The sequence below is a fragment of the Strix uralensis genome, chromosome 5, assembly GCF_047716275.1.
Source record: "Strix uralensis isolate ZFMK-TIS-50842 chromosome 5, bStrUra1, whole genome shotgun sequence".
Classification (NCBI taxonomy): domain Eukaryota; kingdom Metazoa; phylum Chordata; class Aves; order Strigiformes; family Strigidae; genus Strix; species Strix uralensis.
Genome location: NC_133976.1, coordinates 52,424,652 through 52,651,420, shown reverse-complemented (window position 1 = coordinate 52,651,420; position 226,769 = coordinate 52,424,652). Strand labels below are relative to the sequence as shown.

At 39.2% G+C, this 226,769-nt stretch overlaps 3 protein-coding genes and 1 non-coding gene across 10 annotated transcripts; 2 read left to right on the top strand and 2 right to left on the bottom strand.

Moving 5' to 3' along the window:
- The first annotated feature begins 23,094 nt into the window (after nt 1-23,094).
- On the top strand, nt 23,095-118,051 carry CDK17 (cyclin dependent kinase 17). Of its 6 annotated transcripts, XM_074870797.1 has the most exons (19): nt 23,095-23,512; nt 24,225-24,300; nt 61,978-62,126; nt 66,622-66,660; nt 76,712-76,876; nt 83,232-83,365; nt 100,217-100,342; nt 104,271-104,327; nt 106,635-106,749; nt 107,264-107,358; nt 108,212-108,274; nt 111,458-111,581; nt 112,589-112,709; nt 113,252-113,349; nt 113,660-113,765; nt 114,525-114,567; nt 115,420-115,510; nt 115,744-115,821; nt 116,260-118,051. In XM_074870797.1, exons 3-19 carry the CDS (start codon nt 62,009-62,011, stop codon nt 116,295-116,297), a joined length of 1,611 nt encoding a protein of 536 aa, XP_074726898.1. In that variant the 5' UTR covers nt 23,095-23,512; nt 24,225-24,300; nt 61,978-62,008; the 3' UTR covers nt 116,298-118,051. The 6 variants fall into 6 exon arrangements, with proteins under 6 accessions (XP_074726898.1, XP_074726896.1, XP_074726900.1 ...); XM_074870795.1 differs by lacking the exon at nt 24,225-24,300; XM_074870798.1 differs by lacking the exons at nt 23,095-23,512; nt 24,225-24,300 and adding an exon at nt 32,509-32,528.
- Nucleotides 118,052-123,557: 5,506 nt separating this feature from the next.
- Nucleotides 123,558-162,842, bottom strand: ELK3 (ETS transcription factor ELK3). Of its 2 annotated transcripts, none has more exons than XM_074870793.1 (5): nt 162,294-162,838; nt 145,166-145,374; nt 135,326-136,120; nt 128,955-129,077; nt 123,558-125,188 (listed from the first exon to the last, which is right to left on the bottom strand). In XM_074870793.1, the coding sequence occupies exons 2-5, from the start codon at nt 145,370-145,372 to the stop codon at nt 125,090-125,092; spliced, it is 1,224 nt and encodes a 407-aa protein (XP_074726894.1). In that variant the 5' UTR covers nt 145,373-145,374; nt 162,294-162,838; the 3' UTR covers nt 123,558-125,089. The 2 variants fall into 2 exon arrangements, with proteins under 2 accessions (XP_074726894.1, XP_074726895.1); XM_074870794.1 differs by lacking the exon at nt 123,558-125,188 and having other exon boundaries at nt 135,326-135,457; nt 135,681-136,120; nt 162,294-162,842.
- Nucleotides 162,843-207,449: 44,607 nt separating this feature from the next.
- Nucleotides 207,450-207,521, bottom strand: TRNAD-GUC (transfer RNA aspartic acid (anticodon GUC)). Its single transcript has one exon. It is a non-coding gene; the product is annotated as a tRNA-Asp (tRNA).
- Nucleotides 207,522-207,777: 256 nt separating this feature from the next.
- LTA4H (leukotriene A4 hydrolase) lies at nt 207,778-225,563 on the top strand. Its single transcript, XM_074870792.1, has 19 exons — nt 207,778-207,973; nt 209,054-209,184; nt 211,281-211,401; nt 211,898-211,966; nt 212,623-212,727; nt 215,988-216,040; nt 216,682-216,754; nt 217,057-217,197; nt 217,399-217,422; nt 218,300-218,370; nt 218,483-218,594; nt 219,549-219,693; nt 219,774-219,877; nt 220,228-220,298; nt 220,870-220,924; nt 221,754-221,849; nt 222,365-222,447; nt 223,648-223,752; nt 223,905-225,563. Exons 1-19 carry the CDS (start codon nt 207,827-207,829, stop codon nt 224,023-224,025), a joined length of 1,827 nt encoding a protein of 608 aa, XP_074726893.1. The 5' UTR covers nt 207,778-207,826; the 3' UTR covers nt 224,026-225,563.
- The last annotated feature ends 1,206 nt before the right edge of the window (nt 225,564-226,769 follow it).

Below are 226,769 nucleotides of genomic sequence, written 5' to 3'. Positions count from 1 at the left end.
AAGCAAACTGAGTCAAAGAAAACAGTAAGAGAAAGGGAGTATAGCCATTCCCCAAAGGGGAATATTACAGAACTATGCAAAGATAAAGCTTTAACCCCTGGGAGGTTAACCAGGGTGTAGCTGTTCAGCCAGCTCAGGAAGAGTGTTCAGTCTGAAATTCCTGGGTTCAGCCTGAAATTCCAGAGCTCAACAGGGTCCCAGTATGCAGTCCCTGCTAGGTGGAGGTTTAGTGTAAGGAGGGCAGTTCTGTCCCTCTCAGCACCCAGGGTGGAAAGCCATGGAGAACCATAGCAAGGAACTTCACTGCAGCAAGCATTATGGCATGTATGTTATTTCAATTTTGGATGCTCACAGTACTGATCTCCTGAGAAGACTCAAATTTGCCCTTCAGATAGTCTCCATCTGACGTTTAATGGGTCGAACATTTAATGGGTCCAAAAGTCAATAAGGCTTATAGTTAAATGAATAGATCTTTTTAACTTCAGAAAGATTACAGATTCTTCAGAAACCTTCAGGATGTATAGTCTGATGTTTACAGAGAAAAGCTTGGTGTATACAAACGAGTAAGAGTGTGATGGCTATTGAAGTTGCAACCATTATGAGAGAATTTCCTCAAAAAATGGAGTATACATACCAGTACCTGTATGACTTGGAAAGTTTATAGCAATTCTTTGAATTACATATGTCTCTACACCCTAAAAAAATGTGATTTGTTGATTGGAAGGGTAATGATTTATTCATCATTCATAGGTGGACATTTAGAGAGCAATCTGAGTTACAGTAAAACTGGGGAGAAAGTAGGTGAGATTATGGAGAGTTGGCACAGACAGGATCCCAAGAAATGGAATTTAGGTAAATCCATTGACCCAAGCAGAGAGGTCATAGCAACCTGTGATTTAATACCACCAGGTCAGATAGGAGGAAGCTGCCTCAGAAACAGAAGGACCCACAAAGAGTTAACTTAGTAAAAACCCATATAGGAAGTGTCTGCTCTCATGGTTATAGGGCCAAGAGTATGCTTGAGTCAAAAAGGGGAAAAACTTTCTAACTCATCAAGCTGCCTGCTTACTTCTTGTGTGTCAGTTCCACTTGTGTGAACAGCAGTGGTTACTAAGAACAAACAAAGGGGGGAAATACTGTATGATCACAGCAGAGTTGGGCAGGAAGAGTGTCCAGTGGTATCAGGGTACAGGGGCTGAGGTAACGTCTGCTGAGCCCTTTTTAGTACATCAGTCAAAGTTTGTTTCCTACAAGTAATTCTGAGATGCATGTTCATATCCCTTCCTAGGATGCTTGTAACAAACGTACCTCATTTATGGTGCCTATAGATTTTGCTGTTTGATATTCAGAGACAAGAGGCGGTCATGGATGCTGTACCAGACTTCTGCAGGGTAACCTGACAGTCCCAGAGATGAAAGAGCTAAATTTATGTCATCTCTTCCTTGATGCTTTTAGGGAAAAAAGTCTGAGTTGAGGTGATTCTGGGCCATCACTTAGCATGTTCAGGCTGATAGGCTAATGAAGACATGGGACTTTAAAATAATGTTTAACATATTTAAGGACTAACATATTCAGAACTGGGATCTGCATTTACTCTACTTGCAGTATGCCTGCCTGGTTATAACTGCCAGTGAGAATCCACAGTTCTTCACCTCTGAGTGGGAGTGCACTGTTGGATTTAAAAAACAGAAGTAACTCTAGAGAAAGAGGTGGTGGCAGGTATGTGCTGATTCTCATGGAGAAATTCAGTTTGTGAGTTAGGCAAGGAAAACAAGGTCAAGGAAACAAAATGTCTTATATGACAGTACATCATTTGCTGTTCACATGGCATAGGGGAATTGGGTATGATACTAAAGAATAGCTCTAAATTGCCTGATAAAGGTCCTTAAAAAGTCATCACATAGCTGTAAGAGGTGAACTAAGTTGCTGAATGCCAGGAGTACACTTTATAAATGTGATTAAGTTTTCCAATGGGAGTAGAAAAAGGAGGAACTCATACTAAGCTTACAAGAGGCAAACCATTTGCTGGAATGATGTACTTTTCAAATAACTAACTGTCCAGGAAGCAGAGAGGTGCAGCAGATGTGCAAGTTTATTGCTATTGCAGTTTGTGACACTTGTCTGTACCTACAACTGCTGAGACAGATATGGGAATACAGGGCTTTTATGGGTAGCTATGAGGGATTATACTGTCATCATTTCTTTCCGATCCTTCTGCCCTTCGTGTTTTAGGGCTGTTTGGTAGAGCTGCTTGTGGCTTACTCATAGTGTCTTTAGACTCAGATGCCTTACTTAAATCTGCCTTTACATTCAAACAGAATTTGTGGATTCCTAGCCTTATCTAAGGGCTACCTGCTGCCTTTCAATGGAAAAGTTAGTAAGGAGATGAGAGATACACTGACATGTTTTGATAGCATTTGTATTTTTTCTGTACCATGAAGAAACGTGTCCTGAATTAGGACAGTACATGCTTGACTGCAAAGGCAGGGAAATGTGAAAAGAGGGTGGAAATGGCTTATTTAGGACACAACACAGATAGCTTTGCAAACAAAGCAGTAGGTTGAGTCCTTTACTGAGATGGTGACACATATTTGTAAAGTATTCCAGCACTGATCCTGTCACTAAGCAGTATACAAAATTTGTCGAACAATGGAATGGTCTCTGAACTCTGAAACATACATTAACAAAGTAACTGAAGCTTGTGAATCTTTTGACAAGCACTTGACTGTCTTTTAAGATACACTGAAAGCAAATCTGGAACAGTTTTAATGCAAGTGAATGCTAGAGAACGAAAATGCTAAGTTTTTACTTGAAAACAGTTCTTGGCTTCCTCTCTGATCTACTGCATCACTGTAGTAAGAGGAAGGGAAAAGAGTGATCAACACGAGAAAGAGCTGCAATGACTGAGAACTGTGCAACTGCCAGGTTCTTACAGAGCTGCGTTCAAGTTTGGGGTGACAGTTGTCACTGTGTTTTGGTTGTATCATATGAAAGGTTTCAGTGCCAAATTCTAAAGATGAAGTGTATATAGAAGTTGGGGGTTTTTTTATGTGAGTGTGAATGCTCACAAAAAGGTTTTCTCAGTTTCTTTTTATCATTAGGGAAATACTCAGGCATATAGATGAATTTCAGTTGATTTGCAGAATCATATGTTATATGGGAGAAGTGGTCTTGTTCAGATGATTTTTTTTTTCCCCCAAAGAAAGTGTAGGAATGTGTAATATTTGTGTGAACAATCTGTGAGATTTGACTCACCCACTCAGGCTGTATTGTTATGCATTGAGTGGGTAAACCAGTCTTTGGGGAGAGAGATACAGCAGGTTTTTTATATAGCTGCCTGATTTTGTAAGAAGTTTAAGTTGAAACACAACAGATTCTGAGATCTTTATGGACTTAAGTACTTAAGGTAGCAGTTGGACACATCAAAGTCCATTAGTGACTTTCCAAAAGATGGAACTATTGCTTCAATGAGATAGTTTGCCTAAAATTCCTGTTATTTTCTTTATTTGATTAAGATATGCTTTATTCCAGTTTACAAGTATATTCTACTCAAGTAGACATCAATTGATATAGCTTGTTTTGGAAAGACTTCCAGGAACCTGCAAATATTTCTTCTGAAATAGTTCACTAGACAGACCATGGAGGTAAACTTCTTGTCTCACTCAAAGATCTTGTCTTGAATCTCAGGAAGCTGTAGGGGTTCTTTTAATAAAGAAGCTATGCCTAAGGCTAGTTTAGAGTGATAATAAGTCTTGCGCAAAAGCCCTGTAAATCCATTCCAATCATGAAAATGTGAAAGTCCGAGCAAGATTTTTAGTGATGTGCATGAAAACTGCATCTTAGAAACACACTAAAAATGTGGAACACTTAGTTGTATGTATAAAAACCTAGAGAGAGGCCTGAGCTAAAGACAATATCCAATTTATGGAGCAGACAGACAGGCAAGATGGTTATATTTTCTATGGAATGTGAGAAAAGAAGTAGCAGAGATGGAGCATGGAAATAAATTCTATTTTAGCTGCATTCAGCTTAAGCTGATCGCTAGGCATCTAGTAGTTAACATTTGATTTTGGAAAAAAAAGTGGCGACATGTTTTGTTTAAAACCATTACACATTTTCTTCATTTCATAAAGATTCTCAAGACAAACTTTAAATGAGAGGAAGTACAGTCTATTTGAAGGAATAAATTCATTCTGAAGACCTTCCCAAAACTCTCTTGAAGCCAAATATGACAGTGCATTTTTATTCATATTCTCCTGATGCACATTTGCTGTTACAATTCTGAGCTGCTACAAATGCTGTAGATAGAAATCATCTTGGGAAAGAACACTATTGTTTGTATATATAACTCCTGAGTAGCCAAATGCATCCTTATCATAACACTTTCCCTGTTGTGCATTTGGTCTGGGAGTACTCACAGAATCAAAATAGACTCTTCTAGGAATTAACCATTGGCAACAATCAAAGGGAGACCTAAAATAACCTGATGATGACCTCTAGTATTTTTAGATCAATGCATTTCTGTTCAGGCCATTTCTTACCACATTACAGTATCAATTTTGAAGCTTTTTGGCATCACTGCTTCCATTTTCCATTATTAGTTTCTCACTCACTTGCCAAAATATTTCACTCCAAGGTCAGAGTATCTGCTGATTGAGGTTTGTTCAGGCAGCTGACAAACTGTTTTGGGCAGTAGCCTGACCTTGGACTATGAGATTTAGCAGCTTGGAAGTCAGCAGTAGAAAATCATGCAGTGTAGAAGAGTAGTTATTTGTTGGTTATTAAGCCTTGCTTATTCAAGGGTAGAAAAAATATCTTTGTCTTCACATAGTTATTTGGATAGTCCATATTTTTCAACAATACTTTTTTTTATTACTCTGTGTAATTATATTTTCTAGGTTATTCTTTCTAATAATATATACCATTCTGAGCTTTTGGTATATATTATTATATTATCTTGGTATATATTATTTCTAATTATATAATTTATAATAATGATATATGTAATTGTCATTGTGAGCTTTTATCTCAGTATTTTAGAATTTTAGAAAATTAGTGTTTAAGAACAAGTAATTGTTTTGTATTCTACATACATGTGGGAAGGTTATTTGTCTAGTTTCTAGAATAGTGGAACATGGGCACATTGGCTTTATTTCAGTTTAAGTAAAAATTAGAATAATTCCTTTTTAGAGCAATTGGTGCTGTTGCCTGATTATATTTTATTAAATAAAACCTGTCCAGAAACAGTATTATATGTTTATCAGTGTATCTATAGAAATGCAGATACTAGATCATTAAATCCCTAGTAGGGCTGTAGGAAAAGTTACAGTATCAAAAAGTATAGTGACACTCAAGAAGAGTAAATAGTTGCTGGAAGGAAGATTAAAATCCCAGACTTGCAACCAGCTGCTAACAAGAATGGGTAGAAGCGCAGGTGTTTCCTGCAGGGATTCTGACTTCTTTTGGTGGTAAACCACTGATTGCCACTGATGCATAAGCCCGCAGAAATTAAGCTGGAGAGCAGAAGTAGATCTGTTAGAGCTAATATGGTTGAAGTAAGCCTTCCTTTAGCCTCTTTTTCCTTAACACTTTAAGGGGCAGACCATTATTTTCAGTGTTAGTTTCAAAAGGAACAGTAGTATGCAAATGCTTAATGGGAGTGGAGCACCTTTATTAAATAAAAAAAATTACTCTTCCTGCTGTTTGGTCCTGCATCTCATAATCAGTGTGACAAGTGACTTGTAGTTTTGACTGCAATAGGTTTGAAGTAGCTGATACTTTTATATCTCTTTCTTCTTTTTCTGAGCCACCCTTGCTTGCTATCCATTTTTATCATTATTTCTATTTAACACCTAGGATTTTTTTCTGTTTTGCTTTTATTCAGATTGTCTTTTTAGTTTTGGCTAGGGCTTATATTTAACACTTAGTCTACTTTAAAAATACTTTAGAATTTTATAATACTTTATTAAAATCATATTAAATGTAATTAGAGTAACTTGGAAACGCTTTTATCAATCAGAATGAGATAATTTAATCCTCAGATTGAAAGACAAAAATTGTACACATACCTCTCTTAATAGGCAGACTAAGTGAAGTTTATTAGCTGTACATTTGAACTCTCTGATGCAGAGAGAACTTGGATGGAGTAGTATTCCACAACTGAGCTGGACTCATGTGAAACTTTAGGCTGAGAGCTCTCTCTTTTGAGAAGAACAAAACATAAATGCAGACAAAGGGAGGCAGTAAAAGATACAGAACTATATAAAATACCAAAACAATAATGGTATAAAGGTCTTGGTTATTTGTAATTCAATAAAGTTTAGCTTGTGTGCCTTAACATACACTTTCATCTAGCATCAAAGTGTAACAAAGAAAAAACCAAATAAAACAGTATCAGCAAATAATCTGTAATATATATACTCTGTTGGGAATCCCTATTTAAGAAACAGTGATGTGATTTTTGAAAAGTTATGTGAGTGAAGAATCCTTCAATCGTCTTATTAATTTGAGATCTTATACATGACATTTTTCAGGTCTGTTTTCAATATCCCTTTCATAGGTTTTTAGAGAAAAAAGGCAGTAGGTCCTAATTCTTGCAGTTCTATCATTCTGTTAAATTCTTAAACCTCCAAGCTGACAACTCTTACAGTATCCATTTTCTAATGAACCAGAGACTTTTACTTCCCATTCTCCAGAGATTACTCCGAACCCATACAATTAGCCCCTTACAACTATATCAGTAGTACCATCCATTCCTTTAGCATAGCAATTTGTATCACCATTTTATAGAACACAAAAGACAATTATATACATTATGTATACAACTACATACATTTCTGGTTAGCATACTATCAGTCTGTTCTTTACATCTTTAATTTTCATCCAGGAGATACTCTAAATAAAATTGTAATGTTTACACTTTTCTCTGTCAGAATTTCAAAATGGAAAGATTGAACTTTCTCTACATGATGGCACTCTGGGAAAACCAGAAATTGCTATCAGCACTTTACCATGCTTAACTGATGCAATAATAAAAAGCATGTAGACCTTGGCCACACAAATGTAGATGAAACTTTGGCAGCAAGTTTTGAAAATTTTGCTAAAATGCTTTCAAGTGGACATATGGCTCTTCATCTATTAGGTATGGACATATTAAAATGGCTATTTTTTTACTCAGTGGATCTACTTTGTATACTCTGGCATATCTGGAGTACATATATTTAGAGACAAAAGCATGGTGTTTACCTTTGTAGAATCAAAGTAAGTGAGCTAGATTTTATTCCTTCTTCGGTATTGTTAGCAATAGAGTTGCTTAATAAATTATCCTTAAAGGAGAAAATTTTGTTATGTTGTTCCTGTATAATTCCATTATAAGACTGACAGAATGATTCCTTAGAGAAGGTAGACACAACTTCACTGAAATAAAGCTTTATACATCCATCAGAATTAGCACAAAGGTAACAAATAAAATTTAGTCATTAGAAACATAATCACTAGGTATAAAATATTAATTTAAAAAACCAAGCTAATTTGTAGATCTGAGATTATGGGTGCATCTACATGAGCAATTTGGTTGTGATCAAGAGTGCACTTTTGAAGCATCCCCAGCTCCTGCACTTGTTTCATGTTACGGAGTCATCTTGAGTGCATGGGTTGAACTCACTCTGAATGGAACTAAGCTGAAATGTGCGCTCCACAAGCACACCTGACATCCTCCAGCTGGTACAGGAGATTCAACCTCTAGGAACAGACTAGAACAAGTTCAAAGTAAACCCCCCAAAATGTACATTATGTGAACATTTGGTCCCTGGGACTAACTGTTTCACTGCACAGATTTGCTCCAATTGTATTGTTTTCCTTGTCAATGTAGCCATAGCCTACTTTGCTAATTAGGAAACAAAATTTTTTGAAGGAATATGAAAAACAATTATGCCGTTTCTGGAGAGTTTCTTTTTAAAATATCTATACTTGAAGAAAAAGCCTTCTAAGACACCACTGCTACCTTTACTTTGCAGAGACGGGAGAGAGAAATTGCTTACAAACTTTATGCCACAAGCTAAACATTTCTTGTCACAGAACTACATCTTCTGTCTGTCTTAAAGAGCTAAAGAGAAGATTTTCAGTGTCTCCTCAGTGCCATTAACATAGATGACAAAACTGCAGTGAATATAAACACCTAACAAAACATGCCAGTGAACTGCATATGGCATCGTATATGTTTCAAGGTCAAAGTTTACAAATAGGGTCTACGTCCCTAGTTTGTAGTTTGTCTCATGATTTAGTTAAGAAAAAAGGACCACATCATTAAGCTCTGCTACAAAAAGTGTTCTCCAGCTCTGGAATTACAACATCCTTTTCTTTAGATCTTTGGTTTATTTCCTTAAAACAGCAAACTTAATGCATCATGTATTGTCCCAGGAGCCTCCATTTTTTCCAGGCCATCTCTATAGGCCATCTACATGTAAATGCTCTCCCTAACACAAAGACCAGTTGTCACAGATCTGTCACAGACTGGAAGATTCAGTGTCATGGCTCTGTTCATACTGTTTTACTACAATCATTTGCAGAGACTTGAGAGAATAGAGACCGTGCCCTTATCCATGCTGCAGATGTGCATGGTTTCTCCAGAGAACCCATAATAATTTCCTTAAAACACATACTAAAAAGCATGTCTCACAATAACATCTATCCTACTATAATACTTTCCTGCTGTTGTTTCAGATATCGCAGCAATACTCATCTAGCCCTCATTCAGCAACATGCACACTCCAAAGAATGTGTTTCTCCTCTGTCACTTTTCAGCACCTATATGATCTGTAGTTTACAAGAGCCTGATAGTTCAGAGATAGTGAAAATTGTTGTGTTTTCATGGAAGAGTAAGAAGAAAAGGAAACGAGTTGACCAGTGCCATATGCCAAATCCCAGTTTCAGTGAGAGGTCAGATGACTGTTGCCAGTCCTGATCTGACGTCACATGCTGCATCTGAGCCAGCTTTAAACAGGCTTAGCCACCTGGCATAGCCCTGTGCTGTGTGGAAATACCAAAACAATGTAATTACAGCAGAAGGATGTACCAGAACAGTCTGTCTCTGAAGTTAGTATATCTGGGATCATGTTGTGTATTTCTGATAGGGTGCTACTTTGCATAGTGTGGGTGCACATTTAATAGCCAGTATTCACAGTACCACAGGTGCACAAAGTGAAGGATCTGGAAACATAAAAATATGGAGAGGACAAGATGGGAGAGACTATTGCAAGTGGGATGCGGTAAGAGACTGCGATTTGCCTTGGAAAGCTCAAGGGCTGTAAGATGTGGCATCTGGCATACAGGGAGAAGGAACTGTAGTAGATGATAGTACAACTTCTGTTGTAGTTATACAGGATGGAAAAGGTCATGTGAGTGGATTTTCTTTTGGGGGGAGAAGAGGAGGGAGCCCAGAGAGAATATAAGAATCCACAGAAAGCACTGGGCAAGGAGGCAAAGACAGAACAAAGGGGTGAAGGGGAAAAGTCCCAAGGAACAGCAGAGGAAAGGAAAGGAAAATGGGCTGCAGCATCCTAAGTGCCTATGATGTTTAAGAGCAGGGTCTCAGGAGGAGAGTCTTCCCTTAAGAGAAAATAAATCATGCCTTGAACACTGATGGAAGTAGGTCTCACAGCCCCAGCGGCTGCTCAGGAGAATAATGAGAGACACTTTGGACTGAAGAGGGAAATACATGAAAAAGAAAAAATAATACCTTCTTCAGAATTATTCCTAAAAGAGATACTTTCTGTTATATATGTTTGTTGTGGTTTGGGTTTTTGGGCAAGGAACAAGATTAAGTTAGCTGTGGCAGACCCAAGGCCTCAGTTTCTCAGATCTAAAACTGAGCAAACTTTCCTTTTGATAACAGCAACCCTGACTAGTAACTAGCACCAGCTCACTGTGTGATAGTGATGCTGGCTGGATGCAAGCTCATTTTCTAGGGAAAAATTTATTATTGCAAAGAATACAATATCAGTAGCATCTTTTTTTGTCTTTGAAAAAGCTTTTGCACCATTTAAAAACAAAAATGAAGAGTTTCAGCAGAGCCAAAAGTGGGGGCTAACATTACTGCTCCTACAATTTCCATTATCTAAGATGTTTTTTGGAGGAGCAGTCGAAGTACAAGGCAGAGTGTGGGAGTGCTGAATGGGAGGGTGAGGGGGTCGAGCAGATCTCCACAGAGCGGGTGGAGTTCCCTCAAGCCTCTGACTTACATTTTCTGAGTCAGAGAATTCAGGGTTGATGGTGGCAATTATGTATGCTGGGTATAGCAGAGATCTGAGATAATGAGATAATGGTCTTCCTTAGGAGAATCGAAAGGCAATAGCTGAGAGCAACAGAAGAAGAAAGTAAGAAGAAATAAAAAACATGAAGTGGGAGTAGGTCAAGGCATATGTTTTAGCAATGGTGCTGGAATTTCAGGTCTTTAAACCTCTTCAACAGGTGATACTTCCTCTCCGGAGCTCTGTAGCTATTAATATGGAAGAGAGACATTAAAATGTAAAGAGACAGTCTGGCGCTTAGTCCGGGAGAAGTTTGCAGACAGGGACCTGTGGGAAACTTCCTCAAGGAAAGTGTGTTGCCCTGAGGGTATAAATGCTGGAGCATTTCTTAAGGGTTGTTCCAAAGCAAAGGGAGCTAGGGAGATTTCAGGCCAAGATGATCTTCTCTTCATTAGTGAGCTGTAAGAGGTCGCAGTTTGTTTTAGAAGGCTTGAAGAGATTGCTGTTCGTAAGCGTCATGGGATGGCTTTTCAGTGTCACCCTGTTGTAGCCTGAATGGTTTGATAATGCCTTGTCTATACTACGCTTCTCTTACAGAGTAGGGATGTCTCTGTCCTTTATTTTCTTGTTAATACATTTGTTACCCAGCCTTGGTCTGGTAACTTCATTTTGTGTCCTTTTTTTATTTAATTTTATTTTACTTTTTAAATTTTGCCACTTAGTGTAAGGTAATTACTGCATTTTAATAACTGAAATTACTGCAGCATTTTGGAAGTAAACCGTTGATCACTAGTTAGGCTAAATCCAATTCCTTTTAACAGGCTGCTTGTCCAATGACAGGTCACATGTGGGGTTAAAAATTATCAACAGTAGTCTGAAACTATTCTACACTGTACTATTCAGTGAGTAGATAAATTTGTTAGATTTCAATACTGATAGTTGCTTGGACATCATTATTATTATATATGAATTTATTCATCTTTTTTTCTGTTTTATGTATTTCCGTAATACTTTTGTTATTATCATAATTTAGTAAATCTCTATAATTTCCTTTGACGTAATTTTCAATAGACAATACCTGAAAAGTGGACACAATTAGATTACTGAATAATGCAAACTACAAGAGAGATTTTACAGAGAGGAAAAAGAAAATAAAAGCTAATGACTAGTTCAACCCCCATGAAATACAAAATACAACATTTATGATAAGGTTTCCGAATTCCCTAAGCATCCTGTATAGCCTATGGCCTTTGCTTCAACCCTGGAGTTGTGCAGCCCCTCCATTTACAGTGCACAGTAACTGTTCAGAGGAAGGGAGATTTTTGCATTTGAAGATGGATATGCATTCAGTAGAATAGTTTCCAGCAATTGCTGAGTAAAATTCCAGTTCTCCAGATCATTTTTACCTCAGTAGGACCTATGGAGCTTAGACACACTCTGCTTTCTGAATGCCTTTCTAAAATTCACTCTGATGTCAAAGACGTTTTTTCTTTATCCCAACTCTATTTATCCTGGTCAGCATTTCAGCCATCTACTCTTTTCTAGTTATTTGACATCCATCATTAGTGTACACTACCAGGATGTTCTAGTGCAAAGCACTAAAAATCATCATGGTGAATGTTTGTAACACTACAGAACGTGTTCTGATTTTGAAGACTGGACCTATTATGAAATAAGAATGCTGCTTCACTGTATGGAGAAAAAGAGTTATATTAGCAGGTGGAAAATCAAGCTCTGCAATCAAGCTATTTCCTGATATGCACCTCTTCACAGCGCATGTCACATGAGTATGTTTTAACAGGATAAACTGAAGCAAAACAAATACCTTAATTTTATTTCTCTGTTTTTTGAGAGAAAAAGGAAATACAAAAGGAAAGTAATACATCCAGCACTCCTGTGTACTAATTATCATAGGAGTTTGAAAAACAGTTACACAGAGAATATCTGCAGAGTCAGAGACCATAGTGACCTCCCACACTGAAAAGTTCTTTAGAATTACTGAAATTATGAACAGAGTAAAAGCTCTTCTTTCCCAAACAGCCGCCTCGATGTAACTTGTTTCCATATTCTGGCTTCTGTCACTGCATCCCACACTCTCTCTGTTGCTAAGTGCTTTAGGCTTCTGCAATATGTTCCAGCAGCTCCCTGTTTCTCTCAGATCTCCAAATGTGCTATCATCTGAGAGCAGAATGTCTACATTTATCTGACATGGTAAGAAAAAAAGATTAAACTGTACAAATTACAGCTTCCTAAAGAACATAAGAATTTTCCATACCAAAAAATGTCTTTGTAATCTTGTGTGCCCTTTCATAACATTTTGTTAGAACATGTTTTCAATTCACAGTAGGATATGTGAGGGATGGGAGCACGTTATGGCTCCTAGGAGCAGCTATAACTAAACCTTGACTGTAAGTGACAATAGCAGCACAGAGTACTTGCATAAGCTTAGATCAGTGCTGTCACTGAGCTATGCAAATAAAGAAGCTCATAAATAAATGGAAATATAGGAAAAGTGAAAAAAGAAGACAATACAACAGTTAATTTATATAATTTTGTAATTATATTAGTAAATATTGACTGCTATATCTATTCATCATTCTGGCTTAAACATCGTTTGGTTTCTTCTACTCTTGTAGCAGGCATATAGTAGCTTCTGATTAGGAGAGAATTGTATTGTCAGTTATTCACCCAGCTATGCCTGTCTTTTTTTTTTCTTGGTGGGTAAGCACCAAATGCAGTTTATACTAAGTGCAGTTTTCAGCCCAAGTGTCTTACCCATGCTGGGGTACAATTCCACAGGGTACAACTCTCTGTATCCTCAGCTATGGTACCAGCATGCCTGCTACTGTGATTGCTGTCAGGTTTTGCTGTATCTCTTCCATTCAAGTTAAGATGAGCACCATTAATAGTGATTAAAGAGCTACCTTAAAAGCTAACATATGTAATTAAACTGGGTGCACATACTCCCTGTCAGATACAAGAAACATTCTAGGTACACATTTATGTTAGATTTACCATATCCCAAAGCCAGCTCAAGGTACAGGCAAAGTAGGCAGTATTTTAATGAGAAAGTAATTCAGCATATTAGGAGTGATCAGCATAACAAAACAGTTGATACTGAGGCACCTCATGTTTCCATGATATGTGTTGGGGGGGTTTATTCTGGATTATATTTAGCCTGGTCTCTGGAGCCAAACACCTCCACTGCACATGTGTTTCAAAGCTTTCTGAGGAGAAGTGTTAGGTGCTAGAGGACCCTGTGATGATGCAGCTCACATGCTGCTTTGGAACCTACTGTCCCCATTAGCACTAGGGTGCATGTGGAGCAGATCTGAAGCAGAGCTTCTGTTTTCATTTCCTCCTTAAGGAATTTAGTTTGTATGCACCAAAACCACTCAGAACTGAAACACCACATGGTAAATTGAGACAATGACAGGATTTTCCTACAAACTGCACTATTGCTTTGAAACAAATTGCTAATGTAGACACAGCCTTTGACAGCTGCTGAGGGCAGCAATCTGCCAGTTCTGCTAGGGCCTGGGAGAAGAGATCAGCTGCTTTAGGCTGAATCTCTTTCCTCCATATAGACCACCTTTCAATATCGCTGCAGGCCTTCCTGCTCTCCTATCAGTGCTCTGTCTTATTCCATTTCCCACCTCCATTGTCACCACCAGGAAAAGGTCCCTGGCCTGCTCCATTACCATCTGCATGGAAGGTAAAGGAAGCAAAGTGTGGCTGCTGAAAGATGATGCAGGCTGTAGAGTGAGGACCGACAACTGCGTAAGACCTGAGCATGGAGATGCCATAGCCAAAGAGAACTGAGGGAAGACTGTCTCTAGGGTGGGGTGGGCATACAGAGTTGTGAGAGAGGGGTGTAAAAGCCCCCATGGCTTCTAAAACTCTGCTGCTTTTTTTCACACCTCAGCTGCCTCTTCTATCATCCTCACTCAGCCTCCTAAAACATCAGTTCTTAGTACCCTAACATTCCCCTGGAACAAAAAAAAAAGACCTCTCAGTGTCCCCATTTCTTATTCTGAAATAACTTGCCTGCTAGTGCTGCAAATTTTGATTAACTACACAAATAGAGAAATTTTTAAACCATGTTTCAGCAGATGCTTTCTCTCTGCCTCATTCTCCTCACACAGAGGGAAGGAGAGCTTCTTTTTAAATCTGCCTGGTTTCTCCTGGTTCCTAGGCCTCTTCTTTGCCTCCAGACATGTTCTTTTAATAACTGCATGCTGAGACAAGAGATATCTTGATTCTGTCTTCATTCCCTCAGTTAGTCTGGGCCTGAAACCAAAGCAGGTAACCACTCTTTCCCATAATCAAAACCCAGGATAGGATGTTCTGTTGCTTGACATCTTAAAAGCCTCTGTGGAGGACTGGGGTTGTGACACCCTCTACCCAACAGTAGTGTTAAATGGCCAGGGTTATTTTGAATCAGAGAAGAATACCAACCAAAGCAGACATTACTTTCAGCTGGGATGCAGCAATTAACAACTAAAAAGCAGTGTAAGAATCAGCTGAAAAGAATGATTTGTCCCTTTCTAACTGGACAAAATAATGGTGCAGCCAGCCCCCACCCAATCTGAGGCCCAGACCAAACATGTAAGGTACACATAGCCCCTGCACCACTCTTCACTTCCTGCTTCTTACCCTGAAGCACTGGTTAAACTAAGATTTTACACTGTAGTCATATGCTTAAATTGCTAATAATCAGCTCAGTGTAAATATCGACACAGTGCTGCAGTGAAGCTCAAATGTCATCGTAATCATTCCCTTGGATCACTTCAGCGTGGTGAGGAACAGAGAGAAGTTATGTGCCAGAGGACAAATAGGTGCCCAACAGCAACCATGGGAGAGCAAGAAGGAGAGAGGCAAAACAGTAAGAGAGCTGGTAAAGCTAGGGTCATCTGGAGTTGTCCAGCTGGACTCTGATATGGTGGAAAAGTAGGGCCCAACAGAGCAACTACAGATCCATACAAGGTGACACTAGTGATAAGATTTTCAAGACTTTTCTGTGTAGGAAGATTGGGAAAAAAATCAGGGGCAGTAGCCAAAACAGTTTTGAACTCAACTAACAATGGCCAAAAGCAAAAAGTGTTTCTGTAGTTCACTGGCTCTCATCCAGTTAAAACAAAACCAAGAAATAAAACCCCAGATGAAATGGACATTACTTTGACATCTTTGCTCATATGCTCCTACAAAGGCCAAGGAATAATGCAGGTAGAAGTGACCTGTATCTCACATGTAAGGAGATCAATCTAGGAAGCACCAAGCCATGTTGTGTTGCAGTGCTGTACCCACTACAACTGTGGAAAGACAACTCGCATATTCCCTTTAACTACAAATGTCTCCTTAAGGGTAGTATATACAGATGCAGTGTATTCCCTGAACTCTATTCTTGGTGTGTTACTAAGATACGACTGTTTCTATGGAGAGCTTATTGGTGGGCAAAATAAACTGTTTTGATGAATTATAAAAAAGGTAAATTCATTTTTAAAACAACATATTGCATGAGAATGCTAAACCACACTAATATAGAATTTTAAATGCATAGTTCCCTCCTCTTTTTTATTATTTTCTTTTTAATCTCTAGTAGACATTTATCCTAAATTCCATATGGTCTACAAACTGATATAAATTAAAATCTGTCCTGCAAAATACTTAACTAACTGTAACAGCCACCTATGTAGCGGCTACAAAAGCTCCAACTGAACATTTGTTTGGTTTTTAAAAGCTAAGTATAATTGTACAGCAATTTATTGTGGATTATAAATATCTACATGACCATGAATATGCCATGTTGTGAGGTGAACAAAAGAGCTTTGAAACAAGAAGGGTAAAGGCAAAGAAGGAGAGAACCAATAAGTACGTTAAATAAAGCTCAGCATTTAATTTTAACATGCTTCCGTGGTAACAGCTAGACTCTACATATGACAAGTAATAGATATGTGGGGGTTTGTGGTATTCCTGCTTCTTTTTTGTTTATAGCTCTAATTATTTTATACTGTGCTGAAACAGACCTTGAAAAATGCTGTGCTTGACTCAGAGAACAGTTTAGTTGATCAGTCAACGATTTGGCAAAGTAAATAACAAGAAGCTACACAAAAAGAAATCAATGAGAAATTTCCCAGTTAAACTAATTGGAATTTATGAGTGACATTTTTTTATCTTTACATTTGTAGAAATTATTCATCTCATTTGAAGATGCACTTTGATATTTTCAGTGTCAGAAATATTCCATGTTTTACATATTAGTTTAATCAATTGTCTTTTTTTGGTTCTTCATAAGAAAGCCAGCCCAGGATCAAACGTCAACCTTAAATGCACATGCAGAAATGTAAAGTTTCCACTGGTACCTAAGAGGAAGCTTTTCTTTCCATGCACAGATAGAAGCTGCCATCTATACCCTTCCGTTTTTATGCCACCGTTTTTATGCTTTCTCACTTGGTTGCAGTCTTCCAAATCTAGCACCAACCTATGAATATACACATGGCTGCCTGAAGTGGGAGGATTCATAGCTCAGCATTAGTTAAGAGAAGCCTGACTGATCTGGCTGTGCTGATTTAAAAAAAATTGTAATGACCACACCTCTTCATCCCTCTCATCTGCCAGAGGGTACCATCCTTGTAGGAGGTGTGGCAGAAGAAACTATAGGCATCTGACTCATCTGCCTCAATGTCCTCTCTAGTGGTTAAAGCTAATTGCCACACTAAACAGAGAAACAGGTACAGTTCCTGTCTCCTCTCCCTCAGGGTGTAACAACTTTCAGCAGAAGGGTAGGGCAACCAGCTGGGGCGGTAATGCATTAAAAAGTAACATCTTAATTCTACATCTCTACCCTGCATAGTTTGCGTAGCTAAGATCATAAGACAGTAAAAGCCTTTGGCCTAGACTGCTGGATAAAGCCCCACATCTACTTACCTCCTAATTTCATGCATTTTTTTTCCATATCTTCTCTCTTGCATTATCATTCATCCATCCCAGCTCTTCTCCTGTCCCCATTCTCTTACATTAGTGCTTGTTTTGCATAGACTATCTCCTACTGACATCTCAAAAGCTACCATTACAAATTTGAAAGCAGTCCTGACAGTCAGCTGCCAGTGCACAGAAAACTCCATAAAGTAGTTGATCTGGGCATGCACAGGGATCTCTAGAACATATAAGGAATTCTCAGCATATCAACAATACATCATATAACCTTGACTTGCGGTGCACAGAACAATGTGTGCAGTACTCAGTCCTCCCTACAGTAGCCTGTGTTTCCCTCAACCCACTTCATTCTGTCCCCAGATTTCCTGTACTTCATCTCCAACATCTACTACACATACTAGTTCCATTTTCATGTGCCCTTTCTCATACTCTTCATATTCTCTACATCAGATTTTAGCTCTAGTCCCACTTCTTTATTCCCATGTCTCGCCACACCTTCCTGTCCAGCCTTAAAAACATAAATTTGAGAATGATCTTGTTTCATATTAGCTGGAACAGATACCATCTTTGCTAGAACAAACTGCATTTTTATGTAACAGGATTACAGGAAAGTAACCAGCTGTCATGAGTGAAAGCAATTTCACTTAAGTCCTAAAACTCTGGAGAGAGCAACTATTGTAATAAGGAAAAAATCAGAAGTTTGTCACATGTAATCTTGTAACTGCAGGAATATTGGTGTATTTTGTGCTTTATTTTCAAATCAACTAAGTACTTTGAATTGGAAATGGTACAAATGTTCTGAGACTCACTGATGGCATTTCTAATCAATTCAGTGAGTAATAACTGCAAATTTCTATGAAGCAATTTACTTGCAATGAAGAAGAGATGCTTGCTATTCTGTCCAAGACACTGAACTTGCGTGAAAAAAACAGAGAAGAATAGGAGCCTCTTCCCCTGCCATTTCAGATTTCTGTTTCATAAAGGGAGAAGTGTATCCTTGAATGGTACTTGTAAAGGAGAAGCAGCAGAGGTGTGCATACACGAGTGACCAGCTTTCATTAACTGGATATCTTCATTGTTTCACTCAAATTCTTTTCACCAGTTTTAGTCTCCAACACAAAATGTAAACAGAATATCAAAAAAAATCTTTCTTTCACAATGCTAGACGTTCATAGTGACCTATCTTCTACTGCAGAAACCTCATTTTTAGACAATCTATAGAAAATGCCTCACCATTTCCTATCCAAGTATGATAATTGTACCGGGTTGGGGTAGGCCTAATATCTTTGGTTTTGAAAAGCAGGATGTCCTGCCTTTCATAGCAGTAGCATAGAAATAAAGGAGTGTCTAGTCATTTGTTTGCAAACCAGGGCAGAAATGTACAGAAAAAATCCCTCTCCGTGTTATTAACTTCCTTCTGAAAGCATTAACCTGAGTCTTGCTGAAGTCAATGGAAAGACTTCATTCATATTAGTTGGAGGAATCTCCAACTAGAGAAAAAAAATCAAGAAAAATCAAGCGATGAAACTAGATTTTCCACTGAAACAATGCCGCATATCTTAAAAATATGCACAACTGGTAGACACTTTGTATGTCCAAGTCCCAGAAATGCCAGATATAAATAAAAGCATCAAGATATTATTAATAAAATACATATTAAATACATATTGTAAAGACATAAATTATTATATACTTGAATAATAAATAATCTTCAAAATTTAGTGATACAATGTGTAAGGAAATGAGAAATAATATTTAAGTAGCATTTTGATAGGATATTGTGAAGTCACTATGCAAACTGAAAGGTCAACATAAAGGAATAGGAAAGAGTGACAATGATATGTCATATGTATATGTCATGTCATATATAATAAATATTTATATGCTATAAAATGTCAAAATAAAGAGATAAGGGATAAGACACAGACCATCCAGTAATTGTAATTTCTCCAGCAGCTGATCATTCTGATAGCTACACTGATAGCTGGTAGCAGTTGACAGCTACACAAATGCAAATCTCAAGTGTAGATAACAAACACCCCACTATTTGGGGCGCTTTGGGAACTCTTTTCTGTTTGCCGAACAAGCAAGGTTTACAAGAACAAATAGTAGCTTTCCCTGTTTCTACCTGAAATACACAGTGCAACTAAGTCAATGACCAGTTATCAGTTACTCAGATCATGGTAGAAGTGGCTACAGTTCTTGTTAGCAGAAGTACAGGGCTTTTTGCTTCTTGCAAGGGTGACCTTTTTATTGCCACTTCCTGCTTCCATTCATTCAAAGAGGAAGGGGTTTGGTCTTCCAGGGAGGTTAGAGAATATTTCTTTTTAGCCTAGAGGCCTGCAAGTATTACTTTGTACTAAATCCAAGTAACCTGGAAAATACTTTATATGAATACCAGCTTGGTAGAAGAAAGCAAGAAACTATCTTAATTTGATTATTTTAAATGGATTGGAGTTTTGTGTAGGTGGAAGACGATCATTACAGAAAGGAGTGCTACACAGACTAAAACATAAATAGCTCATGCTGTGAGCAGAACAATAGCTCTGTTTCTTCTCTCAGAGCGCAGATACAATTAGTTAAAGGATACTGCATTCTTCAGAATTTTTTGGCATCCAATAGAAAAAAACAATTGCATTTCAAAACAAAATCTTGTATTTGAAAATCATTTCCCCTTTTAATTACCTGCCAAGACTGTTAGTGTTTTCCCTGCAAATGAACACATCCCTTGTAGTTGAGCAGAATGCTTTCGCACACTGCTGGCTGGTTGTGAGGTCACTGACTCCTGCTGCTGCAACACAGAACTCAGCTCTTGGCAGGAAAGTAACTGCTTTCCACATACACTGTGTTAAAAATACATACGTTTCTGTAAGGTTTCCATCTACCATTATGTGAACTTCACTGATTTAATTCCTATACTCTTACTGTCACAAAATAACTGTGTCCTTCTTTTCAATAAATGCAGAGGCAAAGCCAGTGTGTTCATATTCAAAGCAGGAAATCTTGGTCCCCTGACAGCACTGTATTCCTACAGCTGGATTTATATTCTAATGGCTGATATAGATTTCATCAGATTGTTCAGTGGCAATAATTCATTCCACGTAACCTGGGTGTACACCTTTCTCACTGGCTTAGAGAGCAGACCTATTGCACTCACCAGCCAATCCATCTTAAAACTAGTTTAAAATATTAATAATCATGGTTAGCTAGATGGAAATATGATTGATTGCTACATATTCCACCAAATAATAAATCAATAGCTACAGTTATAAAACCAGACTCATGGGATAAACTAATCAAAATCAGTGCTTACATTTCAAACTTCTGTCTGTCACTCTATCTTGCCTCTGTACTGTCTTTTGCCCAGATGTGAAAATCTTTCTCTGAGGGCACCTGTAGTGGTGGATACAAAGACCAAATGGATACCAAGTGTTATACTGTTGCAGACTTTTCCCTCTTAACTACTCACTCTTTTCCCTATTACAAGTGGAAAACCTTAAAATACTATCATTGCAATGCAATTGGTGTTGACCCCTTATTTCTTGGGTGACTCATCCTAACTGCTCATTTTTTAGTTTCTTCTTTTGTTTGTCATGATTACTTTTCCTTCATAACAGAAGTATCAATGGCAGACATGAATATGTATCAAGTAAACCAAGCATATTTTACTGATATTTTTAATACTTGAAAACAAAAACATGGCTTCATAGACTTCCAACCCTCCTTCTCCCTGTACCTCATTTATGGAACTTAATTTACTTGGATGTGATGCAATAAATGCACTCACTGCTGTGCTGTCTCAAGAACTTGTTTTACAAATCACGTATATAATAACAAACTTGCACACAATCATTTATAATTATATTACTTACCCAAAATAGCCTTCAAATTGAATAAGATAAAACATAACACATATCATCTTGTTAGCATTCACAGATCAGGAGAACTGGTAGGTCTAGCAAGAACTGGTAGGTCCTGAGCTTTAAAGGAGATCCGTAAGGGATATCTTTGCATTACCAGGAAGTTCAAAGCTTGAATATCTGCTTTCTCTGTGTTAATAAAAATCCCACAAGTTTTGCAAAGATAAAGTAGCTATCCTACGTCTTGAAAACATTCAAAAAGACCTCAGTAATCACGTTTTCTCTCTATAAACAGCAAGTTTGTTCTGAGTCATATTTACTGCTTTTTATCCTAAACTGATTTCACCAAGAGTATACATCAGCATGAGCAAAGTGAATTTCTGTGCATGTAAGAAGTGGTTTCATGCTTGCACTCCTTTTTTAGGCGAGAACAAATGACTTCTGTTTACTGGGAAACATACTCATCCATGTTCTGGTTTGCTTGTGCTGCTGGAAGGGTACAACGGAGCTGGAAGCAGGGGAAATTTCAGCTGGCACTGCTCCTGAGAAGGCAGCTCCCACCTGGCCCTGCTGTGGGACTGGCTAGAATAAGCTGCACATGGAGTACCTCAAAGATCAGGAGCTTGCTGCTGCTGTTGCAAATTAAAATACACTCTGGTCTCCACATAGACACAGCATAGCGCAGACCCGCCTGCAGAACGATGGAGCTTTGGCCTTCCTCAGCGCATACAGGACTGTGGTGAAGCAAAGACTTGAAAGACCTGTGAGTTAGTTCCTCTTAAGGAGCCTGTGACATGGCCTGGCATATTCAGTCAGTAACTCTGGTCTGCACAACACCAGGAGACTCATTTTGATAAAAGGCCCTGTGGTTGTGACACTGAACTTTAGCTGACAAAGGGGTAAGCAGGCAGGCATCGAGGATCGGCAGTTGTTAAAAAGTTGAAAAAACAATTTGCCAAATTCTGCCCTAAGTGTACCTATGACCCAGTACTTGGAAGGTCAAACCCACGTCACTAAAATCACTTAGGATTTGGCCTTACTGTTATATTTTGTTCTTTTGTGTGGTGGGAATATGAAAACAACAGATAGTCCAGAGTAACTGGCTCACAAGACCAGTTTTTAGCTTTTAGGTCTTGTTCAGTAACACACAAAGACTAAGAAATGTAGGGGTGGAAAGGGCTGAGAAACAAGGGAATGCAAACTGGATCACTTTGAGGGGAAAAAGATTCTAAGCACAGGAAGGAAGCGCAGCTGGTGCTGGCAGCGCAATGGCAAGGAAGACAAGAGGGATGGTACGGGGACCGTGAATGCAGGAGACAAAGGAAGGAAAACACGACATACGGAAAGGATGAGTTAGAAATCGATCTAAAAAGCCACATGGCTTTCCTTAACTTCAGTTACTGACTTGTCAGCGGGGAGGGGAGAGCAGGGGGGGATGCCTGCTACCTCAGAGATGAGCTACATCACCCCGCAAACCCAAGAGGAAACACTGCCGCGAGCCAGGAAACATGAAGCGAGCTACCGCCCCTTCCCACGCTGCTCTCCCCAAAACGGCTCGGGGAGACCCCTGGGGCGGCCAGCGGCGGGCAGGGCCTCGGGGCGGCCTCCCGGGCCTGGGGGAGCCTCTGCCGGGGAGATCCGCTTCCTCCGCCGGGTGGGGGAGGTTGCGCAGGGCCGCTGAGGAGGGAGCAGCAGCGCCCCGCTCGGCTCCGCTCGGTTCGGCTCGGCCCGGCCCAGCCGGGCGGGATCCCCCCCTCGGGGAGGGCGGCCCAGGGAAGGGCTGCGGCGGGAGCCCCTAGCCCCTCCCCCGCCACCGCCCGGGGCATTCCCCGCGGCGCCGCTCCCGCGCTCCGCCCTCAGTCCCCCGTCCCCCCCGCCCCCCGCCGCCGGGCCGGGCCGGGCCGCTCCCCGCGCAGCCACCGGCTCAGACGGCGTCGTGGCCGCCGCGGCCGCTAGGTGTCGCCGGCGCCCGGGCCTCCCCCGCGGCCCCTCCTGCGCTCCGGCTGCCGGCGGGGCTGTCTCAGGGCGAGCCGCCGCGCTGCGAGCGGGCGGAGGCGTCAGCCCGCAGCGGAGACGCGCAGCCCGGCCCGGCTCGGCTCGGCCCTTCCCCGCGCATCCCCGCGGCCCGGCCCGGCCGACGCGAGGCCACCCGGGCCGCTCTCGGCACCGCCAGCGGCCGGCCGGGCGGCTCCCGAGCACGGCCTGCGGCCGCTCATCGGCGGCGGCGGGGAGCCGCGGCGAGGCGAAGGCTGCGGCGGGGGGGAGCAGCCATGTTGGAGCGGGGAATAAAGTGACTTTCCTCGGGGAGGGAGCGCGGCCGGCGGCCCGGCGGAGGCGGCGGCTCTTGGGGCAGCGAGGGGAGGGGGAGTCTCGGCTCCTGGCGGCCGGATACCGCTCCTGGGCGGAGGAGGAGGGGAACGAGAGGGGGAGAGGAACCGCCCACGGACCCACGGAGCTTCGGAGCGGCTGGTGAGTTGTGGCTGCTCATTGTCTCCTGGCCCCGGGGTGCGGGTCCGGCCCGCGGGGGCCGCAGGGAGCCCTTGGCCTGCATGTGCGTGGGACGTCGCGGGGGGCGGTGAGCTGAAAACGTGGCCCTGGAGGAGGGGGGAAGGTGATGGGAGCTGGGGCGGGGGGTGGGAGGGCGCCCCGCGAGAGGGCCGAGGGGTGCTCAGGGAGCCCTCGGCGGGGGGGCGGCAGGGCCGCTCCGCGCCCCCGGGCAGGGCCAGGCCGGGCCGGGGAGGGCTGCGGGGGATTTCCGCTGCCCGGTGGCGGCTGGGAGCGGCTCAGCGGTGGCCGCGGCAGCTCCGGGGAGCTGAGCCCTGTCTGCGGGGGAAGCCGAGGGAAGCCGGGCCCGAGGGTTGAGCCGGGGCTTGCAGCCGGGGAGCAGAGCGGGATTTTTTGGCGATCCTATCTATGTTCGTAACCGTCCTTTCCCCACCGCCTCCTCCCTTTCAAACAAGGCTGCTATCTCCTGACAGCTCTTCTCCTCGCAGCCTCCGCACGTATGACACATTCGCTCCCTATTGCAGGTCTCCCCCCCCCACGCGCACCCAAAATACGTAGGTTTCTGTGCGTGGCATGAGAGTTTTTGTGCCCTGAGCTTCGAGTTCGCAGATGACAGGATACGTGAGCATTTGCTGACCCTGAACTTCTGTGAACTCCTCCCTCCCCTTCCTTTCAGATATGTAATGGCTTGAGTCCAGTGGGAGCAAAATGGTTCTTCTCTCGCAAGGACGGGGCAAATGAGGTGGCATTAGGTATATTTTATATTTCATGGAAATTTACTACGCCTACCAGTTCCAATACCGTGTTCATAGGAGTGGATTAGCTGCTGCGTTAGAAGAATGCTGACCTTGATCCCCTTTGTCTCCTGCAACAATTTCGGTAGCTGGCTGGAGTTGTGTTAAACTCATTGCTGTCTTTGGCACTTTGGTAATGGTCGTTAACAGTATTATGGGTATTGTGAGGGAAATGGGGCTGAGGTATATCATAGTCCAAACTAAATAATTTAAAAAGCATCTGTTTCCTTTTTTTTTTTTTTAAATGGTGAATAATTTACATGTGTTTTCTTCTTTTTGTAATTTAACAGAAGATCAGTAGCAATTTTCTTGTAGCTATCATGGCATAGATATGAGGAGAGGAAGCCTGGTTTGACATTCTTCCATTCCCCTTCCTCCCTCCTTTTTTAATTGTATTAATTGAGCTGGAAACTAGCCGACCAAAGGTTAAATACTCGGAAGATGTGGGGCAGAAGAAAACATATATGAAATTAGACTTAGTACCAAATTCAGGTTTGTTTTCTTACTAGAATTAGGTAAAAGTGAAGTAGGTGATCTGGTATTTTATGCACTTACGATGTTAAATAAATTGACATACTGCTTTATTGTAGGAATTCTATATCCTCATACGCAGCTCTTGGTTTTTATATCTGCACTCAATAAGTGTTGTGAGAGAGACTTGTTTTGAATAATTAACACAAAAGTAACAGATATGAAAACATGAAATAGTATGTTTGAAATGCGTAGTGAAATATTTCCTTAGAAATTACCTATACTTGAAAGAACAACCTGAATTTACTTCTCGAACACAGAGAAACCATTATAATGTTAACTTGGCATTCAAAGGGCCACTTAAATTTGAAAGATGAAAGCATCTTTTTTGATGGCATTAGTTAAATACTGCTTTGACAATAATGAGTCTGGCTTACAAAAATCTTCAGGAAGGATAAGGCAGTGAAGTTCATACCTTGGATTTGCATATTGTGTGGTGTAGCCCTGTGTTTACCCGGGATGGAGCACTACACAAATCAGTAGGTGGGGTCTGCCTACATTCACACCGAAGAGTTTGCAAATTGGAGCCTGTGTTGTCTGAAACAAATTATAGTTTGAAAGTGGCGAGTCATTTATTTTAAGCTTGGCTGAGGATGTAGTGCATTAATTGATCTTTTTAATATGTAAAATGCCATTGATTTATAATTCCAAATATAATTAGATTGAGAACAACTGAAAACCAGAACAGGGCTGTGTTTCTCCCCTGAATAGCTCTGGCTTCAATTTCTGCTTAATACTGCAGTGTGAAAATTTGATATAGCTTATGACATGGATGTTAAGGTGTTCTGTATGCCTGTGTTATTGTTACAATGTGGAGCTCTTCCAGTAAAACGATGCAGAATTTTTTGAATGGCTTACTAACACACAAAGTCTTCTAATTTCTTAAGTGACTACCTGCTGCTAAAAGGAAAAAAAAAATTTCACTAGTCTCAATAAGTTTTGGTTCAGTACAGTATATTTGAGTAATTGCACCTAAAAAGTGCAGTTGGGAAAGGCTTCGCTGGAGACTGATTCAATGAACAGTCTGTATTAAAACCTTTCTGGGAATTTGCTTTTTACCCTCTTTTCACATTTAATGGAAGCTATTGATATTTCATGTACTGATCAGCTTTTATTTGTGGGCCAAGAAAGCTAATCAGCTGCACTTTAAAAAGGTGTATGTCCTAGTTGTGTCCTTATTGAATGTGTAATCTGGTGTGATGTTAAAATGGACAAGATCATGTCTAAAAATCAAGCTCAATAATAATAAAGTTTTTCTAGTGTAAACCCACTAAATGTTGCCTGCAGTTCTTAAGTTACAGGTATCTTAAGAACTTAGCTGCATGCGTTTTAATGCTTGCTTTTTTTTATTTTTACAGCAAGCTTTGGATATGTGTCTACTGAGGCAGCTGGACACCACTGTAATCAGTGGCACTTTAGAATTTGATATAAAACACTACTCCACAATGAGTAAAAGCATGTAAAAATGCTTTTAAAATGCCAAATGTTTCCTTGACAGTTACGCTTCACATCTATAGAACAAACTAAACCAGTGTATGGCTAGTAATCACTGTCTTTTTGCAATGCACATAATTAAAGCAATGACTGTTTCCTTTTGAGTGTAAGAACTGGAAACTTTTTTTGTGCCTGTTCACATACTGATGTAGAGACTTATCTTACTTGGATGTTAGAGGTAAAAGCATTTTATCTTTAAATATCTTGATCACTAGACAGTAATTCTCATTTACTTTTTAAAAACCTTTAAAAGGTCTAAGACTAGGGGGCTTTTTAATAAACCTACTAAATGTTTTATATCCTGCTGTGTATACCTTTCAGGGCCTAGTAACATTTTTCCCCGTGAAGTGGGGAAGAGCAGATGCTGCTTCCTGCAGAAATGCTAGCTTCCCAGAAATGTCCACTAATGGTGTGGGATGTTTTCTTTTTCCTGTGTATTTTGTGAAGAGTCATGATACACTTTTGACAGCTTTTCTCTGAAGAGTGAGAGTTAATGCTTTTTTAGACAAATGACTGTTTATAATTCTGTATTGAATACAAATCCATACATGCACACTCTTAACTAACCTGATGGATTGGCAATTCTTCCAGGGTTGTTGGTTTCCTGAACTTGTTTTAGCAGCAACGACAACTCGAGAGTTCAGTAGAACTGGCTAATTAGAACATCTACAAACAGCAGTTTAAATCTCAAGTAAACCTCAACCACTGATGTTGATAGTCACAAGGAATAAACAAAACTGTAACTTGAGCTAGTTTGCTAGCTCTTGGAGGACAAGCACATAAAAAAAAAAGCAGTTCTTCTGTGATCTGGTTATATGGAAAGCAGTAACCTTAATGGATGAATAGATCAGGTAATTTGCATCAGACCAGTTTTTGATACATCAGTCCTTGGATAATAAGGCTTTTGCTGCTTCCTTGGAGATCATTATACCCTATATCTGACTGTATTATAAAATACCATAGACACACTGATATGGGAACTCATTGTAACTTTGTGCTTTACTGGCATATTTGGCCTTTTGTGGTCTAGTGCCTGTTTTTAAATGTTTAGAAGTTTCTTACAGTGCGGAACATTAGGTTATCAAGGGTGCTATGTGTAAGCACGAATGTTAGAGAAAAAAATGTGAGTAGCATTGTTAAAAAATGCAGCATAAGAAGAAATGACTATCAAATCACATTTTAATTTTTCATGTGGTGGGGCAGAATTAGGCATAATGATTTTAACGAAAGGGAAAATACCAACTTTATAACATTTTAAATAAATACTAAAAGACTTCTCTTGAATTTCGGGTCAATTTTCTGCTTGCTTATTTCTGTAATACCTTGAAAATACAGTAAGCTGAAGAACAGTATTCTCCTAGGTTTTCTTTATGACCTTTTTTCCTTTTTTTTTTTTTGTCTTCTCTGGAACAACTAATTGTGCATATATTATGATGAACAAGGCTGTGTTGTTATACCGGAACAAAGAAACGACATGTCTTGCATTTACACTCCTAGCTGCAGTTCTTGCCTGTCTTTGTATTTTAGGTTGGACTTGCTAGGTATCTTGCATAAGTGAATGTTACTCTGTGCCCTCTAATCCTGTTTCATTTAATTATAATCTATACCCTGTAATTATACTCCTTTCTCTGACTGCTGCTGTTTTCAAGGCTTGGTAGAGTTGCATGACGGTCTCTTCGTTTTTTAACATCTGCACTTTGTCAGCTTCACTAAGGATGCTTTTAGTTTGTGTTGAAGTTGGCAGGATCGTGACTTTTTCTGTGCGCAGTGGATTAGGGCATTTTGCAGGCATGTAGCTGTACTGATATGCTTATATCATAGCAAACTGACATAACCTGCATAGTCTTCTTTCAGAAATGTCTCTTTCCAATTATTTCTGAATTCCTACTCTTACCTTACTGATACGGAAGTATCTTGATTTGTTTGCATTTTGTTCAGGTATGTGCAAGATGTTTTTATACAGTAGTCATTAAAGGTAACATTTAATGAGGTTTACAGCAATGGGTGCTTATTGGTGTTCACTAAAATGAAGATCTTTGGGAAATACAGATCACTGAGAGCGATCAAAGAACATTACTCATCAGCAAACCCACTGCACTGTAAGTGAGGGAAAACTGTTTGGGTTAAAAAGTTACAGTGACCTATATGAGTAAAGAAGCCAGTTCACAATGTAAAGAAGTTGAAGTTAAGTGAATATGATTGATAAGCAGAAGACAGTGATGAGGAAAACCTGTGCTGTCGTGGACTATGGCAATAAAGCAAGGTGTGTTTTAGGAGGAAAATGAGTTCTAACAAAGCCATTACCCTGTTAGAAATGCTAAAGAAATGTTAGCATGATCTTCAGAAGAGGTTGATGTTCATTAAATACTGCTATGTTCAGAAGTCAACCAGATGACACTCATATATGGTGCTCTGAGACACTTTCGAAGAGAACCTCATGGTGTTAAACAGCTGCCATTGAAGTTCTATGGTAAGAATTGTAAAAGTTCATACAGCACTTTCTTGAGTGTTAATGCAGATCGTGTTTTTCAGTATGTCTCAGAACACTAAGAAGGTATGTCATTTTAGCACAACTTAAGGTTTCTTTCAGTGGTTTTACAAGTTAGCAACATGCATAGTAATGGGTATTGACAGAGCAGGAGTTTAAGTAAAGGAAATAACTGTTGTTCAGCATGTATTTCTAGAAGACATCTTATAAAATTAACTTCTGGTTCTCTTGATAAGATTAAAGACTGTGGTGTAATATTGTTGATGCTGCAGACTGGCTTCTCTGAAACCTTTTACTTGGCTGTTACGTGACATTTTGATTAAGGAACTAAAACGATAGATCAGGTGTCTATGTATGAAATGGTTTTAAACCTGGCAGATAATGTGGTTCAAGTGGTTAACTATAAATAGTTGCCGTTACGTAACTGTGTGTATGATGAGGGCTCCTCATCGTCAAAGTACATTCGTGAAGGAGCACTGGGAAACCTGCTCAGTGCCTGCTGTTGTGCATTGTCGCTAATGAAGTGAAAGCCAGTGAAAATTGCTGATCCTTTTTGTAGCTCCCAGAAAATTGGGAAAACAATAGATACTGCAGAACAGGTCATTAGTGCAAGGTGGATGCTTGAAAAAATGGCAGTTTCCTGACTGTTTACTTGATGTGGCATTTTATATCAGGCTTTAAAAGATTGAATACAGTATCTTAACTCTTTAAATAAATTAATGATATATTTTGTAATTAGAACAAACCAAATATAAGCAGCTATCAATATTAGCTTTTAGTTTAGGAATTTATTTTGTAAATATTTGAAATATTTTCTCATGTATAATACAGACCAGATATTAAGTGTTGATCTGCATTCAGTATGTGGATTTTAGAGAAAGCTTTTATTTTTAAAAATATAATTAATAATTCAATAATATACAAGAGGGGGAGAATCAGTAATGAAATAATAGATTATATTTTATTATATTTCCACCAGTTTTTTGTATATCTTGAAGCAAAGTTGAATTTCTAAATGCAGAATTCATAAACATTCTGTGTAGGCCAAAAAAGTTGTGCTCATGTATACATTTAACTGGGGAAAATTAAAAGCCATTTTTTTAGTTGTCCTTAAGTTACTGCAAGTGCAGCTTCCTCTGTTCTTTCTCTCTTCGTCAAGATCTGGTTGTCATAAACAGCAGTAGAGTATTTACATACACAGGAGGCTTGTTTCCTTCATAAGTACTATTTGGTCTTAAAGCTCTGTCATAAATATCTTACTAAATTGTTTAAGTGTCTGCTTGTAAAATGAGAAACTATTTCATAATTCACCTTATTTATCTTTGCTCTGAAAACTAAATACAAAACTTGAGTCTTCCTGTATGACTCTGGGAGACTAAGCTTGGGCTGTGAATAACTTTGTTGCTCCACGAGCAGTTTAAGCTGGCATAGCTTTGGCACTGTTGCGTACAGCCATGGTTGTTTTTCCCTTTGCTGGCTGCTGCTCTCATCCCTACACTCCTGCCTTGTACCTTGTGACCACTTGACTATGTCAGGGAACAGATGGAGGTTATAATAGGCATTTGGGTTCAACTTTACTTTTGTTTTCACACATAAATAATAGTCACTTTTTGCAGAATCAATGGAAAACCAACAGTTTGTAATTACTTTTTTAAATATCCTGAGCAGATGGGAGGGGAAACTTCCTGTCGTACAGAGAGGAAAGGAGGTCCTCAACTGCTAAATATATCGAACATATATTCTGTGCTAAAGTCTTTTTAAAATAGCAGCTCAGAAACTTATTTTTGTATTGAATAAGAAGAGACAGTGGGGAAATAATTACTGATAAATCTGATAAAATATACTCTTAATTTTAAATATGGGTACATCTTTGAGATGGGAGTTATGAAAGGAAATAGGATTTTTGGTGTGGAAATTGTTAGTGTTGGAGGAAAGAAATTAGGGAAACTGAAAAGAATATTTTTTTCTTGAAAATAATATTTAAAACCTGAACTACATAAGCTGAAATTGAGCTATGGTAGGAGATAAAAAAATTTTGGAATAGGCAACAATTAAAAACATTCCAATAACTAGAGTGGTCACATTTTAAGGAGGCCCAGTATGGGAGTTGTGCAGGATTCTTGTTTTTTCTGAAGAAGTGATCACCTCAGGGGAGACAAGATGAGATTTTTTGCTTCATTGAAGCTACAGTTAGGATTTAAATCACTGAAATTTACACTGAGTGTTCTTGAGAATGATGTCCTGTACAGTACTCTGATAAAGCAGTTTTGGAGTCAAGTCCACAAGTTTAAGCTTCTCCATAGTATTTCATTTTGTTTGTCAATATGATTCAGTAGGTTATGGCAGAGAAGTAAAATATTTTAAAGCTTATGCTATTTACCTTCAGGATTAAACAAGATAAACAGCTTACAGTGTTCCCATTTGCAGAAGTCACAGTATTTTTAAACCTGCTGCTTGTAATTCTGGGTTGTTTATCAGGGAATGCAGTTAACCTAAATGTTTTATTGTGGCTTGTTTCTGATACATCTCAATAGAATTCTCAAAAGCAAATGTTTGATCCATAAGCCAAAAAATAGCTTTAAAATTATTTAGACAGAAGAAGGCCCTTTGTTATTAAGCATGCTCTTTTTGTTTTCTGGACAGCACAGGAGAAACAACATAATGGTGTATAGCTCAGTAGGTATATGCTTTTCTTCTTGAATTATGCAGTTTTAGTATTTTAGGAGCGATATGAAGTAGATTATGAGTTCTGAAGGTATGGATTTGATATGCTTTGGTAAGTAAGCTCATTTACTGCATTTTAAGATGTGTTTGATTTTAGTTTGTGTATAAATGTGAAGTGTTAGAGTGTCGTTAACAAAGTGTTCTGAACCTGCTTCCTTTAAAATGGGCTCTTTTTTTTCAGTGGCCTTACATAATAGGAGTTTTGGTTTCCTGGTATTTGTGAATATTACTGGTAGTGAAAGAGGTAGACATTAGTTGAAGGATTTAAGTCATAAGTTCTTTGTCATTGTTAAAAGTTATTTTGGGAATGAATGGATAGCCAGTGATGATTTGCACCTGTAGCTGTGTCTTAACAAAATCCCTATATTCTTTTTAATCACCTGTTTCTAGGAGTGGGTAGATAAAACCTGGGTGTGTTGGTTTTTTTTTTTAGCAAAGAATTCATTCACATCTAAAATACAAAATTGTGCTAGATTGACTGATTTGGGGTTTGCTTTTTAAATTTTTTTTTTTTAAATGCTCATCTCTACGTCCTCAGTAGAGAGAAACAGGTTCAGAGGGTAATCCAAAGATCTTAATATAGAGCTGTCTCTCTGTCCACGTTTACCTTGGAGGGAGCCCATCACAGTCATTGTTTTTGTATTACAGCATTACAGTTTAAGCTGAATTAAGCGCTTGCTTCAGAATAATTTTTGCTGCATCAGTAAACTGAATAGGTTTCCACTACGATCTGGGAAGTACTGGAGGGAAGAGAGATGGCGGGAATTACATGGATGATGGTGAAGAAGGAAGAGATGGTGACTGGGGGTGGAGCCAAGCATTTTCTTACTGGTGGGAAACTGTTAATTGACCCCAGAACTGGTATGAAACTTTCTCCTCAGGTCTCGGGTGCCTAAAGATGAATAGTGTGAATCCCGCCTTGCAACTTATGCAATTGGATCTTTAATATGTAAGCAAGAAGACGTGCAGATTTTTCTTTATTCTTCACTTCTGCTTGCAGGTGCTTAGTGTGAATTAAAATTCCAGTCATGTGAGTAGTACTGATATTTTAATATTGAAATAGGTTGCTGAATGATCTGTTTTTATTTTATGTCTCATGGCAATTTCAGAAACTAGGGTTGCATGGACAAATAAAAATTATCTGGGGTTTTTTTTGTATTATGAGAACCTGGCTCTTAGAATATATACACTCCATGATCAAATAAGCCTAGTGAAGAACTGAGCACATACTACACCTGCAGTTGATGCTCATGATTGTCTTTTTAAGGACATTACACTGCCTTAAGGTAGTTGTAAGTGTACATCTTTGCATGATTGGATTGTCATATCTGCTCATGGTAACTGAAATTGTATCTTAATTCAGAGTTTGTTTTTTGTTTTTTCTTGGAAGCCAGGATGTGGGATCTCTGTTTTACTTGTATATTGAGAATTACTTTCTTGGGTTGGTTGACATTATTTTCCAAGTTTTATGCAAGTTTAGATAACCTATTGATGTTGTTTTAGGATGTAACTGCAACAAGTTGTGGGTAGTGACATGGGCTAATTTTTTTCATGGAAAGTAGTGCATCACTAACTAAAGAAGTAGGTAGGGATGGATTATGTCAATTTTTGATTGCCTTACTTGAGGCTTCTTTAAGATGCTAATCTTTAGGATGCAAGTGCTGAGGATGTTTTGAAAAATCAGCCTTAACAGTGTTGGCTGCAGAGGCATGTTAACAAAAATACCTGGACAGTGTCTGAAAACCTAGTGGCATATATTTTGGTAAACATTTCTAAGAAACAACTGGAGGAAAAGCAAAGATGGTGTATCTATAAAATCTGGTAAGCCAGCTTTGACTAACACAATAAGATAGTTTTCCCTTTTCTATGGCTAAGTGGTGTCTTGCTCTCAGTCTTTTTATGCCAATGCAAATGAATCTATCCTGCACTATTAACCTACATTAATGCTTTACATCTCAGTCTAGCTAATCGCACTGGTACCTTTTCCAGTTGTACGTCAGATAGAACTAACACATACGTAACCTCACAGCTTCCAGACAGGCCTGACACACAGACTTGGGAGAGCAGTCATGTTGACTGTCTTCTACAGGGAATATTCTCTTAACTACATTGGGTATACAGAACTTCCAGTGGTACAGTATTAAAAAAAAAAAAAAGTCTTTGTCACTTAAGAAGGAAAAAAAACTTCAAACCTCAGATAAAGCACAGGAAGCAAAATTGTTGACAGAGAAAATTCCTTTTCTGTATAGTCACTTTTATGAGAAGAGCCACACCCCAAAGGTAATATATTTAACTGTTAGTGGATCCTAGTGACATAATAGAATTTTTTTCCCTTGTATTCAGAGATTTAAAAGGGATAAAGAAAATTACATAGGTTAATATCCTTTCAAAGTTACTTTTGGTAGTTGCCACGTTATTTGTGTTATGTTCTTATTTAAAAGTATTTGTCCCTCTCTGATCATAAGAGGCTTCAGAAAAGTAACATGTTCCATTTTGTGCAAAAGTAGATGTTTATGATGGTCCTTTCATCTTGTTTAACTCCTGACAAAGCTCCTTCCACAGTGTGCACAAGCCTTGCTTTTTCTGCTAGGTAGTAATAGTATTCTAGTTGGACTGAGTTATCATGGCTCTTTATCATAAAGTCTACGAAGCGTTTTCATTAAGCAGTCTGAAATACAGAGAAGCTGCACTGTGTTTTACAGCATAAAGGTGAACTTTTATTTTTAATAAAGTCCCTTTCATCTCCTTGGATGCGTAGCTTTGCTGTGGTTTTGAAACAAACCTTAGGGTTAGCAGTGGTTTTGTTGGGTTACTACCCAACAAAAAAAAAAGGGGGAGGACAAATTCAGGAGTCAGAAGTGAGGGACAGAGTGCAGACCTAGGACCATTCTGGCATGCTGCATTCAGAATTGGATATTACTGGAGTGCGTTCTTGTGAAATATTAGGAATCTGGTGGGGTTTTTGTTTTCTTTTTAAGCCAGAGGAAGGCCCAGGGGTTGTCTTAGGGCTTTGCTGTCTGTGCTATCAACAATATTTTGATCTAAAAAGTCAGACATCTGTGTTTATGTAGTGAAACACAGTGTATGTAAATCTGCTCTTAGATCCCTGTACTGCGGGTTTTCTTTGAGAGATGCTGCGTATAGTGTTATTCATGATATGTGCTGATTATTTATTCTAAGGATAATTAAACGTTTTGAACTTTAGGAGGCCATGGGGATGTATCCAGCTATCCTTTTTTTTTTTTTTTTTTAAATTCCAGTCATGAAATGCTGTGGATTGAATAATATAATGTTGTAGAAAGGCTAGAGGTGATTACTGGATGATGCTCGAACCCATGCTCTGCAGCATCAAAAGTTTTATGACAGAGGAGATTGAATTGAGGCTAAGAAATATTTAGGGTCTCCTAACACTTGTGGTGATACTAGTTTTTATTGACCAGCACTTCAGCAGAACACTGTTCACTTCTGCACCTCTGTACCTGTGAATGGAGGAGTGCTGATCTCAGAACTATGCTATGAAATGCCTTGTACCACTACTCTTTTTAATACCTTGAAGCTTTATGTGTGTGAAAGTTAAATACTGGGGATTTCATTAATAAGGTTTAAACCTCCTAAAGGCAAAAAGCAGTCTTTCTCTGTAATTTCCAATATAGTTTTGTTATCTTTTTTTATCCATCAGTATTTTGGGAAGTGCTGTGTTTCCTAAAAAACGTTAGTAGGGAGCATCACAAGAGGCATTTGTTGTTGGTCATTTTTATATGCATAAATCTTCACAGCTTATCTGTTTTTTGTCCTTGTCTTTTTTAGGAATTTGGATGTTACTAGACATTATTAATATTTGAATTTAAATTCTAGCTTTTTTTTTAAAAAAAATGAATTTCAGATATGTTTTTTTTAAGAGCCCTTAGAATAGTTTTAATCTGCCTTGCTCATCAGATGGCAAAGCTGATGTTTTTGGTGTTATGTCAAGCATCCAAGATCATTGAGTGGCAAAGTGGTGAAGTTAGAGAATCTTATTCTCAGCCCTGGTTTTCCTTGCTCTTTTCTGTCTTTCCTACATACATGGTGTAGAAAACTATTTACTCAAATAATTCTGTGAGATCAGCTGTAAGAAGTTGTATTGCTGTAATAAAGATTGAAACTTGTAGCTTCTGATCTGTAACTTCACTGGCTTAATTTTTTATTTGACTTTTAAAAAATATTAATTTTAAAAGGATACTGACATTTCAGTATGCAATAATACAATATTTAGGGCTTTTTTTTTTTTTACAGTATAACACAGTGTGCAATACGTACTTTAATATTATTCATAGTTCCTCTTTGGAACTCTGCTGGTGTGTATGCTTTTAATACTATTGGTGAAGGCTGGAGTCTTCATCTGAAATTTATGTATTTTAAACTAACTTTAAAATTGATTATTGTATTTCTTACACTTCACGTAATTTCCTAGAATGAGAAAGCTATGTTTGAAAACAATAGTAAATTGCCCTTTAGAATGATTTAATTCTGTATCATTTTGAGACAGTATTTAGAGACAGCCTGTTTATTCTATTGAAGTTTTTTTAGACGTTGAATTTTTTTTAAAAAGTGGTGTGCAATCTAACTCTTAAATTCAAATTAATAAAAAGAGAAAACATCTATATTAAATCTTAATTACATTCACAGAAAATAGAAAGGCAGGTGATGGATAGAAGAACATTATGACCTTGTAGAAAACAGAAGGTACTTAGGATTATAATAAGCATTAGTATGCTTTCTGTACCATAGGCCTTTGTATATTTTGTTTAATTGTATATCTATGTTTATATTTTGTGTATATTTTGTCTGGAATTAACTTTAATAAATGTGACCTATTTTCAGATTTTTTGACTTTTGGACTATAGAAAATTTTGCTTATGATATATTTGGAACTGTTTTTACTTGAAAGATGCAAGAGAAGTTTCAAGTATTTCTTTAGTGAAAAATTCACATACATTGAGAGGAGGAGATTAAAATTGCAATTTCATGGCTGGCTGAAATTTGTATATAGCAAATGAGATGTAAAGAAATGCAACCATATTTTCTTCACACATTCAAGAGCATGTTCTGTAAGCAATTTCTGCAGTTACTTTTGTTGCGCACTTCATGATTAGTTAATGTACACTGGGCATGTTATAAATGCATGTCTGGTATATCAGAATATGATTTATACTGTGTAAATCATAAATACTTTATTCAGTATTTTCACTGCTCATTACACAGAATTGTCTAGCAGCACTTGAGAGAGTAAATGAATTCTCTTAAGACCTAAATGCTGTCATCAGCAATATCTACGTGTTTACATTCTTCACTGCATGGGCTGTACATGGACTACTTTTTGAAATAATCCAGTGTATGAATAAATAATATTCAGGTCTGTCGTGCTAAAGTAGAAGTTTAATACAAGCACTAAATCAACTAAAAGTAGTGCTCTTTTTTGTTAGTAAAACTGTCTCTCAGTTTACACATCCTGTCTCAAAACAGCAGTATTAATCATTTAGTAGGGTTAAAAGAGAAAGTTGCTTTTTAACAACTCTTTGTAATTATTCAAAATTAATTGTTTATTTAAAAGGGAGAAGTGAATTTTCTTTATCTGAAATGGTGTACAATGCTAATATTAGCCTGACCTGTAGCATGTGATGTATTGTTTATCAAAATGATGCACTGTAATTTAGGATCATTTCATGAAAATAGCAGTATCTTCAAGGTGTTTTTATTTATACAATCAGATCAACATATATAATCTGAATTAAAAACAAAGTTTGAGGCTTTTTAATAAAAGGTTGTGCCTCTCTAGGAGTACAGGTATCTAGGAGTGGCATTCCTGTCCTAGGGGGTGTGAGGCTGACAGGGGTCAGGGCACGGGTTGGGACCGAGCTCTTCGTAGCATGACTGCGCCAGGAAGAGTTGACGTGACCACCATTGTTCCCCTTCTTATGGCTCCAGCGGGTGCATTCTTTAATGATAAAACCAGCTTGCTACCTCAAAGCTCAGAAAATCATCTTAAATTGCTGCATTAATTATCTTCTTTCTAAGACCAATATTCAGTAAACTTCTGTGTTCCTGTTTCTGTCTGTATTCTCACTAACTTGGTCATTTGGTCTTCCTAGTCAGCAGACATACAGTCTATAAGAACTTTATGTTGGTACCAAGATAAAGGTTTCTGTTTCTAGGGAAGAGAATAGGTTGAGAATTTTGTGAGCTACAGAGGAATGAATGTTCATTTGCAGGGTGAATATTTCACATGTTCATGCTGTGTCTGATCTAAGGATAAAAAGATGTTGTGGTTTAAGAGCAAAAAAGCTTTGAAGTGACCGTGAGTTTACTGTCACCTCCAAAAGTCACTACTGACTAGATTATATACCAATATGGACAGGATCTTTTTGTGGTAAGATATTTCCTTGGTTAGCTCTACCTGTCCATACAAAAGCCTGCGTGTCCTGACATTCACTTTTAGTTCATAAAGTTGTAATGTGAGGCGCAAACAAAAACTTTGCTTTAGTACTCTAAAAGGGTTCTTGAACTGCAGATTTGTGCCTGGCATTATCCCCTGCTATTCTACACATCCAGCAGAAAAACTGAGTGTAAGCAAGCTCTGGTGCCACTGGTAAATGTGTTTATATATAGTCTGGATAGATTCGTGTGTATTCAGTACCAGCCTGCTCTGAAGCTGAACAAACTTGAGTAAATTCTTTTTTTTCCCCCTGTCGCACTGTACATGAGGTTGAAAATAAAGGAGGACTTTTGAAAAAGTAGACTGGAAATGGCATGCATAACACTAATTCCACTTGCTTTAGCCTTGTCCCCACGGTGTGTTTTCCATGCAAGGTGGTGGTCATGAGGCTGGAGTAGAAAGATGGCCTCTTCCATCACCTGGTGCTCCAGGGCAGCTTTCCTGCTCTGCAGACTTCACCAAAGGAGAATTTCCACAATAGGGCTGCAAACGGGGTGGTAAATATGCAGTGCTTTTCTCTCTCTGGGTGGTAGCTTAATTTAATGCCATTGAGAGGAGTTCATGATTAGTCATCTCTTTCTCTTACTAAAGTTATTTGCTGTGAAGCTATCTGCTGTATATGCTCATTGACCTAAGGATTAATGTGTTGAACTGCTGTTCATCAAACATGTACGTTCCAAAAAATCACCCTTTTCAATTTGTCCTCCAAGATGCTCTGCGAAGTACACGTAGTGTTTACATAATGAAGGGAGATGGTTAGGCCTTTCAGTTGGCTTGATGACTAAATTAGGTAATTCTCTCCGAGGTTACTTTGACACTGGTCATAAATTAAGCAATCACACGAAACATATTAATTACAAGCCTAATTAATAAGAAACATTTATTCTACACTTACCCTTCATATCCTCATAGTGTTTTACTAAATGTCAGTTAGGATAATACATAATTAAACCATTTTCAACAATTTCTCAAGTATCATAAATTGTGAAACAAATTATGTCAATCCTGTAAGTCATAACAAAACAAGCTGCTTATTGGGCTGTCTTAAGGAAATACATTCAATAACAATTTTTGCTGGTGGTTTGCAAAACATGAACTGCAATAGAAATGAAGTTCCAGAAGTTTGCTGAGCAGTAGATAGAATAATACTGTTTTGATAGTCATAGAAAGACGTAGATCCTTATTTTTGCTTTTATTTTACTGTGAAGACTGAGTGAGCACAAGCGGTTCAGCATGGTACTTAAAACTAGATGTGCTTTTGCTACACCTGAGAATGGAAAGTTTAGCAAGGCTTCTTGCTAGTATGAGAGGCAGTATCTGTGTTTTGATTCTTTGCCTCTCTTGCTTTTTTATGTTCAGTTTGCTCTGTGTTGCTGTGAAGAAAATATAATAATGTGTATTTTAACGAGATGATACAAAATGTAGAGTGTATTTCAAGTGTTTGGAAATCATCAGATTTGGCTTAAAAAGTGTACTTGACCTCTGCTTATACCAACTGCATTGGGATGGCACATGTATGTAGCTAATTAGTTTAACAGTCTTTAGATTTCAGTTTGTTTTTTCTCGCAAAAGCTGTGTTCCTTCTACCAAATAAAAGAGTTCAGTTTGACTTAGTATTTTACACCATCGTACTGGGATACACGAGCCTTTAAAAGGTTAACTTTCTTTGTATTAGAATTTCTAATCAACTAAAAATATCTTCTGCTTGTCATTCTTACTTGTCTCTTATGCTGTTGTGTTTGAATGGTAAGCAAGAGCTAACCTAGTCAGGAAAAAAGCAAGATACCTGGTTTATGTAGCTCTGTTGTAATAGATTTGCTCAACATGCAGACAGTACGTATAGCAAGAATAGGCTTAAAAAGCATTGGTCCCAACCAATGCTATGCTTTGTAAATCAGATTTGAATGAATAACATATAAATTTAACGATAAATATGTATTTGAAAAACAAATCAATGTTAATTTTATTAACCCTGTAGATAGGAGGTTCTTTAATGGGAGGATAGAGATTTTTATTGTGCAGTTTTGTTAGAGTGATCAAGAAGTGTGGGAGGTGGACGTGGGAAAAGGACAACTCATAGCAGTCAGTCTCATCCCTAGGATATCCTGATTCTGTGTGTGTCTGACATTCAGCATGTGAAGTCTGCATTTTTTTTCCCTCTGATGTCTAATATGAGACAAGTAGTAAATTTCATGCTAATTTAAAAATCTTTCAAATTCAAAATTTAGAGCTTTTTCTAGCAGGTTGTTAGCTAGCTGTATATTTAATTACTTAAGCTCAGAAGTTAAATGTGCAAATATCTTAATTTGTTCTCTGTTGAAGGGAGAAGGTTCTCTTCAGGCATCACTTTATCAGGTGCAGTATAAATGTATCAGCACGAGTCCTGTTCTCTATATGAGGCTAAGATCTTGCACATGTATAGGCATGCAAGCTGCATATAGTTATGTTTGCATGTTCAGTATTTCTTTTTTCCTAGTCTCTAACACTTCATAAAGTTCTTCAAGCTTATTCCAGGTAGTCTGATTCTTGGGAAGGTGGTTGATCTGTACCTAAAGTATTTATGTTGCATGTGGGAAGCATATGATCTTTGTAAGGATCTGAATAGAGTTCATGAAAGCATGTCACAGGAAATTAGCTGGGAGAAGAGGTACCTCCATGCTTAGTTTGTTTCAGATTTGCATTGTTAATATTTGAATCCCTTTGCTTTTTTGCTGTCAAAATGTCATTATTTGGATCTTTCCCAATGTTTTCATTCAAGTGATAGGAAACAGAAGGGAAGGAACTAATTGGTATGAGCCTGGAAAACATGCTCGGAATATACATACAAGCATTTGTGCTTTCTTACCTGATTTCCAACAAGTGAGGTGTGATGGCAGAAGCATCATTCTGGGAATGTAGTTTGAGCTTTTGGAGAGTCAGAAATGTATTTTCACCCTTATTACCACTGAAGGAAAGTGTGGGTATTTCTCTCCTTACTCAGATTCTCTTAAATTCTTGCTTTATAATGAAGAGCTTGTCTTACTAGTTCATTAGTAATTGCTACATCCCACCATCTCTTTTGTCAGCGGGGCTAGGATTTCCTCCTACACACAGGGGGAAAAAAAAAAAAAAGAGAGAAAATTAGATAGTGATAGAGGCTAAAATTAAAAGAAATTTGAGAAGAAATAGGCCAGGTTAATCTCCAATTCTGTAAGACAGAAATTCTTTCTTTAGATTTTGGGTAAGAAAATTTATTCTTTTCTTCATAGTGGTATCTTTAGGGGGCCTGGCAACTCTGATGTTGCTGGGCAGAGAGTATTTCCACATAGGTCATCTGCTTGTTATGTGGACTGCTTGGAATAGCTACCATGTATTGACATTACGCATTTGATTAACGTATTTCTAAGTGGAAGGCTACCTGCAATTCAGAAGCAGTTGCACCTGATACCCTGGTTGCATCACAGCATGAGGCCAAGGCACTTCTAAAACTTAGTAAAAACCTAAACTGTGAAAGCTTATAATTCTGTCTGTGCTTCAGCATATCACGAGGACAGTATAGGTAGTAACAATTCAAACAAAAACATGAGAAGAAATAGTTTGTCACAACTCTAATGTGGTGGCTTGCATATCTTTTTCATTATCTTGGCTTCTGTCTGCACTGCAGTCACAGCAGTGGTGATACCTGATCTGGCTGTAAAGTAATTGGTTCGCATACTGCTACTGACAGCAGCAGTTTGTTGGAATTAGTTGTGAAGAATGTTACAAAACTTTCTATGAAGTCTTCCAGTTATCCCCCTCCATGACTTGGAATTTTTTTATTCCCTGCAGGTTAAAAACCCTTCCCTTTCACTTTTCCATGTTCCATTTAACTTCAGTGTTCAGTGACTGGAGTAAATGTTTTTTCAACAATTTGTTTCTCAGTCTGTGATTGCAAGTGTTCAGTGAATGTTTATTTCCCCTTGCCCGGAGAATTTACTGTACAGTTTGAAAATACAGTCTAAATATGCAGAATAAAAATAGTCCATGTTGTGCTGAAGTTGAAATTTTTGCTGAGGCTGTGTGAAGCAAGAGCTTGTTTGGAAACTTTGTGTTTTGTTGGATTGTTGTCACCTGTTGTCATGAGTTCTCAAAACTAAAGGAAAACTATTCCACTATCAGGATGGAAATATGCAATAATAAATGTTTTATAGGAAATAATATTTGACAATCCTTGTAATATTCCTTTCCCTCCGCTGTTGTCATGCTAGTAGGGCTTTTTTCTTGTGGGGGTAGACAGCTTCTAACTTCCTTACGTGTTCAGAGAAGTGTATGAGCTTAAGTGGTCACGATCTCTGTTTGAATCATCAGTAAGAGTTATGTTATAAAACAGGTTGTGTGGCATTACTGACACTTTATTCTACTGAACTAGAAAATTGCTTGCAACTTGTTGCCTTTAGACCAAGCCTTCTTTTTTTCTACATCTGGAAAGTCAGGTAATTGGTTTTCAGGAAGTCACTTCTGCCTTTTTTCTTCTTTATTTCTTTAATAGCTTGATTATTTTACCTATTCCCTAGACAACAGGTGTCCACAAGCATTAATTGACTTCCATATTGTCAGTCTAATGGCAAGATTGAGATGTAAGTTCGTATGGAAAAGGCAAATAATACTCATCAAAAATAGAGAGGGAAGAAAAAGTAATGCATTTTAAAGTGTGAAGAGTATGAAGTTTCTTTGTTTAGATTCAGATGACTCCTAAGTTTTTTTAAGGTTAAGGTGTAACATTAATACATTTGTGTTGATTCTCCAGTCTATATGATAGATAAGTATTGATTCATGGGGATCAGTACTTGGGGTGAATATTTTGATGGTTGATGAAGAAATTGATTCAGTATTTCAGATTTGCTATTGATGTGCAAGTTAGAGTTTAGCTGGAAAAGCTAAAGCAAATGTGATCTTTATTTTTCAAAGGACTTGATTGTGTATATCTTTGCTATGATCCCTATGATTCATTTCTTCAGCTTTTCTTCACAATAACTTACTTGACTCAAGTTTGGGCACTTCAGAAAAATTATATGATTTCTTACGTATTTCTTACGTATCCTGAAAAGGATAGGATTTCCAACGTAATTCTCTCAGCATGTCTCAACATTAAAAATAGATCTGTGAAATTCTTTCAATTTTTTGGCAATTTCTCATTGTAAATGTGCAACGTTGGATATTTTAATTTCTAATAAAAATTGTAGCTGATTTTTAAACAAGCTTTAGCCTAGCTTGGAAATGGACTTTTTTAAAATCAATGCTAGAAGAGGAAAAAATCGGTACTAAAAGTATTTGTCAAGATTTCAGCCTTATAGTGGGTCATTTCTGATGCTTTCAGTAGAAACCTCAGTCACAAATTACTATTTTGTTCTTTGGATTTCAAATCTTCAATGTTAGCTTTGCTTATTTGGCTGTATATCTATTTCTTTATTTGCAGAAAGGATACCTTCAACAGAGCAGGAGAACTTAATGTCTCGCATATCTAGTGTAATCAAGAATAAGCTGTGATAAACAAGGTTAAGAGTAAACTAAAGAGCAGAAATGCATATTAAAGTACACTTATGTAAGGAGAATATTTTTAAACTATGCTGGCTTAGTGGTGTGGATTTTGTAAAGGCACTCATATGGTCTTGTAAACACATGCAGTCTAAGATGGTGTTATCTTGGGTATAAGACTTTTGATTCTGTAGAGATCATGGAGGGTTGAGAGACTAAATCCATTGTCAATGTTCTTTCTTATTTGCTTGAAAGCTTTGAGGGTTATTTACTGGGGATTTTTGTTGTTGTTTTTACTTCAGAGCCAAATTCAACTTGCATGCAGTTTGCAAAAGCTTTCACATTTTCCTTTTTTAATGCTTTTATTAAAAAAAAAAGAGAAAGATAAACACACGGGAAGAAAATCCCACTACCCTAAGGCATACTCAAGATTCTGAAAATACTTTTCTGAGCGGTGTCCATCATAATGGAATCTGGATCAGACCAGAAGCAACTGTAAAATGCATTTACTTCCTTTCATTGTTAGAATAGCATGATGTGAACTTCTAAATATGGCTTTAATATTTGATTATACTATTAGGAAGATAAAATAATCATAGATTATTAGTTGGGAAAAAGATGAAAAAATGGATTCTAAACCCACGTTCATATGTTATGCTTTGATGTCAGGCTTTTAGTTGAATCTGTAGCAAGGTAAACTGTCCTGAAAGTTGTTGGGAAAAAATGGGTATGTTTCTGTAGTATTGACTTCCTGACCACTTTATACTGTTCCTTGTGTGAGCTTGATGCTTAACTATTGTGAATGTGTTTCATGTTTCAACTCCTTGAAAACATTTCATCCCAGTATTGAATCCCAATTTGTCTGCTGCATGATTTAAATAATCCCTACAGAGAACTGGAGATTGCTACATACATTTGTCCAGAGCAAATCCTTCTCTGAAGATTAGTATATAGTCTTTACATAATTTTCTTTCCAGAAGTACTGTTTTTGAAGACATACTTTTCAACAGTAGCCATGCAAATACAATGAAGGAAGTTATGGATTTTTTCATGTTAATATTTTTCTTGTTAAATTTATCCATTTGGGGCAAAATGGTGAGACTATCCACCTTCAGGGATGAAAGCATCAAGTAGCTGGTTAATTTAAGTGTCTGTATCGCTATATATCTTTTTGATTCTATTAGATATCTATTGTTTAGCCATACCCGCTCTTACAGTCAAATACTGCAAATGTTTTAAATAACTTTACCTTCAGTAATAATGCATTTATTTCCAAGCAGTCTTGTTTTGTCTCTTGCTTTTCACTCAAGTTAAAATAGTTCTAAAAAATGTTAAGTATCAAGAAAACAGAACAGAAAAGTCAACACTTACCACCATTTAGCCTTTAACTGTAGTGTATTGCTTTTCATAAGTAAAACAAATCTTTTTCCTCCTAAGAAATCAATTCTGTCATTAATATTCAGGCTTAAGGACTATGTTATTGTGCAGCTATTAGTGTATTTATCTTATTTTAAGGATTTTTAAAAAAATTTGTTGCAGGTTAATAGTTTATTGTATTGGAAATTTTAGTTGTAATTGCTTCCAAACCAGATATGAATATGCATTGTGACAGCTCTTAATTATGTAAAATATCAAACCTTCCTGTCAAATTGGCTGAGTCACATATTTCTCAACTTTTTTTTTTCTAAGGTATTTCAGATTTAAGGAACTGCTATGCGGGGTACAAGATAATTAGAAATAATAGCACACTTCAGTATTTTTACTTGAATAGTTTCAGCTGCATGAAATTTAAATTGGCCATCTAGGCTAAGGGGCCGAACACAGATGGCAGAGTAATGACTGGCTAGTGATCTGCTTTATAGTTGAAAGGACTACTCTAATTTTACAGGTGAGGAAATACACTTTTAAAAACTTTGACTAGAACAATCCAAAATTTTTCAGAGCAAGCTGTTTTAAGAGCTGTAGAATACATGATACTAAACCTGAATAACTTTAAAGTGATTTGCCATTGCTTTAAGATATATCTGATTTAATAAAAATAGTAAATTTTTTTGCAGCAACATTAAAAATGTTAGCTAGACTGTGTAAGAAAGAAGTTTGCATACTGCTCTGGTTCTTACTCTGTGTAAGAGTTGTCATTTGTTTCTGTGCTAGCATCCTCACATAAATCACGGTATGTATCTTTTGCTGTTTCTGAAAAGGACAAAAATTGTTGTTTGCCTGCAGGGGATGACTTACAATTAATTCTGTTAAAGAGCCATTTCTAATATTACCTTATTTCTGAATTAAAAAAAATAGTTTTTGGGTTTTGAGGACGACTTATAAATCTGTTCTTAAACTTTTTTCTTCACTTCAGTTTCTCATGGCCTGACTTCTGGTTTTATCACACTTTTTGGTCTTTCCACCTTCTTTGAGGATGGGATAAATGAAGGGAGTACCAAAATAGAGTCTGCATAGTGTATGTATGTCTCTGAGGAATTAGAGCACTTTTTCTGGTATCAGTAGGCATCATTCCTTTGACTAAATGTTCAGATGATTTTTAGATAGTAACACTACATTGACTTAAGGATTCCTATGTACAGTAAAGGAAACCAGAGATCTTTGAAGCTCTGGAGATCTTGTGTCTCATTCCTTTTCAAAGATTAAAATGTGCCATAGGCACTTAAGGGTTCACTAACTGCATGTGGCAAATCATTAGCATATTTTGTGATAGAGCAAAAGTGATGATAAATCTTCAACCTTTCTTGCATTACGTTTGTAAGAAGACTTCACAACTACAAACTAGCCCAAACTTTGTTCTTTACTCTTGTGTGTCCTTCTTAGGAGTCATTTCTGAAGGAACAATCCCTTGAGACTTAACACTTTATAGATATCTGACTAATTTTGCAAAGATAAGAAGTAATAATCATGGCATTGAGTAAAGAGGAGAATGGTATCTTGGCTGAATGCTTCAATTTTTTCTCCTATGCAAGACAAAGCCTTAGTTTAAAGATGGTCCTGTGGAGTAAGGGTGGTTCTAAAACTTTTCTTTCTTGAAAACACTTGAAAACTGGGAAAGTGAAGGTTTGGAAAATAGAAAACTTCATATTTTACTATAAACCTTCTTGAGCTCATGTAAGTTTTGGAAAACTTACATTCACAAATGAAATTTAAAGCAAGCCTTTTGGTCTTTGAGGTGTCTTGTGTTGGCCTAATGGTTCTCCTGGAAGTTGATGGGAGTTTTAACATCCTCAGTGGGAGAGTAATTAGGTCAATGATAAAAATTTTTTAAAGAAGCAAGCTACTAAATCAAGTAAGGGTGGAAAAGATTTCTTTAAACAAAATGTAAAGTATGAATATTAATCTGTAATTGGACTTCTTGAAAACACTTGTTTCTTTGATGCGTGGAATAAGATTGTTTAGGGGGCTGCAGGGTTTTTTGGTTGCTGTTTTATTACTCTGGAAAGCTGTCTGTACAACTAGCTTTATGTGGGCTCCTGTACCTCCGATCACAGCTTCATCTGTAGCAATAGCAGATTAGTTCGTTACTCTTACTGCGGGATTACCCATCAGTACAATCTTGATCCAGATCAAGTGTAAGCAAATAATAAAACTTCTGTTGACTTGATCAGAACATGCAACAATGCTGCTTTTCAGCTTTGTGGTGGCTGTGGTCGGACAGCTGATCTCTGTTCAGCATAGATTTGGAACAGAATTGCACTCAGAGTGTTTTGAACAGATTCATACAGAGAAGCTGGAGAGCTCTGGTGCTTTGCATCGTGTGAATGTGTGGGTTTTTGATCTAGTAATTAGGCAGTCTAATACCCAGTTTACTGACGTGAGATGTAGATAAAGTTGCTGTCATTGTTTTCCCTTTTTATTGGTGAGTGAACTTGTTGCATAGTTTGCTCCAGTCCTTTCTCTAATTTCTTTTCAATACCTTGCGAGTCTCCTTTCTACTTCAGTTTATTCTCTCTTGTCATTTCATAGTTTGTGTCTGTCTGTCATTGATTGCCCATTGCAGTTCCTTTCTCAAGCTTCGTTCTTCAGTGGCTCTAGTTGCTTTATCATGGAAACGTCAGTATATTTTTAGCCTTAAAAATTGTTTTGTTGTAACTTTTAAAATTGTAGACTCTGGTGTAACTTCCCTAACAAGACCAAGCTTGTATGTATGGCTTCTGACATATAATTTGCTCACAGTCTATTTTAGTAGATGTTTAAATACTGGTAGGATACTAGCAATAAAAATAGCTGATCCTTTTTTTTTTTTTCCCTATAACTGCATGGTGGTAGGACATAATTTCTCTTCAGTAGCTCATATGCTTTAACGTAATTGAAGACTGATTGCTGAACAAGCAATTGAAGTAGCTTTTATGTGACTTATGATGGGGACAGCATAGTACAAGTTGAGCTGTTAAACAACAATCATCACAATGAGGTTAGGTTTGGTTTTTGATCTTTATAACCTGTGCAGTTCTTGTATGTTTACTTGGTTGCTTGACACCTTCCAAGATTTCTGTATGAGATTTCACTAGCAGTTTCTTGTATGTCTGTCTGGTTTCAGTAACAATATACCAAGATAATAACGTATTTTTAGTTGTTACTGCTCTGAAAATTGAAACGGATTTTTTTAGCGACCCCTCCTTAATTTTGAACATTCAGTCTTGATTCTTGGAAACCACCTTTGCTTTCATTAACTTGAGTATGTTTTATATTTTTTGTGTAAAACAAAAGCGAATGTGCTTCTACTGCAATTTTAGTCAGACAGGAGGCACTTCATGCCTCCCACATTTGCTGCCATCATCCAGTTTCTCCTACAGCTCTTCTCAATAAAGTTAATGAATTCAGAAGGGAAATACTTCATAATCACATTGTATCTGTTTTTTCTTTCTTCATAGTCAATAACTACATTTTGGACCCTGCTTCCAACAGCAGAGATAACTAAGTTGTGAAGAACCAAAGCTCTCTTGATTTCTGAAACAATTTTGCAAACATTCATCATCTTACTATATTATGACATTGGTTTAGTTCTGTGGTGGATTCTATTCTCTTTTAGGTTTTCATAATTCATTTGATGTCCTGAGCTCTTCATCTGCATTTTGTTGGAGCCTCTCCCCTCCAGTAAGAATACATTCATAGAGGTGGAGGGTATAGTTGTTGGGATAGTTGGTTTTTTATTATGCAGAAGGCAAGTTTATTCATGCCTGACCAGATAAAGGAAGGAAGAGAGTGTCAACCTATAGTCCTTTGTCAAGGAATCTTACAGTCTGTGCGCACCACAGCATTATAGTGAAAGAAGAACCTGAACTTCTGGCCTGCTGAGGCAATGAAGATCATCTAGAAGAGCTAGGAACCCCCCCCCGATTATGTCAGAAGTGCTTATTTAAATGCCCTGGTAAAAATACCTTCAAAAAGTATTCCTTATGACCTCTAGTAGGGACATACCTAGAACAGAGATGGACAGTGAAGGAATGGTGGCGTCCCAAGTTTCACTGACTGTGGGCGATAGAAGATACAAATATCCCAAAAGGCTGTTGAAGCAGTGAGATGGTCCCAGTTGTTTGAAATGACAAATAATAAAAAAAAAAGTGAGTCCATGGGATTAACCCAGTCAACTGATATCTGACTGTACTACTTTTTAACTGAAATACCTTCATTGAATAATTTTTAAGGTAACAGGATCTGGAAATAGAACCTCAAATTTACTCTCAATTCCTGTAAATTTAATCAAAGGGTATGGCTTGTTGCAGTGACATTCTGGTGCAAGAAATGGTAATGCCTACGGGATTACTGTTAGAGATAGCACCTATATTACATGTACCATGTTGGGAAGAAAAAGATGCGGGTTTATTATGCTGTACACATATACAGTATACCTTTAGGCAGGATATCCATTGGACTGTGATCCAACTGTTTCTTTCACATGATTAAAATCAGAAATGGCAGAAATGAGAATGCTTCTGACAGTTCAGCTGAAGGAAGCATGCACAGTTCAGTAGACAGAAGTAAATCACTTTTCTGTTTCCCTGTTGTATGGGTGCTATAACTAGGCCTTCATTAAAACTACAGTTTCTTTGTTACTAGCAAAGTTTGCTTATTGTTATTGAACACAAAGTTATCTGTGTATGTGTATCTTGTCTCTATGTGAAGTAACCCTATAGTTTACTACAGTAAATAGTAATAGTGAAAGCCTCTGCAGTTCTGGTTCACCATTCAGCTGATGAGAAGTTTCATTCTCAAGTCTTGTTATAAAGGTGTACTAAAAACACAGAGTTCAGGGAGATAAAAAATTAAGGCTCATTTCATGGCAACAGTCTGGCAGATCTTTATTCTGAAGTTTTCACCACAGTGTAAGAGTGAAATAATTGTGTAAAGTTAATCTTAAAGGGGATTTTTTAGAAGTTATTTACTTTAAAAATAACTTCTTTAAAAGCAAATGTAGTTTAGTTTTCATAATAAAAACAATTTAACAGCTTGTTTTATTTACTTCACAGATCTTGTTACCAGGTGTTGTGCTGAAACTGCATTCAAGATGCACGACAAATTTCAGTATGATAGTACTTGATTATTTCGTGTTTTTACAAATTACTAATGAGGCATAGATGACTAGTCCTTTTGAAGACATTTTCTTGGGTTCCTTTTTATTAAAATGTAGACTAATTTTAAAGAAAGCAAAGCTATAGATCTGAATTACAAGTACTGCAAGTGAAAACTAGAAGCTTCTTGGACTGTTTAATTTCAGGTTTATGATCCTAGTTATCAAAAGGAAATGTAGTGGGAGGATTCTTCTGGTTACTCTTCAGCATACTTGGGTATGTTGAAAAGTACCATAGTCAGGTGGTAAAACAGACAGAAGGCTCCCTTAGAATGCAGCTAAATTTATTTTAAAGACTATTTTGTCAAAAGGGTACTGTTTCCCAAGGCTGTTGAACTGGGTCATTCAAGAACAGCTCAAGTACTTGACATAGAAGCAGTAGTTTGGTGAAGGAATAGCACATCCTAAAATTTTTAAGAAATCGGCCTTATATCAATCAAAACATAATCTTTTACTCGTTGAGATAAGAGATGACATCAGTTGGGCTTTGTATCTCAAAGGTTGAAAGGCAGCATATTAGAGCAGGGTTTTGCAAAGGAGGTTAAGAAGCAAAGATCCAAATAGCTAGTGAGAATAAATAAATAATTATCCAAATTAATTCCTAAGATTACATCTGTTGCCCTTAAACTTTGTATACTAATTTTGAATGTTAATGCTTCTTTAACCTGAATTTTCTAATATATGTATCTTCATTCCAGCACATAGATTCCAGAACGAAAAAAACAGTATGGAAACCGAGTTACTGAAAGAATGTAATGGGGGAGAGAGGAAGAATTAGAGGAGCTCGGGCGGCTCTTTCACTGTGGAGAAACAGGGGTCCCTATATGTCCTTGAGCAACTCAGTTCAGTCTGTAGCGATAGGAGGAGGGGTAATGGTTTTAAACTAAAGGTAGGTTCAGACTAGATAAAAGGAAATTTTTTACGATGAGGGTGGTGAAATGCTGGAACAGGTTCCCCAGAGAGGTTGTGGATGCCCCATCCCTGGAAACATTCAAGGCCAGGTTGGATGGGGCTCTGAGCAACCTGATTTAGTTGAAGATGTCCCTGCTTATTGCAGGGGCGTTGGACTAGAGCACCTTTAAAAGTCCCTTCCAACCCAAACCATTCAATGATTCTAACTCTACTGGACTATTTTGAGGGTTATCTCATTTGGTGACATTATAACAGTTAGGGCTCTTTTTTTCTCCCCTGGAGTTTTACAGCAAAACTACTTCAGTACTTCTCCAAGTGAAAAACTTATGTTCAGTGCAGATCTATATTAGACTACGACACTAAATGTTGCTGAAGTAAGATTCTTTAGGGAATGTTGAGTATCTGTTGAGGCAGTGATTTAAATTTACCTTTTCATAAAACATTTTCTGTTTGTGAGACAAATCTTACAGTTTGGCAGCTTCATCCAGGTCACTGACAGCAGTGGCAATATCAGCCCCTGCAACACAGTTAAGATCCAGAATGGGAATTAGTTTGCTATGGAAGGGATTGGCCCACTGTTAGTCCTTGGCAGGATGAGATTGCGTAAGCGTTAGGCCCCAACAGCAGAAGTATGATAGAGTTTTTGTAATTCAGAAGAAATTATTTTCAAGACAAACATAAAATCTCACATCTTTCTGCCAGAGAAACAAAATAGAGCAGATGGGTCTGCGCAGCACAAATGCATGTTTGGAAATGGTGGTCTGTACGTATTGTGTGATCCTTTCTCTGCTTCTTTACAGAGACTTTGTAATAAAATATCCAGCTATCCTTACTCTGCCTTTAAGCTGTAGCTTGCAGGGTCCTAGAGAAATTCTGCTTTTCCATGTGTAACTGCTTTTGTTGATGGTATCAGTGTTGCTTGCCTGATACTAGCCACAGTTATTTTACCTTTTGTAATTCTGTTAAAAAAAATTCTGAAGACTACTTGTGTTTCAGATTTTGTTTGCTAATTATTCAAGTTTGATTTAATGTTATTGACTGACATTAATAGTTGTTACTTTCCCAGGTTTCCTATCAAATAATGCTCTCTTACTGATCTGTCATTTACTTACAGATATGGATTTTTCTACTTTTATCATGTATCCACTGAGTCTAGCTGACATCTTGTCACTGTCTCAATTCTGTATAACTTTTTTTCATTATTGTTGTTTCTTAATCTTCCACTGGTCTCTGTTCAAGGTCCAGAAAACTTGCTTGGATACGTTCAGGTAGAAAACTGGTTATACTAAGAGAAGGTAATGTAAAGTTTGAGTAGTATCCTTTGATGTGCTAGACTGTTTGCTCAGTCTGGGAGGGGCGTGACCTCTCAAACTGATTAACTGGAGTCGCCCAAATTATGGATTTGTAATTTAGTTGTTCTGCTTAGTTTCAGAATTTGGGAACCCTTCTCTGAACTGAGAGGAAGTTAATGTCTCTGAACTCACACTCAGTTACCTGGAGGAAGAGCAAGCAGTATGTAAGATTGTGTTTAAAAGACACACAGGGAAGAATTATCAGCACAGGCAGAGAAAAGGAACATCCAGTAGATACAGAAGGATCTTCAGTCTCCAAATCTGTTAGTCTCTGTGTAGAGTTCTTGGTTTTGAGCCAACAGTGACAGTTGTGACAGCTTAATGTGTGGCAGTTGCCTTATTTTGTATGTTTAAATTAAGATGTACCTTTTCTTTTTTCCCCTGCTCCTGGAAAGTGCCCTGAAAAATACCTTTTGTGAGGCTTGGCAGGATGACTTAATTTGGGAGTGGGATGTTGCTGCAGAAGTATTGAGACAGAAAAAGAAGAATCTGCGGTGGGAATGATAATGGCCTGAACCTATTGCAGAGGATGAAGGCACTTGTGCTGAATGCTTTTACTTTTATTTCGTATCTATTTGTTCTTGTTTTCCCTTGTCATCTTTCCTTAACAGCGTTTGCTGTTGTCCTTTATTTTGTTCACAGATTGCATTTATTTCAGATCTCAGTTTTTGTTTAGCTAGGCTAAATAAGCTTAAGGCAAAACTCTGCATTTTTTCAGGCTACTTTTCTGGTACAGAGCAGTTATATCGCACTACTCCCAGTGAGGACAGTCTCACCTTGCATTTGATGTGCACTAATGATCAGTGCTCTCCTTCCATGGAGGTATTAAATTGGCTTAAGCAGGCTCATGCTTTCTTCTCTGCCTTGTAGGGCATATTGCCACCACCTTTTTGTTGCCAACATAACTATTTGCAAAGCCGCTTGGCAAACATATGTCAAAACTCTTCTTTCTTTCCCAGGTTGTCAACTAAATAATAATTTGCTTTAGGAACAGTGTCTGTCTTATGTGTTTAGTATCCCTGGCAATGGATGTTTAAATGATCCATGTGTGCATATCCAGTTGACCATTAAATGACAGCATGAACACTTGAGACAGATGTAGCAACATTTGTCTGAATGTTGTAACAGAACAAATCGGTCCCATGCTGGGACATCTTGACTGCTATGTAAAAATTAATATAGCAGAAAAATCTATAATTGACTTATTGTTCAGAGATTTTCCATTAGTGAGGAATCTCTGAAGTTGTACCAATTACAGGACTGGATAAGGGAAGAAAAGAGAAGAATTTCTGAGTTTTTAAAAAATAGCAAATCAGAGCAATTTATCAGTTTAGGTAAAATATGTTAATTAATTTTAAAAAAATCTTTGAACTATAGTTCAAAGATTGTTTATTGCAAGAACGAGTTTTAGTGCCCCTTCAGAATTTTCTTTTAAGATATCTCAGTAGAGATATTGCATGTACTCAGCCTGACTATGAGAAACTTGTTTAGGCTGTTGTTTCTTTCAGTAGTTACTTTCTTAGTTGTACCTGAGGTTTTCTATCTCTATATTATTTCAGAAATAGTAATTGTACCACAGCTGCTTATTGTCAGAAATCTCCAGAAAAATGCAGAAGAGACTGATATATGCATTAATAAGTCTCTAAAGAGTCTGTTTTATCATACCATACTTTTCTTAATGTCTTGTTTTGTGTCTCGGTATAATGCATTCAGTGCATCAGATCTTAAAAGTGGCATTTTATTCATAGGAAAAATATACATGTATGTTGTCAGTACTGTAGAACATGATCTACACTGTGCTGCTTATAGTGTTCCCTATTCACTAATTGAAAATTCTTCCTGTGTTGCTATACTGTGCTTTCTTCCAAAAAAAACAGCAAAACAAAACCCTCAACTGGGAAACAGCTTTGTTTCTCTTGCCTTTTTTAAAAATTCTCTTCTGCATGCACATAGAAGTGTAAGAGAAATGCATCTAAAACTGTCTGGTTTTAAACCATTCCTGACTCTTTGATATTACTCATATGCACAAGCATGTATGCATACAATATTTATGGAAGGGTTTGGTTTGACTTTTGCTTTGTATGTTTTAATGTAAGGAAGGCCTTTCTCTCTGGGTTGGTGGGGGGAGGGTGTTCACACTATACAGAATGTATTTGAGGTTCAACAAGTAATGAACCCAAAAATTAGACATTTGGAGGAAAAAAATTGTGAGCTGTAAATTTACAGCAATTGTACCAATTAACCATAGAAAATTAATTTTTTATGATGGTCTTTGTTTTGTCTGCAGTTTTAATAACTACAGAGCTTTTTTCCTGGGATGATCTCTGTTACAGCTCTCACTTGGTGGTTAGTTTCCAGGCAGGCCATGATAAGGTTTCATCAACAGCTTCCCCAGTGTAATTAATTTCTGTTTTAAAGAGAAGGCGGCCCAAACCTTTTATTATTTTGTTTACAAACTTGCACCACTGTTCTTTGTTTATCCAAATCAAGAGTGTCTCTAGTTTTTCTCTTAGTTTATATTGCTGTATTTGTTGTGTCTCTTGGTGCTTGATTCCAGAATGTTGAAATAAGTTGAAAGCTTTTCCTTGCCTTAGATCTTGGGTTGTAAATACAACTTTTTTGTGAGCACAAGAAGAAGCAAACGTTGGAGACTCTGGTCATAGAAGTTCAGATGCTTACAGGACAGGTGGTGCTGGGCTAGAGCTACCAGAGGTTGAGAAAAGGTTCTTCAGTATGAGATTCTTTGATTTGGTGCCTGAATCGTGACTGAGGGCAGGGAGAGGGGAAGCAAACCTTCAGTTTTTGGAAGTCTATGCCTTTTATTGATGGAATTGCTCAGGCTCGCAAAAGATTACAGATACTTTTCAGTCTTAGAACTAACATGGTCTTCCTGAGCCTAGAAGAGGTTTTCTGCTCTGTTTTCCCCCGAAGACTGGCTCATTTGCAAGACTAAGGAAGATGGTCCCAGAAGTGTGATGACTGCAATACTGTAAATCTGTCACTAAAGTAATCTCAATGTTAGGGAGCAGCAAGCTTTGCATGCACAACTTGCAAGATTTTTTTTTTTTTTCTGAAAGCTGTATTAAGGCTTTATGCTTATTAATCAAAGCTCGTAAAATTACAGACATTGCTTTTGGTTTCCAGTGCACTTTGTATCTTTTGAGATGGAAAGTTCCATGGCTTGTTGGTAGCATATATGCCACATCCATGTAACCTTCTGGTTTTTGCCTTCTCCTTCAAAAGAAGACTTTGAATTTATGGGTCTGACAGCAAATGCAAGAAGCTTTGCCAGTCAGCTCATTCGTTTTGTTGGCTTAAATGTCAGCCAATTTAACCAGCCCCATACTGTGTTTTTTCACTTGGCTGTTGAGAGAACAGAACCTTTGATAATTAATGTGGAGCTATTCATCAGTACAATCTATCTAATCTAGGGAGATCTATCGAATAGAATGTCTCTGTTGATTTTGCTATTTGATACTGCTTGTATCTGTATGGGGGAAAATACATGTGTATATTTTAAAGAATGTAAACTTGCTATGATTACCTAAGTAAAGCTTTTTGAGTCCAAAAGAAAGAAGGTAAGCATAAGATATGGAAAAAGGACTGCAAGATTTGACCCTTCTGGCAGATTTGGTGTTTTTCTTTCTTTCAAATTCTGTACCAGTAGTATAGTTAAATATGCCTGTAGTAATGATCAGTATATTTTTTAACTTAAAGGATGATTTTTAAATAAAAAGACTTCTTTTGATTTCTGTCCTTTGTTATTCTTTAAGGGTAAAGGGTATGGTGGGGGTGAAGATAAGGAAAAGTATTCACAATCTAAATTAAATTAGGACAGGCTCATTGCGATATATTTCCTCTGTTCTCAGAGGCTTCTCCAGTTGATGATCTAGATCAGAAGCTGAATATAGATGCTCTTACTCACTTTGGGAGGAGCATCTTTGCCTATATTAACTAGGAAAACTAGCCTCAGATAAGTAACCTTTGTGAATACCTTTCTATCTCCAGTTTTCAGTAATTGTTTGGCTGCAATTCTATAAATACATAAAAAGGGGCTTCACCTCAAAAGTTTAATTCCATATTGAATACTTTTATTCATAAGGAAAAGGGTATGAGGTTCCTATTGTCCTTTTTTCACTGGACGGTCAAACTTAGTATGTGATATTTAACTTCACAATTATTTTTCTTTCCTAAGTAACTAAGGCTTTGTTTGTCAGATGTTGCTTATATCTGTACCATGTCAGCTCTTTGACCTAATGCAGCATAAAAGGTAATAACCTTTTAAGTAGCTCTGTCCCTGACAAGAGAGTCTAGTGGGCCAGAGTAATTTTGTTTCTAAAGACCAAGTGTGGAAAAGTACAGTAGAAAATTTTTTTCACTGATGTGAACAAATGCGAGTTGAGGCAAATACTGAGAACAGATGCAATGAGTAAGATGCCATATTTATAATCCTTTCTTGTAGAGTAGAATTGTGATTTTTATGGAATTGTATCAGTATTAGATGTGAATTTTACGAGTGCTCAAACTGGTGGTTTATAATCTTAGATAAATTATCCATATATTTCTTATTAGTGTAATTAATAGTTTGCTCTGTATTTGTGCAACATGCTCAAATCAATAGTGGGTTTTTTTTCTTGATTCAAGTAGTTTGAGAACAATTTAATAGATATAAACACTATGGAAAGCTGGTTTTCTTTTTAGATGAAGGGGACAATATCCTTGACAGGTGTTTCCTGCTTCTGTTTTTAATTAATATTGTTTGCAGTACTCTAAGGTTTTCAGGCCTCTCTGACAAAAGATTGGATTATCACCTTCAGAAATACTTACTCTTAAATTAGATTAATCTGAAATTATTAATGCAGCCAAGCAAATGACGTGTAGTTTATTGCATACTTGAAAACATTTAACAGACCTGTAACTGCTATAATTAAAATGCTAGTGGAAGTTTAAATTATTGTCTGTTCAGATTTGAATCATACAGTGAATGACACCATGAATTTTGCAAATCATTAACTGTAATGCTGAGGACCATATGAGAGAGAATTTCATGATTCTTGTTATTCTAGTTGTGTGGACTGTTTTTGTTCTTCAGTTGATGATACCTTACTTGATTTTCCACCTTAGACCCTAAAAAAGTAAGTCTCTTGACAGAATCTTCAGATCTCTTCAGAGCTCTGCCACACTATACCTTTTTGCAATTTTTTAAACTGTCTTTACACGGTTTGACCCATTGCTGTGTAAATGTACCCATTTGGTTGTAACGATTTTATGAAATCAGGTTGAGTGTCCCATGTGTGTTTGTGCCTCCTCCTATCCTAGGAGTTCATATGGAGTGCTGTTATCTGCTTTCTTCAGTGTTTTATGCCTGTGGCTTTAGTTTGTTAACCCATCCTTAAGGGCCATGCTGTGTCCATGCTGTTGTTCACTGCTGCTGTTTGTAGGGTTTCTGTTCCTGCCCTTTCCTCTCACTTTAGCTGTTGTCTTCAGATAATGAGTTTTTCAGAACAAGAACTGCCTTTAGATGTTTGGAAAACACCTAACGCCTTGTAAGACAGCTTGTAAAAACTGTCAAATAGCAACTTCAGTGTGTATCTAAGTGGAGAAATAATTTTAAAAGGCTTAATCTCTATGTAGATGCATCTTAATGTAATATAACATCTAGAAACAGAAGAGTCAGCATTTAGTCTGATCCAGAGTTTATTGAAGTTGAAGGACAGGTTCCCATTGACTTCAAAGGGCTTTGAATCAGCAAAATCTTAGTGAGCTTTTGGAATTTGTGGCCCTTCTGGAATAAACTGGCTGAAACTTAAGCTATTAAATAACTTCATTGCTTTTGAAAATTTTAGCTTAATTTGTTAAAATTTACAAGGATTAAGCACACAGCATATGTTAATTGCCTGTAAAGATCATTCCCTTTTTCACTTCCAAGATACCAAGGGTCTGGGAGCTTGAAGGGAGTGGTGGGTTTTTTTGAGAATTTATAGCTCTCAGTTTATAAGGTCTCTGACTTTTGGTGAATAGATGTGTGCAGAATCTAGTTGATTTATTACTTTGGAATTGAGGTGCTTTAATGTCTGTCTGCTATATATCCAGGGTGTTGTGGACATACGCATTTGCTAAATGAGAAGTGCTTTACTACAGGCATTGTGGAAAGGATCAGTCTGATACAGAGAAAAGGAGCCAGAACTCACTTGTTTAAATCTGATCTTACCTGGATGATTTAAAAACCGTGGAGTTTGTTTTCAGAGCTGTGTTACAGAGATCGCCTTTAAATAACATTGAGAGCAAAGCGGCTGTTTAAGACTATTGAAGCATACGGAGTTAATGACAATGAATGCTGGAAAATACTTTTTCTATAGGTTTTAAGGAGAAAAATGTGTACAAAAGATAAATTTTAGCATAGTTTTCACGAATTAACTTGTGTTGCTTTTAAAGACAAAAGTACCGACTTTTCGGGGTTAGACTGGAGATTGTAAGAAGCAGCAGTTCCGTTAATACATTGTCACTTCCTTCATTTCATAACAGTATAAGGATTGAACAAGTATGTCTCTGACAGATTTTCTGGGTTGTATCAGATAGTATCGTATCAAATTGCTTGTCCTCATTCTGTCTGCAGAAGACTAGAATTTGAATTCGTTACATTCAAGTGTATGCATTTATCTACCGTAACATCTAAATTATTTGATTTGGGTACAGCTTATTCAGAGTAGATAAATTTACAGCCCTGGGCTCTGTTCTAAAGCTCAAAAATAAATAGTGCATATTTTTTTCACAATTGGTAAGAAGTTGGGGGAACGTCAGGAGTCTTATATACATCTAATGGCTATGGTTAGATGCAGTTACTAATCAAGTAACTCAATTTTAGATTTAAATTAGATTTACTGTTAAATGGAGACAATAAGTATGCATCTGTTATGAATTGCTGAAAATTAGTATCAGACCATTCCTCTTTTTGATAAACAATTAAAATTGACTTTTCTGTGAAAATGCTGTCATTTTAGAGAACCAGTGCTAGCTTTGGATTCTGTAGATCATATTTTCCAAGCTCTGTTCACTGAGACCTTGTCTCAAACCACCAAGATTTACCAGGTTCTGCAACTTTGGCCAGAAGTGAGAATAAAGGAGTAAAAAATATAGGACGTTTCCAAGTGCTAGATACTGGTCACTCCTCTCTTTTTTTTTTTTTCCTTTCTCTCTTTTTTTTTAAATATATACATCCTTTACACATCTGAATTAACAAGAATACTGATGCTTTTAAGGGAGGAAAATTTGGTTTCGTATCAATGAGCATCTTTTCCTTGAAAAAAACTGAATTACATTTCAGTAGAAGGAAGCATTCTCTCACACATGGGTTCCTACTCCTGATTCCTTTTACTGTTAAATTCTTTTGAAATCAAGCCCTGAACTTAATTCAGAATCTTAGTAAAAATGGTACTTCAGCACTCCATGACCATCCTCTAACAGGAGAAATTTTGTAACTATAGTTAGCAAAATGTTTGCTTATATATTAGCTTGAGGTTTTTAAATGTGTCTTGGATTTTCTAATCCATGTGTCTGTTAATTTATATGTAATATTCTTCAGCAGTAGACCTTCTTCTTGATTAAAAAATCGTGTAGGCTTAAATATTTGCAAGATCAAAAGCCAGGAACAGCCTGTTTCCATATAAAGGCATCTGTTTTTTCAGTTACTGCCCAAGTGGAAAATTGGAAATAAATTGTTGTGCTGTCAGGTGGCTTTAGGGCATTACATAGCAAAAAAATTGCACGTATCCTTTTTGAGAATAATACATGTAGGAAGATGCAGGTTTCAAAGAACACTATAGGAAAATTGAGTAAAACCACATATAAAGGATGTGCCCTTCCAATATTTTTTTTTTTTTAAAACTAGGTTTTTAAAAGAAACATAGGCCATCGTTTTGGAAAAGTTAAAATAAATACAGAAATAAAGCAGTTTCAAGTAAGGACCTTTAAAGCAAGTCCTGAACAGGAAAAGTAAATGTTCTCCTTGGAACGTTCTCTGAATGCAGTTTCTTAACAATAAGAATATCCTGCTTTTGAATGAGAGAGCAAAATTATTCATACTAAGGTGTGGCTTTATTGCACATACAGCAACACATTAAAAGGGCAGTTTTGAAACTGTATCTCCAGCAGTTATATTATTATTTCATACATATCAGTACCCAGTTCCTGACTATTTCTGCCTATAGTAGCTGTGGTTGTCTTAAGTTGTTATCCTTTTTTGTAATCTGCCTCTTTCCCCTTGACTGCAGCTGCTGCTTTGCCAGTGATTGTACTGATCATCTCAGACTTTGGGGCTCAGATCTCAAAGGTCTTTTTATCAGTCCTTATGTGTTACTTACTGTCCTGCAATCAAGACTTGTGATGATTTAGTCTATGTGTGCATTCTCCAACCACCAAAAACCACTTACAACTTGTTCCACCCATTTGTTCTCCTTTTTATTATGTAGCATCTAAACAAAGAGTAAGCTGTGCAGTTCAAATGCGTATACTTAAAAGGACAATGTCTATAGAAGAGTAATCATATTCACAATTTGTTATTAAACGCAAATCTTCAGTATACTACTTCTAGCATTTTTCTGTTTAAAGGAGGACACTGAGGAAAAATTGATTTTTAAAAAAACTTTGTGAATTATGCATGTTGGAATGCAAAGAGTCTGATGCAGGAAAAAATATATGAGCAGCTCAGACTTAAAAGTATGCTGTGCTTGTGTTTGACGGTGCCGATGTGATTCTTGCAGTCTATGAGAAGATAAACAAGTTATTGTGAAGTAACATCTAGGGTGAATTGTCCATACGGAGTAACAAAGGACAGAATTGTGCTGCTTCTTGTGCGAGGGCAAATGTATGGCACGCTGCAAGTTCACTTACCAGCTTAGACTTGTGGCAACACGTTTATTGGCCTGGACTTTTGTTATTATTGCTTGTTTGCTTACCACTTTCCAAGGAGAAAGTGCCTCCCGCTTTTTTCCCAGTTTAGTCTTAATGCCTGACTGTAGAGAAACATCCATTCTGGCTGTTGTTACCAGGCCCTGGCTATTTATTTCCCTAGGTGGGATTGGGTTTGAGAATTGCCTTTGTGTTTAAGGCTTTCAGTGTTGTCCCCTTCCTCCTTTTGTGAAAAGGGCAAAATACAGAGAAGTTCAGTAACTTTTCATCCGTGAACAAATGGGCTGAAAGAGAGAGAAGGTTCCAGCCTCCTCCTCAGTGCGTTTGGTGAAAGAGGCGGAGGAGGAGGCAACAGACCGCACACTCATCAAATTTTCAGATGACTGCTTGTTTTATTATTGGGTTGTAAAATTAGTGATCAAATTAGCTGTTTTGTTTTTTTAAAAAAGCAGATTGTCATTTTTTTTCTAACAGAAATAAAAATTGTGAAAACATATGGGCACCTACCTCTCAAGATATTCCTCTTCAGTCCAGTAAACTTGCTTCAAGGATATTGTTTTAAGGATACCTTGCATATTGACTGAATTTTCTGTAAGCCTTCCTGCGTTTCTATGTGATGTAATGAAATTTCATTTTCTGATGAACTAATTTTTTCTCACCTTTTGCTTTTTATTTTTTTTTTTTTCAGGCTTCATTAAGCCAGACTTAATATTGATAGAATGAAAAAGTTTAAGAGGAGACTTTCCTTAACCTTGCGTGGAAGCCAGACCATTGATGAATCTCTGTCTGAGCTAGCAGAACAAATGACAATTGAAGAAAACAGCAGCAAAGATAACGGTAAGCATATCTTTCACTTTCCAGAAAATGTAAGAATTTTGTTGGGCCACACTCAAGTGAATGTTGTTGGATTTTATTTCAGTTTTCACAATTGCATGGTTTCTCACTAACCTTTTTTTTTGGATTTATGTTAGATTTGACTACCATGGTTCTTTTAACAGGTTGATATGTTGTTGCATATTGGTTTGGGTTGCTTTGATATTGAAGTGTTATGCAGCTATTTATCAAAAGCTACCTAAATTGATAATTTCATGTGGTGTGCAGCAAGAATCGTAGATGCTCTTTCATTAGTGGGTGTCACATCAACTTCATATGGCTTCAAATTCAGTTTTATCTCAAACTCATTATTCGGTAATATGATGGATATTAATTGCTTAAGTATTATAAATAAAACTGTATACCTTATCATTGGTGATGCCGTGCACTAGTCTGAGAATTCTGTCACCTCTTCATGTCTCTGAATAATACTTCTCTTCAGCAATATGAAGGCAATTAGAAACATTCAGGATAACCAGCTTGCCTGTGTATTCTTACACAAGTCTTTGGCTGATCCCATAAATGTACTGGCTGCTGTAAAGTCCACATTAATGATGATACTGCTTTTGAATGCAATCTGCAGTAGTAATGACTGGAAGAGATTTTGTGGCTTTGTTCTGTTTCCTGGGCTGCAGCATTGAAGTTATGTTCCATCTTCTATGCTGATGAGTGTTATTTCTTGCTCTGCTGACATCTAATACTTTCTCAAGTATCAAGTGATCTGAATTTTTTTTTTTTTGCCCCCACTTCACACTAATAATGATTCTGAATTTTCCCACTGAAAACTGTCAGGGCTGGGAAATCTGAGCAGAAGTAGAGGCAATGGAATTTGCCCTGCAGACTTTTAAAACCCCACTCAAGATCTGTTGCATACCAAGCTTTTGAAAGCCGAATTTACATTTGGCAAAACAAAGTTATTAATGTTTTCCATTTTTACCCTTAATTCCTAGTATATTCGTTGCTATTGTCCTGTCTTCATCATGGGCAAGGCCCAGTAGGTTGGAAAATGATGTTTATTTGATAACAACAGGTCTACTCTAAAACAGTAATTGTAGTATTTTTGCACTGATAGCTACCAAGTACTTTGAGAGACTGAGCAGTTGTCCCACATGGTTTCACTTGTATTAGCCTTTGTTACTGATGCTTATTTTGTTCAGAGCTGTATATACTTCTGACAGATTTATTTCATTAAGCAAAGAAGTGCTAAGAATACTACTTTCGTGCTGGGAAATGAACATGAAAAATTGTCCCCAGCATCAGTGAACGTAGTGGATTGATTCAGTTGAAAACTGGATCCAGAAAGAATAAAAAGATTTTACTTTAAACTGGACCATATTCTGGGTGCCAGCTGAAGGGACAGAGCACACAATAACTTGTTTACAGAAGCATGAGCTCATGCCGTCTTAAACCATGTATGAATCTATTTGCAGTTTGTAATATTTATCTGAGAATTATCTCAGACAGCAATACTCAGATGTCTTTTGCGTGCTTGTTGCCAAACTTTGACAAACTTAACTTCTCAGTAGATATTTAAAGTGATAGAAATACAATTCAAGAACATGTTTCTAATGACTAATTATTTAGCTTTTAGTGCTCCTTTTATTTTGCTTTCCACATTTCATTGGCCAAATGGAAGCTTATATGCTAATATTGTGTGATACAATATATGCTATGCTTAGAACTGCAGAATGTTGTTAATGCCTTAGTAAAGTATCTTTGGATACACTGAGGTGGTGTTGATCCTCTTTCAGAGGAAGAATAATAACTACAAACTGTACTTTTGCTACATGTAATCTTTAACTCATCATTTTATGTCACTTAAAGTTTTATTAATATTTGCTTCCTTTTTCTGATACTTCTAGAATTCAGATATTGGAATCTGTCCTGTCTTTGATCTTTCAGAGATGAGCAGGATACTTCTTTGTGGATTTCTCTTTTACTTTAGTTTTCCTTTCCAACCCTATTTTTCTTAGAAAGTTGGGTTGCTTGCTACACCAGCTAGTCCTGCTTTTCTAAAGGAATATCTAACTTTCCCACAGATCAAGATATTTTGAAAGGCATAGTTTTCAGACAGATATAGGAATCAGGGTTTGAGCAACAACAACTGCTGGAAAAAACAGTCAGGAAACAAGTTCTCTCTTTTGGTGAAAGACAAGTTTGGTAGAGAACATAGCCTGGTAGAAGAATCCTTCAGTGGACATTATTTTAAGAAATTACTTACAGAGGAGTGCTTAAATGAGAAAGGTTTGCCTTGGCATCTTATAAAATTGGAGTGCTAAGAAGCCTGTACTAACTGTAAATGTCCAGCTGGGACACATGAGAGGATGTAGTCCCTTGAAGAATAGTTTATTAAGTGATAGCTGCATTAAGATCTTGAAAGTGCATCTTTTGCTGTGATGGTGATGATCTCAGAGGGCAGGAGTAACCATCTCCCTAGTTTTGCTTTTAAGAATAAACAGCTCCTTTACCCTGTGGAACAGAGAAATACAGATGCGCCCAGTTTGCAGGCTTTGGATCTGTTCTTAAAGGAGCTTAAAAAGCACAGTCTAGTAAATCAAAGGCAAGCCAATATCTTGATCTACAGATAATCAAAGTCAGGGATACAGTCTTCAGAAAGTGGTTCTTCATATTTGGTTTATTTTCAACCCTTATTACATCATGAACTTGAGAAATGAGAGTAGAAGGGCATTGCAACTCTTCTTCTCTCGCCAGAAGGCAAGGATAGACCCTGAACACTGAAGGCCTTTACAAGCAGAATTTTCTTCCATTGTTGTTGTCCAATTTTGTTTTGTTTTATTTTTTTTCTTTGTAGGAGATCACCTGTCTTGTCTCCTGTCATTCATTCTGATGGCTGTGTTCACTGAAGGATATAATTTTGTACATACTAGCTTTTTTCCTTCCTGGAAAACGGCTGTGTTATTGGACTGTAGAGATTGTAGAGGCTATGTCCATAGAAAACCACATCTGTGCTGACCATGCTCATCTCTGTCTGATTTTCACATACCTGTCCTGTAAAATTTATTACAAAGTTCCAATTTAGGATTGCGATTCCAGATGTAGATCACATGCACATAGTACCAGGGACCTTTCCTCATAGTTGCCCTTTTGCAATAACCTGTCTTGTTCAGCGCCCTGCCAAATGTTTCCTCTTCCAGAACAATTGCCTGTGATTTCAAGTAACTGCTTCTCCAATCCAGAGACCCACCTTGTCACTAGCTCCAGCTTTGAGTGGGTTGTTTGAAGATTTACCTTTAAAGAACAGTACTCTTAATGCAGAACAAATTGTCCCATTTAGAGTTCACAGACATAAAAATAGATAACTCCTGATTTCTTCGCAGTGCATTGATACCACTGAATCAGCTAACCTTTTGTATGCAATCTCATTTCATACACAGCCTCCTTCATTGCCTGATATCAGTACAATCTCAATATGCAGCACTCATCCATCAGCAGCAAAATGGGATTAGCAGGGATCAATCCATATTGTTTGATGCAGTAGCACAGAGGTATTGCACTGAATGTGGAATAGTCAACAGTTTTGGTTGTTGGTTTTTTTTTTGGAATACCATCAAATTATTTAGTGACCAGAAACCAATATATAATTAAATCTGCCTTTCAAATTATATTCATCATAATTGGTTTCTGGGTGAGGAAGCATCGCCAAATCAGATGCATAAACCACAAAAATAGAGGGACCAGTGAAATGCCTAATGCACACCTGAAGCCTTATGAACTGTGGACTGTATGAAGTGTACTTTGAGCTATTCTTTTATCTAAGTACAGAAGTTTTTCATGTCTCTAATGTTTTAACATATAAAACCATTTAGTTGGATTTGTTGCTTATTTTTCGTTCTGTCTTGATTCAAGCACACTAACAATGTGCTGACTTGCTTTTTTAATTCTAGGGTCTACCTTAATATATGTATTCATATTAATATTAAAAGTACTAAATGGTAATTTATAGCAGTTGACAACTAAATTTGCTCCTGAAGTTTTTCCTTGCCAATGACATACTAATGAAATTTGGCTAGAAGTAACATCCAAGTCATGCATATTTAAAACCCAATTAACTGTAAAAATTATGCAAATACTTTAAATACATATGAATATGCTCTCTAATAAAAGTGAAAAATGTGGCCGTATTGTCTAATAATATAAAATGCATTATCATAAACTCCAAGCATGCTTTTAAGAATAGTTACAAGATACGTTCAAAAATACATCCACAGCCCTTGCATTAATATATAAATAACTTGGAAAGCCATTCTATATTGCTAGTTTTTATAGAGAGATATATGCACACATCCATATTAAATCAAAAAAAGTGAGGTTCTGGTAGAAATGGCTTCATGAATTTCTGATACTTATCTCCATTTGGTCTGTTTGAGCTAAAGCTCAGTGATGTGATCATAGGATCCGGTCTCACAAACACTTGCATAATTTTTTTGTAATTTTACAGGTGTGAGTAATAATGGAAGGATCAGCTACAGTAAAGTGCGTAAGTGTTTTTTAGGTTTAAGGCCTTAATGACTAGTTAATACTCTGGTAAGAGGAATGAATGTTTATAAAAATTGACACACTGCAATACTGTCTCAGAACATCCAAATGTCTTTGTGGTTGTAGTCATTTCATATCATTTTCAGTACAACTGAGAAACTCCCATTCCATCTGCTATGTGTGATTCCTTGAGTATGGAAGGAAAACAGTGTGTTGTGACATATTTTCAAGACAGTGTTCTTGAATTGAAAATATGAGCACAGAAACACTGGTAATAAATCAATAGAATTTCTCCATTGATACTGGAGGAAAGTATCAATATAAAAATACCAGGGGGTGAGGGTGGGGAAGAAATCCCCAGAAGTGCTAGAGCTCATTCTAGAGCCACAGATTACTGCAAATAACTGGCATTTGTCACAGCTAAATATTAAACCTTGTACTGTCCCTTACACTGTACTGACAATGTTTTATTATAGTCCGTATGTACCCTTCTGTGCTGTGGCATACATCAGTTTTTGTTACTACCGTTCAGTATGGTTTCTCCATCCCACCTACACTGCACAACATAGTGTTCCTTCTTCCCTTCTGTTTTAATTTGATTCTTCCCACAAAACCTGGAGTGTCTATTCATGTGTGGAAGTGCTTATAAATTGAAATGAGCATGAAAATTCAGTGCCTGAAAGCATGCTGCAGAGACCCGTAGTCTCGGTGGGGGGCTTGTCCACTCATAAGTGTTTTCCTTCACAAGCAGAACGCAGGTTTGGCAGGAGAACAGGATGCTTAGTTGCAGAAGTGGACTCTGTAAATACACTGGATTTCTGCTAGTGTAGGCTCGCTGATGGATATGTAGAGATTTGTTCTCAAATGGCATTCGGATGCACTTGTTAAGCACAGAAAAATAAAATACACCTAACTATCCAACGCAGTTATTTCTGAAAGTAGGGCAAAAAGAAGACAGATCCTCTGTTTCCTGATTTGTGGCAGTGTGGCTTCACAGATACTTGTGGTGGGAGCTACAGGGTAATGCGTGGGGATGCAAGGATGCAGGCCAGGGATTCTTGTATATTGGCTACCATGCTGACTCCCACTGATTTAAATTGTAGCTGGAACACTGTTCTGAAGGGTTTGTTGTAGTGTGATGCCTTCCGGAGTTAGGCGTTTTAAAGGGAAGATTAGTAACTGGTGGCATGTCATGCATATATGATTGGCGGTACGGGACTACCATGCTTATGTTCCCATACATGTTCTGATGACCAAAAGTACTATCTTGAGAATTATATTTTAAACAGCATGAAATACATAAATCTCAAAGGAAGCCTTTAGGCTTTGAATATATTTCATTTGATTGTGATCTTCTTTGTTTTGGTACCTAGACTAAAGGCAAAACCTCACTGTATGTGAACTCAACTTTGAAAGGCTTTTTGTAGTGTTTTTTAGATACCTTAATCTCATTTTTTTGCCTTCTGTATTATCTCTTGGTTTTGTGGCTTAAACAGACTCCTTGGAAAAATTTCTATCCTTTTTGGCCCAAACTTTAAAAAAAAAAATTTACAGGACCTTACGGTGCCATTTTAATCATCAAGGTACTTAATTTCTGGGAGAAACTTGAATATTGTGTTTCTTTAGGTTTCCATCAGCATATTTCTTCAAATGTGCTACCAATATTTTTTGCCCTGTGTCTTCCAAATGAAGAATGTTTGCTCTGGACATGACTACTGTACTGAAGTGGATTAATTTTGAGGTTCTGCTAAGTTTTTAATATTGTAATAGTCAGTAGTTTGAATGTTTCATCTTATTATTCAATGAATAAATACAGTTTTAAGTGCTGTTGAGTGGTTGCTCTATTTTTAGAGTGACCTTATGAGTTCCTGGGTGTCACATAACAGAGTCCAAGGAAACAACCCTGTAAAATAATGTATAAATATACAGTAATTTATACAGTGTTCCTCATACAACTCCGTGAGAGTACAGATATAACAAGCGTATAGCTGCTTTGAGTTAAATATTTCTTCTGCGGGAGCCATCACCTGGAATCAATTTTACTGAGTGGGTCTGACAGCTTTACAGCAGTCTAATTAAATGTTGTACAGTGCAACATACCATCTCTAAAATGCCAGAAATTCACCTGTTTACATTCTACAATTTCTGAAAAAATAAAGGGCTTATTGACAACAGCTTCTCTAGGAAAGCAGTTTGCTCAAAATATTTTGTAATGCAAGTCCAAAAATGAGTCTTTATTTCCAATAGACATGTAAAAATTGAGTAATCATTAACAGAGCATACATTCAGATTAGTTAAATGAATGCATAGATGATGCCAAAATATGATTAAGCTATATGACAGTAGCATTTGAGCTATAAATATGTCGATATAAATAATTTTCAAAGGTTATCATGATGCACTGCAAGCTTCATGAATGCAAGGCTGTTTAGAGAATGAATATTTAGTTTCACATATGTAGAGTTTTGACACTTCCCCATTCTCTATCAAAATGGAAAAGAAAAAAAAACAAACAACCAATCTTGAAGTTTTCTGGAGCAAGGGTAAGGTCAAGGTGGGTAGAAAAAAAGCTGCATAGAGTCCTGTCCTATAAAAACCAGTAGCTGATTCTCAGGGCATTTAGTAAGATTTTTGTTATAGTTGAGCCGGTCCAAAGTCAAGCTGCAGCTAAAAGTGATCAGTGATGTGCTGCTTATACCCTTCTGTCAGCATCTGCACTCTCCATGCCCTGTGATGATCTAGTTCAAAAACCTAAATCAAAATTACACTTCTTTTTTGCTGGGGTTGGACCTGGAGCCACTTCTTTGGTAACAGCAGTGAATTGTGGCAGGCTTGCTGTCACACAAAAGTTCATCCTTACTTAGAATATGGAGCATGCCTGGGTTCAATTCCCATTATATACCCAAATCAGAGATCATACAGGCTATGTCTCCAATACCTGTCTTATTTTGATTAGGAAAACTCTTGTTTACTTTACTTGTATGAAATTAAAATATATATTTATGTATTTGTATCATTTCCATGTCCAGAATGGATAGTGGTTACTGAATTATAATACATTTACTTGCAGACTTACTCAGCTCTATCAGAGATGTTTGATTTAAGGGAAGATGTCACCATGTATGACAGGCGATTTTGATTTTTTTATTAAAGCTAGCTGAAGCAAATACCATTCCAAAATTTAGGCAGTGAAATCTGAAAGCCAGTTTAGTCTTTTTGTCATATAACAGAGATATTCATGGGACATAAAAAAAGAAAAAGAGGTAGTTGAATCCTTGGTATTATATATTCATAAAATGTGTTTTAAAATGCATTTACATGCGTAATGAAAACACTTTCTTTAATCCACCAGCTGACTGACGTGTGACAGTATGTCAGTTGCTGAGGCCTTGCATAGAAATGCCAGGCAATTCTGCAGGCGCTCTGGAGCTCAGATTAAAGTAAATCCAGTTAAGTAAATCCAGCACAGGAAAGAAAGTGGTAGTGTGGCTCTTTGTTAAGATAGATGGACAAGGAAAAGAAACATTGGGGATTTATTGAAAAATTGCTTAACTTGGGAGTAATTTCAGGTCAGGGTTTGTGGTTAATTTAAATTGCAGTTTAAGGAAAAAGAGGAGACATCTTTATAACCTCATAAATTGTTGGTTTTAATTCCTTGGACAAGCTTCTTGGTTATATACACTGTTGTTCTACTTGACTCTGGCATTTCTCATAATTATGAAATAAAAAAATGAGTTCCACTTACATTCAGGCATAAATTTCTGTCACTTCACAGTTGAAAGATTTCAATGGCTCATTTGAGTTATTTTCTTTTCTTGTATGTTTGGTAGCATTGGTGTTGGCATTATTTCAAAATTAGCAAAGCAGTGCTACCTTACTGAGTACTGTATTTCCTTAAAATATATGTGTGTATTCTAAAACAACAGATCAGCAACATGGTCTAGCAACTTTTACAACATTAGTAAGCCAGGCTGGTTGTATTTTAAACAGTATTTTCTTTGAAGAATGCTGTTGTAGTTATTTTGCATTGTGCCAATAATAACGGAAGTTTGAGTGATAGGATGCAAGAAATACAAGAAAATGATCCAAGTGAAATAAACCTCAGCATTCGCCAAACTTGAAAATCAAGTAATACAACAGTGCACAGTCACCATGCATTGCCCAATTTCAAACCTTGCTGAAGATGCACACTTAAGCAAGATAACGTGAATGTTGCGTTAAAAAAAAAGTGTGTGTATATATAAAATTTTTTTTTAAAAAAAGGCAGGACACATTCATATTTCAAGAAGCGTTCAGGGGTTTTGAAAAGAAAACAGTGTGTTCATCCTGTACACCAGTATAATATTTATAAATTATTCTTGTTCAGAATGTTTGAGTTAACTTTTTTCACATTTAAAGACCAGATTTGCATGAAAGCTTAGTAGGCCGCATAAGAAATGTAAGAATTGAAATGATGCTCATTGGAAGATGGGTCAAAGATGAAGTGATTTTTGTAGCCAAAATAAGAAGATAGTACATTAACAACTGATCAAATACAATTAAAAAAGAATCACTGAGAAGTCTCTCAGCTTGCTTTCCATATTTGTAAGTATTATCAGTTTGGAATTACATATTGTAGAGCATGGTGAGGAAAGAGAGCTAGAGATAAATAATTAATAAGGCCCTTACTGGCGTGGTTGTGCCAGCAGGAGCCAACATGAGTGAGCTGCCCAGGTGCTGAAGTCTTGCGCCGTAAGGATGGCTTTGGAGTACTGCCTGTCTGTTCTCCAGTCTCTGAGGATGACATTTGAGGGCAAGTCTAAGATTAGAGCCCAAAATATAACACCTTTTCCCCAGAGTACCATACCAGTTTCTAGTTCAGAGACATCCTGAACTAGGCAAGTCTCTGTGCAGTTAGTAACCCTGAGCACATTTCTTGTTCAGTCTCCCCTTGGGTCTTGTAAGCTTCTGATAGTTGTAACATCCTGTGGTGAGGAGTTTCCACAGACTGCATGGTATGAAGAACCACTTCCGTGTGCCATATGCAACCTGCCACAGCTGGCTTTTTCAGTGAACCTCACTCTTGTGCTGGAGGAGGTGGTGGATGTAGCTGATTCGTAGGTGCCCCCTTCAGCCATCCTACAAGTCTGTGGGTATCATACTTCCGCAGTTGTAATCTATTTGAGAGAGGAAGACCAGAACTGTGCGTGATACTAAAAATGAAGTATATTCATACACTTGTATAGTGATTTCCTGGTGGTTTTCTACTCCCCTTTCTGTCATTCATTTTGGCTGTGGCTGAATATTAAACCAGTAGCACCATGAAAATACCTACTGTGCTACTGGAAACACCTCCATTGTGTCAGCTAAGCCTTTGAGTGGTTACTGAGTTATATTTACCAAGCAAAGTGACACTAAAGTAAGGAATGTTTGTGAGTTTTATATAGGGAAACATTTTTTTTTTAAAGATATACCAAACCTATAATGACAGAGATAAAATTATAAGAAGCAGTTTATAGATGTATGTAGTAAAGGCATTTAACTTTTACAGTTTTGACTTATTTTATTTGAGACCAAGCAGTTGCACTAAATTCACACCTTAAAAATTTCAGCATTACCCTTTAAATGTAGTGATTCAACATACTAATAATCCTGAAAAAAAATGAATTCTTAAGCGAATTTAAATGGAATTGTAACTTTGGAAGAAGTATTTAGGGATCTTTGGACAGAGGGAGTTTAAATACTTTTTTCAAAAGCACTTTCTTTAAATCTTGTATCTCATAAATGCACAAAAATAATAATAAACAGTCTTGTAAATTAATTTACAGCAGAGCTTGCTTGATCATTTTCAATATTTGTTACAGCTCTTAGCTGTTACTGTCACATTTGCAGGGAGGAGGCAGCAGACAATGCAGAATTCATGCGAATATTTCTTTAAAAGCTTCTATGATAATGCAAACTTAACTGTATATAACAAAAATACTTTTCCAGACCATAAGTCTGCATGTTATACCATCATAAAATGCCATATGATCCCTCCTTTTTGTAAATTAATGTGTACTAGGATTTTAAAAAACATTTGTAAGCAAGTGCTATTAATATTTCTCTTAGTCAGAAGTATACTAGTAATTTGAGAGTTTTTGTAACCTTCATTTCATTGTCTGTTGGTAGTTCTGCCTGTCCTACTACATGACCTAAATTACTGTTGCTAAATTTTATAATGGGCTCCATAATTTAGAACAGTACTTAGAACAGTGCAGAAAGGTAACATGCCTGTGATAGCAGAAGTCATTTCTGTGTCATTGAATCTTACAATGTCAACCATTTGTCTTTCATTTTTATATAAATTAACTATTTGCTTATTAATGTGATCTGTGTTTATCCTTATATTTGAGCTGAACTTTTCATATGTTAGGATATTTTAGGAATTTTGTTCTAAACTGTAAAATATGTGCAAATCTACCAGTGCCATGAGGAAAACAAATTTTTTAAACAATCATCTCTGTTCATTACAATGTCATGTTAGTAATGAACATAAACCTCAATCTCTACTTAGTATATCCATAAACTCTGGGCTTTTTTTATGCACTATACAGTTCTGGAGATAGATTAATTTTAGCATGAGTAGACAAAAGCCATAACATAAAAGGGAAATTATCAATTCTGTGGTCTGTGAATGCAGCTATAGTCTGCATGTGTGCATACACTCCAGTGTGGTTGATGGTACTGGATCCTCAGCAACTGTGAATGTAGAGGTGGGTATGGGTGGCCAGGATGGCTGAGGCGTGTACTGTCACACTCACGGGCAGAGTTTTGCTTCCAGCTGTATGGCCCTGTCCCTTTCCTGTGCTGCCTTTGGTGTGCTTCTCTGGCCTTTGTTGAGATGTATCCTGGCATCTTCAGTTTCTCATTAGGGTGAGAAGACTAATGTTTACTTTGTGTGTGAGACAATAAACTTAATTGTGGGAGATGCATTTTCAGTTACCAAAGCATCAGTCTGTCTCAGCACTTTGCTTAGGGCTTAGGTGACCCTCCAAAGTGTAAATCTATTGACACTAGTGGCAGAGCTAAAAAATATTTGAGTGATTTTTAGCAGTACATTTCCATACTAACAAAAAAAAATCTGAGAACTTTCTTCCTAGGTTTATTATTAGGGCTTTAAAACAAAAAAACGAGGAACTTTTGTTCTTCTTAGTGTAGCAGGGCTTCGTCAAAGGGAGGAGAGTTTTGTTTCCCAGAAAAAACATCTCCTTGAGTTAGTTGTCTCTCTTTTTTCATAAAAATTTAGTTTAGAAACAATTAAAATGAAGTAGAGTTATATGCTTAATATATATTATTTATTGCTTATGTAGGGAATACAAACGAAGTAGGAATTTAAAATTATGCAAACTAGCCACTAAAACCCACCAAGCATCATAGTTATAACCAGTGATGACTGTCTTAGTAGAACAAACTATGTACTCATAGGGTGTTTGGAGTTTGTGTTATGTGGTGGTTTAGCCCCTGCTGGGCTCTGAGACCACGCAGCCGCTGCCCCTCCCCCACAAAGGGAGTGAAATACAAAGCCCCGAGACTGAGATAAGGAGAGGTTTAATACAACAGTGCAACAGCAACACAACAAACAGCAACAATAACAATAAGCATAACAGTAATAACAATGAACAGAGCAAAATGTCTACCAATACAGCAATGAGAACAGAGCAAATCCCACAGTACACGCGGGACAAGGGCGGTAACCCCTTGTCCCGCTTTGGCGTCTGAAGGGTATCTGAATAACCCGGCTAGAGCTTCCCCCCCACTGCTGGGGAAACTTAACCCTATCCTGGCTAAACCAGGACATGTTACCATTCATTGTTCAGCACTGTGTGTAAAGTTTTTAGTCTAGAAACGAGATCAAATACAAATCAAAGATTAGTAAGAAAGTTGGAAAGCAGAAAGTAGATTTTAATACATAAGAAGGAAAAGCAGTAGTTGTGCTGTATGTGAACCTGTTTCCTGTCACGTGGAAGTAGTAATAGATTCTATTCAAAAATTGATGAGGAATTTGCTGCCTAGTGCTCTAGGATAAATCAGCTGTTGAAGGCACACAACAAGGAAGTTAATACCACTCTTAAATCAAAAGGGATGATGCAATGTATTAGAAACAGAAATAAGGATTTGGGGCAGAGATGTGCAGACTGTTGAAGGTGAAGACACTGTACCTCATGAACATACACATGGACGTATGGTGTATTTTTCCTCATGTTCACCCACTTTGAAGCTGTGTTTATGAAGGATCCTGATTGAAAGATGCAGGCAGGTTTGTAACATTGCTGACGTGTCCTTTCACATTCTGTTTTCTGCCTGAAGCTTTTTTCTTTGGCTTTTGTTTTTTTCCTGCAGCAGCTGGGTTAAAGTGATTTTTTTTTTTTTTTTTTTTTTTCTCTTACCATATTATTCATGTTTATATGCAAAAATTCCTTCCATAATTATTTTTTAAAGTCACTGGCCTGTCTTTGGTCTGTATCTTTACTTCAGAGCAATCATAATAATATATACAAAAGGTTTTTGTATGTGTGGGGTGGGAGGGGCTTCTCTTCAGGATCCTGCTTCCCTTAGGTTACTAGGTATTGCTGTTATTTCCTTCGCCATTGAAATTCTGTTTTCCATAAAATAAGTTCTTCTGTCTATATTATTTTTATCTTATTTTGGAAGGGAAAGCAAGATTTTGGGGTCTCTGCATGTGAGACTATAAGTCGTCATGATGAAATAGCATCCCAGACTGCTCCCTGTCCCAGTAGACGTGAGTAAAGCTCTGAGCAGATCCCAAGCTGCATTACACCCTGGGAGCAGTGGCTCCAGAAATGCCTCGGGAGGTGCCACTCCATTCAGTAGTACTCACGCTGTGATTACTCAGTGCATGGCTGCTGCCTTTTCTGTCTTCTGGATAATAACCAAACCACTTGTATTGTAATGGTAATAAGAATCAAATGACGGAAAAATCTTACTTGAATCTGAAGTGTTCTTTGGGCATATCTTCTGGTCTTTTTCCTAGTACAGGGACAGTGGTTGTATGTAGCTGCCGGGTGACTGACCTCCGGGTACTTTTTCTGTAGTGAGAGTATTTCTTCTTTAATTTCTTGTATGAATGACTTCATCAGTGGTTATGATAAGTCCAGTTTTGTGACGATCAATACAAGCTGACCTCTATTCTGCTTTTTGTTGGGGTAAAAAGTCCTCTGTGTTTTGAGAGTTAGACTGCTTCTAGTACCATGGAGTGGTAGTCCATGTGTCCAGAGTCAAGTTGCTGAGAGAACATGAACATTCAAATTCTGTGCACATTTGTATATAAGATTTTAAAAGTTCTAATGTTTCATATTTTTTAGAAAGTGTTTATCAATAATAATGATTTGTTAAAAAAATCTTACAATCCTGGTTTTAAGTCTTAAGTACAGTGAACTGTTTGAGACATAATCCAATAGAAAGCCAAAATAACTCATTGAATGCTTAATTATTCTGATATCCTTTAAGTTAATAATCTTAATTGTGGCATGACCGCTCTGGTGGGTATAGACAGCTACATTTCCTTGTAAGGACTTCCAGTAGTGAGGCCTTGCTACTAGTGACCCTTACAAATTTTGAGAGGGAGAATATTTCTAAAGGCAGTTGAATTTGCTCATCATGTGAGTTGAAACAGCCAGTCTGTTTAAATTATAGTAAAGACGAAACATTGTGCAATAAGGCAAATAATCAACTCAGAAGAAAATAATTATACTGATGTTGAAAGCTATGTTCTGGTTTTATTCACATTTTTAGACTGTATATTCAGGTCATTTATTGATCCAGCAGCAGAGTGACAGAATTTAATAAAATGAAATTTGGGTAATACTTAATGTCATGTTTTGTAATAATTTGTTAATAGACAAATGGCAGTAGTATGGTGGTTGACTGTTAGTATGAAAGAGAATCTTACCAGAGTGGTGATTTCCTGTCTAGTAACTATTTTTTTCTTTTTTCTTTTTTTTTCTTCTGGCTTGTTCCTGACACCCCTACTTGCTTGTGGGAATGAATATTTTGATCCTTGTGAATTGTAGAGCCTATTGTGAAGAATGGCAGGCCTCCAACGTCTCACAGCATGCACTCATTTCTCCACCAATACACAGGATCTTTCAAGAAGCCCCCTTTACGGAGACCACATAGCGTCATAGGGGGCAGCCTCGGCTCTTTCATGGCAATGCCCAGAAATGGGAGCAGATTAGGTAAATTACAACTTTAAGTTCATTTTTTCTATGAAGAATAATGTCTGTGTTGATTCTTAGCAAGAGATACAGTTATTCTAATGCTTTAATAGATCTCTGGGAATGCAGTAATCTTTTTCTGGAGCTGTTAAGAGAAACTTGTTTTTAAGGTACTGAATGTCTCTTAAGATTCAGGAAGAAAGCAATTTCAAGAACACACAGAAGTCACCCATGAATTTTTGACAAGTTGCAAAGTTATAAAATATTCTTTCTTAATACTTTGCAAGAAACTTGTGTGTTTATCTCAGTTAAGCATTGGTGAGCACTAAAATAAATTGAATATGATAAAAACAGAGGATAATCATCCTATATGTGGAATTTAAAAAGAACTGTTGTGTTACTTAGACTTTTCATTATTATAAGAAGAAAAAAAAAAAGATTTTTTCAGTGATAAATTAAGGCCACTCAATTATATTTGTCTTTTTGTTGTGGTCCCAAGCTATATTTGTGGTTCTGTGGGGCAAGTAAGTTATGAAATTTTTTTTTTCTTCTCCAAGTAATTTGTCATGTTGCTGCCTCCAGTCACCATTAATGTTTTACCCTGCTTTTATGTTATTTTAAATTATGCTTAATTGATACTAGAAAATGAGAACAAGTCACAGTTTAATTAGAATTTTATGAATTTTTCAATCTTCTGCCCTCCTTTAGAAGTGTGTGATAAACTGATGTTCAAGATTAACCTATGAGTCTTCAAGATAGTAGTCAAACCACTTAAATTCTCCTTTGTTGTAATATGACTTATCGTGTTCAAAACCTTGCCTTTTTACTGTTCTACCATTCAAACTGAAAAAAGAATTCTATCCTCTTGAATGGACTTTAGCAGCTGTTTTCACAGAAGAAAACAGAATTTAGTGTGCACAGTTTGACTACTGTATCAATTCCTGATTTCACTCGAGTCCTATACACTTTATTTTTTTTTCTTTTTTGCCTAGCCAGGCTTTGCTTAAATTGCCAAGAATCTAACAAGAAGACAAAGTTAAAAAAATAGTTGTGTACGTAAGTTTCTGGTTAGGAGTATTTAGTCTTTTATGGATTATTTGTCAAATCAGATGTGTATAAACTGTGTACAGGAACAGCAGAGATGTATACTTCTGTACTCTTGTTCTTGTGTGTTGCCTTTAAAAATATTCTACAGCATTTAAAAATGTAAATTTACCAATAACTTATTCCTCTTCAAAATTTCACTATGAACTTCAAATCAGCTTTGCAAAAGGAAGATTCATAAACAGTTTTTTATTTCTTGTAATGATTTACCAGTTTTCTCAAGGCTTTATTTTTCACCTAAAAAGATACTTACATATTAAGTATTTCAGAGGAATGCCGTTAGTTTTCTCAGGTGATCAACTGTTTAAATAGCACTCACGATTTTAATATGTTAGTCTGTAAGAAGTGTTAAAATAACATGTTTTAAATAGCTACAGATTTCTGTAGAATTTGTAATTTCATTGAGGTAGCATGGAATAGATCTACTGAGTGTATGTATGTTTATGTTAAACACCTCTTTTTGCTTTGGATGCAATGATGGCATTAATGATGCTTTTTTTTTACTCCTAATTTGATGAAAATTTAAGCTACTTGTACATGTTATTTAGTGGTAGATAACACAGGTACAAGCATATACAAGCTTAATTGCTAATGCTTTTCTGCTCCTTCTTCACATCTTTCCTCCTTTTGTTCCTGCCATATGAGAATGGTTATTACTCAGCAAGATGCTGAGGTTTTCTCTGTTGGGATAATGACATCAGAAATTAAAGTCAGATATGCTACACTACCTGAGGCTTTTTATTTTCTTTACTTTCTTCATTCATTCTCTTTTCTTTCCACTTTATCCTCTATTCCAGTGGTGGAAAAATGCTATCAGAGAGATATCCTTGAAATATCACAAAATGATGACAGTTAAAGGATGGTTGTTTAGTTAAAAAACAGCTTAAAATGAGACCTGCCACAGGTGCATTTTCATGCTGCTTGCTTTTGGACTAGATTATCAGTATAAAAATTGGTTGAGAAGCCCAGGAGGGTTTTGGAGTTTAGTTTCCTTTCTGAGCACTGAACAGGAGTTCCTACTGCTGTGGTAACATACAAAATCCCAAAATATTTTAAAAATAATTTCTACTTGGAAATGTCTGTTAGCTTTAGGTTTTGTAAAATGTTTTGTAAAGATAAAAATTCTGAGCTGATCTCTAAAAAGTGTGCCTGTGTTTAAAGTTTTGTAGTAATTTAAAATTTAGCATTTCATTATCATGATGATTTTAAATAACATAGATGATTCTGAGGCCAAATTGTGAATCAGCCATGCCGCTGACACAAATGAAGGTCTACCTGAGTTTTGTTTCAGCTCATGTATATCTATACAGCCTCTGAAGTCTTGCACCTCCAGAAGCATTTAACTGCTGTGGTCTGTGATGGAGCCAGAGCTAATAAACCCTTTTTGGACCCAACCAGACTGAATGCAGAGCTAACTTGGTTGTCCTTGTTCCGTATTTATATTACTGGGAACACTGGAGGGGCTCTTGGAATGTGCAAAGCCAACTGAAGCTGACCCTCCCGGTGAACCTCAGTAGTAGCCAGGGGACAGTTTATCCCTGCTTTTGACAGTTGTGTTGATATAGTTATGGAGAAGTTTTGTTTCTTTGTCATAAATATTGGAATTGAAAAGAATGATGTTTCCATACAGCTTTCATCGTTTGGTAATGTTAACAGCAAAGGCAATTTCTCACTATGGCCTTCCTCAATTTGGATTGTTATTAGTGAAATGAATCATAAAATGTAGCCACTTCATAGAAACGTAAGCTTTGAAATATTGCACCTTGGAAGGAATCCAATATGCAAGTCATGTGATTATTTTTGTGATAATTTGAAATAAGATGGAAAGATCATGCAGTCTGACTCACTACTGAGTAATTAGTGGATATTATTTTAGCTCACTTGGAGGAGTTCTCATTTGCTGCACTGTAGGTTCCCTGTATGAATTTCTTCTGTGGTGCGTTCTTCACAGTGAAATGAGGACAGCCTTTTCTTTTAAACATACTTCCATAGTTTTCCTGTTATGTTGTAGTCATCTACAGCTTTTCATTAAATGGCCATACTGGATAATTAATTAGATATGTAGAGTACATTAAAATAAATATCTGTGTAAGAAAATGGCTTGGGTATTCAGTGAAAGCAATTCAATAAATTATTGAACCATTAAAACCTCTGAAGACCATGCAAGCTGGCTTTGGTGCAGGTGAACTTGCCTATACAAAAGCTTAGTGAAATTAAGGAAATATTTGCATGATTTTCATCATTGCTTAATCAAATATCATCATGCACCTGTGTAAAAAGGTTAAAATGACTAGGTTAATGCCTTATTCCTGGGTTTTTGCTATGAAAATAATGAACATAAGGCTCTACTAATGCTTTTTTAATTGAATAAAATAAAAGGACACATATTAGATGATCACACAGTCAAGATATTTTTAAAAAGCTTAAAAGTTACCCGTACTTAGAATATAACTAAAACATCTGCAAACCCTTACAGATAAGAGCAGTTGGATATTTAGCCCATCAGAAATTCAGGCATGTGTTTAATGATAGATTTTTGGATGCTACAGCCAGTGTCCTGCTTAAACGCTTTCGATTACGGGTGTGTAGCTTATTCAGACTTACCAGAATTAATCATATCCCAGCAGTATTCAAAATCGACTGACCATCATCTTATTTAAGTCTGAAATACTACATTTTTAGACTTGAGTGGTACAGACCCACTTTGTCATCACATTCCTGATTTATAGAGCGTAATCTCCTTGCAACTACGTTATTTCCCCCAATGTATAGGTTTGGGTTAGTAGTTCTTGAAATAGTCCTTAGTTGTGTATTATTGCATAGGTGGTCATCTTAGTAGAAGCATTATCTTTGTCAACTAGGATGCTCTTTGTAGTTCCAAGCGTTGCATTTTGAAGTGACATTTTTTATAGTAATTTCATAATACGTACGCTTTTCTGAATTGAACATTGTATTTTAAGACAAAAAGTATGACACTGTCAATCACAATTACTTTTTAATAAGTGTCAGTCTTTTTAAAAAAAAAAAGTAATTGCTCCGCGGCTTAAAATACAATACTACTTTAATTTTGTCAGTCTTATTTTGTGAGGTTGTCTCTTGTCTAGCTTCTCTAAAGAAAATAGACTTTGGGGCCCAATCAACGGGTTTGTACTAACGTGAGGATAAATAGATTGGGGAACAGTTGTCAGTAACTGTTACACTTAATTTTGCAGACAGAATCTTGAGAGCTGTAATTGCTAAAATGGATTACATGACCTCTCAGTAAAGTATTTTAAAAGAGAATCTTCGTTAAAGAACTGATATGGTGAATGTGCTGTTTACCAGATACAACAATGCTGGCATAACAACTTTGCCAGAAATAGTGTTTTCAATAATGCTTTTGTATTACTAAATAATTTCCTACGGTTTGTTAGAGATTTTTAAAAAGATGTCTATCAAGTAACTAGAGACAATTAGGAAGATTTCTTAGAGACTTGGCAAAAGAGAGTCACATTTTGTCTGCTTAGCTTAAGGTTAAGGCTGATCTTTTGGGACTACTTTCTGAAAATATTTTCTGCTGCTTCTTATGCAAGGAGCACAGCTTATTTTTTTTCTCATTCAGTCCAAATTTGAGCATGACTTGCAGGGAAAACTCTGATGCAGTCTGGATTTTTAATTGAAATCCAGTTTAGATCAGCATTGCTGCTGGAAAATTTGCTTTGTGCATGAGATCCATGCTTAGTTTGTGTGTTTAATTTTGTCAGTCTTATTTTGTGAGGTTGTCTCTTGTCTAGCTTCTCTAAAGAAAATAGACTTTGGGGCCCAATCAACGGGTTTGTGACAGTACTTTGAGTTAAAATACATGGTGCTGATACCTTATGAGTTAATATTTTTATATCCATTCTGTGTTCCATAAAAGGAAATTGTTTGTACTGGGGAAGAATTTGATCCTTTGAAGTTTACATGATTCTGTGTGAGCCAAACTAGACAAACATTTTAGATGATGTACTGATAACCAAACATTGGCCTAAAGGCTTTTTCTCCTAGAAAATCCTGCTTTCTTGCTTGTTGATAGTGATAAAACTTGCATTTTCTCTTTTTTTTTATTGCTGTGTTGCTGTGCAAATGTTAAATATGTTCAGGTATGTTGGTGGTAAGGCTGAACTGAACTCTGTGTGTTTTGCTAATATTAGCATTTTTTAGGGATAGCGTTCTGAGATGTTTAGTTGTTGTTCATCAGGTTCTTTTTTTACCCTGTACAAGATAATGCTTAGTACCAAGGATCAAGAGAGGGCAGGGAAGTTGGTGTCTTTTGAAGCACGTCCTTTATATGTATAAGTATTTAATCTCTGTAGTAATTTGGAGTTCAAATATTTCAGAGGTGATGATGGAGCATTACTCATAGTGAATTGCTTGTATGACCAATTTCCCATTGTGTGTCCTTTTCCAAGTCACTTGACTCTTTACGCTATTAATGACACCACCTTGATCTTTTCTTCACTTATTGCAGTGTTTGTCTTCCAAAGTCTGGAAGATCCTGCGGTGCTCAAAAGTAATGCGTATGTATATACATAATATACATAAACTCTTTTGCGTGGATGAATCTACAGAGTTTGTGTTAAAAGTACCAATTTCAGATGACACAAAGATCCTGCAACACCATATAACTCAGGCAGTCTGTTACCTAAATTCCTCCATAAAGTCACAGATTTCACTTAATTGCTCCTAAATATCGGGTCCTCTGCTGAATCCACTTGTACGTTGTAGGCCTCTATTTAGATGGCCAGAATACATTCCCTTCCTCCAGACTTGAACACCAGTGGTTTTTCTATCTGAAGTTTACATATTTGGCATTTCTGAAAATAATACCTATACTTCTCAGGTTTTTTAAGCTTTCTGAAGATATATTTGGGTTACTAACATCAGGTAGTCTGATTAGATTAGTCATTTAGAACACAATGTTTAATATTTTCAGTAATGTTTTATATCCAGGAACAGCTAAAAGAGAAGTGGTAGTGAGGGAGTTTGGGAACTGAAGCTGTGAGGAGAAGGAGGCTTATAGGAATTAAAATTTAGATTGGACTGTCTGTCTTTTGCTTTGGAAAATTGAGTAATCCTGTTCATTTTGTGATTCCTGAGCCATAAAAAGTATATCGAGACTACCATGACTGGTAAATCTTTGACTCTGCCATATAACCTAATGCACAGTAATGATACAGTTTTCTGTCTGTACCAGAGAAATGTTTGGTGGAATACTGATTAACTGTTTTCAATTCTTTGGATTATTTTTAAGATATTGTTCATGAAAATTTGAAAATGGGGTCAGATGGTGAAAGTGACCAAGCTTCTGGAACGTCATCTGATGAGGTTCAGTCTCCCACAGGTGTTTGTCTCAGAAACCGGATACACAGACGAATCTCAATGGAGGTAATTTACTTTTCATATAAAGATCATTTAAATTGACAATAGGGTTTGGGGTTGCTTTAATTATTTGTTATAACTGGTTCTCTTCTCAATTAATTGTACCTGTTCTGACATGTTTCTTGTAGAGAGCATTTTTTTAATATTACTTAAACTTCTGTCTCTCACACAGAAATCAGATGGTTATTGTGCATTGTTTATGAAAATTAAATTATTTTGAAAATAAAATATATTCTGAAAATCTAAGTATGTTTTGAAACTTGGATTTCTGGGAAGAATTTGTTAGGTATAGCATTTGAATAGCTTTCTGCCACATTCTGTGCAATTCACTGAGTCTATTGAGGAAGATATACTGTTTAGACATTTTTCATTTACTTACTGTTTTCGAATCTTTGTAAAACTAATGCTACAGCAGCAATGGTCATGGCTGCTTCAGCCTTTCCCCCTCTTCCTGTTTTTTAATGAACGGAACTTTGCAGGATGGTAAACAAAAGGAGGAAAAGTACCTTATGAATAACTGTGCACATAATTTCCTTTATTTATGAGTCTCATTATGAATACTAGCCACCCTTGTGCTTGCTTTGTTGTCATTTCCCTTGGCAAAGAAAAACAGAACACTTCCCTATTTCTTGAGTGTGTAAAAGTTACAGTTACAATGATGCCTTTGTTACAGAATCATGAAAAATTTTGTAGTTGCTTTATAGCACACATACCAATATGCCAATTACCAATAATTTGTAAGATTTTAAATCTTCATTCAAAGCCTGATATCAAATACAGAATTGGGGAAACAGATCTGGATAATTTACAGTAGGGTGTACATGCCAAAAATTCTTTATTTGTGAGGCATTCCGTTATGCTTGGAATTCCAAGACTCCAAGCATGTAATGCTGATATGATTCCAAGAACTTGTGAATTAGCTGCATTAATTATTTATATCATTTCTTGTGCCTGGGAGGTTTTATCCTCAGATTTCTAAATTTGTATGTTAATCTCAGGTTTGATCTAAAGACTGTTAAACTATTCACTTCGGAGAAGGAAGGTGGGTCTATCAATTTATGTGGGATGCTTAAATTAAGGGGAAAAAAATCATTGTGAAAACTTGCACATCAGAATGTATGCTGGAGAAAATAAAAATCAAGGAAATTATTTAAAAGGATTATTTACTTTTTGTTCATTGTCTGTTTCCTCTGCATGTTTAAATGTACATTTAGAACACAAAAGGACTAAGGAAATTAATGATACATAATGCAGTTAACAAACTGAAATGGAGATGTGTCAAGTCTCCTGAAGAGGGCTAAGAATCATTAAAGGATTCTCTTTTAGATTAGGATTCAAGCAACTGCAAAAGAAATTACAAAAGAACTCAGGAATAGTCATTAAAATTCAGGAAATTCCTGTGTCATTTTTTGGAAGATGTCAAATACAGGCATCTTTTCATTGACCTCTTTAATTGTGAAACAATTCTAGTATTACTGTTTAAGAGGCTTTGGGAAGCTTTTATATGTCTTGTTTATCCAATGCTAATTTTTCTCATTTTTCTCCAAACTTCAAAAGCTTGTTTCTGATTTTTGAAATTAACATTATTTCTTCATTGACTGGCTCAGTCAATGAGAGCACTAATTTTTTGCCAGCTATTCATGTATATTCTGTGAGAATTGTAATGTTTCCTCCAAATCGCTTCAGTATTGATATAGTGACTTTTCCAGTAAGGTTTCACGTTAATGTCTGCAAACACTCTCACTTCTGAATTTTAAAAATGCTGTCATTGAGAGATATTTTTGGCTGACTTAAGTTTACTTCTTAGAAGAGCTTTGTAGTAGAGTAGGTGGGGGTTTTACCCATTTGTGCATTCCAGAGGAAAAAAACTATGACGATCTTTGTAAGTTTCATTAAAATACCTTTCTAATAATCTTTTCGGTTGACTTTCAAGTTTCCTAAGTGAAAAGGCCTTAAGTGATTACATCGTCTGCCTGTCTTTCCCTCCTCCTATTTTTCCCCTGGGTCATTTTCTGTCAGTTTTGACAGATGGATAGAAATCTCAGACGCTAATTTTCTATTAATTTCTGTGAAAAAAGCTCTGCAGAGATTGCTAATGCATCCACTGCTAGGAAAGATGGAGCCTTTATTAAACATATGTATCCACATATGAGTCTCAAGATGTACATCCATAGAAAATCAGGTCTTACTGGTTTTGCTGTTCATGGAATGGAATCACTTGCTTCCTTGGCCTTGGAGGGAACCAAATAATGGTCGCCTCTTGTACCAGATGTTGCCTACATGCCTTGGGTGATCTGTGCCATGGAACTCTCTGGTTCAATAGTAGTAATTTGCTTATATAAAGAGCAAGAAACAATTTTATTGTGTAGTGAGTTTCTATTATTTCAGTTTTATTTTGCTGGTTTGTGGTGATCTGTCATCTTTAGACATCATTGGGTAGCCTGACGCCATATTCCATTTATAGTCATTTAGGATGAGTTATAGCTGTATGCTATACATACAGGTTGGAGTAAATTAGTATGTGTGTGATAGTATGTTTTTGCTGTAGTCTGCTGAAGTCATTAGTCACACTTGAAATCCATTGTAGATTGTATTTGATTAAATATACAAAGTTGGGAAGTCAATAAGGCAATGTTCCTCGTTCCTCCGCATTAAGATGAACGTGCCTGTCACACTGACTGTATCCATTCTTGTGTTTAGTTTGACCAATATCCATGGTATTTGTAATATTTTTGTACATAATTTCTTGGTTATATGTGTTTGTTTCTCTCTGTTGAATTGACAGAAGTCCTGATTTGTTTTGAAGGTAACTAATTGGGTAAAGCTGAAACCTTGGAACAGTCCTTTTTACTTGTAAGAACTTTGTGTATATAATCAAATTTTTCATGCTTAGCTTGAACTTCCTCTAGAATTCTGAAAATTAGCAGCCCATCAAAAAACCCAACCAGTTTTTTTAAATGGTTGCTAAAAACATGCAGACTGTAATCAAAGTGCTAATTACCAGTATTAGTGTTCCTGGGATGCTTTGTACATTAGAATACACATTTTGAGTCTTAGTGCCCATCCCTACTGCAGTCAATCATATAATAAAGCTACTTTTTGTGTAATCGTTAAGTAATTCAGAGCTACAAATAAAATTGTAACGTTGACGAAGAGCAGACAGATGTATATGAAGTCCAGAGTATATGAAAGATTTTGTTGGGAAAGAAAACTTGATCTTTCTAAAATTTTCATGTAGAAATATCCTGGAAGATAGAGAAGTGCCAAATAGACAATGGAGATGCAACTAGAAAATGTGTGTATTGCAGCAGAATCTCCATAGCAATAGAAAGCTGAAATTTCATAACCTTAAATTGACCTGGTTTAGATAGGAAATGGTCATACTGCAATGTAACCTAAATAGGAAGCATTTTAGATATAAAGTGGTAATACTGCAATGAGAAGGAATCCTCTTCTGCAGTAAAAGTCTGCTGGAGTGAAAACTTTCCACCCACAGTAGCAGCCATAGAGAGATCAGCTTTCAATCTGTCTTCCCCCCCAAATGACATAAAATTTAGGCCAGCATGACTGTTACACGGTGAAATGATAGGCATTTGCTTCTGAATTCAATAACACTGCAGTTGTGGGACTAGAATTTTTTTTTTTGCATGATTGTTCATTGTTATCGTGTGCTTAGAAAACAAAAAGAACATACCAGAATCTCATTGTGTTGCTTAGATAAAGTTTATTTTGCCTGTAATCCACAGGCTACAAATGGTCCATGAAGCAGGTTGGGGTTTTTTTTTTTTTTTTTTTTAATCCTTCCTTCCCCTCATTCAGGAACCATGCTGACAGTAGGTGTGAGCATCTATTGTGTGAGGAATTTGGCTTCAAACAGCTATTAGGTTTTAATTAAAATGCCTACTAATCTCACGCTAATATTAATGATTATTTAGTAAATCAGTAAAACTTTTCATCAAAATAGATGTATGGAATAATTTTTTCAAGCACCAGAAGCAATACAACCTGAGAATGAATACATGTGTATCTGTATTTTAAGTGTAGGTGCTTTCATCATGTAATGAGAAATACTTCTCCAGATGATGGAGTTACAGCTTAAAGCATTTTCACTTTGATTTGCTGTAAAAGAAGTCATGGGCAGTAATGCATTAATATAAATTCATGTTTCAAGCCATAAATGTTCACTTGGGGCCCTGTGCCTGTGTGCTGGGTAGTGAATGCTTCATTAAGAACTGTGGTGGATAAAAAATAGGGGGGATACAGTCTGTGAAAATGAAACATCTGTTTCCCTTTCCCAGAAGTCCAAGGTCTGTAAGCTATCTTCGCATGTGAACTGGCAGAGGGCCATAACCCACTGTTCACCAGCCTGTTTCCCAGATATTTTATCCTGAGAAACAGTTCTTATCCGTCCGACTGTCACATTAGTGACAGGAGCGTGTTCCAGATAGGCTGCTCCTACCACACTGCTATAGGGTATAATTCTCCCCTGGGAGGATTAACTGCAGGGTTAGTGCTTTTAGCTAAACAGAGAGAAATACAAAGGCTATGAAGTGATCCTGTAGTCATATGTGCGTTGTACTGGTCACCTTCAGAAAGAAAGAACGTAGATGAGAAATAGGTTTTTGGTGAGCTCCACCCTTTTATCAGGGGTGTGACTGGTTCAGGGGTCTTGACACAGCCTGAGTAACTCGATCTGCTGCTGGTCCAGCTGGGCAAGCGTACCTTCTCTGGAGAGAAACCCACAGAATTAATTGATGTTTCAACTGATGAGGCACTAAGATTTTCTGTTTGTCGGCTTCAGGTTAGAATGTGGTTCTTAGGTCCTCATGTGTACAAATAGGACACTCTTGCTGCGTTCAGTTGTTTAAATTCTTGAACAGCAGACTGGGTGGCAGCACTGACCCAGGCTTTCAGTTAGAAGTGCAGCATTTTCTCCTGTCACTAGTTTTGGATGCAGGAAGCACTGCATCAAAGACAGCCTGAGCATTCAGCCCTACATCTCTTGCTGCTCGAGGGACTCCCTTGGCTCCCCAGCAGGCATTACTATACGATGCCTTCTCTGAGCAGAGGTTCTTCCTTCCCCCATCCTTTTGTGCTTGGCAGCTGTGTAACTCTTCCTATCTTATTTACTGGATTTTGTCTAATTTTCTTCTCTGCACTTCCTGAGAATGCGTAGCTTTTCTCCTGATTGTTTGTTCTGTGAACCTAAGCATGTGGTCGCCTACCAGAAGATTTCAGTACTAGACAGAAAAAAATTGGAGCCGAATACTATCAAGACTTTTTTTGATTTTTCAGTCGTTGCTGTATTATCTCCATTCAGTCATGCTGTCTCAACCTTTTGCAAGGTTACTCTAGGAAATATGCTATTATTTTTGTAAACTCCTGCTTCAAGTTCATGTGAAGCTTGATGTTTTTGAAATGCTCTTCTAAAAACACAAGTGTATGTTCTAAATTACTAGTGTGGTTTTGTTGAAACTGATGGACCTCCTTTTGATCTATTTGATTAGCAGACTCTCATTTCTTCTACAGAAAAAAAAAATACTGCAACAAGAAAAATAATTTCAGCCAGGATAACAGACAGACTTCTTTAACCTGCCTTTTAATGGATATTCTAGGGGTAACTGTCTGTTATCAGCAATTGATGCTTTTTGCCCTTCTGTTAGGAACCTTTGTAATCCTGGTGCTAAAGTTCTTGCATTCCACTTGCAAATGCTACTTCCCTTAGAAAAGTTAGCGTACTAGGCAGTACCCTTTCTGTAAGGATGGAATATCTGCTTTCTTGGATTTGCTTTTTCATAACTTGGCTTTCTTTTTAAGTTCCATTTAAGAGTAGTCAGCTATCATATTGGATGTCTTTAGCCATCTACAAAACACATCTCTAGTAATCACTGAAATGCAGTAGATGAGAAGTCCATATTTGGGTACAGTTTCATACCCTGCCCTGCTGCCTCACTGTCCTGTCCAGGAAGGTCAGATTTCGAGTTTTCGTATTCAAGAAGTTGGTTTAAGTTTGAATTACCCAGTTTCTTCGTGGGACTTTCCCTTTAGAACTTGCAGCTTTGTGTGAATGTAAATGGTTCATGTTAGTAATTAAAGTTACATAGAACTGTTTTAAGGGTCCAAGTTTCCAGTTTTGCAGTGATACATTCTGTTTCTCATGGTATTTTTTCCAGTTCGTTCCCCTCCACCTCATTCTTCTTGTAAACTGATAAACTTATGCTACATTTTTCTTTTGGGCACATTCTCCTACTACTCTGTTACAGAAACTGATGAAAACGTACAGAAATCCATGTTGAAGAATCAGGAAGATGTAGTAGTAAATGAGGCAGAGCTTGCTTTATTAGCATCTGTTACTGCCCAGCACCTACCACTGAGTCAGCCATCAGACCCTGGATTTCAGCAGGGTTTATGTTGTGGCTAATGCCACAGAGTGCTATCTTGTTAGGTGATAATTTAGCCAGACAAACAAAATCAGACACAATCTTTTTACGGTGGTTATTATTTTTCTTATTCTTCCTTATACTCTCTAAGTTCACTTCCTTACAAGCTCTCTCAGATGGAATAAAATAATAACAACCACCCAAGAAGTATTTCTGGCATAATTTGTCACAAATTTCCTGTGTATTTATACACTTGATGAAGTAATATCTCACATTTGAGTTTCATTTTTCCTCAGATTTTTCAAAACTGGCTTTATGTCACATGTATTTGTTTTGGTTTCGTCGGTTGTGAATAGAAGTTCCTGGAATGCAGTTTCTGAATACTGTATTTGTGCTGAACAGTTTCAGCCTTTTACTTTAAAACTGCTGGGAGATACGAAGTAAATAAAAAACTGCCTGTGGTTTTTGGGTTTTTTTTTAAAGAATGAAAGAGCAGGTTTTATTCAGCTAGTCAATAGTCTAAGCAGCACATCCATGAAATAAAAATTCTTGTAAAAGTATTTCGAGGAAAAAATTGTTCAGAATTTGTATTTTTAACTGCTTACATGAAAAAATCCTATTGACGTATAATTCTAATTTTGTGGGTTCAAAAATACTGATTGTTACAAATATTACTGAAAAGATACTGGGAAAATTTCATAAATTTCTCATTGTGCTAAAGTAAATAAAAACAAAGCTATCTGCTTGCACTTCTGGTTTCTGTTTTTTTTTAAAAAATACTATGTATTTTTATTTGAGTGGGCATAGCTACTGTAGATTTTGGCGGTAACTTTCTTGACCTACTGGCAGTAAAGGCCTTGCTTTGTTGATTGCTGATAGATGTGCTGGAAAATGTGTCTCCTAGTCCTAAAATAGAGATTAAACCTTAGAATTCTTAATAATGTTAGTATATCACTGATTACACTTGGCTCCTTGTCTTTACGTAGCATCTCAACATGAAATCTGACAAACTATGTTTATGTTGAGGAGAGGGCAGAGAACATGCAGTATCTGTAGTCATTGGTATTTCTTCTGGGTCTGGAATAACCTGTGGACTCAATCTCATATAAAATCCCTGAGAGTACTTTGTGTAGTTGATTAGATTAGCATGTTGGAAAAAACCTCCTTATTTAATTGATGAATGAATTCCATGTTTTGTGTCATTTCTGTCCCAAATATAAAGAGTCATCTGATTCAGTGCTTAAAACTGATTCTTTCTTAAATTGTGTTGCATTTCAGTAGACTGGCTGAAAACCAGCGTGGATTTATAGAGTGAGAGGTAGCAGTGATCCTTTGGAGTAGATGGGTCTTCAGATTGTATTTTCATTATTGCTTCTAACAGAAGAAAATGTTCTTTGATGACCCTTTCCTCAAATTTAACAGAATAGTAATTGATTAATTGTGATTTAATGCTTTCAGTAAAATAACAGCATTCAAGTATAAAGTGAAAATACAGTATTCAGGTGTAAACCATTCTGCAGAAGGCAGAAAATAATGCACTTTTTGCATCACAATGAAATTAGTTACATTTGTCAGTTGAGTGGGGAAATGATTATGGTTTTATATACTTATAAGGAAAACTGGTGCAGCTAACTCACCCCAGCTGTTAAAATAGTCTTTTTGGTTACAGTAATCAAGGCTTATTTATAAAGGTGTTAAAATAGAATGCTGTGAGGATGCTACAGGTTTCTTCTGATGGATGTGCATGCTGGTGTTTTGCTTCAAGAACCAGCAAAGACTGTAACCAAACAACAAGATTGTAAATATAATCTCTGACTTGGAGGTGAGCTTTTTTCTATTTGCTTTTGCCTCTAGCAGTCTTGCATACAGTCTTGTTGTATGTCATAATTATATAGAGGATTCAGTTGGCTTCAACTGTGCGAACTGTCATTTGACAAAAACGCACTGAAATTTGATAGGGCAAACTTCAGAAAAAACTCCACATGGTATTTGATACTAGTATGGTACAGTAAGTACATGCATATAAGGTTGCATATTAGAATGTTTAAATTCTCATTGGCATAAGCAAGTGTTTTTCAGTTAATCTGTTTGCTTTGTGTATCATGAACTAGCACATAACACATGTTTTTATTTAAAATATGCAAGGAAAGAGTATTGTAAGAAGTGGATTTTATTATTTTTGCAGTAAACATGTCATGAAGTTGAACTGTGTTGCACAGAGGTTATATGATGTAGCATTTTAGATCTCACTGAGCATTCTCCAGTGAACAAAAGCACTGTGACTTATTAGTGAACAGCTTGTGGTTGCAGCTGACATGTCTTGCTGGTGCTCACTAAAACTGGTGAGAAGGCTAGTTCAGACTGATGCTTACACAAGAGAGCAAAGCTTTTTTATTTGATCTATAGTGGATTGTTTGGGCTCTGAGACCAATGTCTGTAGAATTAGAAGAACAATTCTTTTTCTTTGCAAGGCTGTAACAAAATTTTATTGATGGTATTTAACAATGTTAACTCTTTAAAGATAAGCTAAAATTTCAGGGAGAGATGGAAGGCTTGTCTGCTGCCATATGGTAAGTGCATACCTTAAGTAATGATTGGTCTGGAAATGCACCTTGAAGAATCAAAGCATCGGATTGGTATATAATGATGCAGCTTGGCAATATAGTTTCTGTCATCCACTGACTACCTGCTCCTGACAGAGCCAGCTTCCTTCTCCTCTTGGCTCCTAAACTTGCATCAGCGGATAATTACTCACTTTGTTTTGAAGGACTGGTTTTCTGCCAGTTGATTTTCTTACACCGCATCACTGCATCATTCTCTTAGAGCCCATTCTCCTCCAAAAAGCAATGGGAACATCTGGCCACAGGCAATGAAATACCAGGTTTGGAGGTAGCCAGCTGTTAGATTAGCTGAATGAAACATTCAGGTAATAGTGAACTGAGGCTGATGCTATCATGGTTTTCCTTTCCAGTTTTTCTGACTAGTTGTTTGGTACTACAGGATTGCCCTTTTTTTTTTTTTTTTTTTTTCCTCCTACTGCTTCACTGGCAGAAGCCCGAATCTTTCTTCTCTTGCTGCAGTTGAGTGCAGTAGCAGCCTGAAACAACCTGGCAGTTGAAAGATCGATGGCATGTGTAGCCCAATAGATTTGAGAAAGATTTATTTTTGCTACTGTAGCAAGAAAGAAAGAGTCTGCAAATTGGCACATTTGTTAAAGGATAACAATAAAAGTAAGCCTTAGTTTTTCTCTTTCTGTTTTTTGTAGCATAGTGAAAATTGGACTCAGGAACACCTCAACAAATCCTTCCCCGGGGCAATTTTCTGGTTATTTATTTTTTTTATTTTTGATTATTGTTGTTATGTTTTGTGAAAAATATTAGTGTTTATTGTCTAAATGTGCTATATAAGTCAAAGACTTAACGACTTGAGTAATCGGAAGACAGACTAAAAGGTGTGATTATTTCAAATCGCTTCTTTTTATAGCAGTTTTAACATGTAGAGTTCAAGTATTCTGTATCCTGAGTTAGAATCATCTTTATTTCACTTCAGTGAAATTTACTGAAGTGTGTAGTGCATCTTGGCAAAAAATAAATGGTGATTTAAGGAAAAACAGAAGTTGTTGATTTTAATACCTGGTTTAAAGTGCAGAAAGTTAACTGTGTTGCTTTGACAAATAAGAATAAGTTCATTCTGTGGAAAAATTTACTTTTTTTGACAGTGTTTAAGAAAAGTGAAAATGGATCTGCTTAGCAGGAATGAGACTTTCTGAAAAGTGTCATGCTATGGCACTAAAGAGTATTATATGGGCTAAGTCAAGCAATTAGAAAGAGGAATAGCAGGTGAGTTTATATTATGGAAAACAGGGGATAAGAAGAGGATAGACAGCGAAGGAATAGAGTTGTTTGAGAGTCAGATGTGAAAAACAGAATGTGGTAACAAAATTCCAGTATTAAACTCGTGTGAATGGTTTACTGTGGGTAGCAAGTCAAGAAGCTGGTATTTGCAATGGTATTTTGGGCCATCCAAAAGGGGACCAGAAGTAAAGAAATAAAAATGTCGGGATTTTTGTTTTTTGCTTCCAAGTATGTGTGAAAAGCAGGAGGTGGTCTGTTTTTGTTTTTGTTGTTTTTTTTTAATTGTAGGACATGTTTGTTTACCTAATGTTGAATTACTTAGCTCACAGGACCTGCAGGATTTAAGTTGAAACACTTGCCTCCTTTTCTTGTGCCCAAGTGTAAGTAGTTGGTGGTAGACAACATCTTCTATCATACCATTAAGTATAGATGGTAAAGACAAGCACAAGTTGTGGTAGTTTATGTCCACAGAAAAGAGTGTTATGTTAGTGTCATGCGTGCTTACGTGTTTACCTGCCATCAAGAAGAATAGGACAAATATGATTCTTATTTCAGGCAAATTATAAAAATAGTATGCTTTTCTCTGCTAGTAATACCAGTAATAAAGCAAGACTGAGAATAAGCATTGCACATGAAGATAGAAAATATGCTTTTAAGTTGTAGAAGAAGGGGGGGAATGTCGCAAGCATTCTGGTTACACTAGCAAAGCAAATGGTGCCTGAATATGTTCTCCAGCATATATTCTGAATCCAAAAACAGCTCATTAAGCAACATACAGTTAACTGTAGCCATTTGAGCATTTAACAGTATTGTGTTTACTGAACGCTGATCTATTTTATTGCAAAAGATTGTTTTACCTGAGGTACTTTGTTGTCCCCGAAAGCTAAGGTTTTGCATTCCAGTCAACCGTGTTAAGAGTTACAAAGGAATGCTCCCAGATTCCCTATGCATAGTTGAGGGTCTGTGTACACCACTTATACACCTGTTATGTTTAAAAAAGGATACATAAGATAACATAGCGACTCTAATTTACTACCTTTAAAAAATGAAACAGATTTTAAAGATCCATAAAGGCATGCAAAATCAATTAGTGTTAAAAATGGACATTTAACTTTGTAGTGTTGACAAGCTCAGAAAATTAAAGAGTGTAGGGAAATTATCAGTCCTGCCATTAATTTTACGTGCTTCCTTATTACTTCTTTAAACAGCATAGTGGCAGGATCTTGTAACAGCCTGCATTTTTAACAGCCTGCTAATAATTTCCATTCTAAAAAGTGTCTTGGTTTCAGTTGTTTTCCTTGTTCTTTTACTACTTTTTTCTGAGAAACCTTAACATGTCGTTAGATTCAGTTGGTCATTGAAATCAGTGTGGACAAAGTCCTCTGTCCAGAAAGTGTCATTTTCATTGTTTCACAGAATTCCACAGATGTTTAAGAGAATTAAAAATTCTCATAAATCGCTGTTTCCTACTGTTGCTTGTATTCTAGCCTGGCATCCTGCCAAAAGAGCAGCAAGCCATGGGGTTTGGAAGAGCAGGTTCTGTTGCTGCTGAAGCAGCAATATCAAGATTGCAATGGGATGTCTGCACTAGCAGCGTGAGGGAGCAGAGATGGCGATTGTGCCTAACATGCAACTCTGGGTTTCGTACGCTAAGGCCAGCCTCTCCATAAAGGCTCTTCAGCACCAGCGAGGAAATGGGTTGCTTCCCTTGGGCTTGACAGCTGACCCAAACTGGCCAAAGGGCTATTCTCTACCAGCTGACATGTTGCTTGGTGATAAAAGCAGGGAGGAAAGGAGGACATGGGTGGCTATGGCATTTGTCTTCCACTTCCCGAGCCACCGTTGGGCATGCTGAGGCCCAGCTTTCCAGGAGGCACATGGACACCTGCTTGCTGAGGGAAAACAGTGAATCAATCCGTTTTTCCACTCTGCTTGGGCACACAGATTTGCTTTCCCAATTAAACTGTCATTACCTCCACCCACAAGTCTCCTCACCATCCTTCTGTCTTCTCTGCATTCCACAGGAGCAGGGAGCAGGCACCGCACTCAGCTGGGTGCGGGCTTGGCTGTTTGCTGGGGCCAGCCCACAGCAGGGGAGTAAGTCCCAGACCACAGCAGGGGAATGTCTTTTGCTGGTGTCAGCTGAACAGGTTGCCTGAGTGTCAGCAGACTGCCTGGTCTTGAACACTCAAGGCTCAAAATTGATTGGTGTATGGTAGGACTCCTGCTTTTCTTTTTAACATAATCTCAGTTAAATTAACTAGGTTTTTCAACTGTATCAAGCTTGCAATTTCAGTTTCCAGTTTTTCTATTTAGCCACTAGGAAATGTTGTGCTTGTGTCTCTCATGCATGTCTTATGAATCCCCTTTCATGTTGCTGTATAGCATTTAATTATGACTACTTTCTTTTCCCAAGAGGTGGTTGCTTCAATTATTGCAAAAACTGGGAAGAATTAAGGTAGTACAGGCAAACAAACATAATAATTTCTATCTTTCAGGTATTTGGGTTTGCAACCTAAATGTCTTTCTTTAGTTTTGCCTATTTTAGGCAGTTAGGTAAAGGGTAATTATAATACAATTAAGACTTTATATACATGACTCTATATGTGTAACTTTATATATATATCTTGCAAATATTGGTGTCGTAAAAGGCTTCCGACTGGTAGGTAACAATTTTAATACATGGTTTTAAAGAAGAAGTTTTGGCTTGGTTAACATTTCAACAGAGCCAAATATGCATGAGTATTGCAAGTAGAATAGTAGTGTAGATTGTTAGGAGGAAAAATCTATAAAGTACCTGCTGCAGTTTCCATGAAATCATTATGTTTTCCTCTCAGAAAAGAAACTTTCTTCAGCTCTAAGAAGGAGAATGGATAGTGTTTTGATTTAATTTACAACATGACAAAAATTTAGGCTTCCAGCACTAAACACACATTTTTTGAGGGGGAAAAAAAAAAAGAGTGTTTACTATCATGTATTGTCCATTATATTACAAATGTAAGTAGAGAAATTATATTAGAAACAGGTATTACATTCCTGAAAAAATTTTCTGCCTACTTTTGCCCCTCAGGTTGTGTTGTGGGGTTTGGGTTTTTTCATTGTTGGTTTTTGTTTTTTTAAAGACAGACATTGCAGGGAGGTGGGGGTGAAGCTTGTTGTGGTATACTTGAAGTACACTATTGTTTGTGGGTTTTCTCCTGAAACTGGAATAGATTTTGGCCTTTACATCAGTACTTACTTATCTGTATTCTGCGCTGTGGAGCACCAAATGTAAGTTTACAGTTTAAGCTCAGTCTAGAACTGAGGATGCCATGGATTTCTGAAGTAAGTCATGGGGGGTTTTGCAATTGCCTGTTACAAAAATGGCATAAGGCAGAGCTTTTGAGAAAAAAGGAAGGGGAATTCTGTAATAGAATTACAACTAGCTGCCATTGTAATATTTTCTGGTACCTAAAATATTTTTGCCTCCAGTTTTTACAGTAGCTGGACTCCGAAGTAATGAATCCTTAATAGCTGTAAAGCATCTTAGACTTGTTTCCCTCCCTCTCCATTTGAAAAGGTGTGTGTTTATTGATGGTAGGTGCTGGGCACAGTTAATGGCATAGTTTTCAAATTGTCATCACAGCTTAAAGGCTGCCTTTGCTTCCTTCTTCCTACATACCCATGGACTCTGTATGCTTGGAAATGTTTCTTCCAGGCTGTCAAGCTAGGTGTGAAGCACCACTTTGTCCCAAGGATGAGGACTGTGGGAGGAGAGAACATGGAGTTGGAGAGCTCTGGGGAACAGTCCACTCAGTATTTCATGAGGCCATTGAGTTGTGGTCGGTGATTTCAGCATATCTATAAACAGATTTTGTTAAAATACTTATTGTGAAACAAGTGCTATGGGACAGTAAGAAGAGAACACTACAGCAGGTTGCAATGCTGTGGAGTTAATAGATAGAAGGAAGCTATTTTGCCACAGGGTATATAGGATAATGATGATACCTCCTGCATTCAGGAAGTTATACTGAAAAACTCATCCCACTGCTCTTTTCTTCTGCTGTCTTGGAATTAGTCAAATTTCTGCTTTATTTTATGTTCTTGAGCAACAGAAGAAAGAAAATTGGGGTATTGTCCCACTGTTGATCTGGGATTACAATAGGAAGGTCCTGTTGTTGCAGGTCCTCTTCCTGTCATCCCTGTCTTATTCCAGCAGTTCCATGGTTTCCTGCTAGAGGGAGATGATCCAGCTGTTTTCTTTAAGGCAGCATGGAGCTTTTTGCTTTGTACTAATCTGTTTTGATGAGCTACCTGAATTTTCTGAAGAATGCAATAAATTATAGAGGTAATTTATTTATTTATTTAATAATCTGAAGCCCTCTTCAGTAGGGGAGAGACATTTTGCTTTCCAGATGACACTAACTTCACTACATTTGAGTTGCCTCCTACAAAAATGGCAGTAGCAGACAGAGCCTGTCAAAAAGAAGGAAAATTCTTTAGTGGAAAATACTGGTTTACTGTAGGGATTACTGCTAGCTCCTGTTACAATTAATTAGCTTCTCCACTCTCCCGTAAACCACACAGGCAATTTTAAAATTACCAGTGTTTTAAAAAATCTGAAATACCAAAGTTGAAAATTAGTAAAGCAACTGGAAGCTGCCAAAACTGAGGCATCCTTTTGGGTTTTAATTGCACTTGAAAATATTGGTCAAAGCTGCCATAATGTGAACTGGTGCTTCTTTTGTTTAAAGACAATTTAAAAATTCTGTACAAAATAAGAAATACAGACTGAGTTTTCCAGTTGCACAAAGAAGCTGATGTTGGGCACCAAAGTAGAAACTAGCAGACTTTGTGTTAGTAAACCTAAGGAGGTGTGAGGAGTGAAAGGAAAACAGGAGGGTCAGCTGCCAGAAGTTAAAACTTTGTTGGCATCTCTCCAAAAATTTCTGCTTGTATCCAGTGGCCGTAGTGAATAACACATGTAGATCAATCATCTGGGGGATGTGTATTAGCACTTCAGTCCTACCTGAAATTCAACTGATTGCCAAATTGCATTCATTTTTTAATTTATTTTTAACAGATATTTTTGCTCAGCTGTTGCTCCAAGTGCGTGTACGGATCATGCATGTACGTGGTTCATATGCATTATCAACTTAGCAAGTTGTCCACCAAGATCTCAAGTCCTGAAAAGTCTGATGATCTTTGGCAGCCTAATCCAATTTAGCTGCTGGCTTCCTGGCCTTGCCCTGCTGCCTCCCTTCCCTGTATTCAGGCTGTGAGCTTGTCTGACCTAACACTGAACCTGTTCAGAGCACAACGCTGGCAGGAAGCTGTGCACTTTGCTGAGATAGTTTCTCGATGATTTAGCATGCTGGAATAGTTCAAAGCTGCTGCAAAGACATGAGTAGAAACACATGGCCAAGCCTGAGGGGAGCCAAATGGGGATGTAGCTGCCAGTGTTCAAGTTAGCTCAGGATGCTCAGAATTCAAAGCTGGAGGTGGTAGGTAAGACAGAATAGGGTAACATCAAGAGCTTACTGCCCTCAGGTCAGTATTGATTAAATCTGAGGTCTACCAGCAGAAACTTGGAGTTTCCCTCTTCAGGAGAAAAGTGTGAAAACAGTGATGATTCCAGAGATGTCCTCTTAAATTCAGGGTAGAATCTGGGGAGGTGGATTGTATAGTCTGATGCCGAGTGTGATTTTCCTTACTTGAATAAACTTACTGAACAACAATTACTGCTGTCATGGAAATTACTTACCATTTTCTGTGAGTCTGGTTATGCTGCCCTTGTAGTTCTGTGATAGTGACTGGCTGTTTTAAGAGAATATTTGGTATTTCATTTTCTGGCATGTTTGAGATTAAAGCCAAACTAAAAATAAATTATGAGAATGTGCAGCCGCCCCCCCCCCCCCAAAAAAAAAACTTCTTTCACGTTTATTGAAAGGTGAAGTAATTTTGTTTCCCTCTTGTCTTAGAAATTATACCTGTTGTTGAAAAAATCTACTGGTGAAAAACAGAATCTGATGTGGGGAAAACTGCGTTTATATAATGGCAGTTTTGTTTTCTAAAGGTTGTATACTAAAGAGCTTGAAATAGAAAAATGTATTAACATTTGTAGTAGTTTGGCTCAATAATGAAGTGATTCTGTTTTGTAAGACTGAAAAAATGAAAGTTGAAGTAAGTTTCTAACTTTCAGTAGTCAGAGAAAGGGAGAGTGATAAATTTTGAATTGTGGAGTTCTCTAGTTATTCTAATATAATTATTCTATGAAAAGAAATGTATCTACCAGCATCTGAATTCTCAGTTTCTGGTATTCCAGGTATGCATAAGTATTCAAGTAGACTCAGTACAATTTATCCACAATGTAACTAATTACATTTTAATACTTCATTCCCTTGTTAAAGTAATGAGTTTGTAAAGCACTGAATTTTTGAACCTGTTACTGAAGCAATTTGAAGTATTATTAGAGAATGTTTTTTAAAACAACTTCTGTGAAACTACTTATTTTTCATTCGTATAAATATTTCAGTTTTAAATAGCAACACTGTAGTAACAGTTAACACTACAGATGTTAAAAGATTTTTCAGGAAATTCTGAATTATACTTGACCCTTCTCCTTTTAAAATCATTCACTGCAGGATTTGAACAAGCGTTTGTCCCTGCCTGCTGACATCAGGATACCCGATGGCTATCTTGAAAAGTTGCAGATTAACAGCCCTCCATTTGATCAGCCAATGAGTCGACGTTCCCGTAGAGCATCACTAGTAAGTATAATGCATCTGCCATGCTAAACCAACCTCTCGGTTCTTCAGATTCCGTTTAATGCAGATGTCTGTATACCATAGGTGTAATTCAACTTCATTTACACCTTGGCTTTTATGTCCAGAATTTCAGTGTGCACCTGTCAAAATCCATTGAAGAATTTCACCCTTTCTTTCATTTTTTCTTCTGCAAACTTGGCCCTGTCGTTTCTCAGTGAAGGTCTTGACCCATTGCAATTGGTGGCTAAACTCAGCTCCCAAAGTACATACTTAAATCCTTGTGCTTTTTAGAGCAGGGATGATCTATTTGAGGAAATAGGCCACATAGTCATAGGTCAAGGCTGGGGCTCTCACGTGATATAGTACGAAGGCCCTTAAGCAGCATAATATGAAGGCAGGTCCTCTTCACTGTTCTTTTTGTATTTGATAACAGATTTTCTTTCTGAAAATTGCTGTTGGGATGATAGATTTTTTTTGTTGTTGTTGTAGTTTTTTGAAAAGCATATGTGGATTCCTAAGAAATTGAATCTATAAATTCACATATACCTTTTCAGATTATTGGGTTATTTTTAAAAAAAAGTCTTTCCTTGGAGATGGCAGAATGAGTATTCCTATACTGTAATTAGAGTATAAATGCTAGAAATTCTGAACACTCATATAAAATATGCACATCCATAAAATAGTCCAAAAAAATTATTTTTACAAAAATTGTTACGCTTCAATCATAATTTGATCTATCAGTTTTCTTGATGTTAATTAAGGTCTTAAAGAATTGCTAGACCATTACTGACTTCCTGAGCAAATTTCATTGGTGAGAAATTCTTTGCAGAGAAAAACTGGATAGGTTTACAAAATCCTCATTGTTCTTTGTTTTCTTGATTTAATGGCTTATTCTCTGAAAAATAAATAAGAAAGTGCATGTAGTGAATTAGTTTTAAGTGTGAAATATCTTTATTTTATTCTTTGTGAATTAATAATGTCTATAACAAAGCAATGGTAGAGCTTTGTCATGTATTTTTCCCCTGAAAAAATACAATTTAGCGAGCTAGACTAAAGCTCTGATCTGCATGTCACCTTTTACAAGAACAATATTAAAAGAAGAAGAGTTTGATTCAAAGCACTGGAAGTAATAATAATGTAGCAAGCTTAAATATTTGTGCAAGAATTTTGTGGCTCGTTAACCATTTAGTTACTGACGTAGCATTGAACTGAGGAAAAGACTTCCCCAGACCTTCTCTTTTCAGATGCTGGTTAAGTTCCTTTTCAACAGAACCTTTTCAGTGTCAGAATATAATATTTGGGGGCTGGGGTATTTTTCTGTATATCTAAATCCCCTTGCTCATTTAATGTTGAGCCCTGAGAGAAGTTGAAGTTCTCTCCTCTTTACCTTCTAGAAGACAGACAGAAAAACAGTGCCCTCTTAATGAACATGGTGTGTGTGTGGAATCAAGCTTCCTGTCACAAGGTTGTTTTGTTTTGCCTTTTAAAAATGCTTTCAGGGCTTAAAAGTCTGAAATGAAACCTGCCAGCAGTGCTGTGGTACACAGGCATGCATTTGCTGCATTGTCCTTTCATGATTTCAAACTAATCTTTAAAAAAAAGAAATTCAAGGACTCATTATTCTGAGGTTGTCATTGAAAGCTTGCTAGCAGACTGTTTATTACAATATATGAATATTGTGCTCTCCTTCAAAGGCATGTCTCTTTCCAAGGCTTAGTAGAAATCAAAGGAAAAAGTCTATAAAAAGTATCAAGTGACAACTTGTTATACTTTAGGTCTGGTGTTTTTCTTTGAAATACAAGAAAAAAATTAGCTTTTACAGTAATTGTATTTTGTGTACATGTACAGTATTGCATGCACAGTAGCATAGATGTAACTCTTACCCACCACACATCAAAAGTAAGACACTGTAAATATGGTGCATCAGTGTTTGTGTGTAAGTCAGGATAGACAGATGTGTATTGCAGAATAAAATTAAATAGTTCAGAAACTACTTTGAAGGAAAATGAAATTGATCTTAGTTTGAGGAATGTAAAAATTAGTTTTTCTTATGAGTGGTAGGCAACCAAAATGTGATTAAAAACTTAAACACATTGAAAGGCAGGTCTTGAAGAATATCTGTCCTCTGTATGTAGGAAATATTGTATGATTTTATCGTCTAAATAAGATACTATTAGTCTTGATGAATAACACTGAGGTTTCTTAGAAATCAGACTTTTGTTTTCCAGACTGGCAATAACAAGGCCAATGGCTATGAGTTCTCCTTTAGTTTCCCCTGTAAGCTAAGCAGCCTATCTTTTTAATTCTAATACCATCTAATACTCACTTCAAGATATGTTTGTTTAAGTAGGTCAAAATGCACTGGAAACATAATATTTATTTTACTAACATTGTACCTATATCAGTGGTATGTTTAAAATCTCACTGGAGTTACAAAGGTTGTCAAATACGAACTTTGCTTGTATTTTGTGATAAACAGCTTGGTTTCAACAAGCTCCTAAATATGCTTGATGCTAAAGTATCCTTATGCAGTTTTAAAACATTTCAATTCTGACACTAATTTAATAAAGCAAAATTACTCTTAATACTATGTTAACACAATTATGTGCCCGTTTTTTTCTTAGATATGTCAAACGTGTTTACAGACAAGATCTTTCACTTACTTCATGTGTATTTTCATGCATGTGTTCTGAAAATTAAGTATTAATCCAACTTCTGTTAGTATACCTTCATATTATATTGTTGTCAAATCTTAATGCAGTCAGCAGTATTTATGTTACGTTGTGTTACCATGGAATAATATACGACTTCCAATATCCGTCAGATTTTAGGAGTAAATCAACGTCTTCTGACTTGTGGATGTAGGTGCTGAAGCCAGTCCAGGGTCAAAGTATTGTTCCTTAGAAATAAATAGCGAGTGGAGGTCTATGTTTGGAAGTGGAAGGAGGAGGTGATGGTAGGGAGAAAACCTGACTTTTTTGATTTGATGTATGTTCAATTGTCAGTAAAGCAAAACCCCATGAAGCCTATGGATTTTGGGTTATGACAGGGGTACAGGCTGTATGCACTTTGCAAATTGTTTAAAAATTCATGTGTTTTACATGTCTACTTTCAGCATTCTTCACACTGTAAGAACAGTATAAAGCTTTGGTATAATTGACAGCGGTCTTACATGAAAATAACTATAAGAGATAACTGTATTAAACGTGAGAGTAGCAGTGGATTTGAACATGAAAAGAGTAGTGATCTTATGGTCTTCAGAAAAAGTTGTCATATAGTCAGGCAAACCCTCCTGGCTTGCATTGCAGAACTAAGTCGGTGACAAAAAAAGAGAAGGTGAATAGATCCAAGTAAAATACACAAAGACTTGAAGTTATGAAACGTAAATTGTTGAGATAAAGCTGAAGCTTGTGGAGGAGCGGTGTTTAGGGATTTTACTGGCAGTTTTAGACTGAAAAGCATTGAGTGGTCAGAATGGGAGAGGAAACTTGGAGCTAAGATCTTGAATGTAACAAATATTTCGAAAGCAGCAGCAACCTATGGTTATGCTGAGCCAGAGAAAGGATGGAATAGTTTGAGATGACTTCTGTGCTTTAAGCTATAACAACCTCATTAGTAGAAATCAGATCAGAAGAGTGGAGAAGACCTAAGTAGGAGGTAGGCTAAAGTGAGATTTTGGTCTAAATGTAACTGTATATAGCCCTTCTAGGATACACAGTAGACTGGCCAACAGTCTGAGCATTAGGCTTGGATGCCGGGATGCATTTATATCATAATATGCTAAATTATTTTTAAAATAGCAGAATTGTGTGGTGATTGGTCAAGTACTATCAGGTATTTTTCCGAAACAACGTTTAACTTGCTGATTAAGTGATGTATAAAGAAAGCATTCAGTTTTAGTGATCGCTTTTTCCACTTATTTTCATTGCAGTCAGAAATTGGATTTGGAAAAATGGAAACCTATATCAAGTTAGAAAAGCTTGGAGAGGTATGTATAGCTTTCTTTTGAAATTTTTAGTGCCTTGATGACAATGACTTATATAAAACTTTACATAAATGTTAACTGAAAATCTCCATATCCCTCAAAATACCCATTGAATTTATCTTTTCAGTAAATGAAACATATTTAACATGTGTAACAATGTCACAACCACACAAATATTCTGTGCATATATAATAAGGAGGAAAAAAAAAGAATAACCATCACTGAGCTGGGGAAGAGCAAGACTCCATTAGCAAATGATCTGTGGCTGGCTTTGTGTGCAGATACATAAAATTATTCTCTCAGTAATAAAACTAGTTAAGTCTGGTGTCCTCCTGCCATGAGTTAGGTGTTAGGGAACACTCGTGCTGGACAAGAAGCCAGCACTTTCAGGGAGCAGGCAGTAGCTCTGCATGTTCTGGTAGAAAAGCCTGCACACCTGAGCTGGGCAGCCAGATGGGTGCTGCCAAGTGAAGTATGTAACACTGAGTTTACCTTTCCTTCTGGGAGGGCAGCAGTACATCTTTCTACCTCCACTCAGCCTCTGTCTTCCAGAGAAACGGTAGAATTCAGGAGGGGCCAGGTATCCGTCCTGTCCAAGTTGATTGGGGTTGGCCAACAGGATCAAAAATGGACAAGGAGCACTGGAATGGGACACACTGAACATTGCAGAAGAAAGCAGGGCTGGTTGGCATCTCTGCTGTGAATATTGCAGCCAGTCCTCCATTTGCAACATTTTAATTTCCAAACACATTTAATTTTTATTTTGCCTCTAGTATGTGTTAGATGGATCACTAGACATGACATAACATTGCGTATCTTTGGAGGAATGTTAATCTAGTAGCTATCAAGTCATAGTTGTGGGTGTACGTTATCTCACTTGCTTATAAAGTGTAGCGGACAACACCAGATATGTAGAATCATAGAATCATTTCAGTTAGCAAAGACCTTTAAGGCCACTGAGGCCAGCTGTAAACATGCCAAGTCCACCACATGTCCCTAAGTGCCACATCTACAAATCTTTTAAATACCTCCAGGGCTGGTGACTCAACCACTTCCCTGGGCAGCCTGTTCCAATGCTTGACAACACTTTCAGTGAAGAAATTTTTCCTAAAAACCCCCATTCCCTCAGCTGCTCCTCATAAGACTTGTTCTCTAGACCCTTCACCAGCTTCGTTGCCCTTCTTTAGACACGCTCCAGCACCTCAATGTCTTTCTTGTAGCAAGGGACCTGAAACTGAACACAGTAATGGAGGTGCAGCCTCACCAGTGCTGAGTACAGGGGGATGATCACTTCCCTAGTTCTGCTGGCCACGCTATTTCTGATACAAGCCAGAATGCCATTGGCCTTCTTGGCGACCTGGACACACTGCTGGCTCATATTCCACCGGGTGTCGCCAGGTCCTTTTCTGCCAGGCAGCTTTCCAGCTCTTCCTGCTCTTCCCCACGCCTGTAGCGCTGCATGGGATTGTTGTGACCCAGGTGCAGGACCTGGCACTCAGCCTTGTTGAATCTCATAAAATTGCCCTTGGCCCATTGATCCAGCCTGTCCAGATCCCTCTGTGGAGCCTTACAGTACTGTGCTGTAACCTAGGGCAGTTTCTGCAACCTTGTTGCTTCCTCTTTGCAGTTGCTGGGATTAGTTGTACCTACTTGCTGTTTTGTCAGAATGACTTGTCCTTACGTAACATGCCTTGAGAGTTTTGAATCTTACTGTCTAAAAAAAAAAAAAAAGTAAAATTGAGAAAGATAAGCTTCATAATATTCAGCATTCTTTATATCAACCAAAAGGAAACTTTGGCCACATCCCCCTCCAGCCCCCCCCCCCCCCCCCCAACCTCCTCTGAAATCTGTAACAAAGACAAGAAGCTACCAAAAGCAGTTCTGTGTTTTCATAAAAGTAATGGAAGAGTATGTCTGCAGCCTTCGGAAACAACTGCAGTGTAATGTAGAGATACCTGAGCTAGTTTTAATCAAATAGAGACTTTGAAGAGGGTAAACGGATCCCAGCAGTGAACTTAGTGAACCTAATGCTACCTGATCTGACTTCTTCGGTAGCTATGTGGTGTATAGCTTTCTATGTAATTTTCAGAGATGTTAAGCATACATGTCCCTTGTGTCTTGTGTGTGTTCAGACCTGTGCTTACAAAATATTTTTGTAGCTTTACATGTATCAGAAGAAGACAATGTAAAAACTATTCATATCCAAAATGAAGCCTATTAGAACCTCAAACAAAAGTTTTTATTTTCTTTCTTATATTCTTTCAATGAAGGAATAACTTGTAAAACTTTCCTTCTTTTTCCATTTTGTAGGGTACTTACGCAACAGTTTATAAGGGGAGAAGTAAATTGACAGAGAACCTGGTAGCTCTGAAAGAAATCCGCCTGGAACATGAAGAGGGAGCGCCATGCACAGCCATAAGAGAAGGTGATAACTTTTTTTTTACTTCTTAGAGTTTCAGATACTTCTGGATTTCTTTTTGACTGAAGTCTTGTTGGTACTTAGAAATACAGAGGCTACATGGGAGATGAATGAAATTGGTATTAGTTTTGATGAGGAAAATTTTAGACATATTAAGTGTGTTTCAAATGTATTTATGGGATTGTGTTCTCAGATGCAGTGTTATAAACGGAAGATTATATACTGAATTTAGACTGTTATTAGTGAGTAACTTTCAGGGATTCAGAATATATTTTGCCAAATTACTACTGCTGCCTGAAATGTATAATATACAGTTTATTATTATTTACAGTTTGTTACTCAAATGTCTGTTTGGTGTTTTGATTAAATACCTTTCTTATTTACTTAATCTATATGAGTATTATGTTCTTAAAAATAGCTTTTTAATTTTTTAAAAAACTTGTATGTATGAACTTGCTAGAAATGCATTTATTGCTCTTGTATTTTGTGTTTATCTTAGACTTACAATTCTCTTTTGCAGTGTCATTATTAAAAGATCTGAAGCATGCAAATATTGTTACATTACACGATATTGTGCACACAGACAAGTCTTTGACTCTTGTTTTCGAGTATCTGGTAAGTGCTTAAACAACTAGTAAGCATTACGTTTGATTTATTTTTTCTAAGTGACACAGACATAACAAAGTTCTGTACTCTTTTTGAAAATACTGGCACTGTTACAGTTTTCTCCTGCATCTAGAATCATTCAGCCAAAAATGAGAAAAGTGTATTCAGTTCTTAAACTGCTGTAAATTGGTACTGTTCTGATCATTTCAGAGTTTCATTAATAGCAGTTAGTGGTGATCTACCTGAGCAAACTGTCTACTTGTACCAAAATTGTTAACCGTAAAAAAGGATAATCACACTATTATTCAAACAGTGTTTTTCTGTTATGACACAAATCTTGCAAGTTAGCTAAGGAAAAAAATATACTTCAAAGTATAAACAACACATTCCATCTTTTTCTAACAATCTTTTCAAGCAAGTATCCACAACTACATATCTCACTTGCTTGCCTCTTGCATTGTAAGCTTTTCACTTTCTCATGGAAACTTTACCTAATGATCTTTTCATATAATATGCTGGAATATATAAGCTTAATAAGAGGGATGGAGAACAACCCTTTACTTCCAATGTAACTGAAGAATATAGCAATTTCATAAAATACTGTGCCACACACAAGATGGAGGAGAAGGCAATAACAAATAATGTTGCCTGAGATGATGCAGGTTGCTGGAAAACATGGGTATTTATATCCTCTGGAAAGCCAGAGTTTTCTGCGTGTTCAGGCTTTTGGGGTTTTTGTCATTGAACATCTTTTGTATAAAACTCAGTTTTCTGATTAATTATTTCAGTTCTAACAATAAATAATACTCATGTAATCTGTTGTCCACAATTTTACTGAATAATGCTGATGGTGTTTTGACAGGACAAGGATCTGAAACAGTACATGGATGACTGTGGTAACATCATGAGTATGCACAATGTAAAGGTGAGTGTTTTTAGTGACAGTGACTGTCTTCCAACTTTCTCAGTTCTAAGGATTTCAGAGAATTTAATAATCAGGAGTTATATGGTTAATGGCTTTTTAAAAAAAAAAAAAAATTAAGAGACTTAACCTTCTTTTTGACCTTTGGCCCTGGCTTAACTGCATTTGACATCAGATGGAGTCTTTCTTTTTGGTTTTGATGGCTTTTAAGAGTTGAAAGCGTTGAGAAAGGGAGATTATGTAACTTTATATGTTTTCATTCTCTTTGAAGTTACATATTTAAAATTAAAAATTTCCTAAAAAAACCCAATACGTTCATAACTCTTTAGACCTCTTTGTGTCCTTCCATTATTTTATATTCATTTATTAAGTCAAGTCTGTAGTTTGATATATCCTCAAATAAAATTTATATATACACACAAAAGAAAATGTAGCCTCAATCATGAATGTGAGTTTGGATGCTACTGCCTACCACACAAGAAAGACATTTAAAATACATATTTAAGAACAAGTGATGTTCATCTTTCCATTAGTAATAAAATGGAAATTAATTTCTTTAAGGTTTAATTGTCTGTTCCTTTTAACTATGGCTGTGGCCAGGTCAAGTGACTTGGTTTCCAGTCTGGCTAGCTGAAATTAACTCAGGTTCAACTATAACATCTCTTGCAACAAGCAGGTTTTGATTTGGAAAACAGGAATAACTCTTTATGTTCCTCAATTATTTACGGCTTTATAAACAAGATTCCAAACAGAGGACAATACTATCTTGAAATGAATGAAGTTGTCTGAGGAGACTGGGTTACCAGTGTCATCCTGCTGTGTTGCAGCCTGTGCTGGACTGTACCTTCAAAACCTCTTCATTAAGCCGCATATAATTCATATAAGGGCTGTTATTTGTATGGTAGGTGTGTTTGAAAAAATCTTCCATGCCTCTTTAAAAAAATTAACTGTGATCCTAACGAACAAAACTATGAATGTGCACACATGGTAGGAAAATTACTTTTATTCTTATACAGTAGCACATGGCACAAATGTGGTTGACAAACACAATGTACTAAATACTGTGAAGTGATGAGCTTTGTGTGCATTCTAGTAGAGTTGTCATCCTTGTTTTTGGCTTAGTTGCATGTTGTCTGTTCTTAGTTGAATTGCATATGGAATTCAGTCTAGATACTGGTTACTGTTTGGTTAGCTTTTTCTTTTATTCTGTTGTCACATTACAGTAAATCCCTCTAAGGAAAGACATCTGCCCATAACATACTCTGTTGCTTCCTTTGAGAGTCTACAAAGGAAAGTTCTTTAATTTGTATCTACTTCAGAGAGACAACAAAAAACATAATTATGCTTGTGTTTTTAATTAACTACAAGTTAATAAGTAGTGCTTTAGGCCTAAAAAAAAGAAAAAAGAGAAGCTGTAAGTGGGAAGCTGGCTCCTATAGGAAGTGCAGTTAGAACAAGCAGGATCTGTTTGTGATAATCTGAGCTAAGCAGAGGAACTGTTTTTCCTTGTTTGCCTATGGTTGAAGCTGTGGCCTAAGAGCAGGTTTATATGGTCAGTACCTTTGGCACTGGGAAACCAGAACAGCTGCTTAACTGTGGTAGCTGCAGGTGCATACCTTACAGTAACTGTGGGGGTTTGGGTCTTTATTAACATTTGAGAGACCTCCCTATCATCACTCCCCTCACATGCTCAGCTAATTTTAGTTTTTTGAGTTTTAATGAAACGAAGATGCATAATATAAAGATGTTTGTGATCTCTGCAGGTATTACTGTTTCAAACAGAACTCTGAGCTAATACATGCCATCTGGTGCATTTCCAAAAGGATCCCTGCCAACTGTGGTGAAGAGCCACAGTTTCTGTAGAATAATCTGCTTTGCCTTCTTGACTAATCCTTGCAGTCCCAGGGTACACTAGAGATGGCTATCAATTTCCACAGCAGTCCTGTTAGTATCTCTTGGGACTGACTACCCCTGCAACAGTATGAACATGAGTAGATGGGAAGAAACTTGTTGCTTCTCATTCTGCTCTACAAAAAAGAAAAGAAAGAAAGAAGGAAAGAAAAACATCAATCCCAATTCCTTTTTTCTAGAACAGATAAATCCCACATAAGCAGACTGAGAACAGATGGATGTGTCCATCTTACCAAAAAGCATTTGGTGATGTCACCTGGTACAAAAATAAACTGATGTGTTAGAAAATGGTCATATAAAAACATTCTAGTGTTTCTCCTCAAAAGTCCTGTTACATGCTGAATTTGTCACATTGGTAAACACTGGTAAACATCCTCAGCCAGTATAGGTGATCAAATGTACAGCGAAAAAATACAGCTCTGAATTTGATATTGCACATTTGATCACCTATACTGGCTAAGGACTGTTGTGTGGTAAATGCCAGCAATGGCTGGCCAGAAGTCCCATGTTCAAAATCAGACCCTTTATACATACAAAAACTGCAAAATAGTAGTTCTTAATGGAGTGATATAGTAAACTTGCTTGGTTGCCCTCTGCTAAACCCTTCTTCACCCCTTACTACTTTTATGTCTATATATGCACAGCATTAATATGCATGACTGAAGTTGCTTGCTTGGCTTGCAGTTCCAAAGGACTAAAATAAACCTGTGTATGTCAAGGTGAGGGGATGTATATAATGCCAGAGGCGGTTGGGCTGTTTTTAGTAATCCTCATTTCCCCATTTCTCCATGTTTTGTGAGCTTGTGAAGCCAAGTGTGTTTTTTCCAATGGCACACCAAAATGTTCTTTACATAGTTTTGCACAATTGGATAGAAAGGATGCTGAGCTGCGTTTTTAGAAGGGATTCTGTGGCAGAAGGGAACTTGAGAATGGTCAGAGACAATTAGTGTGGGGAAGAGCATTGGTAAATGCTTACTTAAAAATAAACAGCCCTGTGGTTCTCTTCAGCTAAGGAGGACAAATTGCTCTTAAAATCTTTGTTCAAAGTATGGTCTTAAAGCAGTGCATTAGCATAAAGGGATTTTAAACCTGTAAACAGTAACGATGATGTTCAGAGTGTGTTCATAGGGAAAAGTAACATACTTTTTGAGAAGTATTTTTGTCCTGCTTACAATACAGAGCCTTAACTCTGCAGTGCCCAAATGGGCTGTTACAGTCGTGTAATCTGTAGATGAACATTTTTAGTCTAATTTATATAAATGTTCTCTTTTGTAGCTATTTTTATACCAGATTCTTCGTGGTTTGGCATACTGTCATAGAAGAAAGGTGTTACATCGAGATCTGAAGCCACAAAATCTACTAATTAATGAGAAAGGAGAACTGAAGCTTGCAGACTTTGGTATGGCCTGAAATTATTCTGTAAGAAATATTTTCTTCACTCAGCAAAAGAGAGGCATCTTTCCTTATAAAGGAAAGATGAGAGCATTGGGTCTGTAGTGAATTTCTGTGTTGTTGGATGGAAAGTGAAAGTCAGCATTTTACAGATGTTAGTAATCAAAGTAATACATGTATAGGTAATACTGTTGCTTGACTTGTGGTTTGAAAGTAGTCTTACAGCTTCCTTTGGAATTGACACTTAGTCAGCTCCTTAAGGTGGAGCTCCAGTTGCTTTTCCTAACACTCCATATTCACTCCAAAGCAGAGTAACCCTGATGGGAGAGAGAATGGGTCTGTCCATGTGCTAAATAGTGAGGTGTTACTCCATCACTGATACACCAAGTTCCTTTGGAATTTCCAGTAGAGTGGGGCATTCACAGTTTCCTGTTACCTTCCGTGTCGGGAAGGTCCTTTGCAAGTTGTGGTACCACTGGTTTTTCCCCTTGTGTGTGAATGAAAGTTGCTCAGAAGATTGCATCTAACATGATAGACCTAAGTTTTATTGAAAATATTACTGACAAACTGACAGTGTCAGGATGAAAAACGCTTGCTGATCCAACACTGGTTGGGTCTGTTTCCACCATTTCATTATTCATTTGTTGCCTTCTGCCTTTTGCAACGTAATTCTCAAATGGAAATGGTGTGCAAGGATTTTCACGAGGGGGTGGGAGGGGTGTCATACTGATCTAATGCTTTGTTGTTTTAATGAAATTTATAGTATTGCTCCAGGTTTTGATGTGTTCACCTGTCTTCTATGCTTGAAAATGCTGATCGTGAGATTGCTGTAAATACTGAGGCAAATCACAAGTTGTAGAAATATATTTATTAGGGCTTTTTAATGAACATTAAGGGAAGGTGTTTAACAAGTGTAATAAGGCTGATTTAGCTCTTAAAAATTCTTTGTCAATTTCACACAAATAAAAAGATTTCAGCAAGTTGCATATGACTCTGTTTCCCTTTTTTATCAAGGATTGGCTAGAGCAAAGTCTGTTCCTACAAAGACCTATTCCAATGAAGTTGTCACGTTGTGGTACAGACCGCCTGATGTTCTCCTTGGATCTTCAGAGTATTCAACTCAAATTGACATGTGGTTTGTATAGCTTTGTCTAATTTAAATTTTTGTTCTCAGTCAAGTTGAAAAAATGTCAACTCTTTATTATTATATAGTAGCATTCAAATACTCATTCTTTGAATTTTTGAAGGCTACAACTGAGAGATTTTTAGAGAAAGGATTGGCAGAATGGGAAGATGCTATTATTTCTCTCTGAAAATGCAGAATACCTTTTTGTTGCTTAGAGTAAGCAGGTATTAGGCCCACAGTGTTAGGGAAAGAAAACCAAAAGTGTTCTCCTAATGACATGATAAAGTGGTATTTTACTATGAGCTTTAATACAGTTGATAAACTTGACATCTGAAGGAAGAGGATATAATATAGCTCTGACATAGGTTTTGTTTAGTGTTGGGACAGTTCTTTTATTACTACACATTTTTCAAAACAGTATTTTTAATAGCAGTGTGTGGCTAACAACTAATTTAATAATTTGTTTGAAGAGAAACACAGAAGTCTTTAAGAGCCGAAAGCTTAGATTGTTGGATTGTTTCTGATTTATCTTTTTCTCTGTTTTTATAAAGGGGCGTCGGATGCATATTTTTTGAAATGGCATCAGGGAGGCCTCTTTTTCCTGGTTCGACTGTTGAAGATGAACTGCACTTAATTTTCAGACTTCTGGGTAAATTAATGCTTTTAGCAGTAATAATAATGCTATATGTTTGTTCTTCTAAACACTTTTTCCATGAGAACTGTAGATCTTTATTTATAAATTATATTTTATATTGCATTGTAATTAATGTGAATGAATGTACTCTTGATGAAAAATGGTTGAGCTGAGTGCACAGCTGAGTTTGTACAACATAAACTCGTTGACTGTTTTTTTTTTTTTTCTTTCTTTCCTGTTCAAATTACAGGATTAAATGCCTATTTGTGTCAAAGTTGTTTCTTTACCTTTTTTTAAGTTCAATTGGTGCTTTTTTTAAATGCAGGAACCCCATGTCAAGAAACATGGCCAGGCATTTCTTCCAGTGACGAATTTAGAAACTACAACTTTCCAAAGTATAAACCACAACCTCTCATCAACCATGCACCACGGTACTTTATGTTTTATTAATAGAAAATATGCATCCCGGTGGCTTTGCATATTTGTAAATGTGAACATGTTTCCGAGTATAGTCTGCTACTGAATGCTGGAAAACGACACATCAGTTGTGTTGTTGTGGGCAGATAGTAACACAAAGCATAATGCTGTTACTGTGTGATTACTTTGTCTAATATCATTCGAGGTACCACAGCTCCTTAATGACCTATAGAACTATAAACTCCGATCAATAACGCCTGCAATGTGGGAGTATTCACATAGCACTTCCTAAATAACCCAATTTCTCTTCTGTTGTATACAAGGCCCATTGTTACAATGGCCAGGTTTTCTTGAGCAGTTTCTTTAAATCATTCTAAAACCATTATGAGGAATTTGAAGGGTCTACACGGTTATTATAAATAAACTTTATAACAAAGATTACAACATTTTTTTATCAACTCTGAAGAAAAAGATCTAACGTGTCCTTCTAGTAAATGAGTAGCATTAAGCTTTAAAAAAAAGTAAAATCTTTTTTGCTGAAATAAATGATCCAGGTCAACCTAGTCAGTCACAATCGAAAGCTCAGGATTTGTCTGTCCCCAGTGTTTTTCAAACGGTCTTGTTCTAAGATATTGGTACTTGTATGTGGTGTTTAGGTGAAGGCATTTCCGTGTTTAATTTTTAGGTTTGAGATAATTTAATGAAGTCAGTTCCCTTGCAGTTTTGCTTTCATAAATGTATTTCAATAACTTTTAATTTATTTTTATTTTTAGGCTAGACACAGAAGGAATTGAATTGATAGCGAAGTTCCTTCAAGTAAGATGTGCTTTGTGGCTTTACTTTATAAAAGTGCAGTTTTAGAATTTAATATATTTACCAAATGTATTAGAAGCTATGGTATCTGTTAGATATGTCTCAAAGTGGAATATGTGTCTGAGTCTGTGGTGAATGACAGATTAGGAAAGAATGACAGTTTGGGGAAGCCTATGTAATGTAAAAATTTAAAACCTGATGTTTCTTTTTTTTTTTCTTTTTGCCAGAAGTGATTTTTTCTCTTACTACTTTTTGTAAAAATAGAATTGATTCTGTTAGCAATTCCCTGAAAAAATTAAAACTCTTGTGAAATACAGTATTAAAACAGAAATATTAAATACAAATACTAAATTTCTGTAATGATGAATTTAGCTTACTACTAGAGAAGCAGTTACTAAGGTGTAATATTACTCTTTGAGCTTGCAAATTGTATTTAGAACATGTTGTCTGAAGTTCCATTTTATGCAGAATGCTGCAGAGCATAGTCCATTGAATTGGAAAACTTTTGTGATCTCATGTAATAGCATTTCATTGCAATTTAATATTAGGCAGAAGTCTGTCATCCAATCATTGTTATATCTATAAATAAAGATTGAGTATATTTTTGACTTGCATCCATTTACAGCAGTTATTTTGATTATTTTAGCAATCTTGTTGTATGTTGATAATACTGACTTAGATAACATATGTTAGATTTCCATGTGTGAAATAAAAGTAATGAAAACAAATTTGTCCTAGTGAGTTAGTGGGAAATATTGAGCAAGTAGAACTCTTATTTTTCCCTTCAATGAAATCACTTGATGCAAAGAGTTTTTTAATGAAAACCAACACACTTGTATTTTTTTACATTAATAGTATGAATCGAAGAAGAGAATTTCAGCAGAAGAGGCCATGAAACATGCATACTTCAGAAGTCTTGGAACAAGAATACACACCTTGCCTGAAAGTAAGAGGAGTAGTAAAGTAGCAGAGTACTATTAAGATAGTACATTAAAGCTAAGTACGTTGCTTAAGGAAAAACTCTTAAATCTAATCTATTAAAGAAGTCTGGTATATATTGACTGAAATATTTGGGAGTAGGAGACTTTTTTTTTTAATCTAAACTGTATAATTAGAACAGAACTCTGTTCAGTAAAGTATAGTTAATGTTTGAATATTAATTTCTTTGTTACATTCCAGGTGTTTCAATATTCAGTCTAAAAGACATTCAATTGCAAAAAGACCCTGGCTTTCGAAATTCCACTTACCCAGAGACAGGTATGGAAAGCTTAATATTTCCTCATATCTGCAGACAGAATGCTGTGCCAGAGACATTCCGAACTGAAAAATACTTTGCTAAATTAGTCTGTGTGAATGTACTCAAACAAATAACAAGAATTATTTGCTCAGATTCTTGTAGAGACATATAAGCTAAATGCACAGAAAAAGGTGAGTTTTACTAGGGATGGGCAGAGGGACTGTTAATATAAGAACACTGGAGTTTTAAACCATTACTGTGTGGGTGTGGAATGGTGGCAAAGTAAAAAAAAAAAAAAAATAAAATTACAGTAAGTGCAGTTAAAAGGAAAACGCCAATATTGGTTTAAGCACAAAGGGTATTCTCTCAAAACAGAAAGACAGAAGATGTAGATAAAAGTTGAATACTCTGTCGTGCAAATGCTTCGGTTTCTTACCATGATCCATGTTCTGTTGTAGGACATGGGAAGAACAGAAGGCAGAGCATGCTTTTTTGAAGTGGGCAATGCAGAGTCAAGCCCAAGCCTATCCTGTCAATCAAGGACTCGGATCTGAAGGCAGTGCTCTCTGTTGGTGGACTTGGAATCGCAGTTTGTCTACACTGTCCTCTTCACAGTGGAGTCTTTTTATTTCCAACCTGCAGATTATGTTTTTATATTTGTTGTCACAGTGTGACAATTTTTTGTACAGTTGGTTTTAAGGTCTCCTCTGCCACTAGAGCCAGTAGGTTACAGCTGTTGATGTAACTGTAGCTGCAATTTTTGTGCAGGACTGAGAAACACAGTGCATTATTTATTGCGGAATCATTGCTGCTAAATAACTACTGTCTGTATAGTTAACACAACAGTTCCATGCCTGAAGAAGTTGCAATGGCTTTATAATATGTGAATGCATCTGTTTCTCTTCATAAGATGTTCTACTGCTGCGGGGTTTTTTTTGTATTTCTTAAAACTGCAGTGTTTCCTGGAATGTAAACATAGCTTTGCTTGGCTATAGGTGAACCATCTTTAATGCTCTAAGTTCATGGCACTTAATTCTTTATTTAACATTGGAAGTATGTGTTGAAATAGTTGAAAAATTGTAATGCATATTATGTTTTTGAAAAGCACATGGTGTGAAAGTTGATTCAAACAAGTGAACAGTAACTGTTATTTGCTCTCAGATCCTATGTTTGTTGTTGATAAATTAGAGCATGGAGACTGGATGGTAAATTTTGTCAGGCTTGCTCCAGCATAAGATATTTGCACATTGTTGTGCATATGGGGCCTGCAGAAGCAATGACTTTTTTACCTTGTTTTTACCTTAGAAATACAAATAGCAAAAAGATGATTCATATAATATGTTGGACCCTGGCTTACTTCTGAAATTTAGAATTTCATTACAGAGGAACGGGACAACTTATTACAAGAACATGGGAATAATGTCACACTTTTCCCACCTTGTTGCTCTCCCATTTGTGCGTTATTCACTTGAAATCAACTGGAAAGATGCAAGTTTGTACTTGATAAGAACTCACTATACTACAGAGCTTTTACAATGGGAACTTAGAGAGTTTTTCAGATCTTAAGATGTTATCTGTTTACCAGAGATAGTAAACATGTTACTACTATGCTTATGCATCTCAGTGAGTATCATAAGTACACCCTTGGTGATGGTTACAGTATTTTTAAGCATTTGTGTTCACCTTTATGAACCTATTTGTTTAGTGCATCTTAAAGAGACTGTAAATCTTTATTGGTATATTTTGAAATGGTCATGTAAATCTTTGGCTGGTATATCATGGAAATAGTCATAGATAACTTAATTTTTCCTGACATTCACTGTAAAACATTCAGGGGTCCTACCATTTCTGTTCAGGAAATCTTGTAGTTTATTGTTATTTAACAGTATTAAGTGAATTTTTGTATATTTCATTTTAACTTTATTTGTGAATAGTGATTGTGGCATGTTTGGGGGTGTTTTATTAATATTTCATTGATACTGGTAAATTTGAATTGGGATTTTTTTTATTTTCTGGAAGAGAGAAATTCATGTGTAATGGTGACTATTGGACCACTACTGCTTTTCAGCATTTGTAAACCGGTTTTACGTTAAATCTTGTAGACCTAACAAACTGCTGTTATTTCTAACTGACCGACCTGTATTAATATTGTACTTTTGAAAGTATAAATATTATGTGGAATTCTTTGGTTTTGTTTTGAAATTTATAATAACAAAGGCCCTGTGTTGTTAAAAATACAGACTAAGTGAACTTGCGGTTCTTGGGGCATTGTTGGAAATTTTAGCTAGATCTGCGTGTTGTGGGAGTCACCAACCAGTTTTAACTTTGGCCGCTTATTAATTCATGCAACGCAGAAGTAGTGGCAGTGAAAAGTAATCTGGTTTATCCACAACTGAGGCCATTCAGGATCTTACTGTAAACATGGTCCGTAGTCTGATTATTAGCAAGCAAGTCCTGCATGTCACCTGGTATCAGAAGTCTTGCCTAGGTCTAGGCTCGTAATACGTCTCTTGGATACATGCGTGGGTCTTCCACTGATACCAGTGGGAGCGTTGTGTGTGTGTCAGAGGCAGATTTGGCACTGATGAAAAACCTTTGTCCTGAAATAGTTGTTATATATTTTTTTATAGTTGCTATGGATCTGATCTAGATTTTATACTGATTAACTTTGTAGGAAATATGTTGTAGACGTGATGGTGTTAAAGAAAGAAGTATCAGAAAACCATCTTTTTTTACAAAAGTAGTGAAGATATAGAGTAAATGTTCACTGTGGATAAATGTGGTGGGATTTAGCATTTCTAGAACGGTAATATTTTATAGGTCGTAAAAGAACAAGTAATAATGTGGCACTAATGAGGAAAAGACTTAAAGGTTTAACTGGTAAAATGAAGTGCATTAACAAATATAGAAAGGGATCAACTGCAGCTAACGAAAGGAGGTTTCCATTTTAAATAGGAATTCAGGTTTTTTGTTACAGATGAAAAGATCTTCTATAAAATTAAAGCACTCTGTTTATAAAGACATTTTTCTAAGGACCTGCAAGTGAATCAGTTTGCTTCATTAGGAGGTAGCTTTAAAGAATATATTTCTTAAGAAACTTGGCATCTGTGGTCAAGTCAGTTTCTTTCATTTTAAAAAAACTGTCTATAATTGAGCATCAGCAGAGACAGTTCTGTGGCAGCTGCCTGTTTGGGGCAGTAGTCAGCGAGTCTGAAGTTGCTGGGCATTTCTCTGACATCCTTTTCGTGCAGTTCAGTGTTCTGCCTCCTGTCTGACAGCACCAGGCACAACGGACTTGGTTTCACTGGCCCTGAGAACTGTAGGGAATGTTGGCCTTTTTGGGACAAGACCTCAACTGTGATGAAAACCAAGCAGATAGTCACTAAAAATGGATGACTTTTCCAAGATTTGGTGTGACAGCCTTTGCTTGAAGATGAGTGATCAGTTAATGAGAAATGGCCTGCAAGTTGCTGCTGATTAATTCTTTTTAGAAGATACCCGGTGTATTCCATCTACCCGGGGGTAGGAATGCCAAGGTGCGTGCGTAGGTGCGTGTAGGAATCGGGTGGGCTTGAAGACAGGAGAGAGGCAGGTGGTGACGAGGTTGCGTGCACACGCAGGTGAAGGTTGAAGGGAAGAGAGGGTGGGTGGAGGACGGGGATTGAGAGGACAGAGTGGGAGATGAGAGGGGGAAACCAGCTGCTCAGCAATGCTCTAGTGGAACTCGCATCTCAACACAGCTGTGTTATTTTTGTGCTGCTTTACCACAGCATTAAGTAGCCAGAGTGTATCCCTGAATTGGGCAATAAAAGTTAAAATAAACAATGATTAAAGAATCAACATACTTTGTATTTGCAAATCATTTGAAAAACTGCAAGGTAGCATTCTTTGGGCTGCTTGCTGCTTCTTTGCGCATGAATTCTTCAGTGTGATAAAGGTACATTGTTTCTGTTTTGCAACATTAAGATGGAATTAAGGTTAGAATACCTTCGGTTATTGAGGACAAAGTGTATGAAAGGTATGTTGTAAATATCCCCAAGCTAAGTATCATAAACCCAGGAAATACCTGGAATTAAGGTCAGACTTGAAAGAAATCCAAACAAATTAGGGTATGGAAATGCACATAGTGACAGCATGCGGTCACAGACGCGTGATCATTTTGTCTGGTCACTCAGTGGGAAGAGTTGAAATAATTTGTGCACCTTTGTTAGCACGTTTCAGTACCTTTTTCCCTTAGTAATGTTTGGCTTTGACACAAATGCAATATTTCTATGAAATTTCTTAATTTAGGGGAGGAACTTGAATGTGTACTTCTTACAGATTTTTTTTTGTTTGTTTGTTTTTCCTGGAGACTGGGCTGTTAGAGATTTAATGCTACTGTTTGGCCTATATGTGGCTCAGCAACATCCACGTATGTCACCAGCATCCATGTCAGACCTATCTAAGAGATTGACAAGATAACAAGTATAGATTGTAAAACAGAAACGAAGCACTGTACAAGTGTTCAGCTAATTGGTACGTTGTAAAGTGAGCTCTGGCTGTACAGGTGGGATGATTTTGAGAAGTGTAAACGCCAAGTAGATACATGGGCTTTGTAATTCATAGCATACAGCCTCTTCATCTGTGGAGTTTAGTTGCACAGAAATCACACTCTTGTTCTAGGCCACAGTGGAAATTTTTTTTCAATTTTTTGTGTGTGACTTTCACTGGGCTGTACTGTCCCTGACTCGTTATCTGAAACAGATTGATGTCAGTGGAAAAATGTGTACATTACAATTTTCTGTTGTTTTCACATTTTCTAAAATCCCTTAACTCATTTAAGTTCTGTAATTTTTTGAGCCAGCTTAAACTGTGAATGCACACATGCACGTACTTACTGTTGTAAATAACTGCTTAATTTATTGTCCTGGCTGCATTCTCCAAAATCCCCTAAGAAGCAGGCCAGCCTGAGCAGATTGCTTTTATGGTCTTCATAATGAAATATGAGTCTTGTTCAGCTCAGATGCCACATCTTGAAACACATTTTTCCCCAGAGAGCTATGAAGTTCCTTCATTTGTTGCAGTGGGATCCTCTTGCTGATGGAATTGCCATCGCTGTGGATTGCAAACCAGGAAGAATGCTCTTCCCTATCCCCTCTCCAACCTGCTCTTGCAGAGCACCTCCCTCCAGGCCTTGCGTGGCAGCATCAGGGCTGCCTGCTCCTCCTCTTTCACACCCTGAGCTTGTTTTTTCAAAGACTTTTTTCTCCCTCTTCCTTGTCCTTTTCCTTAGTTTGCAGGAGGCGCAGCTGGCCTGGAGCCACGTTAGGAATAATTAAGGTTAACGTTTATCCATTCGCACTTCTTGCAGAGGGAACAAGAACTCTCTTCTGGGACCTTTTCTACAAATACCACACCTGCCCAAGGGAGACCATGCTGCCAGTTGCTCCAGAGTCCTTGCCTGAGGTTCATTTTCCTTTTTTCATTTAAATAAATTTATACTCCTCCTCACTCATGCTGTCGGTCTCTTTTCCCACAAGAAATAGGTTTGTACTCCGTGTAGGCAGAGCACTCGTGTATTAATCGGTAAGAGCAGTTACAGTTTGGGGCTAAAAGGGATTTCAAAAGTTGTAGTTTTCTGACAACTTCATAGAGGTATTCTTAAATCTGAGTCACCTGTGTGTGTTTGTCCTACAGGATATAGAGACCATCTCAAGATCAGAAGGGAACAGCAATACTTAAAAAACTACCTGTACTTAACAGTGCCTTTCCTAAATTCATTTGGTGGTCATGGTAGCTTCTGAAGATGCTTCCTGTAGGCACAAGATCACACAGCCTCCTAATGTAGAGACTTGTTCTGTTAAAATTAAATGCTACAGTCTGTTTTAAAAGACCATCTCCCCTTTAAACAGTCATCTTGTTGACAGTTCATTATTTCTTTGGTAGGTAATTCCAGATTGGCAAGTGCCTGTTTTATTCAGACAAAACAAATTGTTCTTTGTTGACGTAATGGATGTGTGTCAAATCTTTCTTTTTCTGTAGTTTGTTATCACCCATCACTGTTTTCCCCACCTTTAAAGTTTTCTTTAGAACTGAAGCCACTTACCTGTGCCAGGGCAGATGGTGTGTGCAATCTCCTGGCAAAGCTGCCCAGTAGCTCTGGCTCTACTGGTAGATGCTTGCTTTTCTGAAAAAACAATGGAAAGGTAAGCCAAAAATAGCCTAGCTGTGCACCCAGCCCATATAATACTGAAAACTTTTTGTGTACCCTGAAGCATGAATAAAGTGTAAATCTATCCCAAAAATCCCTCAAGTATGATCAAATTGCAATTACTGCCAAGAATAGTGAAGGAGACAATAACTCCTGTTTTGTTCCCCAGGATTGTTGGCTTGGACCTCTCCATGCCACAGAAATATTGATGCTTTCACAGTATTTTAAAAACATTTATTTGATTCTTTCTCTACAGTTAAAGAGATTTAGTAAAATTCAATAGAAAATTGCCAATAAAATACATTCTTCAAAGCATAAGGCATAACAATCTAGTGTTTTAGGTAAGTGTTAGACTTGAGAGGCTGGACTCCATTTGTATAAATTCTTCCCAGTAGGAAGAATTTTTGTTCCACATTATTGACCAGTTTGGAAGGCAGATTTCATTTTGACAACCTATTTTTTTTTAAATTGACAAGTCAACCAGCAGAAGATGTGTTCTACTGCTATTTTTAGTCTCTCAAAGGTGTGAAGACAGCACTACTCTCCTGTTCCTGGGTGTCTTCCCTTAAGTTCTATTGGATTCTAGGTTCCTTTACAGTAATTTGTTGAAATAGATGATTTTTTTTTTTTTTGTCCCAAGGTTGCTATTTTCTGCCATCTTTAAAAGAACAAAGTCACTCAAGGGGCAGGAGGGTGGGAGGGGAGGTGAGGTGAGGGGTGTGTGTGTGTTGAGCCTTGTGAAAAGAAAAATATGCCTTATTAATTGTAAAACCTTGGAAGAAACAAAATTATGAGAATCTGGATGCTTTTTCTTTTAAGAATGTCTTCTCTGTCACATGCTCCCTCCTCTCATGTTCATCTGTTTTTTTGCAGTGTGGTATTCAATACTTACAAAGTTGAAGATCAAATTTTCATGAGTGTCTGTCTTTACTTTTTAAACACTTAGAGACACTTCATCTCTATGCCTTGTTCTCCCATTAGCTATACTGTTGTGTACAAGGTGACACTCAACTGAAGTAGGCATTTGTGCTTCTTCAAAAATAAGATGACAGTTGGCTCTAGAGTGTGAATAATTGTCTCTCTGTAACTTAGTTACTGGAAAATACTCCATGTACCTGGGAGGAATCCATTGAAAGAGAAACGTTTGATCTGCAAGCCCTTGTGATTTATCTCCATGAGACTAGTCTATCCCATCTATATGCTGCCTTTTCTTCTAACCTGTTCTGATTTTACTTTGTGTAAAATTTACTTTCACTCATAAATTTTGCATAGGATCATCTTCTGATTTTGACTCCTTGGGGTGGTAGCTTTTGGAGCTCTTAACACACTGAACCAAGTGAATGACTTTCCATGTGTTTCATTCTTTTTCCTTACGTCTTGCATCTAATTGCTCTGTTTATCAGCACTGGTACTTCATACAGATACAGCAGCTTTTTATCCCATTAATTACTGTGAGTGAAACTGAGGAGTCATTTTTGGTTGTGCAACCCAGGAGCCTGAGGAAAATTCCTGCTGTCTTTTGTCATACTACCTCTGCCCGAAAAAATGGCTTTTCAACATCAGAACTGCATTAATAAAATGTTTATTTAGCACCTTTCAGGTTGAAGGATCCAAAAGCACTTTACAATTAACTACACACATCATCACTGAAATGCATTTAAGCAGAAAATCAGCAGACAACTCACTGCATAAATTTCAAAACGAATGGACTTCTGGCCAGCCGCTCGGCCAGAAAGCAAAGTAGAAGCTCTAATGACTTGTAGCAAACAGGATTCTGATTTTGGTTTGGTTTTTGAAGGTCTCATCTGAAAAACCTACATGGTAAAGCTGCATTCAACCCAATTTAGCCACTTCAGAAAACTGAAGATTTGCATCAGCCCTGCCAAGATTAGAATCTGTGGTGCCAGGGAGTCTAGCCTAATCCTAACCTGACATTTAGATGACTAAACACCACCTCAAGGTAGAGGACATACCCAGAAAGTTCAAGTTGCAAGTATATAGTAACACAGTGCTGTTTTTTAATACAGAATTCAGATGTTTATACATAAACATCCCACATGTACAGTATGCCTCTTCACAAGCACCAGGCATTAATTTACAGTCCTGTAACTTTTCCAGCTTTGGGGGAAGGGGAATTGCGACCTTCTGAGCTTTAGTAGCTAGAATAATCGTTCCAGGGAAGTAGTAGAAGGCACTTGGCACGACTGAACAAAGCACCTGGAAATTCTCTTACCAGGAATGATCCTCATTCCCTGGGAGGACAGAGATTACCTGCAGTCTTTCCAGCTGTAATGTTGACAGTTCGTAAGAAATATATGCCAAATAAATTCTGAGCGACATCTCCTCTTCTACAGAAGTATTCTCAAATGATGGAAATCTCATGAATACACACAGCCCAGTTCCTCCCCGTTGCAACTCAACAGAAGAAGCTGGGCATAGATGTGTTAAATGTGGCTTTGTTACTCCTAAATGCATCTCCTGACTGTAACGTTGATTACGTTTTTTACTTCAGCAAAGAAAAATTCTAAGGCTATTTTTATACAATTTGAAAGCACTTAATACAAAGTTACATGAATACACTGCATCATATGGCCTATCTGTGGAGAAAATACTGAAATACTACCATAGGGCTGTTCAATACTAGTTTTTTCTTTCAACTTTTTATCTTAATACTAGAAAATATATAAATCATTTACATGACATTATGCAAAAGAAGGCACAGCCGGTTATAGTTTACACAAGCACAATGCATAATATGCAGAAAAAGGGATTAAAAAGAAGCTTCACATCCTTATTAGATATATTGTTGCAACCCATTAAGAAAAGTACTTCATCAACAACTGAAGTGTTCAACACTTGAGAGCTATGATATAAAAAAATTATAATTCATTTAATGCAAAACAGATTTATATATACTTTTATATATAAACACTGTTTAAAAATGCTAACATAATAAAAGTAGATTATCCATGTAATGAAAAGTGCAAACCAAAGTAATAGAGGGTTTCACAATGTCCTTCTCATGACACAGGAAAAAACTAGCCCATAGGAATGAAGTGTTAAATCCACCAATAAGTCCTTGGCGTGATGAGACATCATCAGGATTTCTGAGCATTTGGAGAAAGCAGTACTGGAGAAGAGGCTCCATCCAGACTGGGGAGTGGTACTGGTATGTGACCATTTAGCAGAGTTGGAAACTGTAAGAGGCCAAAAGGTAAAAATTACTCTTTATCTCAAAGCATTCAGCCCAGAAGCACATGGATTTAGCATTAGCAACTGACTCCAGATGGTTTCAAGACTTGTGATTTCTATACAGTAAGATACATACCAAATGCCTGCATCAGCCATTAGGAATGTAAAACAGAGGAAGAAACCTGAATAATTTGTAAATGTACAGTGATGTATAAATCTGTTATTTGCTATATTTTATATAAAAGTTCATATAGCACTTTTATCATCACCCTGGGAAAGTGAGTGCTATAGAGAAATCTTTGCCATCCATTCTGCTTCCAAAAATGTTTTTCAGTCCACAATTTAATTAAAATACATCCTTTTTGTCTGCCTTTCATAAAAGCTAAGCAGGGAAGAGCTTTGCAAAAGTGAAAGTTGAGATGTAGTTTTAGGGCAGAAAAAGTACAATTGTGAATACAAAGCATGGGGAATATTACTCTCAAGTAATTGCAGTTTCTCTCTGTATTCACTAAGAAACCATAAACTAGCTACACCAGATCGTGTGAAGCAGAATATATTGTCATGTGGTATTAACCTTCTGCTTCTGAAATACTGTGCGAAAAATACTTACTCAATACATAAGCTGTATATTCCTAGTTCATGACAGCATCCTGACTGTAACTTGCCTGCAGTAGCGTGTATTGACTAGATCTTAACATCTGACCCGAGAAAAAGCAAAGCAAGTAGGTGGAATAAACTTGTTACAGCATGAGGTGGGAATTATCCCAGTGGTAGATACCAATCTGGCCTTGAGGCCTGGTTCCACAAGCCACGCTGGGTTTCTGTTAGCTTGAGAGAGACAGAGCTGAGTAACAGCACTCAACTTCAAGTGTCTGCTGTATTTTTACCCCGTATCAGATCAGTCCTTCAACAGCCAACTGTGGCGTAATCAACCTCTACACGTGCATATGATCTGCCTGCAACAGGATTACTCTTCCACTAAGATGTTCGTTAACGATACCTATCTTCCAATGTTCAGCTGAAAATCAGGCCGAGCAGCGCAGGCGCAGCAGTGTGCTGTGGGGGGCTGGCACCGCACTCCTGGTGCAGCCAGGACTGGCTGATACCTCTGTTTTAACCAAGCCTCAGGAAATGTTTCCATCACTTCTGCCAAGATTCGTTAAAACACAGCACTAGATTACAAGCTCTTGCTTTTCTAGTCTAGGTTTCTAGCGAGACATGTAAATTACAACGTGTTTCATGTGATTCCTAAAGCTAACAAAAAAGAGGGTTGTGTGATCTCTGGTGTCTGTCGAGGCGGGTGGCATGCTGGCACTATGGCCTGAGATGCAAACAATGCTAACGTCACGATTTCATTCTCCCCTGCTCTCCAGCCCAACCCTGCTCTCTTGTTCTTCTTCCTGTTGTCTCTGTAGCCCCTGGGGCTGGGACGATGCTCTTTATTCATACACCTCCATACAGGGGGGATCTGGGACTTGACTACGCCCTCTCAGTGCTACCATCTATACAGTAGTAACAAGGAAAATACACTTGATTTAGTTAGCACTTAATTCAAGCTAAGCTGGTAGTCCTTAAGTTTGGCTGCATTTTCTTGAATTAACCAATTCTGTGCAAGGCTCTTGCTGTTCCAGTTATATGGTAATTTCAAACTAATGACAAAACATCAAAATAAGTTTAATTACACAGCAGTGTGGCTTCAAAGGGAAGTCTCTCCCAGTAGGTCAATATATCAAGGTAAATTGTGTGGAAGGAGACTGCAGATTTCAGTGATGCTCTACATAGGCTGTAAGGATGTATAGGTGTAGGTGTATGGGAGTTGCTTACACCTTATAAACATCGAATGACAGTTTTTACAAGTTAATAAGCATCTACATGCTCTGTGATGGAGTATGCACGTAGCTGTGTCCAGCACTGCCAGAACAAGCTCCTCCTGGTTCACCAAAGGAGGGACCGTACTTTTCCATAGGCTTGTTCTGGGCTCAGTGGGACCATCCATGTGGATGGCTCCCTTCCTGGTCCTTGTACTATGCAAAGACTAGTACTAAAGAACTGTAGGCAGTGCCAAGCATAGTGCTATTATGAAAAGCAGCACACACCTGAAAGAAATACAGGAATCCGATCTCTCTTCCATGCACATCAGCAGGCAAGGGTGCAGTGGCAGGCAGGCAGCTGCAGAGCTGCCCTGGCCTCTGGCTGCTGGCAGGATTCTGACTCCTTCAACAATGACCAAATGTTCTTTCAACTCCCAGTGCAAATGACCAGGTGAAAGCAAGAGCAACTTGTGAAGCAGCTCCAGCTCTTTCCTCCCTTCCCTGACAAGCTGCATGGAACATGGCCTGGCTTGTGCAGGCAGCCCAGCGAGAGCTCTGCCCCGATGCCTACGTGGGATGACCAGCAGTTCTCGGTGGGGTCACTAGGCTTCAGCTGTGGTTGTTGTTTCCTATTTGCTGTTAAAATAAAGCTTTGTGCTCTACAGACCTGTCACCGTGGCCTTTGCCTGAATCAAACATCGTTTATAAGGCCCTTTGGGTCTCTCAGAAGGGAGCGAGCCAAGGCCACTCTTCACTTTCAGTTCCCACAGGAGGTGGCCAGCATATATCACTGCAAGTTCATTCCAGGCCCTGGTGCAGACACTTCCCTCTCAAATGAAATGTCTGGTGGTTTTTAACCACATGTGCAAAACTAAGGTCCAATAGGGATAAACGAGTTTATCTGAAACACAAATAAGGAGTCCTAGGGCTCCATGCTCAACTGTCCCACTGGAGGCAGAAGGACTTACTACCCCAGCGAGGACTGGACCTGAGCAGAGCACCTGAGCCAAAGCCCAGCCCTGGAGTTGGGCAGTCAGTCTCCCTGAAGGTTCAGACTAACAGCAGGATCCCTGTCTAGCAGCAGCCCCCTCTGTTAGTGTTGGCCCTCCACAGCAGTCGGGGAGTTCATTCCAGGGATGTCCCTGCATTCTTCAGCCACTTGGGTGGCCATCAGCTTCTTGTGCTTCTTGCCAATCAGCTGATCAGCGTAATTTCTTTTGTGATTTACTGAATTGACTGATTTGCAGCAGCTACAGCTGGAGCTGCTAACACCATCCCCACCATCCTCTTCCTAAGCCTTGAGTGAATGCTTCAGCTGAGTGCTGTGGCCATCACAGTTTACTTAATAACTTTTGTATTTACCAAAACTTTTCAGATTTTTACTCTCCCAGTACCCATGAGAGTTACATATGGAGAGGTCATGCTCAGAGGTATGAAGTAACTTGGTTGAGGACACATGGGTAATTTGCACAACTGAGCTTTCAGGTTCAGAGTGCCCTTATTGTAAATACAACTATGCCCTGTCTTTCTGAGTGAGAAGTAGCTCATTAAGACAAGGATAAACCTACACCCACCTCTCTGTGTGAGATCCAAACTAGTCTTGGTTTTCCCAGGGTCCATGTTCCACCATCTCCTGGCTAGTCCCTGACTGGTCTGCACACTGTTCCTGAAGCTCTGAGAGCTCAGCTACCTACTCTTACTGGGGTCCAGCATTTATTTCTGTTTCCTTCATACAATACATGTGTGCTTGCTGCAGTAGACACTTCCCTGTAGTTCTGACTGTGCTGGCAAGGGTTTAAAGAGGGTACAGGTAAGTAGGCCTCTCTTTAAAAGTGCATGTTAACTCCTGTATTTTTTAAACTATTTGAAGAGCTCCAGACCAGTGTGAGGAGATGCTCCCCTGATGTCTCTTCCACATATGCGCTTTCAGAAATGAAACCTGTGCATTGGAAAGACCTACCTGGAACAGAGTGTTTGGTCCCTGCAGCCTGGCAGGACTCAGAGGAGCAACAGGACTGAGGCTGCTCCAGAAATGAATGCTAGACAGCAGCGGGCTTGGAGTCAGCAATAATCCATTTGGGGTCTGCGAGACAAAAAAAAAAAAACCACATGATGCATGTGTCAGGGGTTACAACTCCATACAACAATCACAACCCCTTAAGTCTTACACCTCACCTATAGGCTCTTTCTCCCAGTGAATTCAGACATACAACATGCCGAGTATACTGGCTGGCAGCAACTGCCCATCCAGCCCTGCATCCTGTCTCTGCAGTGGTCACTACTGGATACCTGCACATTTAATATTCCTTCAGATGCAAATTGATTTCATTCCTATTGCAATTTGCTTAAGGAGAAGCACAGTGATTGTTTATGTGAACCATGCTCATGCGACTGTATAAAATACCATGTGTGCCCCAGTGTCTGTAAACACAGCCTAATCTCCTTTAGAGTAATTTTTTACCTTTTGAAGGGCAGCAATTGCTTGAACTGACTGCAGCTTTTGAAGCATTAATGCAATTGCGTGTAGAGCCAAAGAGCCACTGCCAACCTTTGAAGTTTACTCCTCTGATGGCAACTGTTCAAAATGGAAGAAGTTTCAAGAAACTGGCAGGCTGACGCAGTGAGAGGCCAGTGTATGGGTTGGATGCCCAGGGGCACGGCGGACAGCACAGCTAATTGTTTGAAAAGAAACAAAATGGCAAGAATTAAGAATCCAAGGCTTTTTCCAACTTGGAGGTGGCTCCTTCCAGTGCTGTGGTGCACAAGGATTCCTGGAAATGCTCTTAGCATTTCCAAAGCACAATTGGAGGGGAGGTATAGTTAAAGCACATGCAAATCTCCATTCAAAGGAAGAATCACATTAATTATTTTGTATGCAGAGTAACCTTTATCTTTCCAAAAAAGAACATGAAAGCGATGTGACAGTTTTGAACAAAGTATTTGGCATAATGAGTTAATCTCACCGGTAATCTTGATGCCAGTTATCAAAATCAGTCCTATTTAGCAAAGCGCTTAATGAAATTAATTGCTCTACAGAGAGCTTTGGACAGGCTGGAGCGATGGGCTAAGGCCAACTGCATGAGTTTCAATAAGGCCAAATGCTGGGTTCTGCACTTTGGCCACAACAACCCCCAGCAGCGCTACAGGCTTGGGGAGGAGTGGCTGGAGAGCTGCCAGTCAGAGAGGGACCTGGGGGTGTTGATTGACAGCTGGCTGAACATGAGCCAGCAGTGTGCCCAGGTGGCCAAGAAGGCCAATGGTATCCTGGCTTCTATCAGAAATAGCGTGGCCAGCAGGGACAGGGAAGTGATCTTACCCCTGTACTCGGCACTGGTGAGGCTGCACCTCGATGACTGTGTTCAGTTTTGGGCCCCTCACTACAAAAAGGACATTGAATTACTTGAGCATGTCCAGAGAAGGGCAACGAAGCTGGTGCAGGGTCTGGAGCACATGTCGTACGAGGAGCGGCTGAGGGAACTGGGGTTGTTTAGTGTGGAGAAGAGGAGGCTGAGGGGAGACCTCATCGCCCTCTACAACTACCTGAAAGGAGGTTGCAGAGAGCTGGGGATGAGTCTCTTTAACCAAGTAACAAGCGATACAACAAGAGGGAATGGCCTCGAGTTGTGCCAGGGAAGGTTTAGACTGGATATTAGGAAGTATTTCTTTACAGAACGGGTTGTTAGGCGTTGGAATGGGCTGCCCAGGGCAGTGGTGGAGTCCCCATCCCTGGACGTGTTTAAGAGTAGGGTCAACATAGCGCTGAGGGATATGGTGTAGTTGAGAACGGTCAGTGTTAGGTTAATGGTTGGACTGGATGATCTTCAAGGTCTTTTCCAACCTTGATGATTCTGTGATTCTGTGAAATTTGAGTGCACACTTAGCAAGTAAGTACCTGTTTTGCTGTGTGGGACAAGTGCCTCAGTGCTCTGCTGAACTGGGGCAGCAGTTTGTCCAGAGTTTAAAACACGTAAAGCAAAGTTAGAAGATTGAAGATAAGGTGTATCTCCCCCTAGTAACCAGCACGTCATGCATTCTGGTACCTGCTAGCTTCCCACCAGGCCAGAGATATAAACTCCCACATATGGCAACTGCAACCAGGGGTCTCACTTAACAACTGCTTACACCATGGGCTGTCACATCATGTCACCAGCCTCTGCAGTGAGCAGGCTCAGAAAGGCAGGTACCACAGGTCATGTGGATTTTCCAATATGACGGACATGTTATTTGCAAAGCAGTGCCTGAGGGATCACCTGTGGTGTTTGAGGCTCTGTGCAAACACCCAGGAATACAGACCTGCTCTGACGTGCTTGCACTGGAGTTCACAACAGGGTCAAACAATTAGTTTAACACCAGCAGAATAGATGGGAGAGACAAGGCGCAGCAAACATTAAGGTCCTCCCAGTGATTCTGTCGTAAGGTGTCTGAAAGGCTGTTTAATACAAAGAGGTTGACTGCTCTTGAAAGGGATGATTTCTCTAAGGAATCTCAAAAGAAGCAGGGTTCATGGAGAAATGCAAAGGAAAAGGACACTGCCATTTCCCTTGTGCTGAAGAAGGTGGGTCAGAAACACCAAACCCCCGTGGAAGAAACCACAGTTATGTCCCAAGGAGTAATAAACGTAGTATTGCTGGGAAAGCAAAAGGTGTTTATGCAGTAAAACAGCAGGTATGGTGGTCACCAAAGTACCAGTGAGGTTAGGGTTTGCATATATTTGGCTGACAACAAAAGGGACAAAGAGTGGGTGGAGGCCTGGCAAGGAGAAAACTTCTGTCTTGATCTCAGCAAGTGACAGCTCTTGTCAAGATATCTAAGAAAAAATACTTGACAAGCAGGCACTTGTGAACAGCTCCTTCACAAACGCCCTCTTGCCAGCACCACGGTGCTTTCATGTGGCAGGAAAACAGCAGTACCAGTGAAAGCACCTGTCCTGTGCTGCATTACAAGCTGATGCTCCACTCCACAGGCAGGCAGCTATTGATGGGGATTTACAAGACTGACAGAGAACACACCGATTTAGGTCAGGATAAATACTCCGAGATCTACTTACAGAAGAGCCTACTAACCTTAAAACCAAAGATGTAAGCAGCAAGACCCAACAATATTCGACTAAGGACACAGTATTGTGCCAACTGTACTAAGAGCCCCAATGCGCTATGCCTCAGTTCTTTATTTTTTCTCTAAGAAGCTGCAGATACTCAGAACTGAAAATGCAGTTGAAACAGAGATGTCCTCCATTCATCTCTGGAAGCATGTTAACAAGCCTAACAACAGTGCTAAGCAAAAGTCCATGTCCTCCAATGATCAGAGCACTAATGTCTGCAAGTTCTGCCAGAGCCAAGAGCCAGCCAAAGCAAGCCTCCAAATCTGTTAATATTTAATGCAAAAAGAGCACAGGGCCTCTCAGGCTTGCTCTCAGTATTGCCATCAGCCAAGCATCAAAACCACCAGAGGAAACATAAGTGTAAACAACACCACAGCACAGGCTATCCTTAAACTACATGTGGAAATTGATGTGTCACTTCATTTTCTGCCCTCATGCAGCTGTACATCTGGTATTAGATGTGGAACCCAGTGGGAAGTTCCTACTTAAAAAACATGATTATAATCTAAGCATAGGAACAGTTTAAATAGAAATAATTCATTGCACAGAGAGGATTATGTTAAGCAACAATGCTCATGGCTCCTGACTTCTCTGACAAAGAATGTGTGTAAGTACAAGCTTTCTTGTCACTTCTAGCTGTCAGATAATGGACAAGTGCTGTCACACGTACATTATTTCCCAGGTCATTAGGCATGTGCTAGAGCCTGGGTGGTGTATGTGGATACAATACAGATCACGCATGTGCTGGCTGCAGGCACACTACTTTGTCCATAAGGAAACAACATGTTGTAAATGTTACAAATGCTAAAGTAGAGGCCTGAAGAAAGAGAGTGAGTCAAAATAATACATCCATATGGAGCAAGGGAAAGCCAACAAAAATAACAATAATAAGTAATCTGTAAAAGAAGCAAGTACTGAGCAAAATCTAAATATCTCTCTTTGAAGCTAACCAAATGGAAAGCTGACATTTCTCTAGCAAACTATGGTACTGTATGCACTGACATCTTCAAACCCATTCTTCTGTTGTGAAATTGGTTGTGCGTATCACGTGTCCTTTCGCAGGGCTCCATCTGAGGGTATTCCTCATGACCAGCAGGTACAATGGAAAGCTATCTGAAATACCCTCTCAGGCAGCAGGACCTTCACCGAACCTACATCGCTCCTGGAGCAGGAACTTGTGTCTGACATCCTGTTCTGCACCTGCCCCATGGCAGCAGGTGTCTACCACTCGGATCTGATAAATCAGAGATCATCTGAGATATGATGCATGCTCTTCCTAGGATAATGGGATGGACCGTGTATTTCCAGCCTAAATTATGGCTTTAGTTATTTTGCATTGCGATATTAGAGTTATCTGACCACAGTTGTTATATAGTTTTTCTTTTATATTCACTAGGTCAAGTATTTAGGATGCAGGGTGCTTCTTATCCACATTAGAAATAGAAGGCTAAAAGAGAGGGAAAAAACTATGTTGCTGTATAGCCTAAAGTTTAAATAAACAGACCCAGGAACTACTCTACATGGGTGCCACCTGCCTCTTCAGTGATAGGTTAACCTGTAAAAAAGATTTGTAATGGCATTAAGTTGGCTAACAGTCATCACAGCCTTAGCTAGCCATCCTGCTAAAGGAGGGCCACAATCATCCACCTAATTCCCTTGTCTTTCAGGGGCAGTAAGTACACCAGTTTATAGATGAATGAGAAAATTATTTTTCAAAGAAATAATTACAAAATGAGGAAGGAAATCTCAGTTCATACTGAGTCTTGCGAGAGCAGTAAATTAAAGCAAGCTTGTAATAACTCATGGTGTCATTGTGTCTGGTTGGCATTCGATATGATTCATTTGTCAGATTTGCTCCCTACAAGCAAAATACTTACAGTGGTTATACCACAGTTAGAGGTTACAGGAGTCGGTCAATGCACCTCAATTTTGGTTTGCCACACTTCTGTTCTTTCTGCCAAACATACCTTCACTTGAAGGCTTTATGATGTCAAATATCACAGATAACAGCCCACAAAATCCTCTTTCTTTGCGACACAAGTTTGTATCTCAGTAGCTTACAGGTGTGTCTGAACTGCAATAGCTTTGCACAAACTTGCTCTGTAGCCAGCTGAAAACCTCAATAACAGCAAGCGCTGCGCTGGTCGAGAGCACTTGCCGACACTCTCACCTCTGCCAGGCCTTCGTGCTGTGCGGGTACACAATGCTGCCCGCGGCCAGCTGGAAGACCTCTAACACCTGGCTGCACTGCAGGCATCATCTGTGCAAAACCTCTTCGAAAGGGAAGAGGTAAGGCGATTATGTGACCCCTAGACAGCCCGAAGTAAATGAGAGCTTGTAACACACAGCTTTGTATTTATTTATTTACTGTTCAGTTGGTTTCTTTCAATGGTAGTATTTGCATCAACTTTTATTTCAGGGTGGGGGGGGGAAGTTAGGGGGTGTTCCCCATTGGGATAATTTTACTTAGATTTTACTTTGGATTTTTTTGTCTAATTTTGCAGTAGTAGTGTAAGACAAAACTCACCATTGAACACACCAGGTCATTACCTATAAGATTTTCCTCTTCTCCTCTGAACTGCTAGGTTTTTTTTCATAGACTTGCTTGAAAATGAGAACCTGCCATTGACATTACCACAAATATGTGCTTAAAAAGAACAAAATAACCTACTGGTTATTCAGTAGGTCTGTGCTGAAAGGCAGCTCTGGCAAGTATCTGTGGATCTGTAAAACTTTGGAAATTGAAACTGGCTTAAGAGCCTTGTCTTAGAAACCACTTAATTTGCTCCATATTCAAAAACTAATTAAAAGGTCACACTGTTTGAATGGATACAACATCTAGTAGAGATATCTAATCAAGCATCCCGCAATGCATATGCTCAAGTCATGACCTAAAAACCCCTGTGGTTTTCTTGTTGGCTTTTTCCTGCTTGTTTTGTAGACCTGGAAGCTGGTTTGAACTGATAAGCGATTAAATCGTGTTAACTATCAGCTGCCCATCTCACCATCCTTCCAGGTAGTCTGTGAACCATGATGGCCTCTCCCACGCTCACGTAGGAACCCCAGGAGGAACCTACTTTCCACCCTTTGTTCAGACCTCTAATGTTTCCCTCTTCCCCATATGCTTCTTTTTTCCATTGGATGATGACAGACCCATAGAGCTAACATTCTTGGCCACACAGAAGGAATACCTGGCTGAACCAAGAGTACAGGAGACAGTCAGGTCTTACCTGTGCAGTGAAGAAAGCAGGAGTCAAGGATCCCGAAGGAAGCGCGGGGCTGTTGAGAGCAATGGAACCGATGTCGGTGCTGGAGAGAACCATAGGTGGGGCAGAAATTTCCAAGCCTTTGGGTTTTTTAGCCTTTGGGGGAAGAGATGGAGATTTTGCCTTGGAGCCTGAGGAGAGGTTCAGAGGCTCAAGGGAATCTGAGTCGTGGCAACTGGACTCAAGGAAGAGGCTCCTGTGTTCTGCAGGAAGGGGTGAGGTGGGAGACAGAGACGGTGACCTGGAGGAAGATGACGATGGAGATGAAATACTGGCACTGTTGGGTAGCATTAGGGAAGATATTTTAGCTGATACTGACGAGCTGAGAAAAGCAGAGGCAGCTGCTGTTTCAGAAGTGGAAGGCAAGGACACCATGGGCCTCATAACTTGTTTGTCTGTTTTGTTTGTCACAAATCTTATAACAGTCCGAACTTCTTCGACTGGTGTGTTTCCTTCTGACTTCTCCTCCAGTTTTTCTGTTTTGATTGGCTTGTAAGGGTCTGGCTGGTTCTGCAGAGAATTGATAGTGAAAGAGGAGTACAGGCCAGAGTGGATGTATTCATTACGGCTTGTGCTTTTCAGTGCTGACAAGCTGTGCTTGTGCTGATCCCTGCCCTCGGAAGGCATCTTACAGTCGCTGTCCTGCAGCAAAAGGCTCTCTCTGCTGATTTCCACAGCATGTGGATCCATTTTTAAAATCTCAGGAAAGGAGACAAACTTGTACACAAATTTTTGTCCAATCACTTTCTTGATGATGTTCTGCAAATACAAAAGCAGATGCTAGAAAGATCAGCATTTTAGAGGCACTGAGTCCAGCAAATATTAGGGGGTTCACAAGGGTAGGGAGGGGCACCACTCCCTTCTCAAGCTGAGCAGGTCATTTCCGTGGGGCTTCTAATGCTGCTCATCTTTGGCTCATTCCCATACCTCTGCTCAGCCAGGGAGACCATTCCCTACCCCCCCGCCCCAGCTACTCATGGTGCCTAACAAAATCACCATTAACAGGTGATAAAGACCTGCTGGTGGGCTGTTTTCCTCCTGCTTCCTCTGAGGTATGTTAGGAATATTTTTTTTCCAGTAAAAACAGTTTTGCCACCTTGCAGACTCAAGCCATGCCACCATTTGTGTTTCACAACAAAGGCAAACTCCTTCATTTATGCCTCCCAAAACTGACACCAACTACCCAGAGTATGAAAAACCCTCGAATGTCTCCAATGGACAAAATCACCTCGGCCTCCCTGCTCCAGTCATTTACCTTCTTGTCCTGACCATGTGCAGAAGGATTGACCTAGGCTGACGGTGACTGTCCTTCTTTCAACAGTCATGAACTATGTCCGCAATCACTTGCATGTGTTGGAAAAGTACTTGTGTCCTGCTGTATCGCCTGTGCTATCTCCAGGTTTGCATTAGTCTCAGGATGCTCACTGGTGCAGGCAGAAGGTTTCCATCAGTCTAAACTGGCAATAGAAATTAATTCTTGAAAAAAATCCCAAACCTCTCAAAGGTTTGTAGAACTATTTATTTTTTTCTTCATATTTGCCATAATGAAAGTGTCCCCTTTATGGAAACAACTGACTCCCTTTGAAACTGAAATCTTTCATGAAGGTCCCATTTCCAGTCCTAGCTCTCTTCCTGCAAACCTGGGTATGCTGCATGCTCTAACATAATGCATGGTATCCCCAAGGACGCGATGTGAGCTCCTCCACAGATGCACTGTACGGCACCAGGTGCTGGCCCGGCCTACAGAAAGGACTGGAACATTTACCACCCTAAGCCAAGTGCTATGGAAGGCAAGAAGCAATATTTCCTGAAATTTCCATAGTTATTTCTCTCTTCTTGAAGTCCCTGGTGGAGAGTTTGTCTTTAAGTCACCTCTGAAAAACCTTTCCAAGAAGCTTCCCTTTAGTGCAGCACGTCTGCTGCACCTCCAGCTGATACCCTGCAAACAAGACATTTGCTTTGCTGTACATATGGGAATGTAAATATTTACAACATTCCTAAAAATCTGTTTTTCATTCTACCACAGATTCTGAGAGCAGTAGAGGAAACATTATTTAAATTGATTGAAAATTAAAAAAGAAAAGAAAGAAAACAAAATACAAACACCATCCCTATTTATATATGGACAGTACCTAGTGCTGGGTGCTTGCAGTGCCTGCATGACACCATTTTTTGTCACAAAAGCAAGGCTCATTTTGGGAAAGAAGAGTCTGCACCTGGGTATCAGAACCTCTTCCCTCTTTCAGCTGAGCTACTGCACCCTGTAATTCATCTATCTGAACGTCCTGGTATTTAATTCAGGCACCTTCTTGAATACAAAATTAATCCTACAAAGAGCTCTGGGATATAGCTTTGCTTCACAGGTGAGGAGCTGTGGCACAAATGGAGAAAGTTGTTTCACAAGTTGATAACAGGGATCTGTAGCAGGGAGAGGCATTAAATTCAGCATGCTCAGACTAAAGGCACAAAACTGCCCTCTTCCGTGCCGAACTGTACACACGTCTACCCACCTCACAGATCCTGCAATGCCTATTTTTGCCCTCCAAAATTTCAGGACATATAGTTAGCCCACAGGATCTCAGTCTGCATGAGCTTTAATTCCCATGGCTTTGGGCTTGGCCTACTTTTTTTGTGTGTGTGTGTGCTAATTAGGCGAAATGTTGGATGGACGCACTTTCTCTGCTCTCTCAGTATTACATTCTTCTTGAAAAATGCAAAATCTCCAAACTATTCAACATATGAAAAGAAATACTCCAAATGGATTTTGTTTTCTTTTTTTAATATATATTTTCTAATTTAAAATAATACCTCCCCTCTGCTCCTGGCAGCTTTGACTTATTGTCACATCAACTGCTGGCAACAGAGCTCCTACTTGGAAAATGTGACTCCCAGCAGAAAAAGATCAAATGTATTTAAGAGTGGCACTTTTACACTGGTACAAGCTTAAAACAGGGGAACATTGCTATAAAAAGCAAGCAAACAGGCTGGTGAGTTTATACTTCCTCTGTTATTATTAAATATAGTTATGTTTTAAGAAGGTCTCTCAGTGCAGCTCCTCTGACTCCATAAGCCTGCAACAAAGGCCCACTTAACGATGGCTGGAGATGAAAAGGATTCAAGTGCAGATCCCTCAAGCACTTCGCAGGCTTCTCTTAAATGTGAAGCCCGAGGATATCTCCATCAGCATGTAAGAGAAAATAAGGATGCAAATAATTAAATGCCTCCGAAATGTCACTGACTTTTCTAAATTTTTTTTGACAAGTAATTGAAGTGAAGGTAAAAATCAGCTTATTTTTACCACCACCTCAGTGATCTGTCAGAATCATTCTGAGCTGTGGATGATGGTTCAAACCACAGAAGACAGTGACAGGCATCATGACAAGCAGGGGTTTTCCACCCTCAGGTTGAAAGGGCAAAGAAGGCTTCCTTATATTAAGGACTGCATTTGCAGGGAGACTAGACCACTTGCTTGGTAGCAGGACAGTAAGTATATGTACACAGTTAGCCCTTTTTTGTTGTTGTTTGAATTTTCTAGGTAAATTCCCTCATGAGCAGGCTTACGATGAGTGCTAGTGGCTGCCAGCCAGGGCTGCAGGGAGCTCCGGGGCTGCGCTGCCAGTAAGGCAACTGCTGGGCCAGTGCAACTGCTGGGGGGGAGAACTGAACAACCGGGCCAGGAGCAAGGGCTCCAGTCCAATAGCTTGGAAAAAAAAAATCTTATCAAGAGACAGCACTCTGACATTTAGAAAGAGGGCAGGGAACTGGGAACATTCCTCTTCTGTTGGCTTCTTGACTGTTCCTCACTTGAACACTTTACAGTTCCCCTCCTCTGCCTCCAGTCTGTAAAACAGTGAATACAGCAAACATGACCACCCTCCATTGCAAAGTGCTTTGAAAGCTGCTGATCCAAACTGGGTACAGCACTGCCCGACGTCTGATCTAGTGCATCAGCTGTGTTAGGGAGCTCAGGTTTATTCACACCACATCACTTGAGACACTCACTTATGAGCATCTCCAAAACCAGCCCTACCCAGGTGCTCTGAACCACCAGCTGGAGGGATGGGTCTCTCCCCCTGTCCTTCTCCACAGACCAGCTGGCTGAGCTAGATGCCAAAGGCTCAGTGGCCTGGTTCCCCCTGCAGTTTAAACCAGGCTATAATGTGGCTGGGGTTTTTTTGTTTCAACTATGCACATGCCCTCCTGAAATACACAGGAGCTTTTGCCCATCTCAACAGCACATGACCTCTGAGTCTCTTTCCATTTTTTTCTTTCTTCCCAGAAGATTTCCTGTGCATTGGTGCAACTCAGACTTCATTTCTTCTATCACGTGTTTGTGTTTTATCTTCATCAGCTCTGACTCTTACTCCCTGTTTGAGCCATCTAGAGCTAAGGTGTAACTATGCTACCAGCGTGACACAAGGATTTTAGTGGTTTGGCTCAAACCTGTTAGCTAGCAAGTTTGCTGCTGGCTGCAGGAGACACTTGGGAGACTGCGCTGGGAAATGGTACCCTGTTCCAAGTTGAATTTCAGACTAATGAGGGGCCTCAGGGCCAGGAAGACCAGACTGGGACCCTGCCACTCACACTTGGGCACTAAAAATAGGAACTAGTAACCGGGATACTGGGTCAGACCTGTTATGGGAGGGGAGGGCACCTCTGAATCCTAAGAGCACCTGAAAAGCTCTGTCCCCCACACTGCAACAAGCACAAAGAAGCCCGTATTATTTATATACCATACATCATTCTGCCAACCCATTTGAACAAGCAGGCAGCCATTAACAGAAACTAAAATGATTTATTCCATCTTTAGAAGACAGATGGAATAGCATTAACCAAGTAAAGCCTGGGGCCACATACTGTTCAGAGAGGATGCAAAAATATTGAATAGTTGCTCATTGCAACAGTATGTGACTGTGTAATTAAAGATGCAAGCATAACTCGTGCAAACATTAAGGTTACCCAGGGAACTGTGATTCTTGCATTTCCTAACTTCTGAGGGCTTGACTTCCACAACTGTTACATTCTATTACTTGCATGTTATTTCCTGGATTCGCCCTCTTTCCCTCAAAAAAAAAAAACCTCATGGGGAAAACTCACTAGCTTCCTTTTGTGGTGTCATCTTGAAATATTCATGGGGACCTTTAGTAGTCCTGAAACCTCTAGAGACTTCCAAAAGGTATCTGTCATTATGCTATCAGAAAAACACAGTAACTGCACAACTTCAACAAAAAGAAACCTACTAATCTTACTTGTATAGGTATTTTAGTTCTATACATCAAGCTAAAAAGTGCTCTGTGTGGGAATAGATGTGAAGGGTTTCCTTGCCTGAAAGCACTACAAGAGATTTTTGACCAGCAGAAGTGTGTGACATGATGGACATGCTGTTCAAGCTGTAGGTAGAGAGAGTGCAGGGTGCCTTTCCTCAGTGCTATCTGTCATCTGTTCTGCTGCTCTGTTGAGGCAACAGGGGAAATGCACTAAATAAAAAGGGAGGAGGGGAATTCAGGTACAAATGAAACAGGAAATGGAAAGTCTCCAGATTATCTACAAACCTTTAGCAAACAGAATCATGGTAGCAAATTACAATCAAGACATGCCGCATTCTACATTTCCTGGGGTGCTTTATATGTGAATTTAACATAAATCTAGCCATCAGCCTCAAGAGCACATCATGCTTGCTTTCAAAGCCAGGCTAAGGAACTTGTCCTAATTGTGTTATTTTTCTCCAGCACTGGAATTAATTTACTTTTAAGTTCAGATGAATCAGATGATGAATTTTAACAAGCCGGTGTTGCCCCCCAAGCAAAATAGCAGAGCTCATAAACCTCCATTTATCCAGTGATCAGTTTTTATTTCTCCACAGTGAATAATTTCAAAGACAAAGCATGAAGCAGTAGCTCAGTTAGTGACAGCTGTTATGCAGTAGCAGCAGAGGGCAGCCCAAGAAAGGAAGGCCTATCCTATGCACCATCATTTCTAAAAAATCACTGCCCTTTGCCTCAAACTCACATACTGCCAAACCAGTTGGGTTATAGGTAGAGAAGTTCCTGTTGATAATTCCCCAACTCAAATGAAGTCTTGTCCAGAGTTCTGCCTCTTGCCTTTCCTGCTGCCACTCCCCAGCCTGCAGCACAATGTTTATCCCATTTGCTCAGCGTGCATCGCATTTGCCCTTTCACATCCAGCTGCCAACACAGCCATCACTGCCAACAGCAAGGGAGGGGACAAGGATCTCAGAAGGCTCCTTAAGGCTACCTCAAGGTCTACACTGCTCTTGGTTTATCCCACAAATTGGTGAATGGTCCAGGGGAGAGGAGTGCAAAAGTCTGAGGGGCTCTTTCACCTCACCAGCCCTTCCTCTTTTGTTCTGCAGAAGGGAAAGAAGAATGCTAAGGAGCCCTTCCTTCCCTCCTCAACTTCTTCCCTTTCTGTGCTATGGAGCATAGACTGAACTGAAGGCAGAGGAAGTGTTTAGGACTGAACCCACAGCTAAGCACTCCCTGCCAGCCTACTAGGATTCATTATCCACTATCCTAGCAAGTATCTCTCATACTTCAAAACCTGCAGCAAGTTCCCCTGTCCCTCTGCACTTTCCTAATAATCTGCCTTTCTCCACTGCCTGGGAACCAACAGGACACAACACACCAAACCCCCACAGCGGGTGAGAAGCTCCCACTGTTTTCTGCTAAAGGACTTACTCCAATTTAAATAGCAATAGCCATGGTTTTGGTTTGAGGTTCAAACCCTGATCACAATTCATAGGGAGCTCCATCTAGGAGCTACAACCTCCATTGGGCTCCAGAACTCCTGGAAAAATGGCCAGAATCCTTGTGCCACACCTAGATAAAACTGCAGACAGAAGAGAGCACACAGTTCAAGAAAGCAGCTGTAAGAACAGCAAGCAATCACCTCAGCCAGAGCCCTGGTGAAGAAACTGTACAGCCACTCCTCTAGCAGATGCTGCATGAGCAGAGACAAAACAGATGACAAAGGGGTGTGTGTTGCTGGGGTGGGGGGCAACTGAAAACAGTACAAGGGTTAAAAAAAAAAAAAAAGGTTAAAAGAAGAAAGGGAGCCTCAAGTAAGGAGCCATTATATTCCATTGATTTGAAGAGATCAGAGAGATCTCGAAGGACGAGTGCTACAAATATCTTGTCCTTTGTATTTAAGTAATGTCTGTTCAGCCCCTGTGTATCTGGGCTCTGCCTGGATATGCTGTTCATTCACCAGCAGGCACTCTGTCTCCATTGATCCCAGTCAAGTTTATAATCAGAGGGGTTGGAGTCATATAATGAGGCGAGCTTCCCCATGCTGAGCAGAAGCCTTTTTAGCACTTAGTAAAGGGGAATTCATCACACCAACTGCTTGGAACAGCCACTGCACTGTCCTCTCTGAATCCTTTTGTGCCTTCTCAGTCAGGCCACCTTTGAAACAGGTTAAGTGGAAAAATCTGACTTCTAGTGGACAAAATACTAAAAACATTTCATTGCAGAATTTACAGCTCTAAATCTGAAACCAAAAATCTTACAGGAGTCCTTCCAAATTCCAATTTGAGTAATGGAAAGTCTGATCATCAAATCATGCACAGTTAATGTGCAGTCAACATGTTCTTTGATTGCTGTGTTAGACTGGCTGCATAGCACCCAGCCCCACCGTGCCCTTCAAGAATTAGTGCACTACAAATAATACATGACAACCAGTACTCTGAGCTCACTCGTTTCCTCTGCCTTGTGCAGGCAGCAAGCATGCATAACTGTGCTGAACACTGGTATTACTCACTGTATAATCTCATCGCACTGCCTTTTCTGAAAATCAACATGAGAACAGACCACTAAGCATGGCTATGAAGTCTTCCTTTTTAATACACAAAATCTGTAACAGTCCTTCTCTTTAATCTTCAAGAATATAGGAAATAGTAAAACCTATTAATTTAGACATATTATAAAAAATATCCATTTAGGGGGAACTAATCCTGAAAAGATTTAATATTAATTAATACAACCAATATATTGTTAACCCAAAAAAGGCTGGAAAAACAATTTGGAAACTCCTTGTTGAATTTGCTGGAGTCTAAAATTGAGAAGGATGAATATGCAAGATATTTTAGCACCTATTTGTGTTCTACAATTTTTTCCTTCTAATATCTTGACACATCTGAGAGATTCTCTTCAAATAGCTTTCTGTTATAGCAGTCTAATACATACACTGCTTACTCCCTGTTCGCATTTTTGCATTCTCTGTTGTACTGTTGCCACCTTGCTTCAAGCTGAAGAATAAGACCAAAGACTAAATGTCAAAGTGAAGGACAGTTTCACAGGAGTGACAGTGATCTTACGAACTCCCACTATACCACAGAAATTTTATTTTCAGAGGTGCTAGCTACCAGTAACCTCTGCTGACCTCTCCTAGATTGTGGGCATGCTCATGATGTCTGAAAATCAGAAGCAAACTGAGTGATCTAAATAATTCCAGATTACTATGTTCATTATGTTATTATTCCAGATTTCAGTTTTAAATAAAGAGGTTGAAGGTGGAGTTCTCAACAGCCAACAGCTCCGCACTAAGCCTAAGCCTGTAACCAGCTTCTGAGAGCACACAAAGAACCACAGCTTGCCTGCTAAAAGGTTTATGCCTAAATTGTGCTGACTCCTTAGGTCTTATTAGTTCTATCAAACCTCAACAGATGTATCTGTGAAGGAGGGGCAAGATTCAGTAGGTCTTGCAAGGCCAGAAAAACTGGATGAAGAAACACCTACCAAAGCACATGTTCCACTATTTTGACTTGAGATACCCAGAAGATAAATACACTCTGACTTGGGAACTTAACATTCTACAGCAGATACAGTCTTCAGCTAAGATGAGCTCAGCATGAGACTACTACCTTGACAAACAGACCCAAACATACCCCTGCTCTGACACCCACCATCTGATCAGCTGCTTTTCCCTCTGTTTGCTACTTTTATTCTGCACTTTCATCCAGTAAGACATGACATTAGTGCTCTCTCATATATATTGCTGCTAATTAAATGACAGCAACATATAATCTAGACTACTGTGGAAGCTAACCCAGATTTTGTCCTAAAATGACACAGTGGAAAAATTCCAAACTCTTAGAAACACCGAGCATTAACAAAGGACTAGTTACAGTGAGATCCTGCTGAGGTAATACTGCACTGTCATAACTGCAGAAGTGCTTCAGCACTGTATTTCCAGCTAATAAATTAGGACCAAATACAACTGTAGAAAAGATTTACCAGAAAGCTCAGGCAAGACTAGCTAAAACACTGGCCAACAGGATCTATGCTCCCATGTGTCCGATGAAAACTGTGAAAACTCAACCCCACCCTCTATGCTGTTGAGTCAACTGTTTGACTTTTCCTTGTTCTGACACACGTGATACCTGCTGGTAAAGCTGTCACTCTCTGTATCACTGCTTTCTACCACCTCCCTGCATTCCAGAAGATCCTATGCAGGCTGTAATAATGAAACAGTTCTCTGTTATCCACAGTTATTTTATTGTTGTCAAAAGCTACAGAAAATATTGGGTAGCCAAATGCATAAACACATGAAAGTACCATTAAGTGTAAACCTAGGTGAAAACCTCCCCTCCTTGGGAAATGGGATGTGCATCATTTTCCTGGACATCTTTTAGCTGCCCTCTTACCTCCACTGCGATTGCCTTCAACAGTGTCGTCTGTTGTAAAAACTAGTTAGAGGAACTTTTGAATAGCTTCCATATAGAGGTGAAATATTAAATGGTAGTGTTTCTATTTTCTTAGTCTGCATGAGAATAACAAAATTTACCTTGTCATAATAGTATCTGAGCGCTCGGCTCAGCTTGTCATAATTCATATTAGTTTTGTTTTTTCTGAGTCCCCACAGCTTAGCCACTTCTTCTGCCTTGAGTAGCTTGAATTCGCCATCATTAGACGTCCAGCAAATCAGGTGCTCATGTTTCTGGTCTAGCAGCAACTGCAAAAGGAACTGCCACAGTGTGATTGCACTCTCCATACCTACAGGGAACAAAGGAGAGCAACAGTGTGAAAAACATTTGGGAGCAGGTGTTTCACCCAATGCTCATTTCAGTAATAAGCTCTGTGTAGGAATCATCCTACCTAATTAAGCAAAGGAAGCTACTGTATCACTTACAACTGAACATCCACAAGACCTACAGGTCTTGCACTCCCCTTTCAGTACTTTTTCCACTGCTATTTTCTGAAGGGACACATAAAACAGAGTATTTAGAAAAGCATTGCCCACATAGTTCACATGGTACAGGGTCATCTCCGGTTAGTGTCTTCAATTCAATGTATGCAATCACCCGTCAAAGGAACATACAGGGGGAGAAAAAAGGACTTGATGTAACTATCCACTGAAGTGAGACGAAAAACTGCTGTTTACTGTCATGAGAAGAGTTCAGTATAACTCGTTCGGATACATCACTGTGAACAGGGGAGGAAAAGGGAAGACCAGAGCAGTCACCTTTGGTTAGAGGACCAGAAACCTCCCCCTCCCACCACACACACCTGTCTTCCCCAGTGTCACATGGCCTTTGCCTATTTTGTTTCTTCCAGGGCCTGAAATAGCTCTTGCTGCTTCTGTTTGCCAATTCAAATAGGTCAAAAGATATTGGTCAAATAGGTCAAAACACAAAAGACGTGTTTTGCAGAAATGCTGAAAGTTCAGTACGCTTAAGTACAGTAAAGTAAGTGATGTTTACCCTGAACCTTTCTCTAACAGGAATCTTCCCTTTCATTACCATACGTATGACTGAGAACTAGGAATATTTTTAACAGTGCCTGAGTCTTACTTCTAAGGTTGTTTGAATATTTTTTCTCTGCTGAAGGTTGTTTGAATATTTTTTTCTCTACTAACTGCCTGTGCTACTGAGCCCTCCCTTGAATAAACCTTTTTTTCAGGCACTGCAACAGAAGGACAAACTTAAGAACCAACTCAGCGCAGACATATACACAACTTAAAACCTGGGAGCGTTACCACTGAAGACAATTTATTATTGCAATGAAGATATCGCTAAAATTGACCTTTTAAACTACAGAACTACAAAATGAGATTTTTCCCCCACTTTCAACAACATTGCCAGCCTTAGTATGTTAACACTGTATCAAATAATCTTTTTCTTGGCCTCTTCCCATACTTTAATTTGGACATGTTACATCTAACTAATGCAGATTTAAACATGACAGTATTACTGGGTTAACTATGGTGCTAATGGGGCTAATTATTACCTGACATCTTTGTACGTGTAACAACGGATATTTTTGTCTTCATCTAAAGCAGCTCATGATTTTTAACTTCCTTGCTCAGTTTGTTTCCTAATATATTACTGTTTGTGCCCTAACAGATTACACAGCCAGAATATGCCAGGCTTCCCGCCTGACGTTTCCCTGGGTGCGTTGACCACGAGAGGGCACAAGACTTCTAACTATCTACCACATGGCAGAGGACAACAGGCGGCTGAGGGAAGATTTGCCTCTTCAAGTCTGCCCCAACACTACGGAAATCACGTTGCATAAACTTCACTAGTATAAAGGAAAATACGTTGCATAAACTTCACTAGTGTAAAAGCAAGTTTAAGATACTACAGAATGTTGTCAATAATTTTACAGAAAAGCAGGATTTGGAGCTCTGTTTTGGTCCAAATATTTTCTCAGTACACTGGCTAAACAAGTGTTTACAGAATTAATGGATGGTTTTATTACCCCTCATTTTGCTAATTAACTGAGAATCCAGACTGAATAACAAGGACAAAAATATCTATCCCTGACACCCAGCTGTGTAACACAGTAACTACACAGCACCTTCAAGAGACAGCAGAGGCTCCCAGGACTGTTAGGTATCTTTGAAACAGAACCTCCTATATGGATGATTTGGCACTTTCAAAGGTTTGCATTTGATTTGTTGCATTTGATTTATTGCATTTTTTATCACTTTATATAAATCCTTTTCCACATGGTGTAAGGCAAGAAAAAATGTATAGCTAGAATTAAATATACCTGAAAGTTACAGAGTCACCTTAACAGTCTTTAAAAAACTTTAAACTACACCATCTGTGCAAGTCTTAACATCTTTAATGGATTATTTATCTATAACATCATAGCTAATACAGTATCCCTGATAATCTAGCATCATATATACATACTTTTAAATTAATATTTATAAATTTTGCACCTTCACTAAATGTGTAGGTATATACAGCCATATTACTTTAAAATAATCATAGTTTCTGTTCATCACTTATTATAAGCAGTACTCTTCATAATTTCAATTTGTATCATAAAACTCTTCCAAACAAGAAATCACAAATAGAACTTTTTTTTCCTCTGGAAAATTAGAAGTAACTTATAACTACCTTTCTTCAAAATTGTATTAAAATGTGTACAGGTGTACCGTGCTACAAAGACCTGTCAGTAGAACTTCAGGTGAGGAAATTAAACATGGGAGAATGACAGAAGCACCAATACCAACTCCACCACCATGCCATTAGCCAAATCAGAGATGCAATTCTCTCATCCAGACATTAAATTCCATCTTCCTACAGATCATCAGCAGTCACGCCCCTTCAGAGAGTTTAGGTGGAACTGAACTCACAGCGAAGCACATCTTGCTGCAGTTTCCTCCATCTTCACTCATCTCCACCCAAGAACACTCACGGGGTAACCTACAGCTAACATTACACTACACTTTCCGTTATGATCCTGTTTTCTGATGCTTATCGTTTGTAAAATGTAAACAGTTTTGGATTCCATTTTATCTACTGTGGGCCTCATGGTGACTCAGTCATAGGCGTAATGTAAAATGCATGAACAGTGCAAGCCTGGGTGAGAACATCCCACAGGAGTACCCACTCCACGTGATCTGTCCTGGTGACTAAGCAGAGGTGACTTCCACCAGGTTATTATATAAAAGGCGACTGTCACCTTTTTCAAAGAGGCTCAGTTCTTGGTGATCAGTTCTTCAACCAGCTGAGATACGCACATAATCTCAGGGGGGCCCTTCAGGTGCTGGATCCAGGGTGGATGGGTGTAGTGGGATTAGATTTAGGCAGCTCCTCCCCACCCTGCTTGCTTTACCATCAACTCTCCAAGTGCACAGCTCTGAACAGGCTTTATAAAGGAGCTGTGCACCTCAGAATTCAGCATCAATGTGCTTAATTGGTACATGCATAAATCTTCTACTGGATATGACCTAAGTCTGTCCATACAGAAATGAGATTAAAACAGCACAATGCTGCATTGTACTCCATCCCTCTATCTGTCACTGAGTTCCTGTATAAAGCTCCCCATATTGCTTGTGTAACAACTGTATGTATATGATTCCTACATGAGGCAAATCATGCAAATCACATTTTCAGCTGATCATTAATTGTATGGTCCTTTTCTTCTGAGTACCCAACTTGAGGTATTCAGGTCTGAGTTGCACTGAATATTCACAGCTGTAACTACCTTTAACAGAAGCTATGTGCTCAACATACACAGTGATGTAAAATCTTAAATACCTTCAATTCAGTAAACTGGTGTTAATCTTTATATCTCATTTCCATTCTCTAAAATGGGATTTGCAGGGGAATAGTAAAAATCTAAGATCCTGTGGTGACAGGATTTTTTAACTGATGCACAATATTTCATTTCCAATCAGGTCAACAGTAGTATTAACCTGCCTTTCTCTGTAGGCACTACTTTGGGGTTCCACAAAGTATTAACTATCCTCTTGGGAGGACAACATGGCCATACAGTGTACTAAGCCTTAACTTGTGCCTCATTTGAGTGGTGGAGCAAAAGAATCATGACAGATGTATTACAAGACACGTAATTTAACCAAAAATGTGTCACCTGTATTAAAAAGAATAAATTATGATTGGGAGGAGTTGGATATCTTCAGAAAACATTGTATTTCATTTATGTATTTTCTAATTCTTTTGAATTTTTACTGACTCAAAGGGAATTCGGTGTCTTGCCTTAATTTGACAGAAACTGGTGTTAGGATGTGGTCACTTCCTACAGAGTATATATTTCACATTTCATTCAACTGTTTATTAAGTAGTAATAATAAATATTCCTGTTACTTCTGTGCTCAGCACAGGATTTGAATGCTGGGCAATAAATAATACATGGAACCACATACTGAATTGCATAGATTAGAAAAAAAATATTTTTTAAAAATCGCTTATTTAGATAGTGACATCCATCTATGGTACAGAATGAGACAGGTAACCTATGTGAGAAACACATATTCCTTGTCATGGAAAGCCTAATCAAAATTCATATAGACAAAAGAGTCAATTAATGTTTTCATCCATTAACTTTAACACATATGGTTCTGCCATCTTACCATTTCTAAAATACTTATACAATGCATTTGACAGTCAATGATATTTTCTAACCCATGAAACAAAATTTGATAGGTTGATCTGACCTAAACAGCCTAGTAATTTTACTTCATGATCAGTTCCACTACTGCTGATGCAAATAATCACTGGCACACCTAGAAGGAATTATACTTGGAAATGCTGTGTTAGACAGCAAAAGGGTATTTCAGGACCAAGTTTTCTGAAAGTCCATTTCGCAGGTAGCTGTGACAGGTAAGCACAGTAACAGCCCACTGCATTACCAATTTACATTCTTTCAGATGTGCACCCCGCCCATACAAAGCCTACCAACTGCATGACCAGTGTGATACAATATGATCTCCACACATCAAATTTTAAGTTCTGGACTAATGAGGGAAGAAGGCAACTCAGAATATCCGTGCTGATCATACTGCCCCCATTCATTTCAACCAAATTAAGGGACTAATTGGAATTCCTAAACTCCGAGCGGCAGCAAAGTCAACAGCGTAAACTCTCCCCAAACAGAATAGAAAAGGACAGAGACATCCACAGGACAAAGCATCCCATCTAAGAGATTATTTTCCTGTAAAGAAGGTGCCCAAATTCCTCACTTAGGTGAGGGGCCCAAATGCCAAACACTGGCTCTCCCCTTAAGAGTATGGAGACTGACTTCTACCAGCATGAGCAAGCGTTATGAAAACATTACGCAAGTTACACTAGAAATGGTTAAGATGTATGAATACACGTGCTGATGAGCTGCATTAGCATTTTTTTGACCAAGACAATATATACAAAAGTCCGTATGACAAAATGTCAGTAAACTGGCATTAAGGTGTAAAAAAAAAAAAAAGTCATTAACCTCTTGGGCAAAATAAAACAAATAAACAAGCCATCTTAAATCCAGGCAGTAGAAAACCAGAAGACTCAGAAACAAGGCTAGCTAAATAAAAAGCTCAGTATCAGAAAGATTTATGACATGATCTGTGAGATAAGTAGGATACTCTTTGGGGCATTAAGTTTCCTAGGACTCTTGCATAGGAAAAGCTAGAAGAAAAAGGCAGAAAGCTGGAAACCAGCTCCGTAGCATTCAGGACCTCTGCAGAGGTCCTTAGCTTCCATACAACTATGTTACAGCTGTGTTCTTATCTTCCATTTTCCCACATAGTCCAGGTTCCTACCTGGATTCTTTCTCCCCACTCTATGTTAGCTCCCCCACAGCCTTTCTAAAATAAAAGATATACTGCTGATCCTGGACAATCAATCAACATGAACAAGTTCTGAAGGCTAAAACTAGGAAGCTCTCCGGGCATTAGGATCAAAACCAGCCCCTTGTTGCTTTAGAGAGTCTGCAGAGGAACATCTGGGACTCTGAGCTATAAAGCAGGTCGTGGGACTTGGGGCAGAGGAGGGACAGGTGAGTGGGACAGACTGGCTGGGGAGTCCAGAGGCTGAAAAAATCAGCTGGAGATCAATTAAACCAGGAAGACATAGAAGGTGTTAGCCAGCATTATGCACTATAGGTAATCACAGAAAGATGGTGATCAGACATGTACATGAAAAGGATTAAGAGGCAGAGTCAGGGCAGGGAAATTAATTTCCCTTAGCATATTAAGAAACTGCTGATTCCTCCTGTAGCCAAAGCAGCTGCAAAAGATTCGGCTCCTTTTCATATGCCCCACCACAGCAGGCACACACCTCCACTTACATTTCCCTTACAAGCAAGTGTGTGCTTTTGCAAGCACACAGCATTTCGCTGTAACAGATGCCTTTTTTTTTTTCCTTTTCGACTACTCTGGAAAACGTGTATATTTTTTCTAAGTCCATTTACTGCTTTTGTATCCTAATTCTGGCCAACAGCACGTTTCTCTGAGCAGCGTGACGTGGGGCATTGTTAGCTTCTCATTCACGTTAGCATTCGGCTTCCTCTATTTCTGCAGGTTGCAGCCAGGAAACTGGAAAATGGGCCACAGGAAACCTGGCCTCCTACATCTGTCCCAGTTTGTAATAGCAGCTCTGGTTTTATTTTTCTAAGTGTCTCAGGTTCATTTTAACCCTTGAGATGACTGCTGTGACAACATGTGAAAGAATGTGACTGTTTTATCATCACTTTTTTAACCACCATTTCTCAATACTAGGTATTGAGATTTTGCTAAACCATACTCATTTTTCAAGTATATTAATATTTAAAAAATAAAATGTGAGTTTTAAAAAAACTTGATCGAAATTACCAGAACAATTACATTCCATAATGACAAATATCAAAGACTATATTTAGAGAAAAATATGGAATATGGCAGTCTCTAGCTGTTTCAGCTGTATACATTTTTAACATAGTTCTAAAGTGAATGTCCATATGGAAAGTTGAACAGCCTAGAAATCTTCTAGGCTGATTCTTCTCTTTTACATTTTAGCTTCTCTTAAAAATTTAAGCACACTTGGGTTTGCATTTGCTTACAGAAGCAAAAGGGTGCTGATCAAGAAAAGAAACTTTTCTAGAATAATCAAAAAATCAGGCAGCTGTAATATTTTCCACTGAAAATTCATCTGTATAACAATGAGTATATCATGAGAGATTAAAGGCAACTGCCAAATCTGCCCAAATGTTTGCTCAAAAACATTTGAAAGAACAAGGCAAAAGTCTGAGTCAGTCCTCACACTTTATTTCTCAACAGAGATGCTTCAGAGGTGATAAATAGGATGTGGTTGGTGAAAAGTTAGTGATTCTGCCAGAAAGAAGGAAAAACAAATATCAATTTGTTTACTCAGAAAGTTTTCAAATACTCATCAAAGGAGATCTTACTGCTAATTTAATTGGCCTTGAAAAAATAAGCTCGAAACTAAGTGTGTAAATATACCTGTTTTGACTTGATGCAGAATTTTCTCTGTTAAAGGTAATAAATCAAACTAATGGTGCAATCCATGCCCAGGGCACTTTATGGAACTGACTGCATATGATACAGAATGCTGGTAATTTTTCCACATCCAGCAACCAGGACATTTCCTGCCAGAGCATCCTCAGAGTTCTTCCATTGTGTTGAAACTGCAAAAACTTTCTAAATCAGGACTTCCTCCTATTATATTTTAAAGGCGTCTTTCTGGGAAATGCAGATTCAAGTGAAAAAAAAAAAGAAAAAAAAAAGAAAAAAAAAAGGAATTCCTGCAGCACCACCCAGTGGAAACATTAGAAAAAGTTAGAGAGTACCCCAGCACACAAGTTCCGATTCGCAGCAAAACTACAGTAATATTGCCACACAAACCCAGACTAGTTTAAGGCTATGCCAAAAAAGCACAGAGGGTTTTGCTGGCCAATGTACTTCATTGTACGTCACATGAGGTATGTCTACTCTGCTGCTCCTGCATAATAGTCTTCTTTTAACTTTATATTCTAATTTAAAAGATTATTTACAGTAATAATTTATAAGGTCTCCTTCTCAAACAAGAATACCCACTGTTCTGGACCAGCACATTTAAAAAAATAAACAGACTCCTGTGGTTAAGAGCAACACAAAAGAGACAGCAGCAAGATCTAGCAAAATATTATAGGATAACATCAAATTCCACTGCAAAAAAGAAAGCACTCACACACATGCCCAATAATGCTTCCAGTAGGTACATTTGGTTATACAGTGTTCACAGTTTTTAATTTTTTTAACTAAGTCAAAGAAAGGTAGAGACAGATGTCCAAAGGAAGAAAGTTCTGCAACTTCCAAATTAATACAACAAAGGACTGGTTGCCTGCCAAGCAGAGGTGTGATGACACCGCCTCTAAAACATGAGTGTTTTCAGATTCTCCATAAGGATGCAGTTCAAGAAACAGTTTTAATCCAACTGGAGTAAAAGCCCTTAGCAAGAGGGAATATGGCTAGTCGCCTCCCTGAGAAAGGCTTAAAAAAAATAATCTGCTCAACTATTTCTAAAGCTAGCTGTAAACAAAACTACATAAATCCATAATGGCTCCAACCATTCACCTTGGGACAGATGTAAAATGAATGCAGACTCCTCACACTGCTTTCTGTCTGCTCATGTGGTGCACATCTGTGGCATGCTGGCAATATGCTACACTGCAATCCGAGGGACTTCTGCTTTCAAAGCCAGCCCTATATGTTTATTTTTCCCGTATGACTTTCTCTTACATTTTTGTCGGCATCAGTAGGACACAGATCATGATTATTTGACTGTCCTATATAAAATTTCTGATAGTCCCTCTGATAAATGCAGAGAAAATATGCATGAAAGCAAAAAACCAGCTAAAGAGGGCAGAAAGTACAGCCTCCAGGAACAGTGGCTGTTCTGAAAGTTTACTTGAGATACCAAGCAATGATTACTCCCAAATGTAAATGCTTTTTCCTTATCTGTTCTCCCTTCTTAAACTGAAGTATTAAAATTTCCAATTTTGTGACGGCAGACCAAATGCTTTGTAACTTATGCCAGTGGCTCTAATATTTTAAATGGTGTATTAATACTATCAACTGTCTCAAATATTGCTTTTAATACATTTCATATTCAGATTTTTAAACTAATCTTGCCCTCTCGCCCGATTTTTCCTTGACTTTGATAAACAAGCAGGTCTTTTTAATACTGTGAGCAGAGAGGAACCTGGCCAAAAGGACAGGAAATGTAGTCCTGGGAGTTCTGCTCAGGCAAACTGAGGTGGCTGGCAATTTCCGCGAAACCTGAAGCACAGCAAGATCATCACAGCTTACACTGGCAGCCGGAGCTCACCTTTCTATACACATCAAATTTTCAGAATTTGCTGAATTAGCAAAATGAGCCATTAAACTATTAAGTAATATACAGGCCTACCTGTATACTATCATGTTGCAAGGGGTGTCAGTCATAGCAGTATACTGAAAATGGTGTTAACACAATTCAGCAGATGGTAACCTGCATACATACAGAGACATGTTACCTGGACAGTTTCTTCCCAGAAATGTTAGCACTATTGCAATATTTCTTGGAGCCTGAGCCAGGGTCTAAGTTCCTTAGTCATAAAAAATAAGCAACTAGTCACAGCACTAGCCAAGGTCCGTATTTTTCACTTTAAATGCTATTATTTCTGTGCACAATAGTCTCATAATAGAAACCTAAATTAAGAATAACTCTTACATGTCAGAATCTCAAAAATCTGCTATTCTCCTCCTTTCTCAGTGCTAATCAAAGTTCTGATATGCATGTTTATCATGGGCTAAGCTAAACTGAAACCCAATTAAAAGATTCTTATCTTCTGACATTATTCACTTGTCAACTACACCAACAAGAACCTGAAGGCCACACCTACACATTTCTCCTAACATCATTCATTAATCATTGGAATACCCAACAGAATGTATCCCAAAATACATGAGATTTCAGCCAACAGAAGATCTGGTTGTTACTCTCCTGTACTGTCTGTGTCCCGTGTACTTAAACTAATTCCCATGGCTGCTGCGAACTCCGAAGGAGAGACAAATGGGACAGTATTTCAATGATTACAGCAAACTTTGTTGTATACAAAGTGCCTAGATTGTCTATGTTTAGAAGCGACATCAACACACCAACTAGCTCATTAGTGTCTCTGCTGCTCAGGATATGCAACAGCTGCTATTTTGATTTGTACACTGAAACCTGGATAAAATTCCACGTTTAAATAAAATGTAAAGACTCTATCCCCTCTCCTCAACTTGTATGAGACTGCAGTAAATTTTACTGTATCCTACTCCCAGGGAACCAATCCAGCCTTGACACTGACCTGTTTTGGAAGCATTTGCATTTCAGAGCTTCAGTACTGAAGCAGCAGTACTGAAGGAGTGCTGCAGTCCCACCTTCTATACCAGCCCTCTTCCACGCTCACAGTTTGCTAAACTAACCACACATGCCAGTTGCTCTGAGTCTGCTCTGAGTCACCAGACTTCAGAGGTCTATATCTAGAATCTAAACCCACATTCCCATCTCAGCTATATTAGTATAGCATGGAAGAAATTCTCTGAAGGTAGTCAACTTTCTCCAGATTTCGCTAACAGAACTGCAATAGGAATTTGTTCTTACTTTCTAAATGGTTTTTGAAGATTGTTTCTTCTCATGAATTAGTGCTAATTGCTGGGAAGAGATAATAGTGGTACTTGAGTCTATAAAGTTTTTGTATTGTGACTTGATACAACAGAGGCCATTCAACATTACCACAATATAAACATTTAAAAACAGTAACACTCATTAGCATCCTTCCTAAAAAGCTTAAACTAAAATACATCTGATCAATTTTCTTCATATCAAGAAAAAAAAAAAAGAGATGAAGAAATATACAGAGATACAGTAAAGAGGTGCTGTCACCACATTAGATGCAAATGGAAGCATAATAGAAATCAGTTTTCCAGATGAACTGTCAGTTGCAAAATGAGGATGGGAAACTTATAGGAGGACATTTGATTAAAAACATTTAGATTCTTTAGATAAAGTATATAATCCAAGTCTACCCTTTTTTTGTACAACTGCAAAAGTGTATTTTACACAAACTTCTTTGCTTGTTCACTAATATTTTCAGAGAAAGACCCATCTTGTAAAATTGTATTAACAGGACTTAATATTTAGGTTAGTGCTTAGGAAGCTTTTACCATTTTTGAATGATTGGTAAGAATCATAAAAATTACAACCAAATGACTCATTACATAATTTAATGACAGCTAAAACTAAAAGACAATATGTAAGATGTAAATTTTCCTCTCCTAGTACCTCAAACGATCCTCAAGTTAGGATCAAGATAAAAAAATCATATACTGTAAAGCTGAAGGAACTAAGACAGGGTTGTTTGCATGAGAGCCAAAATACATTAACATGTAGTAATCGGTATTTGCAAAGCTATATTCTGAATCTTCAAATATTGAGTAGTAAAATGGCAAGCAGAGACACAGACATGATTGAAATGACTCTCTGAAATGGGTCTGGGGGAAGCTATAAAATGGGCAATATCCTTCACACATCCGACACTGCAAAAGTTAGAGCAAAGCTATGGAAGACTAGGACACTTGCACAGAGGAAGCAAGAGCTACTCCAGTGCCTTAGTTACACTGAAAGCGTAAGTTAGCATTTAAATGTGTGCAACACGCAGTTAGTCTCAGTGCATTCACAGAAGTGCTGACACACTCAAAAATAAATACATGCCTAAGTGCTTTAAAAGATCAAAACAAAGTAAGTTTGTGGCTTCCTACAGAAATTCTCCTGAAGACCTGAGCTGTATCTAACTGCTCAGATGTAGACAGAGCACATGGTATAGTCTTTAGAAACCTTTCTTTACATAGTTAATTGATATTTATCTTAAAATTTCATGTCAGCATGCAGGTGAGCAGTTTTCTACATGTGGCCCATGCATGGAGGGGTCAATGGATTCCTCTGGAAGGACTACAGTAGGCTCAACTGCAACACAGGCATCTGCAAAACTGCTTAAAAATAATTATGGATCCACAGACACGAAAAGGACAAATCTCAATGCTCTCGATAGTCACAGCAATGCTACTTGAGCAAGCAGGCCACAATCAGACATGGTGTTGGTAACCGTAACTCCGTAGGAGTAAAAAAGTATCATTTTCAGCTGAGCTGTATCTGCTTAGGGCATGGCAAAATTTGGCCTCTAATGTTCTTAACAGTAATATAAAATAATTTCTTAAATAGTTATTCGGTACACTGTGAGATACTGACCATGAATTACACTGATTAAGCAGATCAACAATTCCAGGGTACTTCTAGATATTGCAAAAACTACCACAGTATTCATACAAAATTAAAAATGCGGAAGGACTATACAGTTATTAATTGCTGTTGAATTAGCTGGCAGGTAGTGCCTTAGTGATTATTTTCATATCAATGCTTACAGCAGGTATTTTCTTTAGTCTTTGTTTTTAGAAAAGCAGCAAGTCTCCTTCAAAGAGCTTCTGAATTAAAATCCACTCTTAACAGCAAACCCTTGAGAATTTGAATTCTGATATAATTACTGGCATATAAAATGATAATGAGTTAAAGAAAGTTTTAAGGACAAAGATGCATTTTCTTTTTGTGAAGTGCATAGATAAGAGGTACTTTGTGCTTCATCTGCTCTGTTTCCATACGTGCAGCCTTGTATTTTGCAGTGCAGTGAGCTGGACTTCCTGTGCCTACACCTTGACATTCTCCTCAAAATCATGACTAATTCTTTAATCACTCATTATTCAACAAAAAACTTCAACATGAGAACAGACATATTCAGTCTTTCAAGAGCTCTCAACAGCCTCCAGAATATTAGTTGATTCATTTAACAAGCCACAGACGAAGCAAACATCTGTCTAATGATTCAAGACTGTGAGATCCCCTCTTGTGGGAAACACCGAGGAGAAAGCCATGGTGAATCAATCCAGGGATACACAGCGCAACATGATTTTCAAAGGGCCGTGAGTGACAGCTTCTTGCATGAACCATTGGGTGTGGTTACAAAAGATACACAGCAGCTCAAAACCAACAGCCCTCTTTGAAACTGGCCCAGGCTGAGAGTGTCCTATAATCAGTGTCACGGCTCCAAGATGGATTCAAGCAGCAGCGCCCAGGCATGGAGCCACCACTACCAGAAGAAAACCACAGACTGATAAATAGTCTGTATTGCATAAGTCCAACTTGCCATATCTTTGTGGGAAGTACTAGCTAATTTATCAGTTCTTTCCTATCTTAGATTATTTAGTACTATGACAGAGAACGACTCACAGAGATAACAGTAACTACAGGAGCATACAAATTTTCTGTGATGTCACCAAGATACACTGGCTAAAATAAATTTTTATAAATACATGCATCACAAATAACTGTGTGTTGGTTCTCCCACCCTTATCCCACTCTCCCTTATCTTTCAAATGTCGGTTTATTTTGGCATCTATTTCTTTCTTCTGAAGCAACACATTGTCACGTGATTGCATTCCCAAGGCTAAGATTTGTATTTTCTATACAGCTGATGGACCTCCATGTCCCTATTACGCATACCTACCTTTCTACATGTAAACATATGACCCGCAGTGCAAGCAGCAAGCTCCATGCACCTTGGTGAACCTGCACAATGACCTTCGTTCTGTGCTAAGCCCTCCAGAACAGATTATTAAACTAAGGTAAATTCCAGCTTCAGTTACATTAAGTCACTTGATCAGTAATACCTTCCCATAAGAACACCTCTATCATAAGAATGCCTCCATCCCAAGAAGGACGTTACAACGAGAAGGTAAAGTTTACGTAATTGGACTTTATGCACAGCAAAGGGGAATACTTCAGCCTTTGGAGTGAAATATTTGAATTGTTTTCATGATTTAGGTTTAATGAAATAACATTAAGTTACAGGAGCAAACAACCACTGTGAAACAGTAAGCAGTGAGAACTGCTAATGAATAAAACAAAACAGATTTTTGTTTCTACATATAAAATCATCCATGTGCATAGTGATTTAGAAATACAGTTACAAGGAAGGCTATAGCTGAGTTTCTCCCCCTGAGAGTGTGTCGCTTATTTCAGCATTGTATCTAGGTGGAGTTGGTGATACCAGAAAGGATATAAGCCTGTAGGTTTTTTTCTTTTTAGGAACAACTCAAGGAGGTGATTTGGAAAATTGAGATATAAGCAATTATGATAGTATCTCATCCCTTAGCAGACAGTATATATTCCTCTCACACACTTTTATATTTTGTAAATTAAAACAGGTAAAGAATAAAATCATACTTACAGTGAAAACACCTTTAAGAATTTTCTATAATTTGAGTGGGAACCATCATGCATTATTTCATACTGGGATTTTTTTTTGGTTCCAAACAGAACTGCTGTATTTTTAACACATCTATGGATTACTTCTCATTCGCTCCTTCAAATATACAGAACACACAACTGGTACACTACTACTGCATCTTCTTTTTACTTGTGTTTTTACTTATGCTGCGTGAATACAATATATGAAATTTATATAGTGTAGACAGACTATATATATATCAGTATGTATGAATGTGTGTGCTTCATCTACACTGATTCTGTAGATGGCATGCTGAAATTCCACCAATATTTAATGCAATAAGTGTACAATTTAATGTCCATTATTTCAAAGAAAGGTAATAAGAGCTAGGGAATGCTCTTCAGTAAGTTTTGGTGTTGTATGCCACACTAACTTTTACATAACATTCAACAGATTTTTGAACATTATGCCCAGTAAGGTACCTCTCTCTCTAAAAATTAGAACTTTGCAAAAGAAATAAAACTCCAGAAAATAGCTCTCACTACCTGATGATTGCATTTGATTGAAACAGAGATTAGGCATTTTCTGCTTTCCACACTATCCTAAAAATTCTTCTCTGCCCAACTAGGAAATCGAGAGGCATCTGTGTCTGAAGACTGTGTCACTAATTCACTAAAAGTCCTCTGTAAAGTGATGTTAATGAAGAACTTTTCTGTGCAGTTTGGACATAGGAAGTACAGGAAACACTGAAGATCCTCAAAGGTAAACACGTGGTATACTCCAATTAGTACTACTTTTCTGCACAATATTTGCCAGTTTAATACTATCACATAATAATTCAAGTAAATAGCTAAGTATTATTTCCTATTACATGCAATTTTATTCACATTTTTCTACACTTCCTTAAGTTAAAACCCACTTGCAAGCAAGACTCCATTTTCTTTGTTTGCTTCAGACTTTTTTTTGCAAAAGGTTGTTAACTTCTAATTTAAAGGCCATGGCAAAAATCTTTCTAATTCTGAACATAGACTTCTTTCACGACCGCTATGAAAATAAATCATCACGAAATAATTACACAAACCACTAAGTCAAAAGTGGTATGTACAAAATCACTTGAAAATTAGATGTGCAAAGTACCAATACAGGAAGGCTATGTGAGTGAATACTTTTCAAACATGCCCATCACTTCACTATCTTGGCACAAGAGTCTTTCAATCGTGCCATTACATTCAGTCATCACAGACGCATAGAACATGCTTACCGTAACACAGCCTTTTGTGTACCCCATTTCTGCACTTCACCCTATGAAACTATTTATGCATAAATTACATTTAATCTGAAATAATAAAAAAAATCTGCATGAGCAAAATACGAGATGAACCATGACATTCTGCTTGAAATTAAATGAAACCAGCGACTTCTGAAGTTGGGAGTCCTCATGACCGAAAAGATGCTGCATTGTATAAACTTGTCTTAGCACTACACCCCTAAGTAAATAAAGATGTAACTTGTCTCCCTTTCAACTGCAATGTTAGAAAGGCTGACGGGGCTTCACAAAACCCTCCTGTGTTAGGGAACGGAAACTCCTAATGAGATTAGTTGGTGTGTGTGCAGACATTACTTAGCCATGACTAAATGGGCTCTCTTCCTGCAGCCAGTGGAAAATTCAGGGAACTTTTTCCCCCTGCAGCATCAGAGTCCCTCTAACCTTCAGCAAAGCCAGATCCAAAAACAACTCTCCACTTTCTCTCCCTTTCTCTGTCTCTCTCTCCTTTTTTTTCCCTTCCCTTACAAACATTTTTAGTGTTTTTTCGGTTGGTCATGGAAACTACGGACGTCGGCCAAGGGGTCTTGGGGCAGGGGATGGCTAAGAAAAGCGGGGAGGGGGACGGCCGGGGAGAAGGCAGAAGACTACAAAGGAAACTGTAAAAAGGAGCAAATATATAAACCTGAGAGGGAGAAAACCACAGAGTTTCTTTGTGAGCTGCAGTGACTCATTTTCAAGATGTTGTCTGCTGCCAGTTTCAAACCGGAAGCGCATGGCAATTAGTCTTGCTGTTTCCAGACAAGCCAGAAACTCTCCCGACACTTTTTTTTTTTTTTTTCTTTTTTAAAGCCCCTTCTGCAGTTTCTGCAGGAGCCTTCCCTTCCCTCCCCCCTCCACTCCCGGCCCCGCTCGGCCTCGCAGCGGCGCCGGGGACCCCGCGGCGCCCCCCGCCGCCCTGACAGGCACCCGGGCGGCCCCCGCCGCCCCAAACGCCGTTATCAGGATGCTGCTCGTAGGGGGCAGGCCCGCGCGGCCCCGGCCGCCGGACACCGCCGGGGAGGGGGGGCAGGGTACGACCCGGCACCGCTGAAGGGGCTGCGGGGCAGCCGGGGGTCCCGGGGCTCCCCCGGACCCGCTGCGCCCCCCGCCCGGCCCTGCCTCTCCTCACACCCCGGCCCCTGCCCCGCGCCCGCCCGCCCCCCACACACGCTCCCGCCCCTCACCTACACCCGCCAGCTCCCGGGGGGCGGCGGGGCCCCGGGGCAGCCCGCGACCCGGGCGGGGGGCACCCTGAGGCGGCGGGAGCCCCCCTCGCCGCCCGCGGCGCCCTCCAACCGCCGCCCCCTGCCCTCGTTACCGCCGCGCTGGCCGGGCCCGAGCCTGGGGCAGGACCCCCGGGCCCCGTGTGGGGCTCCGAGCCCCCCGCCCCGCGCTGCCCCCCGGCGCTCCTCACCTCCAGCCCGCGGTTTGCCCCGCGGAGTCGTGTCCCCCCCCCGCGCTGTCCCACCAACGAGGGGGGTGCCGGCCCCCGCAGCAGCCGCCGGCCTCCTCCTCCCCTCCCCGAAGCCCCCCGAAACTTTGCGGGACTCGGGGCAGGCGCAGCAGCACTTGTACCTACCCAGAGCCTGAGGGACTTTTCCGCTCTCTCCTGGTAGTTTAGAGGGAGCTGGGTAAAATCCCCCGGTTCTCCATGCTGACAGTCTTCTGCAAACGCTCTGTTGCTCCTGTGACGAGATCCTGATTTTTTCCCCCTATTTTTTTTCCCTTTTTTTAATCTTTTTTTTTTTTTTTTTCGGCCGGTGTGTGTGTGTGTGTGTGTGTGTGTGTGTGCGCCCGTGTGAGAGAGCGAGCAGGAAGTCAGAGCAGTCAGACAGAGAGCCGGCTCACTTCCTTTCCTGCATTATTCCCCAGGCGGTTTGCAGTCTGTGTAAACAGGCTTTTCCTCCCCTCTCCCCTCGCTCTGGCCACTGATGTGCAGCATGGCTGTAATATAAGACACACACATAGTAAAACGGGTAACGGTAACTCCACAGGCTCGCAGGGAGCTCCGGCGGCTCCCCCGACCTCCACCTCTTCCTGTGCTACACCCCTGGGGAGGAGCTTCCCGCCAGCCCCGCTCTTGGCCCACCGGCGGCACCCGGCTACCAGCCGGCTGAAGTGGCTTGGCAAAAATCACACCCGCTTTTCCCCGGGTGACAGTGGAGAGATGCTGACGAAGCGCTTACGAGCGGCGCTCCGTCCTCCCGGAGTGTCACCGCGAGGGACCTCGGCGAGGCACTGGCCCTGGGAGAGGCGGCCGCCCCTGTCCCGCCAAAGTGGGGGCTCGGGTCGCGGTGGAGCGAAGCGTTGGGGGAAGCCTCCCCCACTTCGGGTCGGTGGAGGTTGAGGGGTTGGTGGTGTGCAGTTGGCTCGCTGGACGCCTTCCTGAGCTGGACCTCACATAGATGGCAAAATACAGAAACGGTGCAACATGGCACAACGTAAACTGAGGGAAACGACGCCTTAAAAGCCAAGGGGCACTCAGATCGTCAAATCTGAGCTGGATCTTCCAGCTCCATGTTGTATCTCAGAGACAGACCAGTGGTAGTTTGCTGATTGGGATTTAGGTTTTGACCCTCAAGCTGTAGAGACCTCAGATCTAAACTGTTGGTGTGGATTTATTAAAAGGGACACATTTCCAGTCTTTGGAGTTTACATCCTTTAAGTCTTTTCTTGTGTCTCGTGTATCTGCATTGTACTGTCTATTTCTAACTTTATTTGGAAATTCTCAGAGTGAGTGACATTATCTTCTGTCTGCCCAGTGCATCAGCGATGTTCAACACATAATACTTTAAAATCAATACTGTGCTATTTCCTTTAGCAGTCACGAGATTTATCATTCCAACACAGTAACTGCAGTTCAGAATGTTCTTGACGTGCGATGACACAGAAGCTATGATTATTTTTTAACCACTCTATTGGGTTGTTGCTTACGATGTCATTGGGAACAAAAGTATGCTTTGATGGAATTAAAAGGATCGTCACAGTTGGTCACTAAGCATTAGTCAATAGCATCCGAACAGCTGGTGGTGAGCAAATTCCGAGTCTCTTGTGGAAGTCCATCAGGTTTCTTCCTTCTTGTCTTCTAACATGCCATGGGGGAGCAAGAATAACACAGTACTGGCACATCAAATAACGTAACTTGGTTATTTTCCTTAAATAATTCCGTTTTAGAAGTCATTCTGAATTTTAGAATACAGATGTGAGGTCTGCTAAATCCTCATTTCGTGTTTCTCAAATAAAGAAGCATTAAAATGTTTCACTTGAGATAGTGTATTTCCTAGATTAAAATGTGCAGTGGATGAAGTTCTTGCTGTATCATTATCCTTAAGGATTATCTGATGCAAAGATACAAGATGATGGATGAGGGAAATCACAGGTTTTTATTGTGTAGGAGCCTTTTTCTTCTTCAAAAGCAATTCCACTCAGAAAACCTGTTTCTTAACGTAGTCATAAAAATGCTAGTTATGTTTCTATTAGAGTCACTAGTCAACTTCTGTGTCTCGATTCACGTCCATTCATCGGCACATATTATCATTATAACTGTTAATTATAAAGCCTGAATCCTGTCCTCAAGCTGTGAAGATCTGGTGGTTTAGCTTTGGAAATTGTTGTTCCTTGCTCAGAGTTGGTCCAGACAACAGCTGTCGCACCCGTAAAGGACTAAAAGTAACTAGAGACAGCTCCCCTTCAACCAGTAAAGCAGGTTACTGCTGCTGAAAGTCCTAATCTGATGGGTTCAGGCGATCCTTGAACAAACATATGTACCCGGGTTGTCTCTGTGTCCTGTTTATCTAGGGATAGTGCAGTTTGTAAAAGAGCCCATATTTATAAACCTGTCCTTCTGTTGAAAAAATTGCCCCAAAGCATTCCTAAGTATAGTGACTATAATTCTGCCTCATTTTTATTAGATTACATCAATTAAGGAACCAGGCTTTGTCTGTCCTTTCAGATTGTTTCTACCGTATTTTTAAACTATTCATAAATCTCATGGGCTGCTGTAATTAACCCATCTAGAAGAAGGAAACAAAAAAATAAAGGTAGATTTGCTGTGCACCAGAGCTCTGTTTAAGCTCTTCAGGCTGAGGCTCATGTCTGTGTTGGTCTAGGTTTTAGTGTAATTTCACTCCGAGCCTTGAGTCCCACTGTAATTAAATTATTAAATTAAATTAAATAATTGTAATGTCACTTTGCGGTGCATGATTTTCCTTAAATGTACATAGATGCTTATAATCATGTGTAATTATCAAGAACAAAGTTGAAAGCAGTTGGAAATAATTGTCATTTCCCTTAATATTTTAATTGCGGATATATTTAATGAATGTATACATTGTTTCACCCTCTCTAAACATTTTCTATTTCTTTCTAGATTACAGGCTCTGTAGTGAAGAGGCTTCAAATCTGTGTCTGCCTTTATGACAACTAACCTAATAGGTTCTGTGTGAGAATCACTCGTAACCGTTTTTCTCTCTTATTTTCTAGTAATTCTAGCTTGAATAACCACCTGCCAGGTTACAGGGGGATTTCCAGGGGAGTTTGGAAAGTGGGTATATGGAAACTAATTACCTGAGTTGGAATGACAGCCTAATTCACGTAGGATTCTTGATTGCCCTTCACAACATACCATTTAAATGCCTTGCAAACATTGCATCAGTATTGATGAATGTTCCTCTAGCAGGTTTGGCTTTTCTCTTTCACACTTTCCTGTAGCTGGACAAACACAGGCTTCAGAGCCAACAACATCATTATTGCAAAAAGTCCCGGGGGATGCATACCGCTCACAAAGTGGTCAGGTCCTCAGTTTTATCTCATCTCACAGGCAGCTTCACTGGCGAGAAAAGTGTTGTCTGCAATACTGTACAGTGCTACCTCCAGGGTGTAACACTGACTCTAAACCCATGGAAACTCAAGAGATTGGACTGCACATTGTTCCCTGGGAAGCATTATTTCTTCCTGGGCTTTTTGCTGAGCTATCTAGAGTAAAATTGTGACCTTTAGAAAAGGTTTTAGATGGTAGACATCAACAGAACTGTGCTCGCTGTTGAGAAACCTCTTGGTTGAAGTTGGATCAGATTAGTGGGAAAAACAATTGCATGTCATCATCAAAAGGTTCAAAACCTCAAGCCACATTTTCTGGAACAAAGAAATTCTACAAGTTTTAACCTAAAATGTTTCCTGTCAGAGGCAGGAGAAGGGCTAAGTGCTTCTTCACACCATGAAACAAGCATACCGTGCAGATGGTGGGACCTCGGCAAGAAAGCAGGAGCCTCTTCCATCCTCCCAGGGACTTCTTTTTCCCTCGGGAGCATGTTCCAGTCCCTCGTGACAGAGGCTGTCACTGAGAATTACTGCTGGGTTGCAATTAGAAATCTGCCTTTGGTCTTATGGGAATGATGTTTTGGAGACCCCAAGGTTTTCCTCTTCTCCCCTACCCACCCCCGGAAGGCTGTGGGGCTTGATCAGGAAAGAGTGTTTGGGGAAAATTACTGCTTTTACACTCCTCTTCCTCTGGCACATTTTTGCTTTCCTGAATGTTTTGCTTTCTCTGTGTTGTGGGAGAAAGCACATGACCCAACATGTTTCGAAAAAAGCATCACTTGTGTGTACGATTTCATTAGGTTTGCCTTCTTAGTGAAAGATTTATAAGGAATTACTTCCTGTGTGTAGTGTAATTGCCTATGACTTTTTGTCATTTAAGGACTGTTGTGTCACTGTGTGTTGAAGGAGCCTATAGCACCTAAATGAGCAACTCATGAAAACAGGGAATGAGGATTCCAAGATCTTTGAATAACCGTGAGGTCTAATCTAACTGCAAAGATTAACTATTTCATAGGTCACTGTGCTTCTCTTAAATCTTTCAATCTGTTCTACTGCTATTTCTTTTCCAGGCTAATTAATTAAAGGTCTAAGCTAGAACTTTAGTTACATTTTATTGGTCTCTTTTATTTTTTTTCCTGTCTCCCATCTGTCTATTTTATTCTAACCTAATCTCTAAATATAACTTAACCAAGGTATTTCTACTGCCAAATATCACCATAGCATCTGAATATAATTAAACTGCTTTTACTGTTCTCAAGTGCTTTTGGTCAAATGGAGCGCAACTCACTGCCACTTCTGTTCAGCCCACACTAATTCTAAGATTTTTAGATGACGAATTAAATCGTGCAGATTTTATCTTCAACATGTGACCTTATAGCTTTTATGTTTCCCAGTATGACACACACTTTGAGACACATTAGAAATGTAGAACTTAACAATTTTCAGTTAGGTGCAAATGATAATATTCTTTTATTTTCTAATTACTGTGCATTTGATTATGATGTTCCAATGATTGTATTATCGTGTTTGTAGTTACAAAGTTAATTATGCATGTTCTTGGTGATGTGCATTTTCTAATAAAATAATCAATGTTTTCTTAAAGCCCTCCCTGTTCTCATACTCCATGGCCATAATTAAAAACCTCATATAAAAAACACTTTGGAAAAGCAAATAAATCTTAAAAATACCTTTGTTTTTTTAAAGTCAAAACTAACTCCTTAATCAGTCATTGGTGCAGACCATAAAGTACATGCATTATGTGTTTCTTATGGGAAATGACTGCTATTAGCATAATTGTAGCTGCCTTTAGCTTGCTAGAAAATCCTTTTTCTAAGTCGCATTACGCAAAAAAGTTTAAAAATTATTGTGTCTTAATACCTTTACCTTACATGTGCATGTGCACTCGTTTTTCTTGATGAACGGTAACAGAGAGAGACTTCAGAAAACAATTTAAAGCATGTAAGTTAGGACCCTGCCATGAATCAGGCATCTAGAGGTGCCTGTTTCTCTCTGCTGACTATGCAGGGATCCTGGGAAGCGTCCGCAGCTAACTCAGCTGCCCAAATTAGGTGCTTAGACTTAGAAGACATAGATACCCCTTGGATTCATATTCTGCCTTCAGTACAGCTGAAAAGTGATTCCACATTTCAGCTGTCTATGAGGGGATTTTATTCGGACTTTTTTTTGCTATACCTTTGAACTACAATTACGAAAAGTTTTCAGTGTAGACATACTTACATCTAAGTCATTTAAAAGCGACAGCATTTTGATTGTTCTAAAAACTCAAGTAATATAGGCGTGCAATGATCAAGTGATCTTGTTCCTCCAAAAATTCCCAGTTTGTACATCTTTCATATACTGGTTTTCTCTATGTTAGATCAGGACTGCTGTCCTGCCTGTACCTTAAATGTACACGTTGAAAAGCTGATACCCATTTGCCCATTTGATATCCTTTTATCATATACTAGTGGTAGTTACAGTTCTAAGAAGATTGCTGATGTGCAGCCCAAACTACAGTTATCATAGAATCATAGAATCACGGAATGGTTTGGGCTGGAAGCGACCCTAAAGATCACCTAGTTCCAACCCCCCTGCCATGGGCAGGGACACCTTCCACTGAATCTCTCTCAGCCTGCCCTCACAGGAGAGGTGCTCCAGTCCCCCCCCCGATCATCTTCATGACCCTTCTGTGGACCTGCTCGAGCAGGCCCATGTCTTTATTACACTGCAGGCCCCAGAGCTGAAAACAGTACAATATGAATAGGGCCTTGGCTGTTGTTGTGCGCTCTTGACTGGGTGTTATCAAGAGATGCCACATTTACATGGAAAGCTTTTTTGATACAAACTGTAGGCTCCTTCATAAACAGACTTAGCAAAAGACCGTAAACACAAACCTAAGTCCGTACTTACTAAACAAGTTCTTAAGAGTTAACCATGTGCTCTTATGTTGTGTTTAACACAAAATAAATTTAAGCAACCACAAACCTATGGGAATGGCTAACATGGCTGTATCCCACCTTTGGCACCATCCAGTGAAGCATGGCTGCTCCAAGCAGGAGGCTATAACCCTCTCATTCACATTTCAGCTGCATGCAACACCAGATTTAAGCACATTCTTAAGCTTTACTGAAGCAAGATCTTACATCCTTGTGTAAAATGTGTTGAGGTTATGGCAAGTTTCTTTTGACTTCAGTGGGTTTCAATCAGGGGTTTACTGTGGAAGTGCTCTTCAGGGGGACTTTGGTTAAATACCAAGATTATTCAAAATCCTACAGATATTTTAGTATAGACTTGTTAGTCCGACACTTGCTCATTCTGTTGAAAGGAGGATGCTATACCAAATAGATTATTGCTTACATTACTCCATGTAATATAGCTGGCATAATTAATGTTTAAAATTGCTTTGAGCTATTATTGTAAGAGAAATAGTAAAAATATATACACGTAGAATGTATAGTAAACTATACTGTAATGTAAGTATCTTTAAACATTTAAAGAGAAAAAGGAAATGTTATAAACTGTTGGTAAATTTTTTGGATGCTGTTTATGTTTGAACTTTTCTCCGTTTTCCTGTAGAAACTTCCGTATCCTCTTCCTGTGTCCCTACAAAGTTTTGTACAATGCAGAACAAGAAATGCTACAGGGGTTGTGCTCCACCTTTCTCCTTCCTGCTGGGATATCCTTTCTGTAGAGAAGTGTAAAGTATGTAATATTCAAGTAAAAATGTTATATTATTCTTTATCTCAGTCATTTTCTGTTATCTACAACATAACAAGCTGAGTGTACATTGGTTGCAGAAGTACACCACTATTTTTACATTTTTATGACATATGAGTTTCTCAGCCAAAGGTAGCTAAAATCTATTACAAAGTTTCTTGTTTTCCAGCGTCTTATCAAGGGTTCATGTCTAAGCCAAACCAGACAAGGGTGGGTTGGGTTTTTCTCTTCATTGTTTCGACTGAATTAACAGGAAGGGGGGAGTGCTTTACCTGTCTGACACTAGAGCAATATTCATTAGCTCCCACTTTTCACTTGTCTGTCTGTCCAGACTCTGTCTGCATCCTTGTAGGAATTGTAAGGGTATTTCTTAACTCCCAGTAATAAGTAAAGAAATTAGTAAGGGCCTTTGATCTGGATTTTAGTTGTAATTAATTCTAAAAGTCAATACTCACAATAAAATAAAGGAACAGGACTTTAAAAGCTTAGTTAATGTTAATGGACCATGTTCCTGAGCAGTCAGTGTAGGCTTTTACCGTTGAGCTGTTCCTCTGTATGTTGGAAGCCTGTTTTATAACCCTACGCATGTATAAATGCAGATGTATATATGTATGTTTCTCATTTAGATCATTTAGCAGTTCTTCCCTAGCAATAGCAATAAGGCATGATGGTGGTGAAGACGGAAGAGAATTATTCTGTAGCCTGGTAGACAGGACAGATCAGAAAACAAACTGATTATTTATTTCAAATGAAGTTCATGTATGTAAAATGATAAATGATCCACAGGGCTGCCAAATTAAAATAATGTAAAAAGGCAGAGAGTTAGAAATATGCAGAGATTTCAGACAATTTGCTGAAATAGGAACTAGATGTTTTAAAATTTACCTTTAAAATAATACAGAACAAAAAACTCCTCCTTCTGCTTGGATGAGATCTGCTGAGTTAAAAGTTTCTTATAGTTATCAGTCTTTCATTTTCCCCTCCACCTTTTCTGATAATGTATATATTTTATTGGCCTGTTTATTTTTCCTTTTGTGCTAAATAGAACAGGCAAACAGAATAAGGGGAAATGTTTTGACTTGTAGGAAATTAATAGTATGAAGAACAAAATGAGGATGTAGCCAGCAAAATTAATCATTTAAAATTTGTGCTGATTACCAAACTGATTAAGAGGTACATATCAATTTAACCTTTATTTTATTTATCCTACTTATTTATATTAAAATGTTTCTGCCTGACCTTTATTTCTATAAAAATTATTTCTTTAATAGTAAGTAATTTATCACAAGGCTAACATATGGCAAAGAAGGGTCCCTAAAAAACCCAAGTGTTTAAAATTGATACAATGACACTGTAAATTGATGAGAGTATTTTTTTCTAAGCAAATCCCAAGATCCCAGTTAGCAGTGGGAACTATACTTTTGCATGCAGTGAACATTTTTGATTGTGTTAGACATTCTGCTTTTGTGGTTAATGGATTTGACTCCAATTCCTGTTCTGCTCAGGCTCCCTCATGTCTGAATTAACAGAACTGTACTGAAATCGTTGGTGTTGCTCTGAATTTTCATTGGGCTAATTATGAACAACTTCAGACCCTTGTTGGTGTTTCAGAAATAAATATTGGCTTCCCAATCCTAAAGAGACAGAAATATCCTTAGCCCATTTTTTTAAAGAAATGAATCTTCTGTGATCACACACCATGTGAGTGCAGGTGAGAGAACCTATGTCTGTGCAACTGTAGCTTTGCACACTTTGATGTGTTAGCTTGGTGTGTGACAGTTCTCCCTGATAACAAGTAACCCAGCTTTCCTGTTTCAGCAAAATTGACAGAAATGGTCTCAAAGGTCCAACCAACATTACTTTTCAGTTCCATGAAAATTCTGTGAAAATTAGCTCTTGGAGTAAAGACCCTGTTAATGCTACAACAGGAGGAAGTGTAACTGGACTCAACAAGTCACAGACACCAGTGATTCCACATGATGATATGCTGTTAAAGCTTTAGTCATGTGATTAGGGTCAATTGAAGTTTGCACTTACTAGGCACCAAGTCAAAATATGTAAAGCCATATGAAGCCAGACTTCATTATCTCTTCCTTTCTGGAACAACTTGGTTTTTTGCATAGCTTCACAGAGATATAAACTCGACTCTTCTTGTCCAACACACACAGGAGGCTACTAGGAAAGACCGGTCTGTCTTGGGCGCCAGTGTTATGCCAGTTAAACATAGATTACTTAACGGTCTTCAGCCTGCTTCTCCTTCATTATATCTTTCTTCTTTGGTCTTTCTGGTTCTCTCAATAATCTTGGTTTGTCTATCAGAGCCTCATGAAACCACATTTCAGAAGGTAGAGATAACTCTGTTCTGCACTCTGGATTAACCTCAAAAGCAGTGCAAACTGTTCAATACCTTCCCCCAGAGCTTGCAGGAGTCTTCTTTCCTTGAGGGCATCAGTGTAAAATTACACATGTGCTAGTGATCTTAACAAGAACAACATTTATCAAAAACAAGGTGAAAACTCAACAAAAACAGAAGAAATTTATATTTTACCCTAATTTATCAGTTACACTTTGGATCAGCTATATTAGATAAGATAGCTGAGTTTTATAGAGGAAAAAAAATATAAACAAGAAGCTTGGTGAACAGCTTGCTTCAGTCTCCAGAGGGTTCTCTTGTTGCACAGCCAGACAGATGGTTTTGAATCAGTGGCTTTCTGAACTAGTTTCCCCAATTACCTATATACATAAGGCTGTAAACTCATTGCTTCCTCTAGGGCAAGTGGAAACCTTTATGTACCCAAACCAGCATTAGTAAAAGTGAAGTTATGAGGTGGTTGGTTTCATGTGATGCTTATGTTAATGCATTTTCATCACTAAATTATTGCTTGGTGGTGTCACAAGGGGAACCTGGGCTCCGTGGAAGTCGACAGGGGATGCTCTAGTGAAAGACTTTTTACTGAAGGTAAATACATCCTCTTAGTTTAGCAATTATTTCAGAGCCTGCATTTTCAGGTTGGTTTGTTTGTTTGTTTAAACCTCCTTACAAGCAGCTCCAAACAATTATTTCTTCACCCCAGAAAAACTGTTTCATAATTTGATTAAATTTAAATGAAAGGTCTATGTGTGTGTTTCTATGAGGATTTTATTGAGGTGAAGACACATTGAAAAGATGAGTGCTCTGTGTCATTCTGAAAACAGTGAAGCCAGAATCATGATTTGCGTCTCCTGTGGGAGGTAACCAAGTTGGGCATTTACCATGATGCTGAAAGGGTTTCCTTCCTCTTCCCCATACTTCCCCAATTAGCATGGTCTGCAAGACCTGCATGCACTCAAGGGCCACATCACTAAATCATCGCTTTAAGTCATATTTAGAACTGGGCTGCACCTGCCCCTGCAGGTACCACAGTCTCCGCTTCCATTTCTCTCCCACATGCAAAAACCTTCCTTTGGGGCCTGATATTTTCCTCAGTTGAGCAGAACAGCTGTCAGGGGAGTTTATGTTTGTGAAGAAACAAAAATGAGTCACAGGCTAAAGATTAATTTAATAATCTAGAAACAGATGCCTTTGAGGATGTGTGGTATAGTAGAGGAAACAGCAACTTCTATGATGCCTGTCTTTCTCCCAACAAGAATCACCTCTGTCTTGCCTCACTGCAGCTTTGCCAGCTTCTTTTAAGGTAGGTCTGCTGATTTAGAGACCTCTAGGCACAGTCTGGAATTGTACCATTTCAGTCCTTTTTAATGAGTTCTTCTGCTCACAAAACTGCTTAATTTCCATGGACCTTTACCAAAACAGAATCGGTGCCTTTTTACCAAGATGCATGTTGTTTCAGCACCTCTCTTCAAAGTTCTGTGTAACTCCTGAGTGGGGTGAAACAGGGAACTGAGATGTTCTGGGTCTTGTGGCAAGGGTGCCAGGAAGTGATGAGCAGTTATTGATAATGGTTCTTTGCTTCAGGAATGGAGAACTTACTAGGTGTTTCAAGTTCTTTGCTGAACTGTGAGAATATTTTATATCTTTAAGGGAATAATATCTTGCAGTGATTTACATATTACTGTACTGTCACCCTTCTTGGGTCTGGAGAAAAAGGGAGGTCCTCTGCCTGGAAAATATGTATTTGTATTTACATGAGGAGAACGTGGGGCCCCAGGTGTTGAAGCTAGGGCTTCTGGCATTATCTGCTAACATTCTCAATTAAATTGCTTAAAAAGGGGAGGGCAATCTCTGATGGTAAATTGAGATGACAAGAAGTCATCTGTCTGTGAGATGAGGACGGGATTCTTCCAGGGTATAGAAAATATCAAAGATGGAAAGGACACAAAAACCAGTTAATCTAATATCTCTGGCTTCTTTGTATGCAGCATGGAAAAGGTCTCCTCTGAAGGGCTGAAAAGCAAACAGCACATTCTGTAAAAGAAGAGGGAAGGGAAGGGAAGGGAAGGGAAGGGAAGGGAAGGGGAAGGGAAGGGAAGGGAAGGGAAGGGAAGGGAAGGGAAGGGAAGGGAAGGGAAGGGAAGGGAAGGGAAGGGAAGGGAAGGGAAGGGAAGGGAAGGGAAGGGAAGGGAAGGGAAGGGAAGGGAAGGGAAGGGAAGGAAGGGAAGGGAAGGGAAGGGAAGGGAAGGGAAGGGAAGGAAAGGAAAGGAAAGGAAAGGAAAGGAAAGGAAAGGAAAGGAAAGAAAGGAAAGGAAAGGAAAGGAAAGGAAAGGAAAGGAAAGGAAAGGAAAGGAAAGGAAAGGAAAGGAAAGGAAAGGAAAGGAAAGGAAAGGAAAGAGGAAAGGAAAGGAAAGGAAAGGAAAGGAAAGGAAAGGAAAGGAAAGGAAAGGAAAGGAAAGGAAAGGAAAGGAAAGGAAAGGAAAGGAAAGGAAAGGAAAGGAAAGGAAAGGAAAGGAAAGGAAAGGAAAGGAAAGGAAAGGAAAGGAAAGAAAGGAAAGGAAAGGAAAGGAAAGGGGAGGGGAGGGGAGGGGAGGGGAGGGGAGGGGAGGGGAGGGGAGGGGAGGGGAGGGGAGGGGAGGGGAGGGGAGAGGAGAGGAGAGGAGAGGAGAGGAGAGGAGAGGAGAGGAGAGGAGAGGAGAGGAGAGGAGAGGAGAGGAGAGGAGAGGAGAGGAGAGGAGAGGAGAGGGAGAGGAGAGGAGAGGAGAGGAGAGGAGAGGAGAGGAGAGGAGAGGAGAGGAGAGGAGAGGAGAGGAGAGGAGAGGAGAGGAGAGGAGAGGAGAGGAGAGGAGAGGAGAGGAGAGGAGAGGAGAGGAGGGAAGGGAAGGGATGGGAAGGGAAGGGAAGGGAAGGGAAGGGAAGGGAGGAAGGGAAGGGAAGGGAAGGGAAGGGAAGGGAAGGGAAGGGAAGGGAAGGGAAGGAAGGGAAGGGAAGGGAAGGGAAGGGAAGGGAGAGGAAGAGAAGAGAAGAGAAGAGAAGAGAAGAGAGAAGAGAAGAAAGAGAAGAGAAGAGAAGAGAATGAGAAGAGAAGAGAAGAGAAGAGAAGAGAAGAGAAGAGAAGAGAAGAGAAGAGAAGGAAGAGAAGAGAAGAGAAGAGAAGAGAAGAGAAGAGAAGAGAGAGAGAGAAGAAGAGAGAGAAGAGAAGAGGATTTAAACTGTGTTCAGCTATATCTAACAGCTCACACTATATATGCTAATATCATAAATCAGGAGTTATACCTTCAGATGTAGCTGTTTGTGGGCTTATACACCCAACAGAAATTCTATGTGTTCACTGACATTAACACTTATGTACAGGGTTGCTCTGTACTGACTGTGCTACTATATGGATTACAGTACACTATTGCATCCAACATTAGGGGCTGCACAAAATTATTGGTCTGTAAAATATGAACTGAAGAAAGTTTAGAAGTTGCTGCTTTGGGCTCTCGTCATTGCTTAAGAAGTTTCAGAAAGACCTTGCACTGATGTCCTAATTAAAAAACTCACCTTTTTTTGGTCAATGACACAAATGAAATCTCTGCAAAAAAAAAAAAAAAAATCAAAACTCTTGTCACATTTTCTTTCCAATATTTTGGCAGTTGACATGTTGCATATTGTAAGACAAATGCATTGAAGAATTAGAATCTGTACCTATGTGTGTAACATCTTACATGTCTTAAAATTATGAAGAAGAAAATCAGGTAACAACCAAACTCCTGGTTTTAGTCAGATACATACTTGGAATTTTTTTGACTGAGCCTGTATTTTGAACATCAAAGTTCACTGAGAATGAGGATGAATTTGCTAGTGGGAATAAGGATTGTAGCTATGTGTGCTAAGTGTTCAACAGATAAGGATGAAGCCTCTAACCCCACATTTTTTCTGTGTGGGTTTTCAGGTGTGGCTTTTATTATGTTCTTCCTCAAAATAGTGAGGAAAAAGTTTATGTTATGTATGTTAAATTGATTAACTTATACATCTCATTGGGATGAATTTTGTGCTTCACAGATCAGTTGTACATTTTTCTAAAGCTTTCATCCTGGAAACAACCCACACACTGTGGTGCAGTGTATGTGATGTTAATATCTGGAAACTTCAAAGTAGCCTTAGTCTCCGATTTCTAAAAGATAAACAAACATCATTTTAAGTAGCATGATGATCAGCTGCAGAAATGTTATACTACAGCCTCATTAGGATCAGAATTTAGCAAGGAAATTCTTGATGGAGATAACAGATCATCTTTCTAAGTGTCATCTCTCCAATTTTTTTTTTTTTTCAGCTATGATGCAGAGACTTCCTTTTTCTAGCTTGGATTATTTTATTTGCCCTCTTCAAGTCATGTCAGCATTTATTTGACTTCTGCAAATCCTCACTCACTTTGTTCTTTTCATTGATTTTTTAAATGCCTATGATGCTGTATTTTCACCTTATTTTTCACTTTTTCAAATATGTTGTTTCCATATTTTGAGGATATATCAATAAATCTGGCTTTCTTTGCAAAAAAAATAGGTTTTACAGGTCTGGATTTTATTTTCATATTCACATTTAGATTTTTTTCACATCTGTTTCTTTTTTGCAAGTATTCTGAGGGAATCACTTTGCTTGCATTTTTTTTCCCATATAAAAGCACTCAAATTCTGTTCCTATTTATTTCAAATGTTTTCATGTTCAGCTATTGCAAAATAAAATTAATCTTCTGCTTATTCTTGTTTCAAAATAAAAAAGACTATAGTTTTAGGAAGCAGACAGGAAGTTATGCCCTTTTGACCCAAAGGACTAAGAGGAAGGTTGGGAGGAAGATGATAAAGAAAAGGCAAAGGAGGATGCAATTTGTATGCACTGGTCATAGATCTTCAATATTTAAAATTATCCCAGTAGGGATTTGGGGAGCAACACCAGGCAGAATGTGGAAGCATGTTGTAGTCCACCATGCTGTATTGTCTTCTCCCTGTCCCCTGGAACTGTAACCTGGATATAGCTATTCCAGCACATTTCATAAAAGACTGGGTTTCTGTGATCCTTTCAACAGGTTCTGTGTGAAATTAGTGTTTCTGAGCACAAAATGCTACTGAACAGATATGACAATCTAGAAAGGGCTCATTACTGTGGAAGTGGAAGCCTCAGCCACACAGGTACTTGGGATAATGATTTCTTTTCTGCACCTTCCTGTTCTTCACTCTTTCTCGTTTCATCATTTTCTTCCTTTTACTTATATACTTCTCTATCTTGCAGCTTTTCCTCTTTTTCCTTAATATTTATCCTTTTTATACCTCCCAGCCCTCTTGGTAATCTTCTAGTGCCTGTTGGAAAGGAAAAGGGGGCAAAGCTTATCTTTTTCCATTCTGCAGACAAAAATCCAGAGGGTGCATGCAGGGAGATGCAGAGCAATAGAAGGAAGGAGTGCTGTTGCTATGGCTGTCTTCTCTGCTTCCTCTCTTCTGCAAGAGCTTATCCTTGGAGAGCCCCTGCAGGATCCTAGGGGCTCAGAACAGGAAAGGGCTCTGAAACTCTTGCCCAAAATAGAAAACAGGTAACTCAATCCTCCTTTTATGCCAGAGGAATCTGAGGATGAATGGGTGTGCCCAGCAAGTGTGACAGCAAGGCAAGAAATTAGAAACAGTCCAATGGAGGAGGAAGCTAAAAGAGAAGAATGGGCAGAGATGTCAGGACAGTGCTTTACACATCTCCTTGTGTAAAGCGGGAGGACAGGGAAGGGCAAGGAATGGCACTGACCCCCTCTTGCACTGGCTGGAAGGTATGGCTGGACAGTGAGATAAGTCAGTCCTGCCACCAAGCGGATGAGGACCTGGGGAGGAAGGTTTGCTGTCAGCATGTCCCAGTGCTCCTGCTGGCCTGGGGCAGCTGAGTGCAGAGTCCTCCTGAGACCTCAGAGCAGGCAGAAGGGCCCAGCTAGTAAAGCAAAGCAACAAATGTGTACGGGCCTTTCTTGTAAACTTAGCAAGGTTTTCAAAGTTTATGTTGTGACTTTTTATGCCTTGCCATAGATTTTTCTTGATGAGTCAAACACCTTGTACAAGCAAATCATTAGCTGCTGCAGTGAGCTAAACTTGTCTTTAACTAAACTTCTTCCAAACATCTCAAACATTTGAATTTGTGACCCTTACATTTATTAAAACAAACTTTCATACATCTGTTGGATTGAAGTGTTATTGGAGCTTACATTTTCAGGCACTGACACCAGACAAATATGAGCTTAATAAATGTCTGAAGACTGATGAAATTGTGGTAGAGAAGAATTTGGTCCAGTCTCTTCAGAATCAGGAAATATATAGCCAGGCATAATAACCCTACTTCATACTTGCATGGGTAGATGCACATGAGTTTCTCATAAATTCAGTGACTTCATTCTTGTTGATCATATTTGACAACTTCTACATATACTTGACTGCTTAATATCTTTCCAATACATTTGACAATGAATAAAATGTAAAATTGCTGATAAGCTGAATTGCATGTTTCCACTTAAATCTGCATTCCTTGTTGGGTTCCTTTTTTTTGGTTTTCTTTAGAAATGTCCCAGTATTTTGCCTACCGTGTTTGCAGTATACCTGTACTTAATGGTCTTTCATTTCCTTTGTCTAGCACAAGATACTGTTATTCCACAAAGTCCCAGGGAGAGTAAAAAAAAAAAAGAAAAAAAATGTTAATTTAGGAAGTAAATCTGCTCAGTGTTTTATCCCAGCATCCTGTCCTCCTGCTGCTTTTTACATGACCTTTTGCACTGCATAGAACTCATTACTATTGTAAAAACCATGGGTTTGTTTCTTACAAAATTTCAAGAAACCCATGCCCTGTTTTAAAGCAGATGGGACTCACAAATGGCGAAAAGGTGTCTTCTTCCAAATCCTTTTCATTCAGTAGTGACTCCACAAGTTTGCTAATTAGACACACTAAACAAAAACACCCCAGCAATAACACCGTGCAGAAGGAAAGGAGAAAACATCAGTATTGCTATTTTATTTACCATTTCACTGCAGGACAGCACAGGAACCCTAACCAGGTCAAGACTGCATTGTGTCAGGTGCTGTACACAATAAATAGCAGTTCCTGCTTCAGGAAACGTGAAATTTGTGCATATATTTATAGCCAGGTTTGTGGCCCCATGGTAACTCATTTTGTGATTACCTCTACAAATGCTAGTGTAGGCACCCAGAAATGTTTGCTGCAGGACACAAACACCTGTGGTTTTCCCCGGGCTGAAGCCCAGTATAGTTTCACTTCCACAGAAGGGTAATAGCGCCTTAGTGTAAATGGAATGGAATAAGACCCAAAACACTTTGTGTTTTTTAAATGAAAGACACTTTATACACATATATGTTTACTGAAAGGCCTCTCAAAGACACATAATTATGCAAGCATCTCTGTGTAATTCGCCTGGGTCAATGCTAATATTAGAAAGTACTTATTCTGTGGGTCAGACATATTGCTGCAGTGTGCAGTCCCTGGCCTGCATGTCTGTAATAAATCACTCTACAGAAGAACTAGACTAACCTGTATCTGCCTCAGCTTTTTTAATTGCAGACCACAAACACTGATAGAACCTAAAATGTTTGCTCAGTCTAGACTGAGTGGAGAAACGGAGGCAAACGTTGAATTTGCTCTTTGGGGAGTACCTTCTGCTCCTTTTAAAGAGGCAAAGTCTACACACAACACCAGAAATGTCAGACTGCCTACAAAAGGAACAAATGCTAATAAATAATTCCTTAAAAAAAATTTAGATTAATACAAAATAATCAGGTTTGTGGGTGTACTTTTAGAGTTTGGGAGCACATTTACCATCTCTAGAAAGTGCTGGGTCAACTCTCCACCTGCAAATAGGAGCATCAGGGGGGACACTGCCACCAGTCTAGAGGGGACTGGTCCTTTGCTCACTGAAATAAGCCCAGGAGCTACAAAGGCTGGCACTGGAGACACGTCAAGCCATCCCATCTCCAGTGCCCTTTCCTGCACCCCCGGCTCATGCAAGGGCTGGCGTGCAGGAAGAGCCAACCCAGCCAGGCGGCCAACGGGTATGAACCTGCAACCTGAACTGGCAGCAGATGATCACGTCACCACGCCACGCTGCAAGGTCTCTTCCTGCAGAGAAGCAGCTGCAGAGAGGAACGCGAGCCTGCTCCTCCAAAGGACAGGGGCGAGGAGGTGAGGCCCTGCAGGCTGTGGTGTGAGCAGGGCTGCTGCAGCTGCTGCTTTCCCTCCGCTGAGAAGCTGGGCACTCCATTTTACGGAAGCCACATTAAAAATGGCAGTCAAGGCCAAGCTCTGGGGTATTTGCAGTCTGAAAGTTCCATAGCACCCAGCAGCACTTGGTTTTGGGTGGAAGAAAGGGGCATGCTGGGCCATGAGTCAGCCTCACTCTCCTCAGCAAGCCCATGGCCACTCTTTGTGGGAGACAGTGTACATCTTGAACCACAGTGCAGGCCTCCGGCCCACAGACGGCATGCAGCTTGCGCTCACGCTTTAACTCTCTGACTGAGGCTGGTGTGTTTGTCACAGTGCCTCAGCTCCTCTTTGTGGAAATTGTGCCTTCCATTGAAAACAAAAAGTCACTTTCTAGCTCTGATGGGGCCAGAGAAAAGCCCTAAAAGGCTCAGAAGCTGAAAGGCATATAAAACCAACTTCAATTGCCATTGTTTTTTTGTTTTTTTTCTAAGAACTCTTCAGCCCAAAGAAGGCTAATTCATGATTTCTCCGAAGGTGGTCTGGGCCGTGCTGTGGCTGTATAGCATGGGGCACAACGGTCTTCACATTTCCTGGGCTGAAATGCAGCTGCCACCTTTCTATGCCACAACAGGGAGGTGGCTGATGGAGACATGGGCAGTGGAAAGCGTGCTGCCTTGTTGGGGCTGAGGGATGCTCCAAGCAGAGGTTGCTTACGGTTTCGCCTGGCATCCATCTTGGACACTTGTTGTGGGCATGGAGACACTCCTCTGGCTGACTGTCCCTTTTCCTGTGATTTCCACCCAGGGGTCCCTGAAGGCTTTTCTGAGAGTCCTCAAAGCAGTTGTTTGAGGGCAGTGCCAGCAACTGTGGGAAAGCATCCCAATGGGAGAGCTCTACCCAAACCAGGACCCCTGAAACAGCGTCCTCACAGTCCTGATGCTCCCAGCCATGCCAGCCACCAGCACCAGCCATGGTGCTGCCGGCCGCCATGGGGGTCCCTCATGCCACAACGGAGCTGGAAGCCAAAGGCAGGAATTCCTGACTCAGCTGACCTGAATCCAAATATCTGAGATTAAGAATGAAAAAAAAAAAAAGAAAAGCAGTTAACTCTTTTCAACTGAGTTAATAATTGATGAATTTTCCAGGTTTGCCTCTTGTCCGTCTGGGGGCAGGAAGCAATGCCCCTCAGCAACCTTTGAGACACTGTTTTCATGCATTGCCTTGGCCCATGAGGGTCACAGAAACAGCCTACCTACGACCTGTGACACCCAGGGCTGCTTAGCCTGTAAAAATGCAAGCACCCAACCCCCCCGCATCCCTCCTCAGAGCCCAGGATAGATAGGCATCAATCTGGAGAAGGCTTTAAAGGGTTACCGGCCTGCAAGAGGGAAGGGTGGGGAGCGGAAGGCGCAGGGGAACCACGGTTCTCTTACAATCATCAGATCAAGTCACAGGGTGGAGGAGGATTTTCCAGATCCTCTGACCTTAAGGTTGGGGAGTGAAAGGAAGAGGAAGCACATTTGCACAGATCCTCTGTCAGAGCTTCCTCAGGGAGGGGCTCGGTCCTTCTGGCCCTTTGCTACATGCAGGGCCACACACACACATATGCACAGCTAAATAAACACAGGAATGAAGTTCAAAGTAGACCCACAGGAGAAAACCTAATCTATGGAACCTGTTATTAACACTTGTGTTCACCAGCCCCTTATATCTTAAATATTAAGTGTTTAACCAGCCATAAAATAAAACATTTGCTGGGTACCAGGAATACCTTGCAGTCCTATAGCACTTTCTAAGATTTTTCAATCACCTTATGAGCCATTAAGCCTAATTATGCTTTTGGGTAGGTATTGTAGAAGCCTGAGAAAAGTAGGGAAACTGAGGCATAAAACAAATTAGTTGGTGGGGTCACTTGGGAACCCTGTGATAGAGCTGGGCAGGGAGCACAGACCCCATAGTTCCCCATCACTTACTTTGCACCTGATCCAAAACCCACTGAAAACACCGGGAGTTTTTTATTGGCTTTAACAGGCTTTGGCTTAACCTCTTCTGCCACAAAGACATCATAATTTGTATTTTATAGCACATCTGTCCTGCAGAACAGATGTCTGAATCCTCAGCATAGGTTTCTGAGACAGCAAGACATTAAAAATAGGCATGAGAGAATCTCTCTTATTTCCCCATTTTACCTTTTTCTCAAAAAGTGATCATCAAAAGTAGCAATTCAAAGGCTCATTAAAAATACAACCAAAATTCTCCTACATTTTTCTCCTTCTCTCTTGCTTCTCTTCTTGGCCTTTTTTTCTTTTTTTTTCCCCTCCTCATTTTGTTTTCAAACTACAGGAAATGTTAGCACGGGCCATTTTAGATTACACACAGCATTCAGGGGGTGAGACCCTCCCTACAGTAAATTTTGAAGAACAATTAGGACGTTATAACTGTGAAGAGGCGCTCAGACCTGCAAAATTGCTCAGTAGTTTATATTTCCTAATTCTGAATAATTCACCTCCTGCAGAACATTAAAAATAATAACCTAGCATGCAAGGAATTAATCTCCTTACAGTAGCGGAACAACTGCCCCAGCCAAAGTGACAAATTCAGTAAGTGCTCTTTTCAACAAGCAATTTTTTCTGTTCCACACATTATAATTGTGTGTGTGAGTTACTGCAGCAGTGTGGCCTCCTGGCAGGTGAGCCAGCTGAAGGGAACTGAAACATTTTCTCAGTCACTAAGCTAATTTGGTGAGGGTAGAAGGCATGTTAACATCTCCATCAGCCCTGCACCTGGATCCTCATCTCAAGTGGAAAGGCAGTTCAGTCTCCTCAACTGTTGGTCTGATCATTTCTTAGCATTTTCCCATTGTTGGTTTGTCAGCTGTTTTTTTAACAATCTAAATCCTTCTGCTGCATTTTCTATCCACCTGTACTCCTACATCTCTTCCTTTTATTGCTCCTATGATGCTGATACACAGAAATGATAAAGCTCTTCAAGTGACTATGTATTTTAAACTTTTGACACAAGGAGGTGTTTACACAGCATTCTGTTCATCACAGTGCAGAAGAAACAGACCCTTTAGTGATTTACAAACTCTTGGATCTGACATTTTCATATCAGAGAGCCACTGGTTCTGACAAATGAGCCAACATTGGCATGCTCCTTTTTTTTTAATGTTTCTTTGCTCCCAGTCATCAGCTCTGGTTTAGTCTATGAATTTCTTCCTCCTACTTCTGAGTACTTTACTCCTGTGAAAGAGATAATGATATTAATGGCTATTACCTTCTGGAGGTCTAAATTTTATTCCAGTAGGATACAAAGACAGCAATAGGCCATTTCTGATTAGATTTTATCTCTGCCTGTTGGGAAAAAAGCCCAATTTGCACAGATAAGACCTAGACAGAATGAGAGCATTAAATGCCCTCTCGTTCAGAGACAACTAAAATCTGTTGCCTTTCTGGTTTACAACTGCGTATGAAAGGGCTTTGCCATCAAGAGATCTGCCAGTAGCAAAACCCAGCCTCCAGCACATCCTGCTTGCTCACTGCTGGATTTCTACCAGCCAGATCATGGTGCAGAGGCAGCACTTGTAACACCGGTGAGCGACCTCTTCCAGGTCAGCTCCATCCAGCTCCATCCTGAAAAAAGTCTCCAAGGTGTTCAGTATAGGTCTTCTTCAAGAGGCTGCAGGGTGAGTAGAAATGGCAGGAATTGGCCATCCTCTTAGACTGAACTCAATGCGTGAGTGCTAGCAATCACTCAATCTCTCTGGAATACGTAGCACAAAAATTCAGCCTCGTCTCCCAATTCTTGATAATGCCTGTCCTCACCAATGCCATCTTGAAAAATATTGTGCACATAACCTAAGTATTTATTGAGTTTTGACCTATTGAGACTCCTGGATGCTTCTGAATAACCCTAATATTTAAGACTGCTAAAACTTCATCTTTACTTCGTAGCTGCTGAGAAAATCACAACCCTTTAATAGCCTACAAGCTGAACTTCTGGACACAGTGTCAGAGCATCTTTAGCATCAACAATTCATCCAATAGCTGCAACTTGTTGTAGGTGTACCTGTACTTGTACACTGGGAAAAAACTCCCTTCAGTACAAATTTTGATTGCCCATTTCTCTGCTTGCTGAGCCAGGCAGCACAGCCACGTCACACTGATGCTCATCTTAACACTGGTCACCAACAAATGTAAAGTCCAGCTCCAGTTCTCCAGGTAGGAAAGTCCTTCCTGAGACAGGCCAGTCCTTTCTGTCCGTGACAACACCTTGCTTTAACATTTGCATCCTCTTGGAGCTGTGATCCTATTACCAATAGAAGGAAATCCACAGGAATGGATTAAACCACACCCCTTACTCACATAAGAGACAGGAATGACTGCAGGCTTTGTGAGTGGAAACCAAAGGCAAATCTCATTTCTTCAACTCAGCATTTCTTAAGCAGCTCTTTGGGCATATACAGGGAGTCTTAAGAATTACTATCTCATTGCCTATTCCAAAGCTTAGGGAGAGGAGAGGAGAGGAGAGGAGAGGAGAGGAGAGGAGAGGAGAGGAGAGGAGAGGAGAGGAGAGGAGAGGAGAGGAGAGGAGAGGAGAGGAGAGGAGAGGAGAGGAGAGGAGAGGAGAGGAGAGGAGAGGAGAGGAGAGGAGAGGAGAGGAGAGGAGAGGAGAGGAGAGGAGAGGAGAGGAGAGGAGAGGAGAGGAGAGGAGAGGAGAGGAGAGGAGAGGAGAGGAGAGGAGAGGAGAGGAGAGGAGAGGAGAGGAGAGGAGAGGAGAGGAGAGGAGAGGAGAGGAGAGGAGAGGAGAGGAGAGGAGAGGAGAGGAGAGGAGAGGAGAACAGGCAGACTTTCTTCCGAGACTGCTATTCCTCCTGTCTAATTCTGGGAAGGCTCTTCTGGACCTGTGTCGCAGGCTCTCCCATCAGCAGCCTCTGCAATGACTCTGGTGACTGCTTCTTCTCCCCTCTCCGGAGCCACCTGGAACAGGTCTTAGCTGGATGGGGTTCCCGCAGGAGGACTTTGTGATGTGAACAACCTACTTTGAAAACTGAAAACCAGAGCAAAGCTAAAAGGAGCTTGGTGTTTCCTCTCTGAGGTCAGGAAGAACAGCTTCCAACTTTTCAGTCGCGTGTTGTTGCTCTGCCTTGTGTGCACAGAGTAGTCATATTTGTCTTGTTTCAAGGCTCCCAAGAGAGGCCAAAACTAAGCTACAACAGATTTCTACATTTCAGCAAGGACATATTGTGGTCTTTCAAGGAAAAGAAAAAAACAGTGTTGCTGTTCACAGCTTGAGCCACTACTGGAGCAACATGGCAATGCCTTTTTCATAAACCAGCCTGTGTTTACTGGCTAACTGGACCAGTGCTCTCACACAAAATCAGACAGCTTGCACATCATGCTCTGTGAAGCTTGCACAACTATCCCATCTTGCCACCTGCACAAGTGCTCCATCAGCTTTGCTTATTGGTTCCTCTGTGTGGTGTCCTCTACTTTCTGCCATTTTATGAGACTTTTAAAGTTATGCAGGCAGAAATTTGAGCAAAATCCGAGATCACATTTTAGAAGTATTTTGTATGCAACTCCAGGGTCTACTGCCTATGCTAGCTGAGCATTTTGAGTTACAAAAAGTAGTGGACATTGTTTACAGGGCTTATGTTCTTTAACAATTTGCAAAAATTGTTACGGTGCTGCATTAATTTTTGCAGTGCTTTCTGTTTTCAGCCTGATTCCCATGTGGTCACCTTTACAAGGGTTCAGACGTAACGTTTGGGAAGCACCGATCTCATGCAGCAGTGTGCAGTTCAGAACTATGCAGTGAGTTATCCTGTTCTCTGAATCGCCTGATGTGACTTCCCAGGTAGTGATGTTGACGGGACAGAGCCCAAGAGAAACACATGCTTCAAAGCAGCAAGTCTCATCGCCCTAAGCTGACGGTGAGACTGCGCCTTGCCACAGTATGGTCAAATCTGATAGTGAGGGCCAAGTCCCAGCTCTGAGATAGTGCTGTACAATCAGTTATAGCTATCAAACATCTGGAAATCTGAGATAAGCATGAAAAAAATCTCAGAATTTGGACATAATTTTTAAGCAGAAGAGGGAAGTTTCTGGGGAAATCCAGCTGTATAAATCCTCATTCCTCCAAATGTTTCTGCTTTTCTAATAAAAAAATATTGTGAGCCAGACTTTGCTAAAATTTTTATTTTCAAATTTCCAGTTCCAGAGTAGAGCACGGAGTTAGCTGCTGACTTCTCAGGAATCTAAAGAGTCTAAAGCTGCTCCTTGGCACCATGAGCATGCGTAGAAGCAACTCGAGGTGTGCCAGCAGGAGCACAGACAGGACGCAGTCCGGCACCATGGCTCAGGCACACCACCGAGTGAGCTTGCACCTAGGCAGGAGAAGGGAGCAATAGCTCCGCACTGGGGGTGTGCTGGCAGGCTGCCTTCTTCCCCAGCTGCTGGAAAGGTGGATGTGATTAAGGCAACTGTTCTGACCATTAAAACCACTGCAACAGTAATTGCAGAGCAAAGGTGAGCCTGAGCTCCAAGTGTGGGGATGCTCGGATGTAATGGATTTGTTTAGCTTGTCACAGAAATGGAAAATAATGTTAAAATTTGAAGTGTACCGGTCTCTGCAAATGTTATTGTTTTTAGCTTGTGATTTCCTTTAAAAAGCCCCTCTCTCTCTTTCACCCTCTTATTATTAGTTTTTTTTCAAACAGATAAGGACACTTGGATACTGACACTGGAAAGGAGAGCAAATTATTCTGCAGCAGGAGACAATAATGAATGAATCGATCAATTTTTCTTTTGAAGAGGAGGGAACAGAGGGTAGGGAGACAGGGGAGGAAGTGCTAAATGTTCAATTAACCAAATGAACTAACAGGCTAAACTTTGGGGAACGCTTTATGTGACATATTAGTATGCAATTAAATGTCAGTATGGTATTACGGTGTTACATTAAATTCCATTTAATTTCCTGTAAGCTCTCATGATGAAAATGCAGGCAAAAGCTGATTCTATTGATCTCTCTTGCTCTAACCTACTGAACAGCTCTTCAGAGGGCAAGTGACTATTTTCCTCAGGTTAGTTACATGAGCTTCATCTGGACTTACACACTGGGAGGTAATGATTTGCTTGTGTAAATGGCTTCACTGAGGCAACTTCACGTTTGCCTGCCTCCCTCCTGGGGCATATTTGGGATGTCATCTTAGCAAATGTGGAGTGTGGATAACTTGTTATGAGATGCTAAATTTTTGTTGTTGTTTTCTTTCAGTATTGCCAAAATCCATGATGATGACTAATATTTCTCCCAGTGCAGAAGTGAGTCACTTTTCAAAGTGGTTAAAAAACACAGATTGATATGATGTGTATGTGTGTGAAATTAGTACTGCAGGCTTAAACAGCGTCATTTTGCCACCATGTATCAGTCTTCAATCATTAACACTCTCTTCATCTAAGGGCGAAATCTTACACATTCAAGAGTAACTAGTCACTTAAAGCACAAACAAAGGCAGTCAACAGGTTTGGGATGTTATACTAACACAGAGATGCATCGCAAAGTAGGGATGTATCTAACCATATTCTTAAATGCTCAGGGCTTTAATGAAAACCTTGATGGTTGGTCAGTTACTACAGCACTGAAGTATTATTATTTCATATTCCTCTCATCATAGGGAACTTGACTGGGTTTCACACTAGTCTCAAATTACATAAAGTTGGTCATTCTCCTTCATTTATCTTGGTATCTGCAGTTTCTGTGGTGCACCATCAGCGTCAGTCTTGAAAGGAGCATAACCTGGAGAAAGGAAGGAGTGCGGCAGGTCAGGACTAAGCTGAGCAGAAGAGCTGTGGCAAAGATTACCCGAGATGCACTGAGACCATGTAAGCTCCTACTTACTGATGTTAATTTGTAATTTTCATGAGTGCCATGATCAAATAAATTTACAAAAACATAATCCAGATTGCTGGAGCAGAGGAACACTGAACACAGGGCTGCTCTAACATCCTGTGTATTATTGGCCCAGAGCCACTGCCAGCTGCAACATTTTTCTGTTGGAGAGATGAAATTGCTGCTCCTGAATGCACACAAATATATAAACAACTGATACAATATAAAGCAATGAACATAAGAAATAAAACAGCTTTTTGGCAATAAATCTTGTTGAGAGAACAACAGCCTAGTAAATCCTATCTAACATTTAGCAGACCCTTAGACCTAACACTGACCTCTGCCAATACATTTGTGTGTAGATTTGATAGGAATCCTGACAGTTTGGCATCTTGGTTTTCCTTTCACCCATCTGTTACTAACACAGCACATATTTGACATTACTGTTTCACTTCATCTGAGACCCACCTAATAAAAGTTCTCTTTTATTTACATGAGTAATAACTACTAATAATTTGCATTTACAGCACATTGCACCTCCTCTTGAAACTGAAAGCACTTCATAAATATGAGGAACAGAGCTTTTTAATACTTCTGAGAGGCAGTGTATTATTTTCCCTATTCAAAACTACAGAAGCTATCGTAGAGAAAGTGTCACATTCAGTGCTATGGCTGAAAGAGAAAGGCAGAGCCTTGAGGAGACTGTGAGCCCCTTGAGTGCTTTTGCCACAAAACCACCCAGCAGTAAATGAGAAAACTGTACACACCATAAAAAGGGTGGTTGCACTGGATGAAGTCAGTAGCAGTACCTATGAAATACTAAGCCATTTTAGAGTCAAAGAATTTTTATGAAAACTGTTCATTTGAAGTATTTCCTGCGGGGCATTTTAAGTCAGATTCAACCTGCTAAATAGAGGGAAAAAGTGCTAACTCGCATTAAGGGAAAGGTCAAAGCTACACTGATTAGCAAATGTGGGAAATAACCAGGCTGTCTATAGTTCAGCCCAAGGGATGCTGATAACTGGAGACCTCGGTCCTCCAACTCCGCATGCCTCAGCAGACTCCTGCTGACTTGATGCTCCTCACAGCAGCAAACATCTCGCACAAAGGCACTTTATGGTACTGAAGTGTTCAGTAGGCTCCCTCTTCTGCACCACAAGGGTGGAGGGAGCTGGGCTGATACGAAGCCGGGTCTGTACTGTCTCAGCGCCTTGTGACGGGAACTACAGCAATATGTTGCCTAGTAATGATCTTTCTAGGGACTCAAAAGGCTTTATAAATTTTTAATGCTCCAAATTCATTTTCTGATAGCCTTAATACAGGTTTATGATTTCAGTCTGCAAAATAATAGCTGGTGCATGTTCCCAGTTATTAAGGTCCTACTACATTTTTTTGTTTAATTTTCAGTAGTATCTCCATTTTGTTTGAGGTCACTTTTTTAACAAGAGCCACAGCAACAGTTTTATCAATCTCAGCTCACTATTCTGGGCACAAGATGGGGTGATTCAGGTCTCATGCAAATCAGTTTTAGAGTGGGTTTAACTCCCTGAGCTCCCTGCAGAGCTGCTCCTCCTTTACACCAGGGTAAGTGCAGGATAAGAATCAGGCTATTGGCATTCGCAACTTCTCTTCCCAAGGATCCATGCAGCAGAGTCTGCCTCTGTGATATGGGTAGTGAATATATCCATTCTGCTCCACTTCCAGGCATTCATTTCCTGTAACATAATTTTTAAGGAGTCTCTGGCCTTTCCGTGGAAAGAGATTTTTTTTTCTCTCTTTTTAATCTCTCTTAAAGCCCTATTACCACTTTTAATTATCACTGTTTAATTTTTAAGGTCAAAAAATCTGGCAGACTTGTTGAGCTGCTTAAGTCTCTCATTAATCACTCCTAGTTAACACGGCCACAGTGTCAGCCGCAGGCTGAATGAAGGAGAGGGCAGCAGAGGCTGGAACTATGCATCTACCCACTCATGTCACTTTGTGGCATGTTTGTACCTGTGCTTTCCTGCTCTTCTGTCTTTTTAGTCCTTCTCTAATTACATCATGAACACATTGGCACCGTAAGGTCTACAGGACCAAGACAGTCTTTGCCTCTGCTGGTGGTATGTCAGGACACCAGGCCCCCAACATGGCCAGCTGCAGTGCCCCTTGCTACCTGTCACCCTCACACTGCCACAGTCACCAGCACAGCTCATAGCCACCCTTGCTGCCTCTGCTGGGTGGTAAAGGACCCAGTGTGTTTCATCTCCCATCTCTGAGCAGGGCTGGTGTTGCTGGGCACTAGGTCTGACCCAGTCCAGGCTATGGATGTCCCAGCCATCTCATGCCCCCGATGGACAGGGGGTCAAGTGAGCAAAGTTAGATGCAGTGCCAGAGCACAGAGCACACAGCAAGAGGAGACAGACGGGAAAAAAGTCTTATTTTCATACTGCTTGGCTGCAGCAAGCTGTGAAGCAGGTGAAAACATTGGGCAGGCATGTGCTCGGTGCTGCATGTCTGCAACACAACAGGTTTGCTCCTGCCTCCCACACAAATCCTGTGTGGTCACAGTTCACCCGCTGCCACCAACAGACAGCCTCTGATCATCATGTGTACAACCTCCTTTCGTTCCCCAAGGATGGGCAGGATGAATACCCTGACACAGGTGATGAAATGCTCATGGAGGTGATTGGTGTGTGGTGTTTTCTGCTGTCTGAAGGGCACGGATAGGAGTCCCCTGTCTGCAGCTTTCCTCTTCCTTTATGCTTCTTCCTTTCTCCTCTTAAGAAAACTTTACACAGGGAGATTTCTGTGTTTCAGGCAATCACTCACTTCTATCAGTGCTTCTTGAAGAGCTCATGATTCCTGGTTATTTATCTGATGAGTGTAAATGAGAATGTGTCACTTGAGTTGTGTTTGAATGGAGATAGCAAAATAAGTAATGGTACAATGTGTTAGACAGCTTTTCCTCTCTAAGACATAATGAGGGTGTTTACTGCTGGATAATTTTTTTCTGCAAACTCTGTTGTAAAAGCTCCTACTGCCACCATCAGGACATCAAAATATACTTTTTTATACAGAACACAGCATCAAGGCCAAATAACTCATCCTGAGTACCATCATACAACATGTGCGGGACAACCAGATGATCAGGCCCAGTCAGCATGGGTTTATGAAAGGTAGGTACTGCTTGACAAACATGATCTCCTTCTACGACAGGGCGACCTGCTTATTGGATGAGGGAAAGGCTGTGGATGTTGTCTACCTTGACTTCAGCAAGGCCTTTGACACCGTTTCCCACAGCATTCTCCTGGTGAAACTGGCTGCTCGCTGCTTGGATGGGCACACGCTTTGCTGGGTAAAAAACTGGCTGGATGGCCGGGCCCAAAGAGTTGTGATGAATGGAGTTAAATCCAGTTGGCAGCCGGTCACAAGTGGTGTCCCCCAGGGCTCGGTTTTGGGGCCATTCCTGTTTAACATATTTATTGATGATCTAGACGAGGGGATCGAGTGCACCCTCAGTAAGTTTGCAGATGACACGAAGTTGGGTGGGAGTGTTGATCTGCTCGAGGGTAGGGAGGCTCTGCAGAGAGACCTGGACAGGCTGGAGCGATGGGCTAAGGCCAACTGTAGGAGTTTCAATAAGGCCAAATGCTGGGTTCTGCACTTTGGCCACAACAACCCCCAGCAGCGCTACAGGCTTGGGGAGGAGTGGCTGGAGAGCTGCCAGTCAGAGAGGGACCTGGGGGTGTTGATTGACAGCCGGCTGAACATGAGCCAGCAGTGTGCCCAGGTGGCCAAGAAGGCCAATGGTATCCTGGCTTCTATCAGAAATAGCGTGGCCAGCAGGGACAGGGAAGTGATCTTACCCCTGAACTCGGCACTGGTGAGGCCGCACCTCGATGACTGTGTTCAGTTTTGGGCCCCTCACTACAAAAAGGACATTGAATTACTCGAGCGTGTCCAGAGAAGGGCAACGAAGCTGGTGAAGGGTCTGGAGCACGTGTCGTACGAGGAGCGGCTGAGGGAACTGGGGTTGTTTAGTCTGGAGAAGAGGAGGCTGAGGGGAGACCTCATCGCCCTCTACAACTACCTGAAAGGAGGTTGCAGAGAGCTGGGGATGAGTCTCTTTAACCAAGTAACAAGCGATACAACAAGAGGAAATGGCCTCAAGTTGCACCAGGGAAGGTTTAGACTGGATATTAGGAAGTATTTCTTTACAGAACAGGTTGTTAGTCTTTGGAATGGGCTGCCCAGGGCAGTGGTGGAGTCCTCATTCCTGGAGGTGTTTAAGAGTCGGGTCGACTTAGCGCTGAGGGATATGGTGTAGTTGGGAACTGTTAATGTTGGGTTGATGGTTGGACTGGATGATCTTCAAGGTCTTTTCCAACCTAGATGATGCTGTGATTCTGTGATTCTGTAAGTCAGTACACCCAATAAAAACATGACTAGAATATAAACCTTTTGGATGCACAGAACAATATGTACTGGATTGGAAATTATAACAGTGTGTCTCTCCAGAGAGACGTCCATAAGGAAAAGTGTGTGTGGGAAGGATTCTGTAACTTGTGCAATAGTCATATAGTAAAAAAAATCTAAGTAAAATAACTTGCATTGTACATGTTCATGAACGTGAATTAAAGGGTCATCTAATAATAACACTGTAAAGACATTAAGAATGTCTCTGCCTGTACTTCAGTACAAGATGTACAGCTCATTGAAGACTGTCTTCTTTCCACATAGTTGCTGACTGTATTTATGAATTCTCAGTCAGCTTTTGTGTATAATCTGGAAACCTAAACTCTTAAAAAGTTCCTTCGGCCATTTTGCAAATGCAGTCACCATTTTCTATGAAATATTCAACTAACACCAAATATAGCCAGGAACCACCACATCTACATAGCTATCATCAGGAAGTCTTGGTTGAGGCTGGACTGGGCAGGGTGTCAGAAGATGGAAATTATCTCCTTCTAACATGATTTATATTATCAGAGAAGTTGGTCTTCTCTGTATAGTTGTGTAGTAGCTTTGTGTAGTCCAGATAAAAAAACATTAATACAACAATAAATAATGAAGACATTTCTGAATACATTGCCATGCAACACACCAGATTTCTTTTATAACCAAGCATGCCAGGAAAGCATGCACTCTACTGCCTCAGCTGCATTAAGATATTGTTTACTCGTATTCACTAATAAATAATGTCCCATTCCAGGTGAATATGGTTTATATGTTTTTGATTAAAATTAAAGCCTTAAATTGAACTGTCTTCCTTGAAGAAATTCAGCTATGCTCCTTCAGTATTAGTAGCTCTCTATCTACTATGCAATTGTTCCAACCCGCTGCTCTGCTGTTGGTGCTGTGGCTAAGCACCCCAGGACTCCCAGGGGGTGTGCAGGCAAAGCAAATACATGTATTTTTCAGGCACACTAATGGTAAGTAGATATTTACTGTCAGCAGTTATGTGCATACCCAGGTTCTCATTGTCTGATGACATCATATCATATGACATTTAAGGAAAGACCTTGTGACTTTACTGGTTTAATATGCATAACCAAGCACTGAAAAATTTGTAGGAAGAACCTTTGCTGCCCTAAATCAAGAGGGCCTGGTCTTTGACAGCAAGTTGCTTTGGGACACGTTTGTCCTTTGCTGGTTGTATGAAAAAGAACTTTCCATAATTCCCAGTAATTAATTTAAAAGGAGATGTTCAATAAAGTGGAAAACAATGGGAGTGGGGGTGCCCAGGGAGTGAATAGTCATTCATTATGGTCATTTATGGGAACAGTTATCAGAACAGGTGGAGGTTTTTCAACAGTTCAGTAAATGGAAGCCTTTGACCCTGATGGGGTTACAGAAAAGATCACAGGGAAGTCTGGAGGCCACAGGAAACAAAAAGAGGTGTGGAGTACTGCACTGCACAGCTGGCAGTCTGTTGTGGGAAGGATGGGGATTTCTTCTGGACTACATTTCTTGAAGTGCTGGGGAAATACCCTAGGTCAGCAAGGAGACTGAAAGAGCAGGAGAGTACAGGGTACAGGAGGGCTGGCAGGTCTGGGGTCTAGGTCTGAGGCTGGCATAGCTTCCAGCACTGGGAATGGGGCAGGAAGGTTCGCAGGAGGGGAACTCCCTGTAGTTGAATTTTAAGTTTGGAAGAGCTTTAGACCAAAGGTCCAAAAAGCACAAAATCAGCTTCCCAGCCTGCTTAGGGCAGGTTATTCAGCTGAGGAGTCAAGGCATGATATCAGCTAGGTAAACGTTACTGCAGACCAATGAGGTCCAGCAGGCTGCTGAGAGGAGGGTGCTGCACAGCTGAAGTCCTTCTGCTGAAAATTACTCACATCCTGGGTGCACATTTATAGACTTTCAGGAAAAATGCCTCTGATTATCTGAGTTTCCATGGAGGTCTGTGGAGGAAGATGTGGTCCTCAAGACCAGCCTCTAAACCATTTACCATCCAGCTTTACATAGCACTAACAGCTCAGATTACAACCAAATAGGAAAATGGTGTGGCTGTGTCATTCCTTCAGCCAGTTCTCCCCATCGTGGAAACACACTCTGCCCATGCTCTGCTAGCTGGAACAGATGACTGGCTTAATTGCATTGCCATATTGCCACTTGCACATGCAATAACTACAGTCTGTCGAGTAACTAGAAGCAGGAGGAGTAGTTTTGTGTGAGATGGAACTAGGAAGGCCTGGTAGTCTCTCACATTTGAACTATCTGGCAACAAGGGAGGTGTAAACTCTAGCAGATGACTTTCCTCTTGTTGAGAAAAAATGGTTCATAATGGCTCTCCTCCATGATGCCTAAAGATGGCAAAATGTCACAGCCTTCCCCTCAATACAGGCACTAGTAGGATTTTTCTTCCCATTATTAATTTTCATTTAACTTTACTGAGTATCATTTCTTCGGTTCACAGTAGCTGGACTAAGCATAGCTGGTTGTTACCCCTCTATTTGTAACTAGTCTCAGACACACTGAGAGTGATTTTGTTTCATAATTGCCCACCTCCAAACCAAACAAACCTGTCTGCCCACACCAGCATACTGACCACCTTCTAGCCTCCCAGCGAAGAGCTAGAATAAGCCAAAGTTAGAAGAAGGCCGTATTCCTGACATAGCAGAGTAACAGAGACATAAGTGGGTGTTTTTGACCCTCCAGGGATACTCTTTGTAGGAAAGGTATCCCACTAACCAAAGTTGCGGGAGTCCTGCTCTCAGCTCTGGAAGACACGTTGGGGTCATACTGAGAGTAGGACTGCAGAAAGCTGCTATTCTCTGCACTAAGAGCTCTACAGGGCAATCTGAAACAAAATTTAAGTGGGAACAACAGCTCTTGCTTTGTGCTTTCCAGAACCAGAGGCAAAAATGCCTCCTTCGTGTATTAATGCACTGGATATGTGAATGGCTCCTTCTGCTCTCTTTCCACATTTCAGCTATGTTTGCATACTGTATTACAGTTATCTACAAACAGGTATTATAGGGAGAGATTCCAATTCTGAATATTTAAATAGTCAGACTGGATTGCTGTATCTTGTTGTACAGAGATGAGATTCTCTTTGTATCCATACAAAGGCATGGAAGGGGGGTGGGGGGAGGCAAAGGGGAATGTGGGAAAGGTGTGGATAGATGAGGAAAAAGCCACCTGGAAAGGGCAAAGGGAAATGGAGAGTGCTCCACACACAATCCTACTTTGGCTCATGAATTTAACATGTGTGTAATGTTTCTTACAAGAAGTCATGTGAGCAATTTAAACTATCCCCTAGGCAAGTTTAATCTGAACAAGCTGCTCTGAGACAAGCTAAAAATTGCAAGGTTTTATAAAAAAAGGGTAGGCTAGAGTAGGCAGAGCAGAGGATAACACAGGAGGGGATGGGAGGGGGAAAGGACTAGGATAATATCAGAACATTAAATGAAGTCTCCATGAGCAAATCTTAATAATACATTACACTGACATAGCAAAGACTGAAAAGGAGACATTGCATTAAAATTCTGCACAGTTGGAGGTGTAAGTCATATAAGATATCCCAACATTTACTTCATATCCATGAAGAGTGACACAGTTCTTTTAGCTCATTTGCACCACTGCTGTATGTGTCGTGCATTGTGTCCCTACCATTAGGTGTCACCACTCCACAGCAGTAGATTTCCGAGGAGATAAATCTAGAAAATCTAGTCTAACATTGCAAATGCGGTATTTCTTAAGGTTTCCCAGGCTACCTACAAAACGATCTTCCTGGTAACAAGTTAAGCTTGTGGTACTGGATGAGACTGGGCAGATCACAAAAGCTTCTGCCATTTCTGGAATGGTTTGGTTTCAGGCTCTTCATACTGAGGTTTTAACTTCTGGGTACGTTCAGCCTCAGCACTGCAAAGCAAGGCTTTTGCCTGGCCTTCAGGGTGCCTCGCTCGCCTTGCTTCTTGGCTCATCCTCCACTTATGGCTGGGACTGAGCCTTTGTTGCTGCCCCCAATGGGTGATCAGCCTGCATATGGTGCAACTTGATTTCACATCATCTGACAGACCACTAGTCTAGTTGTGGATTCACAGGCACAAAATGAGTGGGGTTAACACAGATAGTTTTGTTTCATGTGGAAAACACAACTTGAATTGGGTTCTCTCTTCTCTGTCTCATGTACCATAATGCTCTACAGCTTCCCTATGAGATGAGACTGTACTACAGGGAGTTAAACATTGTTAGTACAAAACCACTATTGGGAAAAGCAGATGTCATCTGCTTGACAAAACAGATTTTTGAAATTACAGCAATATTTGTTAACTGGTCACCATTATCGGGATGATCAGTAATTCCTGCGTGGAGCTAAATAACTCCTTACGTGGAAGTTTTCATCATAAACTGGAAACAATGGCCAAAATGTCTAGATCAGCCAGATTAGGTATGCGCAAGCTTGGCTTCCTAACAAAACCTCAAGCAAACCCTGTAAGTCTTTGGCTTCTGGCACGGCTGCCTGACCCAGCTGCCTGAAAGCTGGGAGAGGTCCAGCCCCCTGAGCACAGTGGCCAGGGCAGGGGGATGAATTGCCAGACTGTAACCTGCAATGTCTGTCCAATTAATTCAATATCTTAAAAAAACAAGAATTCTCTGAGAATTCAAGATTAAAATTTCCTCTTGTAACTGACATTTACTTAGCAACATAAACAAGTGACTGAAGGACAGAACATGAGTCACAATGTGGAATTAAAAATATTTGTAATCTTTGCTAACGGACGAGCACCCTGTCACACTAACTTCTGCTGACGAGCTCATTTTGGCCTGAAACTGTGCAAACTTGTTTCTCTGATGTGGCAACTTCTTCCATACTGTTGGGACAGCAACACCAACCTAACAAAGTGTGAGGGCCCTGGGGCAATAATCTTTTTTTCCTACCTTCCACCCTAGTCCCATCAGGGGAGGAAGCTAGAGTGGTTTCTTTCCTTGCAATGTTCTCTTGCTTCTTAAATTAGTTGTATCCAAAGAGACTGAAGAGGTCCCACAATGTTAGGTTCTGCGTATAGTACACACGCCTTCCTCACAACATTTTGTAGTCAAAATCACAACATAGACAAAGGGGAAACTACTCTCATTTAGCAAAAATTTCTAAATCAGCCATACAAGGAGTCTGTGGCAGAGCCTGAACGTGCACAGCATTCTCCAAAATCCTAGTTGGTGTCTGTGACAAGACCCATGCTGAACTGTCTCTGTCCTTCCAGCCAGAGACTACACTTCTGAGTCCAAATGAGCACCTTGTAGGACATACGGCCTGACAGGGACAAAAGCAATATATCTAATTAAGAACATATCTGATTAAGAGCCTCCAGAAGCAGACCAAACCAAAGGCCCAACTCACTCGTATCTTTTCCCTGTTTAAGGATAACAGTTTAAGAAAGATGGAGTATGGAGTGATTTTTCCCCTGATATAATCTCCCAGGTTATAGAAATCAGCACTTTATAGATTTCAGGAGTTGGAAGCTGCATCCACTCAAAAATGTTTTAAAGGCACTGTCAGATCTAGGCTTTATGACTGTTTAACTCTTGAATCTGTTTATATTCCCAGTGTCCACAACATCCTGCAATGAGTTTCATAGTTTACATGGCTGCATTTAACTCATTTAACTGCATGGAAAAGAGCTTTCTTTTGCTTGCCTGCTTGCCAAAGATTTCACTGAGTTCCTCCTAGTTCTCCTTTTATGAGGAACAATAAATAACCATTCCCAGTTCATCTTCTCCAGGCCACTTGTGATTTTATAGACATCTATATTAAAACACATTTAAAAATACATTCCCTGACCTTTTATCAATGTCTTCACGTAAACATATAACCTGTTTTATATTACTTGGGTTGAAGCCTGCCATGGCTATTGTCCAGCTACATATTTTAGCAACAGAAGTAAATATGTCCAGCCAAGCCTCTTGCATTGTTTTGCATATTTGTCTAGCAATAATGCTTCTTCCTTTTTAGAGTTTGGTAGGAAGTATTTATTTAAAAGTGAGACTGGATGAATACTTCCCTCATTGGACTCTCTCAGACACTCAGAGTGCTCCAGACCTTAACTGGAGGAAAATCGCAGAGGGATATTGGCAGTGCAAGAAGGGCAAGTGCTGCATGCCCCATGATCTGGACTGATGGCTGGAAAATCTCACTTGCCGGTGGGTGCGAGTCCCAAACCAGCAATTTAACTTCCAGCACCTCTTTGTGTGCATGGGGATTTGCCCTGTGTTTTGAGGTTTGCTGCCAGCTGGGAATAGGCATGGGGTACAATTATATATTAAATGCAAGCTGAAGTCAAATCTAGGTGTAGCTGCTTATTTCTAATAAATTCAGGAGTGAGGCTCTGCAGTGTGAAAGGTCATATGCAGGATTTCCTTTTGATAAGACATAGGTTGCTGTCCCAGAGGAAACAGGGGCTACCCAGCATGTCTGTGCCTGCTTGTTTGTTCATTTCTTTAAGGTGTTTGGTGGACTTTTAGTCTCCCTCTGGCAGCCCATACATTGGTGTAAAACTTACCCTGCCAGGAGGTGCTGGTAAGCTAATGAGGGGAATCAGCTAGAAAAAAAGAAAAAAACAAAACCAAAACAACACCACTGAAAAGATAAATCTATTGACTCTCAGTAGAAATATTCGTTTTTATATTCTGGGAGTGGAAGGACAATGAGAAGGCTTTGTGCTGTGCTTCATAAAAAACAGGTGGGGAGGGATGCTGGGGTGGCTTTAAGGGGTTATACTTGGTTTTGGCACAAGACTCCCCGTGGTCTGTCTGCACTGCTCCTGAGACCTACCTCAGCGGGGATGACCAAAGATCAGTGGGGTCATGGGCTCCTTGGAGGGTGGCTGGGGTATCCCCTGCCAGCCCCTCACAGTGCTCCCCGCAGCCCAGCCCTGTCTTAACAGGGGCAGGAGGGTAAAAGGTGCCAGTCTGGGGAGCTGGGGTGCATGCTCTTTTCCTCACAAAAGTCCAAATCCTTTGTTGCTCACTGTTTACTCTCCTGGCTTACAGAAGGCATAAGTGAAGGAAGGTCTCACTGCTGGTCCTAACACATCCAAATTCCAAAAGCTATGGAGGGGATGCAGCCCCCTTGGCCACCCTGGAGTGCCAGAAACCAGATTCCAGACAGGTAAATGGGCTGCCTGGGACTTCAGCCAGAGATCTGCAGAAGTCAGGCACTTAAAAAATAAATGTATTTGAGCATGTCTTCTGAAGAAGTCTCTCAAACTTATAATTTCTCCTTAGTAAGACCATTTGAGCCAAAATGACATCAGCTCCTGCCATCTATGAGCATCTATGCTATTGCTAGAGCCATCTATGCTATTTCTGCAGTCCAGGCTGTGCAATGTCTGCCCAGGCATCCTGATGAGCACCCAGGATGAGAGGATCCCACGTCAGAGGAGTCCAACCAGTTACAAGCAGTATTTCTCAACAGGCCTGAGGGCCTGCCTGTACCTTGATGCTATTCTTGTTCAGTTGGAATTTTCAGCTCTGATCACTTGGGATTTCTTGAACCTTTTTGTCTGCTGAAGATGGTCCCAGACAACTCAGCAAAGACCTTCCTGAGGTCATGTGCTGAGTACAATGGAAAATCATCTCAGTCAGCTCTCTGAACACAACCAGTCTCAGGCAGTAAGGATGCAGCCCCAAGGTTTTCCCTCGGACTGGGGATGTGTCCCACCTATTTCAGCAGGGAAGCTGAGGGAGAAAGGGGGAAAGGTCTACAGTTCATGGTCCAGAACAGCTCTGCACAAACCTCCACAGGAGCCCTTTCCTCTGGGTGCATGGCCTTTCCCAAGAAGGTCCTGCTTCACAGTTTTGGAGCTATCCCTGCACAGAAAGGGCAGGGCTACAGGCAGCCTGGTGTAGCATCATCACCTGGCTGAGGTTACGCATGGCGGGCCAAGAGGAGAAGATCAATCCCGCTGCTGGGAGCACCACAGGTATGGAAACCTGGATGGGTGGTGTGCTCCACAGGTTTCTAGTGAAGAGAATGTCACCTGAATAGCAGACCTAAATCAGTTTGAATGTTATGTTGCATGTTATGCGACAAGTTGCAGGAGAGGCAGGAAGGCAATTCTGCCTTATGAAATAGCCATGCCAAAAACAACTATGAGAGAAATCAGGAAGCTACTGCCTGTGTTGTGAAAACCTGACTATGCCTGTGGTAATTGTCTCCAGTTGTTCTCAGGCTTGGAGCATCCCCAACATAGACAAAGGGGGAAATCCACTAGTACATCTTTCTAGGGAGTCTTCCCTTTATGGCAAGAACACTGTGTGAGCTTTGTGGGTATTCCTGCAAAGGGGCTGAGATCTTGGGGGCAAAGGAATAACAAACAGAGACAACCAATGAAGAACACTGCGGGGAGCAGCTCATCACTGCAGAGTAAATGGTGGGACTTGTCAACCAGTAGCCTAAATGAGGATAAGTGAAGGCATACCTGGGTTTGAGAAATAAAGAGGACAACAAACCGTGAACAAGCGGTTGCTGTTCACACCCTTACAGCCCTTCACTGCGAAGTGATGAAGTCTCACATTATCATCCAGTGATTTTGGAGAAAGTATTTCTCTTTGTCTCTTTTGATAATTCTTTTGCTTCCTTTCTCATTTTTTCCTCCTCAATCATACAGTATTGTTTGACTAAACTTCCTTCATTGCTTATTGTGAAAAAGCAGAATTTGTTAAGTACTGGCATGAAATTTTCCCAGCTTGACCTCTACAAGTTGAAGCCAATGCTGCTGCCAGGCAAAGTCTAGGAGAAGGGTCACAGAGGCAAATTCCAATTTAAAAACATGAGATTCTTCTGTGCCAGACACAAAGCCTTTGAAATTTGGAGGGACTGGCAACACCACGTAAGCATGTGTAGTAATATAAACACTGCTCTAATGCTTGAAGTCTTCAGATCACACTCCAAGTCTACACATAAGAGGGGGCAGAAATGTAAAATCAAATGGTTTGTGAAAATTTCCTTTAACAGCAGAACCAGAGGAAAGCACATGACTAAGTTTTTCTTCCAAAATTGTAATAGAAGCTTTTGCTGTTTAGTAAATATTTCTTCTCTGCTCCCATTCTTGAGTAAAGACACCTGTAGTTGACATGTATGAGACTTCAGCTTTTTGCTGAAGCTTTTGGGTAATATGGTATTTTCCTGCACAATTATTTCATTTCTACTTGTGTTCTTGCTCTGGTTTCCATTCCTGCTCTGAACTTGGACATGAGGGATAAATATCCAGATAATTGCATGCAAAAGCTCTGCACCACCTCCCTGAAGAATCAAAAATGGCTTGAAGAAGCATATCTAACTAAAAAACCATCAAGTCTAGCTAAGGGAAATCCAACCTACCGATCTACAGATGAAAACTATTGGCCCAACAATGAGCTCAAAAGCAGCCTAATTACTGCATGTTACACTGACCAGAAGCCATTGCCTCAAGTGAAAGACAGAGGAGATGGATGTATTTCTGTCATCTGTTGGTGAAAGTCAAGACTATATCTAGGCACAATTCAATAGCACTCCTACCCCTAAAACAATGCCCCGAGTTTATCTGAAGGTTAGTTTGTACTGATCTCCAGGGAAAAGGTCACTTAAAGCTGAACCCTATGAAAACAGACATGAAACCTCATCTTGGAAACCTTTAGATATCAGACAACAGAGACAAAAATCCCTTTGTGAGTTTATTCTGCAAGAAGATGAGTATCTGCATCCTATTCAAGCAAAGTGCTTATGAACATGCTTTGTGTGAAACATATATACCACCCCTTTTGTTTCAGTGTGCATTATTGGATGCTTAAAAATTAGTACAAACTTCTTTGTTTGGTATCTCATGGAACAGAAAGGACCCAGTCACCCAGATTGTTTTAAAAATTGATAATTGAGAAGATTATGAAGCTAATAATAGGTATAGATACATAGAAAACATAGATGATTTCTTCAAATACTGCAATTCTGACTGTATTATAAAGTTTTGTGTGTGCTAGGCTTCTCAGATGGAAAAGGATGCTGCAGCCCACTGTTGGTAAATGTGAATAATGTGACCAGAAAGAGGAAGTGTTGCCATCCATATTTCAAAAGCTTTAACAAAGAAAATATCTGAGAAAAACCAAAATGCTGAGCAAGCTAAGTGGTGTAATAGACATTTAGCATCAAATTAACAGGAGAGTTAACTCTTCATCATCTGGATTTTCATTGTTGAGGCAGGAATTGTCCTTACCTGAGCCTGTCATGATGACATCCTGAGGTTGCCAGACCTCTGCATACAGTTATATAACATCCTCTTGTAGAAGAAAACACACTGCACACCTTGAAGTAGTAAAATTGAATAGTGTCATAAGTGGAAATGCAAATACAGGCAGTAAAAGTGGCAATTTTAAGGTTAGTTACTTAATACTGTATCCCAAAGTTGTAGATTAACAGTTTCAAATGTGTATTGTGATTTTGAGTGCATTAGTTTTGAAATAATATAGTGGCTCTGAACATCAGGTTTCTATGATACCTTAAACATAGCATCTAAAAGCTGAGGCTAATCATTCTGGTGGTGTAAGCCGTTTGCATGTCTAACAACATGGAAGTTAAAAAAAAAATGACTGCCTGTGCAAAAGTATTTTAAAAATCAGAAAAAAATGAGGAACTGAAAAAATTACAAAATAATTCCCTCTAAATGAAAAGAAGGATGATGGAAATTATATTTAACAGATCATTTGACATGTAGAAATACAGCTGTATGAAATGGTTGTTGGCTTCTGCAGGGAAGACAGGACTGAGAAACTGTCTCGGAAAAACAGAAATAGAATAGATGCTCTAAAGCTGCTCAAAAATAAATGCAGGATAAACTATCAATAAGATATTGCTTTTAAATATTTTTCACCCTATTTGTCCAAGGAAACTGGATCCATTACTGGTCATTCATGTACAAAACTGAACAGTTCCTTGTAAATCATTATGCTCGAGTATTAAGTGTTCAATATGTTAAGAGCTACTGGGGAAAAAATGGACATCTAATTTACCCTTATTATAAGATAACATGGAAAGATGCCAGGCTATTCTGGAGGAGTCATAAAACCACAGCATGCATTGCGATCAAATGCCTGATGGTGGCCTGGGTATTTTTTAATTGGTGGGTAGGTCGGCATCCCATCTGGCTTAGATTAGCGTTGCTCCACTGACCCAAGTTGGGCTGCAGCAACACGTAGCACCTGAAGACCCAGACCTGTGTAAAGAGATTGGAAATGTCAGTGAAAGGACCCCACCACCAGCTCCTTGGTGGCACGATGTGCTCACAGACCTGCATCCTGCTCTGCGACAGTTGGTGTTCCAAGGAGCTGTAGGAGTGGGCCGCTCCCTGGGGGCTGGTGGGGCCGTGCTGCCACCAACAAGGGCACAGCCCCGCAAGCGTGCACACAAGGTGAGCAGGGCTGGGATAGTGGCAGCGGCCGGGAACAGCCATGGCCCCATTGTCATCCTCACGCAGCTCTTTTCCTAGGAACTGATCGAAGGCTGGCGCCATCACAGAGCTTGTCGGGGGCACTGGCAGCCAGATTCCTCAGTGCAGAGAGAAGACTGCAGAGCTTGCTGGGGTCCTTGAGGCGAACTGTTAGTGGATACTAATGATGACAGGCTAAAACATCTTGAATGAAGATTAAATTCTTCCAGGATGCTTTTTTTATTTATTTGATCAGCTGGTTCACCATGTGTAGGGATCAGAAGCATATAGCAGCTACTGATGCAAATTGTTTCAGCACCTTCTGAGGAGCAACCACATTCCCCTTTCCTCTTACCAGCCAAAAGGTTTAGCACCAAGGAGTCTCTGCAGAAGAATCAAGGTGGAATAGAGAGCTTGTATCTTCCTAAATTGTCAGTTCATCCCACTTACATTGGATATCCTGACCTGCAAGAAAGCTTGTGAACAATTTGCCGTTGTCTATTCCTGCTATTAGCCCTTGCTGAGTACTTATAACAACAGTTTTTTACTCTGCTCTACCTGATCTACCTATTTATTGATTAGTTTCCTTCTAAGTGAGAACACAATTAGCATATTTTCAGTAGCTGGTTCTGTTTAAGTTTCCCCATTGTGACTGCCTAGAACAACTGCCAAGAACTTATTTTTAACTAGGCTTAAAACATGAATTCATTGCTATAGTTATTAAGTTTAAGAAGGGGGTCCTCTCTTCTTTTCCTTGCCCTTAGAGTAGCCAACAACATAAAACTTCCAAGATTCTCAGTGCTCATAACTTTGTGTTTCCTCATTACTAATGATATAAAGCAGTTTCCAACATTTGCAAGCAATTGTTTGCCTTCCAAAAATCTTCCTGACAAAGGTTAATTAAAATGTTTGGCAGAGTTAAGCATACATAAAACACACATAGTTAAACACACATGTGGATACAACACACAGAGGACAGAATACACAGAGTTACACAGTACCCAGGGCTTGAACATGCTTAAACAAGACACTTTAACAAGATGCTGTTAACATGCTCAGGCTGAACCTCCAGCCCAGACCTCCCCTCAGCGCTGCTTTGCTACCACACTGTGTGATTAGCAAGGCTGCAAGCAGTAGCTGACTTCCCAGCCCACTCTTGCCCTGCGGCTTTGGCCACAGCTTTCTCTCCCAGCCATAAGGTGATACAAGCTCTCCCTGAGCTTTTGATAAGATGAGGATAATAAAACACAAACATGATGGCAAGCCAAGTGGGATGACTAGAAACATCAAAAGAGATGCGGATGAAAGCTGTATGTGGATAATTCAGTAGGCATTTGAAGACAAAATCAGGGCAAGATTTCTGCTAGCAATACAACAGTGTTTGTTCCTCCAGATTTCATTAATGCCAAACAGTGCAGGAGGCTTCCTGACAGGGCTCTCTAGCCTTGTGCCTCCTGTGGACTTTGCCCACAGGGAAGCCAACCAGAACTGCACCTGAATTCTCACAGTGGTCCGAGGTGGTGTGGGCTGCTGGGGTTGAGCTTGCTGGCATTGCTGCTGGTGTTCCAGCAGTGCTGGCTCCACGCTGGCAGGTGGGCTGTGACAGCACCGTGGGTGTGCATGGGAACGATTCCGTACCACGGGAGAGGGGAAAGGTTGAGCTGACCTGAGGGAGACTTAGGTGAGAACAAAGTACCCTGGAGGGAGAGAAAGGCTGACCTTGTAAAATGCTCCTCAATGCCCTGAGCACAAATTAGAGTGACTTCCCAGGACTCTAGAAGCTGCACGTCTATAGCAAAACTTTGCCTCTTGGGTAGTTTGCCTGTGCACTGTGAAAGCTTAATCTGAAAACAGGAATCCTGACTAAGCAGGTATGGAGTTGCTTGCAAGACTCTTTTTTACACCTGCAAAGCACTGTCAGCGTATTCCTGTTTTGAATGAATTGCTTTTCTGATACCTTATTGTTTTATGACAGCTGAAATTGCCTGACTGGATGCCAACACATATGAACTACTAAACGGTTCTTACATCTTATTTTATGGTCCATCCTCTGTTTTGAAATAAACTGCCTACTAAACAAAATAATCTTCCTTGTGTTTCCGATGACATATATGTGGGTTTTGAGAAAGGGAAGTGGGCATGGGAGGAAATTCAGAAATTGCAAAAGGAAAAATGTTGCGGTTATTTCTTCTTTCTATAATATATGCATCAATAGATCTACTGAAATTTCCTTCCTCTCCTGTCTGGGTTTGCCTGCATGTGGCTGGTTTATACAAAGCTCCAGAGTGTCACTGTTGATGACACTCCATGTCACATCCCCTCTTCTTCATGTGCTTCTCACATCCAGATGGGACAGCTGAGGCAGTGGAATGCTTTTGGGAGGCCCATGGGCTTTGCCACCAGCTGGTGAGCCCATGTAAAGCACCTCTTGGTCTTGCACTGTACCTCAAGCCTTGCATTCCTCCTGTGCCTGCAGCTCCCCACAGCTTCTGGTGTGCTTCTCCTGCGGCTGTGTGCACACAGGCTGAAAACATGCTGTTTTGGGAACTGATTTCTAAGGGTGACAAAAGTTAGGTTCTGCATTTGCATTACATCCATGGCTTCCAGCAATGTTTTGTCAAGAGTAATCACACTTTGCTCCCAAACTTTGCTGTCAAATTGGATCTCAGCTCTTACTGCACAGAAATCATTTTTCTTGTGTACGTCCTCACTTGAGTGCTTGCTGCTGTGTTTGTGTGGTTGATGCAAGGTCACCCGTGGTACAGAAAAATTTGCTTTTGTTACCCGCGTCATGGTGTCAAATTAGTTTTATTGAAACTGTCTTGTGTACACAAAGCTGGGGCCAGGGCAGGGCCCTCCAGGCCTCCCGTGCTGAACACCAGGCACACACAGCCCGCACCCCTCGCAGCTAGGTGCCTTGGCCTCTTGTCTCAGGTCTTAATTCCTTACCCTTTTCACATGTGATCGGCTGTGGTGCTCTTTCCTCACTTGGAGAAAGAGAAATTTGGGCAATGGCATTTACTGCTTGGCATCTGCTGACCTCCCACAGAAGGGAGATCTCTTTTAGTATCCTTGTGCTAAAATTTTAATAAATAAATAAATAAATCATGCATTTTGGCAGAAGGATTTAAAAAAAAAGAAAAAGGGGTGTGCCTAAAAAAGCATTTCCAACGGTACTAAGTAAATGCAAGCAGGGATGTGAGTCTCACAGTTGTTTTGCAATGTTGTCTAGTGCAGCAGATGGCACCGCCCTGCTGGCTGGAAGTATGAGCTGGGGCCGGGATCTGGTGCAGCCTCGGGGCTTCCCGGTCTCCAAAGTTCTCACTTTGAGGATTAAAATGAGGAGCTGCATCACCACAGGCCAGGAAATGGCCTTCAGTCTTCCACCTTCCCTCATCTGCCATGTCTGTTTGACCTCTCCCTCTTCCCATTGTTTCTACCTGATGGGTTTTGGTGAGGAGGGTTTTTTTTCCCCATCTTGATTTAAGAAAAAAGGTGAATGTTTAAGGAAGGCTTAATTAAGTTCCCTGTTCAGCTGTTTGAGCCATTTAAATATGAAAATATTTTCCCCACATGTTCTCTCTGTTCAGCAGCTGAGTTTGTAAATCCCTTCAGCCACACCGCCGGCCCCCAGGCTGCCTCAGCCCTGAAGCAGGTAGGCAGCCAGGCCCCGGCTGTTTTTCTTCTGTGCTTCCTGTTTTAAAGTCGTGCTAAATCTTCCAACGGCTGTCTGGCAGCAGCTTTAATTTCGCAAAGAATTACTTTTTGCCTCCAGGGTAGAGGCCACATTAGGAAGCGTTCGAGAAAGAAAAGTGAACAAAAACACGTGTACCTCCCCGTCGGGGAATCGAACCCCGGTCTCCCGCGTGACAGGCGGGGATACTTACCACTATACTAACGAGGAACCGTACAACTACCCCTCCTCCGGCAACCACCAGATGGTGTCTCCCCTCGCAGTCGGCGGTAGGCTGGCCCCGGCCAACCGCTCTGCCCCGCGCACGCCTCGCCCCGCCCCGCCCCGCCCCCTCCCGCAATGCACCACGGGGGCCGCTGTTCCCCACGCGCCGTCTTGGCCCTTCCCGCCGGGGCGGGACTACACCTCCCAGGGGCCGGCGAGTGCGCGGGCCCCTCCCCTCCCGCCCCGCTGTGGGCGGGGCGGCTGCGGCGCCGCCGGCGGGCGCGCGGCACAGGGCGGGCAGTACGCGCGCGATGGCGGACCCCAGCTCCTTCGCCTCTCCCTCCTGCTGCCTCACGCGGCACCTCTACCTGCGCTGCCGCGTGGACTTCGGCGCGCGGGCGCTGCGGGGCACGGCGGCCTTCACCGCGCGCGCCGAGCGCGAGGCGCTGCGTTGCCTGGTAACGGCGGGGAGCGGGGGTGGAGGCGCGACCCTCGCGCTGCCCGCGGCGGGGAGGCGGCGGCGGCCGGGCCCGCGCTGGGGGGCGGCTTGTGAGGGGCGACCGCGGAGCCCCCGTCTGAGGGGGAGCGGCGCGGCGCCAGGGGCTGCGCTGCGGGACACCCCGTCTCCTCTCCTCGGCAGTCTCTCCCGTCCTTCCCCTCGGCCGCCTCCCGCCGCAACCGCCTCTCGGGCTCCTCCGACCCTGCCGCCTGCTCGGCTGGAGCCTCCGCGCTGGGCGGGCTCGCCTGCGGCCCCAGCGTGCGCGTCGCCCCCGGGCTAACGGCGCCTTGCGGCCTCTGGGCGGCCCGGCTTTCCCGCTGGTCGCGCCTAGAGCCGGCGCGTTGTGCGACGGAGGGCTAGAAATATGTATTTTCCCATTAAAATGGCGAAGAGCCTGTTGCCGAAAAGATGGGAATAAACCATTGGAAAGCGGCGTTCGTGGCTTTTTCACGTGTGTGTTTTATTACGCTAGCGACTTTCTCAGCTATGCAAATAAACGTGTAAACCTCTTTAGCTTTACTCCATATGCAAAATGAAGCTTTGGCTTTGTGGGATTTTTCTGGTAGGTCCATAAAATCCTTTTGTGATTGGCGCTTATTTTTTAGAAAAAAATCCATCCTGTTAAAGAGTAAAACTTCGCTCATGCTGCATATGGAAGTGCTGCATTACTTAATTCGTCTTGTGTTGCATGAACGTCTAGATTCGTAGTGACTAGTTCCAGGATGGAAGCCTTGGCAGGGGCTTTTCTATCATTCTCATTTCATAGCGGCACTGTGAAGCCTTTTACCTCTGTAGTTTAGTTAGTAAACTCCTGTTTACACTTTTATGGTCAGAAGTTGGGATTTTTTTCCTCCCCCCCTCCGGTTTTGCAAGTTCAGTGCTGCTCTCTTAAAATGCTGGTTCCCAGTATTCAACATAGTTGCTCAATTTTTCTGATTTTACTTAGTAAATGCTTTTTCTTTCAGAGAGACCTGTTTTAACATGTGATGAGCGCTACGTTAATTACTACACTATTTAACAAGTATTTGCTTCATTACAGGTCTTGGATACAAAAGACCTACAGGTATTTAAAGTGACTGTAAATGGACAGGATGCAAAATTTGTTTTTGGAGAAAAACACAGTTTCAAGGGGACCCCCCTGGAAATCACGCTTCCTTATGAACTAAGAAGGTATACGCTTTTGCCTGTCCCGTTAGGTAGTTTCCAAAATGCACTGTATAAACTGCTTGTCTGCCTGTAGGGTGGTTGTGTAAAGCTTGCAAAGGGACTTGTAAATGAGGGTGTTGCATTTATTTGGTATATGATCTTGTAGATTAATATTTGCCTTTCATCAGACAGCCAAAACTTTGGGAGTCTCTGTACCTGTTTCCAGGTCTTACATTATGTGCAAAATGACTTGCCAAACTTAAGTAGCAAAATGATGTGTAATATATCACATTTTTTCCAGTGCTTCTTATCAGTAATATTCTTTCTGCTTCAACTACCTGAATTTTGACATGTTCAGAATTGCTACAGTATGGCGTATGTATGGAGTTACAGACCCTGTTTTCTTTTCTTTTATACAAGGACTGATCCTGCATTTCTGTAGAACTGCAGGTTAGCACTATGATTAGATAGAAACATGTTTTCAAATAAAATTCTTATTGTATTGATTACGCTAAGCCCAAGTCCCTGAAAACGGGAAGTTGAGTTTTGGCAGCATCATGGAGAATAAACTAGCCATAATCTACCTCTTAAGTTTCATGAAATAAAAAGCTGTTGCCAAATTAGTGTGGGTTTTGGCCATTTGCTTTGTATGTTGTAACTCCATAGTATCTCACATGGCAAAGCTGAAAGCTGTGATTGTAAGGATTGTAAGGAAGGAGGTTCCCTTGTTTGAATAAAATTGTGTACTAAGTTCCTTATTGTTTTGTTTTCAAAACTGGTTATTACCTCTACAAACTCATGTCTGGTTTCTAATTACTACTTTTTTGTTCCCTGAATTAGTGCAGTTTAGAAACACACATAATGTGGAAGAGAAAGGAATGTCATACAATAGTTGTCCCTTCTGGGGAAACATGATCTGATATGAAACTAAACAAATCAAGTACTTAAATAGGGCACAGCAGAAACATAGGCCTGTTTCTTTCGTTTGACTTTCAGCTTTTTTTTTTTGCTAGATTTCCTTGTAAGAAAAAAGTCTACAAAGAGGGAGTTATGAGTTGTGATCATAAGAATTTATAATCTTGTGTGAGATATAGTCCCCCATGTAAGTAGCAATAAAACAGTAATAGGAAGGGGTAGGAGTTACAACTGAAAGTCTGACTGTTCAGTAAGCCATGTGCCTTACGGTAATACAAATTATTTTCTCTTTTCTTGTCAAATATGTACTTTGGAATACTGGTTATAAACCACATACTTATACCTGGTCAGCTTATCTAGTCCAACTCCTCTGATTAGCTGAAGTTTGTTCCAATTTATGGTTGGGTGGTTAATTCCAGAGAGTTGCATGTATAACCTGGAACTTCCAGATAACAGAAGCAAGTACTTCTGTGTGCGTTTGGTGTCAGTGATGGTTTTGATATGCTTTTAAAAGATAGGAGTATGAATGTGTCAGGTTTATGTGTGTGTTCTCTTGTTAGCAAGCTAGTACCTGCCTTGCACAGAGCCATTAGTTTTTGCTTTACACCAGTTCTGAAACCCTGAATAAAATTTGAACATTTTTTATTTTTCTTGTTAACCCTACTCTTAATAGGGTTTTTCAGTAATTACTATTTCCAGTACTTTTTGTCTGCTTAAGGATCATACGTACAGACATAACATCAGCTGCAAAATCTGAATTTTTTTATTTACAGACTGCACAAATCCTATGTCATTAAGGCATGTATGTTCTTATATAGACTTTATACACTTTGCTGTTCATTGCAGTGGGGTTTTTTTTTATACTTATGTGTACAATGTTAGATACTTGTGACAAAACTATATGTATGTGGCTCATCCAAATCGTCTAAAGAAAAAGTCCATGTTCTGCTTGAAGAAAGGAGAGAAAGAGTTTCTGGTTACTAAAAACAACAATAGAAGTGTCTTGAGACATGAAAGTTGAAACAGACTGGCTAATTTTTACTATCCTAATTGAAAGGGAAAAGTTTTTAATATGCTACTTGTTCTTGCTTTTAATGCTTTTGAAAAAGTGCTGCAGACCTGTTTTCCAGAAGTCTTTGTAGAGGAATTTCAGTAGTGATCAGGAGTTGCATCGAAACAGTCTGACTATATTTTTTATTACGCAGGGGACAAGAAGCAATTGTCGAAATCTCCTTTGAAAGCTCTCCAAAGTCTTCAGCTCTCCAGTGGTTTTCTCCAGAGCAAACTTCTGGAAAGAAACATCCATTTCTCTTCAGCCAGTGTCAGGTTGAGTGGATTAATTTTATTTTGGTTTTAAACTTGTTGTTTACCTACCACTGTAATTCCCCCTGGTTTCCAGAGAGTTGGAGAGGAAGGCAGGTAGGCAAAAGTACAGTAGCCCGTAACTTCCAGCGGTGTGTGTCAAAGGTCCTAAATGAAAACAATAGCATCTCAGCAATATCCTGACTTATTATATATTTGCAATTTAATAATTCCGCAACTGCTTTACCCTCTCCAGTATTCTTGCTGAAGAACATGCAGTCCTTTGCAATCAATATATGACTATTGATTTGTCTTACTTACCATTATTTCTTTTAGAAAAGCCTTAACTGTGAAAACTACTATAAGCTATAAACGATAGGGAGTATTGGTTTGTAGGTAATGAATTCTTCAGGGGAGCTGCATAGGTTTCCAATCTAATATATTAGTTTGATTTATTTCTAGTCCTCTGCATTAGAAAGATTGTTATGCTTTAGCTTTTTCTTTTTTTCCTCTTCTCCAGGCTACCCACTGCAGAGCCATCCTTCCATGCCAAGACACACCTGCTGTGAAACTAACATACTATGCAGAGGTAGATGAACCTAAGTCATGTGTGTCTAAAAGACAACTACTACAATGGGTGAAATTTTTTTTTGTCTAAAATAAAAACAAAGAATATTGACTTCTAGCTTAACATAAGAACCAAACTCTGGCATTTCTCTAGATTTACCATTTTCATTTATATATATATCATCCCTTTTTTCATTCACATGTATCTTTATTTCGAAAAGAAAAAAAAATGCTGTAATAGGAAAGAAAAATATTCTTAAATCAGGAAAAGCTGACAGTAAAACAACAAAGAGTGCTTTAAAGTAAAATTACTTCAAGTTACTCTCATATATGCCTTGAGTAATGTGCTCTGGTACATAGTTGGAGGATCTTTGCAGTCCTGGCATAAATAGTCTGATTAGTTTAAGGAAGTAGAAAACAAGATGGCCAATGTGACATTACAGTTCAGTAGTCTGAAGAAAGTAAAACTTTCAATTTCTGTCAAAGGTAGTCCTTTTGGTTTAATAAATATTGCCAGCATTTAAGTCAAAATTTTCTTTATGCCTTGTATTCTACTTGAGGGGGAGAACTTTACAACAGAACAAATCTGGGCTACTCTTTTTACTGTCGCTGCTTCTAGTATATTATATAATCCTGTGTGCCATCTGAATTCCTCATAGTTGGATGACCTTCTTTCAGATATCTGTTCCTAAAGAGTTGGTGGCTCTTATGAGTGCTAATCGTGATGGAGAGATTCCTGACCCAGAGGACGGCAGTCGGAAGATATACCGTTTCAGTCAGAATGTAAGTGCTACAGGCTAGTAAACAGATGCTTAAGGTCTTACTTTAACTTGTGCAGTTCACTTCAGATATGGTTTTGATATCATTGATGAGTCATAGAATCATTAGGTTGAAAAAGACCTTTAAGATCATTGAGTCCAACTGTTAACCTAACACTGCCAAGTCCACTACTAAACCGTGTCCCTAAGTGCTGTGTCTTTTAAATACCTCCAGGGATGGTGACTTAACCCTGGGCAGCCTGTTCCAATGCTTGACAACCATTTCAGTGAAGAAATTTTTCCCAATACCCAATCTAAACCTCCCCTGGTGCAACCTGAGGCCATTTCCTCTTGCCCTGTGGGAGAAGAGACCAACACCCAGCTGGCTACAATCTTCTTTCAGGTAGTTGTAGAGAGCGATAAGGTCTTCCCTCAGCCTCCTTTTGTCCAGGCTGAACAACCCCAGTTCCCTTCAGCCACTTCTCATAAGACTTGTTCTCTAGACCCTTCACCAGCTTCATTGCTCTTCTTTGGACATACTCCAGCACCTCAATGTCTTTCTTGTAGTGAGACACCCAAAACTGAACACAGTAATCGAGGTGCGGCCTCACCAGTGCCGAGTACAGGGGTAAGATCACTTCCCTGTCCCTGCTGGCCACGCTATTTCTGATACAAGACAGGATTCTATTGGCCTTCTTGGCCACTTGGGCACATGGCCAGCTCATATTCAGCTGGCTGTTGACCAACATCCCCAGGTCCTTTTCTGCCAGGCAGCTCTCCAGCCACTCCTCCCCAAGCCTGTAGCACTGCTGGGTGGTGTTGTGACCCAAGTGCAGGACCCGGCACTCAGCCTTATTGAACCTCATACAGTTGGCCTTGGTCCACTGCTCCAGCCTGTCCAGGTCTCTCTGCAGAGCCTCCCCACCCTCAAGCAGATCAACACTCCCACCCAGCTTGGTGTCATCTGCAAACTTACTGAGGGTGCACTCGATCCCCTCATAGAGATCATTGATAAGAAACAGAAGTGGCCCCCGTACTGAGCCCTGGGGAACACCACCTGTGACCAGCCGCCAACTGGATTTAACTCTATTCACCACAACTCAGTCATGTGACTTGACAGTGTTTCTTTGCCACTATAAAATATGGGGTATTATGAATTTCCACCTCTAAGTCAGTAGGTGCTGGTGGCGTTTACTCATCATTTTGGCAGTCCCAGAAAAGGCTGTCAAGTTCTGAGAATGCTTAGTATACTCAAAGGTAGTACAGTCAAAACCCTTTCTGCACTGGTTCTTGGGAAATAATGTGTGGTTTTGAATAATGTGGGAGTGAGTTTTGAAAAACAGATCCTGCAAATTCTAATTTTGCCAAGATCTTAGTGAAGCTGAGCATTGGAACCAATTTCAACTTGAGTGTAAGCAAATTCTGGCAACAGATTTCTTAAAAGGTGAAAATGTGACTTTTATAGAAAGCATCTCCAGCTAATTAAAGATTTTATTAGGTGGTGCAGCTAGTTTAATGATTCCACTGCTCCTAAAATAGCAGTCTCTGTTTACTCTCCTGGCTTTTTTGTTCTCGCAGCTTTTTTGGGTTACAGTTCTGATGTTTATGGTATCTCTTGGTGATTCTAGTTCATTTTGCTGAGCAAGCAGATAAAAAAAGTTTAAAAAAATTGTTTTAGTAAGCTGATCTGGGCAGTTGAGGGACTGAATGTGTGCAAGGAGGGATGGAATCATGTGACTGGAGGAGAGGAGGGGAACCTGCCCTGAACTGTAGCAGCTGTTGGGTTATTTGGCTGCTATGTGAAACCTGAGAGAGGCAAGAGGAGAGAGAGGAAAAAAAAAAAAAAATTGTCACATTATCTGTGAGCTCTTCAATGTGCAGTGTTCTGCCTTCTCTGTGGAGCCAAAACATAAGCGCATAAGGCTTCTATGTTGTATGTTAATCCAGAGCTGTCTGTTATCTAGAAATACACTGGACCTGTACAAGGAATAGCATTTAGTCTAACTGAAATTATACCACGCTTTCTAATATAGAAAACCATTAATTTGTTAGAAAAGGCATTGTTTCATTAAACAAAAAAATATCTTATTCGTTAATCATAAAAGATATAAATGAAAAAAGACAAATGCATTAAAAAAGACATATGCATCATCTAACATACCACAAGACTGATTTGTTAGAAAAGGCCTGTGTTTCATTAGACAAAAAAGACAAATGCATCAAACTCTTGAATATGTATGTGTGCTGAGCTTACCTAAAACTACTTTTTTTTTGCTCCTGCATGGCCAGACTGATGAGAAGTGTAGTGGAGACCAGCCTCTGTAAAAAATGAATTTATTGCCCAACAGCCATTGAGCTTTGAAGTAACTTTAAAATTTCAGATTAGCAAATTGAGCATCAAAATGTAGGGATATATTGACAATCTTTCGATAACCTGTCTATAACACAAGTCAGTGGACTTAAATCTTTTCAAGAATATGTTCTGTGGGCTAATACTTAAAATTGAAACACACATGATGATATGGATATTTTAATAAATTATATTGAAATAGTTTGGGAATAATAAATAGTGGAATAAAATTATCTGAAATGTGTCTCCAACTAATTATGGTTTAAAGCCTTACTTATTTAACAGTGTTTAGTCAGATAAAATGGAACTTTGACAGGAATGGCTGCATTATCCCCTTTTGTTTCCAGAGCACTGTGAGAAAAAATTTCTCTATAAAGACACTGTATCTTTGGATTTTTTTCATTAAAAAACCAAATATTTAGAATTTATTTTAATTCCAAATACAGAAATCAAATATATACATTTTGATTTTGCTGAATCTTTTTTATCCATAAATATTCTTTGTTCACTTGAATTCATTAAAGCTTTTCGTGCATCTTTTTGTGTGATACAACTGTTACCTGAGCAGTATCTCTTTAACTTCTCCTTTCGTAAAAGTTAATGGTACTCAAGCGAATATGGAAAACTATCTTTTGAACAGTAACCAAACCAGTGGCATTTCTGTATGTTCTTAGATGCACAGATTTTTTTTTTTCAGACAGAGAGGATATTGCAATTTCGTGGCGATTGCATAAGAGATCCATGAAACAAGTAGTTTTTGTAGATAAAGGAATATCATTTGGGGAGAAAAAACAATGCATTTGTTATAACATAAGGCAGGAATCTATGGAGGAAATGTGTACCCTACTTACGTGCTTTTGTTTTTCTTTGACTGAATCAGTGGTGTTGATAGCTTGCATTACAAATAAGATTTTTTTTCTCATGTTTTCCATTAGGTTCCCATACCTTGCTACTTGATTGCTTTAGTGGTTGGAGCTTTAGAAAGCAGGTGAGTGAATCTGCACAGAGTATATGTATTAATAATCATAATAAATTTTCAGAGTTACCTTTTTTGTTTGTTTCTTGGTCTTGTTTCTAGTTTAAAAAGGTCTTAAAGCTTCAATGAGCCTGTTTATTTGTATCCAACTGCATGTATCTTGAATCACTCTTGCATCATTTTTCTATAGCATATACTTTTGCTGTAAGCTAAAGAAATACCATGAAGAGTTTGAAATTGATTGGAACCACTAAGGGCTTTTTCTACCTCTGGCAATATTTTTTTTCTTCAGTAACAGATAATGTACAAAAGACAGAAAATGATAGCTTCAGCCTCGTTGCTCATCTGCACAAGGTTGTGTTAATCTGCCCCGTAATAATGATTTTATATTAGGACTTTACAGTGTTTTAAAATCCGTAAATATGTTTCCTGTTATTTGTCCTGAACAGTGGATGTGCGTGTGCTTGGTTTGTCTAAAGCTTTTTGTAGTGTTGCTGTAGCAGTGGAGAGGAAAAATAGAGGAAGACTCTCTTGAGTTTCTTCACCAACATGGGTTACTCACGAGCACATTTAAACATATCCTCTCTCAATTAGTTTTTCATAGAATTCTTTCCAGTTCATGGTGTCATTAGTGGCATTTTTACTTTAAACAGAAAGATTGGCCCAAGGACACTGGTGTGGGCTGAAAAGGAGCTAGTGGATAAATCAGCCTATGAATTTGCTGAGGTGGGTAATGAAAAAATGTTTTGTAAACTGTTTCACATAGTTTTGGGAAAGGAACAGATTGTAGTTCAGTGTTTTGTTCACCTGTAGTCCTCCTTTCTCTACCTTCCACCCCAAAAAATGCTGTTCTTTTATCACAACACAAAACTACTACTGAACATAAATATTGATACAGTCTTGTAATCATTTCGCATGTGGGACATCCCAAGGTGAGAGAGAATGAAGTGTGGGATCAATAGCTTATAATTTGTTCAGTGTTTGTAGTCAGAAGCCATGTCAGAAACTAATGTGAATTCTTGTTTCAGGCTGAAGCTATGCTGAAAACAGCAGAAGATTTAGCAGGACCCTATATATGGGGACAGTATGATTTGTTAGTCTTACCACCTTCTTTTCCTTATGGTGGTATGGAGAATCCCTGTCTTACTTTTGTAACTCCAACACTGTTGGTAAGTGCAACACTGACAAAAGGCAGATTTCCCTTAGGGCTTGCTTATATTAATCCACAAATTGGATTAATCTTCCCCCTAGAAAGAACTGTAAATATTCCTGCTGCTTTCAAGTTAGGTATCATATATGAAACTGCATTAAGTGGTATATTTTGAGGTTTATTTGAACTGACAACTGCCTTTTTTTTGTTTTGTTTTTAGGCAGGTGATCGATCTCTATCAAATGTAAGTGCAAAATAGTTTCATGTCTTCAAGTAGAACACAACTTGAAGTTGCATGTTAACTTCCTTTGTAATAGATACCGGAAAACTTAGTCTTTTATTCATTGGGGGAATTAAAAGTTATGACAATAACTCAAGAAGTCTTACAAAGTGCATTTTAGTTCTAAGTAAACTCTAGAAAAAATGGTGACATACCTATTTTGAATAATGAACAGATGAAAATACAGGGGTGCCTGTATGCATAGAGGACTGACTGAATTTAGCTGCTCAATAGCTCTTTTCCTGTCCTGTGTATAGATATGTTTAAAAACCAGAACTGAATTGATCTCACTGAAACTGTAGGAAACTTATTCCTCTCTATGTCTGTATACACACTAGAACTCTCATTGTGTACTATTTTCTTTTAAAGTGGAAATCATGAGTATGATTTGAGTAAAAAGTATCATGCATCATTATCCTTCTAGGGGTGACTGTTTTCTTCCTGTTTGATATTTTAGAACTTCCCAGCACTGCAGCAGTTGCTGAGGTGGGAAAGTAGTACTAGTCCATCACTTGACGTGGATCCAGTACTCTGAAATGTGATTTCATAAACAAGTACCTGCACCGTGCTACTAGAGGAATTATTTTGGTTGATCAGTGTGACTCTATGACTTGCAGGCTGCACATTGAAAATTACTTCTGGAGGAGGTTTGGTAGGATAGTGTTAGTCCTCTAAATAGAATTTATTTGGATAAATTTACAGAGCTGTGAATGCTGACTGGCTTTGGGAAGGTAATGCAGTAAGTGAGATCCCATTAGGACTTTTTATTTCTGTTGGGATTTGATGTTCGTTTTCCAGAAGAGTCTAAACACTAGTTCTGTCATTGTTTTCTGTGTTTTAGGTTATTGCTCATGAAATCTCTCACAGCTGGACAGGAAACTTGGTAACAAACAAAACATGGGAGCATTTTTGGTAGGTGTGATGTTCAGTGCAATGCAAATCATATCTTTAAATTAGTCTGTAAAGGCACCAACTAAATTAATTTTGCCATCCTACAGTGCTGACTTTATCAATGCATTTCCAGGCTGAATGAGGGACATACTGTATACCTGGAACGCAGGATTGGTGGTCGGTTGTTTGGTGAGCAGTTCAGGCACTTTCAAGCCCTAGGCGGTTGGAGGGACCTGCAGAATACGGTAAATATTTTTAAAATTACGATAACTCATGTTTAAGCATACACCTAAATAAAATAAAGCTGATTTCATGTGTTTCGCACTAATAAGACTTGTCTAGTCAGCTTTCCTAACACTTGCTTATTAGAGGATGAACAACTTTGATTCCAAGGTATATGTTCTCTTCCCAAGGTAATTACTTAATATACTCGGAGAATAGATAAAGCTTTGAACTTTTTTAAGCTGTTCTGTAAGGATGAACATCTTTACAGACTCTCTAAGTTGTTCTGGGTATGGCTAAGCTGCAGCATTACCTGTTAGCATACCAGTAGGCAGCTGAAAGCTTGTTGAAATTATCTTCAAGCATGACCAGAATTTCCAATGCCTGGTGCAAGTAACTGATTGCTCTTTTTCCTGTGTACTGCGTTATAATTGACGATATTCCTAATCTGTTACTGTCTAGGATGGTTCTTTAGATTTGTATTTAGGTAGCATAGTTTAGTTTTCAGATTTCCAGCCTGTGATAGTAGATCTCCTTCTAGTTCAGTTTGGTGATGCAGTTTACCTGGTTTGCTATGAATATTTCCTCGTTGTATTTTATGCTTTATACGACCTATTTAAATCAAGTAGTTTAAATAGTTTGTTAATAAAGGGATAAATATAGTTTACTAGGTGCTCATGATTATGACAGACATGATGGTAATTAACTGCTTTGAGATGACTGGAGCACAGGGTGATTGATCCTAACATCTTTCTGTTTGATACACTGTCAGACACTGATAAAACAAAATGAGAAAAAAGTTTAGGGAACTCGTGTAGATTCAGAACTTCAGGAAGAAGAATGAGGAAGAATGCTTTGAAATGAGGTCATCTTAGTTTTGGATGGATTATACCTTTGTAAATAGGATGGGATGAGTAGTGATTTGCAAGAATGCTAGTTTTCCTAGATGAATGTATTTTCTTGTGTCTTTGTCACAGATAAATACTCTTGGAGATAAAAATCCTGTAACTAACCTTATCCCTAATCTGAATGAAGTAGATCCTGATGTTGCCTATTCATCTGTTCCCTATGAGAAAGGCTTTGCTTTGCTTTTTCACCTTGAACAACTTCTTGGAGGACCAGGTAAGTGTTAGTTAGACTTTATATATTGTTGTTTCCTATTGTAATTTCAAACACTAAAACGTTTGTTTTTTAACTGTTAGATGTTTTCATTGGCTTCCTGAAGGCTTACATTCAGCAGTTTGCTTATAAGAGCATAGTAACCGAGGACTGGAAGAAGTTTTTGTACTCCTACTTCAAGGATAAGGTTGGGTGGTATTTAAAACTAATTACTTAAAACCTTTTAATTATGTGAAACTATGGCATAGCTCAAGAATTACCTTCTTTAAGGACCAGTTCTTTATCTTTATTCATCTCAAGATCTTAATATGATATAGTCTGGAATCTTAGGAAGATGGTTTTGCATTATGATGCTTTTTTTTTTTTTTCTTTCTAGAAGGGAATATTTTGTTTTGAAGTAATCTGTATAGGATTCTCCAGGTTAATTGGATGGATGTTAAAAAAAAAAAAAAAAAAGATTGAATTTAGCTTTCGTAGGACATACTTTTCTCTAAAAATTACACTTAAAATTGAATAAGAATTTGTGTTGCTTTGTAGGTAGATGCTCTTGATAAAGTTGATTGGAACTTGTGGTTTCATGCTCCAGGAATGCCACCAGTGAAGCCTACGTAAGCTGCATTATTTTATAGTTCATCTTCTCCTTCTCCAGATTGCACATGATTTTCCAAACAGTCATAAAGCAGTTTGTCAACAGGGTGAAAGTCTTCCCACAGTGTTTTATTAAAAAATGTCCTAGTACTGTGTAGAGATTGATATAGGTGTATTTAGCAGAAAAAAACGTTGCTGTTAATACTTTCAGTTTTTTATTCTGGTGGAAATTTATTTTGCTTTAAAAGTTGCCAGGAAGGATTATTTTTTCTGACCATTTGTTACAACAGTTTTCTCTTTTCAGCTATAAGCTGTAATACATGTACAAGCGTACATGCTCAGGAGTATTATCATTTCAGGAGTGTATGGGATCAAGGGATACTGTCACCTATGCGCAAAGTGCTTCTAACTAAAACTGAAATGTATTTTTTCATAATAAATCTTTTGTAACTTGTGTTGCAATATTGAGTGGGAACCTGCAACAAATAAATGTGGAGCCATTTGAAAATAATTTCTAAGCATTCTTGTAAAAATATTACAGGAGCTTTTTGTGTTTCCAAAGTGTGATCCTTTGTTTTTAATATTTGACAGGTATGATATGACACTAGCAAATGCTTGTGTTGCCTTGAGCCAAAGATGGATCAACGTGAGTAGTTAAAGAACGATGAGGTGTCTGTATCTTGAAAAGCTAGTTCTCTTTGTGCTAAGTGAGCCATTCTCTTCTGAAATCTACCATTTGCTGAGAGAGAGTGTATTTATGGTGATAGTACAGCTGCCAGGGATTTTGCATTTCATAGACAAGCCTTTCATCATAGAGTCTGTGGATTTGCCATGACTTCTGTACGTGCAGTACATTTTAACAAGGCACACATCCAGCTTTTTGTTACATGTATGTAGTAACCAAACTGAGAATACTTTTTTTTGAAATCCTGATATTATAGCTTGATTTAAAAACAAATGCCAAGGTATCTGTACATTACTGATTCCTCTACATTATACTGGAGCTAGTATGCATTTCTCATCAAAAACTGAAATACATAAATCATAATAAGTAACTAATATCAGACAATTTTCTCATAATTTTAACCATAAGACTCATACAACTAACAGAGAATTCAGCATACCTTCCTTTTGTTAGCTCTATGGCTTTTCGCTATACTTGTATGTTATCTTTAACTTTCGTCTTCTCAGTGTTACTTTTTATATTAAAAGTATTTGATTTTTCACTTTAACAGAAAGACAGTGGAGATAAAAAGATCAGTGAAGAGAAAACAAGTGAAAATTGAAGAATACCAAACATCAGACAGTAGCTTAATTCCCTCACTCCCCTTCTTGTAACATCATGCACAAATACAAATTAGTATCTTTTTTTATGTGGAATGGCTCAATAGTGAATGCAGATGTCCAAACAAAAAATTATACCTGATTGTATATTGAAATACCTATTAAAAACTTAAGTAACTATTCTCTTTTAGGCAAAAGAGAGTGATTTGGGCTCATTCAGCTCAGCAGACCTGAAGGAAATGTCATCTCATCAGTTGATTGAGTTCCTGGCACTGTTGCTTCTGGAGGTAAATGCACACCTGTGGCAACTTGATTCTGGTATCATAAAAGCAGATACAGAAGCCCAAGTGTGCTTTGGAATTAAGCTGTCCATTTTCTTTTAAGTTTTGCTAAAATAATCCATTCTCATACATAATTACTAAAGCCTTCAGCCACGCCTCCCTGATTATGTCTGGCTCTTCAGCTAACAAGCAACATATAGAGCATTTTGGATTGAAAGGTAAAAACAAAACCATAAGGTGCTTGAATTTGTCTGTATTTGATGTTATAGCAAATAAGCTATAAATAAAACAGAATGAAAATACTTTTTTCGGTAGTACTGGATGTGGGAATTTGCTAACATTTATTCCTTGCCTCTTTCCTGATACTATGAGAAGGTGAAAGGAAACAAATACAAATATTTCTCATGGTAAACTTTTAATTCCTTTGTAGCATCAATATTCTTGAATGAACCTGTTTATTTTGGAAGTACATGGTTTAAAGTCTGCCTCTGGCTTATTCTGACTGCACTTTCCTTTTTCAGGCCCCTCTTCCAGTGTCACATGTCCAACGAATGCAGCAAGTATATGACTTCAATGCTATAAACAATTCTGAAATAAGATTCAGGTTTGTTCTAGCATGGGCATTTTTCTAATCTTAAATGCTTTCATAAAACAGTGTCCTGCTTCGTAAATGCTCTGAGACATACTGTTGTACAGAACCGGTGCAGGGTTTTGGGGTTTTTTATAAGTGCATGTGTAAGCATGCTTACCAGAGTGGTATTCCATTAGTTAGGAATTGGGTAAATATAGTCTACTAGAAGAACCAGAAGTGAGTGGTGGATTAGCTGTGCTTTGTTTTCCTCTGTCATGCTAGCAAAGCAACCCGGCAGCCTGATAACTTATTTTGGGGGTGGTATTGAACAATACAATAGTGAGCCTTTCTGTGACTCAGAGATAGATGCCTGAAAAATTTTTCCAGTAGTTAGTCAGGGCCAGGTCTTCTGGACTTACCTAATCAGTTCTTCTGTTGATGTTCTGGTGCTTTTTTCAACACAACTTGGAAATTCTTTGTCAATTGTAATGCTTGCTATCATAAAGCTTTTGTCTTACCAAAGGAAGTTTCTAAACAAGTAGGAAATGCTTCTAGCTAAATGACTTGATTGTTGACCATCCTCATCTCTTCTATTTTGTGTTTGCATATTGTGCTTACACATGTCACTTGTCCTCAACAATACCTTTTTTTTTTTAAACATAAGTAATCTTCACAAGTATCTTGAAGTATTGCGTATTTTGCTACTGTTACATACTTGGATACATTTGCAATAGTGATGGTTATTCTGCCTTAACTAACTTGGAGTTCTTTGTTCCTTATTAAGAAACCTAAGTATTTTAAACATATGGCACAGTTTCTACTTGTAACAAGATCAATTTTTTCTTATTTTTAAAAGAAAACAAGCACATGCCAGTTGCTGGTGATGTTCTGTTTGGGTTTTTTGGTTGGGCTTTTTAATCACTTGGTCAAATACGATAAGCGCTGTGTAATTCAGCTCTAATTCTGAGTGATGCAACTGGAACTACTGTAATAGAAAAATATAGCTGCAGAAAATTATCAGACCATTTTGGAGAAACTTTGAAGCAATTTTTTTCCTATTTTATACAAATATTTTGTAACGTGCTAGTCAGACACTAAGTATTTTATGTTGAACTTAGCTAGAATCTCATTCTCATGATAACACAGCACTGCCCAGAGTGTTTGTAGGAATAGAATTGTAAGACAACTAACCACCACAAATGAAAATAAAAACATACTTCCCCCCCTCCCCAGATGGCTGCGCCTCTGCATCAAGTCCAAGTGGGAAGAAGCTATTCCTCTGGCTCTAAAAATGGCAACAGATCAGGGCAGGATGAAGTTTACTCGACCATTGTTCAGGTAAAAGTAATCTCCAAATTATAGGAGCTCATGCTGTTGATATTTTTTATATGATGGAATGTATAATACTTGACGTTGTACATGTATTTATGTTTTGAAGTGATATAATACAGAATTTTCTGTATTTTTTTTCCCCTCCCCTTCTTTTACAGGGACCTTTACAGTTTTGACAAGTGTCGAGATCTGGCTGTCAAGACATTTCTGGAGCACAGAGCCTCTATGCACCCAGTCACTTCAATGCTTGTGGGCAAAGACTTGAAACAGGATCAGTGACAGATTTACTGATTTCTTTGAAACTTTCTTGTTGCTGAAGGAAGAGACTGATTCCACAGACAGTTAATATACGTGCTTGATTATTGCCATAAAATGCTCTGCTGCTTTGGTACTAATTTAGCTTAAAACGAACTTTCCAACAAGTTCAGTACTTTGTTTTGCCTTTCCACATAAAAGAGCAAAATTGCTAAATCTCTGGTAATGGGAGAATGGTTTTGTTACAAGTGATTTTTAGAACACACAAAAAAGCTGTTCTGAGATGTAGTTAGTTGTCAGTCATGGAATTTAAAAACATGGAAAATTAATTGGTGGATGGTACGGCTCCTTGTGCACAGCTTTCTTTTTCATAGCAATGTGGGTGAAATTTCCAAGTATCTGAAGACGAAGAAATAAATCTTTTCATTGTCTACTTGTCTGTGTATTGATCCATATGAAAAGTTTTGAAATAATAGTTTTGTTTCATTTGCTCTTCTTTGTTGTGGGAGAAATTTTTATTTTGGGTCCAGGAGGACTATGAAGACCTAAATGGATCACAGCATTCTAGTGTTAGAGTGGAATTTCCATCTAGCCGTATTTGTCATGGCTTTATGTTAGTCAATTCCTCACGTTAATCACAATATGATGGTCTTACTTGGTTATTCCTATTGGATCCTATGCTGTGCTCTAATAGTTGTCTGAAATACTTCCTTGTTTTCTTTTTTTAACAAACCTGGGATTTTTACCAAATTTTAGCAACTTAAATTATTTCAACCCACTGTATATTTCTAAAACTTTTCATAATTGCAGGCAGCACTAAAGCCCAAGTCTTTCCTTCTGCAGTTTGAATTTTTTAATATTTGCATTTTTTAACCAGTTCTGGGCACTACCCCTTACACTAATGTAACAGCTTAGAGATAAGTTTAAAAACAACTGAAGGGCTGTTTTTCTTGTAATTGTTACAGCACTTCAGTGCAAGTCCGTGGTTTAGATGAAACTGTTGTGAATACTGCCATCTATAGATCGGTTTTTGAAGTGAGTTTGATAACTGCTTTTCCTGGAGACAATCAGCATAAATTAATCTGTTGACATAGCGATAACCCCATATCAAGGAGTAACCAAAAAAAAAAAAAAAAGGTGCTGTTTTAGAGAAGGAAGATACCAGATACAGGTTGTGGCAAAAGGCTTGGATTTAATAATAGCACTTTGGGTGGGAGTGGAGTGCCTATCAGTCAGTTTATTTCTGTTCTGAATTTTGATCAGTATAAGCTTTCAAGTAGATGACGTTACATACTTTACCAGGAGATTTGTCTTTTCATTCTGGCAGCTCTAATATAAATTAAAGCATGAACACATCTTGTTGGATTTTATTGATTCAAGGCATCCCGAGTTCTTCCATTCAACTTTATCCTACATATGTCTAAGTAGTTTAAATAAAAATGAGAGAAAAATTAATTCCTAGGTGATTGAGGCTCAAAAAACAGTTCAAATTCTTTCTATGAATGTTGTGACACTCAGCTTTTAATAAACGCAATAAAATACTGGCTTTTTTGGAACAAAAATAGTGTCATTTTCTTGTGTGTAAAGACCTTACAGGCTTTCTTGTGTTAAGGACCTAATGAGCCACTTATTCTCTTGCTACTCCTTGGAATGAGTGATAACGTCTGCTGGAAAAGACAGAAGAATTTTTCTATATTTCAGATTAGAAATTTAGGCAGTTCCTTTCATTTGCTCCCAAAATGCAATTAGGCTTCTGCTACAACATCACCTGAGTGGGGATTCTTGGCAAGGCTCTGGTAGAAGGAGGGGTATCTGGTGTTCACAGGTTCTGGTTCAAGCTGTCAGACTGCAATGAGAACTGTTCTTTGCTTCAGAACTGGTTTATGTTACTAGTTTTGGGGTAACATTTTGTCATAAAAGCCCATATATCATATATAGTGATTTGGCAGTTGGAGTTCATGCTGCCAGCTGATCCTGAATTCCTTGCTGTTGGACCTAGGGGAAAAAAAAAAAAAAAAAAAGGTGGCAGGCATGGCTTTTGCTAGTGTTGTCCTGCTGTGCTGGGGCAACGTCTCCGACTTAGAGAGTCACACCAATGGGTCTCAGGGTAAAATTCCCTACAATAATTCACCCCAGGTAAGTGCACTTTATAGTAGTGCCTTTGTCTGAGAATGCTATTGTGGGTAGCGTGGACTACAAGTGTTGTTACTGTTTTGTCTTTGTAAGACAGGTATTTTCAGTTTCTGTGTGGACATGGTCATTGCTAAACTTTATTTTGGCACCACCTTAACAGGTATTTCTCCACATCTTTTCCACTTTGCATCTGCCTGCAAAAGAGGTGTGGTGTAACATCACCAGCCTCAGTACTGGCAGGTGTGGCCTTATATTTGTGCTACGTGTTCTAGCAACATCTTCCAGACCGTAAGTGAAGGGGTAACAGAGGGAAACCCATTCATCTTCTCCCCTATGATACAAAATTGTGTTCCCTAACTTCAGCCTGGACTGAGCAAAGCAGGCTTGCTTCCTACCCTGCCTGCTCTCGTCCTACTCTGGATAGAAGCGTATGGGTATAATCCAGTTTCCTTTCGATCCTAGCAGCCATGGCCAATCCATAACAGGGTGACTGTCTTCCAGCCCTGTCCCTCACGGAGGTTTCTGTTAGTGTGATCCTCTGCCAGGTGACTACTCCATTAACTTCTGTTAAACCTTTTAAGTTTTTAGAACAGTTGCATTCCAGCTTATTCTGATTTATTTATCTATTCTTGCTA

Coding starts and splice junctions, on each gene's coding strand:
- ELK3 (XM_074870793.1), bottom strand. CDS start 145,372: ATGGAGAGTGCAATCACACTGTGGCAGTTCCTTTTGCAGTTGCTGCTA. Junction 136,121..145,165: donor TCAGATACTATTATGACAAG/GTAAATTTTGTT, acceptor TTGTATTTGCAG/AACATCATCAAGAAAGTGAT. Junction 125,189..128,954: donor GACCAAACACTCTGTTCCAG/GTAGGTCTTTCC, acceptor GGCCTCTTACAG/TTTCCAACTCTGCTAAATGG.
- LTA4H (XM_074870792.1), top strand. CDS start 207,827: ATGGCGGACCCCAGCTCCTTCGCCTCTCCCTCCTGCTGCCTCACGCGG. Junction 211,967..212,622: donor AACTAACATACTATGCAGAG/GTAGATGAACCT, acceptor ACCTTCTTTCAG/ATATCTGTTCCTAAAGAGTT. Junction 223,753..223,904: donor TTTACTCGACCATTGTTCAG/GTAAAAGTAATC, acceptor CTTCTTTTACAG/GGACCTTTACAGTTTTGACA.
- CDK17 (XM_074870795.1), top strand. CDS start 62,009: ATGAAAAAGTTTAAGAGGAGACTTTCCTTAACCTTGCGTGGAAGCCAG. Junction 106,750..107,263: donor ATGCACAGCCATAAGAGAAG/GTGATAACTTTT, acceptor TCTCTTTTGCAG/TGTCATTATTAAAAGATCTG. Junction 113,350..113,659: donor CTTAATTTTCAGACTTCTGG/GTAAATTAATGC, acceptor TTTTAAATGCAG/GAACCCCATGTCAAGAAACA.